The 288358-nt window shown below is 36.8% G+C and overlaps 3 long non-coding RNA genes across 10 annotated transcripts, besides 1 other annotated feature; 2 read left to right on the top strand and 1 right to left on the bottom strand.

Annotated features, from left to right (window-relative positions):
* Nucleotides 80741-80910: an enhancer, noted in NCBI's record as "experimental_108038 CRE fragment used in MPRA reporter constructs". NCBI's record gives its function as "activates a minimal promoter by MPRAs in K562 erythroleukemia cells, with activity observed for both the introgressed and non-introgressed 9:32031664 variant alleles {active_cell/tissue: K562}" and the evidence as "EXISTENCE:reporter gene assay evidence [ECO:0000049][PMID:34662402]".
* LOC124902137 (uncharacterized) lies at nucleotides 126513-263830 on the bottom strand. Its single transcript, XR_007061444.1, has 2 exons — nucleotides 263584-263830; nucleotides 126513-139476 (listed from the first exon to the last, which is right to left on the bottom strand). It is a non-coding gene; the product is annotated as an uncharacterized LOC124902137 (long non-coding RNA).
* On the top strand, nucleotides 194153-230441 carry LOC105376011 (uncharacterized). 8 transcript variants are annotated; one of them, XR_001746643.1, is made up of 9 exons: nucleotides 194153-194364; nucleotides 195493-195737; nucleotides 197158-197235; nucleotides 198756-198814; nucleotides 200337-200480; nucleotides 202481-202753; nucleotides 203372-203541; nucleotides 206370-206519; nucleotides 209235-212111. It is a non-coding gene; the product is annotated as an uncharacterized LOC105376011 (long non-coding RNA). The 8 variants fall into 8 exon arrangements; XR_929543.3 differs by lacking the exon at nucleotides 194153-194364 and adding an exon at nucleotides 229975-230441 and having other exon boundaries at nucleotides 194557-195737; nucleotides 209235-209462; XR_929542.2 differs by lacking the exon at nucleotides 194153-194364 and having other exon boundaries at nucleotides 194557-195737.
* On the top strand, nucleotides 263230-278224 carry LOC105376013 (uncharacterized). Its single transcript, XR_929549.2, has 3 exons — nucleotides 263230-263398; nucleotides 274494-274598; nucleotides 275848-278224. It is a non-coding gene; the product is annotated as an uncharacterized LOC105376013 (long non-coding RNA).
* The last annotated feature ends 10134 nt before the right edge of the window (nucleotides 278225-288358 follow it).

The following is a 288358-nucleotide window of genomic DNA, read 5'->3' as shown; positions in this document are numbered from 1 at the left end:
AAGGGGTTGCCAAGGCCATGTTTCTTCTGAAGGCTCTGGGGGAAGATCTGCTTTTATCTTTCCAGCTTCTGGTGGCTGTTGTGTTTCTTGATTTCTTGACTTCTGAAAGCATCACACCAATCTCCACCTTCATAGTCACGTTGTCTCCTTCTCTTCTCTGTGTCTAATCTCCTTCTTCCTTATTCTTTTTTTTTTCTGAGACAGTCTCGCTCTGTCGCCCAGGCTGGAGTGCCTTATTCTTATAAGGATTACTGTAGCTGAATTTAGGACCAGATAATCCAGGATGACGTCGTCATCTGAAGATCCTTAGTGTAATTATATCTTTTGGGGCATAAAGGGAGTGAGAGAAAGAGAGTGAGACACGGCATTCTTATCACAAGACAAGCAGTGGGGTAGAGTATTTCATCAGGCTTCAGTATGGTCAGAAAACAATCTCACCTGAGACTAATCACTTTTGGTTCTAATATTCTGCTTATTTACAACTGTCTGATTTGGGTTCCCAGACAGTTCAGTGGCAGGAAAGGAGAGTTCTGGATGACAGACAGTAGCTTTAGTTTCTGAAAATGGATATATCATTCTACTGAGTGATAAAATTGTATCTTTGGGTGATTTAGGTGAAAGTTGACTTGTTACTGAGTTTCTAATCCTTTTAGATGTGTAAGAAAATGCATGTTGTACATTTGGGACACTAAGGACTCATCATATTTGGTTACTTACGATGTTCCTAGACACCTACTCCAGGATAATATTTATGTTTGTGGTAAATTTATGACAATTCTACTGCCTTCTGGTATTCACACTTTTTGTAATATAACTCTGTAGCTCCTCACATCAAGAAGTAGAGTATATTTTCTCATTCTTGGATCTGTACTTGTCTTGTGACTTATCTTGGGTAACAGAATGTGGTTGAAGTGACAGTAAGCCAGTTCCTTTTATGTTTCCATTCTTGATCTTGGAACCCAGACACTACCGTAAGTCCAGAATTTTCTTCTAGAAAGATGAGCATCATAAGGAGCAGTGCTGTCTTCCCAGGCAAGCCTTTCCTAGACTGACTTTGCTACAGCCAGTCTTCCAGCTGACCACGGATGCATGTATGAGCTGGGTCCCTGCAGGAGTGCCCAGCGGACCCATAGAGATATGACAGCATGAGAAATTATAATGGTTGTTGTTTTAAGCCTCCAAATTTTAGCAATTATAAATGTTTCATAAACATTCACGTGCAGGTTTTTGTGCAGGCATGTTTTCAACTCCTTTTGGTAAATACCAAGAAGTGCAATTGCCGAATCATATAGTAAGAACATATTTAATTTTGCAAGAAATCACCAAACTGTTTGCCACAATGGCTGTACCATTTTGTATTCCCACCAGCAATGAATGAGACTTTCTGTTGCTCCACATCCTTGCCAGCATTTGGTGTTGTCTGTGTTTTGGATGTTGGCCATTCTAATAGGTGTGTAGTAGGGTCTTATTGTTGTTTTAATTTCCCTGAAGACATACAGTGTGGAACATTCTTATCTTCTTATTTGCCATTTGTATATTTTTTTTGGTGACATGTCTATTAAAGTTTTTGGCCCATTTTTAAATTGGGTTGTTTGTGTTTTTATTATTAATTTTTAAGAGTTCTTTGTATATTTTAGATAACAGTCATTTTTCTGATGTGTCTTTTGTAAATATTTCTCCCAGTCTACTGCTTGTCATCTCATTCTCTTGATGAACACTTACCCTGGGGATGCAAGTTTAAGAATGCTATCAATTAAAGATATAAAATATTAATGGTACAGCATATTCTTTTCCTTTGCTAAACATATTTTAATAAGAGTATAATATCCAATTGGAGTACATATTGATAGAACTATATATGAGAGTAGTTTTTACAAAGATAAAATTGTCTTGTATAAAAACTCCCCTCTGGGACTAATATTCTCGACCACTGTTGGGTGTAAAATTCTCAAAATATCAAGCTGTGTTTTGGAAAGTCTTGCAGTAGCAAAAGCACATCATTGCAACTGATGCCCCCTTTGAGAGAAGTTCAGTATATCCTTTTAAATTCAGGGGTTCTCACATAGTAGATTGCAATCTATTTAACTACTGAATTTTATTTTTAGATTCGTAAGTGCCTTTCTGTAGCTATACCTCATGTTCATCTCTACATCTTAGGCTGGATCCCCAGGTCTGGGAGGCAGGGCCATAATATCATGTAGTGCCCTTTCCCAATTCACTGTACATGTGCTCAGTAACTCTGCTTTCTCTCACTGCTTAAATCCCACACAGTCAGAAAAATGAAAAGTTGTTTCTTCCCAGCACAGCAAAAGCCCATTCATCTTTAAAGGCCTATCACTAATGTTATCTCCTTCCAAGATTTTCTAAGAGCCCTTCCTAACCTCACAAGTCATGCTCATCTCTTCCCAGTGCTTGCATTGGAATGGATCCTCCATTTTCCTGGTTCCATATTGCAGATTTTCAGTTTCTCTATTTTAGCATCTGACTCAACCTACTCTACACTCTGCGTCTGTGTGAAGGAAGTTGCATTTTGAAGGGAGGACAGAGTGGCTGTTATTTTAAAAAATGCTGTGGCCCTTGGACAGAGCAAAAAAAGGCAGAGTTATCTCAGAGCTGTCACTTCCCTCAGATGTCCAGTCCTCAGCTTTGTAGGTGCAAGAGATCCATGATGTCAGAATCCCATGAGGGCTTGTTTCTGATAGGTGGCTTTGCAGTAACCCGACTGTCATAAAGAGCACTGTGTTAATTCATTATTTCTCAATGAAAACTGAGAAAGTCATCTAGAAAACAGAAAGTCATCTAGATCACAATGTTCTGAGCAATCTTAAGGGCACACTCCTCCCTGAATTAAAGTTCCAAAGACAGTGAGACTACCATCAGCTAAATATTGGCAATGAGTTGAAAACCTTGGTAACAAGTGACACCAGTTGATGATAAATGAATGACCCTTCCTCCACTCTGGGACTGCATCTGACTCAGGGCCACATTCTTTCACTTGTTGGGAGTAGTTTCTTTTCTCTAGGGCAGAACTAGGGAGGGGATATTACTAAATTCTACCTCAGTTGATCTTATTTTCTCATGGCTCCATACTAAATGAGTGCTTTCTGTTAATTTCTTTATTCTTTAGATAGTTTTTCTTTTGCTAAGTGATAGGGTTAGGCTTTGTGTCGTCATTCAAATCTCATCTTGAATTGTAATCCCCAGGTGTTTAGGGAGAGACCTGGTAGGAAGTGACTGGATTATGGGGGCAGTTTCCCCCATGCTGTTCTCGTGATAGTGAGTGAATTCTCATGAGATCTGATTGTTTTATAAATGGTAGTTTTTCTTGTGCTGACACATGCTGTCTTGCCTGCTGCCATGTAAGACGTGCCTGCTTCACCTGCTGCCATGTTTGTAAGTTTCCTGAGGCCTTCCCAGGCATATGGAACTGTGAGTCAAAACTTTTTCCTTTATACATTGCCCAGTCTTGGGTATTTCTTTATAGCAGTGTGAAAATGGACTGTTACACTAAGTTAATTTAAAAACATTATATAAAACTACAGGAAGAAGAGGAAAAATGGATTTTAAGTGTTCCTTTGTTAATTCTGAGAGTATCTCACCCTAAACCCTTTGCAAAAATTACACACATAGATTTTCCACTAATTGCATTACAAATTCCATAGGAAAGAATGCATTTTAAGCATCATCTTTGCATTGCCACATACATTTAGCAAAATGACTTACATACGGTAGGAACTCAAAATTTAATTTAAGAAGTTTTTTTTTGACTTATCTCTGAGCGAAAATAATGGATTGCTAAATGAAAACCAAACAAATTAGGAGTCATCATATCCAGAATTCTGTCATTTCCAAAAATATAATCATTGTATGTCTGCTTTTGGTTATTGTCTATTTGGGTAGCTATTTTGCAAAATTAAATGAAAAATATAGGTATAATTGTGTACTCTTGGTTTTGCTTTTTTCCATTCAATTATGTCAAAATGTTTTTAAACTGAGATAAATTTGTATAATTATAATTGTAATGGTTGTATAATATTCCATGGGGTGGAAATGCCATAATTTACATAACTATTCTTACATTATTAGACATTAAAATTGTTTCCAGCTTTCATTAATATAAAGAACACTGCAATGGATATCTTAATATTCAAAGAGTTTTATTTTTAGGTTATTACTTTGGGATATATATGCAAAAGTAAATTTGTGTGCAATCGAACTATGAAAGATTTAGGAAAGTAGTTGAAAATGACTTGAGAACTGGTTTCTCACAGTGAGAAGTTGTATGTGTAGGCCCTGGCAGACCTACTGCAGGAAGAAATAGAAGCTGGAAGCAGACAGACTGCTGACGGGATCCTCCCTTAGCTTAGCAGCATGGTATAAAATGCAGTGAGGTCTGTGACCTAGCTGGTTCTTGGCTCTATGAAGATGATATATGACCACCAAACTTCAGTCTTGCTTGTGTGAAAAACTCTAAAGACAAGAAATCTGCATACACTCACTCACTTGTATCATCAACTGATAATCTTTGCACCATTGTTTGCTGGTTTGAAAATGAATCAAGGAGAATACGTTTTGAATGAGGCCAAGACATTTTTTTTTTCCACCAGTCACGGATGTGGAGCAGGGTGTGTATCAGGCCCAGCTCAGGGTGCCGTTATGTGACAATGTGAGGATTGTGACAGCATTTGGAGAGGGTCCTAGTGATATCTGTATGCTATATTCAACCACAACTACCATTCCTACAAGGTCCCTGAGTGGAAGAGAGAGATGTACAAAGATGCAAAGAAAGGCAACACATTACTAGGGAGTTGGCTCTAAACCCCATCACAGTGCTGGTAATCCAGGCTGAGGTTTCCCTGACCCAAACTTCAAAAGAAATCTTGGAGCTACTGTTCCAGTCTGAGCAGACTTGAAGGCCTATTTGTTACTGTTTAAGCTGGATGTGATTAAAAAATAAATTAAGGTGTGCCAGGGCATCTGGCATTTTTCTCTATTACCTCTCTCCCTTTGAAAAATAAAACACTAACCGTACTAATCTTCAGAGTTACACAGCATCTCTCTCTATCTACATATATAGATATCTATATCTATCTACATATATAGATATCTATATCTATCTACATATATAGATATCTATATCTATCTACATATATAGATATCTATATCTATATCTGTATCTATATCTATATATCTCCATGGGTGTGGTATATTTCTGCAAAGTAACTTCAGCAAATAAATCTGCCTATGTGGAAAATGGTTGTGTATATATATATATATATATATATAGAGAGAGAGAGAGAGAGAGAGAGATCCGTATCTATATAGCGACATATATATAATGAATTATAATGAACTCACTGTCTTAATATCAACCCCTTTACTTAATAACTTGTAGACCTTTTTCTTTTTCAATTCTAATCTATGAGGTTGTACATTATCCTTCCAAGGGTTTCAAAATATTCTATTGAGAACCATGCTGATATATTTCTTTTGATTTATTTTGTTTCCCTAGAGTAATTCCTCAGAAAATGTTCTCAAAGAGTGAAGCGAATACTATATTTCATGAATTCTGATGTGTCTGAATGCCTTTCTTTTGCCACGTACATGGATAAAATTTGTCTGGGTATAAGCCCATGGCCACAATCCGTTTTTATCCAGAACTATGTAACATTGCTTTATTATTTTCTAGCATTAATCTTGCAGATGAGAAATGTGAAGACAGATTAATTCTCTTTCATTTGAAGACAACCTATTTCATTTTTCTTTATGGAAGCTTATGGGATTTCTTCTGTCATTGCAATTCAGAATTTTCCCTAGGATATGTCTAAATATGTACCTTCTATCAATATTTATGTTCTGCATTCAGAGGGGCCCTTTCTTCCTAAAGAGCCAAGCTCAGACATATTTCCTTTAATTATTTTATTTATTATTGTCTCTACTTCACATAGTTTGCCTTCTCATTCTGGAGATACTTTTAGGAGCATGGGCAGCATGGTCAGGGCTCTTGCTCTGGTGTTATGAAAGTCATTTCTATGTTCTGTTATTGGTCGTTCTAACCTCAGATGCGTCCTAGCCTCTGTGTTCCAGAGCTTCCAATCCCACAGAGAGGTAAAAAGAACCTTAAAAATGTCATTATGTCAAGTAGCAATAACTTTTTCGAAGAATTTTTAACGTACTATTTTATTTGATTAAATATGAGCTAAAAACAGTGATTAAATGTAACTGATAACTTCTTTCCCTTTTTGTATAATCAGGTGATTATTATTTCAATCAGTAATACCTAGGTTGTTCAGCTTCATGAACCATCTCCATGGGTGTGGCATATTTCTGCAAAGTAACTTCAGCAAATAAATCTGCCTATTTGGAAAATGGTTGTATTTCTAACACCGTCTAGTGATCAGATCACGCTGATTTTCTACATTAATATAATAATTTATATGTATGTCTATTTCAGAGAAGTCAGGATTATATCTTCTTAGATAAGTATCTCCCTTGGAGACTTTTTTGCTTTTGCTATTAGAAAAGAACACATTTATACATAGTCTGCATGGTAGTACCATTCAGGTCTTTTCCATGTACCTTAGATCAGTAATTCTCAACACTGTTCATTAGACTGTCCGGAGCACTTTTAAAAGTACCATTGCTCATGCCACGTCCCAGAACAATTCAGCTTGTGAATCTGGGGCCTGGGCTTCAGTACGTTTCAAAAGTTCCTCAGATTATTTTATTATGTATCTGAGTTTAGAACTACTGTCTTGGTAAAACAGGAAGAGGAATGATTCTACATTTGTGTGTCTGACTATCATTTGTTCTTGTGCATGGAACTGTTATGGTGGCTGTATATTGCAGAAAGGACATGAGGATAACATCAGCAGTGCTCTGTGCTATAGATCAAGCCAGTTTCAAAGGTTTGCAGCAGCCATGTAGAGCTATGCAGTGCAATGTAAAGCCATGCAGATACATGCAGAGCAATGGCCATGCACAGTTGTCAGACTGTGGCACATTGGAATTCAAAGATTATGTTTAGTATTTATTCACATATAAAAATATTTTATTCTAGGAAACAAATATGAAACACAATTTGAACTGTTACTTCCAAAAAATCATTGTAAGTATAAACTCTAAAATCTCATATCATAGTTTACTCATGCAAAGAATTTCTGCACTTAAAAAATTGCAAGTCTAAGTTGCTATGAGGACAGTATATAATATAGTTTTCTTTGAAAATATCTCACATTATAAAACTTCATAAAGTCACTGATATGACAGTGACTGATTTTATATTATAAACATTTCTAAAGAAATATGTTCAGATGATCCTTCATGTTGATAAGGCAATATATTTTGTCAGTTCTCCAAATAAGATCACATTTCAAATATTTATTACATGGTATAATACGAAATAGAAGCAACATATATATAATTCTCCTCTACTCCTTCCTCTCTCCCACTTTCTTTCCTCTTCCTTGTCTTCCCATAGAAGTAAAGGAGAAAATACTAAGTTGAAATCTGCAGACTTGATGTCTCAAGTATCACATTGTTGTCTTAGTAGTTAAAAGTTTCAAAGAACTGAAATATTTAGTTATTCTGGGGTGTCTAGGAATATATCTTATCAATGGGCATATATGTACACCTGGCTTGGAGTTGTTCATGCTGCTCATAGCATTACTGCTACTACTGTAACAGCTTCCACTCCTCCTCCTTCACTATTATTATCATCACTACTGGTAATAATAATAATAATGGAAATAGTAAAAATGTATGTTGTGCTTACTATTTGCAAGTCATTATTCCAAGCAGTTCACTCTCTTAATCACAGGAACAACCCTGTGTAGATGGGAACTATTCTTATCCTCATTTTACATACAAGGAAACAGACATAGAGAGGTTAATGACTTTGAAAATGTTGAGTGCAGGAGTTAGGATTCAAAACTGTGCTTTTCACTACTATATGCTACAATTAATTTATAATTAAGTCCATAACTATACTTAGAAATGTAAAATGAGATTTAAAGATCTTAGAAAACAGAGTGGAAAAATGTGCTCAGGACAAGGAACTTCAACCAAAATAAACGAAAGAACGAGTGCCCTGAGTTGTATTGGTTTAAATTTTCAGATTGCAGCTGAATTTAATATTAGAACCTAGGTAGCAGGATAATGAAACACTGCTTTTTTTTTCTAGTTTTTCTGTATAAAAAATGAGGCTGTTATGAATTGTCTTATGTTTTCTGCTGTTCCTCTGAAGTAATTTCTAGGGGTGCAACTGATGGGTAATAGCATAAGTACATTTTGAGCTTTGCAAGATATCACCTGGCTTGTGCATGTGTCTTTATAGCAGCATGATTTATAATCCTTTGGGAATATACCCAGTAATGGGATGGCTGGGTCAAATGGTATTTATAGTTCTAGATCCATGAGGAATCACCACACTGTCTTCCACAATGGTTGAACTAGTTTACATTCCCACCAACAGTGTAAAAGTGTTCCTATTTTTCCACATCCTCTCCAGCACCTGTTGTTTCCTGACTTTTTAATGATCGCCATTCTAACTGGTGTGAGACGGTACCTCATTGTGGCTTTGATTTGCATTTCTCTGATGACCAGTGATGATGAGCATTTTTTTAATGTGTCTGTTGGCTGCATAAATGTCTTCTTTTGAGAAGTGTCTGTTCATATCCTTTGTCCACTTTTTGATGGGGTTGTTTGTTTTTTTCTTGTAAATATGTTTGAGTTCTTTGTAGATTCTGGATATTAGCCCTTTGTGAGATGAGTAGATTGCAAAAATTTTCTCCCATTCTGTAGGTTGCCTGTTCACTCTGATGGTAGTTTCTTTTGCTGTGCAGAGGCTCTTTAGTTTAATTAGATCCCATTTGTCTATTTTGGCTTTTGCTGCCACTGCTTTTTGTGTTTTAGACATGAAGTCCTTGCCCGTGCCTATGTCCTGAATGGTATTGCCTAGGTTTTTTTCTAGGGTTTTTATTGTTTTAGGTTTAACATTTAAGTCTTTAATCCATCTTGAATTAATTTTTGTATATGGTGTAAGGAAGGGATCCAGTTTCAGCTTTCTACATATGGCTAGCCAGTTTTCCCAGCACCATTTATTAAATAGGGAATCCTTTCCCCGTTGCTTGTTTTTGTCAGGTTTGTCAAAGATCAGATGGTTGTAGAGGTGTGGTGTTATTTCTGAGGGCTCTGTTCTGTTCCAGTGGTCTATATTTCTGTTTTGGGACCAGTACCGTGTTGTTTTGGTTACTGTAGCCTTGTAGTATAGTTTAAAGTCAGGTAGCATGATGTCTCCAGCTTTGTTCTTCTGGCTTAGGATTGTCTTGGCAATGCGGGCTCTTTTTTGGTTCCATATGAACTTTAAAGTGTTTTTTTCCAATTCTGTGAAGAAAGTCATTGGTAGCTTGATGGGGATGGCATTAAATCTATAAATTACCTTGGGCAGTATGGCCATTTTCACGATACTGATTCTTCCTATCCATGAGCATGGAATGTTCTTCCATTTGTTTGTGTCCTCTTTTATTTTGTTGAGCAGTGTTTTGTAGCTCTCCTTAAAGAGGTCCTTCACATCCCTTATAAGTTGAATAAAATATAAGTATTTTATTCTCTTTGAAGCAATCGTGAATGGGAGTTCACTCATGATTTGGCTCTCTGTCTGTTATTGGTGTATAGGAATACTTGTGAGTTTTACATTGATTTTGTATCCTGAGACTTTGCTGAAGTTGCTCATCAGCTTAAGGAGATATTGGGCTGACACGATGGGGTTTTCTAAATATACAATCATGTCATCTGCAAACAAGGAAAATTTGACTTCCTCTTTTCCTAATTGAATACCCTTTATTTCCTTCTCCTGCCTGATTGCGCTGGCCAGAACTTCCAGCACTATGTTGAATAGGAGTGGTGAGAGAGGGCATCCCTGTCTTGTGCCAGTTTTTAAAGGGAATGCTTCCAGTTTTTGCCCATTCAGTATCATAGTGTCTGTGGGTTTGTCATAAATAGCTCTTATTATTTTGAGATGCATCCCATCAACACCTAGTTTATTGAGAGTTTTTAGCATGAAGGGCTGTTGAATTTTGTTGAAGGCCTTTTCTGCATCTATTGAGATAATCACGTGGTTTTTGTCTTTGGTTCTGTTTATATGATAGATTATGTTGATTGATTTGTGTATGTTGAACCAGCCTTGCATCCCAGGGATGAAGCCAACTTGATTGTGATGGATAAGCTTTTTGATATAGTGCTGGATTCGGTTTGCCAGTATTTTATCAAGGATTTTTGCATCAATGTTCATCAGGGATATTGGTCTAAAATTCTCTTTTTTTGTTGTGTCTCTGCCAGGCTTTGGTATCAGGATGATGCTGGCCTCATAAAATGAGTTAGGGAGGACTCCCTCTTTTTCTTTTGATTGGAATAGTTTCAGAAGGAATGGTAGCAGCTCGTCTTTGTACCTCTGGTAGAATTCGGCTGTGAATCCATCTGGTCCTGGACTTTTTTTGGTTGGTGGGCTATTAATTATTGCCTCAATTTCAGAGCCTGTTATTGGTCTATTCAGGGATTCAACTTCTTCCTGGTTTAGTCTTGGGAGGGTGTATGTGTCAAGGAATTTATCCATTTCTTCTAGATTTTCTGGTTTATTTGTGTAGAGGTGTTTATAGTATTCTCTGATGGTAGTTTGTACTTCTGTGGGATTGGTGGTGATCTCCCCTTTATCACTTTTTATTGCATCTATTTGATTCTTCTCTCTTTGCTTCTTTATTAGTCTTGCTAGTGGTCTATCGATTTTGTTGATCTTTTCAGAAAACCAGCTACTGGATTCATTGATTTTTTTTGAAAGGTTTTTTGTGTCTATCTCCTTCAGTTTTGCTCTGATCTTAATTATTTCTTGCCTTCTGCTAGCTTTTGAATGTGTTTGCTCTTGCATCTCTAGTTCTTTGAATTGTGATGTTAGGGTGTCAATTTTAGATCTTTCCTGCTTTCTCTTGTGGGCATTTAGTGCTATAAATTTCCCTCTACACACTGCTTTAAATGTGTCCCAGAGATTCTGGTATGTTGTATCTTTGTTCTCATTGGTTTTAAAGAACATCTTTATTTCTGCCTTCATTTTGTTATGTACCCAGTAGTCATTCAGGAGCAGGTTGTTCAGTTTCCAGGTAGTTGAGTGGTTTTGAGTGAGTTTCTTAATCCTGAGTTCTAATTTGATTGCACTGTGGTCTGAGAGACAGTTTGTTATAATTTCTGTTCTTTTACATTTGCTGAGGAGTGCTTTACTTCCAACTGTGTGGTCAATTTTGGAATAAGTGTGATGTGCTGAGAAGAATGTATATTCTGTTGATTTGGGGTGGAGAGTTCTGTAGATATCTATTAGGTCCGCTTGGTGCAGAGCTGAATTCAATTCCTGGATATCCTTGTTAACTTTCTGTCTCGTTGATCTGTCTAATGTTGACAGTGGGGTGTTAAAGTCTCCCATTATTATTGTGTGGGAGTCTAAGTCTCTTTGTAGGTCTCTAAGGACTTGTTTTATGAATCTGGGTGCTCCTGTATTGGGTGCATATATATTTAGGATAGTTAGCTCTTCTTGTTGAAATGATCCCTTTACCATCATGTAATGGCCTTCTTTGTCTCTTTTGATCTTTCTTGGTTTAAAGTCTGTTTTATCAGAGACTAGGATTGCAACCCCTGCTTTTTTTTGTTTTCCATTTGCTTGGCAGATCTTCCTCCATCCCTTTATTTTGAGCCTATGTGTGTCTCTGCATGTGAGGTGGGTCTCCTGAATACAGCACAGTGACGGGTCTTGGCTCTTTATCGAATTTGCCAGTCTGTGTCTTTTAATTGGAGCATTTAGCCCATTTACATTTAAGGTTAATATTGTTATGTGTGAGTTTGATCCTGTCATTATGATGTTAGCTCGTTATTTTGCCCAGTAGTTGATGCAGTTTCTTCATAGCATTGACAGTCTTTACAATTTGGCATGTTTTTGCAGTGGCTGGTACCAGTTGTTCCTTTCCATGTTTATTGCTTCCTTCAGGAGCTCTTGTAAGGCAGGCATGGTGGTGACAAAATCTCTCAGCATTTACTTGTCTGTAAAGGATATTAGTTCTCCTTCACTTATGATGCTTCGTTTGGCTGGATATGAAATTCTGGTTTAAAAATTCTTTTCTTTAAGAATGTTGAATATTGGCCCCCACTCTCTTCTGGCTTGTAGAGTTTCTGCCAAGAGATCCGCTGTTAGTCTGATGGGCTTCCCTTTTTGGGTAACCCGACCTTTCTCTCTGGCTGCCCTTAATATTTTTTCCTTCATTTCAACTTTGGTGAATCTGACAATTATGTGTCTTGGAGTTGCTCTTCTCAAGGAGTATCTTTGTGGTGTTCTCTGTATTTCCTGAATTTGAATGTTGGCCTGCCTCGCTAGGTTGGGGAATTTCTCCTGGATAATATCCTGCAGAGTGTTTTCCAACTTGGTTCCATTCTCCCTGTTACTTTCAGGTACACCAGTCAGACATAGAGTTGGTCATTTCACATAGTCCCATATTTCTTGGAGGCTTTGTTCATTTCTTCTTACTCTTTTTTCTCTAAACTTCTCTTCTCACTTCATTTCATTCATTTGATTTTCGATCACTGATACCCTCTCTTCCACTTGATCGAATTGGCTACTGAAGCTTGTGCATGCATCACATAGTTCTCGTACCATGGTTTTCAGCTCCATCAGGTCAGTTAAGGTCTTCTCTATGCTGTTTATTCTAGTTAGCCATTGCACTAATCTTTTTTCAAGGTTTTTATCTTCTTTGCAATGGGTTTGAACATCCTCCTTTAGCTAGGAGAAGTCTGTTATTACTGATCATCTGTCAACTTCTGTCAACTCATCAAAGTCATTCTCTGTCCAGCTATGTTCTGTTTCTGGTGAGGAGCTGCATTCCTTTGGAAGAGAAGAGGCCCTCTGATTTTTAGAATTTTCAGCTTTTCTGCTCTGGTTTCTCTCCATGTTTGTGGTTTTATCTACCTTTGGTCTTTGATGATGGTGACGTACAGATGGGGTTTTGGTGTGGATGTCCTTTCTGCAGGTCTGTTGGAGTTTGATGGAGGTCCACTCCAGGTCCTGTTTGCCTGGGTATCACCAGTGGAGGCTGCAGAACAGCAAATATTGCAGAATGGCAAATGTTGCTGCCTGATCCTTCCTCTGGAAGCTTTGTCTCAGAGGGTCACCCGGTTGTATGAGGTGTCAGTCAGCCCCTACTCGGAGGTGTCTCCTAGTTAGGCTACTCAGGGGTCAGGGACCCACTTGAGGAGGCAGTCTATCCATTCTCAGATCTCCAACTCCATGCTGGGAGAAGCACTACTCTCTTCAAAGCTGTCAGACAGGGATATTTAAGTCTGCAGAAGTTTCTGTTGCCTTTTGTTCAGCTATGCCCTACCCCCAGAGGTGGAGTCTACAGAGGCAGGCAGACCTCATTGAGCTGCGGTGGGCTCCACGAAGTTTGAGCTTCCCAGGCACTTTGTTTACTTACTCAAGCCTCAGCAATTGCGGAAGCCCCTCCCCCAGCCTTGCTGCCACCTTGTAGTTTGATCTCAGACTGCTGTGCTTGCAGTGAGTGTGGCTCTGTGGGCATGGGACCCTCTGAGCCAGGCACGGTATATAATCTCCTGGTGTGCCGTTTGCTAAGACTGTTGGAAAAATGCTGTATTAGGGTGGGAGTGTCCCAATTTTCCAGGTACTGTCTGTCGTGGATTCCCTTGGCTAGGAAAGGGAATTCCCCGACTCCTTGCGCTTCCTGGGTGAGGCAATGCCCCACCCTGCTTCGACTCACACTCTGTGGGCTGCACCCACTGTCTAACAAGCCCCAGTGAGATGAACCTGATACCTCAGTTGGAAATGCAGAAATCACCCATGTTTTATGTCACTCACACTGGGAGCTGTAGACTGAAGCTGTTCCTTTTTGGCCATCTTGGAACCCCCTCCTCTTTGTTTGTTATTAAATAGAGACAGGGTCTTGCTGTGTTTCCCAGGCCGCTCTCAAACTCCTGGGCTCAAGTGACCCTCCTGCAATGGCCTCCCAAAGTGCTGGGATTACAGGCATGAGCCGCCGTACCCAGGCAAGATATTTTTCATGCAATCAAGCTTCTCTATGTACTCTAGTCTGTTTTAGGTCAACCTAATTTATTGCATGAGTTTGCTATTTTTGATTCTTGAACAAAGGCTACATTCTATTTTATTTGCTGAATTTTAAAATATGGTTTTGTATATTTTGGATCCTTAAATTTAGGGTCTTTAAGCCTAAAAGTGGGTTTTCATATATTTGGGAGTCTTAAAACTTGAAGCAGAAATGGCTAGAGGAGACAAAGGGACTTGCTTTATAAGTTATATTGTTGTTACTCTAGTTCTATTCCTAATGGTGGCTGCTCAAAATATTTTCCTTGCCAGAACTACTAGTGGTGTCAACACTTGAAAAAAAATCCTTCAAAAATGTTTTGGTATAATGCCCTCAATACTCTTAAACAAAAAGATGTCTCTGGGAAGAATACTATGGATCTTTTCAGTGCATGGAATGAGAACACCTCTTGGGATAATTGATGCCTGGCATAACTTCGATTATTAAACAAAAGGTCCTTTCTTCTACCAAATGTGACCCATTTCCACTCACCTTTGCTTCAGCAACTAAGAATATACAAATTACCTCCAGGAATAAAAATGTATTTAGGACTGTAATAGTTAGGGTCCTCCAGAAAAACACAACCAAGAGAGCCAACACATACACACACACACACACACACACTCTCTCTCTCTCTCTCTCTCTGTCTCTCTCTTTCTCTCTATCTCTATCTCTTTCAAGATATTTATTATAAGGAATTGATTCACGTGATTTTGGAAATTGAAAATTCCCAGGATGTGTAGTCAGCAAGCTGGAGACCCAGGAGAGGCAATGATGTAGTTCCAGTCCAAGTCCTAAAGCTTGAGAATCAGGAAAGCCAATGGTGCAGTTCCAGTCCAAAAGCTGGCAGGCTTGAGGCCCAAGAAGAGCCAATGCTTCAGTTTTAGTTTGAAGGCAGGAAAAAAGCTCAACAGGTGGGCAGGAGGAATTTCATCTTACTTGTGGTAGGTCAGCCTTTTTTGTTATTTTCAAGCCTTCAACTAACTGATTGACCCTCAACTAATTAGCCTTCACATTAGTGACAGCAATCTGCTTGACTCAGCTCTATTGATTGAAATGTTAATCTCATCCAAAAACACAGTCATGGACACACACAGAGTAATCTTTTACCAAATATCTGGGCACCACATTGCCCAGTCAAGTTGACACATAAAATTAACCATCTCAAGGACTATATCATTTCCTCATTTTGCACCTGCTACAAGAAGGTTACATAAAATTTTATGAAGTATTAACATTCTTAGTTTATTTTGGTATTTCAAAGTATCAACCCCAAGGAATGTTAAAAGTGAAAGAATATTTATAAGATATTTCAAAATCATTAAGTTGGTTTGCTGGAAGGAGTTGCTACATCTAAAGCCATTATCTGTCCCTAAATTCTTGGATATTTTGAAGTAAAAGGAAATATAAACTGCAGCACAGCAGATCAGCTGGAAGAAATAGGACTGTCAAACACTTCACAAATATATGTTTGGGAACCAGAAGTACCAAAGAAGGAATGAGAAAACAATCACGTTTCTGCTAGAGAAGTTGACATTTTGAAATCTATATTTCTCCTCAGAGAAGTCCACATGACATCTGTAATGGAAATTGTTCTGAGTGAGGGAGTGAACGAGAGGGGAGAAGAAATAAATTATTAAAAACTTTGTCATACTCAATCCCAAGTGAGTGATGCTCAGAGAGATCCAGCTTATATTCATGACTAGAGAATAGACACTTAAAAAATCTATTACATTTTACATGTTGGTATAATGAATTGTGTATATGTTTTCCCCAAGGAAATTTAATTTAAATACCTTAAATTACAAATTTTCAAAGAATGGTAAATATCAGAATGGTAAAATTTACCTAAGATATCAGTCTAATTAAAAAGAAAAGCCAGACCCCAATTCATTTAAATTCATTTATTTATTCAGTAATATTTATTTCCTACATGAATAGCATTATTTCATGTATCTAAAACATGTCTGTCAGAATAAGGACAGAGAGGGAGAAAGAGAAAGTGTAAGCATGTAGAAGTGATGTGTATAAGCATATGAAAATATAAATTATTTGCACCAAATTTTATAATGGCTGTTTTGCTGAGAAACATTAGAGGATCAGAGAGGTCATTTCACTCCTTAATACTATGTGGAGAAAATGGCAGAATCAAGAAGTTTATAGTGATAAATGCTTACATTAAGAGAAAAGAAAGATCTCAAATAAACAGCCTAACTTCACAGTCCAATAAACTAGAAAAATAAGAAGAAACTAAGCCCAAAGTCAGAAGAAGAAATAAAATAATGAAGATTAGACAAAAATTAGAATTAGAAACACAGACAAAAAAAGAAAAGATCAATGAAATTGGGCTTTTTTTTTTTTTTGACACAGACCGTTGCAACAGAATAGAGAAAACAGAAATAAATTCATGTATTTATAGCCAACTGATTTTCAACAAATGCACCAAGAACATACAATTGGGGAAAGGACAGTCTCTTCAATAAAAGGGGCTGGAAAAACTAGATATCTATATGTAGAAGAATAAAACTGGGCCCCTATCTCTCACCATATACAAAAACCAATTCAAAATGGATTAAAAACAAACATGTAAGACCCAAAACTATGAAACTACTAGAAGAAAATATAGGAGAAATTCTTCAGGACATTGGACTGGGGAAAGATTTTATTAATAAGACCTCAAAAGCACCAGTAACAAAAATGAAAGTAGATAAATGGGATTATATCAAGCTACAAAGCTGGTGGACAGCAAAGGAAGCAATCAAGAGAGTAAAGAGAAAACCTACAGAATGGGAGAAAATTTTGCAAACTATTCATTTGACAAGTGAGTAATATCCAGAATATAGAAGGAACTCAAACAACTCAACAGCAAAAAATCAAATAATCTGATTTTAAAATGTACAAATGATTGGAATAAACATTTCTGGAAAAAAGACATACAAATGACCGACAAGTATATGAAAATGTTCAGTATCACTAATCATCAGGGAGATGAAAATCAGAACCACAATGAGATGGCATCTTACCCCAGTTAAAATGGGTATTATGAAAAAGGACAAAAATGACAAATGCTGGCATGGGTGCAGAGGAGAGGAAACTCTTATACATTGTTGGTGGGAATGTAAGTTAGCACAGCCATTATGGAAAAAATTATGGAGGCTCCTCAAAAAGTAAAAATAGAACTGCCATATGATCTAGTAATCCCACTCTATTTATATATCCAAGGAAAAAGAAATCAGTATGTTGAAGACATATCTACACTTTTAAGTTTATTGCAGTATTATTCACAAAAATCATTTATTGCAGCACTGCTCACAATAATCAAGGTGGATACATAAAGAAAATGTAGTGTGTACATACACAAGTGGAGAAAATGGCAAAATTAACAAGTTTATAGTGATAAATGCTATGTGGAGAAAATGGCAGAGAGAATACTATTCAGCCATAAAAAAAGAAGGAAATCCTGACGTTTGCAACAATATAGATGAACCTGGAGAATATTGTGCTAAGTGAAATAAGCCAGACGCAGACAGACAAATACTGTATGGTCTCACTTACATGTGAAATCTAAAAACTTGAACTCATAGAAACAGAGCATAGAGAGGTGATTTCCAGAATTTGGGGGCAGGGGAAATGGGGGAGATGTGGGTCAAAGGGTACAAATTTTTGGTTGTAAGATGAATAAGTTTAGCATGGTGTCCATGGTTAATAATACTATATTGTTACTTGAAATTTGATACAAATCAGATTTTAAGTGACCTCACCATCCCCACACCCACCCCCCAACTACCACACACAGGTAACTATGGATGACGTTGAATGTATTAATTAATTTGATTGTGTTATAATCATTACACAATGTATATGTATATCAAATCATCATGGTGGACACTTGGAAAATACGCAATTTTTAAATTTGAAAATTACGCCTCATTAAAGCTGGAAAATACATTAGAAAATAGCTAAAAATAATACATGGTGTGTGTGTATTATTATTTACTATGTCTGTTACTGTGCTAGGTACTAGGAGAATCAATGGTGAATAAAGGAGCCACATTTTCTGGCATTATGGAATGAGATGGTAACTAATTACATTAGACTGTGAGGTGATTTTACTGCATACTGTGATCCTAATTGAATGCTATTCGTCTTTTGCTTTGTCTATAATAGGACTATTAAAAACATTTAGATTTACTTGAAACTATTTGGACATAAACATGTAGAAAACCAGCATTAATGAGAAATATCTAGTTTCTAAGAAATATTTTAGGAATAATTTTTCAATATGATTCATGATATAGTAAATACTCATCTACATTAGTGATACCCATTTATCTTTTGTCTGATGCATTTTGAATAAAATAGAACATTTCCAAACACTCTTATTGGCACATTTCCAGCTGATTTTAAGTTGTTTAATTCATTCCACTTAATCACTAATTCATCCATTCATTCAGGACAAATTGATTAATTAGTACATGTAAGGTTCCTTAATAGGAACTGCACTAAAGAGAAATAAAAAAAAGAATGAGACATAAACTCAGTTTTATGAACCTTATTGACAAGTCATGTAGTGATAATGAGACATCTATTCAAGATATAATCATGATAAAAAAATGCCATAAAAGAATAATTGGTAAAATTCTATTTTACCTAAAAAACTATTTCTGTTCATTCCACTATAGTGATGGGGGTATTTGACATAACCCCTTTACATTAATTAATATTTTGGCAAATGGATTTGGAGTGGGGGGGGACAGCCCACCAGGTAGAGAGAACAATGAAAACCAAATAAAGGATAATCTGGAATGTGGTATTCAGTTTTGTAAATAAGACTGGTAAGACTGAGGACAGATATGAAGGCCTTCAAAAATATCTCAAGATATATTGTGTGTTTATTTTCAGTATGCAATCAGTAACTGTTAAAGACTTTTGAACAGAAGCACCTTTAGCCTGAATGACTGAAGATACACTGCTCCCGTTACCTAGAATTGGGGATACAAGACATGTACACATTTGAAAAATTGTACACATGTTAAGGAATCCATTCTGAAGAGGCTTTCCTGGGGTGTTTTATCCAGGCAAATGTATATGCAAGACCAGAATTCATTAGAGAAGCATGAGCTATGGTGGTAGGTATTAGCGTTCCTGCCATGGATGTTACTGCTCAAAGTATGGAACTGGATGTGATTTAGGAAGAACAGCTTGAGTTTATGTAGAGAAGATGAAAGTATTTAGGTAATTACTCGGAAGCAGGAGGGAGACAAAATAACAATCTAAAATTAGAGGACAGGAGAAAGGGCCGGGTGTGGTGGCTCACACCTGTAATCTCAGCACTTTGGGAGGCTGAGGTGGGTGGATCACCTGAGGTCAGGAGTTCGAGACCAGCCTGACCAACATGGCTAAAACCCATCTGTACTAAAAATACAAAAAACAAAACAAAACAAAATTAGCTGGGCGTGGTGGAGTGTGCCTGTAGTCCCAGCTACTTGGGAGGCTGAGGCAGGAGAATAGCTTGAATCTGGGAGGGGGAGGTTGCAATGAGCTGAGATCGCGTCACTGCACTCCAGCCTGAGCAACAAGGGTGAAACTCTGTCTCAAAAAGAAAAAAAAAAAAAAAAAAAAAAAAAGGAAGACAGGAGGAAGAAGACAAACCCAAGGAAGCAAGTCTTTGCAGTGTTAAAAATAGAAACAGAAAAGTAGAGAAGTATTCCATAGAAGTTAAGAAAGAAAAAGATTGACAGAAAAAGAGGTAATGCTATCAAATGCATCAAAGAGATCAAAGTGAAGAAGCACCAAGGAAATATTGATATACGAACCTGTAGAGGGTGAGAATTTTTATACATGATACATATAATTCCCTGTCCTTTCACTGTTAGTTACATGCAAACTCTTAAGTTACATATATCAAAATATGTTACTCAAAGTGTACAATCCACACTTCATTCAGAAATGAAAGTGGCCATTTGGGTGGAGGATGTGATATTTATATACCTCTGCTCTTGGGTAATATTGTGACCCTACACCTCATTTCTAGGTCTATACTTTGTGGAGTTGAAGGAAGTACTAGGAATAAGTCCTCTGTGCCTTGGCAAGAAAAGAGAAACAGATGGTGTTTTCGTGTGTCTCATACAAGAGTGTGAGTGTGAGATTGGGTAGTATGTTTCATTGGTCTGGGCATAGTCTTCTCTTTCTAATGTTTTCTATGAGTTCCTTTTAAAGCTAAGAAATATCATATTTGCAAAAGAAATATAGTGAGCAGATCTGGGATACCATTGAAATACTCTTCCTTTTAACAAAAGTCTACTCTTTTAGGACAGTTTTTAAAATAATTTTCATTTTACCATAAATAATAGCACAAAATTAACAAAATAGGAAAGGAAAGAATAGGGATCAGACACATTTAGCAATGAACAAAGTTGATCAAATCATATATAACATTAGAAAGAAATTTGATAGACCTTGACCTAAAATTTTAAGTAGCATGAATTTCTTTTTAAATCTTTCCAGTTCTTATATTCTTTTTGATCAATAGCTTCAGTGATTTTCCTTCTGTTAGCCTCTGATATTTCAGAAGTGGAATTCTCATCTGCTGAGTTTTCTAAACTAGAGACTGAAGGTAAAGGGGCTGTATTTTGTCTTGCATGACCTTCCTAAGTACCACCTGGTTAATTTGGATTTGCTTTGTTTGACAAAAACAAGAATCTCTCTCAAAAAACAATGGTATTAAAAATGTAGGAAATTATTTTTCTGTAAGAATGATCTAGAAGTAGGAGGTCCAGATCAGGTTGTGCAAAATCCACAGAATCAGAAAACAAGAATCTTCCGATTTTATTCCTCCACTCATATAGCTTCAATTCTCAAGGTCACATAATCCTCTATGGCTGCTCAAATGCCACTATATCAGTATTCCCAGCAGCAAGAAAGAGGAAGATGGAAGAAGTGGGACTTCCCTCCCTTTTAAGGAGACCTCTGGAAATTATTCACAACACTTAAATTTCCTTGGCCAGAACTTGGGCATATGGCCAAACATGGTTGCAAAAAAGCTTGAAAAATGTAGTCTTTTAGGTGGGTGTCAATCTCTCCTTCGATGACAGGCAGAATAATCATGTTACTTTTCTATGCAAAATCTTTTCATAAACCTCCCATTAATGGATAATTAATTAATAATTCCTTGGTTTGGTGTTTGACTATAATACAATCCAGACAAACTTTTACAAATTTATTTTGCATTGCGTGTGTGCGTGTGCGTGCGTGCACGCACACACATACAAATATTTGTCATACTAAACTCAAAAATGCTTTGTGAACACACTCTTGCTTTATGTTTTCTATTGCTTTCTTTATAGTTTTTCTCACCTATAGATTCCTCTCTCCACTACTGCTTATTGAAATCAAAGATATGTGTCTCATCCCATGTATTGACCTACATATTCCCTGAAACACCTAATTTCTGCATGAGGTACAAAAAATGAACTGTAAAATTTAATTGAAATTACATTTACACAGAAGTTTTTGCCTGTTTCTTAAATTATATGGAAAAGAGCAAAATCACATGTAGAAATTTTTTTGGAATTAAGATTGTGGCATGTTTGAAGTATGGATTGTGGACACAAAGCAGAAGACCAAGGATGTCCTGATTGAAGTGGTTAAGTGCTGCAGTGGAAGTCAATGTCCTTATCCTCCTCAGGGAGAAGAGAGGAGTCCATTTGTGTGTGGAACCCAAAATTTCAGGAAAGGTATTCAAGCATGTTTGTAGGGATATCTAACCTGCGTCTCACTAGTTCATCTAGAAAGAGATTCTCTCCCAGCCAACATGATGACAGCATGAGCTGTCATCTCCTGTGATAATACCTTCTTCTGGAATACCACCTAAAGGAACTGCATGAGCCTGTTTTACAGGTAATTATTTTTTAATAAATAGAAGGCGTACACTCTAAAACAACAGTGAAAGATTTAGTAAATACATAAGCGAGTAACATAGTTGTTTATTATCATTATCAAGTATGTACTGTACATAATTGAATGTGCTATAATTTTATACAACTGGCAGTGCAGATTTGTTTACATCAGCATTCACCACAAACACATAAGTAATGCATTGCTCCATGACCTTAGGACAGCTACGATATCAATAGGTGGTAGGGATTTTTCCATTCCATTATAATCTTTTGGATCCTCCATCATATGTGCATCCATTGTTGACCAAAATGTCCTTATGTGGTACATGAGTGTGTTTAAATATTGGATGCCATAGATTAAAAATTAAAGTAAAAATCTTGCAAAATCACCGGGTCAAGGTAAGTCCAGAGAGACAGGTTCCAAGAGAAATGACAAGGTAGAAGTTCTTTTGTGGATTTAGGTACTATTTGACCTGCAGTCTTTGTGATCATACTCCCTGTCTTAGGCACCCTTATTTATAGGGCAACATTGTAGAAGAGAAATCCTTTTCTGTATGGGCAGGAAATTCTTTCAAAAGAAAAGGGAGTTACTGAGGTCCGTGTACTCAGTTTACTCTTTCCTTACTTACCAGTCGGGGTGGGGAAAGTAAAGAGACACTGAGAGCCCAGGGATATTACTACCATTCTGCTTCCTTGACATGGAAGGTAATAGAGAGAAGCTCATCCATTCCAACATGCCCCAGGTTTTTTTCTCTTAACCTATTAGACTTAAATCACCAAACTACGGTCAAGCAGAGAGTGGTCCGTCCCCGCCTCCCTCTCAGCCCCATAACTGTCCTATTTCTAACTTTGTGAAGGTCACTCCCTCAAAACCAACCACTGCCCACTTGTATCATTTCTCTTGGGAGCACTGTTGGGTATTATATGCTTTGTCCCCAGACCTCTATGCAGTGGTTCGGAAGAATACATTATTAAATCATCTCCATAATTTAAAAGCTGACATTTTATACCCTGTTCTATATTTTATCCAAAGTGTGTGCAGCCATATTGTCCAATGCTAATCATGTAAGAGATGCTGCATTGAGAATGAGTGCTGTAATGAAACACATAAATACCTCCCATCAACAAAATGACAGTCAGAGTCATACCAAATTTGTCCTCTGCATTTATTAAGTTCCCTAGGAGAAATTGAAGTTCAAAATTAGAATCCCCTTACACTAAAGGCCAAAGGTGATAATTCCAAAGGTATCAAATCTGAAATAAAACTGTCCTGTCCACAAAAATGAAAGCCCCAAATTCAAAATTCTTAGATCAGATTAAAATACAAAGTCATTCTCTCTGGTCTGTTATTCTGTTCATTCTTATTCAGAGGTTCTTAATACCTGGGTAAACTCTGGATTCCTCCCACAGCTACAGCCTGGAATATAACTCATTGGAATGAACATTGTTTGAGGGCCTCAGAAACTGCATTAATACAATGGATTCAAGGTTAGTCCTGCTAGAATATATTTTGTGGCCTTGGATGAAGTTGATGACTGTTGCTCTGACAAGCCTGATCAATAACAGTTAAAGTTAGAACCTCATTAGTGCCTTGTAGAGTAGTTTGGGGTCAGCCCTCTGGCTTTTCAAAGAAAATATTGTCCCATCTCTGAGATACAGCAGACCTGACTCAACTTTTCCTGTGGCTGCATCTCTCCATAAGGCTCACTCTGTACATCATTCCCATTTCTGCTCAGAGGTCACCTCCTCCGAGAGGGCTTTCGGGACCCTCATTTCAAATCACCCTTAACCGCATCTCTATCTTTTCATCACATATTACTGTCTAATGTTATATGTACATCTGATTTATCATACTTGCTATTAGAACATAAATGAAGGGTAAGGTCACTGTTGTCTTATCCTTGGCTGCATCCCAAGTGATGTGATGAGAGCAGCTCCTTGGACATAAGAGCCATCCTATCAGAGTCTGTGGAATGAGTTATTGGAATAAAAATCAAAACTCTCCTGTTAGATACTCATATACACCAACATCTTATCTCCATTCCTAAGGCAAAACTTCCTTTAATTCTGTTTAATTTTTTCTGTTTATTATCTTTATTTCTTAATATATCAACTTAGGATATTATTTTTGACAACCTGCTACAAATAATGAGGCTTTTTAGCTCAGTTTAGTTATCCTCCTGACTATTGTTAGCATTATTAGTTTGAAGGCCACAAATTATGTACTAAAAATTATTTTCTTCATCATAGCAGATGTTAAGAAATGATTCACTCAATACCCATTTTCTTTTTTTTTCTTTTTTTAAAGAAATGGCATACAAATTTATTAATGTGCACGGGGGAGAATCACAGAGTAATTATCCAAAAATCCCAATGGAGCCTAGATACCTATATAGCCTTTGTTCAGAGTGGAAGGGGTAGATGGGGAATATAGTCAACACTATTTTTTAAATTTAAATTTTTATTGGGGTACATGTGCAGGATGTGCAGGTTTGTTACATAGGTAAATGTGTGCCATGGAGGTTTGCTGCACCTATCAACCCCTCACCGAGGTATGAAGCCCAGCATGCATTAGCTATTTTTCCTAATGCTCTCCCTTCCCCCACCCCACCCACTGACAGGATCCAGTGTGTGTTGTTCCCCTCTGTGTGTCCATATGTTCTCATTGTTTAGCTCTCACTTATAAGTATTTGGTTTTCTGTTCCTGCGTTAGTTTGCTAAGGATAATGGCTTCCAGCTCCATCTATGTCCCTGCAAAGGACATAATCTTGTTCCTTTTTATGGCTGCATAGTATTTCATGGTGTATATGTACCACATTTTCTTTATTCATTCAAATTGATGGGCATTTGGGTTGATTCCATGTCTTTGCTATTGTGAATAGTGCTGCAATCACATAGGGTGCATGTGTCTTTGTAATTGATTTATATTCCTTTGGGTATATATCCAGTAATGGAATTGCTGGGTCAAATGGTATTTCTGGTTCTAGATCTTTGAGGAATCACCACACCATCTTCCACAATGGTTGAACTAATTTATATTCCCACTAACAGTGTAAAAGCTGTTCCTATTTGGCTGTGCCCCTTCCTGCTGCTTAAATTCCCATAAAGCTGGGAGTGGCAGCAGCCATTCTGTGGCCCTGGAGGAGAAGAAAGAAAGACTTCAGATCTTCATTAAATTACTGACAAGGTGTACCAGTCCAGGACTGAGACAGGCACATCCACGTGTATTCTCATTATTCTTAATCCTTGTTTTCCTGTTACTTGTAGTTGAACACATTACTAACTGATGTACTATTTAGTCAGTTTTGGACATAACTCTTGGCTTCCTATTATGCAAAATGAGGAAATAAGTTTCCCTGTATTTCTTTCCAGTTCTCTCTTCTGCCAATTTCTCTCAGCTATATCATTATTTTGCTATCAGAGTTTATAACTCTTACATGGTGTTCTATTATGGTAATCAGTTCTCCCAGGATTTGCCTTCAGAGTTCATCTAAAATTTGATAAATAATGAACATCAATATAATTATGTAAATATCAGTCACAATTAGAACCTCGTATTGTTATTGGATTCAGAGAAAAAAAATGTATCTCATAAAACCTGTGCAGCTCAAAGGAGAATCTTTTTTTTTTTTTATATTCTTTTTTTTTCTTTTTTTTTTTTATTATACTTTAAGTTTTAGGGTACATGTGCACATTGTGCAGGTTAGTTACCTATGTATACATGTGCCATGCTGGTGCGCTGCACCCACTAACTCGTCATCTAGCATTAGGTATATCTCCCAATGCTATCCCTCCTACCACCCCACCACAGTCCCGAGAGTGTGATATTCCCGCAAAGGAGAATCTTAAACTGCAGTAAAATGTAGTCTTGCAGTTGGTTTGCTGCATACATTAACCATGGCTTTCCTTTATTATTTTTTCTGAAGTTTTTGTCTTTATTTTTATTATTATAAAAATGCATTCTTCATCAAATCGCCAATTTTTAACTCAGTTTCTTAATCAACCTCCCCTTTGGATGTAAGTATTCAAGATTATTTTCAAATTTGCCTGTAGAGTTACACAAGTTCATTCTCTCAAGACCAGCCAATCACATTGCATTTTCTTCACCATCCATTCTACCACTAGAGATTTTTAAAATCTTTACCTACTTGATACATGTAAAAATATTAATTTAGTCACCAAATAGTCTAAACTGTTTAAAAAATTTTAAAATTTCTTTCTTTCAATTACAAGTTTGTGGCCTTTGTGCATTTTTCAATTAAGATAGCTACCTTTCTCTGCTATTTTTATAATTCTTTTACGTTGATTTTGGTATGCAAACTTTGTCATCTTATTACAAATATTTTCTCAATTTGCTCTTTGCCTTCTATTTTTATAGTAGACTTGTTTGATTGCATTGTAGTCTTTGTTTTTGATTTAATTCAAAAGTTTTAAGATAGAAGTTTATCAAATTAACAAATCTTTCCTTTATGATCCCTGTCTTGATGTCATTCTAGCTGAACTTGAAAATTAACTTTAAGTGATTTATTTCACAAATAGGCATTCACTGTGCTCCAGTTACTGTTAAGCAACATTTTAGATACAGAAAACAATGATTTATAAAACCATGTATTCATTCCTCATGACGTATAAAACAGTGTGTTCATTCCTCTAATGAAGCATATCTTCAAAATTAAGATTTTTTAACTTGTAATTCAAAGATCTCAAGTTAGTTTATGAACACCTATCTTTCAAGGTAATATTAGCAGGCTCTTGAGTTTAGGTTTGTGATGATTTTACAGATGGAAGCATAGCTCTCTCCTATGCCAATTTCTGGCAGCTCTCTTGATCCACAGTTATGGGAATTAAGTAGTCATACAAACACTTTCTTTGGACAGTTAGGGATTAACATTTTAAAAGAGTCTATACAATGTGTCAATTAAAATAAGTAAATAAAAATGTAAGAAATTTAAAATATAATGGTTGTATTTTCATTTCCCTTCTTTCCTATTAAGAAAATGCTCAGAACCTGCCCCTGCCTCCCCCCTCCCACTACCCAACACACAGATACACACACATTCTTGTAATCTTACCTGACTGCTTTGTTTCATCTTCCCTAAAATTAAATAATTGACACAGTTATTAATTTTCCAAATTATGGTGTTCATATTTGGTATTTTTTGCTTTGTTTTAAGAAGTTAAATTGTAATAAAGCAGAATAATTGGGCTGGGTGTGTGGTGGCTCATACCTGTAATCCCAGAGCTTTGGGAGGCCAAGGCAGGCAGATCCCTTAGTTTAAGACCAGCCTGGGCAAAATGGTGAAATCCTGTCTCTACTAAAAAATACAAAAGTTAGCCGGGCATTGGGAGTGTGCACCTGTAGTCCCAGCTACTCAGGAGGCTTAGGTGGAAAAACCACCTTAGCTTGGGGAGGTTGAGCCTGCAGTGAGCCATGATTGCACCACCACACCCAGCCTAGGCAGCAGAGTGAGACCCTGTCTCAAAAGAAAAAAAATGTCTTATGTCTTAATTAAAAAAAATAGATATATCTGATAGTTTTTGTTTGCTTATGTGTTTTCATTTGAGATTCTAAGTCTTTAGAAATATCAGAAAATACACCCTGATAGTTAACATTTATGTGAATGTTTCCAAAATGCAATTGCAGGCACTTTAACTCAGAGAAGAACAAATGGGCTTCTGTCCTGTGGTCTCCACAACGTGCTTCGTGAGTTAATTTTCTTAATATATTGCCTTTACAATACAGATAATAGTAATAACTATATTATGAAAGTTTTGTGAACCCCAAGTATGAAAAGACATAAAGTATTTAAGACAAAGCCTTGAAAATATGCAACAGCATAAATATTCACATTTATTATTATAAATTATTATTTTTAATAACTGTATAGTTGCAGGTCTTATTATAGTAATTTCCATTTCAATACAATTTGATTAAGTCCAAATTCTTTATAAACATAATGTTCAGGATGTATGTATCACATACATATATGATTTTACTAATTTAAAAAGCAAATGTTTTTTGAACGGAAAATGGAGAAAGCATCAATCTGAAAATGCATCAAATAGGTTTTCTTCTTCTATACATATTTTATTAAAACTGGCCATTCCTCTGGGTATTATTGCAAACTCAGAATAATGTAACATTCCCACCACTGTGAAGACATTATCATTTCTTTACCCTATAATGTATACAACAGTATGGTGACTCTGAACAGTTAGTAATAAATTCTCCTTTTAGTATTTTGTGCAGACCTAAATACAGTATAAGTACTTTGCTTCTTGCAAATATTTTTGATTAGTAATTTTAGCAAAGACAAAGATACTGAGCCACTGTATAGAATAATTATCTTAATTCTCTTACTTATATGTTCACAGATTACTTACTGGTTTCCTTGGTTGCTAATCTTTTATTGTGTTTCTCCTTGTGAAAGAAAGGTATGTTCAAATGAGAAACTTCAGTGAAACTGGCACTAATATGGCAAAAACAAAGTCTGTGATGGTAGCCAGTATCATGTGAGAAGAGATTCCAGACAAAACTGAATGAATTTAAAAAACATAACACTTGCTAACTTTTTTATTGCTTTAAATTTACAATCTGCCTTTTCTTCAAAGTATTGAGATATTGAGTATTGAGATGATAAAAATGAATAAAATTCATATTAAATTAATAATTCCCTCTATGAGATATTTACTATTAAAAATAAATGTTTGGAATCTAGATAACTTAGTTGACTAAGAAATATCTTTATATTGAGAAATGAGATGAGTGTGTGAAAACCTGACTTGGAATTCAACAATGCCAGATGTTATCCAACCTCTGCACAGGAATGGTATTCTGGACCTTTCTGTGAATGGGAAAAAAACGTTTTTTTCAGCTGGGAGCTTGGGATGCTTAAGAATTTTGATGATTACTCTATTGATACCAAATCATAACTAATTGAAGAGATAATTTTTTGCTCTAGAAATTTTAAAGCTAATTCTTTTGTCAGGTAGATTTCTCCAAGAATTGTGGCAGTTGGAAGGAAAGGATATAGAAATACATGAAGAGCAAATTCTTGTTTCATCTGTAAGTTTAGCAGAAATAGAAAAGACCAAGAAGCAAGCAAGCATGCAAACAAACAAACAAAAGCCAGTATGTTGTGTTAGTTTAGGTGAAAGCATTCTGGTTTTTGCACAACATACAAATTCAAAACTAAGTGTTGTACAACAACGACTATTTTATTATGTTCACAGTTGCTGTGAATCAGATCAGGAATTTGGACATGGTACACTGGGGATGGCTTATTTCTGCTCTATGATGCATAGGATCTCGAAGGCTTGGGGGCTGGAGTCATCTGAAGACTCACTCATGTGTCTGGTTCTTGATTTGGGATGACTGGAAGATTGGACCTGAGAGTCTACATATGACCTCTCTGTGTGTCTTCATTTCCTCATAAGATGGCCACTCTAGGTAGTCACACTATATGCATGGTAACCCAGAGCTCCAAGTATGAGTATTCCAGGGAACAAGGTAGAAGTTGCATCACATCATATGACACGATCTTGGAAGCCACACAGTCTCTTCCTCTGTGCTCCATAGATTGAAGCAGTCACAAGCCTTCCCAGATTCAAGTGGAGGGGGCATAGATAGCACTTTTTAATGGAAAGACTGGCAAGCTTACGTAGAAGAGCATGTGGAATGGGAGATATTTAGGGGGGCATCTTAAATATACCTTTGTGCTTTAGAATATCTTTATGTTTTCAAAGTTACTGAATTGTGTTCTTGACTATGTAACATATTAAAATAAAGATTTTAAGCACATTCAGCTTAAAGAAGAGAACAGTAAAATAAGTAACAATAAATATTTTTTCAAATAGAAAGAGATTCTACTGAAGGTAACAGCTTCTCCACTAAGAAACATAAAAAGAAGTGAAGTTAAATTTTGTATGAGTGAAATTGTTCTGATCCTAAGAGCTATTGAACTTTGACATAAGGCTGAAGGAGTTTGCAGAATCAAATTAGCATAGCCTGAAGTACTGCTCTCTCCCCACTCTGTAATTGATTTACAAGGGAAGAGCAGACAAAGTCATCTGCCTTATGCGGCATTGCTCACACTCATGTTACTAAACAATAAGAAAAGGGGTCATTTCACTCTTATGCCTTCAAAGGAGAACACATTTTTCTGTGCTTTTTCTAGATTAATAGATACTTAATTTTTAAAAACTTTTAACTTTTCTGCAAAGGTTAGTCATCATATGATAAGAAAAACCAAACAGACTGCTGCCTCTCCAGGGCGTCTATTTCACTTAGCTTTGCAAGGTGGGGAAATTAGTAGCATGAAAAAAATAAACATGCAAAACTGCCTGCAATTTTCATATAAATAGACCTTAGTTTAGGGTGACAAAGTCAATTGCTTTCCAAGTTAAAGTTCTGATGACTTCTGGGAATGAAGAGACCAGACTTTTTCTGGGAGCTGTGTTGGGGAAGGATGGGTAATAGCAATAGGACTACATAGGTATCAATGGGACCACTAGTGGGGCATACTAAGCTGCCCTGCACTTACTTTTTAGGGGCAGATGCAAAACTTAGGAAAACCAAAGCTTTCTTACAGCAACTATCCTGGGTTTTTCCTCCTGTAACAGACAATCATACCAACCAGGATCTGGGACTGCTACAGAAACAAAAACCTTGTGGGAACTCCACTTTACTTTATGATTGAATGAGATACCTGCCTACCCGTGAGCTTCAAGACGGAAAGGGAGAGGATGCGGGCTTGTGCTTTATAGGCCAGTTTTCATATTCTTGAAAATCATGTGGAAACTCTGAAGCAATTATTCTTGCTATCTCTTTTGTCAGTAGAGTTGACCATAGATCCACTGAAATTAGTTTATGAAGATATCTGAGAAAAAACAGTTGGATGGAGTAGGATATAGATGTTTGGGTGTTAGACTTATGCTGTATTCACATCTACTATTTACCAGCTGTACAGAGCTGAACAATGTACTGTAAGGAAGAGAAATTATCTATGATACTTGCTAAAGATGGCAAGGCAGGTGTTATTAAAGGACTAAATCATTAGGTATAGGGACCATCCCAACAACGTCTTGCAGTAGGGCAGAGAGATTGGACCCAACTCTAACTCCAAAAAAGACAAGTGAGAATTTATAATCAAGGAGCAGGGAGGTGGTCAGTGGATGGAAAATCACTAAGAGGTAACATGAAGGATAAGAGGTTTATGGCTAAATTGACTTGATAGGATTATGCTTGTGTGGTCAGATATCGAGGGAAGGAGATTTTAATAAACCCACTTAGCAGGATTCCTGCTCAAACTGGATTCATGAGGACAGAGAGGAAAGCCCAAGGCTGAGCCTGGTGAAGCCTAGTCAGAGGATCCTGACTAAAATTTTGGTCAAATCAGATAGTCTTTGTCAACACTTAACTTTCCTGACCCTCAGTTTCCTCTTCTTTAAAACCACAGAGTAATATGGATTAAAACAAAGAGGAGGAAAAGTGCTTGGCCCAAATAATAGAAACTTAATGGTACATGTTATATGCTTTACTACTTTACATGCAAAATGCTTTTATATTGGTTTTTGGAAAAAGTCACAGAGTTGGATAATATTATGGATATAGAAATAAAAGTTAACTTTAATAGTTAAAGCCATTCTAAGCCAAATTCCTTGATGTCTCAAAAGAAAAAGTTAATTGTTCTGAATTCTAGCAACTGTTTATTTTTATTTCTTGAATTTCCATTCATTCTCATGGCTTTGATATAATTAATCCATACATAATTTTATTACAATTATTTTACAAGTACAAATTAATAACAGAAAGGACTCATTACACTTTTGCACATTATTTTTACAATGTCCTTATTGTATAAATACTTTTGCTCTCTGTGAAAAGCAAAACACTATTTAAAAACCTTCTTATATAATTATTTGTTTTGGAGGAAGAATGAATATTAAACGTCCTATTTTTCTAAGATGTCAATTAAATGAGAATTTTGTCTCTTATTATCAAGTATTTAGCGTCCCAGAAACAAATGGAAAGAATAGACTATAATATTCTGGGATATTAAAAAAATCTCTTTAGCAAAGTCATGTGTATTGTTAATTTCTCTTTGACAAATATAGACCATGATTTAAATTTTTATTGTTCTTTCTGAAATTGTTCTATTCTTAGTACTTTCATAAAGATTAAAACTCTTTCTCTATCCATGCACTCAAGAGACATTTTTTAAAAATTTAATTGAAACTCTTAAAGCGGAAAATTCCATGAAGTATTTTTAAACTTACCTAATAAGTTTATCAATATAGAGTCTAATTTCCTCATTTAGATTTAAAGAAATTGAAAATCTGAGTAAGAGTATATTTCAATAGACAAGTAGAGGTTTTTGTATAGTGAGAAAATATTTTGTGCAAATTCAGATTTTAAATGTTTAATGCTTTTAGGTTTCATTTGCCTCATAATAAGAATATATTTCAAAGCTTTAAATGTGCTGGTATTTAATTTAGTGTTTTGTTTTTGACTTTGTAAATAAATTTATTTCAGTCTAGATGCTGTGGAGAGTTCATGCTTTGATATACCTCCTTTAGTATAAATATATAACAATAATGAATAAAATATAAAAAGAGAAAACAAACAGAAGGTAGGTATAAATAGACACAAAAGCAAAAGCAAGTCATCCTGGTATAAACTATCCAAAGCACATCCATTTGAAATGTCAAATACTGTAGACTAAGAGAAGTTTCCCAACTTTCAGGTAGGAAAAAATAGGCTGCACACAGAGAAGTACAAATTGGAATACCTTTGTTTTTCCCTATAGCAACACTGGAAGTTATCTAGACAATGACTTCAACATTCTGAAAGAAATTTATCTCTTAACTACAATTATATACCCAAACAAAATGTCAATAGTGTTAGTAGGAAAATAAAGACATGAAGCTCCTAGAAGACATAATCCACCAAACAAGGGAGTACACCAAGAAAGAGGAATAAATGTGACTTAGGAAACAGCATCTGAAACACAGAAGACAGAGAATCCACAGGATGATTGTGAAGACAGGTTACAGCATGTAAGCTGTGTACTAGGAAAACAGAGTAAAAAATTCAAATGAGTTCAAACCAGAAAACTCTGGAATGGACTCAGAATAATGAAACTAATCGAATATTTAATATATTTCAATGTCAGGAGAGAAAAATAGATCAACTGAGAAAGACATATTGAAAAAAGGGGTCCCTTCCTCTGTGCTAAAGAAAAGTAGCCATAGTTACCTGATGTGAAAAGCATGTGCCAGTCATAAGCATATGAATGCTCAAAACTTATGAGACAAAAATTGTAGCTATTGGGGAGGTTGAGAAGGAGAAGGGTACTAGTTTTCTACTGCTTATAACAAAGTACCACAAATTTGGCAGCTTAAGATAACACCACTTATTATCTCACAGTTTTCGTTGGGTAGGAGTCCAAGCTCAGCTTATCAAGAACCTTTGGTTAGATTCTCACAAAGCTTCATTTAAGGTGTTGGCTGGGCTGCCTGGTCATCTGAGGAAAGACCCACTTCCAAATTCCCTCAGGTTGTTGGAAGAGTTCATTTCCTTGTGGCTGTAGAATTCACGGTGGCTTGTTTCTTCAAGGTCATTAGGAAAGAATCTTTGACCTCAGGGAGTGCCCCATTCCCTCTTGTAAACAATTTCACATGATAAATCAAGCCTACCCAAGATATTCTCCCCAAATTCATTTTTTTGGGCCTTAGTCACCTTTGCAAAAATCTTTCACCTTTGTCATAATCTATGGGCTAGAAGAAAGCCACAAGTGTTCTTCTTCCACTTGGGGTGAGATTATGTAATAGTGTAACTCATAGGGGGTTGCTTTAGGGTGTTAGTCCATTTTCACACTGTTGATAAAGACATAACTGAGACTGTGCAATTTACAAAAGAAAGAGGTTTATTGGACTTAAAGTTCCACATGGCTGGGGAGGCCTCACAATCGTGGCAGAAGGTGAAAGTCACATCTCACATGGCGGTGGCAAGAGAGAGAATGAGAGCCAAGCAAAACAGGTTTCCCCTTATGAAACCATTAGATCTCGTGAGACTTATTCACTACTACAAGAACAGTGTGGGAAAGAGCCACCACCATAATTCAATCACCCACTACTGGGTTCCCCTCATGACACATGGGAATTGTGGGAGTTACAATTCAAGATGAGATTTGGGTGGAGACACAGCGAAACCATATCAGAGTGTGTCTTCCACAAAAGACTATGTGCATGTGTGTCACGAAGGCAGAAAGAGGAAGGAAAGCTAAATTTTCACTCTCTGTAATGATAAGTCAATATTGATAATGCTTAACACTGAAAAAATAAGTAGCAATATGAGCATTTTATTGAGCGGTGTGGAGGCAAATACTAAAATTATCTGCTAGGAGAGGGAAATGTGGTTTTCTCTGAAAAGAAAGACATGGGAGAGCAATGATGGCAACTGTTACTTTCCTAGGAAACTGCATTACTATTTAACGGTCTTAAATTAGATAATGGCATAAATTTTTTCTTTTTTTTTTTTCTTTTTTTTTTTTTTTTTGAGACAGGTTCTCATTCTGTCACCCAGGCTGGAGTGCAGTGGCACAATCACAGCTCACCACAGCCTCGACCTCCTGGGTTCAAGAATCCCCTTGCCTCAGCCTCCTGAGTAGCTGGGACTACAGGCATGTATCACCATGCCCAGCTAATTTTTGTATTTTTTTTTTTGTAGAGATTGGGGTCTCACTATGTTGTTCAGGCTAGAAATTTGATAAAAATAAAAATGTTAGAGGAATAGAGTGAGACTTTTCCATAATTCAAGAAAGACCGACGTTCTTGGGGAAGATATCCTTCAAGTTACAGGCAGGAAAAATAAAAATAAATGTAATAAGATGGATATCATTGGAGCTGCAGAATATCTGTACAAGTACAGAGGCTTCTTATATGAATTAAAATATATGTTTCAAAAAATGCTTGGCACATAAAAGTAGACAATAATATCAAGGATAAGAAAAAAGAAAACCTTAAAGTTATTACACATGAAAATCAGATCATCTACCAAAAATGACAATTAGATTTAGAACAGACCTCTCAATAAAATAAATGTCAAAAGAAAATGGAGAGGCATATTAAACATGTCTAAAAACTGTTAACCTGTCCTTCTATACTCCCATAAACTGGAATTCAAGAATTAGGTTAAAATAGGAACATTTCTAGACATGTGACGATTAACAGTGTACCACTCAAATATTTTTCACTAGCAGAAATATTAAACACAGAGAAAGTGTGGAACATAAAAACAGCTGTGAACATGAAAATTAAATTTTTAAATATCAATTAATTATATTATCAATTACAATTTCCAGTGTAGAAGAGAGCCCCAAGATTAATAATGATCAAGATTTATAAAACCATGAAATATCATTTCAAACCTGTTGGTTAGGAGTAAGTAGAAAAAATAGAAAGAAAACCAAATCTGACAGTAATGACTGTTGATGAGCTTGTTGAAAAATAGGAATGCTCATTCAATGCTGAGGTGGATGAAGATATGTTGTTTCTACCATGTTGCAAAGCAATTTGTCATTAATTAATAAAGTTGAAAATATGAATACACTCCCACTAACTAGTATAACACTAAAGAAAATTTGATTTTATATTCAGAGTCTTGTACAAAAATGTTAATTGCAATATTGTTTACAATAGTGCAAAACTGGAAGCAACCTCCATATCACACAGCATTAAGTTTTGAAGGTTAATGCAATAAAATATTATACAGTACTGGAAATGAATAAATGTTGGCTATAAATGACACTAGGAAAATCACAGACATAATTTTGAATATAAAATGTGGCTGCAAAATTGTACTTAAAATAATATACCTTTAGGTAAGGTGTAAAAACATATAAAATAATATTTCACAGTATCTATGGAAATTGCATTTGTAGTAAATATATAAAAGATGCATGAGAATATGAATATCAAAATCAAATGAATGGTAATTTCTAAAGAATGAGACAAATGGAATTGGTGAGACAAATGAAATTGGTTAGACATGGTTTCAACTTAACCTATGTAAAATAAAATTAGGACTTACTCAAAGTGAGCTAAGGCTGAGATAACCAATAATTTTAAAAAAACTAATTTCAATGAAAAGATACACAGAAAATAAAAGGCTCCTTTAAAAGATAACCAATATTTAGAACTTAGCTTCATTATAACAATCAAGGTGATTTAAAATTTTAAAAAATGCTGGTATCATCCCTCATGAGGATAGTTTTAGTCCAACCTGTCTTCTTTCTTGTAGAACCTCACAACAATGTTTATACTTAACATTGCTTTTTTTCCTCAGGTACTGAACTTTGTGGACTGTATTAATTTGTTCTCAGGCTGCTATAAGGATACACCCAACACTGGGTAATTTATAAAGAAAAGAGGTTTAATTGACTTATGGAGTTCTGCATGGTTGGCAAGCCCTCAGGAAACTTAGAATCATGGTGGAAGTGGAAGCAAAAATATCCTTCTTCACATGATGACCAGAAGGAGAAGAATGTGCAAAAGCGGGGAAAGCCCCTTATAAAACCATCAGCTCTCATGAGAACTCACTCATGATCATGAGAACAGCATGAGGGAACTGCCTCCATGATCTAATCACCTCCCGTGAGGTCCCTCCCCCAACATCTGGGGATTACAATTTGGATTACAATTCAAGATGAGATTTCAGTGGAGACACAGAGCCAGACCATATCATGGATATATCAATTAATTGGATGGAAATTCTTTTATATAAATTGATAAGGCTTAGCTGTGTCCCCACCCAAATCTCATCTTGAATTCCCACATGTTGTGGGAGGGACCTGGTGGGAAGTAATTGAATCATGGGGGCAAGTCTTTCCCATGCTGTTCTCATGATAGTGAATAAATCTTATGAAACCTGATGGTTTTTTTTTGTTTTGTTTTGTTTTGTTTTTTTGAGATGGAGTCTCGCTCTGTCACCAGGCTGGAGTGCAGTAGTGTGATCTCGGCTTACTGCAACCTCCACCTCCCAGGTTAAAGCAATCCTCCTGTCTCAGCCTCCTGAGTAGCTGGGACTACAGGAGTGTGGCACCACACCCAACTAATTTTTGTATTTTTAGGACAGACAGAGTTTCACCATGTTGGCCAGGATGGTCTCGATCTCTTGACCTTGTGATCCACCTGTCTCGGACTCCCAAAGTGCTGGGATTACAAGCATGAACCACCATGCCTGGCTGAGATCTGATGGTTTTAAAAAAAGGAATTCCCCTGCACAAGCTCTCTCTCTTTTCCTGCTGCCATCCATGTAAGATGTGACTTGCTCCTCCTTGCCTTCTGCCATGATTGTGAGGCTTCCCCAGCCATGTGGAACTGTAAGTACAGTTAAACCTCTTTCTTTTGTAAATTGCCCAGTCTCGAGTATGTCTTTATCAGCAGTGTGAAAACGGACTAATAACATAAATGCTTTATAAAATAAGTTGGCAAGGCCTCCTTCTCTTCCATTGCTAGAATATGAAACACTTGTGAGATTATTTGAACAAGGGGGGAAAAAAAACTGTCAAGATGTGGCAAGGGGAAGATTGGTTCAAATGTGAGGGCAAATCCCAGAATGCTCCAAATGTGCAAATGGCAGAAGAAACTTGGCACAGGTGCCACAGGGAATTGGCTGGTGTACTACAGTGGGAACATCCAGGTGGGTCAAAATCTCTTCCAACCCTTTCCACTTGGGTCAAGTGGCAATAAGCTGAGATGTCTGCCATTACGCATGGGTGCTGAGTGTGAGGCTTGAGTAGGAAAAAGAATGCAGAGACTTGGGCGACTGGTGTGATATCAGGAAGAACGGGGAGCACCAGCGCCAGAAGACCACATAGTGGCACATGCTGGTGGGCTTCACATTATTATGAGACTCAGTTAACTCAAGAATAGAAGTCACCTCAGCAACTAGCCAAGTTCAAAACCAGGAAACCACAACACTAAATCGCTTTCTCTGAGATTTGACTACATAGATATGTAGTGCTCAACTCTTACTCTGAAATGAAAACATATTCCAATATAGGAACTTTTTGGAAGCTGCAACTGATAGCTCAAGGTCCTTCCAGAGAGAAATTCTATTTGTTGTAGGTCTACTTTACTAATCCTTAGTGAAGCTTGGTGTTGGGTAAGACTTCAGACTCAAGGGAGTGTTCCTTCACCATTCAAGTATTTGAATTGATTGAGCAAGAACTATGTGTCAGATCCATTGAAACCTGATGGCAGCTCTCATTTGTTAGATGGGGAAACTGAGGTACACAACTAAAAAGTGGAGGTAGAAATAGGGTACAAAACAGGCATTCTCAGCCTGGAGCTGCTAAGTTTAAACACTTAAAAGATGGCTCAAGGATCAACAGAAATTAGTAGCTGAAAACAAAGAAAGTAGGAAGGTCCTTTTAAGTTACGTAGATTTTCTCTGCTGAAAATTAGTGAGGTGAAGTAAGCAGGGAACTTAGGCAGGGTTTTAACAATTAAACAGCCACCCCAGGAAATGGGAAAGACAAGGGGCAGTAAAGCTGGATTTAGTACCAATGAACATTTGGACTCTAAATAGAATTTATTCAGTGTTATTATCCTGACCAGATTAAAGTTAATCCATTCTGAATTTATTTTGGCTAAGAAAACTTTGATGCTTTGATCACCAAAACAAATATTTTTATGCATGTATTTCAGAGTAAGATTGTGATTTAGTCAGTTTTCATGAGGATACATTTTTATATTCTGTAATATATTCTTGCGTGTGTGTGCTTGTGTGTGTGTGTGTGTGTGTGAATTTGAAATGGTTGACAAGTTCTTTAGTTTCAGAATTTCTCAAGTAATTGGTGTATATATCCAAATAGGTCATTTGACCTTAACTAATGCCTGAGTATTTTCCTGTTATCACATACCAGATTCGTTTAGTGTTTTATATCTGGAATATTTCCTTTAAGCAGTTCAGAAATGTTTGAGATGTTTTCTATTTCTCTGCTTTCAGGATTTAAGGAGTTATACTTAGAGATCAAAGACGTGGATTACACTGATAAGTAGGTGGAGAGGCGATAGTAAATCAATAATTAAGATGGGTTTATTGGAAACAAGTATACAAACCTCATTACTTCTAGGAAACTGTGTTTGATTACTTGATAAAGGAATACTATATTATTTGCCTTTTTCATTTCTTAAATGAAGTCTCATTTAAATGACAATGTTTGCTGTAGTAATTAGCAAATATATTTAAAACATGAATTTACTTTCAACACACAATTTGAGCACATTTTATTTATAATTGTAATTATGTTTTCAAACTGAGGAACATTTTCAAAATGAAATGCTATATGCTGAAATATTTCACTCTTCTACCCTGATATTATTTGAGGACATCTAATCTAATCTCTCTTTACATTTTAAAATAGTTTTGTACAGATGGGGAATGCAAAGCAGAGGATTTTTACTTAAGCCTAAATACCATGCTTAGGTGATCATCACTCTTACTTGCATTTCTAAATTGAAATTACTTGAGTTTATTTGAGCAACATTTATAAAACAGCATCTGAAGATAAACAAATGCCATGATCATCTTCCCAAAGAGGAGGCAAATTGGCTTGCAAAAGAGAGACAGAACAACATGCCAGGCACTGTAACTTGTTTTTGATTTTGCTGCTGATAGAGTGTAAGTCCCCAGAGCATAGGATAATGTTTGAAGTGATGGAACATATTTTCCCACTAATTCCGTATATCACTACCCACATCAGATACACTCTCCAGCAGTTTACTATTAGTCTATTAGTTGTACACATGGAATTTAAATAGCTAAGGGCCAATCTCCTTCCAGAGGACATTGCAAATCTCACGACTACTAATTGAAATTATATGGTGAGGGCCAGCTTTCCTTCTCCTGCTACTTTGTGCTTAAGTATCTGATTATTATCCATCAATAAGCTGCAGTGTTACATATGCTGCCTTACCTAGCAATCACAAAGAGCAAGATTGAGGCAAGGATGCACCGGTTGTTTGTTTCAGTGCATGTTGAAAATGGAGCAACTTGCAGCATTCATACAATATCAAGTATTTTAACATAGGAAAATACTGAGGAAAGAGGATAGATCTTATCCTTTTATGGTGCTGTTCATTCACTAAACAAGTATTTATGGGGTCTACCTTGTGCTAGCACTAATCTAGGCACTGGGGAAGAAACAGGGAAGCAAAGAGAAAGACAATCCTCATCCTCATGGAGCGTATGCTAAACAAAATATCAAATAAAACATATGTTTAAGTTATACAACATAAAATATAAATAAAATGGAAGGAAGAACTAGAACAGAATGTAGAATTTTTCTCTGGAGAAAAAGGAGTTAGGGCGTGATGTGAAGGCAGGTGTTCCATTAGGATGGATGGGAAAGGCCTCGCGGAGAGCGTGACATGTGAGTGAAGCCTCAAGCCAGTTGCAGGGACTCAGGGGGAGCAGATTGCAAGCAGAAGGAAGGAAAACAATAAAGGTCCCAAAGCAGGAGTCTGGCTGGTGGAACTCAAGGAAAGTGCATAGTAAGAGGGGAGAGTAATAGAAGATGGGGCCAGGAGAGTGGCAGAAGCATGGATGCGGGGCCTTGTAGGCCACTTTAAGGACTTAGACTGTTCTGTGACAGAGAAAGAAAATCATTGGAAGCTTTTAGGCAGCTACCTGACACAGTCTGTCTTACGTTTTAACAAAATGACTCTGACTGTGTGGTAAAAATAGATTTTAACAAAAGAGCAAGGCAGGAGCAAGGGAGGACAGCAGAGGAGGTCACTTGCTCTCCCTCTTCTTCCTGCTCTGCGCCTCAGAAGGCCAACCTGTATGATATATATTAACTACTAATTGGCTTCTTTAAACTCCAGCTTGCAGTTGTGTTCAACTAATGAGAGGCACTCACAAGGGAGATTGGGAGGAGAGTGAAATTTATGTCCTTATTACCTTTTCCCTCTGTCCCTCCAGGTTCCTGAGGATTGTGTGTCCATCAGCTAGCACCACAGTCCCTTCCAGCAGCCGTCTCATGACTCTTTGAGTCCAAAACGCAACGTCTCTTTGAAAGTGCCAGCACTGGGGACCACACAATCCCTTATTGATTTTCTAATATATGCTTACAACATTGTAAATGGTCTCTTTATTAAATCCTTCTTAATTAGTCATATTTGCCATCTATTTCCTGCCTGGAATTACCTCATGCATCAGATAGAAGACTATGCAGTATTCTAGGAAAGATAATGGTGACTTGTTTCAGGGGGATAGCAGTGGAATTGGTGAGAAATGATTGAATTATTGACCTGTTTTGAAGTCAGAACCTACTGTATTTATTAATGAATGAAATGTGAAATGATATTTAAAAACATCTAAGTGATGCCTACATTTTTGACCTGAGAAACCTGAATGATGGAGTTTCCTTTTGGATACAGTCTTTTGAAATTCGGAGAAACTGAGCTAGAGATATAAAATTGGAAGTTATCTGTAGTGATGGTATTTAAGTCTTGATATGGAATATGATCGCTAAGTGATTGAGTGTAGATAGAAAAGAGAAAAGAAGAGATACAAAGACTGACCCCTAGAGTAGCTGAATATTCAGAGATTAAGTGAATGAAGAGAAACCTGCAAAAGAGAATGAGAAGAAATTACCCAAGAGGTAAAAGGAATTCCAGAAAATTGTGATCTTCTGGAAACTAAGTTAAGGAACTATAGGGTGAGAATAAATAGACTGCTCTTTAAGGTTTTGAGAAATTAATGCTTTCAGTGTAGATTATTAAAATTTAGAAAAAATATATGTATATACACAAATATTTTTATGTGAATTAAAAACCCTAAAAAGGTATATTAAAATGACATTCCTCAAATGATAATGGCTTTATAATTACATGTATTTCAGCTGTCCTCAGTCACCTGAAACTCAACTGTGACCATCTCAGAAGACAATTTACAATTAAGAATTGGACACACTTGCACCTTCACAGCTTAATATCCTGTATATTGTCTATCTACACTGTATACTCCCACAGAATTCAAGTGTCAGGAAAGAAAGTTAAAACTTATTTACCCAAAGAAGTACAAGTTTCCACATCAGAGAAAAAAATAACTGAAGGAAACCAACTTAGTGATTCTAAGATGGGATTGTTCCCTTGACCCCCTTCATGGGTGGGAACTGGAATGTCTCCTTTCACTCAGCCCGCAGCTGACCACTCCTTGCGAAAGGGAGCGTGTGAGCAAGCAAGTGTGGGAACCAGAGGGAATGAACACTGGAAGTGGCCAGTTGCTCCTGTCTGGTGGGAGCAGGCTCTGTGCGGGCCCCACAGCAGCGTCCAAGCCCCTGCCCTCTGGGCACTGGCATTCTTGTCCTGTGTCCAGGAAGAATCAGTTCATACAAATTGAAGGGTAGTGTATGTGAAGGATTTTATTGGGTGATGGCTCTCAGTGGGATGGGGGCACCTCCTGCTTAAAACCCAAAAGTCAGAAGGATTGTGAGGCCTCACTTTCGTGGTCTGTATTAGTAATGAAAATCAAGATTAAGTGAGCTTTTGCCTTTATGCTCCACGGGAGGTTTCTGAACTCCCTGAGCTCACCTTAGGAGACCTGTGTTACCAGAGGTGGAAAGGGGATGGTGCGGGAAGAACGTGGTCTTTCCCTGAAGCTGCACTGTCTGAAGTTAGCCACGTTTACCCATAGTCTTTGACTTTAGTTGCTGCTTCTCTGCTTGCCACTCAGCTGCTTGTATCCCCAACGCTCAGCAACTTGTATCCCTGACCGCTTGCATCAGCTGCTTGTGTGGCTCTGCTAGCTGAGGTCTTTTTATGGGCACAGGATAGGGGTGCGGCAGGCCAAAAAGGTGACATTTGGGCAGAAAAACAAGGCCAGCTGTTTTCACTTAGAGCCACGGTTCTGGGCTTAAGGGTAGGGTTTAGCCAGGAGCCCAGCCATTCTGTATCAATTCCTCAGAAAAAATTCATAAATATAATGATTTAAAGGAGGGGTGGTGAGGGGCACTACCTATCAGTCCATCCCAAACAATTAAAAAAAAAGAGAAACAAAAAAAGTCACCTGTAGGGGGAGCCCAAATGGATTTCAGCAACATAGTTCTAGTAATTGCAATTAATTTAGAGAAGACTTTCAGGTAAAGATAGCAACTGTAGATTATTTTTCACGGCCTTAAAGTTCTTACCTCTCCATGTCATTAAAAGTATTTTAAAATAACTAGTAATTAATTTACGTAAGTAAAAATTTTCAATAACTTATTTTCTTGAGTTTTAATTGACAAGTTTTTCAGCTCAGTGGAAATATCACTTTTTCTGAAGATATTGTTACACAAACACTTGTGTGTGCTACATTTCTGTAATTAAATTATTTTGCAAAATGAGCTATTGCTGTGTAAATGATTAACTTCAAAACCAAATTCAGTGTTACATTAGTGAAGTGTCTTCCTATGGGACTTGAATTAGAAAGCTAACAGGGATGATGCAATTTATAGAATAAAATTTCTATTTTCTATATGCTAGTTTTAATTATCTGCACACAAGGGCCAAGGTGACTAATAAAAAAATTGATATTTAAAAATTGATTCATGGCCGGGCATGGTGACTCACTCCTGTAATCCCAACACTTAGGGAGGCGGAAGCGGGAGGATTGCTTGAGTCCAAGGGTTTGAGACCAGCTTGGGCAACATGGTGAAACCCCGTCTTTAGTGAAAATACAAAAATTAGCTGGGTGGGGTGGTGCATGCCTATAATCCTAGATACTTGGGCTGCTGAGACTGGTGGATGGCTTGAACCTGGGAGGTGGAGGTTGCAGTGAGCTGAGATTTTGCAACTGCACTCCAGCGTAGGTGATAGAGTGAGACTCTGTCTCAAAGAAAAAAACACTGATAAGGGGAAGTTTGCCTTTAAGATGATAAACAGATTTAAATATTAAAACTCTGATTAAAGATTTCAGGCTTAGTGGAATTGCATATTATCCTGTAGATTTTTTGTGTAGTAAATAAGAAGTTTCTGTTCAGTGGAAAAGATAACCTCAAAGATAAGACACCGGCCAGTTTGGTTTATAATCTAGCAAACTGACTCTACTATTATTTTATTAAATTTACAATGAAGTCTTAATATCTCAAAATGTACTTTGAACCACGCTTAATATTTTGCTGTTTTCCTCATTAATTAGTGAGTTAAATTCTATAAATGTGTGTATGTTAAATTTACATGACAGTCATGGTTTTACATTTTTGAAAATTATATATATATATATTTTAGATGGAATCTGGCTCTATTGCCCAGGATGGAGTACACTGGCGCAATCTTGGCTCACTGGAACCTCTGCCTCCTGGGTTCAAGTGATTCTCCTCCTTCTGTTCCCAGAGTAGCTGGGATTACAGCCATGTGACACCATGCCCAGCTAATTTTTGTACTTTTAGTAGAGACGGGGTTTCACCATGTTGGCCAGGCTGGTCTCAAACTCCTGACCTCAGGTGATCCACCCACCTTGGCATCCCAAAGTGCTAGAATTATAGGCATGAGCCACCACGCCCAGCCTGAAAATTATATTTTAGTAGCAGTAAACAATAAAACTAGTAAGTGATGAAATGATGGAATCAGAATATCATTCTGCTTCACAACTCCTAATGAATTAAAGGATATAGGCAATAATCATCAATTGCTGCTATACCACCTACGAAGAGTTTTGCCAAAAATATTGAACCTGGAATCTGTAGACATGGGTCAATAAATAAACTAGGTTTCAGGACAATTTGAAGCATAACACTGCTACTATTAATAAAAAAGATAGTCTTTCAAAATTTCACCCTCTCTCTGTCCTTTGCTGTTCAAGCTGGCAATTTCTGCAGGCTAACATTCTCCAGAGCCTTGTAGGTATCTTAGGTTTTGGGATTTACTTCAATAGTCCAGATCTCCTCCTCCCTGATCTTTCCTGGATAATCCCATCTCTATTCCTGATGTCTGCTTAGATGGTTGAGTGGATTTATGAATCCCATGCTTAATCTTCTCAAAGAGACTTGAGTGTGACTGAATACTTTGACATAGTGATTTCTCTGAAGTATTAGCGAAAGGATTTTCAGTAACACACTCACTTTTTTCTCTAAAGCATGTTTTTCAGAGAGTGAATCTCTTAATTTTAGCATCTTTTGAAATATGATTAGACAAAGAATTTCCTAAAATGTCAAGTCCTGGTTCTTTTTTGTTTAACAGTTCTTCCTCAATTATCTCTTTCCTCTCACATTTTAAGATGAACAGAAAGAAACCTATTCACACCTTCAACACTTTGCTTGGAAATCTGTTGAACTAAATATCCAAGTTTGTTACTCACAATTTCTGCTTTCTACCTAACTGCAGGACACAATTCTACTAAGCCACTATGTGAAAAGGATTTCCTCATCCAGACATTTAAAGAGAGCCTGCAGATTAATGAAATAACAAAAGAAAAAAATACGGAGGGAAGCACAATTAAACCGACAGCCAACCTCCCCCAACCCCCAACATGTTTAACTGTCTACAAAAATTCAGGAATACATTGTGTTCTATCTATAGAAAACAAAGAAAACGTAATAAAGAGAATGATGAAAGAGCTGAGGATTTCCGATCTAGGTGCTCATTTCCTCTGAGTCCTCACCCGCAGTTCCTTCAGTGTCTGCATTTCCACCAGCAGTCTGCTGACAGTTTAGTATTCTCTGAAGTGATATGTCTCTTTACCAACCATGTTCCTCACTTCCTTGTGAATCCTTAATAGCAGAGTGATTATCATCCATAATTCTCGTAGGGTCTGTTAAGGCACTCCAGGCCTTTTCTCTCATGCTCTTCAAAATTCTTCCAGTCTCTGGCCACTACCCAATTATAAAGCCATGTTCACATTTTTACGTGTTTGTTACAGTAGCATCCCACTATTAGTACCAAAATTTGTACTAATTTTCTTTTGATGTTGTATCAAATTACCACACACTTCATGATTTAAAATAGTGTGGATGTATTGTCTTACAATTTTGTATGTTAGAAACCCAACACAGGTCTCTCAGTAGGGTAAAATCAAGATGTCAGCAAGGCTGTGCTTCTTTCTGGAGGCTTTAGGGAAGAATTCATTCCCTTGGCTTTTCCATTTTATATAAACTGCCCACATTCCTCGGCTCATGGGCCCAGTGGGAAATGCTGGGAAGAGTCCTTCTCATGCTGTCGTTCCCTGTTTTTCTCTTCCAAGTTTCTCTTTTTTACTTTTAAGGACTCTTGTAATTACAACAGGTCCACTGGAATACTCCAGGATAATCTCATTGTTTTAATGTTAGCTGATTAGCTAGCTAACATTAAATGAAGGAAGATTCTCTCCATGAGGAAGACATGAGGAGGCTATAGGAAACAGTGGATCGGCCTTTGTTTACTGGTGAGAAGCAGCCCCAGGATAATAGCTATGAGCCATGAGAGGTAGCCTCAGTATAATAGCTGTGCACCAGATGTAGGAGCCAGGCTGAAGCTGAGGATGGAAGGCTCTAGGAGAGAGGTCTCCTGACTGCAGAGGAGATGAGCTGAGAGATTTGAATTCTTGATAATGTGATAAAGGAATGAAAGCAAAGAAGTAAAGGAGACAGAAAATCCAAGAAAGACAAAAAATTTGTATACTAAAGTTGTCCAAAAAGAAAAAAAAGGCTGAAATGAATACAAACAGAAAGAATGATGAAAAGCTGGAAGACATCAGAGGTATGGTGAAAATATATGTGATTCTTCTTCCCCAAACAATGACTACCTCCAAAATAGCAATAAAATGTAATCAGAAATAGTGTATGGGGTGTAGGGGTCAATAGGAAATGTGCAAGAAAAGCTAGATATGAATATGAAGGGAACTGAAAACACAGAATGATTCAAAGAAGGGAATCTTAACCTGAGAAAGATTGAATACTAATAATTTAACTACTTTTTATGTTAATATATTTAAGTAACGGTATAGTTGAAAAAAGTTGGGAAGTGAATGACAAATGGAGAAGAGATGTGCAGTTATAATGTAATTATCGTATGATCAAATGAAACTATATACACTATAATGAAGAAAATAATGTATTTGCTGATAATACAAGTAAGGAAAATTGATCCTTCTCTTTCATCTTTATCATTTTCCTCATTTATCTCTAAGTTCAAATGTCATACAATAATATGGAAGGCTTAATTATGAAAAGGAACCATTTTTTCCATGCCCCTGCCACCCTTCTCTACTCAATTCTACATTCAGAAGCAATGATTTTTACATTTTGCTAGTTTTAGTTTTTAAGATAGTCTTCCTCCTGTTGTGATCAAATAATGAATCAAGAGTTTTATTTCTTTGTTTTATTTTGTTTGCTTTAAAGTGGATACAACTATAAATGAAGGTTCAGTTATATTGTTTGAAGTTGTAGTTCAGTGAAGAAATAAAAAATAATTATTAATTATACTAGGAAGAAATACATGAAGTGAGGGATTATATAAATCAGGTAAATTCTCACATAAATCATAGCTAGAAAATGGAGAATATATAAATACAATATATGCAGAAAGAGTTGCAAATACACCATATTTCACAACATGAAGAAAGCCATCTTGAAAACTGAACGTAGCCAAGCTGAAAAGTTATTTCCACTGCTACGCAGAAGTTTTTTGGTTTAATTAGGTTTCATTCATTTATTTTTGTTTTTGTTGCATTTGCTTTTGGGGTCTTAATAATAAATTCTTTGCCTAGGCCAATGTCCAGAATTTTTCCTAGGTTTTCTTCTAGAATTTTTATGGTTTCAGGTCTTAGATTTAAATCTTTAATTTTTATATATGGTGAGAGATAGGGATCCAGTTTCTACATGTGGCTATCCACTTTCCCCAGTTAATGTTTTTGTGTGTTTTGTCAAAGTTCAGTTGGTTATAAGTGTTTGGCTTTATTTCTGGGTTCTCTGTTCTGTTCCCTTGGTCTATGTGCCTACTTTTATACCAGTACCATGCTGTTTTGGTAACTATAGTCTTGTAGTAGAATTTGAATGTAATTCTGGAGTAATGTGATGCCTCCAGATTTTTTCTTTTTGCTTAGGATTGCTTTGGCTACTCAGGCTCTTTTTTGGTTCCATATGAATTTTAATATATTTTTTTAATTCTGTGAAAAATGACATTGGCATTTTGATAGGAATTGCATTGAATCTGTAGATTGCTTTGGGGGTATGGTGATTTTCATGATATTGATTTTTCCAATTCATGAGCATGAGATGTATTTCCATTTGTTTGTGTCATCTATGATTTCTTTTAGCGGTGTTTTGCAGTTCTCCTGGTAGAGATATTTTCCTTCCTTGGCTAAGTATATTCCTAGGTGTTTTATGTTATTTTTTGCAGCTATTGTAAAATAATTTAATTCTTGATTTGATTCTCAGCTTGATCATTGTTGATGGACAGCATTGCTACTGATTTGTGTAGATTTTATAATGAGATTTTACTGAATTCATTTATCAAATCTAGGAGTCTCTTGGAGGAGTCTTAGGGTTTTCTAGGTATGAGATCATATCATTGGCAAACAATGGTAGTTGACTGCCTCTTTTCCAGTTTGGATGCCCTTTATTTCTTTCTCTTGCCTGATTGCTCTGGCTAGGATTTCCAGTACTATGTTGAGTATAAGTGGTGGAGGTGGGCATCCTTGTCTTATTCTGGTTCTTACGGGTAATGTTTTCAACTTGTCTGCATTCAGTGTGATGTTGGCTGTGGGTTTGTCATATATGGCTGTTATTATTTTGAGGTAAGTTCCTTCTATGCCTAGTTTGTTGAGGATTTTTTATCATAAAGGATGTTGACTTTTGTCAAATGCTTTTTCTGCATCTATTGAGATAATCATTTTATTTTTGTTTTTAATGCTGTTTATAGGATGAATCACATTTATTAACTTGCATGTGTTGATCCATCCTTGCATCCCTGGGATAAAACCCACTTAATCATGGTAAATTTTTTGATATGCTGTTAGATTCATTTTGCTAGTATTTTGTTGAAGATTTTTGCATTTATGTTTATCAGGTATATTGGTGTGCAGTTTTTTTTTTTTAATGTTATGTTCTTTCCTTGTATCAGGGTGATACTGGCTTTGCAGAATGGGTTTGGGTAGGGAGTTCCCACCTTCTCAGTGTTTTGGAATAGTTTCAGTAGGATTGGTACCAATTCTCTGAGTGTATAGTAGAATTTGGCTGTGAATGTGTCTGGTCTTGTGCTTTGTTTTTTTGTTGGCAGATTTTAAAATTATCACTGATTCAGTCTCACTACTTGTTATTGGTCAGTTCAGGATTTCTATTTCTTTTTTTTGTGAGAAGTTTCTATTTCTTTTTGATTTAAGCTAGGGGGGCGTTCTATGTTTTCAGGAATGTATCCATTTCCTCTAGATTTTCTAGTTTGCCTGCACAGAGGTGTTTATAGTAATCTCCGATGATCTTTTGTGTTTCTGTAGTGTCAGTTATAATGTCTTCATGTTTGTTTTTATTGAGCTTATTTGAATCTTCTGTCATTTCTTGATTAATCTAGCTAGTGGTCTATGAACTTTGTTTATCTTTTCAAAAAACCAACTTTTAGTTTCATTTATCTTTTGTGCTCTATAGTTTTTGGTTTTAATTTCATTTACTTCTGCTCTAATCTTTGTTACTTCTTTTCTTCTGCTAGCTTTGGGTCATCAGAGTAAACAGGCATCCCACAGAATGGGAAAAAGTATTTGCTAACTATGTATCTGACAAAAGACTAATGTCTGGATTCTACAAGGCACTCAAACAAATAAGCAAGAATAAAGACCAAATAATCCAGCTGGGCGAGGTGGCTCATGCCTGTAATCCCAGCACTTTGGAAGGCCAAGGTGGGTGGATCATTTGAGGTCAGGAGTTCAAGACCAGCCTGACCAACATTGTGAAACCCTGTCTTTACTAAAAATACAAAAATTAGCCAGGTGTAGTGGCACATACCTGTAATCTCAGTTACTTTGAGGCTAAGGTGGGAGAATCCCTTGAACTCGGGTGGTGAAGGTTGCAGTGAGCTGAGATCGTGCCATTGCACTTCAGCCTGGGTGACAGAGCGAGTCTTCATCAAAAAACAAACAAACAAGACACCAAATAATCCCATTAAAAAGTTGGCACAAATGACATGAATAGACATTTCTCAAAAGAAGATATACGAATGGCCAAAAAACACATGAAAAGATGCTCAACATCACTAATCATTAGAGAAATGCAAATTAAAACCCCAAGATACCACCTTACCCCACAGCCTGAATGGCCATTATTAAAAAATCAAAAAACAATAGCTGATGGTATGGATGTGGTGAAAAGGGAGTGCTTATACATTACTGGTGGGAATGTAAAGTAGTACAACCTCTATGGGAAATAGTATGGAGATTTCTCAAAGAACTATAAGTAGATCTACCATTTGTTCCAGAAATCTCACTACTGGATATCTACCCAAAGGAAAAGAAGTCATTATATTGAAAAGATACCTGCAAGCGTATGTTTATTACAGCACAAATCACAATGGCAAAGATATGAAGTCAATCTAAGTGCCCATTAATTGATGACTGGATAAAGAAAATGTGGTATGTATATAGGTGTAGATATATACCGTGCAATACTATTTAGCTATAAAAATGAAATTACATCTTTGCAGCAACTTGAATGGAACTAGAGGCCATTATCCTAAGTGAAGTAACTCAGGAATGGAAAGCCATATACTACATGTTCTCACTTATAAGTGGGAGCTAAGCTATGGGCGCACAAAGGCATACAGAATAGTATAATGGACATTGGAGACTCAGAGTGGCAAGAGAAGTATGAAAATCTACCTATTGGGTACAATGTACACGACTTGGGTGACAGGTACATGAAAATCCCAGACTTCACCACTCTACAATTCATTCATGTAACCAAAAACCACTTGTACCTACAAAGCTATTGAAATAAAAAAAAATATAAAAGTCATTGCCTCTGTTAATGTAGAATTAGGAGTGGAGAACGATGAGTGAGGGGATGGGAGTAATGGTTAATTTTCATTATGAAGACTTTATATCAGTATGTGACTTTTGTACTTAGGGATAAATTGACAAAAGAATGATAAAGCTGAAAGAGAAGGATCGATCTTCCTCACTTGTATTACCAGTCAAAATACGGATACTTGTATATTGTGGTGCCTATAGCTTTAAAGCCTCTGGAATAAGAACGAAAGGATAAACTTAATTAGTAGACTAAAAGTGCTCTTCAACACTTAGGTTTATAGGCTAAAAATAAGCTTATATATAAGTGCTTTCATGTTGCCTATAAAATGACTACTCTAGTGACTGAAATGTATCTTTGTAATTAAAACCTCCATGTGAGCAACATTTGAACCCCAAGATAAATGGATTAGCGAAGGAAACATAGGGCAGCATAATTATGGTGACCTTATTTGAGTAGTGAACATGGCCAAGATTGGGTGCAGAATTTGCAAGAGTAGACCTACAGGAACTGTCAAAATACAACCCATTAGCTGTGCATAATTAGATCAACAGCTTGAAATTTCCAAAGACTTTGTTTAAATTTCATGTGTGAAGACTGTGTGATGTAAGCGTAGAGTCGATATTTAAATTCATAAACTTAAATCCAAGTAACCAAAACCACTTGTACTCCCAAAGCTATTGAAATAAAAAAAAAGGCCGGGCGCGGTGGCTCACGCCTGTAATCCCAGCACTTTGGGAGGCCGAGACGGGCGGATCACGAGGTCAGGAGATCGAGACCATCCTGGCTAACACGGTGAAACCCCGTCTCTACTAAAAATACAAAAATTAGCCGGGCATGGTGGCGCGCGCCTGTAGTCCCAGCTACACGGGAGGCTGAGGCAGGAGAATGGCGTGAACCCGGGAGGCGGAGCTTGCAGTGAGTCGAGATCGCGCCACTGCACCACAGCCTGGGCGACAGAGCGAAACTCCGTCTCAAAAAAAAAAATAAATAAAAAAACAGTCATTGCCCCTGCTACCTAGAATTAGGAGTGCAGAAGGATGAGGAAGGGGACGGGAATAATGGTTAATTTTCATTATGAAGCCTTTACATGCCCATTGATGGCAACGCAAACACAATAGTAAATGGGTTGGGAGAAATGGGGAAAATTGTAAATGGAACACCCTCATAATAAGAGAACTGAAGAGCTTCCAAACCTTTTCTAATTTTTGAGATTTTCAGGGACTACCTGCATTTACCAGCCAGAACAGAGAATAGAAGGTAGAAAACTATGAACCACTGCTGTTTATATTTTAAAAGGGTTATATTTGGGAGTTACACACTGGTAACTAAACATTAAAATCATCCCAAGTTTCATTTATCACAAATTCACATTATGATTTTGTGTGGTTTTGCTTTGGAAGTAAGATGGTGATATCTCAAAAAGTGCTTCAGTTTTGAAGAAAAATAATATTTTTCACCCTTTTCTGTTCATTTTTGCTCTGGAATATATTCTGGGTGTTACTCTGGGTCTAAAGATGAGCTTGATAAGAAGCCGTATTTGTCCTAGAGTGGATTGTATCATCGTAACTCTGAATTTGGCTTAGGGACTTTAGTTCAAATTGCTAGGAAAGTGAATTGGCTACATTACATTCAGATTCATTGAGTGTATAATTTCTACCAACTGACTGAGAGTGCAGTCAAGAGACTCGTGTAATTATGACCTGCTTTTAAACAATTATTTAGCATGGAATAAGGGGATATGAAATTTTTTTATTACTATACATTTACAAGGTAAGACTCATTTGAAACAGAAGATTAAATGCAGACAAAGCAAACTGTTGTTAAGGGAATGCATATATATATCATCTAGAATAAAGGAGGGCATTATGTAATTAGGAATCATTGTCAAAAAATCAAGTATGGTAGATTATAAAACTTGTTAAAAAGGAAACATTATTAAAGGATAAGGGAAAAAGTTATAATGATGAAATAACAACTGAAATTCTAGAAGACAATGGGATAGCATGTGTGGGAGAAATAATAAGAAAAGATAATTTAAAAATTAGGTTAAAAGAAACTTAAAACTATTTGGTTGACTATGATAGGGTTAGAGAACATTTCTAAACATGTGAGAGGATAGAAATATTCATTAAATTAAATTTGTATATTTATTTCATCAAAACATCTAACTCTATGGTTTACTTTATAAACTATGAGGAAGACACAGATATTCAAAATATTTCCAATATAATTTGAAAATGAGTTGATTCATGTCATCCATATCTCAGAAATACAGCTTCTTTCCTAATTCTACTATTACTTCATATATTGATCTATAAAAGTTGAAACATATTTACCTGTGATTTTCTTTTCTGTATTATCATAATCGATACTGCAAAATTAGTTTTTCAGCTACATCTGAAATGTGGCCATTTTATCAAAGTACACGGTACACCATGGAAAGTGGCTGTCATGGTATCAGAGCACAGTTTCATGTGCAATGCTTCTTTCTGAGCTAATTTTTTAATAGATTTTTTTTTCTGCAGTTAAAACAGGGAATGTGAAATTTTCAAACGTGAAGAATTACAATTTTTGAAATGTGGTTTTCTCTTACCATCAGTGTGTATTGCCAGGCATTGGATATAATTAGATTAGACAATTCACTTTGTAAATGTAATTCTCTCTGTGAGAAAACTTCCAAGACTTTCTTTTTCTACTTTTACATAGAAAAATGGAAACATATATAAAGCAAACAAAATAGTGTACCCACCACCCAGCTTTATCAATTATCTAGTGATTTTGTTATTCTTGTTTTGTCTATATCCCCATTTCCACCATGTTATTTTTTAATAGTTTTTAAAATAAAATTTCACTGAAATGTACAAATGTAACCCATACCCTATCAAGATATAGAGTATGCACATCATCCTAGACAGTCCCCTTATGTCCCTTCCCAGTCAATCTCCATTCCCTGCAAATGAAGTAACCACTTATTTTTTCCACCTACAATTAATTTTGCCTGTTCTAGAACTTCAGTTAAATGTAATTATGCAGTATGCACTACTTGCACTGGCTTATTTCACTCAGTGTAATGCCTCTGAGATTCAACCTCATTGTTCTGTGTATCATATTTTCCCCTTTTCAATGGTAAGTATACTCTACAGTAGGGATAGACCACGACTGTGTTTGTTTATTCCCTCTTGTCCTGATAATGGTTATTTCCAGTTTGGGGTATTATGAATAAATTTAATAAACATTCATGTATAACTCTTTTTGTGGACATACGTTTTCACTTATATGTCTAGAAATGGAATGGATGAGTTCATAGGTAAGAATATGTTCAATGTGATAAGAACTTTTCATACTTTTCTCCAAAGAGATTGTACCATGTTATATTTTCACCAGAAATGTATGAGTGTTCTTCTGGCTACATATTAGTATCCTTGCTAATATTTGGTACTGTTAGTATATTACATTTTAGTCATTCTAGTGTATGTGTAGTGGCATCTCATTATGGTTTTAATTTGCATTTCCCTCAAGACTAGTGTTATTAGGCACTTTGTTACTAATTGTTTATTCAGATAGCGTCATATATAAAGTTCCTGTTTAGCATTTTGCCCATTTAAAAAATGGGAATATTGGTATTATTTATTTGGAGGAGTTATTTACACCTTCAAGGAAGAAGTATTTTTCCCAGATTTATGTTTCCCAAACATTTTCTCCCAATCTGTGTCTTATTTTTCATTTATAAACAGTGTCTTTTAATGAACAGAAACTTTAAATTTGTATAAAAGTAGCTATCTTTTTAACTTACTTTATATTTTTTGCTTTCTTTCTCCTCAGAAATCATAGGATGTAATGATATTTTCCTGTGAAGTATTCTAAAGGCTTTATAGTTTAAGCTCATGTGTTCAGGTTTATGATCCATCTTAAAATAATTTTTATGTATGGTATGAGGCTCAGGTAAAATTTTATGTTTTTCCACATGGATATTCAGTTGCTCTCCACCATTTATGTAAAGACTTTCCTTTCCCCATTCAATTGCTTTGGTGCCTTTTGTTGAAAAGCAATTTTTCATATATCTTTGTGCCTATTTTTGTACTCTCCATCATGCTCCATTAATCTATTTGTCTATGGTTATGCCAATACAACATTATATTGATTACTGTAATTTTATCATAAATCTTAAAGTTCTGTAACATAAGTCTTCCAAATTTGATTCTCATTTTCAATGTTGTAGAAATGGCTAAGCATAGTTTCACATACAGCTGATTTCCTTCTGGTATTTATATTGTATATCTGTTTTTGAAAAAATGTAAATTAACTACTCACTTTGGAAAATTTGAATCATACAGATGAATAAATGGAAGGAGATTGTAAAAATTATTCCTAAACCACGGTTAGTTTGGACATATCTAGGGCATGTGCAAATATTATAAATAAAGGTAAGTCTATACCTAGAGTTGGCTAGTGAATAATACTGTCAGTTGCTCTGATATTTTAAATGCAGGGTTTTAATTCAACATTGGATATATACACATTTTTGCTCATGCAGAGATGCAATCAACAGCGTGTAACATTGCTTTGCTATTCAAAAAAAGCTTTGATGTCAAACTGGGTTAAAAATGTGTCCACTTTGTGAGTTAGAACAGAGGAAAACATTCATGGGATTTATAATTCCACTAATGTTATAACTGCCCTAGTTTAAATTCTTACATTCTACTTGATTGAAAAAATCAGAATCCATTGACATTTACATGTAATTGTTAAATATTTGTAAAATAAATATTGCCTCTGTGCATGAAAGTTTGGAGAAAGATGGGGGAAATACACTTTAAGTTGTTAGCATGAAGAGGTGGTGGCCTGCATGGCAGAGAGGGAGCAATCATAGAATGTGGAAAAACATTGCTCTATCTAAGACGTTTATATTTTTAGGTTTCAGGCAAGTCGAGAGTCAGCTGCAGTCTCCCCCTTCTCCACCTGGCACTTGCCTATTTTGAGCTGTCATTATCCTCCTCATCTCCCCCTTCTGTTTAGCACACTGACCCCTCTAAATGTCAGCTGGGAATAATGGGCTGCTCTAGTGCCAGCAAGCTTTTCATTGTCCAAAGCCTTGGGATCTGCCTTTTGCTCCTAATTTCTATGTCTTTGAGTTTTTAAGTTTCAGGGCAATTATTCCCAATTCCCTGTTAGCAGTTGTTTTCTTCCCAAGGGCTAGACTGTGAATTCATAGTACGTTCAATTTTCAGCAAAGATTTTTTTATTTTCACTTCTCTTTGGATTTTTTTGCTCATTACTGTAGAAAATTGGAGTTTGAGTATGTTAAAACATGGATTCAAACCATCAGTGCCAAATCAATAATCCATATTTTATATTGTATAAGGAAGAATTTTTACATAGAATTAAAGAAATAATCGTGATGATTTCCGAACTGTTATGTGTGTTCATACTTGGATCAGAGAGAATTTATTGTACTTTAAAACTTTCTTTCTTGTAGTTGAGCCCACTCATCTTTAATGGAAGCACTAATGTTTAAAAGAATCACACTGTTGAATATAAGTTTTTGATTTAATATCCTAATAAAACTTGCTATATAGAAAAAAAATCATTATGCCCTCCATAATGCCTGCCAGAAATTAAGTAGCAGACAATTAGCTGGAATCCTCGAAATCTTCAGAATTCATTGCAGCTAGGAATTAAAATTCCATCTTTTAATTTCTCTTCTATGTAGAAACCAAGTCAAATTCTAAGAAATATTATTCATTTGCTCCTGAGCCAAAGAAACAATTTGAGCTCAACAATTTGAGCTCATCACTGGCCTTTAGGAAAACTGTCACATCGTTTATAATAAGTATAAATGATAAAGTTAAGCTGACTTATTTCTTTAGGAAAATTCACTTTGCTACTTAAACGTATACAGATTTGTTTGCTTGATTTCTGTAGTGATTATTGGCAGTCCAGATGATTTGGTATTTAATTTAAAACTGCCTTATATTTTACTTTAGCTTTAGGTGTATCCAGGTAGGGTAATGGGATTGCTATCTCCCCAGCAAAGTACCTGGTCAATCCACACCCTGTGCCTTATACATTGCTTAGCCTAATGTGGGCATGTAATGGATGTTCAAGGTATATTTCCTACCATAATGAATGAGGAAAATGAAATTATGGAATTTCCTGGATATCATTTCAGAGTTATTTGAATTTCCGGGCATGAGCCATAGAAAATACGTTTTGAGAGGACACATTGTAAAAAGCAGAATTTTAGGACATCTCTTCTTGTAGTGCTATGTAGGAGAAGAGAGAGAGGGTAGAATGTGAAAGTAACAACACCAGTTTGGAGGCCACTGCATAGACATGATTACTTTCACGGGATCTATGTACCAGTCTAATCAAAATTCTCATTGCTTCTCTCATTCTATTGCTCTGTACCTTTTCTCTGTATCTTCACTGTCCTGTTCTGGTGACCTCTCTCCTCTAGGCTTTAGAGCCTTCTAAAGCATGAATGAATGTGATGCCCTGAAATTGATTTTGAAATTCTGTTATTTGCTTTATGAATCCGGGTGCTCCTGTATTGGGTGCATATATATTTAGGATAGTTAGCTCTTCTTGTTGAATTGATCCCTTTAACATTATGTAATGGCCTTCTTTGTCTCTTTTGATCTTTGTTGGTTTAAACTCTGTTTTATCAGAGACTAGGATTGCAACCCCTGCCTTTTTTTGTTTTCCATTTGCTTGGTAGATCTTCCTCCATCCCTTTATTTTAAGCCTATGTGTGTCTCTGCACATGAGATGGGTTTCCTGAATACAGCACACTGATGGGTCTTGAATCTTTATCCAATTTGCCAGTCTGTGTCTTTTAATTGCAGCATTTAGCCCATTTACATTAAGGTTAATATTGTTATGTGTGAATTTGATCCTGTCATTATGACGTTAGCTGGTTATTTTGCTCCTTAGTTGATGCAGTTTCTTCCCAGCCTCGATGGTCTTTACAATTTGGCATGTTTTTGCAGTGGCTGGTACCAGTTGTTCCTTTCCATGTTTAGTGCTTCCTTCAGGAGCTCTTTTAGGGCAGGACCGGTGGTGACAAAATCTCTCAGCATTTGCTTGTCTGTAAAGGATTTTATGTCTCCTTCACTTATGAAGCTTAGTTTGGCTGGATATGAAATTATGGGTTGAAAATTCTTTTCTCTAAGAATGTTGAATATTGGCCCCTACTCTCTTCTGGCTTATAGAGTTTCTGCCGAGAGATCCGCTGTTAGTCTGATGGGCTTCCCTTTTTGGGTAATCCGACCTTTCTCTCTGGCTGCCCTTAACATTTTTTCCTTCATTTCAACTTTGGTGAATCTGACAATTATGTGTCTTGGAGTTGCTCTTCTCGAGGAGTATCTTTGTGGTGTTCTCTGTATTTCCTGAATTTGAATGTTGGCCTGCCTTGCTAGGTTGGCGAAGTTCTCCTGGATAATATCCTGCAGAGTGTTTTCCAGCTTGGTTCCATTCTCCTCATCACTTTCAGGTACACCAATCAGATGTAGATTTGGTCTTTTCACATAGTCCCATATTTCTTGGAGGCTTTGTTCATTTCTTTTTATTCTTTTTTTCTCTAAACTTCTCTTCTTGCTTCATTTCATTCATTTGATCTTCCATCACTGATACCCTTTCTTCCAGTTGATCGAATCGGTTACTGAGGCTTGTGCATTCGTCACGTAGTTCTCGTGCCGTGGTTTTCAGCTCCATCAGGTCCTTTAAGGACTTCTCAGGATTGGTTATCCTAGTTAGCCATTTGTCTAATTTTTTTTCAAGGTTTTTAACTTCTTTGCCATGGGTTCGAACTTCCTCCTTTAGCTCGGAGTAGTTTGATCATCTGAAGCCTTCTTCTCTCAACTCGTCAAAGTCATTCTCTGTCCAGCTTTGTTCCATTGCTGGTGAGCACCAAGATTCATAAAGCAAGTCCTTAGAGACCTACAAAGAGACTTAGACTCCCACACAATAATAATGGGAGACTTTAACACCCCACTATCAACATTAGAGAGATCAACGGGACAGCAAGTTAAAAGGATATCCAGGAATTGAACTCAGCTCTGCACCAAGCGGACCTAATAGACATCTACAGAACTCTCCACCCCAAATCAACAGAATATACATTCTTTTCAGCACCACACCACACCTGTTCCAAAACTGACCACATAGTTGGAAGTAAAGCGCTCCTCAGCAAATGTAAAAGAACAGAAATTATAACAAACTGTCTCTCAGACCACAGTGCAATCAAACTAGAACTCAGGATTAAGAAGCTCACTCAAAACCACTCAACCACATGGAAACTGAGCAACCTGTTCCTGAATGACTACTGAGTACATAACGAAATGAAGGCAGAAATAAAGATGTTCTTTGAAACCAACGAGAACAAAGACACAACATACCAGAATCTCTGGGACACATTCAAAGCAGCGTGTAGAGGGAAATTTATAGCACTAAATGTCCACAAGAGAAAGCAGGAAAGATCTAAAATTGACACCCTAACATTACAATACAAAGAACTAGAGAAGCAACAGCAAACACATTCAAAAGCTAGAAGGCAAGAAATAACTAAGATCAAAGCAGAATTGAAGGAAATATAGACACAAAACCCTTCAAAAAATCAATGAATCCAGGAGCTGTTTTTTTGAAAAGATCAACAAAATTGATAGACCGCTAGCAAGACTAATACAGAAGAAAAGAGAGAAGAATCAAATAGATGCAATAAAAAGTGATAAAGGGGATATCACCACCGATCCCACAGAAATACAAACTACCATCAGAGAATACTATAAACACCTCTACACAAATAAACTAGAAAATCTAAAAGAAATGGATAAATTCCTCAACACATACACCCTCCCAAGACTAAACCAGGAAGAAGTTGAATCTCTGAAGAGACCAATAACAGGCTCTGAAATTGAGGCAATAATTAATAGCTTACCAAACAAAAAAAGTCCAGGACCAGATGGATTCACAGCTGAATTCTACCAGAGGTACAAGGAGGAGCTGGTACCATTCCTTCTGAAATTATTCCAATCAATAGAAAAAGAGGGAATCCTCCCTAACTCATTTTATGAGGCCAGCATCATCCTGATACCAAAGCCTGGCAGAGACACAACAAAAAAAGAGAATTTTAGACCAATATCCCTGATGAACATTGATGCAAAAATCCTCAATAAAATACTGGCAAACCGAATCCAGCACCACATCAAAAAGATTATCCACCATGATCAAGTGGGCTTCATCCCTGGGATGCAAGGCTGGTTCAAGACACGCAAATCAATAAACGTAATCCAGCATATAAACAGAACCAATGGCAAAAACCACATGATTATCTCAATAGATGCAGAAAAGGCCTTTGACAAAATTTAACAACCTTCATGCTAAAAACTCTCAATAAATTAGGTATTGATGGGACATATCTCAAAATAATAAGAGCTATCTATGACAAGCCCACAGCCAATACCATACTGAATGGGCAAAAACTGGAAGCATTCCCTTTGTAAACCGGCACAAGACAGGGATGTCCTCTCTCACCACTCCTATTCAACATAGTGTTGGAAGTTTTGCCAGGGCAATCAGACAGGAGAAGAAAATAAAGCGTATTCAATAAGGAAAATAATAAGTCAAATTGTCCCTGTTTGCATATGACATGATTGTATATATAGAAAACCCCATTGTCTCAGCCCAAAATCTCCTTAAGCTGATAGGCAACTTCAGCAAAGTCTCAGGATACAAAATCAATGTGCAAAAATCACAAGCATTCTTATACACCAATAACAGACAGAGAGCCAAATCATGAGTGAATTCACATTCACAATTGCTTCAAAGAGAATAAAATACCTAGGAATCCAACTTACAAGGGATGTGAAGGACTTCTTCAAGGAGTACTACAAACCACTGCTCAATGAAATAAAAGAGGATACAAACAAATGGGAGAACATTCCATGCTCATGGGTAGGAAGAATCAATATTGTGAAAATGGCCATACTGCCCAAGGTAATTTATAGATTCAATGCCATCCCCATCAAGCTACCAATGACTTTCTTCACAGAATTGGAAAAACTACTTTAAAGTTCATATGGAACCAAAAAAGAGCCTGCATTGCCATGTCAGTCCTAAGCCAAAAGAACAAAGCTGGAGGCATCACACTACCTGACTTCAAACTATACTACAAGGCTACAGTAACCAAAACAGCATGGTACTGGTACCAAAACAGAGATATAGACCAATGGAACAGAACAGAGCCCTCAGAAATGATGCCACATGTCTACAACTATCTGATCTTTGACAAACCTGACGAAAACAAGAAATGGGGAAAGGATTCCCTATTTAATAAATGGTGCTGGGAAAACTGGCTAGCCATATGTAGAAGGCTGAAACTGGATCCCTTCCTTACACCTTATATGAAAATGAATTCAAGATGGATTAAAGACTTAAATGATAGACCTAAAACCATAAAAACCCTAGAAGATAAACTAGGCAATACTATTCGGGACATTGGCATGGGCAAGGACTTCATGTCTAAAACACCAAAAGCAATGGCAACAAAAGACAAAATTGACAAATGGGATCTAATTAAACTAAAGAGCTTCTGTACAGCAAAAGAAACTACCATCAGAGTGAACAGGCAACCTACAGAATGGTACAGAATGGGAGAAAATTTTTGTAATCTACTCATCTGACAAAGGGCTAATATCCAGAATCTACAATGAACTCCAAGAAATTTACAAGAAAAAAACGAACAACTCCATCAAAAAGTGGGTGAAGGATATGAACAGACACTTCTCAAAAGAAGATATTTATGCAGCCAAAAGACACATGAAAAAATGCTCATCATCACTGGCCATCAGATAAATGCAAATCAAAACTACAATGAGATACCATCTCACACCAGTTAGAATGGTGATCATGAAAAGGTCAGGAAACAACATATGCTGGAGAGGATGTGGAGAAATAGGAACACTTTTACACTGTTGTGGGACTGTATACTAGCTCAGCCATTGTGGAAGTCAGTGTGGCGATTCCTCAGGGATCTAGAACTAGAAATACGATTTGACCCAGCCATCCCATTACTGGGTATATACCCAAAGGATTATAAATCATGCTGCTATAAAGACACATGCACATGTATGTTTATTGCAGCATTATTCACAATAGCAAAGACTTGGAACCAACCCAAATGTCCAACAATGATAGACTGGATTAAGAAAATGTGGCACATATACACCATGGAATACTATGCAGCCATAAAAAATGATGAGTTCATGTCCTTTGTAGGGACATGGATGAAGCTGGAAACCATCATTCTCAGCGAACTATCACAAGGACAAAAAACCAAACACCGCATGTTCTCACTCATAGGTGGGAATTGAATCATGAGAACACATGGACACGGGAAGGGGAACATCACACTCTGGGGCTTGTTGCGGGGTGGGGGGAGGGGGGAGGGATAGCATTAGGAGATATACCTAACGCTAAATGACGAGTTAATGGGTGCAGCACACCAACATGGCACATGTATACGTATATAACAAACCTTCACGTGGTGCACATGTACCCTAAAACTTAAAGTGTAATAATAAAAAAAGAAATTCTGTTATTAAGAAGGAGATGACTGGGATTATCAAGGAAATCCATTCAATTTGTGGATGAGTTCTGAAAAAAATTCTAGAGATTTAGCCAAGGAGCATGTAGGGCATACTGTTTCTGTATAGTGTCTGCCCAGCCCTTCTACTGGTCTGCAGTATCTCCATGTCAGAGTTTTTCACAGGGGACTGAGGAGCCCAGCAAGCCACATAAGGAAAGTGTAGCAGGGAGGAGAGGAGAACAACTTTTTTATTTGCTGTTGGGCTTCAAGTAAAATAAGGACAGAGATACGGTCCACAGATTAACATCAAAGATCTTACTAATGGTCTTGAACAGAGCAGTTTTGGGGAACTATGAGATATTAGACTGGTTGAGGAATGCTTAAGAGAGTGTAGAAGAAGAGGAATTGGAGCAAGCAAATGCATACTCCTCTTTTGAGAACTGTGATAATCCGAAGCAGAGAACAGTTCCCCAAAATGTCATTCTAAACTGGAAAATAGCACAGCTGAGAGAAAACCTAAATCACTTTTTAGTCTTACATTTTGCATAACAAAGAGCTGAAACAACCATAAGAAAGATACAAAAAAATAGAAGCAATATAGGTAAGTATTAAGATGCTATGCTTGGCCAGGCATGGTGGCTTACTCCTGTAATCCCAGCACTTTAGGAGGCTGAAGGAAGCAGTTCACTTTAGGTCAGGAGTTCGAGGCTAGCCTGGTCAACATGGTGAAATCTGTCTCTACTAAAAATACACACACACAAAAGTAAGCCGGGCATGGTGGTGGGTGACTGTAATCCAAGCTACTGAGGATGGAGAATCGCTTGAACCTGGGAGGCGGAGATTGCAGCAAGCCAAGTTAGCACCACTGCACTCCAGCCTGGGCAACAGAGCGAGACTCTTAAAAAAAAAAAAAAAAAAAAAAGACGCTATGATGCTATGCTCTTAGTACCTTTACTATTTTCACACTAATTTATACCCATATATTTAAGGAGAACAGCTTCAATGGAGAGCTTGTATAAGATAGGATCTTTGAGTTAGGTAGATATTGTAGTTGGATCATTCAGAAAAACAGTAGAACTTTTGACTTGAAATTTAAATAAACTAAACTGACTGGATTTTCTAGGTAATACAATGTTTTCCTCCATTGTTGTATACAGTGTACCTGCTTATATCTGGAGTGTCATGAAAATAATGCCAGGCATTATTTTTATTTTTATTACTTTGCAAGTGAAATAAAACTGGCTCTAATGAGAATAGTAGAATAAGCATGTTTTATTGAATTATGATTTTAATTATGTATTCCATTATTATAAAACATGATCCAATGTTGCATTATTTTAGCCACTCAATGGTAAATGGAAAAGCAATTCATAATTAAATTAATGAAACCTAGCACCAAGGTGACTTTTCAGTAATTCCTTTTACAGCTGAACTGCAAGATAGATATAAAACGCTGTAAGATCTTTGACATATGTTATGGATTTAAACAAATTAAATGGAATTAATGTAATACACCTGCAGTTGAAAGGGTGTGGAGATAAGGAGTATTGTTACTTGTGACCTTCTTAATTAGGAAGTGAAATAGGCTATTAACAAAGCATACACTGTCTTCATTATTTTGCTTAGGACAGAGACTAGAACTAGAGGAAAGGCTTCAGTGAAAGGCTCTATTAAAATCTGTCATGGCTTACTCCTGGCCTGTTATTTAATCCAAAGTGTACACAGAAAGGGGAATGTCTATATTTTGCTGTTAGCATAAGTCTTTAAAGACATTTCTGACACCAATATCTTTTTTTATTTAAAAAATTTTATAGATTTAGGGGGTACAAGTGCAGTTTTGTCACAAGGATATATTGCCTAGTGTTGAAATCTGGGCTTTTAGTGTAACCATCAACCGAATAGTGTATATTATACACAGTAGTTAATTTCTTATCCCTCAACCCTCTTCCAACCCACCCACATTTTAGAGTCTCCAATGTCTATTATTCTACTTGGCATTGACACCAACATCTTATCTGTGATAGTTCATTAAGAGCTCATTAAATTTTAACAAAGGTGGTAATTGTTGCTAATGACTTACTTTTCTTTCTGTCTATACCTCTATACCTAGTTGTTTACTTACATGTATGTGAGTGGATATGCCATCCATTGATACCAATACTAAATATTTTTCCTAAGTGTAAAAATACCTTAGATAATAGAATACAAATATATTTATCAAATAATTCTTTTTTGTTTAGAACCAAATTTACATTATTGTGATTTTCACTTGGTAAATGCACCAGTTAAGGTTTTTTAAACATTAAGGTAAAGAAATGCTGATTTAATTTTCCCTCATGTTGAAAATGTCTTCACTGAGGACATGGTAAAAATGTCGAAGACTGTAACACTGGGTGTTTAGCTTGTCTATTTGAAAAATAAAATCAGTTCTGATTTTATTGAGTTGGGGAAAGATTCAGAGAAAAATTTTTTGCATCTACTATTTTGCATTCTTTCCCAAGTATTTTTAGCTTGTGGTAGAGATTAAGAAGGGTCTCTTGAAAAAATGACCCTCGTGACTCTTAATCCTGGCTGCAGATTCAAATCACCTGGGAAACTACAAAAAATAGTGACAGCTTCAAGGCTTTGGGACTTCCTGTGCCCTCTATCTGTCATGCTCTTCCCCGAGTTAATTACATGGATAACTGGCCCATCATCTCCTTCTAGTCTTTCCCCAAAAGTCATTTGTTTTTGAACACTCTCAAAGCTCCTCCATTTCTCCTAGTGTACTCCCCTTCATTATCTTTCTGTGAAGGGATCCTTGTGTATTTTGTTTGTTGCTTTTCCCACATGTAGAACAGTGCCTGAAACATAGTAAGCCCTCATCGATGTTTACTAAATAAATGATGCAGAATAAGTGGGGAGTTATTGTGAGTATAACAGTATCTAAATAAAGTACACAGCTTCATGGAATCACCTAGAGTCCTTGCTGAAAATACAGATTTTCTTCAATCTTCTTTCAATGATGAAATAGAAGGTTAGTTTCCTTAAAGTATGGCTTAACATTGTCATTTTAATTAGTTTTTCATTATTACAAGTTGAACATATCCTTAGCCATGAATATTTCTAACTTTTAGTTCTTTTTTTTTTCAGCTACTTTGCAATTAATCTGTTGGAGTTTTAGCTGTATTTTTATCAATTTGCATAAGCATTTTCTATATTAGGGCAATGAATTTTTAACCCTACAAGTATTTTCTCACCTTCTTTGTCTTCTTGAGGTGTTTTTGCTATATTTAACATTTTAATATTCAGAATAACTCTTTTATATTATTTCTTCAACTGTGCTTGAATTTAGAAATTACTCCCCTTTAAATACAGTCTTCAACAATTTTTGTGGTTTATTTTTCCACAAATTACTATTTAACAAATGATTTTTTCTTGCTATAGAGGTAAGAATTTTTCTTCTATAGAGCTGAACAGTTCTAGTACTTATTGAATAATACTATTTTCTAAATGTTTGGCATGGTTTTTCATTTCCATTCTAAATAAGATTAATAGTAGTTGATTATAGAGAAATAAGATAGAAATATGAATAGATTCTGGTATAGCAGATTGGAGTTCTTTTATTCTGCTCTGTTGATCTGTTGCCTTGTTCTTATTTCCAGGACTAAACTATTATAATTATGGTTTTATAGTATATTCATTACCTGACAGAGAAAGTCAACATCTTTTATTTAAAAAAATTCTACCTAGTCTAAAATGTTTATTTTTACTGAAATATTTCTAAATAATTGTTAACTCAAAATATTTGCTTGAAAATTTACTATTCTTTAAATTTTTAAATTATTTTTAGGTAAATTGCCATCTTTACAACATTTAATATTCTCATCCATAAAGAGGGTCTATCTTTTCCATGAATGTATATCTAATTTATACTTCAGAGTACACTCTTTAGTTTTTTTCATCTTAAGACCTGCAGCTTTAACAAAATTGTTATACACACACACAAATACATTTGATGTGAACTCTGAAAGAATCACAATATATTACCCTACTTTATATTTTTTAAAAAGTCCTTCAAGCTTCTTATCACTGTCCTTACTATTGACTGGAATTTTATTTTTCATTTTTTTTAAATTCCCCTGATGCCGACATTCAAAATGGTTAGAAGGAGCTTATTATATCCTAATATAACTCAGCTATGTCATGTCAAAAGTGACAAATAGATATCATTCTTGAATCAATGAAGGATAATCACGGTTCCTTTACTATGATACAGAAGTCGTAGAAAGTGATTTGTCCACCATTATAATTCAAATATAGTAAGATTTATGGCACAGATTCTCAATACAATATAAAATCTGATAATAAGTCATTTAATGTTCTGCTTCACTTACCAAGAAAATTACTAGCTATTTCCCCTGATCTCACCAAGTTAGATATTGCATTTTACAATTTGCATTGCATTTTATTATAGAAACATAAAATCATTTAAGAATATTTATAATAATGAGATAACCACAGTATAAAAACAGAAAGGGTTCAAGTTTTATGTACACAGTGTAATTAAAGATTATGAAAAAGAAAATATTGAGACTATGTGTCATAATCATATATTGTAATAACAAACATAATCTTTGATGAAAATAATTTGTTATCATGAACTAAGATCTAAAGTAGTTTTTGTTTAATAATATGCTTTATTTGGTAAAACTTTGGCTAAAAAGAACATTATTATGGGCTACATACATATAATTTTATGATAGAGACATTGTGTTTTCTCTCAGAAACTGTAATATACTTTTATATTCTCGAATCCACTTTATAAATAATGTTTTACTCAACTTTGTCTATGTTTTAAAATGTATTTTATGAAAAATTTCAAGCATATATAAGTACACTAAATGTTTTTGAAATTTTATGAGCAGAAAGTCATAAGAAAGGATTCTCCTGTGTGAGAAGTCAGATTGTAGTTGAGGAGAGATATTAGCCATCATCAGAACAATGTGGTTACAATTTGAAATTACAGTAACTACAAAGGCCCATGCATAAACATCTTGTTTGGGGAACCTCATACATCAATTTTATACCAAAGGCACTGCCTATTTTTAGTTTCAAGGAATTTCAGCATGGTCAAATGTTAGATGGGTAACTTTTCTTTGACAATCATGAATTCAGATATTAGAGATGAGAAATATGTTCTACACTGGGTAAGTAAAAATGTTTTACTTTAGTAATGATAACTGTAATGCTATAATTTTAACCATAGAAAGGGCGAAACCATCTACCAGCACCTACTACTCTAGGTGGAATCCTTGGACAATTAACACACCTATTTTGACTTATAGGTTGTAGAGTAAATGTATTAATGGTATAGTAGTATTGCTTGAACCCAAAATAGTGATTGTTTGCCGTCAGAAATATTTTAAAAGTTCCAGTACATTTATATAGCCATTTCCCCTAAAAAGTTGAAATCACATAGCATAGTTTAATCATTCATTATCAGAAATTTTTGGTAAAGTCAGAAATTAACTGGACCCTAAACACATTTATAACTCTCCAAAATTAACAGCAAGGTCTTGAGAAAACACTTATGTTCAGAAATCTTGCCTCTGCTCTAGAAAATGCCTAAATTCATGGGTAAGAAGTGGTAGTAGTGTTGGAGTTAATTAGCCAGGTGGTATTCTGAAAATAGAGATTCCAAAATGCTTAATACCCCACTAGTCTTCTAGGTAAACTATGTCTTCAGGTGCTCCTGAGTTTCATACAATAAATTCTGTCCCTTGAAGGTTAAATAAGACAAATATAAATTTCTCTCACAATCCCTCACTCTCCCTGTTCTTTGCTGGTTTTAGGCTTTACCTGGCTGAAGACTGTCCGTAGTGTTTTCTAGAGTTCTAAGTGTACACTTGGATAGAATTGAAAGTGACTGCAGAGTGTGCAGACTTCTAGAACTTTCCTTTAGAGAAGTGATCAGGAGTTGGTTCTTTACTGAGACTGTGATTCTAACAATTCTGGTACGCAGGGTCTGGGGTTCCTTCTAATTTAATGCCAAGATAAGGATGTTTCAGGCTGATGATATCTGATAGGGGGTTGTCCATCACTCAAAGTCCCTAAAGTTTCCTTGCATAGGTTGTGAAAATACAAAACAAAAAATGTCCCTGTAGCAGTTCAGCAATCTTACTGTGTTAATCCCTGCTGTGGGAAACAGTCATAGCAAAAGGAATATACATAAATCAATACATCAATAAATAACACCTCCTTTTGTGTTTACTCCTTCGCCAGACCTTATTGGCACTTACATAATCAAACCATTGTCCTGTGCACCCTGGGAAAGCTGATTGCTAACACTTGCTTTCAAACATCAAGGAGCTATAGTTTCATGAAGAGAGAGGGAGCGAGAGAGAGTTGGGTAAATAAAAATGTTTTACTTAAGTAATGATAACTGAATTACAGTTATCGTTACTAAAGAAGAGTCGGGTAAATATAAATCTGAATGTAATAAATCTTATAACTTATCTAGAGGCAGCATAACATTTGCAGACAAAAGGATTAATTCCAGCTTGGAAAATCATGGAAAGCACCTGAAAGGTAATTTTGAGTTGAGCCTTGAGAAATGATTGGTGAAGGGATATAAAGCTGAAGGAAAAAATCATGAGCACAAGCATGGAGGTGTGGATGCTCGTGGAATGGTTAGGGTATGGTAAGTTATCTGATAACACAGAAAGGAACAAATATGTAGTAGATGTTGAAATTGGAAAAAAAAAAAAGAAAAAACGAATGGAACTTGAGTGTGGTGAGTTCTACATACCATGATGAGGATTTGAGACTTTTCTTTAGGCCATAAAAGGCTATCAAAATGTTTGAAGAGAGTAGTACACATTGTGATTTGTCTAATGAGAAAGATTGTCTTAAATATCAATATAACAGAGGTTGAGAGACTATGAGAGCTCATCAGGATCATGTAGTGTAAATAAGAGAAGCTGAAAATAAAAGTGAAAATAAATAAGCAACTTCTTCCTCTAAGATATGAGAAATTGAGAAGAGGCTCAGTCTAGACAGGGACAAAGGTGGGAGTAGTATAAAGGACTCAGTTTGGGTTCCTCCAACTTCTTAATGAAGTAGCCAGCAAGGAAATTGGTTAAGTTTGAAGGTTTCCAGGAGTGGTTTGGGAAAAAAACAGCAACGACAAAAAAAGAATCAAAACATGATTTGGTTTAGACTGTGCTTAAATACAATATTATTTCAAATCCACGTAATAATGAGTCAAATGATCTCCTGAAATTCAGAATAGGAGGTGGGTGGGAAGAGTCAAGGGGACCCTGTAGGTCCCCTAGGGTGCTGAATCACGCAGGACATTGAGAGGGAGTGTCCCCACAGAAAACATGAAACATAAGCCATATATTTCAGGAATTAGTTTTTTGAGGAAGAAATTCTGTTTGTCTCTGGGGATAACAGCAGAAACTTACTCAATGGTGAATAACATCAGGAAGACATCTGCTTTGGAGCAGCTGTGGCCTTGTTATCTCTGATCTTTCATTCTGCCTGGTGTGTCTCCTCCCTGTGCTTTTCCTTTCTGGGTCTTCCCCCGTCATCTTGGGCTACCTAGTTCACAGTGTTCTATCTTTTAATTATGTTTAAATTGAGAGACAGACAAGATATAGATAAAATGAGTGACTACTTAGTGATAGAAGAGACTCACATTCAGACCTATATTATGGTCTTATGATGAGGAGCAGCAGCTGGAGGATGGGGGAGAATGGAACAGAGAGAAGTTGCCTTAGAACGATGTGTTTGTCCTTGTTCATATGAGAGGGAACTAACATGTAATATGCACCTACTGAGACTGGTCAGTGTGTTTATCATCTCTTTTCATTCTAAGAACAACTTCACAAGGCAGGTATAAATATTCCCATGTTACAAACACTGAAAATAGAAATTCAAAATGCCAGAATGCTTGCCTGAGCTCATCCAATTGGTTAGTAGCAATACTCAAGCTTGAACAAAGTCCAGTTGATTCAAAAGACTATGTTCTTTTCATTATACCATATGTATACCCATGTGAAATGCAAATGTATTTTTAAAAATCTGTCATTCAAACTAACCCTAAACTTTGGAGCATTTGTCAGTAAAACAATGTATTTCTATGCTCTGGTATATGTCATTGTTTTTTAGTGGCCTATTACTATAAAACTTTGAAAGTACTTTCAAGAAGATAGAAAAATGATGATTATTATTATTGCCAAATCTTATGGAATGGGAGTTCACTAAAATTCTATTGTAATTCTATTAACCCTGTCTTCTCCGTGGAAAAAATCAATAAAATGATGCTCAAATTGACACATAAGCTGCACAGTACCACATCAAATCAAGTGATTTTCAAAACTTGTGCTAACAAAATCTGTTAACCTGCTGAATACATGGGTAAAAGACTTCTTTTCCCTCTGAAGAGGCAATGTTGTCAACCTCTTGAAGAAACTTGACAAACTATCAAGCTATACTGCCTATTTGATTTTCCATAAAAATTCCCTTTGTAGCCTCTGGTATAGTGAATCACCCTCCTTAATTCCCAATAAAACATTCAAGGCAGAAATCATACTCAAATTTAATCATGGTAACATAGTGCCATTTCTATATAGGTTTGTGATATGATTGGTATATAAGAACTGATTAGCCGTCAGTGGTTTGGTCCAGTAATCCCTCCAAATGCCTTCCTCGTACTTAATATATTCATGGTGAGAAAGATATGCTTCAAAATAAAATGTGCGACTTTCTAGCTGAAAACACCACCTGTCGAGAAATGCTTAGGAATTTCAACAGGTAAGAAAAAAATACACTCTCCATTGAAGGTGCTGTGTACCCTTGGCAATATTGATATTCCAGGAAGGATGAAGATGTGCCTGAAGCAAAGAAGCTGAATTCATAGAGGGCAACACCCATCAATCTCAAGTAGTGAGAAATAAATATTATGTGATAAAAAGATTAACCTTATGATCTTTAGCCTCCTGGTAGATGAGGCTGTGTATGACTGACTCATGAATGTTGCAGAGAGCATGTGTGTGAAATCACTCAGCACAAGCCTCCAGGTCTGATTTCAAACTATTCTTTCTTTGCTTTCTATCTTCTTCCAAAATAGCATACTTTTTAGCCAAAGGGTATGATATTAGAATACCGTGATTCTTGGCTTTTCAGTGATTTATAGTATCCTCTAGGTTTATAGTTCATTTATTCATTCATTTAGTGATCTCCTTTTAGGTTCTAGGAGCTAGGGCAGGCACTGTGCATGTGGAGATTAATAAAACAATTTCTCTGCTTTTAAAGACCTCCCGATCTAGATAGACAGAGAAACAGACCAATTGAAGGAGGGTTTTAATGTAAGAAGCATGAAAGAAGTAATGAGAGAGTTTCAGGAGATCATTTGACTCATTATTACGTTGATTTGAAATAATACTGTACTTAAAAAAAAACAAAAACGAGTGGAACTTTTATGTGGTGAGTTCTACATATCATGATGAGGATTTGAGACTTTTCTTTAGGCCATAAAAGGCTATCAAAATGTTTTAAAAGAGTAGTGACACATTGTGATTTGCCTAATGAGAAAGATTGTCTTAAATATTAATATAACAGAGGCTGAGAGACTATGAGAGCTCATCAGGATCACGCAGTGTAAATAAGAAAGGCTGAGAATCAAAGTGAAAATAAATAAGCAACTTCTTCCTCTAAGATATGAGAAATTGTTGTTTTTCCCAACATGTGTCCATGTGTTCTCATTGTTCAGCTCCCACTTATAAGTGAGAACATGTGGTATTTGGTTTTCTGTTCCTGTGTTAGTTGACTGAGGATAACGGCTTCCAACTCCATCCATGTCCCTGAAAAGGACATAATCTCATTCCTTTTTATGGCTGCATAGTATTCCACGGTGTATATGTACCAAATTTTCTTTATCCATTCTATCATTGATGGGCATTTGGGTTGATTCCATGTCTTCACTATTGTGAATAGTGCTGCAGTGAACATACACATGCATGTATCTTTATAATAGGATGATTTATATTACTTTGCGTATATACCTAGTAATGGGATTGCTGGGTCAAATGGTGTTTCTGTCTCTAGGTCTTTGAGGAATTGCCACACTGTCTTCCACAATGGTTGAACTAATTTACACTCCCACTAACAGTGTAAAAGTGTTCCTTTTTGTCCTCAACCTCTTCAGCATCTGTTGTTTCTGGGCTTTTTAAAAATAATTACCATTCTGACTGGTGTGAGATGGTATCTCCTTGTGGTTTTGATTTGCTTTTCTCTAATGATTAGTGATGCTGACTTTTCATAGGTTTTTTGGCCACACGAATGTCTTCTTTTGAGAAGTTTTTGTTTGTTTTTTTCTTAGTAGTTTTTGACAAACTCTGTCTTCTAATTAGAGTCTTTACTTCATTAATATATAATGTAATTAATATTTTGGTGGACTGTATTACCAAACATTAAGTCAGGATCTTTTTTTTAAGGCAGGGTTTCACTATGTTGCCCAGGCTAGATTTGAATTCCTGGCCTCAAGTACTCTTCCCACCTACACATGTTATAAATCTCAGAAGGCAATGTTTTTTTTTAAGAGCAGTTTTAGGTTCACAGTAATGTTGAAAAAGGTATAATTTTATTTTAAAATCTTAAACAATGTAGAAAGAAATTAAGACAAACAAAAGTAAACAAAAGTTAGTCATTCACATTTATTCTGATATTTACCATTTTTATTAGTCTTTATTTTTTATTTTTTTGAGACAGAGTCTCACTCTATTGCCCAGGCTGGAATGAGTGCAGTGGTGCGATCTTGGCTCCCTGTGACCTCTGCCTCTCAGGTTCAAATGATTCTCCTGCCTCAGCCTCCCATATAGCTGGAATTACAGGCGTGCACCATCATGGCCAGCAAATTTTTGTATTTTTGGTAGTGACAGGGTTTCACCATGTTGGCCAGGCTGGTCTGGAACTCCTGACCTCGTGATCCTCCCACCTTGGCCTCCAAAAGTGCTGAGATTACAGGCGTGAGCCAATGTGTCCAGCCCTTATTAGTCTTTATTCTTTTCAGAGGATTCAAATTTGCATCTGGTATTATTTCTCTTCCTCCTAAAGAATTTCATTTACTATTTCTTTTAATATAGGTTTGCAGGCAATGAATTCTTTTAGTTTTTTGTGTCTGAAAAAGTATATTTTGCCTTCATTCTTGAATTATACTTTTGTTGGATATATAATATGAGTTGACCAATATTTTTTTCCTTTGGCACTTTAAAGATGTAACTTCACTCTTTTTTTATCCTCTCCTTATAGTTTCTGTTAAGAATCAGCCATCAATTGTATTGCTGCTCCCTTGTATAAAAAGCGTTGTTTTTTAAAACCTTCTTTCAAGATTTGTTCTTCATCATTGGCTTTAAACAGTCTGACTGTGATAGGCCTTTAGTCTGCTTCTGTATTTATTATTTTTTTAAATTTTACTTTAGGTTCTGAGATACAAGTGCAGAATGTGTAGGTTTGTTACATAGGTATATATGTGCCATGGTGGTTTGTTGGACCTGTCAACCCGTCATCTAGGTTTTAAGCCCCACATACATTTGCTATTTGTCTTAATGCTCTCCCTCCCCTTGCCCCCTACCTGCTAACTGGCCCTGTTGTGTGTTGTTCCCCTTACTGTGTCCATGTGTTCTCATTGTTCAACTCCTACTTATGAGTGAGAACATGCAGTGTTCGGTATTCTGTTCCTGTGTTAGTTTGCTGAGGATGATGGCTTCCAGCTTCATCCTCTCCACCCCAAATCAACAGAATATACATTCTTCTCAGTGCCACATGGCACTTATTCAAAAATCAACCACATAATTGGAAGTAAAACACTCCTCAGCAAATGCAAAAGAAGGGAAATCATAACAAACAGTCTCTCAGACCACAGTACAATCAAATTAGAACTCAGGATTAAGAAACTCACTCAAAACCACACGACTACATGGAAACTGAACAACCTGCTCCTGAATGACTCTTGAGTAAATAGTGAAATTAAAGCAGAAATCAAGAAGTTATTTGAAACAAATGAGAAAAAAGAGACAGCGTACCAGAATCTCTGGGACACAGCTAAAGCAGTGTTAAGAGGGAAATTTACAGCACTAAATGCCCATATCAGAAAGCTAGAAAGATCTCAAACTGATACCTTAACATCACAATTAAAAGAGCTAGAGAAGCAAGAGCAAACAAATCCAAAAGCGAGCAGAAGACAAAAGATAACTAAGATCAGAGCAGAACTGAAGGAGATAGAGACACAAAAAAACCCTTCAAAAAATCAATGAATCTAGGAGCTGGCTTTTTGAAAAAATTAACAAAATAGACTACCAGCTAGACTAATGAAGAAAAGAGAGAAGAATCAAATAGACAACATAAAATGATAAAGGGGATATCACCACTGACCACACAGAAATACAAACTACAGCCTGCTTCTGTTTTTTTTTTTTTTTTTTTTTTGAGATGGAGTCTCGCTCTGTCGCCCAGGCTGTAGTGCAGTGCACGATCTCGGCTCACTGCAAGCTCCGCCTCCTGGGTGAACACCATTCTCCTGCCTCAGCCTCCCAAGTAGCTGGGACTACAGGTGACCACCACCACGCCCGGCTAAGGTTTTGTATTTTTAGTAGAGACGGGGTTTCACCATGTTAGCCAGGATGGTCTCCATCTCCTTACCTCGTGATCTGCCTGCCTCAGCCTCCCAAAGTGCTGGAATTAGAGGTGTGAGCCACTGCGCCCGGCCTGTCTCTTTTTAACTGTTCTATTTGGTGTTGATTTAGTGTTTATTTAAATACCAAATCATTTTTAAACACGAAATCAAATTTAAACATTTCTGATTTTTATGAAATTTGGAGATTTAAGCCGTTGTTTCTTTTCTTTCCTTTCTTTTGTTTTCAGAGATGGGGTCTTGCTCTGTCACTCAGGCTGGAGTGCAGTGGCATGATCACAACTCACTGCAGCAGTCTTGACTTCCCAGGCACAAGTGATCCTCTCACCTCAGCCACTAGAGTAGCTGGGACTACAGGCATGTGCCACCATGCCCAGCTGATTTTTGTATTTTTTGTTGAAAGGGGGTCTCACCATGTTGCTCAGGCTGGTCTTGAACTCCTGGGGTCATGGGATTCAACCACCTCAGCCTCCAAAGTGTTGGGATTACAAACGTGAGCCACTGCACCCAGCCCATTATTTCTTTAAATACTATTCCTGTCTCATTCTGTGTCTCCTCTCCTTCTAGTATGCCAATTACCTGTACATTTAAAATTTAATGTTTTATCTAATGAGTCACGGTGGCTCTGTTAATTTTTTTCAATCTTTTTGTTCTATATTGTTCACCTGAGATAATTTCTACTGATATATTCTCATGTTCATTTGCTCTTAATTCTGACATGTCCATTTGGCTAAGTCTTATAGTAAATTTTTATTTCAGAAATTACATATTTCAGTTCTTGATTTTCCATTTAGTTCTTTTTTTTCTCTGTGTCACTTTTTCTACTGAGACTTCCCATTTCTCTGTTGAGCTTTTTAATGCATTCAAACATGTTTTGTTTTGCTACACTGGGATTAGCAACAAAAGACACTTTAAAATCTTTATTAGTTAGTTCCAAAACCTGGTTCAACCTTAGATTTGATTTCCTTTTCTCTAGGATGTATTCAATTTTCTTGATTTTTTTGTGTATCAGGTAAATTTGTATTTTATGTTGGATATTAAGGCTGCTAAGTTGAAAATATTTTGGTTTTTAAATTTTTATCCAATGAGCATTTTCATAACAGGTATTTTTCTTGGCTGGGCTTGAACTGCAAACTCTTTTTCTTGTGTGACAGCTGTAGTCTCTTTGCTTTTAGTCTATTCTATGCATGCATGTTTTAGGGTTCTCTCATTGATATGGGTAGAGAAAGTTAACGGAGCCCTTCTCTGGTTCTTTCCCTCCTGGGATTCCCTCATTCTCTTCAGTATTTGCGCCCTCTTCACTTCTCTATTATAATAAGTCTCCAGACCAGAGAAGCAAACCTTTTTCTCTTTGAACACAAGTGTTGAGTTGCCTACCTTTTCTTCTTAGGCAAGTATGCTCTCTCTACCAAAGTGTGCCTGCTTCTCTATTCATACTCTGGCAGCTTCATGGTAGCAGCTCTCATCTCATTTCAGTTTTTGTCTTTGGCTGAGCTGCCTTGAGTTGGTCCCATGCATGGGTGGAGATCAACCAGCAATGTGGATAGAGGGCTTTTGTGGAAACAATTGTCTGGCTCTATCTCTTCTAGGATTCCCCCTTTATAGTTTCCTATTCACTTTTCTGATTCTCAGCACCAGAAAGATTGTATGCTCTGCACTACATTTTTTGGGGGAATTGCCCTTAGTCCCAGGCCCAAAGCCAAAGAGATGAGAATTTCCTTCTACAGCTTTCAGTTTCCTTTCCTCCAAGTGAGCATGAGCTCTAACTGGAATCTGCTGTTTCCTCCCCAGTACTTTAAGGTATTTGCTTTTGTATTATGTTCAGGTTTCATAGTTGTTGTTGTTTTTAATAGGGAGGGAGGTCATTTGGTGGAATGTTAGTCTGTTATACTAAGAAGCAGAAACTCAAAAACTCACATGGTGTTAGCAAAGAGCAGATAAACTTTTAGTTGGTTTTATTGGTGTTTTAAAATTCTCTGCAGGAAAACTCCGCATTGTTTGCATGCATGCTAGACTGCTTCAAACACCATCTCCCAACCCCCAGCACGCCACAAAAACAGAATTAATATTTTCACCTAGTTTAGAATAAAACATAATGATGTAAAAAGTGTAAACACACTTTTTGAAATGAAATCCACCCAATTTCAAGAAAATATGAGCTACTTAATTGCAACTTGATGTAATTTAATTTGAATAAGAGTTTCTAAAATACTAGTTTATCATTATATACAACAATATGTTTGTGATTTTTTTTTAGGTGGTAATAATGATTAGAACTGTTTCATTCATGCCCCATTTGACCCTGCTTACTTTAAAGGTATATATATATCAACCTGGACTTATTGGCACACTCTTTGCAATGTAGCAAACTGCTTCAAAAAGGAAGTCTGCCTCTGTGCATTGGTTTCTAACACTCATTAGTGATAAGTTGATCTCTTAACCATTTAAATTATGCTTTCTAATTTCCTTTGTGAGATAAAGTATCATGAGTTGACCTGTGCTTTTAAAACTTTGATTGGTGCTATCTTTATTTTGGTGGTGATATTTATAGGCATAGTTCATAAACATAAGGAACTATTTCAAATGTTCCAAAATGTCATAAACAGACAATCACTCTTGCTGGCCTTCATGGAGCTCACACTCATTGCACCATGCCCTCAGAGGAACCACAGACAAGTACTGATGGGGAAGCAGTCCTGCCACCTACGCTTTCTGTGATAAGGAAGAAAGTGGAGACTCGGATTGGAGCGGGAGAAAGGCAAACAGTGATCAGCAATTTGCCTGAGGGATAGAAATCATGAAGTGAGTATTTTTGCTCCTGGTTTGGCACTCTGTGGGAATGAAAGGAACCTAGAGAATAAAGAGGAGAGGGAGCTGGAAACTGGGATAATGTTTCACCAAATCTCTCCTTTCAATCTTATTTTCAGTAGTCTCCTGATTTTTTTCCCACGCAATTAGTCCACATTTTTGTTGTGTCCTCCAAGGTATTGCTGGAATTTGGTCCTTGTATTGGCTAAAACCCTTTATCAAGTACTACAGCCACTGACATTATGGAGGGACTCCAAAGACAGAATTTGGAGAATTGGAATGTTTCTTTCTTCACCTGTATTCTCTTCTTGTCCTACAAAGCATCATCTGAATGCCTGCAATGACTTTACACAATTTGATGAAGTTTTAGCATTGTCTGTGCTTCTATGTGGAGGACATGATTAAATGGTGCTTTTCTTGTAAAAAAAAAAAAAAAGGCAGGGGGGAACATCGTTTTCCATTATTAATGATGTTTCTCTATACACAGCACACTTCTATAATTTTATATTTACCCATATGACTGAAAAGCTATTTTTTCTATTAGCCTCTTTTAATTTTCCAAATTTCTACTCAATTAAATAGTGCTTAGAGCAGTGCTTTTGTGGTTCCCCAGAGTGCTTTATTTCAATGAGTTTCATTAAGTGTTTCCAATCTTTTAAGCAAAATTAATATTATCACACTTTACTGTTAAAAGGAGATTTGCCACAAAGCATTTATCTGTCAGAGGGTAAATCTGATTTTAAGCAACTATTCTTTATTTTATTTTCCTATTAAATTTCAGGAATAATGAACCCAGTATGAATTTTATATCATTTCCAAACAAAGCAAGGAAAGGACTTATTACATGAATAGACTATAAGTAACAATAAGCAACTCTGTAATAATTACAAAAAGTAAAAGCTGCTCATTAGACATGGTGCTAAACTGAAATAAAATGTAAGAATGATTTAATAAGGAAAGACTTTTCAAAAGAAAAAATCCATATTCATGACAGAATTTGAAATACAGTTCTTAAAAACAAACTGATTAAAAATTAGATGAGAAAAAGTCTCATAAGTTAATGAAAAAAAATTTGGAAAACAAAGATATTCCTAACATATTAAATGAAAAAAGAATTTGTAATTTACACATAGGAGATTATGGGAGCCAAGGTTTTATGATCTGAAAAGATCAGTGGTGTCACTGGTCTGGTCAGAGGTAGGTAAAACTATAACATACACAGCAATAGTTCGTTAGGATCTGTGTCCCCACCAAATATCATATCGAATTGTAATCCCCAGTGCTGGAGGAGGGACCTGGTGGAAGGTGACTGGATCATGGAGGCAGTTTCTCTGGAATGGTTTATCACCATCCCCTTAGTACTGTCCTCACAATAGTGAGTGAGTTCTCTTGAGATCTGCTCCTTTAAAAGTGTGTGGCACCTTCCCCCTCTCTCTCGCTTGCTCCTACTCTGGCCATGTCATGTGTGTGCTCCCCCTTCATCTTCCATCATGATTTTAAGTTTCCTGAGGCTTCCCCAGAAGCCGAGCAGATGCCAGCATCATGTGTCCTGTACAGCCTGTGAAATCGTGAGCCAATTAAACCTCTTTTGTTTATACCCAGTCTTAGGTATTTCTTTATAGCAATTTGCGAATGGACTAATACACTCACTGTTAGTTCTTGCAGGACCACAGTATGTATTGTGCCTGGTAGAAATAAGTCCTCAAAAACAAAACCAAAAACAAATTTGGACAGCAGATATTTAAAAGTGAAGTAAAAATGTTCATCTCCTATCTCTTCCTAATTTTTAGATGAATGCCTCCATCCTAAGTAAGACCATAATACATGATACTGGCCAACTAAATTACCTTTTTGAACCTCAGTTTTAACGTCTCTGACATGGACAATTGTCTGCCTCATAAAGGTAATGAGGGAGATTGTTAGATAATATTTGTGGAAGTGCTCAGATTTGGAGATCAATAAATGTTAGTTGTTTGCAATTTTCTTTCTTGTTAAATCTGGTATTCTATCTACATTTAGGGAACAAGCGAGTCAATACAGATTTACAAATATCATAAACTACACATATTTAACTTCCTAATTTTTATCCTATATTTAATCTTATCTTGCAATAGATTTGTCTTGTAGTCACCTCCATTGAAATCCAGGCTTTAATTTCTCTAAATTGTAATACGAGGCCAGATGTGGTAGCTCACATCTGTAGTGCTAACACTTTGGGAAGCCGAGATGGGTGGATTGTTTGAGCTCAGGAGTTCAAGGCCAGCTTGGGAAACACAGCGAAACCCTATCACTAGAAAACAAAAACAAAAACAGAAATTAGCTAGACATGGCGGCATGTGCCTGTAGTCTCAGGTACTTGGGAGATTAAAGTGGGAAGACTGCTTGAGCCCAGGAGGTTGAGGCTGCAGTGAGCTGTGATCATGTCACTGCACTCCAGCCTGTGCAACAGAGTGAAATCCCATCTTAAAAAAAAAAAAAAAAAATTGTAATAAGAAATTCATGTAGAATCCCTGTTCATTCTGCTTACTTCTGACTCACAATAACATTTATACCATTTTTAACTCCTTACAATGACTATGAAAATATGACAGAAAGTGATTTGGTGAAATCAAAGGAGAAATGACCCCTTTTCTCTCCTACTGCTCTTCATGACCCCAAATACATGACCAGTACTTAGAAAAAAGTCCTCCACATCTCTTGCCCATTTCTAGGATAAAATTTGATTGTGTCAGATATAAAAGAAGTATCAGAGAGTCAGTAAATAATAGGACCAAAGTGATATGAATCAATAAACAAATCAAATCTGATTTGGCAAAAGAGTAAGTTAAACATAATGCTTTAAATTTTGCTTGACACATCAGAATATCTTCTTTTGCATTAGAAAAATCTTTCTTGATGTCTTGGAAAAAAGATTATGGATAATCTTCTTTTGATTGCCCTTGTGTACAAATAGGAATTCTCTTGACAGTTTTATCGTATGTTGTTTAATCATTCGAAGTAAACAAAATCAACTTTTCCTGTGTTTTAATATTTTGTCAATACATGCTTGCTTATTATTTTATCACAAAAGACATTTGAACTAAATTTCAAGCATAGTAATAGCTAGGTTGTATAAAACAATATAATAGATATGTCTTAATGGATTACAGTCTACTTTAATTTTTACAAAAGTAGACGTAAATGTTGGACCCATTTAAGTAAATTCCAAACAGCAGCAAGTTTTCATATTTTAGCTTGCTGTTAATATTTTGCTTCAAACTTCATTCCATTTCAGGAAGGAAAACATGTCACAGCATATAGCACAATTTGAATAATAACCTCAGCTACTGGTTGGTAGTGATAATTCCTGGGAGCACAGGGGACTGTTCATATATTCTGTGTACCTGAGTATCAAGGGCTACCACTGATGGCTGTGTAGGCCTGGTAATAAATGACAAAAGGTGAGTGTTATAAATACATTTGTAAAGATAAGAAACAGCAACACATATGCAATAATGTTGACTCTTTTGGGAGAAACTTTATTTTAGGTTACTCAAAAACTTCCAAATACCTTTAATAAATTAGAATTTTAGAACTTATGGGGATACTTGAAATTATTTCATACCAATTCCTCATTTTACAGAGCACAAACATAGATATTGGACAATCTTTTAAAGTACTTATTTTTGTCTTGTTTGGTCTGAGAGACTGAGATGTTTAGGAGTTCAAAAAGTATTGTCTCCAACAATTTCTCCTTGTTTCTTTTAGTTTCGCTTTTCATATTCGAATGCATTCTGTACACACTCCCTCCCCCACACATAGATGAATTCAACATCTAGAGTTGCAAGAGGGGTATATCATCATTAAAATATTTAACCATAATTAATAAAATGCACTTTGATTCCATGGATACATTCTTCTATGGATCCTCACTTGCAATTAATTTTGTCAGTGTGATGGTTAATGCTGAGTATCAACTTGACTGGATTGAAGGATACAAAGTACTGATCCTGGGTGTGTCTGTGAGGGCATTGCCAAAGGAGATTAACATTTGAGTCAGGGGGTTGGGAAATGCAGACCCACCCTTAATCTGGGTGGGCACAATCTAATCAGCTGCCAGCACAGCTAGAATATAAGCAGGCAAAAAAATGTGAAAAGAGAGACAGGCCTAGCTTCTCAGCCTACATCTTTCTCCCATGTTGGATGCTTCTTGCCCTCTAACATTGGACTCCAGGTTCTTCAGTTTCGGAACTCAGACTGGCTCTCCTTGCTCCTCAGCCTGCAGACAGGCTATTGTGGGACTGTGTGATCATGTGAGTTAAAACTTAATAAACTCCCCTTTATATATATATATGTCTGTTTCATTAGTTCTGTCCCTCTAGAGAACCCTGAGTAATACAGTCCCCCTTTTCCATGTTTCTTTTTTTGCCTGCTGGGTTTTTGCTTACTAATTTTTCCTTGTTACTTTGTTTTATGTGTATACTATAAAAAGGGGAAAAGGTTGTAATTAAAAAACATCTGAAAATATTTTCCTTTGGTTAGCTAATTTTATGTGGCTTTAAAAAATACACTAAATTGTTGTTTCCTTTGATTGGTCTCTTTTTATAAAATTATGATTTCTTTGTCTCTAGAATGTTTCCAGTTTTGAGGATACATATTTGTGTTCAAATCTACTAGTGGTTACTTTTATGTTTTTCAAAATATTACTTTTGTAAGAAGCATAGGCATAACAACCATTAGTTGTCAGATTGAATTTCAGGGCATGTGAAATTTGGAAACTGAGGAAAATGGGTTTGGTATAATAGTGGTATTTTGACAGTAAAAATTGATCTGCTATCTCTGGTAACAGCACACAGAATGTACTTCTAATTTCAATCATTCACTCACTAAATTCATGATTTTCCTACAACTGCACACTAGTACTTAGACTGTCATTTACTTAACATTTTTGTTAAATCAACTTATTTTTTAAATACAAATATTTAGTTTATAGCATTGCCTTAAGCAATAATATCTATGAAATTGTGGGATTGTAATGACAGGTTCATTATTTAAAAATATGTTAAAGTAAATCCATTGCAATTAAAATGAAATATTGTTCACACGAGTATCCTACAAAATAATCTTATATGCCACATGCAGTGGAATACTGATCTAGCTGACATTTCCCTTATTATCAAAGCATAAAGAGGGAAGGGCATGGGTGCAAAGAAAATGCAACAGACGAATAAAAGAAATGAGGATAAAAAGACAGAAAGGATAGGAAAGGCAATGAAAAGTTAAGTATGAAACACAGCAGGTGAAGAAATGAATGGTTGTGGGTATATAGTATTTCTTACAATATTTTTCTTCTCAGTAGTGAATACCTATTATTTTTACTGTCCATTATTCATTCAGCCTTTATTAGGCAATAACAAGATTTTCTCTAAAAACCATGTGGCTCCGTGGTTGAATAATATTTATTCATTTCAGAAATTTTCATTTTTATTAGCATGTAGATTGGTTAACTGCTAGGGAGAAAAATTGGGCATTCACAAACAAAATTATAAATGTGAATCAGTTTTGACTCAATAACTGTTTTTTTTGGAATGTATCAACATTGAAGTAACACAAGTGTCCTCATCAGGCATGGTTGTTGTTGTTGGTTTTTTTTTTTTTTTTTTCCAACTGACTTTCCTGGACTAATTCTATCAAGTCTGTATACTTCGTAATAAGTGACCTCTGAATTTCCTACTCAGTTTTTATTGGTCAGCTAATGATTGGACAAAAGTTTGTCCAGTTTGTCAATTTGTTTGCAATCTGGTGGTAGATATGGGTGGATTAAAATGTAATAAAAATTAGATATGAGCATATTTACTTAAAATAAAAAAATCACAATAAATTTCCAGTTTTTAAAAGTTGACAAATTCCTCAACATCACGATACCTCAAAATTAAATACTTCTATAATTAACAGGTTACACCAGAACTATAATGCCTTTTATCTTCTCTGTATTTTTGACTCCATACTCTTTGATCACCTCTTCTTAGGACAGTGATTTTGTAATATAACTTTCTTTAGTGAGACTAGAAAAATAATTTTGTCGTTCCTCCATTGTGGTTGATGTCTATTTGTTTGCAAAATTGATAGTTTGGTTAAGTAAAACAGGTGGCTGCATACAAACGGTAATATAGTCTCTCAGTATCTGTGAGGGATTGGTTCCAGGACGTCCCACAGATACCAAAATCTGAAGATGCTCAAGTCCTTCATATAAAATGATGTATATTTGCTTATAAGCCATGCATATCCTCCCATGTACTGTAAGTCAGCTCTAGATTACTTATAATACCTAATGCAACGTAAACCCTATGTAAAATAGCTGTTATACTAGATTGTTTAGGGAATAATGACAATAAACAACTGTACATGTTCTGTACAAATGCAATTTTTTGAATATTTATGATCCATAGTTGGTTGAATCCATGGATGCAGAATTCACAAATATGGGAAGCCAACTGTATTTGTCATTTGGAGAAATCCTGCAAGCTTGTGTCCTATAAACATACAAATTCTGATAACTTATATTTGATGTGGTTTTTATAATAAAATAATAACTATACAGTGGGTTTAAAATAATACATGCTATGTTATTGAGCATATTCCTGAAAAAGAAAGAACTTCTGTTTTAACCAGGTGTTGCTGAACACCAAATCTTCACCTTAACTTTTATACAAACTGGCTTCTGGCTCCATGTATTTCAAACATTGCTTCTCTTCTACCACATGTGCATTTCTAGATGTCATAGGGCATGTTTATACCACAATATAATCTCTAGTCCTGCACCTTCATGTAATATTTCTGGGTGAGTCCACACAGTAGGGCATAGGAGTATTCCTAGAAGTTGTTCCTATGTGGGATGGATAGTAGCAACTAACTAGCAGTAACTAACAGTCATGGAAATGACTGCAGCCCACATGAACATGGTCTACTAATAAAAATGAAATACATTGCCAACTTAACTCAATTCTCAGAAATGCTTATAGCTATTGAAAAGTAGATAATATGATGAAAGTATATTACAAATAGACATTAGATTTAACTGATTGTGGTTTAGATCACTTACCTTTGCCAATTTTACCAAATCATATGTGAACAGATTACTAGGGTACCCTCCACCCACTCCCCAGAGCAAGTTGTAGAGGCTCATGCACTAGAGACTCCTAGGCATTTAGCTTCCTTGGCCTCACTCAAAAGCCACCTATGGATAAAGTCATACAGTCATAAATTAACTGTTTTTATAGTTAGAGGATTAAAGGTTGACTATAGGAGCACAATATCTATCATTATTCTAATGGGTCTTCTCTCTAAAACAATAAGTAGAAGCATTCCTGATATTCTTAGACCACATATTCTTTTTCTTTACAGGCAGCCTTGACAAAGCAGCCTACAATTCACACCTTCCATTTTTCACCAAACCAACAAGTCCTGGAATCTGACTGCTGTCTAAATTGTAGTACAAAATCAGCCTTCTAAAATGACTGTGCAATGGCAAAGTGTAATCACCTCTCTGAATTCTCATGTTATTACCTTATATCATAATATATTCCACAGTTAGCTATCTTAAAAAAAACAAAAACTATCCTCTCTTGGTTCCCGTAATAATGTATTCTTCCTGCTCTCTAGCTATTTACTATTAGCCTCTTCACTTCTCTTTTTCCTCTGCTCATTCTTTGAGTGATTGTCTTTCATATAATGATCAACATGCATTGAGAACTGACTGCCACTTGTAAATCACTCTTATACTGAGTGCATTAGACATATTAAACCTCAGTCCTTACAATATACTTGCAAGGTGTGTATTATGTCCATTTTATCTGTGATAAAACTGTGCCATTGAGAGAAAAAAAGTAACTTGCCCAAGATCATGCAACTAGTAAGTGTTGATGCTTAATAGTTCTTTGATAAAATTATACTTCTCTCATCTTTAGTGATCCAGTTAAGTATTTTACATCATTCTGAGTCTATTTTGATTATCCTTTTTTTCAGATAAAATAATATATTGTTTAGGCATTTTCAAATTTATCTTCATTGACTTATATGCTATTTATTTATAATGTGTACATCATCTTTCATTTTTATTCCTAATATTTTACTTTGTTTGATCTGTTCATTGGCTTTAACCTTGCTGAAATTTTATGTAATTTGTAGGTTATTTTAGAAATAGGCCTTAAAATTAATTTTAAATACTAATGTTAAAATGGCTTCTATTTCACTAATTTTTATATTTACCTTTTTAAAATTCTTTCTTTGGCCTTTAGTTTGTTAATCTTCTATCTTCTCAAGTGGAATCTTTAGTTCTTTCATTTTTATTTCCTCTCTCTTTAATAATAAAGCATGCAATGCTATGAATATTCCTCTTAGTATAATTTTAGTCACATTCCATAAATTTCAATATATAATAATGGGTTAATTTCTAATTAGTTTGTAACTGATAGTTTGATATTCTCTTTATATAAATAATTACTTAGGATGGTGTATTGCTTTTTGATTTCTATTTTTGGAATTTTCAATTAGTTTCATTTTATGTGTTTATCCTTTATTAAATTCTAGCACTTTGCATTGTAGCAGAGGATATTGCTATTACATTATTTATTTTAAATATTTATTATATACTAAGTTTCAAAAAAACTCAACAAATCTTTGATAAATATTAATGGATGTTGAAAAAAAGTCTTCTCAATTGTTACTAATCTTATTGACAGTCTCCCAAAAGATAAAGAAAGTGAGAATCCTCCCCAAATCATTCTATGAAGCCAGTATCACCGTAATACCAAAACCAGGAAAGGATAAAACAAAAAAAGAAAACTACAGACCAATATCCCTGATGAACATAGATGCAAAAATCCTCAAAAAATACTGGCTAACTGAATCCAGCAGCATATCAAAAAGATAATCCACTATGATCAAGTGGGTTTCATACCAGGAATGCAGGGACTGTTTAACATCTGCAAGTTAAAAAATATTATAAACCACATAAACAGAATTAAAAACAAAAATCACATGATTTTCTCAATATATACAGAAAAATTACTTGACAAAATCTAGCATCCCTTTATGATTAAAACCCTCAGCAAAATCGGTATAGAAGGGACATACCTTAAGATAATAAAAGGCATTTGTGACTAACCCATAGCCAACATTATATTGAATGGGAAAAAGTTGAAAGCATTCCCCCTGAGAAATGGAATGAAGACAAGGGTGCCCACTCTCACCACTTCTATTCAGCATGGTATTGGAAGTCCTAACCAGAGCAATTGGACAAGAGAAAGAAATAAAGGGCATCCAGATCAGTAAAGAGGAAGTCAAACTGTCACTGTTTACTGATGACATGATAATATACCTAGAAAATCCTAAAGACTCATCCAAAAAGCTCCTAGAACTGGTAAGTGAATTCGGCAAAGTTTCAGGATACAATTCTAGCACAATGTACAAAAATGTACACAAATTAGTAGCCCTGCTATACACCACCAGTGACCAAGCTGAGAATCAAATCAAGAACTCAACCCCTTTTACAATGCTGCAAATAAATAAAATACTTAGTAATATACTGAACCAAGGAGGTGAATGACCTCTGTAAGGAAAACTACAAAACACTACTGAAAGAAATTATAGGTGACCCAAACAAATGGAAACACATCCCATGCTCATGGATGGGTAGAATCAATATTGTGAAAATGCCCATACTGCCAAAAGCAATCTGCAAATTCAGTGCAATTCCTATCAAAATACCACCATCAGTCTTCACAGAATTAGAAAAAACAATCCTAAAATTCATATGGAACCAAAACAAATAGTCCACATAGCCAAAGCAAGTCTAAGCAAAAGGAACGAATCTGGAGGCATTACATCACCTGACTTCAAACTATTCTATAAGCCCATAGTAACCAAAACAACATAGTACTGGTATAGAAATAGGCATAGACCAATGAAACAGCATAGAGAACCCAGAAATAAAGCTAAATAGTTACAGCCAACTGATCTTCAATAAGGCAAACAAAAACATAAAATGAGGAAAGGACACCCTATTCAACAAAGGGTGCTGGGATAATTGGGAAGCCACATGTAGGAGAATGAAACTTGATCCTCATCTCTCACCTTATATAAAAATCAACTCAAGATAGACCAAATCTAAGACCTGAAACCATAACAATTCTGGAAGACAACACTGGAAAAACCCTCCTAGACACTGGCTTAGACAAAGATGACTTCATTACCAAGAACCCAAAAGCAGACACAACAAAACCAAAGATAAATAGATAGGACTTAATTACACTAAAAAGCTTCTGCACAGCAAAAGAAATAATCAGTAGAGTAAACAGACAACCTACAGAGTGGGAAAAAATCTTCGCAATCTATACATCCAATAAAGAATTAATATCCAGAATCTACAAGGAACTCAAACAAATCAGCAAGAAAAAACAAACAATTCCATCAAAAAGTGGGCTAGAATAGACAATTCTCAAAAGAAGATATACAAACGGCCAACAAACATATGAAAAAATGCTCAACATCACTAATTATCAGGGAAATGCAAATCAACACCACAATGTGATACCACCTTACTCCTGCAAGAATGGCCATAATCAAAAATGAAAAAAAAATGTTGGTGTAGATGTGGTGAAAAGGGAATGCTTTTACACCATTGGTGGGAATCTAAACTAGTACAACCACTGTGGAAAACAGTGTGGGGATTCCTTAAAGAATTAAAGTATGTCTACCATTTGATCCAGCAATCCCACTACTGGGTATCTACCCAGAGGAAAAGAAGTCATACAAAAAAGATACTTGCACACCCTTATTTATAGCAACACAATTCACAATTGCAAAAATATGGAACCAGCCCAAATGCCTATCAATCAACGAGTGGATAAAGAAAATGTGGCATATATATACCATGGAATACTACTTAGACATAAAAAGGAACAAAATAATGGCATTCACAGCAACCTGGATGGAATTGGAAACCATTATTCCATGTGAAGTAACTCAGGAATGGAAAACCAAACATTGGATGTTGTTACTCATAAGTCAGAGCTAAGCTATGAGGAGGCAAAGGCATATGGGCCGGGCGTGGTGGCTGTCTCCTGTAATCCTAGCATTTTGGGAGGCCAAGGTGGGTGGATCATGAGGTCAGGAGTTTGAGACCAGCCTGGGCAACATAGTGAAACCCCATCTTTACTAAAAATACAAAAAAAAAAAAATTAGGGCGTGCTGGCAGGCTCCTGTAATTCCAGCTACTTGGGGGGCTGAGGCAGGAGAATCACTTGAACCCAAGAGGCAGAGGTTGCAGGGACCCGAGATCATGCCACTGCACTCCAGCCTGGGCAACAGAGTGAGACTCTGTCTAAACAAACAAACAAACAAACAAACAAACAAACAAAAGATACAATGGACTTAAAGGACTTGGGGTAAAGGATGGGAGGTGGGTGAGGGATAAAATACTACACATTGGGTACAGTGTACACTGCTCTGGTTATGGGTGCGCCAAAATCTCAGAAATCACTACTAAAGTACTTATTCATGTGACCAAACACCACCTGTTCCACAAACACCTATTGAAATTCAAAAAAAAAGTTAAAAAATAATTAAGTAATAAAGTGAAAAAAAAAGTATTCTCCACAGGGTAAAATATCTTGATATTTTTCGAGAAAAGTATGTCAAAATATTTCAGAGTATGTGTTACTTTTTAATCATTCTGAGTATTATTTTAAATAATCTCTATCTCTATCTATGTCCTGTATGAATTGGTATATTTGTAAAATGTGCATAATAACAGTACCTCCTATAGGCTTATTTCTAGTATTAAATGAGTTAACTTATGAAAAGCTCTTAAAACAATACTTGTATATAGACAGTGCATTAGCAGCAGTATAAACATTTATAAATACAGCACATGGAGAATCAGTATAGCATGGTATAAGCTTTAGATTCATATTGCCTGTTTCAACTCAGGTTTTCTGGGAACTGGACTCAGAGAGAGATTTTTAATAGAGGAAGCTTATTGGAATGAGGTCTCTGGATTAATACCCCTGGATGTGAGGGAAGCCAAATTGGGCAAAGGGAGAGTTTGTACTGTCAGGTAATCAAACCAAAGGCCTCAGCCCACTCCTGCAGGTATCTGTAGAGCTAAGATGGTTCCCAAATTGTCTCAGATTGAGGCAATTGGGTGAGGTCCTTACAGCACTGTGAAATTCATCAAAATTTATTGAAATCACTCATCTTAGGATGGCCTCACTCCTATTTTCATTGTTCTAGATTTTTATATTAAAAAATTTATATTTAAAAATTGTATTTATCATTATTTTAGCGGTGACTAAGAAGTCAGCAGAAATACAATGTTTTAAAAATGGGAAGTCTAGCATTTTTTATCAAACATTTATTTTAGTGTTTTTCATTGAGATGCTATTTCACCATCATCTTTAATATTAATAGTGTTAAGTAATTTAAATCATGTCGTGTGTGTGTATTCTGTAATCTTTATAGTGTGAGTTATCAGTTTCAGACAAATTTAGGTTAACATATGCTACTATGAAACTGGAGTCCTCTAATTCTCTTTTGATTTTTATGAGTTTGATTTACATACCAGAAGCTATCATATTATTTTTTCCTCCCTGTTTCTTGTTGGCTAAATCTGATATTCTTTGCTCCATTGTTTTTCTCCTACTGGTTTGGAAGTTAAATCTGTTTTGGAAGTCATATCTACTTTTCTATTGTGTATTCTTGTTAAACCACCATAGCCAAGTTCATGTTTTTAAGTTTTATTAGTCTGTAGAAGTAATTGAGTGTATGTATTCCCGCAATAAAAAGGAAGTCTTAGAACTGATTTTTTTAATAATTCTGATACATTTCTGATTTAAAAAGATGCATCAATTTCTGTGGTTGACAGAATACCTCCTTACCTTCTTCCATCCCCTAATGTTCATATCATAATCCATGGAGCCCATGAATGTTATCTTACATGGAAAAAGGGACTTTGCAGATGTGATTAAATTAAGAGTGTTGAGATGGGGAAGTTACATTGGGTGGGCTTGATAATGGAAGGATAAAAAGCAAGAAACAGTATACTATTTTTCTATGGCTGGCATAAGATATAACCACACATTTAGTAGCTAAATGCAACCCAAGTTTATTGCCTTACAGTTCTCGAGGTCAGAAGCTGAAATGGCTTTTACAGGGCTAAACTCAAGGTGCTAGCAGAGCTGCATTTCTTCTGGAGGCTTTAGAGGAGAAAGTGCTTCCTTGCTTTTTGCATGTTCCTTCTGGTGGCTCTAGGGGATAATTTTTTTCTTACCTTTTCCAGGTTCTAGATACTACCTTCATTCCTCTACATGGCTCTTCTTCCATCTTCAAAGTGTCACTCCAACTTCTACTTCCATCTTCACATCAAATTCTCCGACTCTGACCCTCCTGCTCTCCTTTTATAAGGATCTTTGCAACTCCATTGGGCCCACTGGATCATCCAGGTTAATTTCTCCATCTCGGGATCATTAACTTAATGACATCTGCAAAACCACCTTTACTATGTAAGTTAATATAGTCACAGATTTGGGGCTGTCCAAACGTGGACATCTTTGGAGGGTCATTATTCTACCTACCACACATAGATTCTCCCTTAGAGCTTCTGGAAGAAATGCTATCTTTGATTGTGGCCCTGTAAGACTGAATTTAAGATTTCTGAACTTCAAAAATGTACAATAATAATTTTGTGTTGTCTCAAGCCACTACGTTTGTGTTGATATGTCACAAAAGCAACGGGAAACTAACATACCTTCCTTCTCCTGTATAAATCGCCTTCTGAACACTACAGTGCATTCAGTGCATTAAAAGCCAATCAGTCATTTTGGTTGGAAGTCAACACTTTTAATCAGTTTTGTCCTAAAGTTGATTTGAACATGTGTCAGTTTAATTACCCTCTAGAATATGCAATTCATATAAATGTCATATCTATTAATATCTAAAGAAAAATCCATCTAGCAATGTTAATTATGTGAAAGGATATTTTTTCATATTTGAATCATGTTCCGCCAACTGCATTATCTTATTTGTGTGATTAATTAAAGATAAGGAGGTGTCCTTTATTATACTAATAAAAATATAAGATACCTAGTATTTTACTGTATATAACATAAAATATAAGCAATAAGATAAATACTGCTGCTAAATATATGTTGTAACTTTAAAAATCTGGTGTATTTTTCTATTTGTAGAATAAGAGCATGTTAATTTTCATGCTGGACAAAAATAATTTGATTTGCAATCAAGGCTGATGAGTTTTCACAACTGCCTTTGAAATAAAATATAGAGTATATTACAAAAATATATGTATATATGTATATGTATGTATATAGTCACGCATCACTTAATGATAGGTATACGTTCTCAGAATCATGTCTTTAGGCTATTTCGTCATTGTGTGAACATTATAGAGTGTAGTTCCACAAACCTAGATGGTATAGCCCACTACGTACCTAGGCTATCTGGTAGGGCTTATTGCTGCTAGGCTACAAACCTGTACTGTTACTGTACTGAATACTGTAGGAAATTGTAATATAATGGTAAGCATTTGTGTATCTAAACACAGAAAAGTGATAAAGTGATTTAAAGTTGCATTTCCTGATGTAACTATAAACAATATCCACATTGCTTTTTCTGGCTGGGCATGGTGGCTCATACCTGTAATCCCAGCACTTTGGAAGAATACAGTAAAAATATGGTATAAAAGATAAAAAATAGTACATCTGCATAGGGCATTTAGCATGAATGGAGTTTGCAAGATTGGAAGTTGCTCTGGGTGAATCAGTGAGTGAGTGGTGAGTGAATCTGAAGGCCTAGGGCATTACTATACACTACTATTGACTTTATAAACACTGGACACTTAGGGTGCATTAATTTCTAACATTAATTTTCTTTCTTTAATAATAAATTAACCTTAGCTTACTGTAACTCTTTTTACTTTGTGAACTTTAAAAATTTTAAACTCTTTGACTCTCGTAATAACATCTAGCTTAAAACAGAAACATGTTGCACAGCTGGACAAGATATTCTTTCTTTATATTCTTATTATATAAATTTTTTCTATTTTTGAAATTTAAAATTATTTTTCTTTTTTTTTTTTGAGACAGGGTCTCACTCTGTCACCCAGGCTGGAGTGCAGTGGTGTGATCTTGGCTCAATGCAACCTCTACCTCTCTGGCTCAAGCCGTCCTCTTACTTCAGCCTCCTGAGTAGCTGGGACCACAGGCATGCACCACCACACCCAGTTAATTTTTGTATCTTTCTTGGTGGAGATAGGGTTTTGCCATGTTGCCCGGGTTGGTCTCCAACTCCTGGGCTCAAGCAACCCACCCATCTCAGCCTCCCACAGTGCTGGAATTGCAGGCGTGAACCACCATACCCAGCCTAAATTCTTTTTTTCACTTTTAAACATTTCTGTTAAAAACCAAGACACAAACACACACATTAGCCTAGGCCTACACAGGCTCAGGGTCATCAATATCATTGTCTTCCACCTCCACATCTTATCCCACTGGAAAGACTTCAAGGGCAATAACACACACATGGAGTTTCCATTTCCTATAACAATGCCCTCTTCTAGAATACCTAATGAAGACCAGCCTGAGGCTGTTTTAGTTACATTTTTCTTTTTTATAAATAGAAGTACACTCTAATATAATGATAAGAATTATAGTAAATACATGAACCAGTAACATAGTCATTTATTATCACTATTAAGTATTTATATGATATATAATTGTATGATCTATTTTTATATTACTGGAAGTGTATATGTTTGATTACATCAGCATCTCTACAAACATGTAGGTGATGCACTGTGCTACATGTGGGTACTGCATTATGCTATGATGTCGTGAAGTTACTAGATGATAGGGATTTTCCAGCCACATTATAATCTTATGGGACCGCTATTTTATATGTGGTCTGTTGTTGACTGAAACATTTTTATGAAGTGCATGACCATGTGTATATGTATATGTGCATTGTACACACACACACACACACACACACATTGCAGGTCCATATGTTTACCATGTCAGTTGATAATGGATGACAAGCATTAGTGCAATTTTACGTAAGACTGTTTTTCATTGTATTATAAATATTTATCTTGCTTTTAATGCTGAAAACTAAGTTCATCTGTTGGTGTTCCTTTTTAAGGTATTAGATAAATTTTGGAAATATTGAGGCATTTCCAAAGAGCAATAGACTATATCATGTAGTTCAGGAAATTGAAGATAAGATCACTAGAGAAGCTTATGCGATCTGATAACATGGCTAATATGAAAGAATACAAATTTCTATGTTTCTAAGTTTTCTAAGTATAATAATTACAATTATTATACAATTTTAGTAATATTAATTAATATCATCAATTGGATCTTAAGTGCCTTTTAGTACAGGAAGATTATTTTAATTCTCATTGTAGAATGATTCATACTTTCATTAATGATTCTGTTCTGCTCGGAGAATTAGAGAATAAAAGAATAAAATGTATATATAGGATACAGCATCTAGAATGCATTAGCTTAAAATATTCATCACCATGCAACGATATTGTTATCCCTGTGTTATTATTATTCCTTGTTATAGAGCTTTTCCAGATCTTAAAGTTCCAGATCTTGTAGTATTCTAAATTTTAAAATTCTAAAAATATTTAAATTTGAAAATATTGGCTTTTATAGGGAAATGTGTTGCTTAGGAGATAGCATGTGAACAGTTTTATTTAACAACTGGAGGAAAATGTGAAAAATGTACTTTGCTGAAAGGCAACCCTTGTTTTGATTCATTAGAACTTTAGTAGTCATGTATGATTATTGTAATAATGATAACAAACATATAAAGCCAGGGCTCCTGGAGAGGTGAAACTCCAGGGGAAAAAAATCCTATAATGAGAATCATACAAATCAACTTGCAGCTTTGTTTCTGGAGAAAGTAGAAAGACACTCCCGATTCTTCATAATGACAGGTCAGCTGTCACATGAGCGGGAACAAAATGTACGCAATTATGATGGTTCAAATAAACTCTGAAGAAGAAAGCCTGAAAAGGTAGTTTAAATTTAAAGCCAACTGGTAGTTCCAGAAGGCATCTCATAAAAACAGATGCATGTTTTCTCTGTAGGAATTCTTAAATGTAGGCTTCAAAAAATTTCCAAAGTTATGTCTTCCAGAGGAAAACGAGTTCACAATCAAACATCTCAAAATAAATAAGAAAATAATTCACCATGACTAAGAATCATTAGAAAAAATAAATATTTACCCACAGAGACTAAGTCGTAAGATCTGTACACCAATAACATTCAAGCTGAGAGCCAAATCAAGAATGCAATCTCATTCACAATAGCCACACACAAAAAATAAATACTTAGGAATCCAACCAAGGACGTGAAAGTTCTTTACAAAGAGAACTACACAACATTGCTGAAAGAAACCATGGATCACATGAACAAATGGAAAAACATTTGGAAAAACAATAGTCATAAAAAAATCAAATTACGAAACATACAAACAAAGAGGTGAAAGAGCTCTACAAAGGGGACAAGACACTACTGAAACAAATGGAGAAACATTCCACACTCATGGATTGGAAGAATCAATATTGCTAAAATAGCCATGCTGCCCAAAGCCATTGACAAACTCAGTGCTATTCCTATGAAACTGATGGCAGTTGTGGGCCATCTGGAGCAGCTACTGCCACCATGCTGGGCTGCACACTTCATGGAGCCAGCTGGAGCTGGGAGGAGGCAGGAGCCCCGCCCTCCCAGGTGCAGCTGCAGCCACCTAAACCATGGCTGCAGATGTGGGCCTCCCACTCCACAGAGCAGGCATGCAAACCCAGGCATCCCTGCACTCTCAGGGGCCTGGGAAGTGCCCCCCCATTGCTTTCTCAGAGCTACGCACTCTGCTAGCAGCTGAACACTAGTTGGGACACCTTGGCTGTGGAAAGGAGCTGCCCCTTGTGGGCTTCCTCTGAGCTGTTCTATCGCTCAATAAAGCTCCTCTTCGTCTTGCTCACCTTCTGCTTGTCTGCATACCTCATTCTTCCCAGGCACAGGATAATAACTCAAGACTTGCCAAATGAGGCTAAAAGAGCTGTAACACAAACAGGGCTGAGATATGCCCCTTGCTTGCCATGTTGGGGGTGAGGAGAAGGAAAGAAGAGAGCTAAAGCCCTTAAGTGACTCTAGACCTGGGAGCTCCCTGAGCCAGGGCTGTGACTCCCTCTTTGAGTTCCTGGAGTCTCCAAGCTTCTAGATGCCACCATGTTCCCTGGTGTCAGCCATGGAAGGTGCTTGCAGTGTGCTTGGTCCAGCCACATCCTCACAAAGTGCCAGCACCTGTGCTAGCACCTGGAGCTTCCTACCCTGCTGCAGCAGCTGGCATGACTGACTGTTTGCAGCGGCTGGACCCCATGCTCACCCACACACCCTTGACATTCCGCGCCTTACTCACCCTTGGCAGGCATAGTACTCAGGCCGGTAGTGGCAGCTGAGCACAGTCTGCCAGGCTGAGTGAGTGAAACGAGCCCAGAGGGCCCAAACAGAACTCAAGCAAAGGTACCACCAGCCACAGATGTTTCTGGCCAGAAAAATGACACCCCAACGATCCCATAACAAAACAACCTATACCATTTTTCATAGAACTTGTAAAAACTATGCTAAAATTCATGTGGAACCAAAAAAGAGCCCAAATAGCCAGAGCAATCATAGGCAAAAAGAACAAAGTTGGAGCATCACATTACTGAATTTCAAACAATACTATAAGGCCACAGTAGCCAACACAGTATGGTCCTGGTAGAAAAACAGACACACAGACCAATGCAACTGAATAGAGAACCCAGAAATAAAGCTGCATACCTACAACCATCTGATCTTTTACAAAGTTGACAAGACTAAGCAATGGGGAAGGACTCCTTAGTCAATAAATGATGCTAGGTAGCTAGCTAGTCATATGCAGAAGAATGAAACTGGACCCCTACCTTTCACCATATACAAAGATTAACTCAATATGAATTAAAGATTTAAGTATAAGATTTCAATCCATAAAAAAATTCTCGAAGAAAACCTAGGAAATACCATTCTGGACATTGGCCTTGGGAAATAATTTATGACTAAGTTCTCAAAATTGCAACAAAAACAAAAATTGACAAGTGGGACCCAATTAAACTAAAGAGGTTCTGCACAGCAAAATAAACTATCAATAGAGTAAGCAGACAAACTACAGAACACGAGAAAATATTTGCAAACTCTGCATCTGACAAAAGTCTAATATCCAGAATCTATAAGAAACTTAAACAACTGAACAAGCAAAAATAATAATAATAATAATAATAATAATAATAATAATAATAACCACATTGAAAAATGGGCAAAAACCATGAACAGACACTTCTCAAAAGAAGACATAAAAGTGGCCAACAAACATATGAAAAAATGATCATCATTATTAGTCATCGGAGAAATGCAAATCAAAATGACAGTGAGATACCATCTTCCACCAGTCAGGATGGCTATTATTAAAAGGTCAAAAAACAACAAACGCTAGTGAGGCTGCTGAGAGAAAGGAACACTTATACACCATTGGTGGGAATGTGAATTAGTCCAGCCACTGTGGAAAGCAGTTTGTAGGTTTCTCAAACAACTTAAAATAGAACTACTATTTGACTCAGCAGTGCTATTACTGGGTATATATAAAAAAAATAAAATGGCCGGGTGCGGTGGCTCACGCCTGTAATCCCAGCACTTTGGGAGGCCGAGGTTGGCAGATCACGAGGTCAGGAGATCGAGACCATCCTGGCTAACATGGTGAAACCTCGTCTCTACTAAAAATACAAAAAATTAACCAGGCATGGTGGCGGGTGCCTGTAGTCCCAGCTACTCGGGAGGCTGAGGCAGGAGAATGGCGTGAACCTGGGAGGCGGAGCTTGCAGTGAGCCGAGATCGTGGCACTGCACTCCAGCCTGGGCAACAGAGCCAGACTCCGTCTCCCAAAGAAAAAAAAAAAAAATGAGACACATGCTCTCATATGTTAATCACAATACTATTCACAATAGCAAAAACATGGAATCATCCTAGGTGCCTTTCAATAGTGAATTGGATAAAGAAAATGTGGTGCATACATACCACGGAATATGGCTATAAAAAAGAATGACATCATGCCCTTTGCAGCAACAAGAATGCAGATGGAGGCCACTATCTAAGTGAATTAACACAGGAACAGAAAAGCAAATACTGTGTGTTCTCATTTATAAGTGGGAGCTAAACAGTGGGTACTCATAGACATAAAGATAGCAACAATAGACACTGGGGGCTAAAGGAGGAGGAAAGGAGAAGGAGAAAGCTTGGAAAAGTAGCTACTGAATATTACGCTCAGTATCTGGGTGACTAGGATCAATCACACCCCCAACCTCCGCGTCAAGCAATATACCCATGTAACAAACCTGCACATGCACCCCCTGAATCTAAAATAAAATTTGAAATTATAAAAAAATGAGAAAAAAAGTGAAAGCTAAGAATCAGAGTAGACAAAGTGGAAGAGAAATTAGTGAACTAAAAGTTAAATGTGAAAAAGTGTACTCAGGGTATAGTACAAAGAAATGTAGAGAAAAATCATTATTAATATTGAAATAATGAAAACTTTCTCTTAAAAATGGAAAATATTCAAGGGTGCCTACTAATAACGCTTGTCATGATTGAACTGGAGGTCCAGTTTACCAGACTTGTGAGGCCAAGGAAAGAAGGAATAAATAATTGAACAAACAAATACATTAGATATTTAAAAATTAGGAGAGAGGTTTAAAATTGTCATTATGTGTATAGAAAATTCAAAGTAATATTAGATACATTATTTGATTTGATAAGAGACAAAGTAACTAAATACCAAGTACACAAAATCAATTTGTATTTCTATATACCAGCAACAAATGAATACATGGGAAAAAGCCAATTGAACAGAGAAATGATGAAAGAGATTTACAAAATCCAATTAGATAATAAATATATCAAAAAGTTGTCAACCTCAGTTGCAATTGAAAAAATGCAAGTCAAAATTAATAAGAAAGCATTATACCCACCAAATTAACAAAATTTAAAAGTTTGACAACATGATATTTGGGTGAGAATGTGAAACTATTTGGAAAAAAAAACAATCAGGCATTATCTTATCTAGCAAAGTTAAAAATACAGTACTCATTTTCTCCTACCTACCTCACAAATATGTAGGAAATAGTTGAATAATTTTTTTAAAAACTATATCAAACCATAGAAATAAAATTAATTAAAAAATGAAAAGTAAAAGGCCAAAAATGAAACATCAATGGCTGAGAAACATATAAACAAATGCCCAACCTCATAAGTAATTAAATAAAGGTAAATTAAGATAGCATTTTCACTTTTAAAATTAGTAAAGACTACAAAGAAAAATACCAATTTTTACATGGTTGTTATAAAATAAATGTTGCCACACACTGCATATAAAACTGTTAATGGATACAACTTTCCAGAGTGTTATTTGGCAGTTATTATGAAAGTGTCTCATCTTTTGAATGAGTAATTTAACCTTTTAACTTAGAAAATAATAACAGACAAGCACAAAGATTGACAAGCAAGAATGATCACTCAAGTGAAATTTTCAACAGCAAAATAAATGTAAAACTTTCAAAGCTACTATAAAAGAAGGACATTTGCTAAGTTATGGCATATCCACACTGTGAACTATGCTTTACAATTCAATGTTGTGGAGGAATCCTCTCATGATTGTGACATGACACAAACTGCTTAGAGAAAAAATGCTGGTATAGAACGATGCCCACACTGTTTAAATATTACACATATGCATAAAATGGGTAAGATGTTTAGAACATTTATTGCTGTGTGTGAGATATCAGGCAATTAGGTAATTTATACTGGTAGTCCCAACTTATGATGCTTTTACTTAGACTTTTTCAACTTCATGATGGTGCAAAAGTGACAAGAATTCAGCAAAAACTATGCTTCAAATTTTGAATTTTTTTAATTATAAAATGTTTTACAAAACAAGCTCTGTGTTAGATGATTTTGCCCATCTGTTGGCTAATGTGAGTATTCTGAGCGTGTTTCAGACAGACAAGAATAAGTTATGATGTTTGGTAGGTTAGGTGTATTAAATACATTTATGACCTACTGGTATTTTCAACTTACAATGAGTTTATCAGGACATAAACCCATCATAAGTCAAAGAGCATCTGTGTTCTTTTTTATTTTCCAGATTTTCTATAATGTAACATTGATTTTATTCACATGAAAAAATTATTTAAAATATATCAGGAAATTGATCGTACATATTGTCACCACCATGGCATTTCTAATATAATACTTATGTTCTTTTTTCTTTCATAACAAACAATTTTGGCTAGGTGTGGTGGCTCATGCCCATAATCGAAGCATTTCGGGAGCCAAGGTGGGAGGATCACTTGAAACTAGGAGTTCAAGACCAGTCTGGGCAACATAGTGGGACCCTGTCTCTACAAAAAATAAAAAACTTAGCCAGGCATGGTGGTGCCCACCTGTAGTCTTAGCTACCAAGGAGACTGAGGTGAGAGGATTGCTTGAGCCTGGGAGTTCGAGGCTGCAGTGAGCTGTGATTGTGCCACTGTGCACTAGCCTGTGCAACAGAGTGGGACCCTGTCTCAAAAAATAAAAATAAATTTTAAAAAATAAACAAAAATTTTATTTTTATTGTTTCTCAAGTAGATAGATGTGTAGCCCACAGATTTTTTTTACAAAAATATTTAACTGACAAAGATTGTATATATTCAAGGTATACAACATGATTTGATACACATACACACTGTGTAATGATTACCACAGTCAAATGAAGTAACACATTCACCACTACCCATGCTGTACACTAGATCTCCAGAACTTCTTCATCTTCTATCTGGATGTTTGTACCCTTTGACCTTCATTTTCCTGTTTTCCTCACAACCCGGACACTGTTACTGCTGTTCTACTCTCAGCTTCTAAAACAGCTCCTGTCTGCAGCTGGTCATCCCGACATCTGCTGCTCTCAGCAGAGGTGAAGCCCTGGTGTGGGTAACTCCTCTCCACAGCTGGTTGAGCCAATGCTGGCTCAGCACTGCTGAACCCAGGGCTTTTATGGGCCTGACAGGGGAGGAAGTGCATGCTGATTGGTCCATAGGTGGCCATGGGCAGGCCCAGAAAAGGCACAACAAATTCCCACCCCAGTCTGTGGGACTGGCAGCCAGCTGGCCCTCCCTGGTCTGAAGGTGGGCCTTACCAGGGACCTGCCCCCTTCTGCCCAGGAACCTGTAGGAGCCTACCTCCTGATGCTGTTTATGGTTTCCAGGCTGTAGGTGACAAGGGGTGCCTGAAGGCTGGCGTGGAGCTTCCCTCAGCTACCCATTGCCCTCCTTCCTTTGCTCGTAGGCACCCAAAGTCTGGAGGAGGCTGAGAGACAGGGGGCTGGTGTGTCAGCACTGCCCTGAGGATGTGCACAACTGGCCAGGCTGTGACAGCACCTGGGCTCCACCTGACTTTGCTCTGATACCAGAGCGGGTGCCAGTAACAGGGAGAAGCCAGGCAGAGGGAGCAGGCACTTCTGAGCCTGTGAAGGCAGGGAGCAGCTTCTTGGGCCCCCAAGAGTGCAGGGATGCCTGGGTCTCCAGCTGCGGTTTGGGTGGCTGCAGCCGTGTGGGGGTGCAGGGCTCCTTCCTGCTCTATGGAGTGGGAGGCCTGGGTCTGCAGCAGCGACTTGGGAGGCTGCAGCTGTGCCCAGGAGGGCGGGGCTTCTGCCTGCTCTCGGCACTCCCAAGAGAACAGGGAGGCCCAGGTCCACTGTGGTAACTTGGGTGGCTGCAGCTGAGACAGGTGGGGTGGGGCTCCTGCTGCCCTGTGCAGTGAGAGGTCCGGGTTTGCAGCCACGACTTGGGCAGCTGCTGTTGCACCTGGGGAGCTCTTGCCCCACCAGCTTGGAAGGGATGGGGCTCCCGCTTGTCCCTGGCTCCTCCCAGCTCTGTGGAGTGTGCAGCCCAGGTGGCATCTCCCTGCTTCCACCAGCATGATGGCAGTGACGGCTCCAAATGGGCCGTGCTGCCATCAACAATACAAAGATAGTGATATCAAGTACCATAAGCAGATTAGAATCTCATTTTTAAACCATTGTTTATATGTTGGTAGAAAAAAAGTCAAGCATAATTACCAAACACACTAAATGTTTTTTTTTTTTCCAAACAGCAATCATTTCTTTGTGTCATTTTTAATGGTCATTTGTAAAGTGTATTCTTCCTCTAATATTTGTCATTTACATTAGCAATTGTGTTCTTCTTGGCAGTTTCTAACAATCAATGCTTCCCAGCTCCAGCACTATTTATCTTCTTGTTTTAACTCTGATGCAAATCAGTTCATGAGCTAGAGAAAAAACTAAAAAACTGTCATACAGGCTTTTTGGAACATGAAACCCTGAAGTTACTGATGCTAAAATTCACTCTTAAGCTCATACTTTTAATTTCTTAATATGTAATACATGGCAATACTCTTATTAGACAAAATTGTTTAATTTCTCTTAGTTCTTAGCAAACAAAAGTTTGATAGTTGAGCTATGATAGTCCTCAGATATTTGTTAGTTTACCTTTTTGTTCTCATTTTTAGTTTTTGGTGTTTATTTTTATTTTTATCACAGCAAAATAAACATATAATAAAAATATTTTAAAGGGTTATAGTAAAAATAAATAGAATGATCCTACACATAGATCTTCTCCAATTCTAATCTCTTTTGAATTATCTTTTAATGGGCTCAGTTATTAATTTTAGTTGTCTCCTTTTATTAAATAATGTAATATTACTATTTATTGATTTATTATTTTTTAATATAGTCTATTAAATTCTTGTTATAAAAAATGAGGATTTAGCTTAACATACTCATTCTATAATTTATTTTCTCCCTCATTTTCCCGTTTTTTTCTCCAAAGAGGTATAAACATTTCTTTATTTGAAACATATGGCAAAGAGAAAATATCTAGATATTTGAACATAATGTTAGTCCAAACATTGAAAATGCGCAATAGCTATAAACAAATTAAGGAAAGCTATCATAAAATAACAGCTTAGATACGTTTTAAGGAGCATTTATAGTAAATCTGGGAATGGGGAGGGGAAGCCCACAGAGATAGAATTCATGTAGCCCTAAGTACAAATATTGCTGAAATTTTTGTGGACTGAGGCTCAGAAATTTAAGTACAGAACCAAACATCCCCATTCTGTGCCTTCCTACACATCTGCCCTTTTCAGAATCTCCCAAGGAAAAAGGAGGACTGCGGCTGAGATGAAAATACCCACAAACACCAGAGCTGACTGGCTTGCTTGCATTTATTTTCTTTTGGAAGCTAGAGTGCACCATTTCCACCCAGGGTCTGCCTGACCTGAGCCGCTGACCAGGGACATGTGGTGTGCAAGGACCATCCCATCCTGCAGCCCTGGTCACTCTAGGAAAATCTCCATGTGATGCCTGGCATCAGAGTAAACTGGGGTCTCAAAAGATGAATTAGGACAAGCATGGAAAGCATAGCGTGCCAAGGAATCCATGTAAGGAGGCCATGCTGGAGCTGGTGAGATTTCTCCTGGCCTCCTTTCTGAAGGACTTTGTCTTCCCTCTCAGTTTGAGTCAGTGGTGGTCCGGCTGCTGATGCCAGTTCCCACTCACAGGGCTTGAGTGGATGCCCTGGGCTTTACCTCAGAGGCCACCCAAGGCAGTGCCTGCCCCTTCTCTGAGTCTTTTCCCAACACCTGGGCTCCCAAAAGTTTGTTCTGCCCTAGTTCCTGCCCCTCAAACCCTGTCAAAAAACACCAAGTGAAAAACCCTTCAAAAAATCGAAGAATCCAGGAGCTGCTTTTTTTTTTTTTGAAAAACTCAATAAGATAGATAGACTGCTAGTGAGACTACTAAAGAAGAAAAGAGAGAAGATTCAAATAAACACCCTCAGAAATAGGGGGATACGACCACTGACCCCACAGAAATACAAACTATTATCAGAGAATACTATAAACAGCTCTCTGCAAATAAATTGGAAAATCTAGAAGAAATGGATAAATTCCTGGACACATACACCCTCCCAAGACTGAACCAGGAAGAAGTTGAATCCCTGATTAGACCAATAACAAGTTCTGAAATTGAAGCCGTAATAAATAGCCTACCAGCTAAAAAAGCCCAGGTTCATATGGATTCACAGCCGAATTCTACCAGAGGTGCAAAGAGTAGCTGGTATCATTAATTCTGAAACTATTCCAAACAGCTGAAGAGGAGGGACACTTTCCTAAATCATTTTGTGAGGCCAGCATCATCCTAATACCAAAGCCTGGCAGATATATGACAAAAAAAGGAAACTTCAGGCCAATAGCCCTGATGAACTTTGATGTGAATATCCTCAAAAAAAAAATACTGGCAAACTGAATCCAGCAGCACATCGAAAAGCTTATCCACCACGATCAAGTCGGCTTCATCCTTGGGATGGAAGGCTAGTTCAACATATACAAATCAATAAATGTAATTCATCACATAAACAGAACTAAAGACAAAAACAACATGGTTATTTCAATAGATGAAGAAAAGGCCTTCAATAAAATTCAACATCCTTTCATGTTAAAAACTCTCAATAAACTAGATATTGAAGAACATACCTCAATAAGAGCCATTTATAACAAACCCACAGCCAATATCATACTGAATGGGCAAGAACTGGAAGCATTCCCCTTGAAAACTGGCACAAGACAAAGACACCCTCTCTCTCATCACTCTTATTCAACATAGTGTTGGAAGTTCTGGCCAGGGCAATCAGGAAAGAAAAAGAAATAGAGGGCATTTAAATGGGAAGAGAGGAAGTCAAATTGTCTTTGTTTGCAGATGACATGATCCTATGTCTAGAAAACCCCACTGACTCAACCCAAAAGCTTCTGAAGCTGATAAGCCACTTAAGCAAAGCCAACCCCCCCCAAAAAAAAGATATGCAGAAATCACAAACATTCCTATACACCAACAACAGACAAGCAGAGAGCCAAATCATGAATGAACTCCCATTCAAAAATGCCACAAAGAGAATAAAATACCTAGGAATGCAGGTAATAAGGGAAGTGAAGAACCTCTTCAAGAGAACTACAAACCACCACTGAAGGAAATCAGAGAGGACACAACCAAATGGAAAAACATTCCATTCTTATGGATAGGAAGAATCAGTATCATAAAAATGGTCACACTCCCCATAGCTGTTTATAGATTCAATGCTATTCTCATTAAACTACCATTGACATTCTTCACAGAATTAGAAAAAAAAAACTATTCTAAAATTCATATGGAACAAAAAATAGCTCACATAGCCAAGACAATCCTAAGCTAAAAGAACAAAGCTGAAGGCATCACACTATCTGACTTCAAACTATACTACAAGGCTACAATAACCAAAACACCATGGTACTGGTACGAAAAACAGGCACATAGACAAATGGAAAAGAATAGAGAACACAGAAATTAAACTGCACATGTATAATCATCTGATTTCAACAAACCTGACAAAAACAAGCAATGAGGAAAGGATTCACTGTTTAATAAATGGTGCTGGGAAAATTCACACAAGAACAGAAAACCAAACACCACATGTTCTCACTCAAGTGGGAGTTGAACAATGAGAACACATGGACACAGGGAGGGGAACATCACACACAGGGGCCTGTTGGGGGATAGGGGGGTAGGGGAGGGATAGCATTAGGAGAAATACCTAATGTAGGTGATGGATTACTGGGTGCACCAAACCACCATGGCACGTGTATACCTATGTAACAAACCTGCACGTTCTGTACATGTATTCCAGAACTTAAAGTATAATAAAAAAGGGAAGGCATAAAAATATCTGAAAAAATAGATGAATAAATAAATAAATAAGTGGTGCTGGGAGAACTGGCTAGCAATATGCAGAAAACTGAAACTGGATCCCTTCCTTACACCTTTTACAAAAATTAACTGAAGATGGATTAAAGACTTAAATGTAAAACCCAAAACTATAAAAACCGTAGTTTTTATAGTTTTGCCTCTCCCTTTTCCTTTACCATTCCCCACTCTAAAACATTCCTTCTCTTTTCAAGCCTCAGCCAAAACACCTCTGGAAAAGTTTAGTCTCTTTACACAAACACCCCACCTCCTAACCAATTACCTCCTAACGAATTGTTTCTTTCCTCACATGAGGAGATGAATGATATTTCCAGGCAGGGCCTTGGGTCCTAGCTCCTCCCCTATATCTGAAACAACTTCAGAAAAATATGTGCTGTATGTAAGATAAACAAATGAATACTTTCTTAAATATATAACAAGTTCCTACAAGTAAAGTGTTTCCTGACCATCCTATTTAAAGTAGGCTGTTATCATATCAACTTATTCATCTACCATAGAGGTTATCATTGACAAAGTCTGTTTACATATTTGATTATTTGTTATTTTTTGCTCTAATGTAGACTCCATGAGGATGGAGACATTTATTTCCAGTGGCTAGAACCTATTAGGGTAAAGAAAATAAATAAGTAATTTATTTTTAAAAATCCAAACTTCAAAGAGCATATTCAAATTATTCAAAGGCAGTATATATTTGAACATTGAATATATTTGAATATATATGAATTCTTGAATATTTTAATATACTTTTTAACCTTTCTAAAATGGAAATATTTTTAAAAGATAGCTTCCTGTATTAAAAATTGGTAAAGAAATAATGGCATTCCAGAGAAGTAATTATTGTGGCAGCAAATATTAGTAAAATCTTTAGGCATTCAAAAGCTTTAACATTTTTTTTCATAATATTTGACCTAAGGTTTAATCTCTGGGAATTTCCTGGGGTAATACTCATGGGTGATTACGGTGGTTTAATTTAATTAGTACTCATTGCAGAACTGCTCAGAATGAAAAGAAAAACCCCACTCAACAAAAAGGGAATAATTAAATAAATGATAGTACATTTGTTCAATGAAATTCTAGGCAACTGTCACAAAAATCCAGTAGCAGGTATTTAATGATCAAAAACAATTTCATAATATATGTGTACAACTAGGTTTTATGCCAGTCCTTCACCCTTTTCTTATTTTTACATTAAAAACAGGCATAAATAGACAAGAAGACACACACACACACACACACACACACTCAAAGTGTGTCTGTATAAATACTGGGGAATAAGCACAAAACCTTGAAGCCAGAGTTTAGTAATTGCCAGTAATTTTTGTTACTTTTTAAATGTAATCTCAAAATTTTAGAATGAGCACATATGCTTTTTGTAAGAAACATTGCTAAAAGAATAACAATGTTCTAAAAACAAAATTATATTACACTGGCCCTGAAAATGTCAAGTTAGTTTTTCTGGAATCACGCATTAAGTCTGTTTGATGAACTCAATCGTATTTGGCATACGAGTACTTTTCCTGGACTCTGGCTCAGCTTCCGTGTTTGTGTTACTTGTAACAGACAGGCTTATCTCTTCTGGACTTTGACATTATTTTTGCTATTGTTTTCTGCTTGACATGATGCTACTAATCTCTTCTGGGACTGCTTCTGAAACCAAAAGCTGAGAAAAGAGACCAGGCTGCTGATTCCTTCATGCTCCCCTTGGTTTCATCTTGTTGGTAAGGTACAGTGTAAAGGGCTTTGGTTTGTAACAGCATTATTTTGCAGCTCTTAGATTGCTTTGGACAAAACCCTAAACCAAACACAGGCATATGGAGAAGTTTATAGGAATAACACTGGGCCGTCTCACTAGGCCAAAGCGGTTGTTGTGGATTGAAATCTGGGAAGAGCAGACGCAAAAATGCCCCAGATGCAGACCAAAGTATTCAGATGTGACCAGGATTCACCCTCCAACTCTTATCCTGAGTTTCTTTTAACTGTAGCTTCATCTCTTTCCTAGTACAACAGTTTTGTCCCTTTTTATCCTTAGTTTGGATTAGGTTTCTGTCATTGTCACCCAAGGGCTCTTGCTAATGCTCAATATTTATAAGGTTTCATAGTCATTTGAAAAGAACTGATTTACTCTGATAGTGTCATTTATAATGCATCTATTAACCACATGTATAATTATAGTTTTCAAAGTCCTTAATACTTATTTAGTGCTTATATACTCACTTGTTATATACTGAGAAATATAAATTCCCAAACCACTAATCTTTTATCAGTATTTACTTTTATGAGTATCTCAGTATTATATTTTAATGTTTCCCTTTGTGCTGTATTAACATCTATAATATTTATACGTACACTAGGTATGCCTGGTGTAACAGACACTATCTTGTGTATTCTATGAAAAAAATCATAGTTTTAAAAAATAACGCTATACTTTCTATAATTATGTATTTATTTTGTCAATTCAATTAAAAATTTATTTTACTTAGATGAAACACTAGACAAGCCCAAGGATCAAATGTTTTTAAAAAGCAACATGTAGCTTTACATGAAACATGTAGTTTTACCTTTCCACGTCATGGAAAGGTACAAGTGAATTCTGTTAACTCTGTCCCTTTGGTTTCTCAATGGAAATTAAAAAAGTAAACATACTGTAAATTTTTCTTGTTTGAATATATATAAAAGGCATATTTGTATCAAATGAGGTCAGTAGTATGTGTTTAGTTAGAAAGAACTTCATGTTCTTTGCAGGACACACAGGATATATCCTGCTTTCTTATTCTCTGCTTTCCAACACATTAATCCTCACATGTTAATTATTCAAATTCTGCAGTGATATTTAATTAGTCTATGACATTCCACTGTGAGTGAATCCAGTACCACATAGAAGTTTAGGGCCCTAGCTCTAAAGGCAGATAGACTGTGTTCAAATTTTAGCTTGTCTACATTTTTGCGGTAAAGTTTCCTCGGTGAATTACCTAACTGGTGTGCACTTCATTTACCTCATGTGTTCATTAGTGATAACTACAGTAGCTCCTCATATTAATTTTATAAAGATTCAGTGGGTTAATCACATAAAATCTTAGTCTTGTCCGTAGTATGTGATTAAGTAATATTACCTGCTACTTTTACTTCCCCAAATTATTGTTTTCAATACTCTCAGTGCATATTCATTATGGTAGAGCTTCACCCTTGTATCACAGTTTCTTACAAATTGCTCTGAACTCCTATATTTTGTTAACATTTCTTCTATGGTGTCTCACAGTTCTCACATACAAGTTGACAATTTATACTTGTTAAAACTTTTGTTTGTATCCTCTTTTATTTCATTGAGCAGTGGTTTGTAGTTCTCCTTGAAGAGGTCCTTCACGTCCCTTGTAAGTTGGATTCCTAGGTATTTTATTTTCTTTGAAGCAATTGTGAATGGGAGTTCACTCATGATTTGGCTCTCTGTTTGTTATTGGTGTATAAGAATGCTTGTGATTTTTGTACATTGATTTTGTATCCTGAGACTTTGCTGAAGTTGCTGTATGTTTATTGCGGCACTATTCACAATAGCAAAGACTTGGAACCAACCCAAATGTCCAACAATGATAGACTGGATTAAGAAAATGTGGCACATATACACCATGGAATACTATGAAGCCATAAAAAATGCTGAGTTCATGTCCTTTGTAGGGACATGGATGAAACTGGAAATCATCATTCTCAGTAAACTATCGCAAGAACAAAAAACCAAACACCATATATTCTCACTCATAGGTGGGAATTGAACAATGAGCACACATAGACACAGGAAGGGGAACATCACATTCTGGGGACTGTTGTGGGGTGGGGGGAGGGGGGAGGGATAGCTTTAGGAGATATACCTAATGCTAAATGACGAGTTAATGGGTGCAGCACACCAGCATGGCACATGTATACATATGTAACTAACCTGTACATTGTGCACATGTACCCTAAAACTTAAAGTCTAATAATTAAAAAAAACTTTTAAGATATGATTATGTACACACTTCAAAATTTATGAAACACAACCTCTCTCCCTAGAGTCAACATGTATACATTAACAGGAATAATATAAAATTAGTAGATGCTAGTGATGTTGCTGGCTTGAGTGATTGTGTGAAAACTATTCCTAGTTGCATCTTGGGGAAACATACCAAAGTGTTTTATGTTTTGAGATTATGAATGGTAACTTTTATCTGAAAACGTAAAAGAGCCCTCTTTCCCATGTTTCAATTTTTCATGTAATTCTACTTCACTGGTGTTAATATGCTCTCCCTTGCTTCCTTTTTTCTTTGCATTCAAGTTACACATCATTGCCCTACTTATTGTGTGTGTATATGTGTGTCTTACAATTTTTTTATTGTGGTAAAACGCACATGATGTAAAATTTACCATCTTACCCTTTTTGAAGTGGCTAAATTCAGTGATATTAAATACATTCATATTGTTGTGCAACCGTCACTATCTTCCATCTCCAGAACTCTTTCCATCTTGCAAAATTGAAACTCTATGCCCATTAAACAATAACTGCCTAGTCCTCTCTCCTCCCAGCTCCTGGCAACCACTATTTTACTTTCTGTCTCTATGATTTTGACTGTTCTAAGTACCTCATATAAGTGAAAACATATAGTATTGATCTTTTTGTGATCAGGGTTTTATGATTGGTTTATTTCATTGTTTGTGATTGGTTTAATTTCCTCAAAGTTTATCCGTGTTGTAGCAAATGTCAGAATTTCCATCCTCCTTCAGGCTAAATAATATTCCATTTTATGTGTGTACTAGATTTTACTTATCCATTTATTTGTTGATGGACAATTGGGTTGCTTCCATGCTTTAGCTATTGGAGATAATGCTGCTCATGAACGGCTGTAACAAATTGCCCTGTTTTTCTTTAAATCTCTATAAATTATTCTATTTGAATCGAGTGTTTCAGCTTTGTCCTTAACTTCTGTTGAGCTAGCCAAAAATCTTTTGTAGTTTTCTGTCAGTTGAACCTTTCTAATTTTCTATTCTAAAACTCCAACCCCTCTTCCACTTGTCTCCTCTCAGAGAAGACCTCATCTCTATTATCCAAATATAACGAAATAATAAGTTTCCTCACATTCTTGTACCAAAGCTACAAAATAACTGCCTCCATAGTAATTTTTCCTACTTCCTTGCTGCTGCAGTGGAGGAAGTGCCTCTCCTCCCATTTAACCTTATTCACTTTAACTCCATCTTGGACTCTTATAAGTCATCCCACACATTAAATTAACTATAAAGTCCTCTGGGTTCTACTTTCCAGTTCTGTCAAATCCTTTTTATTGTCACAGCCATATTTGTTCTGGCTAGCATCATATTACAGCAGATGTGTAGTCACCTGTCTGTTCTGTCATTCTACTCTTGCTCCCTCCGAAGGCTCACACTGCAGCCAGGGTGATTTTTTGATCAATACGATCTGATAGTATCACTCTTGCTTAATGTCTGTCATTAGCTCCCTGCTGCCCTCAAAATAAAGTCTAAACAACTTAGAATATCTTACAAATTTTGTTTTTGCTTACCTTTTCATTTTTTCTCTTGACAACCTTTCCATTGTATCCATCCTCCAAGTTAATGATTGAATGGCTGAAAATTATTTATCCAGGCACCAAAATACTCAAAGTTACATAAGAGGTGAGTGAATGGATGGAAGGATAGAAATTATGGCAGTAAGGTTTGTGGAATTTTGTTCATGCACACATAGTTTATAAAATGATTTAACTGCAAAGATGGTCTTATTTATGTTTTATAATTAAGTCATGAATTAACTCAAAAAGATCAGCTAAGTCAGAGAAAAAAATATACTTCCAGCAACATGTTAAAATGCATTTGCCAGCCCCATTTGGTAAGCCAAATGTCATCAACTTCAGGATTTTCACTAATAAGCCGTATTTTGAAATGACGCATTTCACAAATACTTTTGAAGTTATTTGCAAATATTTCATAAATAGCTTTCCTTTATCCCGTTAGCTGGTTAAATGGGCAAGGACTTCATGTCTAAAACACCAAAAGCAATAGCAACAAAAGCCAAAATTGACAAATTGGATCTAATTAAACTAAAGAGCTTCTGCATGGCAAAAGAAACTACCGTCAGAGTGAACAGGCAACCTACAAAATGGGAGAAAATTTTCACAACCTACTCATCTGACAAAGGGCTAATATCCAGAATCTACAAAGAACTCAAACAAATTTATAAGAAAAAAACAAACAACCCCATCAACAAGTGGGCAAAGCATATGAACAGACACTTCTCAAAAGAAGACATTTATGCAGCCAAAAAACACATGAAAAAATGCTCACCATCACTGGCCATCAGAGAAACGCAAATCAAAACCACAATGAGATACCATCTCACACCAGTTAGAATGGCGATCATTAAAAAGTCAGGAAACAACAAACAGGTGCTGGAGAGGATGTGGAGAAATAGGAACACTTTTACACTGTTGGTGGGACTGTAAACAAGTTCAACCATTGTGGAAGTCAGTGTGGCGATTCCTCAGGGATCTAGAACTAGAAATACCATTTGACCCAGCCATCCCATTACTGGGTATATACCCAAAGGATTATAAATCACGCTGCTATAAAGACACATGCACAGGTATGTTTACTGCAACACTATTCACAATAGCAAAGACTTGGAACCAACCCAAATGTCCATCAATGATAGACTGGATTAAGAAAATGTGGCACATATACACCATGGAATACTATGAAGCCATAAAAAAGGATGAGTTCATGTCCTTTGTAGGGACATGGATGAAACTGGAAACCATTCTCAGCAAACTATCGCAAGGACAAAAAACCAAACACGGCATGTTCTCATTCATAGGTGGGAATTGAACAATGAGAACACATGGACACAGGAAGGGAAACATCACACTCCGGGGACTGTTGTGGGGTGGCGGGAGGGGGGAGGGATAGCATTAGGAGATATACCTAATGCTAAATGACGAGTTAATGGGTGCAGCACACCAACATGGCACATGTATACATATGTAACAAACCTGCACGTCGTGTGCATGTACCCTAAAACTTAAAGTATAATAATAATAAAAATAAAAATTTAAAAAAAGCCATAAACAACTGCTTTGTATTTGTCACAATTAATACATCTTGAAAGTAGGTGTGTATCTCATTTCCAATGCTGTTTACATAGATCTCTGAATCAGACATGCTTTCAATGAAATACCACTTATTTTTCTGTCTGTGAAGAAATTTTCATCTGAGGAGGTGTTACTGTGTCAAAAGGGCATTTTTATCCAGAAAGTTTGTAATATTATACTGATAAAAACTTACCTCTTTTTAAAAAATTTGTATTATACTTTAAGTTCCAGGGTACATGTATACAACGTGCAGGTTTGTTGCATAGGTATACATGTGCCATGTTGGTTTGCTGCACCCATCAACTCAACTCGTCATTTACATTAGGTATTTCTCCTAATGCTATCCCTCCCCCAGCACCCCACTCCCCGACAGACCCTGGTGTGTGATGCTCCCCACCCTGTGTCCAAGCATTCTCATTGTTCAATTCCCAACTATGAGTGAGAACATGCGGTGTTTGGTTTTCTGTTCCTGTGTTAGATTGCTGAGAATGATGGTTTTCAGCTTCTTCCATGTCCCTGCAAAGGGCATGAACTCATCCTTTTTTATGGCTGCATAGTATTCCATGGTGTATATATGCCACATTTTCTTTATCCAGTCTATTATTGATGGACATTTCGGTTGGTTCCAAGTCTTTGCTATTGTGAATAGTGCCGCAATAAACATACATGTACATGTGTCTTTATAGTAGCATATTTGTCACATTCTGTTCTCAGATGTTGATTCTTTGGGCATACATTCTTATAGTTCCACACCGGAAATTTATTAAGTGAAAATCTTGAAAGACATTAAACCTCATAATCCTCTCATTTTAATTCATCAATGTCATGATAAAATTGTGTTATTTTGGCCCAAAACCCCTGAAAAAAAGGTCAAGACAATGTATTCATCATAGGCTGTTTGTAAGCATAATAATTATTGTTATAAAAATAATTCCTAAGGAACAGATGATACAAATTAAAACCCGAAGTAGCTATATGAGGTAGTAACAGATTATACTGAAAACTCCATATTCTCCTAAGAATACTTTCATAGGGGCATGGGTCATTGCAACATGCAGAAACCATCTTTAAAAGTAAGTAGATGATTCATAAAAGTTTTGTTATCTAGGCATTTCAGCGTACATCTCTTTCCAGTCTCAAAGAAAATCTTTGATAACTTGTACAGGGAGATTAAATTGAAATGTACTCCTTGGACACCTGGGCTTTGCAGGTATCTCTGCCCTGGCTGGTTACCAAAGGTGATTTCACACCATAACATACCAAGGCAATTTGTGTGTGTGCACGAATGTGTGTGTGTGTGTGTGTGAGAGAGAGAGAGAGAGAAAGAGAAAGTGGAAGATACAGAGGGAAAGAACGGGAGAGAGAGAGAATGCACATGAATGAGTGACTGGAACGCTGAAGAGGCAGCTCCATAGAACTGTAATTTGATTGACAATAGACAAAGTTAAAAAGTATAAAGTTTCTGGGTTGGGCGTGGTGGCTCACCCCTGCAATCCCAGCACTTTGGGAGGCTGAGGCGGGTGGTCAGGAGTTCAAGACCAGCCTGGCCAAGATGGTGACACCTTGTCTCTACTAAAAATACAAAAAAAATTAGCCAGGCCTAGTGGCAGGCACCTGTAATTCCAGCTACTCGGGAGGCTGAGGCATAGAATTGCTTGACCCCTGGAGGTGGAGGTTGCTGTGAGCCTAGATCGTGCCAGTGCACCACAGCCTGGATGACAGAGCCAGACTACATCTCAAAAAAAAAAAAAAAGTGTAAAGTTTCTATGAAAGCATAGGATATGGAAACTGGCAGAGCAAGTTCTATAAAGAATATGACACAATGAATTATTCTTCTAGGATTCTATATTTCTAGAGTTTTTCTCCAGCCCCATTGCAGCTGCTGCTCCATGACTTACACAGAATGAGGACTCCACCAGGTACAAGAGGCTTGCTTTTGCCCTTCTGAGGCAATTACTGGTATTCATCCTTCACCATTATAGAGATAATGAAAGGGTGCTTATCTGTGCACTGGGTGCATCTAGCTACTGCCAAACAGCCTGTAATGTTCCTGAATGCTCCCATGAATGTGAGTGAAGCAAAGATTGATTTCCCAGTCAGAGCTTTACTTAGCTGCCTCACACTTCAGGTTGCTAGGGTCTAGTTTCATATTTACCTTGTCTTTTCAGCCTCTGGACCACCATGTTAGTTATGCAGAGTTTTTCATTAAAAAAATTGTTCAAATCATAGGACATTGCAGTGTTACAATGTATAAAAAACAAATTAAAAAATTAGCTGAGTGTGGTGGTGGGCGCCTGTAATCCCAGCTACTCGGGAGGCTGAGGCAGGAGAATCACTTGAACTCGGGAGCCGGAGGTTGCAGTGAGCAGAGATCGCGCCACTGCACTCCAGCCTGGGCGACAGAGCGAGACTCTCTCAACAAACAAACAAACAAAAAACGAAAAACAAAACTTGCTCTTTTTTCTCACTTACTTGTCTTTGTTTCAGGTTTAGACCTTCACAGGAGCGTCCTCCATGATGCTTTCTGCATTCTGACTTGTCTGTTTCTTCTCCCATATTCTCTCCATTCATTTCCTCTTCAAGTCTCAGTCTGGAGATCCCAAACTGCAGTTTCCCAAAGGATAAGGCATTGGTCCCTTAGGTTTCATTTTCCTTATTGCATATTTAAGCCCAGCTCAGGTTGGAGTCAGATGCATGTAACTGTTTTCTTTGCCTCCTCACTTGCAGGTTTAAGAGATTGGGTAAATAAATAATTGAGGAAGAGGCTTCAAGCTGCAATCAGTTTCCCACCAGGAGGCACTGTGGTCTGGTCTCTTTATTTATTAAGTCCCTTTCAAGGGAAAATACCTTGCAAATATGCTTCTGTTTTTTTTCAGGAGATAATTCCATACCAAAAAAAAATATGATTATAATACTTATTATTGCTATTATTAAAAATGGTAATTGTTTATCAAAATTAGCCAACCCCACTCCCTATCGTATGAAAAGCTTTTTTTTTTTTTTTTTTGCTTTCTTTTCTTTGTTTGCTTTTTGCTTTTTCTTCTGTCTCACATGTGGTTGGCCGCATTTCCCAGGAATCACACTATTGCACTAGCCCAGCGATATGGTTTGGCTATGTCCTCACCCACATCTCATCTTGAATTGTAACTTCCATAATTCCCACATGTTATGAGAGGGACCCAGTGGGAGAAAACTGAATCACGGGAGCGGTTTACCCCATATTCTCATGGTAGTGAATAAATCTCTTGAGATCTGATTTTTTTTAAACTTTTTTTATCTTCAGATTCCATCATTTATCAGCTCTGTGGCCTTGGGAAAGTTTCTGTAAACTTTTTTTTTTATACTTTAGGTTCTAGGGTACATGTGCACAATGTGCAGATTTGATAAATAGGTATACATGTGTCATGTTGGTTTGTTGCACCCATCAACTCCTCATTTACATTAGGTATTTCTCCTAATGCTATCCCTGTCCCAGGCCCCCACTCCCCGACAGGTCCCGGTGTGTGATGTTCCCTGCCCTATGTCCAAGTGTTCTCATTGTTCAATTCCCACCTATGAGTGAGAACATGCGGTGTTCGGTTTTCTGTCCTTTTGAGAGTTTGCTGAGAATGATGGTTTCCAGCTTCATCCATGTCCCTGAAAAGGACATGAACTCATCCTTTTTTATGGCTGCATAGTATTCCATGGTGTATATGTGCCACATTTTCTTTATCCAGTCTATCATTGATGGGCATATGGGTTGGTTCCAAGTCTTTGCTATTGTGAATAGTGCCGCAATAAACATACAAGTGCATGTGTCTTTATAGTAGCATGATTTATAATCCTTTGGGTATATACCCAGTAATGGGATGGCTGGGTCAAATGGTATTTCTAGTTCTAGATCCTTGAGGAATTGCCACACTGTCTTCCACAAGAGTTGCACTAATACACACTCCCAACAGTGTAAAAGTGTTCCTATTTCTCCGCATCCTCTCCAGCATCTGTTGTTTCCTGACTTTTTAATGATCGCCATTCTAACTGGCATGAGATGGTATCTCATTGTGGTTTTGATTTGCATTTCTCTGAAAAGCAGTGATGATGAGCATTTTTTCATGTGTCTGTTGGCTGCATAAATGTCTTCTTTTGAGGTGTGTTCATATGCTTTGCCCACATTTTGATGGGGTTGTTTTTTTCTTGTAAATTTCTTTGAGTTCTTTGTAGATTCTGGATATTAGCACTTTGTCAGAGGGATACATTGCAAAAATTTTCTCTCATTCTGTAGGTTGCCTGTTCACTCTGATGGTAGTTTCGTTTGCCATGCAGAAGCTCTTTAGTTTAATTAGATCCCATTTGTCAATTTTGGCTTTTGTTGCCATTGCTTTTGGTGTTTTACTCATGAAGCCCTTGCCCATGCCTATGTCCCAAATGGTATTGCCTAGGTTTTCTTCTAGAGTTTTTATGGTTTTAAGTCTAACATTTAAGTATTAAACCCATCTTGAATTAATTTCTGTATGAGGTATAAGGAAGGGATCCAGTTTCAGCTTTCTACATATGGCTAGCCAGTTTTTCCCAGCACCATTTATTAAATAGGGAATCCTTTCCCCATTTCTTGTTTTTGTCAGGTTTGTCGAAGATCAGATGGTTGTAGATGTGTGGTGCTATTTCTGAGGACTCTGTTTTGTTCTGAGGACTCTCTGTTTTGGTACCAGTACCATGCTGTTTTAGTTGCTGTAGCATTGTAGTATAGTTTGAAGTCAGGTAGCGTGATGCCTCCAGCTTTGTTCTTTTGGCTTAGGATTGTCTTGGCAATGTGTGCTCTTTTTTGGTTCCATATGAACTTTAAAGTAGTTTTTTCCAATTCTGTGAAGAAAGTCATTGGTAGCTTGATGGGGATGGCATTGAATCCATAAATTACCTTGGGCAGTATGGCCATTTTCACAATATTGATTCTTTCTATCCGTGAGCATGGAATGTTCTTCCATTTGTTTGTGTCCTCTTTTATTTCAATGAGAAGTGGTTTGTAGTTCTCCTTGAAGAGGTCCTTCACATCCCTTGTAAGTTGGATTCCTAGGTATTTTATTCTCCTTGTAGCAATTGTGAATGGGAGTTCACTCATGATTTGGCTCTCTGTTTGTATGTTATTGGTGTATAGGAATGCTTGTGATTTTTGCACATTGTGAATTTTGCACATTGTGATTTTGCACTCAGGATGGTTGCATCCTGAGACTTTGCTGAAGTTGCTTATCAGCTTAAGGAGATTTGGGGCCGAGATGATGGGGTTTTCTAAATATACAACCATGTCATCTCTGCAAACAGGGACAATTTGACTTCCTCTTTTCCTAAGTGAATACCCTTTATTTCTTTCTCTTGCCTGATTGCCCTGGTCACAACTTCCGACACTATGTTGAATAGGATTGGTGAGAGAGGGCATCCTTGTATTGTGCCAGTTTTCAAAGGGAATGTTTACAGTTTTTGTCCATTCAGTATGATATTGGCTGTCAGTTTGTCCTAAATAGCTCTTATTATTTTGAGATACGTTCCATCAATACCTAGTTTATTCAGAGTTTTTAACATGAAGGCCTGTTGAATTTTGTTGAAGGCCTTTTCTGCATCTATTGAGATAATCATGTCGTTTTTGTTGTTGGTTCTATTTATGTGATGGATTCTGTTTATTGATTTGCATATGTTAAACCAGCCTTGCATCCCAGGGATGAAGCTGACTTGATCATAGTGGATAAGCTTTCTGATGTGCTGCTGGATTTGGTTTGCCAGTATTTTATTGAGGATTTTTGCATGGATGTTCATCAGGGATATTGGTCTAAAATTATCTTTTTTTGTTGTATATCTGCCAGGCTTGGTATCAGGATGATGCTGGCCTCATAAAATGAGTTAAGGAGGACTCCCTCTTTATTGACTGAAATAGTTTCAGAAGGAATGGTACCAGCTCCTCTTTGTACCTTTGGTAGACTTCGGCTGTGAATCCGTCTGGTCCTGGACTTTTTTGGTTGGTAAGGTATTAATTATTGCCTAAATTTCAGAGCCTGTTATTGGTCTATTCAGAGATTCAACTTCTTCCTGCTTTAGTCTTGGGAGGGTGTGTCCTAGCACCATTTATTAAATAGGAAATCCTTTCCCCATTGCTTATTTTTGTCAGGTTTGTCAAACATCAGATGGTACTAGATGTGTGGTGTTATTTCTAAGGCCTCTGTTCTGTTCCATTGGTTTATATGTCCAGGAATTTATCCATTTCTTATAGATTTTCTAGTTTATTTGCATAGAGGTGTTTATAGTATTCTCTCATGGTAGTTTGTATTTCTGTGGGATCGGTGGTGATCCTCTTTTCATTTTTTATAGCGTCTATTTGATCCTTCTCTCTTTTCTTCTTTATTAGTCTTGCTAGCAGTCTATCAATTCTGTTGATCTTTTCAAAAAACCAGCTCCTGGATTCATTGATTTTTTGAAGGGTTTTTTGTGTCTGTCTCCTTCAGTTCTGCTCTGATCTTAGTTGTTTCTTGCCTTCTGCTAGCTTTTGAATGTGTTTGCTCTTGCTTCTCTAGTTGTTTTAATTGGGATGTTAGGGTGTTGATTTTAGATCTTTCTTGCTTTCTCTTGTGAGCATTTAGTGCTATAAATTTCCTCTACATACTGCTTTAAATGTGTCCCAGAGATTCTTGTACATTGTGTCTTTGTTCTCATTGGTTTCAAAGAACAGCTTTATGTCTGCCTTCATTTCGTTATGTACCCCGTAGTCATTCTGGAGCAGGTTGTTCAGTTTCCATGTAGTTGAGTGGTTTTGAGTGAGTTTCTTAATCCTGAGTTCTAATTTGATTGCACTGTGGTCGGAGAGACAGTTTGTTATAATTTCTGTTCTTTTACATTGTTGAGGAGTGCTTTACTTCCAATTATGTGGTCAATTTTAGAATAAGTGCAATGTGATGCTGAGAAGAATGTATATTCTGCTGATTTGGGGTGGAGAGTTCTGTAGATGTCTATTAGGTCTGCTTGGTGCAGAGCTGAGTTCAATTCCTGGATATCCTTGTTAACTTTCTGTCTCATTGATCTGTCTAATATTGACAGTGGGGTGTTAAAGTCTCCCATTATTATTGTGTGGGAGTCTAAGTGTCTTTGTAGGTCTCCAAGGACTTGATTTATGAACCTAGGTGCTCTTGTATTGGGTGCATATATATTTAGGATAGTTAGCTCTTCTTGTTGAATTGATCCCTTTACCATCATGTAATGGCCTTGTCTCTTTGATCTTTGTTGGTTTAAAGTCTGTCTTATCAGAGACTAGGATTGCAACCCCTGCTTTTTTTTGCTTTCCATTTTCTTGGTAGATCTTCCTCCATCCCTTTATTTCAGCCTATGTGTGTCTCTGCATGTGAGATGGGTCTCCTCAATACAATACACTGATGGGTCTTGACTCTTTATCCAAGTTGCCAGTCTGTGTCTTTTAATTGGGGCATTTAGCCCATTTACATTTAAGGTTAATATGGTTATGTGTGAATTTGATCTTGTCATTACAATGTTTGCTGGTTATTTTGTCCATTAATTGATGCAGTTTCTTCACAGCATCAGTGGTCTTTACAATTTGGCATGTTTTTGCAGTGGCTGGTACTGGTTGTTTCTTTCCATGTTTAGTGTTTCCGTCAGGAGCTCTTGTAAGGCAGGTATGGTGGTGACAAAATCTCTCAGCATTTGCTTCTCTGTAAAGGATTTTATTTCTCCTTCACTTATGAAGCTTAGTTTGGCTGGATATGAAATTCTGGGTTGAAAATTCTTTTCTTTAACAATGTTGAATATTGGCCCCCACTCTCTTCTGGCTTGTAGGGTTTCTGCTGAAAGATCTGCTGTTAGTCTGGTGGGCTTCCCTTTGTGGGTAATCCGACCTTTCTCTCTGGCTGTGCTTAATATTTTTTCCTTCATTTCAACCTTGGTGAATCTGACAATTATGTGTCTTGCAGTTGCTCTTCTTGAGGAGTATCTTTGTGGTGTTCTCTGTATTTCCTGAATTTGAATGTTGGTCTGCCTTGCTAGGTTGGAGAAGTTCTCCTGGATAATATCCTGAAGAGTGTTTTCCAACTTAGTTCCATTCTCCCTGTCACTTTCAGGTACACCAATCAAACATAGATTTGGTCTTTTCACATAGTCCCATATTTCTTGGAGGCTTTGTTCATTTCTTTTTACTCTTTTTTCTCTAAACTTGGGTTCTTGCTTTATTTCATTAATTTGATCTTCAATCACTGATACCCTTTCTTCCACTTGATTGAATTGGCTATTGAAACTTTGCATGCATCACGAAGTTCTCTTGCCATGGTTTTAGCTCCATCAGGTCATTTAAGGTCTTCTTTACCCTGTTTATTCTATTTAGCCCTTCGTCTAACCTTTTTTTCAAGGTTTTTAGCTTCCTTGTGATGGGTTAGAAGATATTCCTTTAGCTTGGAAAAGTATGTTATTACCGACCTTCTGAAACCTCCTTCTGTCAACTTGTCAAAGTCATTCTCCATCCATCTTTTTTCTGTTGCTGGCGAGGAGCTGCGATACTGTGGTGTAGAAGAGGTGCTCTGGTTTTTAGAATTTTCAGCTTTTCTGCTCTGGTTTCTTCCCATTTTTGTGGTTTTATCTACCTTTCATCTTTGATGTTGGTGACCTACAGATGGGATTTTGGTGTAGATGTCCTTTTTGTTGATGTTGATGTTTTTCCTTTCTGTTGGTTTGTTTTCCTCCTAAGAGTCAGGTCCCTCAGCTGCAGGTCTGTTGGAGTTCGCTGGAGGTCCACTCAAGACCCTGTTTGCCTGGGTATCACCAGTGGAGGCTGCAGAACAGCAAATATTGCAGAAGAGCAAATATCGTTGCCTGATCCTTCCTCTAGAAGCTTCATCATAGAGGCGCACCCGCCTTTATGAGGTGTCTGTCGGCCTCTACTGGCAGGTGTCTCCCAGTTAGGCTACACAGGGGTCAGGGACCCACTTGAGGAGGCAGTCTGTCTGTTCTCAGAGCTCAAATGTCAGGCTGGGAGCACCACTGCTCTCTTCAGAGCTGTCAGACAGGGACACTTAAGTCTGCAGAAGTTGTCTGCTGCCTTTTGTTCAGCTATACCCTGCTCACAGAGGTGGAGTCTGTAGTGTCAGTAAGGCTTGCTAAGCTGCAGTGGGCTCCACCCAGTTCGAGCTTCCTGGCCACTTTGTTTACCTACTCAAGCCTCAGCAATGGCAGATGCCCCTCCCTTAGCCAGGTTGTTGCCTCGTAGTTCGATCTCAAACTGCTGTGCTAGCAGTGAACAAGTCACCGTGGGTGTGGGACCAGCCGAGCCAGGCACGGGAGAGAATCTCCTTGTCTGTTAGTTGCTAAGACCTTGCGAAAAACGCAGTATTTGGGTGGAAGTGTCTCGTTTTTCCAGGTGCAGTCTGCCATGGCTTCCCTTGACTAGGAAAGAGAAATCGCCTGACCCCTTGTGCTTCCCGGGTGAGGTGATGCCCCGGCCTGCTTTGGCTTGCCCTTCATGGGCTGCACCCACTGTCCAACCAGTCCCATTGAAATGAACCTGGTACTTCAGTTGGAAATGCAGAAATCACCCATCTTCTGCGTTGATCACGCTGGGAGCTGCAGACTGGAGCTGTTCCTATTCGGCCATCTTGCTATGTAAACTCAAGATCTGATGATTTTATAAGGGGAAACCCCTTTCACTTGGCTCTCATTCTCTCTTGCCTGCCACCATGTAAGATGTGACATTCACCATCCCCCATGATGTGATGGGGGACTTTTGCCTCCCCAACCACATGGAGCTGAGTCCATTAAACCTCCTTCTCTTTATAAATTACTCAGTCTCAGGTATGTTTATTTCAGTAGTACAAAAACGGACTAACAGAAAAAATTGGTACCAGTAGGGTGGGACACTGCTGTAAAGATACCTGAAAATGTGGAAGCAGCTTTGGAACTGAGTAACAAGGAGATGTTGGAAGAGTTTGGAGGGCTCTGAAGAAGACAGGAAAATGTGGGAAAGTTTGGAACTGCATAGAGACTTGTTGAATGGCTTTGACCAAAATGCTAATAATGATATGGACAATGAAATCCAGGCTGAGGTGGTCTCAGATGGAGATGAGGGACTTGTTGGGAACTATAGTAAAGGTGACTCTTGTTATGTTTCAGAGATGAGACTACTGACATTTTGCCCCTGCCCTAGATATTTGTGGAACCCTGAACTTGAGAGAGATGATTTAGGGTATCTGGTGGAAGAAATTTCTAAGCAGCAAAGCATTCAAGAAGTGACTTGGGTGCTGTTAAAAGCATTCCGTTTTAAAAGGGAAACGGAGCAAAAAAGTCAGAAAATTTGCACCTGATGATGTGACAGAAAAGAAAAACCCATTTTCTGAGGAAAAATTCAAGACAGCTACATATATTTGTATAAGTAACTACGAGCCAAATGTTAATCACCAAGACAATGGGGGAAATGTCTCCAGAGCATGTGAAAGACCTTTGTGACAGCCCCTCCCATCACAGGTCCAGAAGACTGGCAGGAAAAAATGGTTTTGTGGGCTGGGCCCAGGGCCTTCCTGCTGTGTGCATCATAGTGACTTGGTGCCCTGTGTCCCAGCTGCTCTAACCATGGCTAAATGGAGCCAAGGTACAGCTCTGGTCATGCTTCAGAGTGTGCAAGCCCCAAGTCTTGGCAGCTTCCATGTGGTTTTGAGCCTGTGGGTGCACAGTAGTCAAGAATTAAGGTTTGGGAACCTCTGCCTGGATTTCAGAGGATGTATGGAAATGCCTGGATGTCCAGGCAGAAGTTTGCTGCAGGGGCTGAGCCCTCATTGAGAACCTGTGCTAGGGCAGTGCAGAAGGGAAATGTGGGGTCAGAGCCCCAACACAGAGTCTCTACTGGGGTACTGCCTAGTGGAGCTGTGAGAAGACAGCCACTGTCCTCCAGAATGGTAGATCCACTGACAGCTTGCACCATGCACCTGGAAAAGCCGCAGACACTCAACGCCAGCCCATGAAAGCAGCCAGGAGGGAGGCTGTACCTGCAAAGCCACAGGGGTGGAGCTGCCCAAGACCATGGGAACCCACCTCTTGCATCAGCATGGCCTGCATGTGAGACATGGAGTCAAAGGAGATCATTTCGAGACTTTAAGATTTGACTTACCCACTGGATTTTGGATTTGCATGGGGTCTTTAGCTCTTTTGTTTTGGCCAGTTTTTCCCATTTGGAGTGGGGGTATTTATCTAATGCCTGGATCCTTATTGTATCTAGGTAGTAACAAACTTGCTTTTGATTTTACAGGCTTATAGGCAGAAGGGACTTGCCTTGTCTCATATGACACTTTGGACTGTGGACTTTTGAGTTAACCCTGAAATGAGTTAAGACTTTAGGGGACTGTTGGGAAGGCATGGTTGGTTTTTATATGTGAGGACATGAGATTTTGGAGGGGCCAGGGGCAGAATGATATGGTTTGGCTGTGTGCCCACCCAAATCTCATCTTGAATTGTAGCTCCCATAATTCCCATGTGTTGTGGGAGGAACTCTGTGGGTGGTAATTGAATCATGCGGATGATTTCCTCCATACTGTTCTCATGGTAGTGAATAAGTCTCACAAGAGCTCATGGTTTTATAGGGGGTTTCCCCTTTTGCTTGGCTCTCATTTTATCTTGCCTGCTGTCATGTAAGATGTGCGTTTTGACTTCCACCATGATGGTGAGCATCCCCAGCTACATGGAACTGTGAGTCCATTAAACCTTTCTCTTTATGAATTACCCAGTCTTGGGTATGTCTTTATCAGCAGCATTAAAACGGACTAATACACCCAGATATGCTAGCACCAGTGAAATCATTTGATTTTCTGTCACTTTTTCTTTGAAGGAAAATTGGGAGTCACAGAATTTGCCAGTTTATCAGAAATAAGGATAATGGACATTTCATGCACCTCAATAAATAAAGGATAAGGAAAAAGATCTCCATCCCATTTGCCCGATTTTTATCTCTTCTCTTGGATTGTAGAATTTATTGATTCCATTAAAATATATTTCGTACCTGCTGTATACCAGGCTTATGGCCAGATATTGAGAAAGACTTAAAATAAATAATTACATTAAAAATTAAGGTAGGCATACAGATATTCAGAAGTTTATGACCCAGTTGTAGAGTATACTTAAAAACATAAACATGGTTCTTTCTGGGATGGTGGCTTAGTTAAGAGTATTTCCTTCTCCTATGTCTTATTAAAATAATTATAACATCATCGTTTAGAAAGCACATGTATAATTCTTTCTAAAAGAACCAATTAGCAAACAGAAAAGTAATCTGGAGCAAAATTAAAAATATTCGCAATATAAAAAAAGAGCAAAGCAGTTAAAAACAAAAGAAAATATAACCCTTGAAGCATCTCTCAATTAAAAAACAATAATTTTTAGAAAACGGTGACCAAGACAACCTTGAACTTCCCTTCAGCTTGACTGAACATTAGACAGGCTTCTTTATGAAGCTAGGTTCCTGGCCTCCCTTTTCTTGGAGTATTTTATTTAGAAAACTTGTAAATTCTTTCTTTGCTCTTTGACATGTAAATCATTCAAAAAGCCTCTTGCCACTTTTGTGACCTAGTACTATCTTTCTCAAAGCCCTTGGTGAATATCTCAAAGACCTCTAAAATTTAATCATCAAGAAAGGTAATTCCCCTATGTCCCAGTCTTTGTGAGAAGGTAGGAGCCTAAATTCAGTGGATTTCTTGCTCCAATTTGCAAAATTACCTCCAGTTATGAAGATATGAGAAAGTTTACTTTTCCTTTGAATAAGGCCAATTAGCAAACACAGATGGCCTACAATTTCCCTGATCCTAGCTCTTTAAAATAGCCTTGAATTAAGTCTTCCTTCCCTATTTAATATTGGCTAGTGTAATTTTTGTTCCAACAACATGTATTATCTATATTTTGTGATACTAAATAATATCTAAGCTATATCAAATAAGAAAAAACTGGCATTAAGAAAAGAACAAAAGAAAAATTTTAAAAAAGAAAAGCACATAATGGACCAAGTAAGATCATGTTGGAAAGTAAAGATAATCACATTTCAGTGCATCTTTGGGTAATGGAATGTGGGGAGCAGCTACAGTATGGATTTTTAGCAAAAATGCCCTTTTAATTCTAATAAATATTTTCTTTTGAAAAACATCCTATTTACTCTGGTAACTTCAGGGAGTCCTGAACAACTGGGGAGATTTCCACTAATATACCAAAATTTAACATGTAGGAAAAGGAACTCTGATCTACCACCCCAACCCCAAACATAAAAAACACATACAACAAAAACAATAATAAAAAGAGAACAGGAGGTGAAATAAAACATAATTGAAGATAAGAAATTATAGAACAGTTGAATTAATAAACATGTTTTAATACTTTTAATCAATGTAAATAATACAAAATCATTAAATATATAAAAGGAAAAGCACAAACATAAAATTAAAAATAATAAACATAATAATATATAGAAAGTCAACCAAAATATCAGTATGTCTCTCTCAATTTCAAACATAGTTTTATAAACTAAAAAGTCTTAATAAAACAATATAAAGCATCAATATTGACTGAAGAAGTAGACAATCTCAGTAGATTAATCATTTAGTAGAAAAATGAAAATATTCTATAAAATCTGTTCCCTCTGCCTTCAAAATACCTAAAATGGGCAGATTTAGTGGTGCTTTCTTTTAAACATTGGCAAAACCAAATCATACCCTTGTTCTACAAGCTTTTCCAGAAAACATGACTTTGAGAATTCAGTAAGAGTTCAACATATGAAAATGTGACAAATAAAGTAAAAATCCTCAATAGATTGAATAAGAAATTTTGTAATATTATCTTAACAAATATTCATTGAATCATTGCATTGAATAAAAAGCTTCTCTAAACAGAGAAAAGAATATGAAAAACTGTAATACACACTCTAGCCTCTTAGACTTGGAGAAGAAGACATGTAAACATAAAATAATAATATTATAATTCAAAATAATAAATGATTAAGTGCCAGTATGATTTATATAAAACATACATGTAATAGGAGCTCAGAAACAGAGATGATTATACATGAAAAGGTGATTTGGGCTGCATCATTTGACACTTCTCCATAAGAGTCAAAACATTCATATTGCTTACCCTAATAATCCACTGGTGGGAAAAGGTGTTGCACTTTATGCCTACAAAGCATTGCTGTACATGCATACAGGAAGCCTTGTAGCATAATATAAACAATGCAAAAATAGAGCAGAATATTTTAAGAGCATGCGTCACTGACCCAGACAATATTGAAAATTAAGCAATAAGTGTGTCTTTGCTAATTCCAGCCCTGTTACCTGCTACTTTCTCAATACTGGTGTTTAGTGTCCAAGAAAATCCTCTCAGATATCCAATTCTCCATTGGTTGTTTACATGTTAGTCTATATTTAGTCACTATGCAAATATTCCCTGAGGTTTAGTTTTGCTTATGAAATAAGATATTTTGTCTTTTATTAAAGCAGCATTAACATCAGAAATTAGGTAGCAGATACGTTTTGGGGAATATTTAGAGGAGGTAAAAGAATAGACATTTCTCTCCTTATACACATGATAAATGGCCTCTTCCTCTCCTGCCTGGGAAAGAAAACACAGGGCTTAGTAGTCACAGTTTAGACTCTTAGGCCAGATGGCCTAGGTTCAAATTCTAACTCCACCATTAATTAGCTGCATGACCTTGGATATTCTTAACATCTTAATATCTGAGTTCCCTCATCTGAAAAATGTGGCAAATAATAGTATTGGCAATATAGTTTACATCTCAGTCCTGTGAAGGTTCAATGAAGTAAAATGCCTAGAACTGTTCTTGGCAGAAACTAATCCCTTACAAAGAAGTAATAGTAATCCCAGTGATATCACTAGTAATGCTAGTTCACACATATTGTTCACACATGCAGCGTGATTAACAGTAGTAATCCCCCACCCCCAATACACTCTTCAAAACATTCATTGACATCCTACATGTGGTTCTAATATGATGTGATCAAATTTTAATGTGGGCTTTAGTGCTTTCTTGCTGCCCACACAATAGCATTCTAATTGCTCTACCATAATTGTTGCTCTTAAAATGCTCTTTGAGAAGCATGTTGACATGCCTCCATAGTTACCTGAGCATTTAATTAATACACACTGATGGGGTGGTTCTATCCTGAGTAACAGCTTCACTGCATCACGTGTTGCCAGGAAACACCAAGATAACCTCATCCTGTCTCACTAGATGAGCAGCCCTGGGTGCTGGAGAAGCACTATTCTTTTACAGAACTATGTTTCTTCACATGCTGTGATCTGGCCTCAGAATAAAAAGCTCTCAAGCCTGCCTCTTCTAATTTGATGTTACCACATGGTAGAGAAGATGGATCACAAAGGCAGCATAAAATGTTTGAATTGAGGGCAGCCAGCTGTTTACTGCTACTTATCAGCTTCCGGAAAAGAGACTATGGAGCTGCCCTCTCTTTTTCCTCACATACATAAAACTTGATGAGATATTAACATTTAAATTACAGCACTCTTTATTTTTATTCTGTTCTAGAAGCTCTGAAATGCATTTGACTGTTTCAAACCGCCTTCTGGGGAAGCTTAATAATACCTCCAGCATTCTTTTTGTGGTCTTTATTAACCTGGGTACCTGCTGTCACTCCCCAAGTCCACAGAAGAGAATTTGATGATTGCTGAAGCCCTAGGCTCTTGTTTGCCTAAATATCCCTAACATGTCTAATCTTCCAGGTACTTCAGTCTGACAACTTGGACCAAATGAAAGGTAAAATATTAGCTGCCCTCCTCTTATGAATTCCATGGACACTTAGGCCCTCACCTAAGCCTCTTGTTTTCTTCCTGTTGATGAGTCTGGAACGTGAGCACGAGATGCACTTTTAATTAGCAAGAGGATGAAGCTACCCTGTCACTGGGCCTGTTAACAGTGATCGGAGAATACTGTTTTCTACCAAGAAAACCCTCCTACTCATGCACGCCACCATTATGCCCGCCTTCTGCCCTGCAGGTTGCCCTGTCCTCTCTAGCTCTTCTCTTAAAATCCAGATCAAATTTTGCCTCTTTTCTGCAGCTTTTTCTAACACTTCTTTACCTCTACTCTACCTTCTGAATTCTCAAAGAATGAATTACTCCCTTTTTTCTTCTCAAAGAATTATATGTATAACTAACAGATTTATTAGCTTGGATCTATTTCTGCCTTATCTTTTAGTCTGTGAAGACATATGTACAGTTGTCCCTCAGTATCCACAAAATATTCATTCCAGGACACCCTGTGGATACCAAAATTTGCAGATGCCGAAGTGCCTTCTACAAAATGGCATAGTATTTGCATATAACCTATGAACAACTTCCTGTATACTTTAAATCATATCTAGATTACTTATCATAGCTAATTATTGTAAATGCTATGTAAATGGCTGTTATACTATATTCTTTTATTAGTGTTATTTTTTATTCTTTTTAAAAATATTTTTGACTCATGCTTGGTCAAATCTGCAAATGTGGAATCTACAGATGTGGAGGCAGAATTAAAGTGAACTAAACTAATAAAGTGAAATGAAAATTAAAGTGAACTAAAATAAATGGAGTTTTAAAATACTGAAAATGTCCTTCTAGTTTTCACCACCTGAGAAAAAAGCTCACCTGAATAAATCACCAAAGCACTATTTAGTTACATTACAATAATAACAGTGTTTGACCAAGATTCAAGTCTGCTGTAGGTATGGAGTAAGTGCTTCTTAAGTAATTACTTTATCCTTAAAACCACTGTGATAGTTTCAAATGATCCTTCACAGGCAAAATTAGAGGGCATCAGCAAAGTGGTTGACTAGAAGCTTCTAGTACCTTTTCCTCCCACAAAAAAAACAAAATAACAAATAAAAACTTACATTTTGATCAACATAACTAAAGGAGAGCTCCAAAGAACAGCAAAAAGTAGCAAAAATCTACTGGAGCCTAGCCCCAGGCTGGCCACATAGGAAAGGGAAGAAAACACTTTGTCTCTGCCACCCCACCTGCCCAGCTGGGATCAGCTTGGAAGCAGGAGGGATTCTTTCCTACATAAAAAGGTAAGCAAGAGAATCCCAACAGCTCCCATCACCACTGTGAACACCTTTAGTTTTTGCTAGCAAATATTCCCGCAGTCCTCACAGGCTCTAAGCCCAGCTAAGGAAGCTCCCCAGAATCCACACATTGAGATACCCCAGAGAAGAAGCCAATGTACTGCTCTGTCCCTCCAAGGCCTCTGCCACTACTGTGATGTGCCGTCTTGGAACTAGAACATCCTGCTTCAGGAGTAGCCATTGCCCATGTCCATCCCTGAGGCTTTGCTGCCATTGTGACATGCCCACTCTGTAGCTTGCCATCCCCTAGCAGAGCCATTGCTATTTCCTGCCCCACTAGGGCCAAGCTATAACAGAGCTGCTCCATCCCCCCCATTCTAGTTGCTGATGTAGCCCTCTCCTTAGAGATGAGCTGAAGTTGTGTCCTGCCCCTAGGATCCTCAGGCCACCCGTACACCAGAGTAGTTGTGCACCTCATACTACAGTCAAGACAGTGCCCTCCTTCTTGGGGTTCCCAGGCTTCCAGCATACCAGAGTAGTAAAACCTCTTCTCCCAGCACCATGGATGAGGCAGCATCTTGTCCTCTGGCGGCTTCAAGCCCCTGGCACACTAGAGTAGCTGTACCCCTTAGTGCCACAGCTGATGAGGTGTACCATATTCCAAGGGTCTGGAGGATATGCTGACCCATGTAGCCACACTCTGCGGGGCTGATCAGACATAGTGCCTTGCATCCCAGGGAATCAGAGTCTTGGTTGTGCTGTGCCACCAGATCCTCCAGGCTGAATAGCCACAGTATCCTGCTTATTTACAATTGGGCTAGCCCCTTGCAGTCTGAGCTGCTGAGATGCCTTACTTCCGTGGAGAAGGTAGTTATTGGTGTGCTGCTTCCCTCCCACCAGGGATCAAGCCACAGTAGTGCCTTGACATTCCTGGGTCCTTGCTGCTACTGCACCTGGCCTCATAGACCCTGGGCCACTGCCATATCCTACCACCCCAAGATCCATAGTTACCATTGTGCAATATGTCATCACCTGGAGCACTGGCTGCTATGCCCTGGTTTGGGTTCTAAATAGCAGCTGAGAACCTCCTCCTCAAAGCCTGAGCATCCAGAACATCATACCTTGTTCCTCAGAGCTGGGTCAAGGCTTTGCCCTGCCTTCCAGGGTCAGAACCACACCTACATCTTAGACCCCTGGGGTCTAACTGCTTGGGTTTGCTCAGTGCAATAGACCACAGCTTAGTGGGAGAATTACATCCATTTCTGTCTTGGAAAGTGAACCTGTACCTTAAGTCCTAGGTGCTACAATAGTTTCACAAGACCCTGAGCCCAGGAACCCAACTCTATAGCTGCTCAGAGCACCTATGACCTGAATCCTTTTGCCAATGCAGCTGTTTGTGGGTTGTGTCAGACATGACAACAAGAAAAATTCCCTCAGTTAAGATACTTTGCTATAGGGAAGGCAAGAACAGGAGGATCCCTAAATCCCTTGCTTTGATAACCTACACAGCCAATACCACTGCCACAAATTCCTGCAGCCTAGACAACTGAGACACTCATAATTCATTGACATTGATTATAACTGAAGAAGCTACATTGAGACTATACCATTGTGCCCACACAGAACCAGAGCCACTGTACCCTGACCAATTGGCACCTTCAGGCCCACAGGCCCATCTGCAGGTGGAAGTCTTCCTCTATGAAAGCCACTTTATAAAATTTGGAAGAAGTGCCAACACTGTGAGATACCCATGCAAAACACAAAAAACATGAAAAAGTAAGGAAACATGACATCATTGAAGGTACACGATAGCTCTTCAGTAACTGACCACAAAGAAATGGAAATTTATAAATTGCCCTCCCACCCCAACAATTTAATGTAATTCTTAAGGGAATTCAGTGAGATACAAGAAAATACAGACAGATAATTTGATGAAACCAGGAAAATAATTTGCTATCTGAATGAGTTATTCAATGAAGAGATAGAAACCATAAAAGAGAACCAAACAGAAATCTTGGAGATGAAGAATTCAATCAATGAAATGAAAAATATCGTAGAGAGCTTTGACAGCAGACTACATCAGACTAGATCATAGAAATAATCTGTGAACTCAAAGATAGGTCTTTTGACATGACTCAACAAGAAAAAAGATGAAAAAGAGTGAAGATGGCTTATGAGAAGTGTGGGCGGCTTTAAGATAACATTTTCATTATTAAAATTTAACAAGAAGAAAAGACAGAGGAAGGAACAAAAAGCTTATTTAATAAAATAATTGCTGTAAACTTCCTAAGTTTTTGGAGAGATATGGACATCCAGATCCATTAATCTCAAAGGTTCCCCAAAAGATATGACTCATAGAGGTACTCTCCAAAGAACATTATAATTAAACTTGAAAAGCCAAAGACAAAGAGATAACTTTAAAAGCAGCAAGTCACATATGAAGGAATCCACATTAGACTGTCAGCAGATTGCTCAGTAGAAACCTTGCAGGCTAGAAGAGAATAAGATGATATGTTCAAAGTGCCAAACAAACAAACAAAAAAACCCGTCAGTCAAGAATACTATATCAGCAAAGTTTTCCGTCTAAAATGGATAATAAAGTCTTCCCCAGACAAACAAAAGCTAAAGGAATTTAATGCCAATAGACCTGCCCTACAAGAAATACTTAAGGGAGTTATTCAGGTAGAAATGAAAGGATGGTAATTACTCTCATGAACACATATGAAAGTGTAAAACTCACTAGCAGAGTTAAATCCATAGTCAAATCCAGAGTACTCCAATACTATAATGGTTGTGTATAAATCATACGTATCTCTAGCATGAAGGTTGAAAGTTAAAATGGTCATACATAATTAAAGCTACAATAAGTTGTGAAGGAATGCACAATGTAAAATAATGTAAATTGTGACGTCAAAAACATAAATTGTGAAGGAAGTGTAAAATGTTTACAGTTTTGCATATAATAGAGGTTAATAATCAACTTAAAATTGTTGATTGTAACTATAGGATGTTTTATATAAGTCTTATGGCAACCACAAAACAAAAAACTACAGCCAATATACAAACGATAAAAAGAAAGGAATCAAAACTTGGCACTACAGAAAATTTTCAAATCACAAAGGTAGACAAAAGAGGAAGAAAGAAATAAAGGAGATACAAAATAACTAGAAAAGAAATAATAAAATGGCAGTAGTAAGTCCTTACCTATCAATAATAAACTTGAATGTAATTAGATTAAATTATCCAATCAAGATAGTGGCTGAATGCATAAAGAAAAAGATTCAATCATATTCTGCCTACAAGAGACTCACTTAAGCTTTTAGGACACAACTAGGCTGAAAGTGAAGGTTGTAGAAAGATGAAAATGGTAATCAAAAGAAACCATGAAAATGGTAATCAAAAGAGAGTGGGATGATTATACAGATGATCCTTGACTTACAATGGGGTTACATTTCAATAAACTTATTTTAAGTTGAAAATGTCATAAGTCAAAAATGCATTTTGTACACATATCCTACAGAACATCATAGTTTAGCCTAGCCACATCTTAAATGTGCTCAGAACACTTACATAAACCTAGACACGGATAAGCATTTTGTAGACATGATGGGATGTGAAAACACAAAGCACAATGCCAAAAATACTAACCTGGTAACACAGTATATTGTAGAGTATCAGTGTACTGCTACTCATGATTATGTGCCTGACTGGGGGCTGAAGTTCATTGCCAGTGCCCAGAATTGCCAGAGAATATCATGCACCATATTGGTATCCCATAACATCATGCTATATACCTTAAATAAACACAATAAAAAAGTAATAACAGCTATTATTTATTGATTATTACTTGTGCTAGGCACAAGTAGGGTGCTTGTCGCCATCCTATGTAAATTAAGTATTATTTGCCTATTGTAAAATGGGGAAAGTAAGTCTCAGGAAAGTTAAATAACATACATGAAATTATGAGGTTGATAAATTGTATTAATTAAGGTTTTCCAGAGAAATGAAACCAATAGGATACATTTATATGTCTATATCCATCTCTATATTGAGAGAAATAATGAGACAGAGACACACTCAGATTGCTTTAAGAAATTGGCTTCTGTGATTATGGGGGCTGGCAAGTCTAAAATCCATAGGCAGATTGACAGCCTGGAAATTTAGTAAAGAGTTGATGTTGAGGCCTTGAGTCTAATTCTTCAGGGTTGTAGGCTGGAAACTCAGGCAAAGTTTCTATGTTCAATCTTGAGGAGATTTTTTTTTTTTCTGGGAAATTTCAGTCTTTGCTTTTAAGGCCTTCAACTGATTGGATAGGATCCATCCACATTATAAAGAGTAATCTGCTTTACTCCAGGTCTACTGACTTAAATGCAAATCACATCTAAAAATATTTTCCCCAGCAACATCTAGACTAGTGTTTGACTAAACAACAGGGTATCCTAGCCCAGCAAAATTGACTCATAAATTTAATGATCACGCAATTGGTAATTCTAAATCCAGTCAGAAGTCTACATTCTGTGTCCACAGTGTCATGTCTAGATGTTGGTCCAGTCTCCCATGGACTGTGCCTTGTTATTTGTTTTCTCTTTGCTAAGCCACATCCCCTGAGGGCTCTGTTTATGCTCATTGCAAAATCTTTGACTTTTTAACTTACTGGGCATATTGTCTTCCTACTTTTGTTCTCTTCTGTTATTTTATTTACTTGACTCTGACATGTCTCATTCCCAATGCATTGGCCAGTCATCTTCAAATCCACACTGTAGGTCACAGAGAAAAGCAGTAGATAACAGAATATAAGTGGAGAGCTCAGAGATCTAAGAACTAAAATGTAAGCTGGAGTAAAATTCACTTGTGTTACTTTCAGTAGTGTTGTGTTTATGTTCCCAAGGAGAATGCTGTTAAGATGAAGATGCTGATCATGTTACTTAGTATTACAGAGGTAAGCTATTTTGTGGCAGTGAATAAGCCTTAAGTGCTTTTGGAATGTGCAGAACAGATGTCAAAAAATCAAGTGAGGTCATAATTGAAAGTCCCTCAAAAATTGTAAAAATGATTTAAAAATGTTGGTTATTTCAACACCTAATATGGCTCTTCATTGAATTTTTCTCCTTTCTTCTACTAGATGGGAACATTATCTATCCCCATCTACAAAGGAGTTATTTTGAGGAAGGAACTCTTTCTTACTTGTTTAGTGTAATGACTAAAAGCTCAGATTTTGAGGGCCTGAACTTGAAACCCAATTTGGTCTTTGGGCAAAGCAGGCATCCTCTCTTTGCCTAGGTCTCTTTGTTCTTATTTTTTAAATGGACATAAAATAATAAGTGCCTGGCATGCTTTAGTACTACTATTATTATAGTTATCCCATTCACTAGGACTTGCTCTGTTAATATTAACATCTTAGTCCACATTTTAGATTGATCCTATTAACATGGTTTAAACTGCTTTGATCTTTATAACAAAGCATCCACAGTAACAAAGACCCTATCAAAATCAACCTTTGGGAGCATGAAAACCTGAGAAATGTGAGCCTTTAAAGGCTACTTAGAGACTGGAAACCAAAGTAATTAATTCTTAAAATTATTGAGAAAGAGTAAGAAAATATAGACTCAATAGTGCAGGAATGGTTCTTTCCAATATTGCCTAATGATAGAGCAAACCTATCTGAGTTCTCTGGCTTCTCTCTGCATTTAAGATAATGGGTTTTGAAATTCAAATGCAAATGTAACAGCTAAATCTGCTCAGGTAAAGTACTTTTTGATACATTGCTGGATGTATTATCCTTCAGGCTAATAAATAATTAGCACTATTTTTATAATATTTTTGAAGTGGTGATTTGTACATTTTTATTAAGAGAAATAATTCACATACCATAAAATTCACCCATTTACAGTGTGCAATTAAATGGATTTTAGTATTTTTAACAGACTCATGTAACTATCACCCCTAATTTCATCACCCCAAAAAGAAACTCCATACCTATTAGCAGTCATTCTCCATTCTCCTCCATTGCACCCCAATCCTATGCAATCACTAACCTAATTTCTGTCTCTAAGGATTTGTCTATTCTAGTAGACATTTTATATAAATGAAATCATACAATATAGGGTCTTTTTGACTGAATTATTTATCTTAATATATATTGTTTTCAAGGTTAATCCATGTTGTGCTTCATTCTTTGTTATAAATGAATAACAATCTACTATATGGATATAACACCTTTTGTTTGTTCCTCAGACGGAAATTAGAGTTGTTTCTACTGTTTGGCTATTATAAACAACGCTGCTATGGTAATTTGTGTACAATTTTTTGTGTGTGTGCGTGGATATGTTTTAATTTCTCCTGGATACCTACGAGTAGAATTTATATGCATTTTAAACCTGTGTTAAGATAATTATTGAATTATTTTTGTAAATGAGTAAACACAAAGAGATTTCTGCTGCATGGAAAATTACAGCAGAAAGAGAAATGTCTTACATTTACATAAGTTACAAGATGTTTTCAAATAGTTACGTCAAATATTCTCGGAAATTGCTCTGAATGAGGAAGCAAAGGTCCACTTTTTCCCATCTCACAGATAAGAAAATGGACCACTCTGAGAAACCTGGCTTAAATCTTGCATCAGGCAAATGAGAGAGGAAAGGAGAAAAACCCTTATTTCCACATTCTTTCCAAAATTACCTGGTTCTTTAGTAGGGGATTATTATGTTTTTATACCTATAGAAATTTTAAAAAGTTAGTAATAAAGATATCTTTATAAAATCTGGCTAGTTATGTAGCAAATTCATTTTTCTTTTTTTATGGATAAATGAAGAAATTAAGATACTTTATTTAATCTATAGGTCTGTTATTCCTTTACTTTCACTATGATATGTATATGTGTGTATATATATGTATATCTATGTCTGTATATATGTACACATACCCATTGGAAAAAATATATGTGTATATTCCTACATATCTGGTCCTTTGACCTTTCCCTTTTTTCCTAATCTTTCTATACAGTGATACTTGGACTGCTAAGTAATTTTGAATAAAATTACAAAATAGAATGCCATTGTATCACTTTCAGGTTTTCCACCTCAATTGGGCTCTCAGAATGATTCAGCAAATAGTTTTTTCTGTTTTTGGTTGATCTCTACTTTGAGGATATTGTGAGTTATCAGAAGCAATGGGCACATCACATGTGATATCTCCATCTGGATATCAAACCTTTTAGTGCAAGTGGTGCTTCATGTGCCTTTCCCCTCTAATGTCTACTAGAGTGACTTGCACATTGAAGGTACCCAGTAGATATTTGCTGATTAAGATTATTATGTCTCACTAATATCCAGCTCATGATTTAAAGTAACTATGACCAAACTCTTAGGAAGCAGACCTTTGTTTACACTTTTTCAGGCAATAATATAACATAGACAATATTTGATTATATGTGTCAGGAAGTTGATAGAATCACCAAAATATTTGTATATTTTACTGTTATACAAACCTTGATCATGGCTGAACATTTTATAGCAATTAATTTTGATACTAACCAGTAAAAAGAATCTTACTACCTTAATTTTCAAATTTGGAGGAGTTAGCTACATTCACACCTAAACTATCACTGGATCTGATCCTGGTGTTTTCCCCAATGAAGTCCAAAAGGATCTGATGGTTCATGGCCCAATTTAGTTTACACTTTTATTATTGGTTTTTATTAGTGGGTACTAGGTAAACAAATAAGTACCTAACTTTGACCTTTAATTTTACTTTGATAATGGTGAACATGTGCTTTTTAAAATTTTTTTGAGACAGGGTCTCACTCACATCACTCAGGCTGCAGTGCAGTGGTGTGATCATGGCTCACTGCAGCCTCGACCTCTCAGGCTCAAGCGATCCTCCCACCTCAGTCTCCCCAGTAGCTGTGACTATAGGTGCATACCACCATGCTCAGCTAATTTTCAAAATTTTTTTATAGAGATGGGATTTCACCATGCTGCCCAAGCTAGTTTCAAATTCTTGAGCTAAAGCAATTCTGTCCACCTTGGCCTTCCAAAGTGCTGGGATTACAGGCATGAGCCCAACATATAAGTTTTTGAAAATGTGTCCAATACAAGATAAATGTGCTAAGAGCTAAAAGTGAGAAGGGCAGGTGTAATCATTGCTCTGGCTTTTCTCTCTCTTCAGAGTTAGAGTCATTCATACCCTTTATATTTGTTCTGGAAAATTAGTTAAATATAAGATGAGACAAATGTGAGAATGGGTAGAAAGAAAGGAGGAAACAAGTCTGACCTACTGTTTTATTTCACACTACCTTGTTTTACTCACGGCCAAACATGTTATCCTTAAGATAGTGACTAAATCTTAACTAAATTATAACAGATACATTTCAATCACCAGTCCCAATCCACCTATATGCAGCTTTAGTTATTCATTTATATATATCTTTAAGGGATTAATTTTACATGTCAAGTTCTATTGTACGCAGAAGCAATAATGTTGAGGGCCCCTCTAGGATGGCTTCAACAGAAATAATAAATATATACGGAGTAATAAACATGTTGCTCTTGAACCAGACACATATTTTGATGAGTTACAATTAGCAATTATCTTGGCAAGTGTCATTTACAGACAGAATTTTTACAGTAGAATGTATTCTGTTGAAAACACAAGCTTTCTTCAAAGTCACTCAGTATAGCTATCATGTGCAACTGATAATGAGTAAGTTAACTGGTCCATTGTTAGCTTTCTAATAAGCCTTTAGATTTAAAAACCCATAAATACAAGGTACTGATTCCACAGTCCTACAAATAAAAATAAAGCCATTTTCTTATGACATCACATAATTAAATGGTTGGATATTGTAATTCCCAGGCATCTTCATGTTCTATGGCAGTAAGAACTGGAAAATTCAAAGCAACCATGCATCCATTGTAACAAACAGAAAAACAAAAGAGACGCATTTTAATAATGATATATCAAAATGAATTATCATTTTTATAGTGAGAAATAGCCAATAATGTATGACTGTATTACAAGAGTATTTTAACAGTAGTCAGCTTAATTCACTGCATGGAAGACATAAGCAGTTTCACTTTCCTACTACTTACTTAAAATTATTATTTGCCTGGAAAGCACTGATTTACTATCACCAACTTACTTGTATTTCAAAGGTCCCCAACTCGGCAAGCTTGTGGCCTTATCTTGACAGCCCTGCTATGTTCATATGTTCTTTTAGTTGACACAAAAGAGTTCAACCTGAAAGCATACAACCAGAGTTTATTCCTCACAAAATCAGATTTCTGCTAGTGCAGCACTGCACATTTCATCAGCTATTTGGAGTAGCATGGTCTTTGGGGTATCTTCTCCTACATGCTGGCAGGAAAAGAATCTTGAGACATAGCTCAGTGCTGCTGACATGTCACACTGTTTATGTGACCAGGGAAGCTTCTGTTTCTGATAGAGGTAACAGGGGTTTGCTAGTCAATAATTGGATAAGAATATAGAGGCTTCTTTGCACAGAGGAAAGAAACTAACATGTTTCTACCTGTTGCCTGTGCCTCATTAGCTCTGTACATGCAAAAGGAGCATCAATTCATTAGCTCAGCTGGGTTGAAATTTCTGATGATGACTAGGCATAAACAAGTAAGAAAATAAAAGGAAACAGGATATCCAAGGGCATGGGATGGGAGGAGAAGGAAGCCCATGTTTTCCAAAAGGGAAGAAAGAAAGGTGGTATGCTTGATGGTATTTTCAAGACCAGCTGACCTTGGCATTTGTTCTGCTTGGCTGCCATAACAAAATACCATAGATTGGTGGCCTCAACAATATATATTTACTTCTCAAAGTTCTGGGGCTGGAAGTCCAAGATCAAGGTTCCAGCAGCTTCAGTTCCTGGTGAGGGTTCTCCTCCTGGCTTGCAGAAGCCACTCTTGCTATATCTTCATATGATCTTTCCTCAGCATGTGATCTCTTAAAAGGAGATTTCTTTTCCTTCTTCTTCTAATAAAGCCACTAATTTTATCATGAGAGCTTCACCCCGCATGACCTAATCTAACCCAAATTTTCTCTCAAAGGTCCTATCTTCAAATATCATCATACCAGAAATTAGAGCTTTAACATATGCAATATGGAGAGGACATGATTCAGTTCATAACAGCATTTAAGGCCTGAAGTCTTTTCTTGGTGAAGTGATTATGTAGGGTGCTGGATGCAGAAAGGAGATTCAGGATCAGAGCTGGGCATGGAGGAGGGTCAGGGCTGCCTGTTATCTACAGAGCCTGGAGCCAAGAGAGATGCAAAAGGCAACTAGGGACCAAGGGCAAAATCAAGAGCCAACCCCCAAATCCAAAGAAAGAATACTCCAAAGGGGTTAGTCTCAGAAGAAGGAAAATTGAAGTCACCAAAGCTGAGCAAGTAGGTGTAGAAGAGATGTTTAAGAGGCAGAGCCTCATAGGAGTTCCTGAAGAGCTGCAGTATGACTCCATGTGTGCCTCTGGCAGTAGTGGGAGGGAGAGGTTAAGAAGAACAAAGAACACATAAATATATAAAGAGAAAATTGATTAGTGGCTTCCAAAGAGATCCTGGCTTCTGTAAAGACCTTAGAGAGTTCAATCATTTGCATGTGCATAAAATATCTAGGAAGACACCTAGAAATTAGGAAGATTGGTTGTCTCTGAAGAGGGGGAGTAAGTGACAGTGGCTTTGGGCTGGAGGGGGAGGGAGACTTTTCACTGTGCTCTCTTTTGTATTTTTTAAAATTCTGAGCTACTGGACTATAACAAAGGAAAAAGTAGTATCACTTAAAATTATATGTTATTACTACTACTATTATTATTATTATTATTTGAGCCCAGGCTGGAGTGCGGTGGAATGATCTTGGCTCGCTGTAACCTCCGCCTCCCAAGTTCAAGTGATTCTCCCACCTGAGCCTCTCTAGTAGCTGGAACTACAGGCATGCACCACCACACCCAGCTAATTTTTTATATTTTTAGTAGAGACTGGGTTTCACCATATTGGCCAGGCTGGTCTCGAACACCTGACCTCAAGTGATCTGCCTGCCTTAGCCTCCCAAAGTGCTGGGATTATAGCCACTGTGCCTGGCCATCACTTAAAAACTTTAGGAGATATACCTAATGCTAAATGACGAGTTAATGGGTGCAGCACACCAGCATGGCACATGTATACACATGTAACTAACCTGCACATTGTGCACATGTACCCTAAAACTTAAAGTATAATAATAATAAAATAAAAAAATTTTTAAAAGGAAATAAATAAAGTAAAATTTAAAACTCAAAAAGAACTAGAGAGAGAGAGAGTGAGAGAGCACATTAAGAAGTAAGAAATGTAAAATTTTCTTCATGAGTGCTTCTAAGGCTAGCAACTATGGGCCCACTCTGCTATTTTCATCATGGAACTCCTGCTACTGAATTAGGAAAGGAAGTTGTAAAATTATATCAATGTCCCTGTTCCACTTTAAGTAAAAGCATCTTTATTTTTACCATGACCATGCCTCAAAAATTGGGCTCATATTCATATGAGAATTTTATATAAACAGCCTTCTTGTCAACTGAGTAGAATACTTGTTACTCACAATAAATCACTACCATTATTATCATAAAATACCTCTAATTTCTAACTGACACATCTTTACTAAATCCTTAAGCCACACCAAATTCTGAAAGCCACTATGTACATGGCCTAACCCAGACAGCACATAACACAGGTACACACGACATAATATTAGGATAATAACCAGTATAAGCCAAAGAGTGAACATATACTAAGTAGATAAGTTAAGTAGAGAAGATTCATAAATGGCAAATACTGAAGGCATCATAAAAATTCACCTCTCATCAGTTACTAGGAAAAGGTTCCTTGGGGAAGATAACTCGCTGTTGAGCAATTACAGAGAAGAGAGGAAATGCCAGGCATGTAACAGCTGAGAAGAACATTCAGAGATGAGTGAGAGAATTGGGTAAAGGCAGACTAAATAAATGTTCCAGGGAAAATGAATGTCCAGAGGCTGAAGAGTAGGAAGACAGTCAGCCTCACAGAGACTTGGGAGAAGAGGCTGGAGGATGGGCAGGACATAATAGCACATCATGTTCAAAATGCTAAACTGTACAGTTCCCATGGCAAATGGCAAGACCAAAAAACACATTGGCAGCAGCCTGAGAATGGATGAGGAGCCAGGGGAAGACAGTGCTTCAATTGAAAAAAAGGGGTTAGTAGTGCCAACGCTGCACAGGATGCAAGAAAAATAAGGACCTAGAAGAAGTCCTTTTTTATTTAGCTACAACATGATGATTGGAGACCTGAAGAGCAGAGTCAGGACAGGGTGTGGCAGAAGCAGTCTTCTGCGATTTTCAAGATGAATGTGGGTTGCAGATGTGGGGATACTGAGTGCAGACAAATCTTGGAAGCAAGACTGGAAAAGAAATGAGGAATAAAAATGGCTGAAAAAGTCAGAGAATAATTTGTTTTATTATTCAATAATAAATAATTTGTATTATTTATTTCAGATAATAATACATTCAAATAATAATAATCATAATTTCAGTATCTTCCACAGAAAAGGGAGAGAAGGCTAAGTTTTAGCTCCTTCTGTGGCCCCTACCTCAGGAGTAATGCCTTAAGTCAGGAGGTGGTTTTATATTTATGCATGTGTAGCATCTCTAGTAGCATAGCAGCGACACTGGGGAGCTCTGCAGAGGGATTAGCAGGTGGCAGAGGGTTAGGAATGGCCTCCAAGGCACCAGCAGGGGCAGCTGAGTGCGAGACCCAGGCAGGTGCTGAAGGACATTTCTATCTAATGCCTCATAGCAGTGGTGTTTAGAATCAACCATGCAGAGCCTGTGTTTCTTATCTATAAAATGATGGCAATAATACCAATTTTTTCACAGGTTTTTTCAATGAAGATTAAATGACATAGTGATTGCAATATGCTTAGCACAGTGTGTGGAAAATTGCTAGCTTTAGACAAGAGTCTTGACTCTTTCCATCCTCAACACCTTGGACCAAGCAAGTGTACGATCACCATGATGCAAAGTGTTCAGCATTTGCACAAAGTCTAGTGTGGTTCCATAGGTAAATGCACTAAGGTGATTATGACAGTTATTTGACCTAAGGACTATGAGTGACAGTGAATGTAAATTCCAATGCTGTCAGTGTGAATCAATACATATCAGGAGCAATGATCCATTTACTTCTGGGTAATGAGAGAAAGTTATGATGTTGTGAATATATTATGGCTTCTTGGATTTTTTATTGCTTTTCCCATGCACTAATACAATAACAAGAAGCATGAATCATTTGCTTCTAGACTGCAAGAAGCTGCAAACTAGGTGTTGATTATTTTGTGTCAGAAAATCATTTCTGAAAGAAAAACAACCAGGATGGGACTATGGGATTTACTGACAAGTGCTTTATATTTGCTGCTATTCATATTAGGTGATTTGTCTCTGGAATCATTGGGTTCCTGTTTGGGAATAACACTTGTTATATTAGAAAGGCAGTGTGCAAAGTTAGTCAAATGTGAGCACTGAAAACAAATTTTACAAAGAATTGTGCATTATTTCAACCAACATTTTCTTGTGCCTACTATGTACCAAACTTTGTACTAGGTTTTGGAGTACAACATTCATATCACACATTCCCTGTGAAGATATTTATGTTACCGTGGCAGACAAAGCAATAAGGTAAATAGTAAATTTAATGACAGATGACAGTTTGGATATTAGGAGAGCTCAGAGGAGTGAATCTTTACATAGTCTTGAAGAGTCATGGTGTATGGTATCCCTTGCATTTTTTTCAGTTTTATTAAGATACAATTGACAACTAAAATTATATATATTTACAGTGTACAAGGTGGTATTTTTTGTTTGTTTTTAAAGTTTTTCAAAAAACTTTTATTTTAGGTTTGGGGGTACATGTGAAGGTATGTTACACAGGTAAACACGTGTCATGGGTTTTTTTGTACATATTATTTCTTCACCCAGGTATTAAGCCCGGTGCCCAATAAACGTCTTTTCTGCTCCTCTCCCTCCTCCCGCCCTACCACCTCAAGTAGACCCTAGTGTCTGTTGTTTCTTTCTTTGTGTTCATAAGTTCTTATCATTTAGCTCCAATTTATAGGTGAGAACATATGGTATTTGGTTTTCTGTTCCGGCATTAGTTTGCTAAGAATGATACATTCTAGCTCCATCTGTGTTCCGGCAAAAGATATGATCTTATTCTTTTTATGGCTGCATAGTATTTCGTGGTGTATATGTACCACATTTTCTTCATCCAGTCAGTCATCGATGGGCATTTAGGTAGATTCCATGTTTTTGCTATTGTAAATAGTGCTGCAATGAACATTGGCATGCAGGCCTTTATGGTAGAATGATTTATATTCCTCTGGGTATATACCCAGTAATGGGATTGCTAGGTCGAATGGTAGTGCTTTCCACAATGGTTGAACTAACTTACACTTCCATCAACAGTGTATAAGTGTTCCTTTTGCTCCACCACTCCACCAGCATCTGTTGTTTTTGGACTTTCTAGTAATAGCCATTCAGACTGGCATAAGATGGTATCTCACTGGCTTTTTGATTTGGATTTTTCTAATGGCCAGTGATATTGAGCTTATTATATGCTTGCTGGCCACATGTATGTCTTCTTTTGAGAAGTGGCTGTTCATGTTCTTTGCCCACTTTCTAATGGGGTTGTTTTTCTCTTGTGAATTTAAGTTCCTTATAGATGCTGGATATTAGACCTATGTCAGATGGGTAGTTTGCAAATATTTTCTCCCATTCTGTAGACTGTCTGTTTACTTTGTTGATAGTGTCTTTTGCTGTGCAGAAACTCTTAAGTTTAATTAGATCCCACTTGTTAATTTTTGCTTTTGTTGCAATTGCTTTTTGCATCTTTGTCATGAAATCTTTGCCTGTTCCTATGTCCAGGATAATGTTGCCCAGGTTGTCTTTCAGGGTTTTTATAGTTTTGGGTTTTACACTTAAGTCTTTAATCCATGTTGAGTTGATTTTTGTATACGGTGTAAGGAAGGGGTCCAGCTTCAATCTTCTGTGTATGGCTAGCCAGTTCTCCCAGCACCATTCATTAAACAGAGAGTCTGTTCTCATTGCTTGTATTGTTGTCAGCTTTGTTGAAGATCAGATACTTGTAGATGTGCAGCCTTATTCCTGGGCTCTCCATTCTGTTTCATTGGTCTATGTGCCTGTTTATATACTAGCACCATGCTGTGTTGGTTACTGTAGCCTTGTAGTAAAGCTGTAAGTCAGGTAACATGATGCCTTCAGCTTTGTTCTTTTTGCTTAGGATTGCCTTGGCTATTCAGGCTCTTTTTTGGCTCCATACAAATTTTAAAATATTTTTTGATAGTTCTGTGAAAAATGTCCTTGGTAGTTTGATAGGCATCACATTGAATCTGTAAATTGCTTTGGACAGTATAGCTATTTTAATGATATTATTTCTTCCTATCCATGACTATGGGATGTTTTTCCATTTGTTTGTGTCTTCTCTGATTTCTTTAAGTAATGTTTTGTAGTTATCATTGTAAAGATCTTTCACCTCCCTGGTTAGCTGTATTCCTAGGTATGGCTGTTATTGGTGTATATAAATGCTAGTGATTTTTGTATGTTGATTTTGTATCCTCAACTTTGCTGAAGTTTGCTGAAGTTGTTTATCAGCTGGAGGAGCTTTGGGGCTAAGACAATGGGTTTTTCTAGATGTAGAATCATGTTATCTGCAAATAGAGATAGTTTTACTTCCTCTCTTCCTAAATGGATGCCCTTTATTTCTTTTTCTTACCTGATTGCTCTGGCTAGGACTTCCAATACTATGTTGAATAGAAGTGGTGAGAGAGCATCCTTGTCTGTGCCAGTGTTTATTCTTTCTTTCTTTCTTTCTTTTTATAATTAAAGTAGCTTTCTTTTATTTTTCTATTCAACTTTTCTCTTAAGTTCAGGGGTACATGTGTAGGATGTGCAGGTTTGTTACAATGGTAAGTGTGTGCCATGGTGGTTTCCTGCACAGATCATCCCATCACCTACATATTAAGCCTAGCCAGCATTCATTAGCTATTCTTCCTGATGCTCTCCCTTCTCCCACTGCCCCCCAACTGACAGGCCCCATTGTGTGTTGTTCCTCCTCACATGTCCATGTGTTCTCATCATTCAGCTCCCATTTATAAGTGAGGACACATGGTGTTTGGTTTTCTGTTTCTGCATTACTTTGCTGAGCATAATGGCTTCCAACTCCATTCACGTACCTGCAAAATACATTATCTCATTCATTTTTATGGCAGCATAGTATTCCATGGTATATCTTTACCACGTTTTCTTTATCCATTCTGTTATTGATGGACATTTAGGCTAATTCTATGTCTTTGCTATTGTGAGTAGTGCAGCAATGATCATATGTGTGCATGTGTCTTTATAACAGGATGATTTATTTTTCTTTGGGTTATAGCCAGCAATGGTATTGCTTTGTGAAATGGTATTTCTGCCTCTAGGTCTTTGAGGAATTGCCACACCATCTTCCACAATGTTCGAACTAATTTATGATTCCACCAAAAGTGTACAGGTGTTCCTTTTTCTCTGCAACCTCACCAGGATATGCTGTGTTTTGACTTTTTAATAAAAAATCATTCTGGCTGGCATGAGATGGTATCTCATTGTGGTTTTGATTTGCAGTTCTTGAATCATCAGGGATATTGAGCTTTTTTTCATGTTTGCTGGCCACACGTATGTCTTCTTTTGAGAAGTGTTCGTTCATGTCCTTTGCCCACTTTTTAATAGGGCTGTTTGTTTTTTTCTTGTAAATATATTTAAGTTCCTTGTAGACTCTGGATATTAGATCTTTGTCAGATGGAGAGGTTGAAAAAACTTTATTCCACTTCGTAGGTTATCTCTTTTGCTCTGATGATAGCTTCTTTTGCTGTGTAGAAGCACTTTAGTTTAATTAGATCACATTTGTCAAGTTTTGTTATAGCTGCAATTGCTTTTGGCATTTTCATCATAAAACCTTTGCCTGTGCCTATGTCCTGAATGGTATTGCCTAGATATTCCTCTAGCATTTTTATAGTTTTGGGTTTTACATTTAAGTCTTTAATCCATCTTGGGGTAACTTTTGTATGTAGTATAAGGAATGAGTCCAGTTTCAATTTTCTGCATATGGCTAGCCAGCACTCTCAGCACCATTTATTAAATAGGGAGGTCCTTTTCCCATTGCTTGTTTTGTCAAGTTTGACAAAGATCAGATGGTTGTAGGTGTGTGGTCTTATTTCTGAGTTCTCTGTTATGTTCTATTGGCATATGTGTCAGTTTTTGTACCAGCACCATGCTGTTTTGGTTACTGTAGCCTTGTAGTATAGTTTGAAGTTGGGTAGCGTGAAGCCTCCAGCTTTGTTCTTTTTGCTTAGGATTGTCTTGGCTATTCAGGCTTTTTGGCTCCATAAGAAATTTTAAATACCTTTTGTAATTTTGTAAAGAATGCCAATGGTAATTTAATGAGAATAGCATTGAAATCATAAAATACTTTGGGCAGTATGGCCATTTTCAACAATATTGATTCTTCTTATCCATGAGAATGGAAGTTTCTTCATTTGTTTGTGTCCTCTCTGATTTGTTTGAGCAGTCACTGTAGTTCTCCTTGAAGAAGTCCTTCACTTCCCTTGTTAGCTGTATTCCTAGGTATTTTATGCTTTTTGTGGCAATTGTGAATGGGAGATCATTTATGATTGGGCTCTCAGCTTGCCTGTTGTTGCTGTATAGGAATGCTAGTAATTTTTGCACATTGATTTTGTATCCTGACACTTTGCTGAAGTTACTTACCAGCTTAATAAGCTTTTGGGCTGAGACAACAGGGTTTTCTAGATATAGAATCAAAGATAGTTTGACTTCCTCTCTTCCTGTTTGAATACACTTTATTTCCTTCTCTTGCCTGATTGCTGTGTCCAGAACTTCCAACACTATGTTAAATAGGAGTGGTGAGAGAGGGCATCCTTGTCTTAGACTGATTTTCAAGGGGAATGCTTGCAGCTTTTGACCATTCAATATGATATAGGCTTTGGGTTTGTAATATATGATGCTTATTATTTTGAGTTATGTTCTTTCAATACCTAGTTATTGAGAGTTTTTAACATGAAGGGATATTGGATTTTATTGAGGGCCTCTTCTGAGTCTACTGAGATAATCAAGTGGTTATGTATTTAGTACTGTTTATGTGATGAATTACATTTATTGATTTGCATATGTCGAACCAAACTTGCATCCCAGGGTTGAAGCTAATTTGATTGTGGTGGATAAGATTTTTGATGTGCTGATGGGTTTGGTTTGCCAGTATTTTACTGAGGATTTTTGCACTGATATTCATCAATGATACTGGCCTGAAGTTTTCTTGTTTTGTTGTGTCTCTGCTAGGTTTTGGTATCAAAATGATGATGGCCTCATAGAATGAGTTAGGGAGGAGTCTCTCTTTTTCTATTGTTTAGAATAGTTTCAGAAGAAATGGTATGAGCTCCTCTTTGTACCTCTGATAGAATTCGGCTGTGAATCCATCTGGTCCTGGGCTTTTTTTGGTTGGTAGGCTATTAATTACTGCTTCAATTTCAGAACTCGTTATTGGTCTATTCAGGGATTCAACTTCTTTCTTGTTTAGTCTTGGGTGGGTTTATGTGTCCAGGAATCTATCAATTTCTTCTAGGTTTTCTAGTTTGTGTGTGTAGAGGTGTTTGTAATAGTTTTTAATGGTTGTTTTTATTTCTGTGGGTTCAGTAGTTACAGTCCCTTTGTCATTTCTAATTGTGTTTATTTGAATCATCTCTCTTTTCCTCTTTATTAGTCTAGCTAGTGGCCTGTGCATTTTATTAATTTTTTCAAAATACAAACTCCTGGATTTGTTGATTATTTGCATGGTTTTTTGAGTCTTAATTTTCTTCAGTTAAGCTCTGATTATTGTTATTTCTCATCTTCTACTAGCTTTGGAGTTAATTTGTTCTTGCTTCTCTAATTCTTTCAGTTGTGAAGTTGGGTTGCTAATTTGAGATCTCTCTAACTTTTCTTATGTGGGCATTTAGTGCTATAAATTTCCTGCTTAACATTTCCTTAGCTGTGTCCCAGGGTTTCTGGTGTGTTTTATCTTTGTTCTTACTATTTTCAAAGAACTTCTTGATTTCTGCCTTAATTTCATTATTTACCTAAAAGTCATTCAGGAACATACTGTTTAATTTCCATGTAATTCCATGGTTTTGAGCTGTTTTCATTGTCTTGAATTCTGTTTTTATTGCACTGTGGTCCTAAGGTGTATTTGGTATGATTTTCATTCTTTCACATTTGTGGAGGATTGTTTTATGTCCAATGATATGGTCAACTTTAGAATGAATACATGACATGCAGTGAAAAGAAGAATGTATATTCTTTTGTTTTTGGGTAAAGAGTTTTGTAAAGGTCTCTCAGATCCATTTGGCTCAATGTTGAGTTTAGGTCCTGAATACCTTTGTTAATTTTCTGCCTTGATGGTGTGTCTGATATTCTCAGTGGAGTGTTGAAGTCCCCCACTATTTTTGTGTGGTAGTCTACGACTCTTTGTAGGTCTCTAAGAACTTGATTTCTAAATTTAGGTTCTCCTATACTGGGTGCGTATATATTTAGGATAGTTAGGTCTTCTTGTTGAATTGAATGCTTTACTATTATTTAACGCCCTTCTTTTTCTTTTTTGATCTTCGTTCATTTAAAACCTGTTTTGTCTAAAATTAGGATTGCAACCCCTACTTTTTTCTGTTTTCTATTTGCTTGATAGATTTTTCTCCATCCTTTTATTTTGAGCCTATGAGTGTCATTATGTGTGAGATGAGTCTCTTGAAGACAGCATACCATTGAGTCTTGCTTTTTTATCCAGCTTGCCACTCTGTCTTTTAAGTGAGGCATTTATCTTGTTTACATTAATGGTTTTATTGATATGGGTGGATTTGATCTTGTCATTGTGCTGTTAGCTGGCTATTCTGTTGGTTTGTGTAGTTGCTTTACCATGACACTAGTCTGCACATTTAAGTGTGTTTTTGTGTTAGCTGTTTCCAATCTTTCCTTTTTTTATTTAGTGCTCTTTTCAAGATCTCCTGTAAGGCAGGTCTAGTGATAATGAATTTCCTCAACATTTGCTTATATAAAAAGATTCTATTTCTCCGTCACTTAGGAAGTTTAGTTTGCCTGGATATGAAATTCTTAGTTGAAGATTTCTTTCTTTAAGAATGTTGAATATAGGCCTCAAATTTCTTCTGGCTTGTAAGATTTCAGCTGAGAAGTGCTCTATTAGCCTAATGAGTTTTCATTTGTAGGTGACCTGAGCTTTCTATCTAGCTGCCTTTAACATTCTTTCCTTCACCTTGACCTTGGAAAACTTGACAATTATGTGACTTGAGGATGATCTTCTTGTGGAGAATCTTGCAGGAATTCTCTGTACTTCCTGAATTTGACTGTTGGCCTCTCTAGCAAGGTTGGGGAAGTTTTCATGGGAGATATCCTGAAATATGTTTTCCAAGTTGTTTACTTTCTCCCTCCCCCTTTCAGGGATGCCAATGATGTATAGATTTGGCCTCTTTACATAATCCCATACTTTTCAGAGATTTTGTTCATTCCTTTTTATTCTTTTTATTTTCATTTTGTCTGACCATCTTATTTCAGAGGGCCAGTCTTCAAGTTCTGAGATTCTTTCCTCAGCTTGGTTTATTTTGCTGTTATTTAATAATACTTGTGATTGCATTGTGAAATTCCTGTATTTTGTTATTCAGCTCTGTCAGACCCACTAGGTTCTTTTTTATATTGGTTATTTTATCCCTCAGCTCCTGTATCACTTTATTGTTATTCTTATTTTCCTTGGATTGGGTATTGCCATCCTCCTAAATCTCAATGATCTTTGTTCCTATCCATATTCTGAATTCTATTTCTGTCATTCCAGCCAGTTCAGCCTTATTAAGAACTCTTGTTGGAGAACTGGTGTGGTCATTTGGAGGACATATAATACTCTGGCCATTTGAGTTGCCAGATTTCTTGCACTGTTTTTTTCTAATTTCTGAGTATGGGTGTTTCTTTAACTGCAGTATAGATTGAGTATAGTCAATAGACTTCTTTTCTGGATGTTTTCACTGGGCTGAGTCTTTTTCGCAGGGTCTTTATTTGATGCTGCCTTCTTGTCTCTGGTTTCAGAAGGGGGTATGTTAGTGAGGCATTTTTGGTGTTGAAGCTTTGGGGTGTGATCCAGCAGGTGGCAAGCTTATTGGTCAGTATGTAGACTCTTGCTCGGTGTGTGGCTCCCCTATATTTCCTCACAGTTGCAGCTATGTTCCCTCCTTGTGCTCTGAAAGTGTGGGCTCCTCTCCCCCATGAGTGCTGGTTGTAGACTGTGACGTGGCACTCCTAGGCTGCTCCCAGCAACTCTGGGGTGATTTTAGTCTTTATGTTTGTTCCCCAACTTGAAGGCAGCAGAGGAAAAGAACTCAGTAGTGGCTGTTTTTGAGGGTCATTTGCTTATCTTCTGGAGGCTTCACCCCAGAGAGATGCAGGTCAGTCAGCAATCACTCAGTGTAATCAGCCCACAATGGAGGGTTTGTGCTGTGGGCCTAAGCCAGGGGTTCCCTTTCTTGTGACAAGCAGTTTTAGGGGGGATGTGGGAGGGATGTTGGAGGTATGGATAAGGCACTTAGTGTCTTTGCTCTTTCATTAGTCCGAGGGTGGCAAAGGCAGTTCCACTGCAGAGGCAGTGGCAAAGAGGCTTTCAGTTGACCTGGAGGCTCTGTCCAGGGAGTTGCCAAGTTGCTACTGGTGCAATAGCTCTGATGTTGTGTGGCTGGAGGCCCAGGTCTGAAGGACCTGCCTGCGAGGAGATATGGGCATTGGCACCCATGTAGCAGTCTGGATTCTTTTCCACAGGGCTGCTGTGGTATGCTTGGGGCCCATGCCAGTTCCTACTCACCTTGGATTTTCCAGTACATGTAGGTATCACCAGTGAAGGCTATGAAACAGCAAAAATAGCAGCCTGTCCCTCCCTCTGGTAGGCCTGTTCTAGAGAGGCATGAGCCTGTTGCTGACCCAAAGACACCTGTAGGAGACATCAGTTGGGAGGTTCCCACCCAGTAAGGCAGAATGGGATTGGGGCCCCACTTAAAAAAGCACTCTGGCCACATTTTGGTAGAGTGACTGTGCTGTGCTGGGGATCCATTTCAGCCCCCAGTCACCTCAGACACTCTGAAGCCCAAAGGCTGGAATGGCGAAATCACCCAAACAGCAAAGATGGCGGCTCACCCCTCCCTCTGGGATCTCCATCCCAGGGAGGTTATAATTCTCTGTTGGCCAGAAAACACTGACAGTGGTGGCTGAGGGCCCTGGATGGGAGCTCCCACCCAGTGAGGAGGGGTGGAATCAGAAACCCACTTAAAGGAGCAGTCTGGCCACGTTTTGGTAGGGCAGCTGTGCTGTGATGGGAGATCCCTTCCATCCCTGGTTAGCTCAGACTCTCCAAAGTCTGAAGGCTAGATTGGCTAAGTTGGCCCAATAGCAAAGATGATAGTCCACCCCTCCCTCTGAGGGTGCTGTCCCAGGGAGAATCCAAATCTGTTGGCTGGAGAACATGAGAGGTGGGTAGCTACAGTACCTGGTTGAGATGTCCTTCTCAGTAAGGAGGAGGAATGGGATTTGGCACCCAATTAAAGCAGTAGTCTGGCCACGTTTTGGTGCAGCAGCTGTTTTATGCTGAAGAATCCCTTCCACCCCTGGTCAGCTCAGACTCTCAAAGACTAAAGGCTGGAATGGCTGAGGTGCCCAAAGAGCAAACATGTTGGCCTGTCCCTCCCATAGGGAGCTCCGTCTTAGGGAGGTGCAATGCTGCTACTGGTGGCTGGCTGGAATTCCAAGCTAGTGGGTCTTATCTTGTGAGGTGCTGCAGAAGTGGGGCCTGCAGGCTGGAAAGCCTGAGTATCTAAGGCTCCAGGGTCTCCACGCATTCCTGAGCAGCTGATCTGCTGAGACTTCACACAGCTCTGTCTGTCAGACTGAAGGCCCTGGTAAAGCAGGTTCACAAGGAGATCTCCTAACCTCAGGATTGCAAAGATCTGTGGGAGAAGCACGGTTTCCTGGGGTTGCACATTCACTCACCACTTCCCTGGGTAGGGGATGTTCCCCTGGCTCTCTGTTGTTACCGGGTGGGCTGTTGTTCTGTCTTGATCTTCTTCATTCTCTGTAGGTCAAGTTGTTTCCTTGATTAGTCTCAATGACAGTACCTGGATGTTTCAGTTGAATATGCTGTATTTACTCTCCCCTTTTGTTCCTGTGAGCCACACAGACTAGCTGCTTCTAGTTGGCCATCTTGGCCACAAGAAGCCAAATGTGATGTTTTGATATGTGTATACATTATGAAATGATTAAATCACATCAAGCATTATATTCATCACTTCACATACTTAACTTTTTGTGGTGAAAATATTTAAGATGTGCTGTCTTAGCAATTTTCAACTACACAATGTTATTATTAATTATAGCCATCATGCTGTACAACAGATATCTAGAACTTATTCATCGTAAGCAAAAATTTATACTCTCTAACCAATATCTCCCCATTCTCACTTCCCCATTGCCCAGCCCCTGGCAACCATATTCTGAACTCTGCTTCTATGACATTGACTTTTTTAGATTCCACCTGTAAGTGCAATCATGCAGTATTTGTTTTTCTGTGCCTGGTATTTTTCACTTAACATTAATATCCTCCAGGTTTATCTGTATTGACAGAATTTTCTTCTTTTGAAAGGCTGAATATATATATATATATATATATATAAAATCACATTTCTTTACCCATTAATTCATTGATGGGCACTTACGTTAATTCCATATCTTGGTTATTGTGAATACTGCTGCAACGAACATGGGAGTGAAGCTATCTCTTTAAGATCCTAAATTTATTTACTTTGGATATATGTTCAGAAGTGGGACTGTTGGATCATACAGTAATTCTATTTAAAAATTTTTAAGAAACCTCCCTACTGTTTCCCATGTCTGTACTAATTTACATTTCCAACCACGGTAGACAAGGGTTTCTTTTTCTCTACATTTTTGCTCAAATTTATCACTTATCTTGTTGATCATAGCCATTTTAGCAGGTGTTAAGATGATGTCTCATTATAATTTTGTTTGGTTTTTTAAAACAATCAACATTTCTTCCATCGACAACCTTCTTTATTTATGGAGCTTTCAATTTCTGCACTATATATTCTACACTGTCTTCTATTCCCTTTAGAACTTCTTTTTAACATTTCTTGCTGGAGTAGGCTACTGGTATTTAACTTACTCAGCTATGTTTCTCTGAAAAATCTTTTGTTTTTTCACTTTAAAAAGATTATTTTATTGGGTTTAAAATTCTTGGTTGGTGTTACTTTTCTACAACATTTTGGAAATTTTATATTATTCTTGTCTCAGTTACACGGTTTCTGGTGAGAAGTATACTGTAATTAAGTTATTGTTCCTCCTTGGGTAATGAAGTGTGTGTATTTGTGTGTGTGTGTGTGTGTGTGTGTGTGTGAGTGCTTATGTATATGTGTATACAACTCTGGCCTCTTAACATTTTGTCTCTAGTTTTCTTCAGTTTGGTAATGATTTTTCTAGGGTTTTGTTTGTTCTCATTTGTTTTGGCATTTAATCATGTTTGTTATTCTTTGAGTTTACTATATTTGTGGTTTGGTGTCTGTCATTAATTTTGAAAAGTTCTTAGCCATTATTTATATATTTCTCCTAATTCTGTTCTCTCTTTTCTCCTTATGGGATGCCAATTATAAGTATGTTGTACCTTTTAATTTTTTTCTTTATATGTTGAATGTTCTCTCTTTTTGATTTTCATTATTTTCTCTCTCTCTCTCTCTTATTTATTTATTTGCCCATTTTCATTAGGGAAGTTTCTATTGCATTGTCCTCTAGCTCACTGATTATTTTTCTTGGCCATGCCCAGTGTAATGCAATGAGTTCATCAAAAGCATTCTCCACTTTGGTTACATGTTTTTTATATCTGGCATTTCCTTTTGATTCTTTCAAGAGTTTAATCTTTGGTCTTATACTATCCATCTGTTTCATTGTGATTTTAATTTATTTCTCTAATGATTAGTGATGTTGGGCCTTTTTCCATGAATGTATTGGGCATGTGGTATGTCTTTCTTTTTTTATAATTTTTCCCCTTTCTAAATGGTGTATATTTAAGGTGTACCACATGATGTTTTGATACACTTATAAACAGTGAAATGGTTACTGCAACCAAGCAAATGAACATATTCATTATGTCACATAGGTCTTTTTTGCGGTTAAGAGCATGTAAAATCTACTCTCATAGCAAATGTAGAGTACACAATATTATTAACTATTGTCCTCCTCATGCTATACATTAGATCTCTACATATTCATTTGACATAACTGCAACTTTTTACTCTTCAACCTATATTTCCTTATTTCCCCTACTGTCTCCATATCTGATAACCACCTTTCTACTCTGTTTCTATGTATTTAAGGTTTTTTTAGATTCTACATATAAGTGAGATCATGCTGTCTTTTTCTTTCAGTGCCCGGCTTATTTCACTTAGCATAACTCACCCCAGGTTCATTCATGTGTTCACAAAACACAGAATATCCTTCTTTTTAAAGGCTGGCTAATATTTCATTGTTCATATACACCATAATTTTCTTAAGCCTTTTATCTATCCATGCAAACTTAGGTTGTTTCCATGTCTTGGCTATTGTGAATAATGCTGTGATGACCAAGAGAGTGCAAATATCTCCAAAAGGTGCTGATTTCATTTCCTTTGTGTATATATTTAGAAAAGGGATTGCTGAGTCCTATGATAGTTCTGTTTCACTTTTTCTGAAGAACTTCTTTAGTGTTCTCCATAATGGCTGTGCCAATTTACATTACTACCAATAGAGTATAAGGACTCTTTTTTCCACATCCTTGCCAATATTTGTTATCATGTCTTCTTGATAATAGTCATTCTAAAAGGTGTGAGGTGATACCTCATTGTAGTTATAATTTGCATTACCCTAATAATTAGTGATGTTGAGTACATTTTCATAGGCCTGTTGACCATTTTTAATGTCTTCTTTGGAAAACTGTCTATTCTAGTCATTTGCCCATTTTAAAATCAGGTTATTATTACTATTTTCTATCAAGTCATGTGAATTACTTACATATTTTTGAGTATTAGTCCCTTTTCAGATATATAGTTTGAAAATATTCTATTAGTTCATAGGTTGCCTTTGCATTTTGTTGATTGTTTCCTATATGGAAGCTTTTTAGTTTGATATAGTTTACTTTTGCTTTTGTTGTCTAAGCATTTGGTGTGATATCCAAAAATATTACTGCCTAGGCCAAAGTCAAGAGCTTTTTCCAATGTCCTTTAGAAATGTTAGTTTCAGATCTTATTTATAAGTCTTCAATTTATTTTAAGTTGATTTTTGTGTATAAGATAAACATATAGTTTCATTCTTTTTCATGTATATATTTAGTTGTCCTAACACCATTTATTGAAGAGACTAATCTAATTTCAATTTTGTATTCCTGGCATCCCTGTTAAAAATTAGTTGACCATATATGCTTGGGTTTACTTTGGGGCTCTCAAATCCGTTCCATTAGTCTATGTGTCTGTTTTTATGCCAGTACCATACTCTTTGAATACTATAGCTTTGTAGTATAATTTGAAATTAAGGAATGTAATGCTTCCAACCTTTTTTTCCTTAACATTTATTTGGCTCTTGTGCAGTATTTTGTGATTCTGTATACATTTTGTGGAGTATTTTGTGGTTCCATATAAATGTTAGAATTTTTTTTCATTTCTGTGGAAAATATTATTGGAATGATGATGAAGTATGCTTTGCATATGTAGATTGTTTTGAGTAGTATGGGCATTTTTACAATATTAATTATTCCAAATCTATTATCATGAAATATCTTTTCATTTATTTATATCATGTTCAATTTTTTGATTCATGTTTTATAGTTTTCAGTGTACAGGTCTTTCATTTCCTTATTTAGATTCATTTCAAAATTTTTTATTCTTTTTGATGCTATTGTAACTGAGACTTTAAAAACTTTCATTTTGAGGTAAGTCATTATTGGAGTAAAAAATGCAACTGAGTTTTTTAATGTTAATTTTGTATCTTGTAACTTTATTGAATTCATTTTGTAGGTCTAACAGTTTTTTGGTGGTATCTTTAAGGTTTTCTACATATAAGCTCATGTCATCTACAAATAAAGATATTTATTTCTTCTTTTCAGATTTGGATACTCTTATTTTCTTTTCTTGTCTGATTGTTCTTACTAGTACTTTCAGTGCATGTTGAATAGAAATGGCAATAGAAGGCATTCTTACCTTGTATTGGATCTTAAAAAAAAGCTTTAATGTTGTCTCCACTGATTATTATGTCAGCTTTGGATTTTTTATAAATGGCTGTGATAATTTGAGAAAAAATTTCTTCTATATCTAAATTTTTGAGAGTTTATATCAAGAAAGGGTGTTGAACTTTTTGATATGTATTTTCTTGATGTATTGAGATGATCATGTGGCTTTTTGTTCTGTTGCTGTGGTGTATTACATTGATTGATTTGCATATGTGAAGCCAAACTTCCATCCCAGGGATAAATCCTACTTGATCATAATGTATCATTTTTTGAAATGTTGTTGAATAATGGTTTGCTACTATTTTGTTGAGGATTTTTGCATTAATGTTCATGAGAAACATTTCATTAGAAATATTAATGTTTGTTAGAAATATTTGAATCTTTGCTCCTTTTTCAGTCTAGCTAAAGGTTTGTCAATTTTATCTTTTCAAGATCCAAGTTAGTTTTGTAATCTTTTCTAGTCTCTATTTATTTATGCTCTAATCTTTATTTCCTTCATTCTATGAAATTTAGGCTTAGTTGTTCCTCTTTTCCTGATTCTATCAGGTTTAATGCTAAGTTGTTGTGTTTTTTGAGACCTTTCTTCTTTTTTATGTAAGCATTTATTACAGATATCCCTCTTAGAACTGCTTTTGCATAATCCCATAGGTTTTGGTACATTGTATTTTCACTTTCATTTGTCTAAAAATATTTTTAAATGTCTTCTTTGATTTATTCTTTGACCCACTTGTTGTTAAAGAGTATATTGTTTAACTTCCATATATTTATGTATTTTCTGAAATTCCTTCTATTATTGATTTTTACTTTTATACCATTATAGTCAGAAAAGATACTTGATAGTATTTTAATCTTTTAAAATTTGTTAAGGCTTGTTTTATGGTCTAACCTATAATCTATTCTGGAGAATGTTCCATGTTTTCTTGAAAAGAAATGTGTTATATGCTGCAGTTAGATGGAATGTTCTGTATGTGAAATAAGTCTCTTGTAGGTAACAGACAGTTGGGTCTTTTTTAAAAAAAGTCCATTCAGCCACTTTATGTTTTTTGATAGAGGTTAGTCTATTTACATTTAAAGTAATTATTAACAGGTAGGGATTTACTATTGCCATTTTAAAAATTGTTTTCTGGGGCCGGGAGTGGTGGCTCACGCCTGCAATCCCAGCACTTTGGGAGGCCGAGGCAGGTGGATCATGAGGTCAGGAGATTGAGACCATCCAGGCTAACATGGTGAAACCCTGTCTCTGATAAAATACAAAAAATTAGCCAGGCATGGTGGCGGGTGCCTGTAGTCCCAGCTACTCTGGAGGCTGAGGCAGGAGAATGGCATGAACCTGGTAGGCAGAGCTTGCAGTGGGCCGAGATCACGCCACTGCACCCCAGCCTGGGCGACAGAGTGAGACTCCGTCTCAAAAAAAAAAAAGAAAATTGTTTTCTGTGTGTACTGTAGATCCTTTGTTTTTTTTTTTTATTTCTTGCTCATTTTCATTGTAAAATAACGTGTATTATTTTGGAGTGGTATGCTTTGATTATTTTCTCTTGTTCACTGTGTGTCTGCTATATGCTTTTGCTTTGTGGTTATAATTAAGCTGACATAAAACCTCCTATAGTTATACCAGACTATTTTAAGCTGATAGCAACTTAACTTCAATTGTGTACATAAAATCTAGTTTTACTTTCCCAAGTGTTTTATGTTTTAGATGTCATACTGTACATCTTTGTATAAAAATTAACAAGTTATTATAGCTGAGGTTTTTGTAATAATACTTCTGTCTTTTAACCTTCATATTAGTTATACATAATTTACATACCATTATTAAAATATTAAAAATATTAAAGTATTCTAGACCAGGTGCGGTGGCTCATGCCTGTAATCCCAGCACTTTGGGAGGCCAAGGCAGGTGGATCACCTGAGGTCAGGAGTTTGAGACCAGCCTGACCAACAAGGAAAAACCCCGATTCTACTAAAAATACAAAATTTGCTGGGTGTGGTGGTGCATACCTGTAATCCCAGCCCCTCGAGAGGCTGAGGCAGGAGATTCGCTTGAACCCAGGAGGTGGAGGTTGTGGCAAGCCAAGATCGTGCCATTGTACTCTAGCCTGGGCAACAAGAGCAAGACTTTGTCAAAAAAAAAAAAAAATGAAGTATTCTGAATTTGACTTTGTACTTACTTTTACCAAGGAGTTTTCTACATTTATGTTTTTATGATAATAATTAGCAACCTTTCATTTATGATTGAAGAACTCCCTTTAGCACTTCTTGTAAGGCAGGTCTAGTGATAATCAACTATCTCAGCTATTTTTTGTAAATCTGGAAAATACTTCCTTTTTCCCTCATATGAGAAGGACAGCTTTGCCAGGTAAAGTATTCTTGAGTGGCAGTTTTTGCTTTCAACAGTTTGAATGTATTATCTCACTCTACCCTGGTCTGCGAATTTTCTGCTGAGAAATTCACTAATTGCCTTACTCAAGTTTCTGTGTATATCATGTGCTTATTTTTTCTTGCTGCTTACAGAATTCTTTATCACTGATTTTTAAAAAAATTTCAACTTTTACTTAAGTTACAGGGGATACAGGTTAGTTACATGGGGATAATGAATGATGCTGAGGTTTGGGGTGTGAATCTTTTCACCCAGGTAGTGAGCATAGTACCTTCATAGGTAGTTTTTTAAGCCCCCTTTTTAACCTACATCCCCAGTAGCCTACAGTGTCTATTGATCCCATATTTATGTACATGTGTGCTCAATGTTTAGCTCTCACTTATAAGTGAGAACATGTGGTGTTTGGTTTTCTGTTCTTACATTAATTTGCTTAGAATTATGGCCTCCTGCTGCATTTATGCTGCTGTAAAGGATTTTTTTGTTTTTGTTTTATGGCTCTGTAGTATGCCATGTTATATATGTGCCACATTGTCTTTATCCAATCTATCACTGATGGGCATCTAGGTTGATTCCAGGTCTTTGCTATTGTGAATAATGCAGCAATAAATTTATGAGTGCATATATCCTTTTGGTAGAATGATTTATTTTACTTAGGACATATACCCATTAATGGGATGGCTGGGTTGAATGATAGCTCTGTTTTAAGTACTTTGAGAAATCTCAAGGCTGTTTTCTACAGTGGCTGGACTAATTTACATTCTCACCAACAGTGTATAAGCATTCCCTTTTTTTCAGCAGTTTCACCAACATCTGTTGTTTTCTGACTTTTGAATAGCCATTCTGACTGGCGTGAGATGGTATCTCATTGTGGGTTTGATTTGCATTTTTCTAATGATTAGTGATACTGAACATTTTTTATAGGTTTGTTAACCACTCATATGTCTTCTTTTGAGAAGTGTCTGTTCATGTCCTTTGCTCATTTATAATGAGATTACTTGCTCTTTGCTTTTTGACTTAAGTTCTGCATAGATTCTTGATATCAGGCCTTTGTCAGATGGACAGTTTGTGAATATTTTCTCTCATTCTGTAGGTTGTCCATTTACTCTGTTGACAGTTTTCTTTTCTTTTCTTTTTTCTTTTTCTTTGCATTTTGCCCCTGCCCTGGGGATCTGTGGAACTTTGAACTTGGGAGAGATAATTTAGGGCATTTGGTGGAATTTCTTAGCAGCATGTTCAAGATGTAGCCTGGTTGCTTCCAACCACCTATGCTCATATGCATGAGCAAATAAATGGCCTGAAACTGGAACTTATATTTAAAAGGGAAGCAAAACATAAAAGTTTGGAAAATTTGCAGCTTGGCCATGTGGTAGAAAAGAAAAAACCCATTTTCAGAGGAGGAATTCAAGCAGGCTGCAGAAATTTGCATAACTAAAAGCAAGCCAAATGCTGATAACCAAAACAATGGGGAAAAGGCCTCCAAGGCATTTCAGAGACCTTTGTGGCAGCCCCTCCCATCACAGGCCTGGAGGTCTGGAAGGGAAGAATGGTTTCATGGGCTAGCCCAGGACCCTGCCACTCTGAACAGCCTTGGGACACTGGTCCCTGCATCCAAGCTGCTTCAGCTCCAGCCGTGGCCCAAAGGGACCCAGGTATAGCTCAGGCTGCTGCTTCAGAGGGTGCAAGTTATAAGCCTTGGCAGCTTCCACATGGTGCTAAGTCTGCAGGTGTTGAGAGTGCAAGAGCTGAGGCTTGAAAGTCTCTGCCTAAATTTCAGAAGACGTATGGAAAAGCCTGGATGACCAGGCAGAAGCCTGCTACAGGAGTGGAGCCCTCATAGAGAACATCTACTAGGGTACTGAAGATGGGTAATGTGGGACTGCAGCCCCAATACAGAGTCCTCACTGGGGCATTGCCTAGTGGAACTGTTAGAAGAGGGCCACCGTCCTCCAGACCTTTGAATGGTAGAGCCACTGACAATTTGCACCAACACCACAAGACACAAGCACTCTCAACACCAGCTCATGACAGCAGCCACAGTCGGAGAGCTGCTCAAAACCTGGGAACCCACTTCTTGCACCAGTATGCTCTGGATGTGAGACAGAGAGTCAAAGGAGATTATTTTGGAGCTTTAACATTTAATGACTGCCCTGCTGTGTTTTGGACTTGCATGGGGACTGTAGTCCCTTTCTTACAGCTGATTTCTCCCTTTTGGAATGGTAGTATTTATCCAATGCCTATACTCCCATTGTATTGTGGAAGTAACTAACTTGTTTTTTATTTTATAAGCTCATAGGCAGAAGGAACTAGTCTTGTCTCAGAAGAGACTGTGGACCTTGGACTTTTGAGTTAATGCTAGAATGAGTTAACACTTTGGGGGATGATAGGGAAGTCATGATTGTATGTGGAAATGGAAGAAAGACAGGAGATTTTGGAGGGGCCAGGGGCAGAATGATATGGTTACGATCTGTGTCCACACCCACATCTCATGGTTAGTTGTAATACCAGTGTTAGAGGCAGGGCCTGATGGAAGGTTACTGGATCACAAAAGTGAATCCTTCATGAATGGTTTAGCACTATTCCTTTAGTACTGTTCTTTTGATAGAGTGCTCAGGAGATTTGATTGTTTAAAAGTGTGTAGCACTTCTCCCCTCTCTCTCTCTTTATCCTGCTCTGGCCATGCATGTAAGACTTGCCTGCTTCTCCTTTGCTTTCCACCATGATTCAGAGTTTCCTGAGACTTCCCCAGAAACACATGCCAGCATCATGCTTCCTGTACAGCCTACTGAACTGTGAGCCAATTAAACTTCTTTTCTTTATAAATTACCCAGTCTCAGGCATTTCTTTATAGCAGTGCAAGAAGGGATCAATACAGTCCCACTTGTCAATTTTTGTTTTTATTGAAATTGCTTTTGGAGACTTGGCCAAAAATTCTCTGCCAAGGCTGATGTTGAGAGTATTTCTGAGGCTGTGTTCTTGAATTTTTATAATTTGAGATCCTACATTTAAATCTTTAATTTTTATTTTTTTCATTTTTTTGAGATGGAGTCTCCCTTTGATGCCCAGGATGGAGTGGAGTGGCGCAATCCTGGCTCACAGCAACTTCCGTCTCCTGGGTTCAAGCAATTCTCCTGCCTCAGCCTCCTGTGTAGCTGGGATTACAGGCTTGGACTACCATGCCCAGCTAATTTTTGTATTTTTAGTAGAAATGGGGTTTTGCCATGTTGGCCAGGCTGGTCTTGAACTCCTGACCTCAGGCAATCTGCCCACTGTGGCCTCCCAAAGTGCTGAGATTACAGGTGTGAGACACCATGCTCAGCCTCTCTTTAATTTTGAGTTAATGTTTTATATGATGAAAGGCAGGGGTCCAGCTTCAGTCTTTCCTATATGGCTATCTGGTTACCCAGCCCCATTTATTGAATAGGGAGTCCTTTCCCCATTGCTTGTTTTTGTTGGTCTTGTCAAAGATCAGACGGTTGTAGGTTTGTGGCTTTATTTCTGAGTGTCTTTGATTTTTGACAGGTCAATCATACTATGTTTTGGTGAGGTCTTCTTTAGGGTGAATGAATTGAAGACTTTTGAGCTTTATATACCTGGATGTTTACATTGTTCCCTAGATTTGGGAAGTTTTCAGCCTCTATATTTTAAATAAGCTTTCTGTCATTTTGTTTCTCTTCTCCTTGTAGAAATTCTGTAATACAAATTTAATTCTTTTGATGGTGCCCATAGATTAAACAGGCTTTCTTCATTCTTTTTTCTGAAAAGAAAAATAATTATAAATCATCCTCTGACTGGGTTTATTTATTTTTTATTCTTCTTGTTCTATCTATCTCTCTCTATCTCTGGGTTTATTTATGTTTTATTCTTCTTGTTCTAGTCTGCTGTTGAAGTTCCCTATTAGATTTAATTCAGTCATTGTGTTCTTTGGCTTCAAAATTATGTCAAATTTACAAGCAAAAAACAAACAACCCCATCAAAAAGTGGGCGAAGGATATGAACAGACACTTCTCAAAAGAAGATATTTATGCAGCAAACAGACACATGAAAAAATGCTCATCATCACTGGCCATCAGAGAAATGCAAATCAAAACCACAATGAGATACCATCTCACACCAGTTAGAATGGTGAAAAAGTCAGGAAAAAGATGCTGGAGAGGATGTGGAGAAATAGGAACACTTCTACACTGTTGGTGGGAATGTAAACTAGTTCAACCATTGTGGAAGACAGTGTGGTGATTCCTCAGGGATTTAGAACTAGAAATACCATTTGACCCAGCCATCCCATTACTGGGTATATACCCAAAGGATTATAAATCATGCTGCTATAAAGACACATGCACACGTATGTTTATTGCAGCACTATTCACAACAGCAAAGACTTGGAACCAACCCAAATGTCCAACAATGATAGACTGGATTAAGAAAATGTGGCACATATACACCATGGAATACTATGCAGCCATAAAAAATGATGAGTTCATGTCCTTTGTAGGGACATGGATGAAGCTGAAAACCAACATTCTCAGCGAACTATCGCAAGCACAGAAAACCAAACACTGCATGTTCTCACTCATAGGTGGAAACTGAACAATGAGAACACTTGGGACACAGGAAGGGGAACATCACACACCGGGGCCTGTCATGGGGTGGGGGGAGATGGGGGAGGGATAGCGTTAGGAGATATACCTAATGTAAATGACGAGTTAATGGGTGTGCAGCACACCAACATGGCACATGTACACATATGTAACAAACCTGCACGTTGTGCACAAGTACCCTAGAACTTAAAGTATAATTAAAAAGAAAAAAGAAAACAAGCTGTAATGGCCTCAGACGGGGATAAGTGAGGAGAAATTGTGAAATGTGGAAAAGAAGTAACTTATATATAAGTATTTATAACAATTATAGTACGTAACCTGGGCTCATATTTCCTCCATTCATAGTACATATAGGCATTGTGAGAATGAAGCAAAAATATCCTAAGGTTCTTCAACTTTCCTAAGATTCTTAAGCAACAAAGGAAGGATAGGAGAAAAAAAATACATAGAAGTAGCATATTAAAATCACTGCAATATCTGTGAGGAGAATAGGCATAAAAGACAGGAATAAAAGGGACAAAATCAGTCCAGGCAAAAATGAAGAGGGTTGAGCTAGGTAAGTGATGATAGGTCTGGGGAATAAGGAGTGGGTTTGTGAGATTTTAGGGGTGAACTTGGTGGGTCTTGGTGACTGACTAGATTTGTAGAGTAATAAAATGACTTCCAGATTCATAACTTATTGACAAACTAAATAATGTTTGCAATAAAAGAGTTAGGAATTTCAGGAGAAGAAGCAGGATTTGGATAGAAATGTTTCATTTAGGATTTGTTGCATGTAAAGGTGTTTGTGGGGTACTGATGTGGAGATGCCCAGAAGACCAACTGCATATATAGGTCTATAGATAGGAGATAACTGTGGCTGGAGACAAAGATTTTGAAGTGATCAACATGGAAAACATAGTTGAATTATGAGAGTGATGAGGTTGGTCAAAGGCTCATAGAGCAGGAGGAGCAGCTGGACAATGGAAGTCAAAGGATTATACTGGAATCAAAACCAGGATCTCAAAATCCTAACCTAGTGTTTTCCCCAACAAACCATGCTTTTATTTGCTGGGATAAGTATCACTTTATCCTAGCATATTTCTAGTTTTTCCGATTTGTATATTTCTTTAGCACGTATTTATTAACCCATTAATTGACCACATATTTACTTAGCATTTAGTTTTAAGCAGACACTGTGTTTGGCATTGGAGATGTAAAAGTCAACAAAACAGACGGTATTCATCTATTCAGGTATGGAGCTCATAATTTAGTGGAGATAAATTAAATAAATAACCACACATATAAACACAAATTTTGATAAGCACATAGAAGAAATTATAATATATACTGAGAGATATTGCAAGAGGAAGACCTAATATTGGAAGATTTGGGAACATGATATTTAACCTAAGACCTGAAAGTTGAATGAGATTAATGAGGTTAAAAGAGATTTCAGAAGCATACCAGGCAGAAGGAAGCACTCCCAATGTAAAGGCCTCAGATATGAAAGGACAAATGTGTCCAAACAATAAAAGACTCTTTGGGGCATGGTAAGTGAAGGAAGGAGTAGCATGATTTGTGTGGCTAGAGAATTAATAAGGCCCCAGTCATTTAAAAAACTAAATTATTAGAAACCAAATTAATATTCAAGTATGAGATCTTGGCTCTGTTAGTATCAGATTTAAATATCACAAAAGTTCACATTTGACTAACTGGAATAAGTAAAGATTTTGCACAGGTAGGAGACACACAAAGGCAGTGTTGACTTTACATGATAGTGTGGGACCATCAAAATGAAAACTAAAATCCTACAAAAAACTAAACTAAAACACAAAAACTAAAACCTTACAAAATAATCTTAATAATTTATGGGGAAAATTACAATTGCTTTGTGACCTTTACAATTTGTTTCAAAACCATAAAATCTTACATGCTGTCAGTTATAAATGTTTAGGAAATAAAAACATAGTAAAACTAATATTTATTTAGTACATTACAATTTAGAACACTAGGGATATTTTGAATTAAAGTGTTTTATTTCTTTGTAAACAGCTTAAATGTAACTTGTATTGTACTTGCCTGTTTTTTTGCTCACCATATAAATTATGATATGGAACATGCAATTTTTAAAAGCTTGGTGAATTGTCATACCCCTTATTTTCCTTTTTTTCTGTTTGTTTACATCTCCACAGGTATGGTGCTGTTTTTAAATGTTTTTAACAGCTTTGTTGAGGTATAATTTGTATACAAAGAATTGCACATATTTAATTTGTACAACTTGATGAATTTGGATGTGTGCAAACACCCATGCTACCATCTCCATAATCAAAGTAATAGACATATTCAACACCTCCTGAAGTGTCATTTTTTTGTGGTAAGAACACTTAACATGAAATTTACCTTCTTAAATTTTAAAGTTCACAATAGCATGCTGTTAACAATAAGCACTATAATGTACAGAAGATCTCTAGAACGTATTCATCTAGCATAACTGAAACTTTATACACATTGAACAATAGCTCCCCACTTTCCACACCTCCCAGCCTCTGGTAACCACTATTGTATTCTGCACTTTTATGTTTTTGACTATTTTAGATATCTAATATAAGTGGAATCATGCAGTACTTGTCCTTGTGTGACCAGCTTATTTCACTTAGCATAATGTCCTCCAGATTCATTTTCCAAAGAAGACATACAAATGGCCACTGGGGATGTGAAAAGATGCTCAACACAATTTGTTATTAGGGAAGTGCTAATGAAAACTACAATGAGATATCACCTCATATCTGTTAGGATAGCTATTATTTAAAAAAGATAAGTAGTTGTCTTAGTCCATTTGTGTTGCTATAAAGAAATATCAGAGAGTGGGTAATTTATTTTAAAAAAGGTTGATTTGGTCATAATTCTGCAGGCTGTACAAGAAGCATGGCATCAACATCTGCTTCTGGTGAGGGTCTCAGGAAGTTTCCGCTCATAGCAGAAAGTGGTGGTGGTGTTTAGGGAGCAGACTTCACATGACAAGAGAGGAGGAAAGAGAGAGAAAAGGAAGTCTTTTTAGTTCTCACAGGAACTAATCAAGTGAGAACTCATTCATTACCAAGCCATTGGTATGGCACCAATGAATGATATTAAGACATTCATGAGGGATTCATGCCCATAATCCAAACATTAGGGATCAAATTTCAATATAAGATTTGGAGGAGACAAATATCCAAACTGTATCACAAGTTGGGAAAGATGTGAAGAAATGAGAACCCTGTATACTGTTGGTGGGAATGTAAAATGATGCACCAAATGTGGAAAACAGTATGGAGACCAAGGTCAGCTATTTCTTCTATAACTCACATTTATATTCACTTCCAATTTCATTTCCAGCATTGTCACTTTTTTACTCATTGGTGTACTTTTATCTTTGTTTCACAGTTTCTTCTTTCAGTTATCCATTTTCTTTTTGGTAAAATTTTACATGGGTTTATCACTGGGAGACAAGGAGGCAACTACAAACTTTCCTGTCTGTGAATGAATTGCATAACACATGAGGAGTGACTAACCACTGACAGACTTTGAAAGAAGTGACATACTTGGTCACTGATCATCATACACATCTGTTACTTATGTAGTGATTTGTAGATTGGATATCTAGCAGCAAAATTTATATTATTACTCATAATTAATATGCCATAATGACTGATATTTGATCTGTGCTGTTGAGAGACTGGGGTTATTCAACTAAATCATGAAGACTGAAAGCTATGCATAGCACACCATGTGAGGGATGCTTGTATGGGGCTTAATCAAATTCATATTTTAAAAAATAAACTCTTACCTATATAGAAAAGTGATGAGGGAAATGTCACATATAGGAAGGAAGAGTTGTCAAACAGTAGAGGTACCTCACATGCCTAAATGGCAGAACAATGCTTTTTACTTGATTTAATTTTTTTCCTGAATTTTTTATGTAGTTCAGATATTACCAGCCAGGCTTTTAACTAAAACATGGCAGCATGAAATAATGGAATCTAGAAAAGTCACAAATATAGAAATAAAACCTTCATTTTAAGCATTTTTCTCTTCTTCATGGATGTTTATAAGAAAACAGTAGAAGTAGGGTTCGAAAGTGAAAAGTGTTCAATCTTGCATACACTTGTGATATTTGTACCTATGGCTCTATTGAAGTTGAATTCAAAAGTGAGTCAAAACTAGGCAGAACTGTAATCTATTTCCCTCTCAGCTGAACTTCTGACAGATCTAAGAGATTCAACCCTCTGCAGAACATGGGAAAATCTGGATAGGGCAGAACCCACTTGAAAGTAGAAATAGAGTCAGTCTAATTTGGGAAACAAAACAAAACTTAACAGAAAGAAGGTTTAACATCAGTCTTTACTGCTATTTTTGCAAAATCCAGCATACATTAAATATGAGACATGGCAGAAGAAAAAAGACATGAAATATAGTAAAGAGAAATAGTAAATACAAGGAGAAACACAGAAGACCTAACCATTGAAATTTGCAGGCAAGTGTTTTAAATGACTATTATAAATATAATAAAGATTTTTTTATATTTTAAATATAAGTCGAATCAATGAACTCAGAAATTTCTGTAAAGAAAGTGGACACTCTAGGCCAGACATGGTGGCTCATGCCTGTAATCCCAGAACTTTGGAAGGCTGAAGTGGGTACATCACCTGAGGTAGGGAGTTCAAGACCAGCGTGACCAACATGGTGAAACCCCATCTCTACTAATAATTCAAAAATTAGCCAGGCATGGCAGTGCACGCCTGTAATCCCAGCTACTCAGGAGGCTGAGGCAGAGCATCACTTGAATCTGGGAGGCAGAGGTCGCAGTAAGCTGAGATCATGCCATTGCATTCCAGCCTGAGCAACAAGAGCAAACTCCATCTAAAAAAAATAAATAAATAAAAAATAAATAACACTCCAACAAAACAACCAGATTGAAAGTCTGTAATGAAAATGTAATATGAGAAACAAAATGTTTCATATTGAGCCTAATGGCTGGTTGGTCATAGTAGAAAACATTCAAAAATTCATGAGATCGAATACAGGACAACAGAAATTATCCAAACTGAAGTACATAAAGAAAAAAATCAGAAAGAAAAAGAAAGAAAGATAAAAGATAAACAGAGCATCACTGACCCATGCGGCAATATGAAATGTGGTAACACATGTAGTTAGGGTCCCAGAGGAGAAGAGACCAAGAATGAAACTGAAAAAACTAATAATGGCAGAAAATTCTCAGCTTTTATGGAAAACACCAAGGCAGTTACCCAACAAGCTAAGCTAATCCCAGCAATTTAAAAACAATTTTATAGAAGAAGAAACAAACAAAAAACTCAAAACCCAACCCAAGTGTATTAGTCCATTTTCACACTGCCAATAAAGACATACCTGAGACTGGGCAATTTACAAAAGAATGAGGTTTAATGGACTTACAGTTCCACATGGCTGGGGAGGCTTCACAGTCATGATGGAAAGCAAGGAGGAGTGATTCACAGCTTACATGGATGGCAGCAGGCAAAGAGAGAGAGCTTGTGTGGGGAAATTCCCATTTCTTAAACCATCAGATCTTGTGAGACTTATTCACTATCATGAGAACAGCATGGAAAAGACGTGCTCCCATGATTCAGTTACCTCCCACCAGGTCCTTCTCACAACATGTGGGAATTCAAGATTAGATTTGGGTGGAGATACAGCCAAACCATATCATTCTGCCCCTGGCCACTCCCAAATCTCATGTCCTCACATTTCAAAACCAATCATGCCTTCTCAACAGTCCACCAAAGTCTTAACTTATTTCAGCATTAACTCAAAAGTTCACAGCCCAAAGTCTCACCCAAGACAAGGTAAGTCCCTTCTGCCTATGAGCCTATAATATCAAAAGCAAGTTAGTTACTTCCTAGATATAATAGGTGTACAGGTATTGGGTAAATACACCCATTCGAAATAGGAAAAATTGGCCAAAATGAAGGGGCTATAGGCCCCATGTAAGTCCAAAATCCAGCGGGGCAGTCAAATCTTAAAGCTCCAAAATGATCTCCTTGACTCCATTTCTCACATCCAGGTCATGCTGATGCCAGAGGTGGGTTCCCATGGTCTTGGGCAGCTCCACCCCTGTGGCTTTGCTGGGTAAAGCCTCCCTCCCAACTGCTTTCACAGGCTGGGGTTGAGTGTCTGCAGCTTTTCCAGGTGCATGGTGGAAGCTGTCAGTGGATCTACCATTCTAGGGTCTGGAAGATGGTGGCCCTCTTCTCACAGCTCCACTAGGCAGTGCCCCAGCAGGGACTCTGTGTCGGGGCTCCAACCCCACATTTCCCTTCTGCACTGCCCTAGCAGAGGTTCTCCATGAGGGCCTCGTCCCTGCAGCAAACTTCTGCCTGGGCATCCAGGCATTTCCATACATCCTCTGAAATGTAGGCAGAGGTTCCCAAACCTCAATTCTTGACTTCTATGCACTGCAGTCTCAATACCATGTGGAAGCTGCTGAGGCTTGGGGCTTCCACTCTCTGAAGCAATAGCCTGAGCTGTACCTTGGACCCTTTTAGTCACAACTAGAGCAGCTGGGATGCAGAGCACCAAGTCCCTGGACTGTACACAGCAGAGGGACCCTGGGCCTGGCCCATGAAGCCATATTTTCCTCCTAAGCCTCTGGGCCTCTGATGACAGAGTCTGCTGCAAAGGTCTCTGACATGTCCTGGAGACATTTTCCCTATTGTCTTGGTGATTAACATTGAGCTCCTCATTACTTATGCAAATTTCTGCAATTGACTTGAATTTCTCCTCAGAAAATGGGTTTTTCTTTTCTATTGCATTGTCAGGCTGCAAATTTTCCAAACTTTAATGCTCTGTTTCCCTTTTAAAACTGAATGCCTTTAACAGCACCCAATCACCTCTTGAATGCTTTGCTGCTTAGAAAATTCTAAGGATACCCTAAACAATCTCTCTATAGTTGGAAGTTCCACGCATCTCTAGGGCAGGGTGCAAAATGCTGACAGTCTCTTTGCTAAAACATAACCAGTCACCTTTGCTCCAGTTCCCAACAAGTTTTTCATCTCCATCTGAGACCACCTCAGCCTGGATTTCATTGTCCATACCATTATCAGCACTTTGGTCAAAGCCATTCAACTAGTTTCTAGGGAGTTACAAACTTTCCCACATTTTTCTGTCTCCTTCTGAGCCCTCTAAACTGTTCCAACCTCTGCCTGTTACCCAGTTCCGAAGTCACTTCCATATTTTCAGGTATCATTTCAGAGTGCCCAACTCTACTGGTACTAATTTACTGTATTAGACCATTTTCATGCTGCCAATAAGACATACCTGACACTGGGTGATTTACAAAAGAAAGATGTTTAATTGACTCACAGTTCCACATGGCTGGGGAGGCCTCATAATCATAGCGGAAAGTAAGGAGGAGCAAGTCACGTCTCACATGGGTGGCAGCAGGCAATGATAGAGAGCTTGGGCAGGGAAACTCTCATCTTTTAAACAGATTTCATGAGTCTTATTCACTATCACAAGAACAGCATGGGAAAGGCCTGCCCACATGATTCAATTACCTCCCATCAGGTCCCTCCCACAACACATGAGAATTCAAATGAGATGTGGGTTGGGACACAGCCAAGTCATATCACCAAGAAACATCATAATCAATCTGGTGAGAATCAAATATAAAGATAACATCATAAGAATAGCCAGAGAGAAAAGACATACTAAATGTGATAAGAAGATATTTGACAATGATAAGAAGATATCTGACAGTTCATGAAAAACAACAGAAGCCAGAAGACAATAGAATTCCGTCTTTTAAGTATCTTCAAAGTGCTTAAAGAAACAGTCAACCTAGAATACATACCCAACAAAAATAACCTTAGTTAAGTGAAATAGAGATCCTTATAGATAAACAAATGCTGAGAAAATTTGTCAGCAGACGTACACTATAGAAAGTCGTTAAAGAAGTTCTTCAGGCTAAATGAATATGATGCCAGATAGAAATCAGGACCTATATACAAAACCCCAACAAACAAACAAACAAACAAACAAACAGAAAACAACAGTGTCAGAAGTAGTAAATATGTGGGTAAAAATAAAAGATGACTTTTTCATAATTTCTTCAAAGGACAATTGACTGCTAAAAGCAAAAAAAAAATGACATTGTATTATGGAACTTATAATGTAAGTATAAGTAAAATACAGCAATAATGTATACAGGAAAAGAGGAATGAATAAAATTAAACCATTGCAATTTTCTTAGATAAAAAGTGGTGTCACCTTATTTCAAAATAGATTTTTGATACATCAAGGATGCATATTGTAACTTAAAAAGAAAAATTCTCATGGTGTAGTTTACATTTCAGGAAAGCTCCAAGACCTTTCATTGGGTTCACTAGGTGGAAATTGTTTGCCAGTTTTACAAAAACTGACATTAAGATTTAAAGTGCCTTAGCATGAATCAAGATAGTGGCAACAAAACGTATTGGTAGTCTTTGTAATTATCATCGCCCTGCACCTGCAGTAATAATAATAATAATGCCAGTTTCACATCAGAATGTCTTTGAAGAAGTGGTAAAAATCATTGCTCTTATTCAAATGTGACCCTTAAGTATGCATTTTTTAATATCTCTATTATAAAATAAGATGTATAAATTGCTTGTACTGCATACAAATATATAATAGTGGCCTCAAGGAAAAGCTTTTGTATGTTTGTCTGAGTTGTAGGTTAACCTATGTACTTTTTCCACAGAATGCCATTTAAATTGAGAGATGAACTATGCTTATTCAGACTTTGTTATTTGGTTGACATTTTCTCAAAAGTTAACAAAGTAAACAAACTTAAGAAAATAATTCACAGTATTTGTTGTCAATAATTATATTTAAGCTGTCAAGCAAAAATTAGAATTGTGAAAAACTTGTATGTATGACCAAAAGCTTGACAGCCTCCGATATTAAAATGTTTCCCAATAAGATAGGTGATGATATTAATAAATGTGAGTTTTTGATGTCATGTAAGAAAAGGAATTGTCATTTGGAAGATTTACATAACTCACTGACTCACTGAAGGGATTTTTTTTTCAAATGACCAATGTATGTTGTTACAAAATCATGCATGAGTAAAGGATCCTTTAAAAATGCAGATAGGCCAAGGATTTTAATATAACAGAAAAAAAAATTCATTGATATAGTTTCAGGTTCCACACTGCAAATAAATTTTAAGTAATTAATACTTGTGAAGTTTTGTGTAGTATTAAAGAATATTATGTAAAATTGTCTGAAAAGGTTAGAAAATATTCCTCTTTTTCTAACTACATGTATGTTTGAAACTGGATTTCTTTTCATCTACTTTACCCAAAACCAATATACCACAACAGATTTAATGCAGAGGCATATATGGCAATTCAGCTGTCTTCTATCAAGTCAGATATTAAAGAGGTGTGCAAGAAAATGTAAAATAATATCATTTTTGGCTGAAATTCTTTGCTTTAGAAAATACATTTTAAGATCAAGCCAAGATGGCCAAATAGGAACAGCTCCGGTCTACAGCTCCCAGCATGAGCCACACAGAAGACGTGTGATTTCTGCATTTCCATCTGAGGTACCGGGTTCATCTCACTAGGGAGTGCCAGACAGTGGGCGCAGGACAGTGGGTGCAGTGCACCGTGCGCGAGCCGAAGCAGGGCGAGGCATTGCCTCACTTGGGAAGCACAAGGGGTCAGGGAGTTCCCTTTCGTACTCAAAGAAAGGGGTGACAGACGCCACCTGAAAAATTGGGTCACTCCCACCCTAATACTGTGCTTTTCCGAGGGGCTTAAAAAACGGCGCACCAGGAGATTATATCCTGCACCTGGCTCAGAGGGTCCTACGCCCACGGAGCCTCGCTGATTGCTAGCGCAGCAGTCTGAGATCAAACTGCAAGGCTCAAGGCGGCAGCGAGGCTGGGGGAGGGGCGCCCGCCATTGCCCAGGCTTGCTTAGGTAAACAAAGCAGCCGGAAAGCTCCAACTGGGTGGAGTCCACCACAGCTCAAGGAGGCCTGCCTGCCTCTGTAGGCTCCACCTCTGGGGGCAGGGCACAGACAAACAAAAAGACAGCAGTAACCTCTGCAGACTTAAATCTCCCTGTCTGACAGCCTTGAAGAGAGCAGTGGTTCTCCCAGCACGCAGTTGGAGATCTGAGAACAGGCAGACTGCCTCCTCAAGTGGGTCCCTGACCCCTGACCCCCCAGCAGCCTAACTGGGAGGCACCCCCCAGTAGCGGCAGACTGAGACTTCACACGGCCGGGTACTCCTCTGAGACAAAACTTCCAGAGGAACGATCACACAGCAGCATTCGTGGTTCACGAAACTCCGCTCTTCTGCAGCCACCACTGCTGTTACCCAGGCAAACAGCGTCTGGAGTGGACCTCCAGCAAACTCCAAAAGACCTGCAGCTGAGGGTCCTGTCTGTCAGAAGGAAAACTAACAAACAGAAAGGACATCCACACCAAAAACCCATCTGTACATCACCATCATCAAAGACCAAAAGTACATAAAACCACAAAGATGGGGAAAAAACAGAGCAGAAAAACTGGAAACTCTAAAAAGCAGAGCGCCTCTCCTCCTCCAAAGGAACGCAGTTCCTCACCAACAATGGAACAAAGCTGGATGGAGAATGACTTTGACGAGTTGAGAGAAGAAGCCTTCAGACAATCAAACTACTCCGAGCTACAGAAGGAAATTCAAACCAAAGGCAAAGAAGTTCAAAAGTTTCAAAAAAATTTACACGAATGTATAACTAGAATAACCAATACAGAGAAGTGCTTAAAGGAGCTGATGGAGCTGAAAGCCAAGGCTCGAGAACTAAGTGAAGAATGCAGAAGCCTCAGGAGCCGATGCCATCAACTGGAAGAAAGGGTATCAGTGATGGAAGATGAAATGAATGAAATGAAGCATGAAGGGAAGCTTAGAGAAAAAAGAATAAAAAGAAATGAACAAAGCCTCCAAGAAATATGGGACTATGTGAAAAGACTAAATCTACATCTGATTGGTGTACCTGAAAGTGACGGAGAGAATGGAACCAAGTTGGAAAACACTCTGAGGATATTATCCAGGGGAACTTCCCCAATCTAGCAAGGCAGGCCAACATTCAGATTCAGGAAATACAGAGAACGCCACAAAGATACTCGTCGAGAAGAGCAACTCCAAGACACATAATTGTCAGATTCACCAAAGATGAAATGAAGGAAAAAATGTTAAGGGCAGCCAGAGAGAAAGGTTGGGTTACCCACAAAGGGAAGCCCATCAGACTAACAGCGGATCTATTGGCAGAAACTCTACAAGCCAGAAGAGAGTGGGGGCCAATATTCAACATTCTTAAAGAAAAGAATTTTCAGCCCAGAATTTCATATCCAGCCAAACTAAGCTTCATAAGTGAAGGAGAAATAAAATCCTTTACAGACAAGCAAATGCTGAGAGATTTTGTCACCACCAGGCATGCCCTAAAAGAGCTCCTGCAGGAAGCACTAAACAGGGAAAGGAACAACCGGTACCAGCCACTGCAAAATCATGCCAAACTGTAAAGACCATCGAGGCTAGGAAGAAACTGCATCAAATAACGAGCAAAATAACCAGCTAACATCATAAAGACAAGATCAAATTCCCACATAACAATATTAACTTTAAATGTTAATGGACTAAATGCTCCAATTAAAAGACACAGACTGGCAAATTGGATCAAGAGTCAAGACCCATCAGTGTGCTGTATTCAAGAAACCCATCTCACGTGCAGAGACACACATAGGCTCAAAATAAAAGGATGGAGGAAGATCTACCAAGCAAATGGAAAACAAAAAAAGGCAGGGGTTGCAATCCTAGTCTCTGATAAAACAGAGTTTAAACCAACAAAGATCAAAAGAGACGAAGAAGGCCATTACATAATGGTAAAGGGATCAATTCATCAAGAAGAGCTAACTATCCTAAATATATATGCACCCAATACAGGAGCACCCAGATTCATAAAGCAAGTCCTGAGTGACCTACAAAGAGACTTAGACTCCCACACATTAATAATGGGAGACTTTAACACCCCACTCTCAGCATTAGACAGATCAACGAGACAGAAAGTTAACAAGGATACCCAAGAATTGAACTCAGCTCTGCACGAAGCGGACCTAATAGACATCTACAGAACTCTCCACCCCAAATCAACAGAATATACATTTTTTTCAGCACCACACCACACCTATTCCAAAATTGACCACATAGTTGGAAGTAAAGCTCTCCTCAGCAAATGTAAAAGAACAGAAATTATAACAAACTATCTCTCAGGCCACAGTGCAATCAAACTAGAACTCAGGATTAAGAAATTCACTCAGAACTGCTCAACTACATGGAAACTGAACAACCTGCTCCTGAATGACTACTGGGTACATAACGAAATGAAGGCAGAAATAAAGATGTTCTTTGAAACCAACAAGAACAAAGACACAACATACCAGAATCTCTGGGACACATTCAAAACAGTGTGTAGAGGGAAATTTATAGCACTAAATGCCCACAAGAGAAAGCAGGAAAGATCCAAAATTGACACCCTAACATCACAATTAAAAGAACTAGAAAAGCAAAAGCAAACACATTCAAAAGCTAGCAGAAGGCAAGAAATAACTAAAATCAGAGCAGAACTGAAGGAAATAGAGACATAAAAAACCCTTCAAAAAATTAATGAATCCAGAAGCTGCTTTTTTGAAAGGATCAACAAAATTGATAGACTGCTAGCAAGACTAATAAAGAAGAAAAGAGAGAAGAATCAAATAGATGCAACAAAAAATGATAAAGGGGATATCACCACCGATCCCACAGAAATACAAACGACCATCAGAGAATACTACAAACACCTCTACGCAAATAAACTAGGAAATCTAGAAGAAATAGATAAATTCCTCGACACATACACCCTCCCAAGACTAAACCAGGAAGAAGTTGAATCTCTGAATACACCAATAACAGGATCTGAAATTGTGGCAATAATCAACAGCTTACCAACCAAAAACAGTCCAGGACCAGATGGATTCACAGCCAAATTCTACCAGAGGTACAAGGAGGAACTGGTACCATTCCTTCTGAAACTATTCCAATCAATAGAAAAAGAGGGAATCCTCCCTAACTCATTTTATGAGGCCAGCATCATCCTGATACCAAAGCCGGGCAGAGACACAACCAAAAAAGAGAATTTTAGACCAATATCCTTGATGAACATTGATGCAAAAATCCTCAATAAAATACTGGCAAACCGAATCCAGCAGCACATCAAAAAGCTTATCCACCATGATCAAGTGGGCTTCATCCCTGGGATGCAAGGCTGGTTCACTATATGCAAATCAATAAATGTAATCCAGCATATAAACAGAACCAAAGACAAAAACCACATGATTATCTCAATAGATGCAGAAAAGGCCTTTGACAAAATTCAACAGCCCTTCATGCTAAAAACTTTCAATAAATTAGGTATTGATGGGATGTATCTCAAAATAATAAGAGCTCTCTATGACAAACCCACAGCCAATATCATACTGAATGGGCAAAAACTGGAAGCATTCCCTTTGAAAACTGGCACAAGACAGGGATGCCCTCTCTCACCACTCCTATTCAACATAGTGTTGGAAGTTCTGGCCAGGGCAATCAGGCAGGAGAAGGAAATAAAGGGTATTCAATTAGGAAAAGAGGAAATCAAATTGTCCCTGTTTGCAGATGACATGATTGTATATCTAGAAAACCCCATTGTCTCAGCCCAAAATCTCTTTAAGCTGATAAGCAACTTCAGCAAAGTCTCAGGATACAAAATCAATGTAGAAAAATTACAAGCATTCTTATACACCAATAACAGGCAAACAGAGACTCAAATCATGAGTGATCTCCCATTCACAATTGCTTCAAAGAGAATAAAATACCTAGGAATCCAACTTACAAGGGACGTGAAGGACCTCTTCAAGGAGAACTACAAACCACTGCTCAATGAAATTAAAGAGGATACAAACAAATGGAAGAACATTCCATGCTCATGGGTAGGAAGAATCAATATCTTGAAAATGGCCATACTGCCCAAGGTAATTTATGGATTCAATGCCATCCCCATCAAGCTACCAATGACTTTCTTCACAGAATTGGAAACAACTACTTTAAACTTCATACGGAACCAAAAAAGAGCCCGCATTGCCAAGTCAATCCTAAGCCAAAAGAACAAAGCTGGAGGCATCACGCTACCTGACTTCAAAGTATACTACAAGGCTACAGTAACCAAAACAGCATGGTACTGGTACCAAAACAGAAATATAGATCAATGGAACAGAACAGAGCCCTCAGAAATAACGCCACATATCTACAACTATCTGATCTTTGACAAACCTGAGAATGGGGAAAGGATTCCCTGTTTAATAAAGCAATGGGGAAAGGATTCCCTATTTAATAAATGGTGCTGGGAAAACTGGCTCGCCATATGTAGAAAGCTGAAACTGGATCCCTTCCTTACACCTTATACAAAAATTCATTCAAGATGGATTAAAGACTGAAATGTTAGACCTAAAACCATAAAAACCCTACAAGAAAACCTAGGCATTACCATTCAGGACATAGGCATGGGCAAGGACTTCATGTCTAAAACACCAAAAGCAATGGTAATAAAAGCCAAAATTGACAAATGGGATCTAATAAAACTAAAGAGCTTCTGCACAGCAAAAGAAACTACCATCAGAGTGAACAGGCAACCTACAAAATGGGAGACAATTTTCACAACCTACTCATCTGACAAAGGGCTAATATCCAGAATCTACAATGAACTCAAACAAATTTACAAGAAAAATACAAACAACCCCATCAACAAGTGGGCGAAGGAGATGAACAGACACTTCTCAAAAGAAGACATTTATGCAGCCAAAAGACACATGAAAAAATGCTCATCATCACTGGCCATCAGAGAAATGCAAATCAAAACCACAATGAGATACTATCTCACACCAGTTAGAATGGTGATCATTAAAAGGTCAGGAAACAACAGGTGCTGGAGAGGATGTGGAGAAATAGGAACACTTTTACACTGTTGTGGGACTGTATACTAGTTCAGCCATTGTGGAAGTCAGTGTGGCGATTCCTCAGGGATCTAGAACTAGAAATACCATTTGACCCAGCCATCCCATTACTGGGTATATACCCAAAGGACTATAAATCATGCTGCTATAAAGACACACGCACATGTATATTTATTGCAGCACTATTCACAATAGCAAAGACTTGGAACCAACCCAAATGTCCATCAATGATAGACTGGATTAAGAAAATGTGGTGTGCCATATACACCATGGAATACTATGCAGCCATAAAAAATGATGAGTTCATGTTCTTTGTAGGGACATGGATGAAATTGGAAATCATCATTCTCAGTAAACTATCGCAAGGACAAAAAACCAAACACTGCATGCTCTCACTCATAGGTGGGAATTGAATCATGAGAACACATGGACACAGGAAGGGGAACATCACACTCTGGAGACTGTTATGGGGTGTGGGGAGGGATAGCATTAGGAGATATACCTAATGCTAAATGATGAGTTAATGGGTGCAGCACACCAGCATGGCACTTGTATACATATGTAACTAACCTGCACATTGTGCACATGTACCCTAAAACTTAAAGAATAATAATAATAAATTTAAAAAAAAGAAAGAGTTTACAAAAAAAAAAAGAAAATACATTTTAATACAAATCATTATGTTAGCATGGAATGGGTCTGTTTTTCAAATAAAATAGTAAATATTATCCAAAAATTGCTTTAATTTCCAATACAGATAACACTACTAGATACTGCCTAAACATGAACAAATGTTTTTCGGGGTCCTCAATAATTTTTAAGAGTCTAAAGATTGTTGAGAAGAACAACAAAAACTTAAAAATCACTGTGCCAGAACAGCTACATCTTGAAATTCTATATTTGATTCAAATTTCACTTCTGATATAAATGTGTTTCTATTGTTCCCCAGTTTCCTGAGTCAAAGCAAGTATTTCTCTACTTTTAAGTAGCACTTTAGAGTTACTTTAACTAATTTATTAATTTATTTGAGACAGAGTCTCACTCTGTCACCTGGGCTGGAGTGCAGTGGCACTATCACGGCTCACTGCAGCCTCACCCTCCTAGGCTCAAGCGATCCTCCCACCTCAGTGTTCCAAGTAGCGAGGACTACAGGTGCGTGTCACACATGCTTGGCTAATTTTTGTATTTTTGGTAGAGATGGAGTTTTACCACGTTGCCCAGGCTGGTCTCAAATTCCTGGGCTCAAGCGATCCTCCTGCCTTGGCCTCCCACAGTGCTGGGATTACAGGTGTGAACCACTGTGCCTTGCCTAGAGTAACTTCAGGAAGTACTCCCATACCATTTTATTCGTACAATATTACTTACTACAATTTATTATGGCTTCTAATGCCCATCGATTACATTTCCTATTAGAATGTAAACTTCATAAGGGCAAATCTATGTCTAATTTCCTTTTGCATTCCCCCATGTGTCTACCACAGTTTTAGCACTAAATAAATACTAGCCAGCCCAATGAACACATGAAAATAGACACATGAAAATATGCATTGGCAGGACCACTAATATTAGGTATTCAGTCATTCATCTTCCCTATATTTCATCACCACATGCTGATTCAGGATGGAATGCACATCACACTGGTTCTTCTGTCACATTTCTCTTCTTAAAAATAAGAAATTCTGAATTGTACTAATACCAGATTCATTTCTCAAATTAATCAGAAGAAAAAGCACAAGTGCCTGGGTCTCTGGGAAGCCAGCCAATATCTAAGGAATCTATAATTTCTATAAAAATTATATATATATAAGAAGATATATATATATGAAGATATATACATGAAGATACATATATATGAAGATATATTTTCTATCTTCATATATGAGAGAGGTATGAAGACAGAAAAGAGGAAAAGGAAATCTTGACTACTTGCAATCACATATAATATTTTATCTTCTATATGCATATTCTTAATGAGAACTTAAGTTCCTGTTAACTACAGGTCATTAAGGACCCCTTCCTGGGGGGTTATGGACATACGTAAATGAAAAATTAAGGGCATCAATAAATACTGAGAGACAGTTCAAAGGTGTTGACGTGTCATCTTACAAAAGAAATTAAATTTATCCCCTTCTTTATTTAATGAATATGTTGAAATTCTTTGTTTTTATGACCCGAATCTAGTTTTTAGATGGAAAACAAACAAACAAAATCAAACTCCTAGTGAGAGAAAGTTCATTTGAGAATTCTGAGTTTATTAAGTTTGTGTTTTCCCTAAGAGTTCTAATTAATTTCTTCAATCATATACCAGCAACTGAGTATCTGAGTATATCTTAGGATTACAGTGACTAGTAAAAGGTAGTCCATCACTATAGGGAATTGTTTCTTGGACTCCAGCTCTTTGATGGATTTTTTTCAATTGGATAAGGCTTGGGGAGGGATAACATTAGGAGAAATACCCTAATGTAGATGATGGGTTGATGGGGGCAGCAAACCACCGTGGCATGTGTATACCTATGTAACAAACCTGCACGTTCTGCACATGTATCCTAGAACTTAAAGTACAATAATAAAAAAAAGAACTTCAAAAAAAAGTTATTTTCTTGACATAAATCCCATATGCTAATATCTGGCTTATGTGTTTGCTGCAGTGTTATATTATAGAGGAAGGACAGGTAGAGCCTACAATACTTGCAATGTTAAGAAAAACAAACAAGCAGACCCTGTTGCAGAAAGAAGGAGAAAGTTACATAATGCCTAGATGTTAATGGCCTGAGGAAAGAAATGGAGGTTAAAAGGAAGTTCATGGCATTCTCAGGGCTGACATTTACAGGGCATGAGGGAAATGGAAGCACATGAAACTGGAAAATCAAACTGGATGTCCTTTCGTTTCTGTCTGCTTTGTTTTCAATACTGTAGTATTTGAGACATGTGAAAAGATTGTAAAGAAGAAAATATGTCCAAATCTCTCTTTTAAAAAGTGAATATTCTCAAGTATAAGGATGGTATTAATTAAGAGAGACAAGTATTTTTGTACATAACTGCTTCAGACCACCCAAAAGTAAGCCTCTGACATGCAGAATGTAAAACTGATTCATCATTAATTCATTTAACACATAGTTGTTCACAAATAGTTTGACACTTTTATTCCTCTGAAGTTGGATTTTACAACATATTGTCAATAGGTCTTTGTGCCCCCAGAGAGAAAAGACACACACTTCTTCCCTGAAATACCTCTTCACATCAAAATGGTGCTTATGGAACTGCGAAGACCTAAGTGTAGATTCTAACAGTTGAATAGTTCTTAGAGATTATTTGTTAAAGCACCATCTACCTCAAATAAAGAAAAAAACAAATGTTAAACTATAAGGAAAAGTAAAGTATTGACACCAGAAATGCTCCTGGGTAAAGCAGCTGGTCACGATTTCCTGTGGTCAGAGGTGGTTATTGAATTGAAAACTTCCATTTGTGTTTTCTCTATTTTTCTCCACCCAGCAGCCAGTGTGACCTTTTAGGCCAGTGAATTTGACCATGTTATTCTCCTCTTTAAAAACATTGATCCTTTTCTGTACCTCTGAAGATAAATACAAAATGTTAACATGGCTTGCATACTTTCCTTGATCCAAACTGCCCGTGGTGCAAATTCTATTTCTCATCTCATTCCTTGGCCTTTGAAAAAATGTCCTCAAAACTGCCTCAAAGCCATGAAGCACACAATCCTTTTCTCTTTTAGAAGTCTCCTCTTGATCTTCTACATCTGGAATAATTCCCATTTGCTCTTCAAGTCTCAGCTTAAATGCAATTTCCTGAGAGAAAGATTCCCTGACTCCTAATCTAAATTAGGTCATCCAAGTTAGTCTGTTTCATAATACCCTTACATATTCTTTTATATTATTTATCAAATTCTGTCATTATATATTTAGTCATGCATTTAAATGTGTTTCTCCACTGTAATGAATGCTGCTTGAAGAAAATGAACATGTCTACTTGATTCCCCATGTAGAGAGAGGAGCATGCAGCTCAATGACTGACACATAGCAAGTCCTCAACATGTCCTTGTTAATTGAATAAGACTAATTAATAGACTTCCAGATGATCACAGTGCACATTAGTAGTGTTTAACTTATTTTTCTAATGAAGATCCATAAATAAGATAAGAATTGGCAAATTTTAAAGAAAGAAAACTTTCCAAATTTCAGTAGATACTATATTTTCAGCAGATACTGCTACCAGGAATATGGACCAAAGGGATGAATTGAAAATTTTTTCATGTTCATTTTCCTGGACTTCTCTGAACCCTAGACAAAAACAGAAAAAGTCTTTGCCTGAAGCACTATTTTTGTCATTTATCACCTGAAAATCTAGGTAGCCACCAGCTACTCTGAACCACTTATTTTTTTGTATCCAGAAGATTAATGTCCCCCCAGGCACAAACAGGTTATTTCTTTTCAAATCCTTGCAGAAGCCAAATTTCCAATACCCTAACATGGCTGGGGGTAGAGATTACTGACCAGTGACCAATTTTACCATGGGTCCAAGGACTGCATTATGGAGAAGAATGAAGTCAGGAAGAGCTGCGTGGACACATTGTGGGGTGCAGTCCTCTATAGACAACCCTGTACAGGAGGAATTGTTTTTCTTAAAGACAATTACTAATTCTGGTTTTCTAATTCAACTTCTGGTCAGCTTCTCTGCACTGTGTTGTCTGTCTTCAGGAAGCCCTAAATAAGTTCTCCTCTAAATAAGTTCTTTAATTTTGCCCCCTTGTCTTGATTTGGACTTTCATGTTGAATCATTTATTTTCCCATGCCCTTTCTAATTAATTTGCCAGGCTAAATTAGTGCCAAATAAATAATGAGCTCCCAAATTAGCTGACACCATAATGGAAAAGAGATTTAATTAATTTGCTATCAGGGGTCTCTACAGACAATTGTATGTTTATAGCATAAAATGATGGTATTTATTAATGTGGAAAGTTTTATTATTTTAACAGGTTGTTTTAATAACCAGACTTTAATATGGAAGTGTCCTCATTTTCATCTATGTAAACAGTGGGACTCAGGTCAGGCAAAGACCACATTGATATTCAGTAAATTTAATTTCCTATGAAGTTCTTTGATTTCACTTTAATTAGCATTAAAATAGTTGGTAACTTTCTCAACTATAATGTTTAAGTATTCAGATAATCTTTATAATTTTAACCCACATCTTAGAGGCATAAACCTATACCAAAATCTCTATTATCTGCCTTTCACTGGATCACCATTTGTTCTTATAGAAGAAATTCTATAACTGACTTCAGTATATGTTCTACACCAATCTTTTCTACTATTTCCCTAAGTGGATCCTTAATATGCTACCCCTTTCTATATAATCCTGGCTAGTAGAGACTGTACAATAACCAGGAAGTGCTACTTGTCAAACATATGACTAGAAAAATAATATACACCAAAAACTCTGATTTCCTTTTACATAAAATGTAGATATTGTAGGTATAATTAACTACCCTATTAAGTCCACTGGATTGTCTAGAAAATTAAGTAGATTATGGTTATGTAAACCACGAGGTTCCATAGAAAAAATTGAAAACCCATTTTTTTGAGTATTCTATATAGTAAAGACCCTATGCTAGTATCATTTATATCTTTGTTAAGTCTTAAAAATAATCATATGTTAAGTATCCGTATAAGTAGTAAAATATTTGTAAAGTACTTGCAATAAAGTATATAAAGTATAAATATCTGTATCAGTAGTAATAAGAATAAGTCATGAAAGATATTGAGTCATCTTTCTTATATTCAATTAACATATCCATCCCACCTTCTAAATCTCAGACAGGTTCCTCACTGGGCTAACTCTGACCAAACCATGCACTGAGAGGCTCCGAAAATGCAGTTCTCAGGGTTACTAAGTTGACACAGCACAATCCACCACAGCTAATCCAAAGGGTGAACAGAATGAAGTCTATGAAATAATGGAGGGATGGAGGAATGCATGCATCTTAAGACCAATGATTCAAATGGGTAACTGAGGAGGAAGGGGGAATAGAATTTGTTCAGTTTTTTAAGTGTGTGCAATAGAAATAGGTGGGCTATACGCAGCGCAGTATGTCATCACTTAACATTGTTGATAGGTTCTTGGAAACTAACTTTAAGCAAAACTACATAGAAGCAGACCAAATTTACCATAGGCTAATTGATATAAACAAAGGTTAAGTTCCTACAGCATATTTCTGGTCATGAAAGCATCATCAAACTTCTAAGTAAAGACCAAAACACTTCTTTTTTTATTTCCACTTTAAATTAGCACCATTTAATTTTTTTAAAACAATTATTTCTTATGAATACATCATAATTATACATATTTATGGGGGTCATGTGATATTTTGATGCAAGCATACAATGCGTAATGATCAAATCACTTTAATATTAAATGTTGATATAAACATGAGTGATGTATACATTTAAGAAATATTGATACAAATAAGTAAGATAATTATTTACCCAATTATTTCAGTTCAGGGAAGTGTCCAGAGTCTATGCCTGCAGCTCAGGTACAAGGCAGGAACAAACCCTGTACAGGATACCATTCCATTGCAGGGCACGCTTACTCACATATCCATACTCACTCATATGAGGACAACTTAGACACGATGATTAACCCCACATGCACATCTTTGGGATGTGGAAAAACCTTGAATCTTGAGTACCCAGAGAAAACCCAGGCAGACATGAGGTGAATGTGCAAACTCCACACAGACTGTGGCCCAAGCAGAAAACTGATTTTCTTCATCAACATTATAACAAAACAATGTTGAAAGAAACAATGTTATTCAAAGATGTGCTGTATTTCAAATCAAGCTTCTGAAAATATAGGTACTTTGTGTAATAAAGAGAGCAGGGTGAACGCAGGTAAATAATGTGAATAATTAAAAGTCATGCTCTACCATGTGATGGAAAGTGTCTAGTATAATTGTTAAGTTGATGGTTCAATATATTTATGAGCAATCTATGATTTTCTATTTGTACTGAAGAAAAAATGTTATGATTGAAGTTAAGAGTGTGACAATCTGTGTAAATTTTATTTGGAATATCTCTGTAAATGAAGCAGTGATAAGCAGGTAAACCGGGATGGAAAATTTATAGCAGAACATTCTCATGATTGAGAGAGGAAAGATAGATTTTCGTGGGTTACTAAAATGGGAGGATTACTTAATGTTCTAAAGCTGAAATTTAACAAATAATTAATATGCATTTAGTCAGGAAAATCTTTGTGCCTCTGGGTAGATAAACTCCACAAGAAAATTCTTAAAGGAAAAGATTAGCTGCTGACTCAAAAAATATGCCTAATATTACCTACAGCTTATTCTTAAGGATCTCTTCTCTCTCTCTCTTTCTCCCTATCTTGATAGATAGATAGATGATAGATAGATAGATAGATAGATAGATAGATAGATAAATGGATTCCATCACATAATATCCTGTATATATGTATATAAAAATCTCTTATTGATTTAATCCTTACTTAAAACTGTTGTGGTAAGTATTATTCTCATTTTAGAAATGAGTAAACTAGATTCAGAGAGATTAAAGAACAGGAAAGACTTCATTCAGCTAATAAGTTGCAGAGCTGAGATTCAAACACCAGTTTCATGCTTCCATTTTCCCTCTGCTACAAGCCACTACTTAAGCCTGGCTTATGAGACTACGTGCCTGCTTGCTGACATGTCTCATCATCAGTCTCGTTTTAACATTTGTGCATCTTAGGGCACATACACAGATTCTCTTCTCACCCCTGCCTCTGTCTTGCACCCTGAGGAATCTTACACATAACTGGGTAGACACTGCAGTCCACAAAGACATACTCCATCCAACCTCTCCCCAGTGCCCCCTGGCCTCCCTCTTGCCTAGAGATACACACACCAACATCACAGTCTACCTTAAAACACAGGTAAACACAGACTCTGGAGGTGGGCTTGGGATAGTCTGGGTGGGAATTTTAGGTTCCTAGGTATCCAAAGTCTGATCTAGAAGAGGACCTGGGATTTGGACTCTGTATGGACCATGTCCACTTGGTCTTGTGGGTTCCTCATTCCATGAAGAGTGGGCACAGCCAGAGAAGGCTCAGGGAGGGGCAGAGTCCCTGGAGAGGAACAGCTGCCATACTTGTGCAATAATTGATAATTACCTACTCACATCAATGTCCTCTTGGTTCACATGGAAGGCGGTAGTTGACGGACTTTTTGACCCTCTCTCTAACCCTTCCCCTACTTTGGGTCAACACATGGCAAGCTACATTTGAGGTAAAGAGAGAGAGAGAGAGAGAGCAGTTAAAAAAAAAAAGTGTCAGTTCAACCCGCGAAATTTACTCTAAAATTTTTGAAGAATTCTGAGCTGTGTTTGCTACATGGCAGATCTAAAAATGCCCCCAGCAGATACTTAGAAATGAGCCAAGGAAAAAGAACAAAGCCCATTCCATTGTAAGCCAGCCTGCCAACATACTCCCTGGAATCAGCCAATAATTCATGCAGAGTGATGCTACTTAGCAAATTGTTCCATGTCCTTCCTCTTACATCCATCTTGAGAAATATCTCAGGCTCCAATCAGTGTCAAAAATCGAAGAATTAAGAATTAAGACTCCAAGACCTCACTGCCTGAAAACACATCATCTCATGCCTTTTACCAATGTTACTTACAAAATATGTTTTTTTTTCTTTAAAGGGACATAAATTGGATGAAGGGAAAAACTTAAATGGCTTCCTGATATCTTTTGTGCTGAAAACATACATAACGTAGGCTCTGCCAGGAAGAACATATAGAGAACAGAGGTTTCTATAGTCAGTCTTCATTGGCAGTCTGAACTGGTTCTGAGTAAAAAATTCATAATGCGGAAAATAGGTCTGAAACTCATCACTAGTTTTGAGAAATTACCATATTTACCTAAGGTGATATTGGCTAAAACTTCAGAATAAATTTTATCTAATGCAATCACTTTGCTTTTAGGAACATAATATAGGTATCAAAGCTAAAGACTGAAGAGAAACTAAAGTCTGTAGCTGGAAAAAAATTGTCATAGGTCATTATAGTAATCATTGTTTTAATAAATGCACCTATTGAAGTTTAAGGGAAGACCGATGTTTAAATTGCCATGAACAGTTGGTGAAAATATTGATGTAAGATCCCTTCCTCTTTTTCCTAATAACAGTGAAAAATTAAATCAATTTTTATGAGCAAGGAGTCACTAAGGACTGTAATGAAAAGAGAATGAAACAATTTAAACAAATACACATTTAGGGCTCAAAACATAACTTAAAGCAAAGACCCTCCTTGACGAATTTACCTAATAATCCAATGTAGGCATTAACCATTAACTGCCATTGGTGTTTAGCTATTGCACAAGATTAAAACGTTTATAGAAATATTCTATATTGATGGTTTCACAGATCATCAAAGTCATCTACGGCAGTGATTCTCAAGCTTTCGTGTGCATTCAAATCACCAGGCAATCTTGTTAAAATGAAGATGCTGACTCAGTAGGTCTGGGTGTGGGGCCTGGGATTCTGCATTTTTAAGACACTCCCACGTGATATTCACACTGCTTGTTTATGCATCATACTTTGGGTAGCAAAAACCTAGAGACCTAAGTAGGTTTTCACAGATTCTGAAACCCCACTCCTAGAGATTCAAACTTAGTGCAAAAGAACTTGAAAATTTTTTCATTTTATAGATGAGGAAACTGAAGTTCAAAGAGGTATAGTGACATCATGGTCAGTCGTCAAGTCAATAGTAGACCAAAAGCCTCCTAATTCCAGTGCAAGGCTGTTTTATCTACACAGCAATGCCTCCCATATCATGAGAACCTTCTGTGTTTTACAGTCAGGATGTTCCACCTGTGCAGTTACACAGGGCTTCATGCTAAGAAGGACCTCATGCTTAGGGTCTAATGCTCTGTGGTTGCCGTCTTGAAATTTATAATAATTTCATCTTTGAATCTGTGTTTTGTAATTAAAGTCCAATGGGACAATGAAACATGTGCAAAAGGCAGGGCTTGGAGTGTCAGCTCACACATGTTCTTTCCATGTGTGATTATCGGCCACCTGCCACCCATCCCTGGTGCCCCAGGGTCTACTCGTCCTCCCTTTTTTATTTCTGTCCCAGATTGTTGCCAGCCTCCATCAGTAGCTGTTCCAGGTCACATTAGTGAGAAGAGGCTCACATTCCGCCAATAGCCTTCACCCACTGTGGAGGTCTGGGTATGGATGTGGGGAAGGTTAGGGATGAGAATATCCCACAGTGGCCCAGGTTAGGGCACAATGGCAGCGTCCAATACCATGGTATGAGTGTTAGGTGGCTTGTCAGGGGCCTCTCAACTCCCCTAATGCAAGTACCAACATGTATCTCTGGAGGATTAAATCCCATGGACAGTGAGCTGGTAAGGAGTTGTAATTCCCCCTGCTTGTCTGCAGCCTTGAATTATGACTTTGCATTGGCTCTTTTTATGGTGAATTTAATCCTCTAATAAGACTGTAACCAGAGGATGTACTGGAAATATCTTCAAGGATCTGATTTTAGTCAGCTTTTATGGACTACACTCCAGATAGTTACCAGATTATTGATTTAAACTGTAGAAGCCTTTATAATTACTACTGTAAACAGTCTTTCCATGGTGATGTAGCTGTTGGTTTACATTCTGATTTCGTGCTTGTTTGAGATATAGCACAGAGCGAGCCAACTGGGCATATCGTATGGTTGGTTTCATAAAACTATGCTTCCTATTGGGAATATTTTGTTAGAGTGCTGTCCTGTGACAGAAATTGCAGCCTCTCCTCTCCTAGAGAAGAATGAGGTGTACTTTAGGGAACCCATGAGATGCCATGACAAATTTCTTCCATCCTTTGCTTTCTTTTGTGTGCCCCCAAATCTATCACATGGGCAAGGTTACAGAGGGATAGCCACTGATAGAGATATCCCCTCTACTCCATCTTCCAGGTCAAAAGGTGCTGAAAGAGGCAATCCTAACTACACTTATGTGTTTATCTTTAGTGACAGCATGCAGTGTTCCTTGCCATTAGGCCTCACCAAAAGTAGAACACCAGAGACAGCTTTGTAACCTGAGAAATGGCCAGAAGGATCACAAGGGTCTGAGCACCTAGCTGTTTAACAGGCTATATCCTCAGAAGCTAGGTCAGAATTTTTTTTCCCAGCAAAATCATATATGATGTCCATGTTTCTGCTTCAAGAGAAATTTATTTTCAATTAATTTCTGCATGCAACCAGGCAATGTACAATCATCTCTGCACACATAGAGAAGCAGAATGAAGAAAGTAGAAAACAGAGGCGCTACAGCTAGCCAGAGTCCAAATGAAACAGGTAACAATGAAGAATTATTGGAGTAAATACTAATTAGAAAGTGGCATTTACAGCACCTACTTGGTGGTGAGGAGATAGTCCTTAGAGATAGTATCTGTAAGATCTCGGCAGGCACAGTGGTTCAGGCCTGTACTTTGGGAATCTGAAGCTGGAGGATCACTTGAGACCAGGAGTTTGAGACCAGCCTATCCAACATGGTGAAACCCCGTCTCTACCAAAGATACAAAAATTAGCCAGGGATGGGTGGCACACGCCAGTATTCCCAACTACTCAGGTGGCTGAGGCATGAGAATCTCTTAAACCCGGGAGGTGGAGGCTGCAGTGAGGTGTGATGACACTACTGTACTCCAGCCTGGATGACAGAGTGAGACTGTCTCAAAAAAGAAAGAAAGAAAGAAAAAAGAAAAGAAATATTATCAATTAATTACAGATTGTCAAGACTGAAAAATTTTTAAATATCATAAGGAGCATGGTTCCCAACCTTTTGGGCACAAGGGACCAGGGATTGGGAGTGGGATGGGATGGTTTTGGTATGATTCAAGCACATAACATTAATTGTGTACTTTATTTCTATTATTATTATATTGTAACATATAATAAAATAATGATACAACTCACAATAATGTAGATTCAGTGGGAGCCCTGAGTTTGTTTTCTTGCAACTAGACAGTCCCATCTGGGGATGATGGGAGACAGGCATTAGGTTCTCATAAGGAGTGTACAACCTAGATCCCTTGCATGCACAGCTCACAATAGGGTTCCTGATCCTATGAGAATCTAATGCTGCTCCTGATCTGACAGGAGGCGGAACTCAGGCGGTACTGCTCACTCACCTGCCTGCCACTGCTCACCTCACCTCCTGCTGTGCAGCCCACTTCCTAACAGGCCATGGACCAGTACTGGTTCATGGTCCAGGGGTTGGGGACTTTTTTTTGTTTGTTTTGAGACAGGGTCTCACTCTGTCACCCAGACTGGAGTGCAGTGGCACGATCTCGGCTCACTGAAACCTCCACCTCCCGGGTTCAAGCAATTCTTGTGCCTCAGCCTCCCAAGTAGCTGGGATTACAGGTTGTGCACCACCATGCCTGGCTAACTTTTTAGTACAGACAGGATTTTACCATGTTGCTCAGGCTGGTCTCAAACTCCTGGCCTCAAGTGATCTGCTGGCCTCAGCCTCCTAAAGTGCTGGGATTACAGGTGTGAGCCACACCACCCCACTGGGGACCTATTGTTATAAGGGACCTGACACAAAATTGACCTTCTGGCACAGACTGGTGTGCAGCAGTAACAATGAGGGGCCCCAGAGAGGATCAGCAGAATTAAGGAAACACAAGCAGAGAATTCAGGTCAAAGCTGAAGACCAGCATTCTCAAAGCGACACCTAACTCCAACTCCTCACTGCCAACTTAAAGACAAATAATTTATGTTTCATGTGAGAATTAATATGTCTTTTGCAAGTTGTTTTTAATTATGCTTATTAAGTACATCATAATTATGTGGTGATTCACATTCTCCATAAAGTGTGATATCCTAAAAATTCTTCCATGGAATTTTGTCAAAGAAAAATGAATTCGAAGGATCACACTTAACTATGTGGGCAAAAATTTTTGGCCAGAGAAGTAAGCAGATTCCTCATGAAATGTTGCCTGTACCAGACTTATTTCTGTAAGATTGTGTTAAGCATGGCACAGTGTCACCCAACTATTAGGCCCTTTTCATTTATTTACTGAATTGCCCACAGGGCCACAGTGTTGGTCTGAGATAATAATTACAGAATTGAATGATAGGAAATTCCACCTCTAAATCAGTTGGTCTCTGAAGGCCCAACAGAAATGGGTAAAGCAATTGCTAAAAATAGCTAGTGGGAAAAAAGGACAGTCCATGATATTCTCCCACCTCTTTCCTCAAAATAAACAAACAACAACAACAAAACTATGAATAATTGAATTTCAGTGATTTTTCACATCACACTTCAAAGCTCAAAGAGAAAGAAGTTTAATCTACGTAAAAGTACCAATTTCAGAATTTTAGTGAGAAAATAAAATCTTTAACAGAGATGAGAAAAAGGCACATTTGTGGTCTCTTATTCCTGCTATGTAAAACTTCGTAGTAAACCAAAACTACTAAGGAAAGAATGCAATGAAATTCTGGAATGTACCTTTGACTAGCTCCAAATTTGTTAAATATAATTTTGTAGCTTACCACATTTGTGGTAAAAATGATCTATATTGTGTTTAAATAACTCTCTTAGAGAACGAACCATTTTACTTAGAGTTTTTATTGGGAATGCCTGCTAAATTTTATAAAATGATATTCAGCCATGTATAGATACAATTATAAATTATAAGATTTTTGTTAATATATTTACTTGATTCATATTATGATAATGAAGAAACTTACATAAGCCCTACATATTTTTATTTTGGATTATTACTAGGTTCACTTTCTAATATTTTATTAGGCAATTTTGTGTCTTTCTTTAAAAGTAGCTATGTTTTACTTTTTTATTGGTTGGTTTACAAGGTTCTGGCATCAGAATTATGCTGGCTTCATGAATAAAGTAAGGATCTTTTAGTCTCTCTGGCCAGGAATAATTTAAATATTGTGAAATTATCTGTTCTGTATTATCTGTTTTGTGAGCTTATTCAGTATTAGTGCTTTTTAAAGGGTAGATCTAAAAAATCTCATATCTCATAATTTTTGACATATCTATTAATATTTTTTCCATTTCTTCGTAGGTCAATTTTACTAAATTTTCCTACATTTTCAAATTTGTTTTCATAATATTGCATGCGATGTTTCTTATTATTAACTATTTTTTACATCGATAGTTTTGTTTCTTTTCTCAATCCTAATCTTGTTTTTTATCTCTCTTCTTTTTTTTTTTTTTTTTTGAGATGGAGTCTCAGTCTTGCTCTGTTGCCAGGCTGGAGTGCAGTGGTGCGATCTCGGCTCACTGTAACCTCCATCTCCCGGGTTCAAGCAATTCTCCTGCCTTAGCCTCCCGAGTAGCTGAGACTACAGGCATGTGCCACCACGCCTGGCTAATTTTTGTATATTTAGTAGAGACAGGGTTTCACCATGTTGGCCAGGATGGTCTCCATCTCTTGACATCGTGATCTGCCCACCTCGGGCTCCCAAAGTGACCTCTCTTCTTAATCAGTCTCAAGGTAACTTTTCTGTTTTACTGGTCTTTTCAGACTTTCATAGTTTGTTATTTCTACTATGTTGTTTTCCTTTCCATTTACTTCATGTTTACCATAATCTATTCTTTCTTCTAGGTTTCTTTTGGTTTATTTTATTGTTCTTTTTATTAACTTCTTAAAATAAGGTATGCATTTCTCTATATTTTTGTCTTTATTCTTTAGTATTTAAAGCTACACATTTCCTTTTAGTGTAGCTTATATATATATAGTTATATATATATAGTAATTTTTATATATAGTTATATATATAGTATTTTATATATATAGTTATATATATAGTATTTTAAATATATAGTTATATATATATAGTATTTTATATATATATAGTGACTGCCTCTAATCTATAAATATTGAAGGATGTTAATCTTTTTGGTCACATATTTATATTGTTGCTTTTTTTATTTGATATTAGAGTATATGATCTATGTAATCTCTACTTTTTAAATGTACAGCTTTCAAGCAAATGTATGATTTTTTCATAAATGGACATAAGATTGATTATATATATATGTACGTGTGTGTGCAGAGATTATATATATACATACATGCATATATTCGTGTATACATTTGCATATTATAATTTATCTACTGTTATTCACTTTCTCACCTTCCTTGCCTGATTTTGACCTTTAATCTTGAAATAATTTTATTAACTATATACTATAGTTTGCTTTTTCTCACCTCTCCTTACATTTTCAATATAATTTCTTTCCAAATATTTAGGATGTATATTGTGTTATAATTGCTATATCAACATGAATTGTGCCTATTATGATTGTAAAAGTCCCTCTTTACACTGCTTTTTACTTTTGAGCTTATATCTAAGATTTTCTGATGAAATATTGACATTTTTGCCTTTCTTAATTTTGCATTTGCCTGGTATCTCTTGGCTTTTCCCTTTATTTTCAACCGTTCTTTATCACTTGGTCTGAAGCAAGTTTCTTGTAACAGCACATTGCTCGATTTTGTTTTTTTAACCTAATTTGACAGCTTTTGTCTTTTTATAGAATATTCAGTAAGAGGATTCAGTTTTCAGAATGAACTAGAGCACAGAAGGGGGACTGCCTCTGCATATTTAAGTAGATTGTATTCCAAAGATATGAACATTGTTGAGGCAGGAGAACTAACTAGCTTCTTACATAGAAAGGTGTTTCTATAGGGAATGCTCCACAGAATTCCAATTAATTGTTTCACAGATTAAGAGAGTCACCAGGGTTCCCTTGTAACATTTCTCATCAAAGAGTGTTCTATAGGGAAGAGATAAAACCTAAACAGTCCCGGAAGCTGAGACAAGAAACTGAAAAAAAAAGGAAAGTGAGCAACAAGATAATGTAAGTCACAACTGAGCCAATTAAGGAGCAGGAGATGCAGCAGCATGTCCCAAACAAAACTGATTGGAGGTCAAGTGTGGACAACCAGAGCAAGTTCTTGCACAGCTAATGTATCCCCAGGTGTGAACTGAGTAACATGAAGAAAGGCATCCTCCTGCCACCTCCTGGTGAGTTAACAAGGCAGGAACACTGCAGGCTGCAAAAATAACAGGCAATGCCAAAGGCAGAGATGGATCCAGTTTTGTAGGGACTGAAGCTTAAGCTGTTATTGGGGGCGGGTTGCAGGGGTAGGGGGCTTCTTTAAGAATAAGAATACAAAATTAGGTACAAACTTGAATATTTACTGAGATAGGGAAAGCAATCACAACAAATGACGGGGTCCTTGGAGATTCAGATCTTTCCCTTCAGATCTCTTTGGACATGATTACATGGAAATGTTTCCTGATTATAGCCAAGTGTTCCTTCTCCATATAGAACACCTGACAACTCCCACCTCTGTCAGGGGTCTTTTAGGTGAGAAGCCACTTAAGTTTTTAAGACCAATTAGCCTCTAGGTAAATCTGCCTTTGGTCCAAATGTTGGCTTCTACGGGAATAAGGGTAAGAGACCCATCTGCTCAGTATAGAATAAAGCAGGCAGCCAGACCGGGAATATAGAAAGCAATCCTAAAAAAAAAAAAAAAGAGGGGGGGTGTTGCCAAAAGGATGTGGTAGAAAATCAGTTAACTCAGATTTACCCATCAAAAATGTCAGGTGATTTGAGGACTCTGGTGTCAATGCATAATTTCTGAATCTTTAGTTGGTTATGGCATACCTTATTGATCATTAGAGAAACAGTGAAACAAGCATTAACTCCTGAGAAAAATACACCGAAGAAGGAGATTTTAGGACCTGTGAAAGTTGGACTTTTGGCAGCATAACTTGCTTTCCCAAAAAAGATGGGGCTAGAGTCTATAAAGAGAGAGGAACTAAATTAAAGCTTGGCCAATGTGGTGAACTTATACTAGAGCATTCCTAAGCTCACTCAGTCAAATCTTTTTACCTTGTCATTAACTAAATATAAATCAATTATGAAAGTTCTGAAGGAGCTAGAGTGCAGTTCAAAGATTGCTGAACCCATATGAATGAACTAGTCACATTCTTTTTTTTTTTTTGAGATGGAGTTTCACTCTTGTTGCCCAGGCTGGAGTGCAATGGTGTGATCTTGGCTCACTGCAACCTCCGCCTCCCGGGTTCAAGCGATTCTCCTCTCTCAGCCTCCCGAGTCACTGGGATTACAGGCGCCTGCCACCATGCCCAGCTAATTTTGTATTTTTAGTAGAGACGGGGTTTCACCATGTTGGTCAGGCTGGTCTCGAACTCCTGACCTCAGGTGATCCACCCACCTCGGCCTCCCAAAGTGCTGGGTTTACAGGCACGAGCCACTGTGCCCGGCCTACTAGTCACATTCTTATGCAGTCACTGAGGCTAGTATAAAGAGCATGATCCATTTGGCGAATCAGATCAAGTTCTCTAAAGTCCAGTGTCACAGCACAAGATAATGTGAAGTCATTTAAAGGAAGTTATTAATTGAAATTCTTTGTTGCAGAATCAGTAGAAAAAGACAAAAGCTTTTGATGGGATTATGCTGGAGTCCATGTCATGGAACCAAACTGGAAATTTTCTGGTGAGGCATCTTCCCGAATCTTTAGGCTTTGCCAGGCTTTGCTTCTAAAAGACTACTACCCACCAATCCCTTCCCCAGGTAGCTGGAAAATTAGAGACCTTCACTTGCAGTGTGGCCTGGATTAGCTGGGGAATTGGGTGAGCCTGAGTCAGGTAATGTACTAGGAGTCAAACCTCATTTAAGGTAGTGGTAGAAATAATGTCAGCTAAGGCTGGGCGCGGTGCCTCACACCTATTATCCCAGCAGTTTGGGAGGCCAAGGCGGGCGGATTGTTCGAGACCAGCCTGGCTAACATGATGAAACCTCATCTCTATTAAAAATACAAAAAAATTAGCTGGACATGGTGGTGGGCACCTGTAATCCCAGCTACTGGGGAGGCCAAGGCAGGGGGAATCGCTTGAAGCTGGGAGGCGGAGGTTGCAAAGAAAGAAAAAGAAATAATATCAGCTGAATTAGCAAAACTCAGAGTTAGGCTCACTGACCTAAGAACAAATCATGTGTATCTGCCATGAGTCTCTTACGTGTATTCACAGTGTTTTCTATGCATTCTCAGTCTTTGTAAATACAGGCTCTTCTTCCATTCCTGATTTACAGCTGATTCTCTGCTAGGGACTCAAACTTTACTTGACAACCCATTGAACATGCCAAAACCCTCGTTCTAGAGAATGGGCCCAATGTGTCTCAGTTTTATTTGTCTCCTGCCCCATACTAATGGACTTTATTTCCTAAAGAGACTCCTAGATCTATAACTTCTTGAAAGAAGAGTTTCTGAATTTTGCAAATGTCTGTTAACCCCTGTTATTGTGCCAGCTATATTCCTTCCCATTGGCAGCATCAAATAAATTTTTTTTTTATAACTGAGGTTACATGGTTACTTGTACAGAACCCTGGACTCTGAACAGGTTACTTATACAGAACCTTGGACTCTGAAGTCTGAGAAGTATAAATCATTCAATTTTTGTGTGTAGATTTTTGAGGAGATAAATCATTAAATCAGTTTTTGTGCCAGTTGATATTTGTTATAAACTTTCCTGTGTGAGAATCGAACATTAACAAAATTTGCCTTTGGTGTAACATTTACCTGGGGAGGAATATTTTTTAAACGTTAAGGAGAAACTCCGTCTTAAAATATTATTCACTATATACATTTTATTGAAAAAAGCATCTGCTATTAAGATATAGTTATGGCATGTTTAATTGGCGAATTTCTGTAATTTTTATGTTTTATTTATGTGGCCTAGCTACCAGATCATGGTTATAGAGAATATTTGGGGTATAGATTAGTCACTACATTTGTGAAGGTTTAGGAAGTATTTACTGAAATGAAAGACATAACCCTAGATGTTTTAAATGAATATTAAGAGCTCAATCTAAATATAGGAAAGTTGAACATTTGTCAAAAAGATTAATGGTGGAGCATAAAACCGTACTCAACTCTAACTGTAATTGTCAGGCAAACTGTAAATTCTATTGTTAATTGTGTAATAAATATAATTTATTGAATGTTTACTATGTTTCAGGCATGATTTTAGGCGTTTTGCATGAACTCTAATTCATTGAAATGTAACAACCTTATAAGGTAGGGACTATTATTACATCTTCCAATTATAATGTTTTAAAATAAAAAAATTGATAAGTATATTACAAAGCCTATTTAGTTTTAATTATATATTGAATCACAATGGGAAACTACTGTTTAAGGTTGTGCCTTTCAATATTATTTAAGATAGAAATAAAATTATAACTGATTATTTTTTATAGTCATTGCTATGAAATCCCATCAAGCCTCTTATAGAATTGACATACAGAATTTGATGTATTTCTCTGTGGTTATTTTTGTTGTAATCACCATAAACTATGAAATTAGAAAGGCCTGGGCACGTCCAAAATAAAATAAATCGACAATTTTTAAAAGTTTGACATGTCTTAAATTGTGTCATTTTGCTTGGAAATTTATTTTAACAATATTAAGGAACGTCTGGAATAGAATGTGCATAGAAAAGTGTTGATCAAAATTCATAAATGCTCAGGCACCACTGATGTCAAACACATAGCACTGTTTTAAAATAACAAGGTGAGTACAAAGTCTAATACTCCTTTATGCCCAATGGATACACAAGAAAGAAAAAAACATCTCCAAGCCAAACTTGAATACCAGTATTCACAAATTCAAAGACCACTATATCTAAGCTCTGATTGTAAAAACATTTTTAAAGAACATTTTCTCCTCCACTAATTATGTCAATTGCTTCCCTAGCAATTTACATTCATGAATCTTGGTTTCCAAGGCATTTTATAATGACATCATAAATGAATGAACAGAGGCTTTTCAGCCTTCCCTTTATGTGAAAATGGTTAAGGGCACCTTTTAAGTGTTCCCATTGTTCTATCACTGTGTACTTCCTCTGAGAATAATTGCATTACTTTGCCTACTGCAGGATATCCTTGAAAATAAAAACCAAGGTTTTATCTCAGTGGTAAATGTTCTGAAAACCTGAGACAATCATTGCTGTACTTGCTAATTCCCTTGCTGAAGCCCATGACCTTCACTGTCATCAATCTGGGAGAACAGCTTTCAAACAGTACCATTTTGGTGACTGAAAGTAAAATGTTTCTTCAAACCACCACAAGTCACATAACAACTCTATTTACATGTTAACAGAATAGCAGAACAGTTAACCAGAAGTTGCCATTAAGGTCTCTCAGACTGTTTGCATTACTTGAGGTGGTATATGTTTCCTAAAATAGCTAAATGCATTAATAATGCCCTATTTCAGTCTCACCTAATCCACGTATATATTATGACTATTGGAGTGTTACATATCAGTTCCTCTCCCTTTTTATTCCGTTCTTGCCTGGTCGAGATTCTCTCAGGGCCAGGTCATTCTTCTTATGGAATAAGGTAGAAGATATTGGATGTAATATAAATTACCCCTCTTAGACTATAAATTACTTGGGCTGGGCCCCTGCCAAGGTTCTTATTCAAATAAAGTCCAGTGGGTCAGGTTGAGTACTGACGTATCCTTCAAACAAAAAGGATATGCAAATTTCAGCAATCTTCTCTGTAGACATAATTTATTTCTTTTTATCAATTACAACAGGTCCCTGCAGGACCATGTCACCCAAAATAATGCATCAGATATAAGGACTTGTCTTTTACTCATTTACTTCTTGGACCTACTTAGAAAACTGTGGCAGCACTGTTTTGTTATTATTGTCTTAAGTGCATGATCCAACTTGGAAAGGTAAATTTTAACACTAAGGATCAAGGCATTTTTTGGCTTTAATCAGCTCTTAGTGATCTCTAATTTATTTAAGTAAAACAATACATTAAACTTCTATTTTAAAAATTAAAAATCTTGTTTCTCACCTCTTTCTCCTAGGAATACACTAAATGCTATTACAGGAATGACAATAAAGTTTTAAGTTCACATCTTAGTCTTTTTTCTGTTGCTATAACAGAATATCACAGACAGGATAATTTATGAGGAAAAGAAATGTATTTCTTATAGTTCTGGATGCTGGGTAGTCCAATGGTTCTGGATGCTGGGTAGTCTGGATGCTGGGTCCACATCTGGTGAGGACCTCTTGCTGGTGGAACACTGCAGAGACCCCATGTGACACAGGGCATCACATGGTGAGGGGACTCCCAAGACATGGCAAAACTGGCCTTTTATAACAGTCTCACTCTTGTGATAATTAACCCATTCCCCCTTAGTAACCCATTAATTCATTAATCCATTCATTTGTGAATGGATTTATCTGTTCATGAGGGCTCTGCCTTCCAAAGGTCCCACCTCTCAGCACTGCTGCAATGGGGATCAAGTTTTCAGCACATGAACTTTTGGGGGACATGTTCAAACCATAGAAATCCATATAGACAAATATAGAAAATAAGATTGCAGCATAAAAACTTTTATTTGGGAGAAGTGGGTACATGGGGAGATATAACTGACTTATCAAGGTAAAGAGAGCCCAACCTGAAGTGCCTCCTGACAAGAGTACTATTGACAAGCGGGCAAATTCATTGATGGATATTGTGCCTAGGACTTGGAGACACAAGGTACTCAAGTTGGCAATAATTAAACAGAAGAATTGCTAGAAAACAATATATAAAGCAGACAGAGTCCCTGAACTCTCTCTTACTTTAAAAGGCCAAGTTGTTAACTCTTCTTTATCCATGTCCCACTCCTGGGCAGGGGATCAAATGTTTACTCTCTGGAGAAACTGACCTAAAGAAAGTCTGGACAAACAACATTAAAAAAAGGCAGGAATAAAGGCCAGTGTCTGAAAACAGAGGGGATATTTGCATGGGAGAATTCCAGCGGACTGTGACAGTCTAGGATGTCTTCACACTGAATGCTGGTGTGTTGAGAGTCACTCTCCCACCCAGCTCCCAGAAGATCAGCATATTTTACCACCACTCCACTTCCACGCTTGAAAAGAAGAATGAAAGATTTAAAATATTTTCACATATTTATATTTTGGAGTTCCCCCAATGAACTGTCAACTCATTTTCTAATTACCCTATAATGAAATTTTGTCCACTAACACAAAATTCCTAGTTAGTAAATTTTAGTAAATAAGAAGTAGAAAATCAAGAAACCAGAAATCTGAGGAAAGCTGTCCAAAAAAAGAGTCAAAGCAAATAGAACAAGGGATATCATATTTGAAAATCTCAAACTATAACCTTCTAATTGAAATCATTAGCGAGACAAAGCTAAATCACATACATAAAGGGAAAATGAATGCTATGACAAATAAATAATCAGAAAAGAGTAAAGAATTTTGAAAATGGAAATATAAAGGCCAAACTAATTTAAAAAAATAAATAGTAGAGTTTTGGGTTTAAATAAGGTTGAATAAGCACGTTATCCCTCCTCTCCCAAGAAATACAAATAGAAGCCTAGATCGAATGCAGTAGATAGCAATCTGAGGACTCTCAACAGTAAATTGTAGCAGGTAGATTGGGTAAGAAAATTAGAATTGAAAATACTAAAAACTCAAGTGGTACATTTTCTGTTTTCATTTTGTTTTGTTTTGTTTTGTTTTATTCTATATAATACAGTCTCAAGTGCAGTCAAATCCTAAAACTATATACTAAGCATGGACAGAAATACCTCCAAAAGAATATCTGTCTCTCTCTTTTTATTTTTTTCACCAGAGAAGCAGGAATGGGAACCTTTATGGGACAGAGACAGTATCCTCAGGTTTTTGTTTCATTTTATTTTTCTGTTCTACCCAGGTTCCAGGTGTGTCTTAGTTTTGAAGCTTCACAGCAGCTGAGTAGTAGTGTGTGGTGAGCATAACAAATACCTAAAACTTTCAGGAAGGTGAATCCTTCTCTCTGACCGTGGGAACTATGGTCTGAAGATGAATGCCAATCGCAAGATAATTCAAATATTGAAATTATGAAACAATGACTTCCAAATCAGCTATGATAATGTGATCTACAAGCTAAGGTCTAATATCCTCAAAACAAATGGAAAGACAGAACATCTTAGCAGGGAAATAAAAGGTATAAATGAAAATAATGGAAATTTAGAACTTCAAAACACAATATCCAAAATCTGAATTATACTTGATTGCCACAGTTTGTCACAGTTACTATGGGACTGAATGAAGGGGGACGAACGCAGAAATGAAAACTTAAAACAAAAGTAACTATTTTAAAGAAAAGGGCCAGGGGAAGAAGAGGGCTCCCTGTTTCTAGTGAGCAAAGGCAGAAGTCCTGAGCTTCTGCAGCCCTTCATATTTATTGGGTAGAAAGAGCAGGGAGGAAGAGGTAACAATTGGTCAGCTGCTTAATTGATCACAGGTTCACCTTATTGCTAACAGGCTTCAGATGTGCCTAATCACAAGAAACACTGCGCTTGGGGCGTGACTGCCCTCAGCATTTCTTCTGGGCAGCAGACGCAGTTTGTCAATTTGCCAACATCCTGCTTTTATGAGAACAGTTTGCTGTTTACTCATATAGCCTCCAGTGGTATACTGAGTTGATCACGACTCTCATTCTCTCAGCCTGCAACATCTCTCCCTTTTTGTTTTTGCATTAATTAAATAAGATCTGTCCCTATGTCATGGGGGTTGATGTCAGTGTGATTCTGGTTGGTTCTTGTTCCGTCTTTGCATTCAGATTCAACTGGCTCATGGTTTGTACCGGGGGAACCAAGCCCATGGTTGGGATCCAGGGGTCCCTCCAGTCTCCTGTTCCATGGTCGCACACACCTTGAGGGCACCCACACGGTTTGATCGTCTCCTTATATTGCTGCTGGCAGACTCGTGACGGGGTTTCTCATTCATCTGGTAAGTTTCAGTTTCTCTGCTCCAGCAGACCTTCCTCATTCAAGTCCCAAAAGACCCTATCTGTCCCTGTCTGTCCCTGCAAGTTTCTGCTAGTCTCTACTAGTCTCTGTTAGTCTCTGCTAGTCTCTATCTATCCCTATAGTCCCTGTTTGGGTTCCACTTGCCGCAGTTTGCCACGGTTACTACGGGACTGACTGAAGGGAGACGAAAGCAGAAATGAAAACTTAAAACAAAAGTAACTATTTTAAAGGAAGGGGCCAGGGGAAGCAGAAGAGGGCTCCCTGCTTCTAGTGAGCAAAGGCAGCAGTCCTGAGCTTCTACAGCTCTTTGTATTTATTGGGTAGAAAGAGCAGGGAGGAGGAGGTAATGATTGGCCAGCTGCTTAACTGATCACAGGTTCACATTATTGCTAATAGGCTTCAGATGTGCCTAACCACAAGAAACACTGTGCTTGGGGTGTGACTGCCCTCAGCATTCCTTCTGGGCATCAGAAGCAGTTTGTCAGTTTGCCAACATCCTGCTTTTATGAGAACAGTTTGCTGTTTACTCATATAGCCTCCAGTGGTATACTGAGTTGATCACGACTCTCTCTCTCAGCCTGCAATGATCACGACTCTCTCTCTCTCAGCCTACAACACCTGATGGACTCAATAGCAGAATGAGAGTGAGATGACTGAAAGAGGAATCAGTGAACTTGAACCTAGATCAACAGAAACTATCCAATTTGAATAAGAGACAAAAGCATTGAAAAAAATGAACAACAGCTCTCCCTAGGGTATTGTGGTAAAATGCCAAAAGGTCTAATCTTTATGTCATCAGAGTCCCAGAAGAACATAAGAAAGGAAGGGTAATTTGGAAAAAAAATTATATATATGTTATAAATATATAAATATATATAAATATATATAAATACACACACACACACACACACATATGAGTAAGCAGATTGAATCAGTAATAAAAATTTGCCTATCAAGGAAAAGCTCAGGGCTGGATGGACTCACAAGTGAATTCTACCAAACATTTAAAGAAGAGTAGATACCAATTCTTCTCAAACTCTTCCAAAAAGTTAAATAGGGAATATTTTCATACATATTTTATGAGGCCAGTATTACCCCAATACCAAAACCAGATCAGGACACTATAAGGAAAAACAAACAAACAAACTATAGGCCAATATTCCTGATGAACATTGATGCCCAATCCTCAGAAAAATACTAGCAAACCAAACTTAGCAACATATTTAAAGAATCATTCGCCATAATCAAGTGGGATTGATCCCTGGGATGCAAGGGTGCTTTAACACACATAAATCAATAAATGTGATACATCACATTAACAGAATATAAGACAAAACCATATTATCTCAATAAACACAAAAAAAGCATTTGACAAAACTCAATATCCTTTCATGATAGACACTCTCTGATTAGGTATAAAAGGAATATACCTTAGCACAATAAAGGCCCTATATGGCAAACCCACAGCTAGCATCATACTTAATGATGAATAGTTGAAAGCTATTTTTCTAAGTCCAGGAAAAGACATCTTAATAGGAAAGGAAGAAATGAAATTGTTTTGTTAATGACATGATTTTATATATAGAAAACCCTAAAACAAGCTTGTCCAACCTGTTGCCCGCAGGCTGCATGAGGCCCAGGATGGCTTTGAATGTGGCATAACACAAATTGGTAAACTTTCTTAAAACATTATGAGATATTTTTGGCAATTTTTGTTTTTTAGCTCGTCAAATATCACTATAATTCATAACTGGGGACTTTTTTTTCTCAATTCTAGCCCATAATGGATACCAAGATATGAGGCATAAAGTTCTCTAACAATTCATATTCAACTTATTCATAGTACTTTGGTTTGCAAGACAAACGTGAAACTTGAGCCAACTTGGAGTGCCATTGGCTGAACAGTAATTGGTCTCAAGTCAAGAGTTGAAAGTTTAGCCAATTACTTCAAGTTAAGGTTGATTAAGTTTCCTGCCAATCATGTAATAATTCTGGGACTGCTATCATGATTCTAGATACTGAGTAAATAGACTAATCTGTTTAAACCTTTTTCAACTATTAAGTTTGGGCAAGATGGGTATACACTTACATACATAGGTTTATGTGTGTTCAGTAAGTGAATATGCAGAGAAATAAAATTTCATTCAAGAGAAACACTCATTTTTATGTTACCAATGTAGGAGGTGGCATAATATTTTTTAAGTATTTATAGTGGAATGGATATGCCTTGAAAACTGCCTCTGCCACCTTACCAACTGTGATATTTTACATAACTATTTAATTTCTCAAACTTCTGTTTTCTAATTTGTAAAATTTTAAGGGGTTATTTTGAAGAGGAATAGCATAAACAAGGAAGGCACATGTGATGCATGCCTTGACATTTTTCTTTCAGGTTCTTCCATGTAGTAGGAAAGAGTATTAGTCTGTTTGCATTGCTATAAACGAATACCTGAGGCACAGTAATTTATAAAGAGGTTTGGCCAGGCTTAGTGGGTCACACTCATAATCTCAGCACTTCAGGAGGTCTTGGTGGGAGGATCGCTTGGGGACAGAAGTTAAAGAATAGACTGGGTTAGTAGACACTCTTTCTACAAAAAAAGAAAAAAAATTATCTGGATGTGGAGGGTCGCTCCTGTAGTCCCATCCACTCAACAGGCTGAAGTGGGAGAATGACTTGAGCCTGGGTGGTTGAGGCTGCAGTGAGCTGTGATGACACTGCTGTACTCCAGCCTGGGTCTTTATCTCAAAAACAACAATGACAAACAAACAACAACAACAAAGACATTTATTTGGTTCACAAATCTCCAGGGTGTACAAGAAGCATGGTGCCAGCATCTGCTCAGCTTCTGATGAGGGCTCTGGGAAGCTTTTACTCATGGAGGAAGGCAAGGGGAACCAGCATGTCACATGATGAGAAAGGAAGCATGAGAGAGAGGTGCCAGACTCTTCAACAACCAGGTATCATGTGAACCAACAGAGTGGGAACTCACTCATTACCAGGAGGAGGGCACCAAGCCATTCATGAGCGATCTTCCCTGCTGACCCAAACACCATCCCACCAGACCCCACCTCCAACATTTAGGAACATATCCCAACATGAGATTTGGAGGGGACAAACAGCCAAACTGTATCAGAAAGTTGGCTGTCAGTGGTTCTGACCTCACTAAATTAGGACTCTTTGATCAGAGGAGGATAAGGGGTTTTTTATTCTCTTTCTTGACCTCTCATACTTACTGAGAACATTCTAATTTTTTTGATCTCCTTAATTATGTGTGGAAGAGTAAGGTCCAGAGCCCAAGATTTGATCTCTAATTCTACTCAGTGTTCTCTCTGACACTTAAATCGATACTTTAACTAGTTTTATTTATTTATTTAGAGACAGAGTCTTGCACTGTTGCCCTGGCTGGAGTGCAGTGGTGCAATCTCGGCTCACTGCAACCTCTGCCTCCCAGGTTCAAGTGATTCTCCTGCTTCAGCCTCCCAAGTAGCTGGGATTACAGGCGTCCACCACCACACCCAGCTAATTTTTTTCTATTTTTTAGTAGAGACAAATTTCACTATGTTGGTCAAGCTGGTCTCAAACTCCTGACCTCGTGATCCGCCCACCTTGGCCTCCCAAAGTTCTAGGATTACAGGTGTGAGCCACTGTGCCTGGCCACTTTAACTAGTTTTAAAACAATTGTTACTTTAGCACAAATTCTACCTATCATAGAAATAAGGATGCAGTTTATAGGGAGTGTCTACGTTATTTTTCCTCCTTGTTTTCATGGTATTTCATGTTTTCCTTGCTCAGACCAGACTCATGCAATCGTTAGCTCTCAACTCATAAGTGAACACCTGTTACTGGATTTAATTAAAGTGACTATACACAGCTGTTTTATGTATTTTTCAGAATTTCTGATGTCACTCTGTGGGTGTTCCTTATTGATTTAGCTGATCCATCAGTTGGCTTTGAGGCCTGGACTTTTAAGATGCCAGTTCTGGATTTCCCAGATCTTTCATGGACTGTGTAGATAGTGAATATTTTCATGAATAATATTAAGATGTAGTATGTACATAAAAATTAGCACAGAACAAGCTCAGCTTCTTCGGAAATAGCACGATAAACTAACAACATTTATTGAGGGTCTGGTAGACAGAGTTCTAAAATGTTCCTATAAGGTTTCCCAACTTAATACCCGGTACTGTGAAAATGACGAGAAATATCTTTATCCACTCGTTGACTGACGGGCATTTGGGCTGGTTTCATAGTTTTCCGACTGTGAATTGTGCTGCTATAAACATGCATGTAGAAGTATTTTTTTCGTATAATGGCTTCTTTTCCTCTGGGTAGATACCCAATAGTGGGGTTGCTGGATCAATGGTAGTTCTACTTTTACTTCTTTAAGGAATCTCTTCACACTGTTTTTCATAGTGGTTGTACTAGTTTACATTCCCACCAGCAGTGTAGAAGTGTTGCCTGTTCACCACATCCATGCCAACATCTATTATTTTTTGATATTTTGATTAGAGACATTCTTGCAGTAGTAAGGTGGCTTTGATTTGCATTTTCCCGATTATTAGTGATGCTGAGCATTTTTTCATATTTTTGTTGGTCATTTGTATATCTTCTTTTGAGAACCGTCTATTCATGTCCTCAGCCCACTTTTTGATGGGATTGTTTGTCATTTTTTTCTTGCTAATTTGTTTGAGTTTCTTCTAGATTTTGGATATTAGTCCTTTGTCAGATGTATAGCTTGTGAAAATTTTCTCCCACTCTGTAGGTTGCCTGTTTACTCTGCTGACTGTTCCTTTTGTTGTGCAGAAGCTCTTTAGTCTAATTAAGTCCCACTTATTTATCTTTGTTTTTGTTGCATTTGCTTTTGGGTTCTTGGTCATAAAGTCTTTGCCTAAGCCAATGTCTAGAAGGGCTTTTCTGATGTTATCTTCTAGAATTTTTATAATTTCAGGTCTTAGATTTAAGTCCTTGATCTATCTTAAGTTGATATTTGTGTAAGGTGAGAGATGAGGATCCAGTTTAATTCTCCCACAGTGGCTTGCCAATTATCCCCAAAATTGTCATGTGTATATATATATGACAAAATACTAGTCAGTCATAAAAAGGAATGAGTTAGTAACACTCACAGCCACCTGGATGAAATTGAGCACTATGATTCTAAGTCAAGTAACTTAGGAATGGAAAACCAAACATTGTGTGTTCTCACTCATAAGTGGGAGCATAGCTATGAGGATGCAAAGGTATAAGAATGATACAATGGACTTTGGGGTCTCAGCAGAAAGGGTGAGAGGGGGGTGATGGACAAAATACTACAAATTGGGTTCAGTGTATACTGCTCAGGTGATGGGTGCACTAAAATCTCACAAATCACCATAAAAGAACTTACTCATGTAACCAAATACCTGTTCCCTGAAAACCTATGGAAATAAAAAATAAAATAAAATAAAATAAAATAAAATTAATAAAAGCAAGCATTGTGCCAAAAAAGGGAATATGATGAGAAATCACAAGTGTTATTATGCTACCTTTCATGGCGAAAGGGATTTGGCAAATATATTAACGTTACAAATCAGTTTACTTTGAGTTAATTAAAAAGGAGATTATCAGGGCGAGCTTAATCTAATTACATAAGCCATTTAATACCATAATATATATCTTTTTCTCTCTGGTGGAAGAAGAGAAAGTCAGAGAGAATCAAAGCATGTGAAGAGAGACCTCACGCAAGGAGGTCTAGGAGCCTAGAGTGATCTTCAGCCAACAGTCAAAAAGATAACTGGGACAACCACAAGGAACTGACTTCTATAAGAGAAATGAGCCTGGAAAAGGACTCCAAGCTTCAGATGAAAATGTAGTTGGCTGACACTTTGATTTTAGTCTTGTGAAACCCTAAGCAGAGAATCCAAGTAAGTCCCCCTGAACTTCTCACCTAAAGAACAATGAGTTAATAAATAAGGGGTATGATAAGTCATGAAATATGTGGTAATTTATTACAAAACAATATATAATGATACAGATACCTATCTGGTAGCCAGATATTATCCTAAGTATTTTCCACAAGACATTTAATTTGATTTAATTAACACGCAACTCCATAAGAGACAGATCCTTTTAACTATTTTGCAGGTGGTAAACTGAGGCTCAAGTAATTTATGTGATTTGTCTAAGGTCCCATAGGCTATAAGTGTCAGAGCCCAGATTGAGAAGTGTTTGGCTGTTCATGCAAGTGCAAGCAGCTTTCATTAAACTATTCGCAGAAGTCTGTCAGAATAGCTAGCAAGGATACCAACTATCTAGGGAAAGTCACACCAAAGGAGTGACCCAAAGAAACACATTTTAACCTGAACTGCCTGGTAATACACTGAAGGCAAATCAGCCCCAAAGACTAAAATTGTTAATTTTCTGTGATTCCTCGCTGTTTTATTTAATATAATATGACCTTAACCTAGTCTTGATATTTGATTTCTGAACAATGAGTCAAGAGAGTTGCCTTCTCTATGTAGTAGTACTTTACTGTTGTCAAAGACTTGTCCTTTGGTGCTTCATATTTTGCTTTACCTACATGGAACATTGCTAATTTAGGTGATAGCCTAACTATTTATAGTTAAATACACCCACCAAGTTCCCTTTACCCTTCAAATTAACTAAAAAGAAACAACTTCCTACTTCTTACACCACATAAAATTCATATTTTGCTTTAAATGTAATTTTTCAGCAAAGAGCCTAGTGGAGTTCACTTAAAACTAACCAAATCAGCTGTTAAAATTGTCCATTTGATCACATGGGTTATAGGCATAGTTATTTGACTGAGTTATGACAATGCTCAGAAACAGAAAAGACAGTCAAAGGTTATCATGTAAGTTCAATAAAAATTCAACAGTTGTTTTTAAAGATTTTCATATGATAATATTGTTTCACTTTCTATTACCCATATTTGATTTCATTTACAAATAAAATACTACCCACTCTATGAATCATGCTTTTATCTCAAATATATCTAGAGTGAATCTCTATGATTTTTAGAATACAGAAATATACATTTTAAAAAGATTTTAACATTTATTGTAAATAATTTAAGACAACTTTTAGATATATCACGTGAGTGTTTAACTCAATTTTCATGACCCAGCTGGCCCAAATTAGTCTTTTTTATAAATTGTTTTTTGAGTTGAAATTATTCTTTCACACCTAAAGAACTCTATCTGATGCTCTAGAGAGAAATATTCAATTGAACTTCACAATGTAGAACATTTCCTGCATTCTCCATTGTAGACTGTGATGAATAAATCAATATGTGCTTACTAAAAACAAATGATACAATTTAAGGAAATATATTATTTTGAGTCCTGATTCAAAGAAAATAACCAAATATTTAAAATTTATTTAAAATTTGTACTGTTTATTTATATAATTATAACATCTTCAAAATCAATAATGATTTTCTTCATTTAGTATTTAAACATAACTATTTTCTCATAGTACTAGAGTCGCCATAAGCATCACTCTATGGCTATATAATTTCTGACATGTGCTTTTATTGGAATTCATTAATAATTTCATTATTTTTAGGTATTTAGATCATGGCCCACTTTCCCCTACAACCACGATACCTGTTTAAATTGACAAATCATAGTTGTATGGATTTACGGGGCAAAATGTGATGTTTTGATATACGTATATGATACAGTTTGATTAAATCAAGCTGCTTTAACATATCCATCATCCTGCTTACCTATCATTTTTAATAATGAGATATTTGAAATGTATTCTCTTAGTTATTTTCAAATACATAATACATTATTATTGACTGTAGTCATCCTGGTGTGCAATGAATCTCAAGATGAATATTTCCATGAACATTAAAAAAAATTCTTCCATTTTGAAATGTCACTTTTCATTAATTGTGACTCTGATACTTCTCCGCTTGACATCTCCACTTATGCAATAAAAAAATTCATTGTACACTTTATCTTCTAGGGACTTGACACGTGCAAGCCCTTCACTTTCATTTTTTTCTAAGCCAGCTTTCTCCATCCCCTCATATCAATGCCTCAGCATCCAGTGATTAAATCCCAGCATTTCTATCACAGTTTATCTCCATCACAATATTTCCTGTTTTGCAGTATAACTGGTGATTAACTTTAATTACAATCATGACTACTCTATAGCAGAGGCCAAAATGATGATTACACATCATGTTTCATAATATTTTTCAGTTAGATGAAGCTTCAGTGCAGCTACCCTGCTAAAATAACTAATTTGCATATCATTATATAGAGTTCAAATGAACTTATTTTATCCACTCCCACCCATTAGTCATCTTATTGCAGTTTAGAAAATATATTGACTCTGGACCATGAGTCTGTAGGTGAAGGTAACAGTTATAATGATGAAAAAAAATTTTCTCAGGTCATTCTGTATTTTTCCTGATTTAATTGATTATATCACTCATAGGCCATCAAGGCACCACTAGAAACTTTTCTATTAAACATAGTACTGGAAGTTCCAGCCAGGGCAATCAGTCAAGAGAAAGAAATAAAGGGTATTCAAATAGGAAGAGAGGAAGTCAAATTGTCTCTGTTTGCAGATGACGTGATTGTATATTTAGAAAACCCCATCGTCTCAGTCCAATATCTCCTTAAGCTGATAAGCAACTTCAGAAAAGTCTCAGGATACAAAATCAATGTGCAAAAATCACAAGCATTCCTATACACCAATAACAGACAAACAGAGAGCCAAATCATGAGTGAACTCCCAATCACAATTGCTACTAAGAGAATGAAATACCTAGGAATACAACTTACGAGGGATGTGAAGGACCTCTTCAAGGAGAACTACAAATCACTGCTCAAGGAAATAAGAGAGGACACAAACAAATGGAAAAACATTCCATGCTCATGTACAGGAAGAATCAATATCGTGAAAATGGCCATACTGCCCAAAGTAATTTATAGATTCAATGCCATCCCCATCAAGCTACCACTGACTTTCTTCACAGAATTGGAAAAAACTACTTTAAACTTCATATGGAACCAAAAAAGAGCCTGCATAACCAAGACAATCCTGGGCAAGAAGAACAAAGCTGGAGGCATTATGCTACCTGACTTCAAATCAAACTATGCAAGTCTACAGTAACCAAAACAGCATGGTACTGGTACCAAAACAGATATATAGACCAATGGAACAGAACAGAAACCTCAGAAATCACACCCACATCTACAACCATCTGATCTTTGACAAACCTGACACAAACAAGCAATGGGGAAAAGATTCTCTATTTAATAAGCATTGTTGGGAAAACTGGCTAGCCATATGCAGAAAACTGAAACTGGACCCCGTCCTTACACCTTATACAAAAATCAACTCAAGGTGGATCAAAGACTTAAATGTAAGACCTAGGACCATAAAAATCCTAGAAAAAAACTTGGGCAATACCATTCAGGACACAGGCATGGGCAAAGACTTCATGTCTAAAACACCAAAAGCAATGACAACAAAAGCCAAAATTGACAAATGGGATCTAATTAAACCAAAAAGCTTCTGCACAGCAAAAGAAATTATCATCAGAGTGAACAGGCAACCTACAGAATGGGAGAAAATTTTTGCAATATATTCATTTGACAAAGGGCTAATATCCAGAATCCACATAGAACTTAAACAAATTTATAAGAAAAAACCAAACAACCCCATCAAAAAGTGGGCAAAGGATATGAACAGACACTTCTCAAAAGAAGACATTTATGCAGCCAACAGACATATGAAAAAATGCTCATCATCACTGGTCATTAGAGAAATGCAAATCAAAACCACAATGAGATACCATCTCATGCCAGTTAGAATGATGATCATTCAAAAGTCAGGAAACAACAGATGCTGGAGAGGATGTGGAGAAATAGGAATGCTTTTACACGGTTGGTGAGAGTGTAAATTAGTTTAACCATTGTGGAAGACAGTGTGATGATTCCTCAAGGATCCAGAACTAGAAATACCATTTGACCCAGCAGTCCCATTACTGGCTATATACCCAAAGGATTATAAATCATTCTACTATAAAGACACATACACACATATGTTTATTGCAGCACTACTCACAATAGCAAAGACTTGGAACCAATCCAAATGTCCATCAATAATAGACTGGATAAAGAAAATGTAGCACATATACACCATGGAATACTATGCAGCCATAAAAAAGGATGACTTTATGTCCTTTGCAGGGACACGGATGAAGCTGGAAACCATCATTCTCAGCAAACTATCACAAGAACAGAAAACCAAACACCACATGTTCTCACTCATAAGCGGGAGTTGAACAATGAGAACACATGGACATGGGGCGGGGGAACATCACACATGGTGGCCTGTCAGGAGGTGGGGAGGTAGGAGAGCGATAGCATTAGGAGAAATACCTAATGTAGGTGACGGGTTGATGGGTGCAGCAAACCACCATGGCATGTGTATACCTATGTAACAAACCTGCACATTCTGCACATGTACCCCAGAACTTAAAGTAAAATTTAAAAAAGATTTAAGTGAACCCAGTAATAACTATTATAATTTATTGAATATGTGCTATTAGTGTAGTACTATGCTGAGTTTAACATATGATCCTATTGAACTTTTACAAAAAGACTCTGAACTGAGTCTTAGAAAAGTTGGGCAACTGACTGAGGTCATTTTGTTGGCCAGTAGCAGAGCCGAGATCTAACCTCAGGTTTATATTACCTCCTGAGCCAAGGCTCTAAACCTGCGGTTTCATATAGAAATATCTTTGAGGGATGCTTCACAGAGATGGCTGTATCTTCCTATACACAGTATATGAAGGTCATACCATTGTGTATTTACTCACTCACTCACTAACTCACCTTACAAACTATTTAAGGAGGGCTCACCATTTCACAAGCACTAAGTATCATTTGTAACTTCATTCAATGTTGAAGTTCCTGCTTTACTGTTGCATAAGGAGGCAATTCAAATGACTTGAAAAGGGTTTGAACATTTTCTCTTTGGGACATGAGAGAAGTCTTTTGTACAGAGGCTTCAAAATTTAAGGTTCTTTTCCTGGGGAAGGAGCATAACAGATATGAGAGTTTACTGTAAGACTTACTGAGTCTGGAATACTCTGAAGCTTGAGCCCTATCAGAGAAAGTTCTACTCACAGAAGGCTGGAGATTTCCAAGAAAACAAAACAAAACAATGTGTAAACATGAAGATGGAAGTTTTGTGGCTGTGATGTGATTACTCACAAAAGTGTGGGTGCAGCAGCCTAAGGCGTTGCAGAAGTTGGGGATATTCACTCTCCTCTCAGGTCCCATGCTATCTGCACTGGGGAATCATGGAGGGTGATAAATGTGGTAAGAGAGAAGTTGAAACAAAGAGCTAAAACCAGACGACTTGGCCAGATGCCCACTCCAGATCTCTAATTGTGTCTTTAACAGGAAAAATAAAATTGTATATTTACTATATCATAAATCTGAAGAAGAAATGTTTATAAATTCTGCCCCCAACCTCTTTTTTCCCGTTAGAAAGATTCAGTGTTTCCGAGTATGTAGCGTATTGATCAAGGTTTTAGCCATATGGTTTCCCAAGAACTCTAAGGAAATACACCTGTAAAGGTAAAAGAAAGTAGTAACATTAGAGAAAATAATACAGAGGGAGAAATTACATGTGTGTTTTAGCATCTCATAACCCCATTAAATACTTCATTGATTTAGATTGTCCATCCCTATAAACTCTTAAACGAAAACTTATCAAACATATTCAGATATTTGTAACTTTTCAAAATCTCAATACTAATATTGTTTGTCCACCTTTTACAAAATAACTTCATTTATATTAAAGAGATTTTATATGTTTACTGTGAAAAAATTAAGGTCAAGGACAGATTTATAAAAGATAAGGAAGAGACTTCTCTACATTCTAGCCAACAATTCGCCATTTTGGATAATAAATCCAAAAAGCAACACAGTTGTTTTCTAGTTTATGGGTGATAATTAAATTTATCTCACCTGCTAGTGAAGCTTCACTCTTTTCAATTATTTATAGTCCTTTTGCATTTCATATATGCAAACTGTCAGTTTTATTGATCAAGATGATTGTGTGGATTTTTTTACCCTTTGACTTGATAGATTTCCTCATTTTGAACCATCTTTCTATACCCATTGACTATTTATGTCATGTATATTGTGCTAGGTGCTAAAGATTCAATGGTGCATATTCATTCTATCAGTAAATCTTAGTTCTTGGAACAAAATCTATCCCAAATCAGACCACGTCTCACCATCTCCACTACTAAAAGCATAGTGTAAAGCACCATCATCTGTTGCTTAAGCTACTGCAGTAGTCTCCCAACCAGTCTCCCTCCTTCACTCTTGTTTATTTGGTGATGGACCAACCATCAGAATGGGTAATAATAAAATTACATTTCCCAAAGGAAATGATCCCAATCTTTATCCCATTCCTATTTTACTCATACGAAAATTTACTCATCTCTAAAAGCCTTGCCTTCCCAGAAAAATAGAGAGAAGGTAGAGGTATAAATAAGAGATTCCACCATACCTTTTATCTAGGGTAGTGTATCTACCCTGGAGATTTACACAAAATGGGCAAGTCCGGTGCCTTTTCCCTGAGAAATTCTGTTCTAAGTTGAAGGACTATGGTTGACTCACATAGGAAAGTGCTGTCCAATTTTCTCAGTAAAACCTTCTGCTACTTTAGGTTACATAGGAACACATGTTTAATAATGATAATGATAATAATTTACAAGGAGACCTTAGCCTCTCATAGATACCACGGAATTACAAATGTTCTCATTGATGATAAATAGCACTAATTAAGATGCTTTTCTCTCTTAACATAAAATATAATGATTTATATCCCAATAAAGCAAGAATACTCAATTCCCTGGGATACTTGCATGAGATTTCTGAAATCTTTAATGCCTTTCCCTCTTGTTCTATTCACCTCAGAATTGTTTTTGTTTTCATTTTACTTATAGAGGTTTCTACTCAAGTTAGTTTTCATCTCAATGAACCTACTTCATTTTTTTTCAGACTTGCCAAGCTGCTACTGTTAGGTTTGCTCATATGAATCCTATGGAGTCAGAATGACTGCTGTGTTAAAAATGATTGCATTCAAACATATCCATGGTGCAAAAGTTCTCATATATATATATAGAAGGTAGGCTGTTATATACCATTAAGGTGACTAGAGCAGCCTTCTTACCTTTCTGTTATGTTACCTTCCTGAATATAGGTGAATAGAGTAAGTACAGAATACTACACTCATGCTTGCTTCTGCAGATGTTTCCTTTCTGCATATGCTCAGCTTTAGATGTCACATTACTTACACTCAGATATCTTAAATAGCAAATAACTTTCTTTCAGTGTCAGCAAAAATTTTTAATAGTCTTCTTAACTACAGAATTCAAAAAGTATCACCTTCCAGGAATTTAAGTTCAAATAAAGTAAAATTACTAGTCTTGTGTTTAAAATAAAATGAAAAGTCTCTTAGCTTTTTGAGTATAGTTCATTGAGACAGCATCCTTTCACTGGATGTTGTGGAATTCATACTTGCTAAAAATGTAGTTGCTCCCAGGGTTTGTTGCAAATATTTAGACAGTTTGCCTGCACTTATTAGCATGTACCCCTGATGAAAAGGGGAAGGCTAGGCTTGAAAAGACAGGGTTAAACCGAGTTGAATCAAAATGACATTGTAAGAAGCATCACATTTTGCTCTTTAGCATGAGGAAAAATTCATAAGTTGAGTGCCTATGCAGTTAAATAAATCTAAACTAATTGTAATCACCATACTATACTCATATTACCACTGAAGACGTCAAGTTTAGTTTCACAAATTTAGAGTGCTGGGATCCTTTCAGAGAAGCCCACAAACCAACAGTGCTTATTTGACAGTAAGTCATTAGAGGTCTACTGGTCATTTAAAAGTAGAGGTATTTTTCATTTGCATAGCTGTCTGGGTATGCTGCTCCAGTAATATACCGCCTGGGTGATTGCATTTGCAAATGTGTTAGAATATTCAGTTAACGTATGCCATCCTAAACATGGATGGGAGAAAAAGCCCAGGCTGTTTTTAAACCTAATAGATTTTGAAAACCTGGAATATAATTTGAAGCTGAAGCCTCCAGGGATGTGAGTTCTGCAATAGCCCGTTGCAAACAGTTTTTTCTTGCAGAACTACTCCATAAGAATAGCTGCAGTGCAAATATTGGCCTGTCAGAAAGTCAAAAACTGTGTCAAGAAGTGATTTCAAGGAAGTAGAATATGAGTTTAGTGTGAGGCTTAGAATCAGACAGACCTGATTTCTGATCTGGGATCCACTGTTTATTAGCCAGGCACATTTTTTAACCTTGCTGAGTCTCAGTGTTCTTATATGTAAAATGGGAAGATAGTGCCAGTTTCCTAAGGTTGTTTTAAAGATTAAATAAGATAATATGAACACAGCATGCTGTGCTCAACAAATGTTCCGGCTGCAACTGATTGTTGTTGCGATTGAAGCTACCTGGGTTTCCTTAAAGGCTATACATCTATAAATCATCTTCTGAGGTCTCAGAGAGGAACTTTTCTCTGCAATGGAAAAGTGTTGCCTGCATAATTATCTCTGTGGCAGAGCTCCTCCTACCAAGAGGAAGCAAGGAAGCACTGTTCCCCGGGATCAGGGTCATACTCAAGGCCATATGTTTGAACCTGAGCTCCCACTTTTCCTCTCCACAAGTGCTAGTACACGTTCCTGCTCTGCTGCAGGAACTTCCAGAGATAAGATGGTCCACTCCGTAGCAGAGAAGATTCCATGCCAAGTTGGCTGATCTCTGGAGGATAATGCTTGTATGTTACTCACACGGCCACCTTCCCAAAATGAAGCCTGTTTCAAGACAGCTGGGTTGGGTGGGCTCTCTTTTTCCTCTCTATTTCTGATACTCCTGCCTCTTCTCAGATTTAGTGCTAAGCCAGTCTACAAGACAGTATTTTCTGATACCAAGTAAAATTTTAGTTCAGGGACTCTGTTGTCCTTACCTGCTGCTTAGCATTGGTTAGCATCACACTGTCCTGCCTCAATACATTCTTCCTAACTTTAATCTTAGTGTCTCAGTTTCTTCCCTTCCAGGAGGACCCTGGGCTCCAAATGCAAATTGGTATACCCTCTGTCCAGAACTGTGCACATCAAGATAGAAAAGCTGTTTTACAAAGACATAGAAAATGGGCTCCAAGTTGACATTCTGAATCAACCTCTATTATATGTTGAAACCTCTAGCATAATTTTCATGTTCTAATTCATCAGTCATCCTTCTACATTATTTCACCTAATTGCCAAATAAGCATTATGTGTGGGAAATATTATCATCTCTATTTCATATGTAAGGAAGTTGAACCATAGTTCAGTTACATGCCTAAGGTCATCTAACTAATAATTGAGAGAGCTAGGAGCTAAGCTCAGTTATTATAAATCCAGCAATTATTCTTCAGAAACACAGAAACCTATTTTTTCTTTGGTCATTTTAAAGTAGTAGTCTATACATAAGAAATACACTTGCCTATTTTTTATTAGATCATTTTAAGATAACTTTTTAAAAGCAGACTGCATTGCTGAAACAGCTATGTATCAACATTAATTGAATATAAAATAAAGTGATTTGAATAGATTGAGTATCCCTAATCGGAAAATCCAAAATCTGAAATGCTTAAATGAGCATTTTCTTTGAGCATCATATCAGAAGGTTTCAGAGTTTTGAACATTTTCAATTTTGGATTTTCAGATTAGGGCTGCTGAATATAATGCAGATATCCCTAAATCTGAAAAAAAAAAAAATCCAAAGTTCAAAACACTTCTAGTGCCAAAAATTTCAAATAAGGGATACTCAACCAGTATTACTACAGACAAATTTGAAGAAATAATATCACAATACTTATTCCCATCAAGCACTACTTAATGTAAGCCTAATGTTCTTTCTTCTGCTTAAGAATTACTTGCTCCAAACTTCTGGTGCTTCTTATGCCAGAGTCCGGGACTCACTCTGCTTGGATATCAAGCAGTCTTCTAAATGCTTCCCCTGGCCTCAATGTTCTCCATCTGCCATAAGCTTGCAAATGACAGACTTATGGGTTTAGAGCTAATAAGAAAAAAATGTCATTTTTAGCTTTCCTGTTTTGCTGATCAATACAACATACTAGAAAGAATATAAATTTGCAGCCTGACAGATATGGGTTCATAATTTACTCTTCACAAACTCTGACACATTACTTAAATTCTTTGAGTCTAGTTTTCTCATTTGTAAAAATGATTAAGGTAAGTCACTCAACTGAAAACTTACTGTTCTAGAAATGAAACACTTGCCTGTTTGACTCCAAGGCCAGTGCTCAGTCCACCAGACCATGCTGCCGCTGGGGATTTCTCTCTGGCTCTTGTGTTCTAATTTTCAAAAATAAAGTTATGAGGTGGCAATTAAAAGTCCGCCACAGCCTTTGTCCTGGGAATCATGGCCCTTTAAATGTCTCAGATCAAGAATTCTACTTCTTGATTTGGAGTATGAAATATTGAATATGCATGTTTTCTTTGTGAAAGGAGTCACATATATCCTCAGAATTTCAAAGGAATCCTTGCCAAAAAATATTAAGAATAATTTCCTTGTAATCTAAAATATTTCCTGACTTTCAATAGTGAATAACGTATGCCTGACAGGGGAAGCTCCTTGTAGTTCTTGGTTTTGGTGCTAGTATCCCATGACCCTGATATCCTGATAACCTGCTGTAAATCAACACACATTTACAGTCTGGAGACTGTCCCAAAACACTCATCCCAACACTCCTGACCAGTCGATATTATACCAGCAATATCCCTTTTCAAGGTTCCACACATATGAATGAACAATTCAAGGATTTGTAAATAATAGAGAGAAAAGATGTGTGGTATAAAGGGAAAGCTATTCAAAACCTAGTGCAACTTAATAAAGACATTGATAAAGTAGAAAAAACCCTCCCATGCTTCATTTTTGGATGCAGAGTCATTGCTTTAAAAGAACAAGGTAGGCCAGGCATGGTGGCTCATGCCTGTAATCCCAGCACTTTGGGAGGCTGAGGCAGGCAGATCACCTGAGGTCAGGAGTTCAAGACCAGCCTGGCCAACATGGTAGAACCCCATCTCTACTAAAAATACAAAAATTAGCCTGGTGTGGTGGCGGGCACCTGTAATCCAAGCTACTCAGGAGGATGAGACAGGAGAATCGCTTAAACCCAGCAGGCGGTTGCAGTGAGCTGAGATCAGGCCACTGCACTCCAGCCTGGGCGACGCAGTGAGACTCCGCTTAAAAAAAAAAAAAAAAAAGAGCAAGGTAGACAACAGGGCAGATTAGGGAGATGGAAATGGTGATCCTGCAGATTGCTGAAGGGAGGTACCATTGGCTATGTTCCTGCCCTTTCTAGAGCTGGGAATATTTATATCTACTTTAATGTCCAGAGATGTCTGAGAACAACTGCTTATCTCAGGACCTAACAATAATGTGTAGCTGCAAGTTATTTGTTTTCATGAATATCTTTAGTTTTGGTGTAGGGAGCAGTTTACACCTGTTACAGGGTATAGGGACATGTCTATTGACTGGCAACATCATGGAATTTCTGGAACAAATAAGAGAACAGTCTGTATTGGGAGAATGAGAAGTAAGCTATTTACAATAAAAATATATTGTAAACAGGGCAAGCACATTTCTTGGTACTTAAAGAACTGGGTAGTACATGCTTTTTCATTATGAATATAATAAAAGCTGCCCATCCCTGTTTACATTTATAGAGTTTTACTTTCTTCATAGCCTAACATAAATTTGCTCAAGCTATATAAAGAAAAATAAAGTAAAATATTCCTTTACTTGCACTAAAAAAGGGAACTAATGTTTAATGAGTGCCTATAACATGACGCACACTAGGAGGAAAAGACACAAAAATTCTTGAATCAGTCCTGTTGTTCTATGATGTTCAGAGTGGAAGTAACAAAAGAGGCTTAGAGAATTATGTGAGGTTCTCCTGTGACACACAGCCTTGTAAGTGGCAGAGCCAAGAGTCAAACCCAGCTCCCCTGACTCCCTGTCCAGTGAACCATCCATTACTTGACACTTGATAAAGAAGAATTCCAAGAGGAAGAAGATGTTACCTGTGGAATTGAATACAGGAATTCATGCTAGGCTAAGAAATGATCAGCACTTTAACGTGGAGCAAGTTTTACATAAAGCCCCTGCTTGAGTGTACCAAACTGAGTTTTAAAGGCATTCCTATTTTGATAGTGTACCCAACTGGAAAGTTCTTAAAGTGACACACTTTTCCACTGTAGGGTTAGCTAACATTATAAACAATAACTAATGAATACTTTATGAGCACAGTAACTAATTCAACATGACTATAGCAATAGGTTATTATGCTTTGTTATTACTCATTCATTCAACACCTCCTTATTGATAGATTTCTGTATCTAGATGCTGGGGAAACCATAGTGGCAAAAACAGACTTAGTAAAATCTATATCATTTAATGGATATGTGCATAATCATCTGAAATTTTTAAATTTTCTGATAGTTTAAATTATTTTTGAAGAGTTCAGTTCTCACTTCATATAGGCAGAGAAAGTAGCAGGGTGATGCTGTAGTACATCCCTCCCAATTTGAGCTCAAAAGACCAGAATAAATTTAAGACAGGGATATCTCCATCTATTCACTCTTTGGCATTATAGCTCATAGCGTTAATCAGGAATATGGGGATGAGGACATAGTAGAATCCAAACCAACAGTTCAAGTAAACAGAATGAGGGGATCCTGGACTTCCACTGTGTAATGCCCCATAGAAAAAGAACAATAAGTTAATACTTAATTGAATCAATGTTAATTGAAAAACCATAAGGGGAAGAGACTGTGACTTTTCCTTCACCAGTAACACTACTACTAAAACCCACTAGAAAAGTTGGATAGAGAATATTACAATCTGCATGTTTGAAAGTGCTTAAAGCATGTGTTAAGTTAAACTTGATATTCACCTACGTTTTTCCCTTTATAATATATGCCAATTTATAAGTGGTAATCTAGATACTAAGACACTGAGCAGTAACTGTTGGCAATCTCACAGAGCAGAGAAAGCAAAAATTGGAGTTTTGGGAAGGTCAACTAGAAGAAACCATAGAAAACAGTACAGGCTTTCAGCTGAGGCAAACAAAGGGGAATCCACAGGAATGTAGATAAACTAGAAATAGACTAGCACCCATCAAGAATGAAACCAAGCTTTAAATCAGCTCAATCCCAGACCGGATTAAGATTACCTGCCACTAGCTAACTGCCTGATAGAAACAAAACACAACTTCTCAAGCAAAGATGATCTCACCCAGAGCTTAAATTATCGCTGTAATTTTCTGAAATTTATAGTGCTCAGCATTTACGGGAAAATTACCCGGCATGCCAGGAGAAAAGAACAATTGGCAAAAAACCAAGAGAAAATAGAAACATATCCACAGAAGACTTTGATTGATTTTAAAATAACCATTATTAGCATGTCTAAGAAATTATATGACATAGTTTAGTATTTCATCAGATACCTGAATCACATAAAAAAAGAATTTAATGGAAGTTCCAGAAGAGAAAAAAATAATAAAAATTTAAGAGCTTCGGTTGGGTTCCAAGATGGCCAAATAGGAACAGCTCCAGTCTATAGCTCCCAGTGTGAGCGACAAGGACGACGGGTGATTTCCGCATTTCCAACTGAGGTACCAGGTTCATCTCACTGGGGCTTGTCAGACAGTGGGTGCAGTGCACCGAGCTTGAGCCAAAGCAGGGCGAGGCATCACCTAACCCGGTAAGTGCAAGGGGTCAGGGAATTCCCTTTCCTAGCCAAGCAAAGTGGTGACAGACGGCACCTGGAAAATCGGGTCACTCCCACCCTAATACGGCACTTTTCCAATGGTCTTAGCAAACGGCACATCAGGAGATTATATCCCACACCTGGCTCAGAGGGTCCCATGCCCACAGAGCCTCGCTCATTGCTAGCACAGCAGTTTGAGATCCAACTGCAAGGCGGCAGCAAGGCTGGGGGAGGGGCACCCACCATTGCAGAGGCTTGAGTAGGTAAACAAAGCAGCCAAGAAGATCGAACTGGGTGGAGTCCACCGCAGCTCAAGGAGGCCTGCCTGCCTCTGTAGACTCCGCCTCTAGGGGCAGGGCATAGCCGAACAAAAGGCAGCAGAAACCTCTGCAGACTTAAATGTCCCTGTCTGACAGCTTTGAAGAGACTAGTGGTTCTCCCAGCACAGAGTTTGAGATCTGAGAACAGACAGACTGCCTCCGCAAGTGGGTCCCTGATCCCCGAGTAGCCTAACTGGGAGGCACCCCCAAGTAGGGGCAGACTGACAGTTCATATGGCCAGGTACCCCTCTGAGACGAAACTTCCAGAGGAACGATCAGACAGTAACATTTGCGGTTCAGCAATATTCGCTGTTCTGCAGCCTCCGCTGCTGAGGCAGACAGGGTCTGGAGTGGACCTCCAGCAAACTCCAAGCGACCTACAGCTGAGGGTCCTGACTGTTAGAAGGAAACAACAAACAGAAAGCACATCCACACCAAAACCCCATCTGTACATCACCATCATCAAAGACCAAAGGTAGATAAAACCACACAGATGGGGAAAAAACAGAGCAGAAAAACTGAAAATTCTACAAATCAGAGTGCTTCTCCTCCTCCAAAGGAACGCAGCTCCTCACCAGCAATGGAACAAAGCTGGACGGAGAATTACTTTGACCAGTTGAGAGAAGAAGGCTTCAGATGATCAAACTTCTCTGAGCTAAAGGAGGAAGTTCGAACCCATGGCAAAGAAGTTAAAAACCTTGAAAAAAGATTAGACAAATGGCTAACTAGAATAACCAATGTAGAGAAGGCCTTAAATGAACTGATGGAGCTGGAAACCATGGCACGAGAACTAGGTGATGAATGCATAAACTTCAGTAGCCAATTTGATCAGCTGGAAGAAAGGGTATCAGTGATGGAAGATCAAATGAATGAAATGAAGCGAGAAGAGAAGTTTAGAGAAAAAAGAATAAAAAGAAACGAACAAAGCCTGCAAGAAATATGGGACTATGTGAAAAGACTAAATCTATGTCTGATTGGTGTACCTGAAAGTGGCAGGGAGAATGGAACCAAGTTGGAAAACACTCTGCAGGATATTATCCAGGGAAACTTCCCCAACCTAGCAAGGCAGGCCAACATTCAAATTCAGGAAATACAGAGAATGCCACAAAGATACTCCTCGAGAAGAGCGACTCCAAGACACATAATTGTCAGATTCACCAAAGTTGAAATGAAGGAAAAAATGTAAGGGCAGCCAGAGAGAAAGGTTGGGTTACCCACAAAGGGAAGCCCATCAGACTAACAGCTGATCTCTCAGCAGAAACACTACAAGCCAGAAGAGAGTGGGGGCCAATATTCAACATTCTTAAAGAAAAGACTTTTCAACCCAGAATTTCATATCCAGCCAAACTAAGCTTCATAAGTGAAGGAGAAATAAAATCCTTTACAGACAAACAAATGCTGAGAGATTTTGTCACCACCAGGCCTGCCCTAAAAGAGCTCCTGAAGGAAGCACTAAACGTGGAAAGGAACAACCGGTACCAGCCACTGCAAAATCATGCCAAATTGCAAAGACCATTGATGCTAGGAAGAAACTGCATCAACTAACGAGTAAAATAACCAGCTAACATCATAATGACAGGATCAAATTCACACATAACAATATTAACCTTAAAAGTAAATGCCTAAATGCCCCAATTAAAAGACAAAGACTGGCAAATTGGATAAAGAGGCAAGACCCATCAGTGTGCTGTATTCAGGAAACCCATCTCATATGCAGAGACACACATAGGCTCAAAATAAAGGAATGGAGGACGATCTACCAAGCAAATGGAAAACAAAAAAAGGCAGGGATTGCAATCCTAGTCTCTGATAAAACAGACTTTAAAACAACAAAGATCAAAAGAGACAAAGAAGGCCATTACATAATGGTAAAGGGATCAATACAACAAGAAGAGCTAACTATCCTAAATATATATGCACCCAATACAGGAGCACCCAGATTCATAAAGCAAGTCCTTAGAGACCTACAAAGAGACTTAGACTCCCACATAATAATAATGGGAGACTTTAACACCCCACTGTCAACATTAGACAGATGAACGAGACAAAAAGTTAACAAGGATATCCAGGAATTGAACTCAGCTCTGCACCAAGCAGACCTAATAGACATCTACAGAACTCTCCACTCCAAATGAACAGAATATACATTCTTCTCAGCACCACATCACACTTATTCCAAAATTGACCACATAGGTGGAAGTAAAGCACTCCTCAGCAAATGTAAAAGAACAGAAATTATAACAAACTGTCTCTCAGACCACAGTGCAATCAAACTAGAACTCAGGATTAAGAAATTCACTCAAAACCGCTCGGCTACATGGAAACTGAACAACCTGCTCCTGAATGACTACTGGGTACATAACAAAATGAAGGCAGAAATAAAGATGTTCTTTGAAACCAACAGGAACAAAGACACAACATACCAGAATCTCTAGGACACATTTAAAGCAGTGTGTAGAGGGAAATTTATAGCACTAAATGCCCACAAGAGAAAGCAGGAAAGATCTAAAATTAACACCCTAACATCACCATTAAAGGAACTAGAGAAGCAAGAGCAAACACATTCAAAAGCTAGCAGAAGGCAAGAAATAACTAAGATCAGGGCAGAATTGAAGGAGATAGAGACACAAAAAACCCTTCAAAAAAATCAATGAATCCAGGAGCTGGTTTTTTGAAAAGATCAACAAAATTGATAGACTGCTAGCAAGACTCATAAAGAAGAAAAGAGAGAAGAATCAAATAGACGCAATAAAAAATGATAAAGGGGAGATCACCACTGATCCCACAGAAATACAAACTACCATCACAGAATACTATAAGCACCTCTATGCAAATAAACTAGAAAATTTAGAAGAAATGGATAAATTCCTCGACAGATACACCCTCCCAAGACTAAACCAGGAAGAAGTTGAATCTCTGAATAGACCAATAACAGGCTCTGAAATTCAGGCAATAACTAATAGCCTACCAACCAAAAAAAGTTCAGGACCAGATGGATTCACAGCCAAATTCTACTAGAGGTAAAGGAGGAGCTGGTACCATTTTTTTTGAAACTATTCCAAATAATAGGAAAAGACAGACTCCTCCTTACCTCATTTTGTGAGGCCAGCATCATCCTGATATCAAAACCTGGCAAAGACACGACAAAAAAAGAGAATTTCAGGCCAATATCCCTGATGAACATCGATGCAAAAATCCTCAGTAAAATACTGGCAAACCGAATCCAGCAGCACCTGAAAAAGCTTATCCACCATGATCAAGTGGGCTTCATTTCTGGGATGCAAGGCTGGTTCAACATACGCAAATCAATAAACGTAATCCAGCATATAAACAGAACCAATGACGAAAACCGCATGATTATCTCAATAGATGCAGAAAAGGCCTTTGACAAAATTCAACAACCTTCATGCTAAAAACACTCAATAAATTAGGTATTAATGGGACGTATCTCAAAATAATAAGAGCTATCTATGACATACCCACAGCCAATATCATACTGAATGGGCAAAAACTGGAAGCATTCCCTTTGAAAACTGGCACAAGACAGGAATGCCCTCTCCCACCACTCCTATTCAACATAGTGTTGGAAGTTCTGGCCAGGGCAATCAGGCAAGAGAAAGAAATAAAGGGTATTCAGTTAGGAAAAGACGAAGTCAAATTGTCCCTGTTTGCACATGACATGATTGTATATCTAGAAAACCCCATTGTCTCAGCCCAAAATCTCCTTAAGCTGATAAGCAAATTCAGCAAAGTCTCAGGATACAAAATCAATGTGCAAAAATCACAAGCATTCTTACACACCAAGAACAGACAAACAGAGAGCCAAATCATGACTGAACTCCCATTCACACCTGCTTCAAAGAGAATAAAATACCTAGGAATCCAATTTATAAGGGATGTGAAGGATCTCTTCAAGGAGAACTACAAACCACTGCTCAATGAAATAAAAGAGGATACAAACAAGTGGAAGAACACTCCATGCTCATGGATAGGAAGAATCAATATCATGAAAATGGCCATACTGCCCAAGGTAATTTATAGATTCAATGCCATCCCCATCAAGCTACAAATGACTTTCTTCACAGAACTGGAAAAAACTACTTTAAAGTTCATATGGAACCAAAAAAGAGCCTGCATTGCCACGTCAATCCTAAGCCAAAAGAACAAAGCTGGGGGCATCACGCTACCTGACTTCAAACTATACTACAAGGCTACAGTAACCAAAACAGCATGGTACTGGTACTGAAACAGAGATACAGAACAATGGAACAGAACAGAGCCCTCAGAAATAATACCACACATCTACAACTATCCGATCTTTGACAAACCTGAGAAAAACAAGAAATGGGGAAAGGATTCCCTATTTAACAAATGGTGCTGGGGAAACTGGCTAGCCATATGTAGAGAGCTGAAACTGGATCCCTTCCTAACACCTTATACAAAAATTAATTCAAGATGGATTAAAGACTTAAATGTTAGACCTAAAACCATAAAAACCCTAGAAGAAAATCTAGGCAATACCATTCAGGACATAGGCATGGGCAAGGACTTCATGCCTAAAACACCAAAAGCAATGGCAACAAAAGCCAAAATTGACAAATGGGATCTAATTAAACTAAAGAGCTTCTGCACAGCAAAAGAAACTACCATCAGAGTGAACAGGCCACCTACAGAAGGGGAGAAAATATTCACAACCTACTCATCTGACAAAGAGCTAATATCCAGAATCTACAAAGAACTCAAACCAATTTACAAGAAAAAAACAACCCCATCAACAAGTGGGCAAAGGATATGAACAGACACTTCTCACAAGAAGACATTTATGCAGCCAAAAGACACATGAAAAAATGCTCATCATCACTGGCCATCAGAGAAATGCAAATCGAAACCACAATGAGATACCATCTCACACCAGTTAGAATGGTGGTCATTAAAAAGTCAGGAAATAACAGGTGCTGGAGAGGATGTGGAGAAATAGGAACAGTTTTACACTCTTGGTGGGACTTTAAACTAGTTCAACCATTGTGGAAGTCAGTGTGGCGATTCCTCAGGGGTCTAGAACTAGAAATACCATTTGACCCAGCCATCCCATACTGGATATATACCCAAAGGATTATAAATCATGCTGCTATAAAGACACATGCACACATATGTTTATTGTGGCACTATTCACAATAGCAAAGACTTGGAACGAACCCAAATGTCCAACAACGATAGACTGGATTAAGAAAACGTGGCACATATACACCATGGAATACTATGCAGCCATAAAATAGGATGAGTTCATGTCGTTTATAGGGATATGGATGAAGCTGGAAACCATCATTCGCAGCAAACTGTCACAAGGACACAAAACCAAACACCGCATGTTCTCACTCATAGGTGGGAATTAAACAATGAGAACACTTGGACACAGGAAGGCGAACATCACACACTGGGGCCTGTTGTGGGGTGGGGGGAGTGGGGAGGGATAGCATTAGGAGATATACCTAATGTAAATGACAAGTTAATGGGTGCAGCACACCAACATGGCACATGTATACATATGTAACAAACCTGCGCGTTGTGCACATGTACCCTAGAACTTAAAGTATAATAAACATATATATAAGGAAAAAAAAATTTAGGAGCTTCATACATTTTCTCTTGTGATGGAATGGCCCAAGACTCCTAAGAATATGTTCTTTATTATGTCCAACATTTGCATATGAAGGGATAATTACTACAAAGAATCTCAGAACCCTGTGGTAAGACCTTGCAAGGCCTGTTTGTCACATCCTAAAACAGCCTTACTCCACTCAACTTGACTACCTTTGACTCATCAGATCTGAAACTGTGAAACTGCTTTTGATGTCACAAATCTGAATTACATGATATATTCTCTATGCACTATAAACTTCTCTATGTTCTCTTACACTAACACACAGAACACTGTGTTCTCTAACACTTCTATGCTATGCTGTCATCGCACTATAAACTTTTCCTACATTTACAAAATATTTACTTATGTTAAAAATGTAAAGAAAAACTTTTACAAGATTGTATATATTCAAGTTGTACAATGTAGTGATGTTATATACATATAAATTGTTAAATGATTACCACAATCAAATTAATTAAGATATCCATCACTACCTATGTTGAGCCTTAGACAGCAGGAACTTTTAAATAGTATAACTGAATAAGCTTTCCCTACCTTACCATTTATCACATAGAACTTTAATTAATTAGTTATTTATCTTTATTTCCTACTAGACTCTGTTCCGTGACAGCAGACAACCGTCATGCTGAAGCTTTTCTGTTTAACACCTACCAAAATACCTGTTGTAAATTTGCCCCTGGGTTCAAATAAAGCATTCTGCCTCCAGCCTGATACTTCATAATTTGACCATGGGCTCCATTTTATTACAAAAGAGTACATATCCATGTCTAAGAGAAATTCTGAAAGGAGGCTTCCACTGTTCATAAGGCACTACTTTATTAAATATAAGGATGACAGATGATTTTGGTACATTTATTTTCTATGAAAGCATGTTGGATAATGACACAGATTTAAGTAGAATAAATTAAGCAAACACATATTAACATTTTTCATTTTTCAGAGTGAGGTCTAAGGACCAAGGTGATTCATGAGTCAAATGAGGTACTGGAACACTTTTACTGAAAAGTTCTTTGATTGTTCCGAAGCATCTGTATTTGTTCTCTCAGGGTTAGGAAATGTCACTTGAAGAAAATGCAGGTAATAATCACATCAGGGTAAATAGAGTATCCATTACCTCAAGCATTTATCATTTATTTGTGTTACAAACATTCCAAATATACTATTTTAGTTATTTAAAAATGATGGATACCCCATTTACCTTGATGTGTTATTACACATTGTATGCCTGCTTTAAAAATCTCATTTATCCTATGTATACACCTACTATGTACCCATAAAAATTAAAAATTAAAGAAAAGAAAATGCACGTAGGCATCTGAAGTTCAGCCTAGCGAAAAGGAAATAGAGCCAGGAGGAAGGGGGAGCTTAGCTTCAAGCTGTTCCCTTAGCTGAAACTGGACTAGGGGAAACGAGGTGGGAAAACTTCCTCTTGGCTACAGCTTTATCATATTCAGAGGAGAAAGCATAAAAAACAAGTTCTTTCATTGTCCCCCTACACACACCCCGCTTCCTATAGGGTGCTTAATCCATCGTATGGCTACTTTGTGCTATAGTGGGAAACTCTCACACATAAGCTTCAAGAAAATCCTGGCAGCATTTAGGAGGAGAGTGAGCGTGACCGAAGAGAATCCATCTACATAGTTTTCCCATGAATGCAAGGCCTACCTAGAGTTTTTGTGCAAGAATGAGTGGAAGGAATGTATAGCATGGAGTTTATTGTCTCTCAAAAATTACTATAATGAAAAAGGGGAAAGCTTCAGTGTGCATATATGTTCTTCTGGAAAGGTTTTACAACAAGCCAACCAACCACCCAGCAAACCTAAACAAAACTAAAAAATCTAGAATAAATAGATCCTGTTCTGTGCAATCAATAAAACTGTAAAACTAAATATAATATTAACTCTAATAAAAAAGATTGAAAAAGAATTCATACCAATGACAATAAAATAAAAAGGAAGATGACTGTAGTTAAGGAAGGTGAACTAATTATAACTTAAAAATAGAATTTTAAATAACACACACATGAATAAAGAAAAACCTATACCAAGTAAAATTACAGAAATGATGTGGAATATAAATTTGAGAGAGGTAAAAATAATATGAGAAGAGATTATATATATATACGGCAAACGGCATCAATGTATATATACAACATTAGGAGTCATGAAGAAGAGATAGCAAAAGGAAAACAAGAAAATGATCTAAGATGTATTGGAAGAAAGATTTTCTGATGTGAAGATAAATTTGCAAAGTTAAAATGGCTTGCAGTAGTCCCAGAAAAATTAAATAAGCAGGGCTCATACAAATATATATGTTAAATAATAATTATTATAATTAATCTAATCAATTATATGATAATTATAGCCAATAATTGTTAATTATAAAATGTTATTATTGATTACATGTTACTTATATAATTATGATAATTTATTATTAGTAATTAATAATTATTATTATTTTATTTAAAAAACCCAACTTATAAGCATTGAAGAGCACTGAGCCCCGTGGTCCCTCCCTCTATACCACAAAAAACAGTTTTATTAAAAGAAGAAATACTAGATCATCCTCAGTCAATTTACATCATTAAAAATAAGGAAATACCTAATGTAAATGATGAGTTGATGGGTGCAGCAAACCAACATGGCACATGTATACCTATGTAACAAATCTGCACTTTGTATACATGTACCCTAGAACTTAAAGTATAATTTAAAAAAAAAGGAAGGAGTAAAAAAATGTATCTATAGGGTTTTGAGAATAAAAAAGGTCTGTGGCTAGAAAGTGCTTTACCCAGTCAAATTGTCATTTATATATGAAAACAACAGCAATATAATGTTAAATACACAATTCTATGCTTCATATACAAATTACTAAACGTTGCATCTCAGGCAATGGGATGATGATTTAAAATAAGTTCTCAAGAATGGGAAAAGTTATCAATAAAAAAGAGTATCAGTGACTAGTACTTAAGTGAAAAATGTAATCTAAATTTAAATATAATTACAACTAAAAATCCAAATGCCGTAAGTCCTGAAAAAGAGTACACTAACATAATAACAAACATTAAAAACAAAAACAAATGAAAAATCTGAGACTGTATATCTCTCAACAAAACAACAGTTGAGAGAATAAAGATGTGAAGAAGTAACTTTGTTAATTCAGTTGATGCAGGTCAGAATAAATGCACTAATTTTTTTTTTGGTTAGTAATTTGAAAATATAATTCCAATGTTGAAAATGATAATATAACGGTACTAGCTACTATTATTACTTATTTTAATTTAATAATATGTGTAATAATTTCTTCATTTGTTATTAGGACATTAATTTTTTTTTTTTTTTTTTTTTGAGACGGAGTCTCGCTGTGTCACCCAGGCTGGAGTGCAGTGGCACAATCTCGGTTCACTGCAAGCTCTGCCTCCCAGGTTCACGCCATTCTCCTGCCTCAGCCTCCCGAGTAGCTGGGACTACAGGCACCCGCAACCACGCCTGGCTAATTTTTTTGTACTTTTAGTAGAGACGGGGTTTCACCGTGTTAGCCAGGATGGTCTTGATCTCCTGACCTCATGATCCGCCTGCCTCGGCCTCCCAAAGTGCTGGGATTACAGGCGTAAGTCATTGTGCCCGGCCTAGTACATTAATATTCTTTATTAATACAACATGATAAAATGTATACAACTTTAAAAATTGGCTCAGAAAGATAAAAAGGAAAATTATCTCCATGATACTTTGGACACATGATATAAATGGGGCTATGAAGAGAAAACTATATGAAATTTACTGACAGACTTTTAAAATGTGACATTATACTTGTATTCACATAAAAAGTCTTTAACCTCAAAATTTTAATTCCCAGTAAAGTTATCAATTTCAATCTTGATCAAAGTCTCTATGGATTGCTTTAATTATATGCTCAACAGTGAAGCAATCAGGTCAGTACAAAAAAAAATGTGCTGGGAATTTATGGTAGTGTTGCTTATTGTAGTGAAAAATTAGAAAGAGCCTAAAATTCATTATTAAAGAATTAACTAAGCAAAGTATGACATAGATCTATATTACAATGCAGTCATTATAAAGAAAGATGAAGATCTATGTTTCTTGAAATGGAAAGACTCACAAAACATGTTATTTATTAGAAAATATTGAAAAATGACATATATGATCTTATTTATGTAAACAACACAGGTCATTTATATATGAAAACAACAACAATACTATGTTAAATACACAATTCTATGCTCCATATAGAAATTACTAAACCTTGCATCTCAGGCAATGGAATGATGATTTAAAATAAGTTCTCAAGAATGGGAAAAGTTATCGATAAAAAAGTATCAGTGACTAGTATTTAAGTGCAAAATGTAATCTAAATTTAAATTTAAATTTACCTATGTGTTACACAAGTAAATGTGTATAAAACATATTTGTAAAATATTTCTAGGCTGCACATGGTGGATCATGCCCATAATTCCAGCACTTTGGGAGGACAAGGCAGGAGGATCAGTTGGGGCCAGGAGCTCCTTAAGGTCAGCAACAGCCTGGGCAACATATTAAGACCCCATCTCTACAAAAAATAAAAAATAAAATTTTTAAGTTAAAATTTAAAAAAATTTAGTGGAAATTTCTAGGTATAGAGAATTCAGGGAATTTCTTTTGTGCTATTTAGCTTTCTGTATTGTTTAACTTTCTAAAAACATGTAATTTAAAAAATAAAAATATTAACATATAAATATTACTGAAAAGCACACAAAACAAGAAGCATAATGGCAGGCTAGCCTGTATGAGGGACAAAGAGTTGGTATTCTGTAATAAGGATTTTTACAAAGCATTTAGGAAAAGACAAATATTTTAATTAAAAAGTGCAACAAAAAACTGGAAATCACAACAAGAAAAATACAAATAATGTTTAATAGCAAGACCTAAATAAGTAAATAAATGAATAAAAAAATGGCATATCTTGTTGGCAATATATTTTGCACCAAATAGGCACTCAATATATATTTTAAGTCAAAATTGCAGAAACAAATTATCCACTGAAAATAGATTTTTTTAAATGAAAATTAGAGCAGGAAATAAAGTTTTATCTTTTTAATATGTAAGGACACACAAAAACGTTTACATGTTAATATTCAATGCTAGCAGAGGTGAGAAAAATTGATATTCTTATACTCTGCTGCTCTGAATATAAACTACTAAAAATACTTAGAGATAAATTTGCTTGTATTTATGAAAATCTCATACTATTCTAAGGATCATTAATTTCATTTATTTTGTAAAGATGTGTGTGAAAGCACGTTTAGTGATAATTCAGAGTAGACTAAAACTAAAGACAAAAACCACATGATTATCTCAATAGATGCAGAAAAGGCCTTTGATAAAGTTGAACATCCCTTCACATTAAAAACTCTCAATAAACTAGGTATTGAATGAAATATCTCAAAATAATAAGAGCCATATGTGACAAACCAACAGCCAATATCATATTGAATGGGAAAAAGCTGGAAGCATTCCCCTTGAAAACCAGTACAAGACAAGGATACCCTTCTCACCATTCCCATTCAACATAGTATTGGAAGTTCTGGCCAGGGCAATTGGCCAAGAATAAAGGTATTCAAATAGGAAGAGAAGAAGTCAAACTATCTTTTTTTGCAGATGACATGATTCTATATTTAGAAAACCCCATCATCTCAGCCCAAAAGTTTCTTAAGCTGATAAGCAACTTCAGCAAACTCTCAGGATACAAAATCACGTGCAAAAATTACTAGCATTCCTATACACCAACAACAGGCAAGCCAAAAGCCAAATCATGAATGAACTCCCACTCATAATTGCCACAGAAAGAATAAATTACCTAGGAATACAGCTAACAAGGGAAGTGAAGGACCTCTTTAACGAGAACTACAACCACTGCTCAAACAAATCAGCCATGACAGAAAAATGAAGAAACATTCCATGCTCATGGATAGGAAGAATCAATATTGTTGAAAATGGACATACTACCCAAAGTAATTTATATATTCAATGTTATTCCCATTAAACTACCATTGACATTCTTCACAGAATTAGAAAAAAATATTTTAAAATTCATATGGAACCAAAAAAGAGCACAAATATCCAAGACAATCCTAAGCAAAAAGAACACAGCTGGAGGCATCATGCTATACTACAGGGCTACAGTAACCAAAACAGCATGGTACCGGTACAAGAACAGACACATACAGACCAATGGTGCAAAACAGAGAACCCAGAAATAACACCACACACCTATGACCATTGGATCTTTGACAAACCTGACCAAAAAACGCAATGGGGAAACGATTCCCTATTTAATAAATGGTGCTGAAAACGGGCTAGCCATATGCAGAAAATTAAAACTGGACCCCATTCTTACACCATATACAAAAATCAACACAAGATGGATTAAAGACTTAAATATAAAACCAAAAACTATAAAACTCTAGAAGAAAATCTAGGCAATAGCATTCAGGACACAGGCATGGGCAAAGATTTCATGATGAAGATGACAAAAGCAATTCCAACAAAAGCAAAAATTGACAAATGGGTTCTAATTAAACTAAAGAGCTTTCTGCACAGCAAAAGAAAGTATCATCGGCATGAACAGACAACCTAAAGAATGGGAGAAAATTTTTGCAATCTATCCATATGACAAAAGTCTAATATCCAGCATCTACAAGGAACTTAAACAAATCTACAAGAAAAAAACAAACAACCCCATTAAAAAATGGGCAAACGACATAAAGAGACACTTCTCAAAAGAAGACAAACATGGGGCCAACAAACATATGAAAAAAAACTTATCATTAGATAAATGCAAATCAAAACCACAATGAGATACCATCTCATACCAGTCAGAATGGAGTAAAAACTTAACAGACACTGACGAGGTTGTGGAGAAAAAGGAACGCTTTTACCCTGTCAGTAAATTAGTTCACCATTGTAGAAGACAGGGTGGCAATTACTCAAAGACCTAGAAGCAAAAATATCATTTGACCCAGCAATCCCATTACTAGGCATATACCCAAAGGAATATAAATTATTCTATCATAAAGATACATGCATGTGTGTATGTTCATTGCAGCATTATTCACAATAGCAACGACACAGAATCAACTAAATGCCCATCAATGATAGACTGGATAAAGAAAATGTAGTACATATTACACCATGGATTACTATGCAGCCATAAAAAGGAAAAAGATCACGGGGTGGAACAACACACACTGGGGCCTGTCAAAGGGTGAGCAGGGGAAGAGGGAGAGCATCAGGAAGAATAGCTAATGGATGCTGGGCTTGACACCTAGGTGATGGAATGATCTGTGTCACAAACTACCATGGCACATGTTTACCTATGTAACAAACCTGCACATCCTGCACATATACCCTTGAACTTAAAATTAAAAAACAAATAAATAAGCAAACAAAAATGGAAACTTGGAAAAGAAAAAATTCCTAAAGAGAGCTATGGTTCATAAATGAAACAAACTATGTGTGGTCTGACATGAAGTAGTTAACAGAATATATCAGAGTTTTCTGGAAAAACAATAGCATACATATACCAGTGAAGAAATTGCAGGTGGAAGAGGGGGTCTACTGAGAAAGAAAATCATTTATAATTTGTAATTTTTATTTAATTTATAATGTATTATGTAATTTTTATTTAATTTATGATGTATTAAATATAATAATTATGTCCTTATGTATTTTTAAAAAAATCTTTTGTCACTAATAGAAATTTCAGATCAATCTTTCCCTATTATTATTTCTAAATTTAGATTTATATATGAAAATTTAAACTTATTTCTTAAATGACTGTAAGTTGCACAAGGCAAAGGCTTTATCTACACTGACAATTATTGCATCTCCACTTCTGAAAACTATGCCTACCACACTGTCATTGCTTGATAGATATTTTTTGAATTAGTTAATTTAAAAAATTCAGGAAGTTTTAGCTTGGTGTTTAGACATTAGTGATACAATCTGCTTTTTAGGAGACAATCGACCAAGTATTACTAATGAAAATAAAATAAACTCATGGCAATTAAGAATGACACAATTAAAGTTATAAATGACTACCCCAACTTCTTAATATATCTCTCAATTTTTAGAAGACTTAATCTTTGAGGACCAAATAATTCCGTTTTTAAAAATAAAGTACGAGGTTCCAAAAAAGTACAGAAATAACATAAATGCCAATAGATTATTGAAATAAACTCGTGTAGCTAGAGTTTTAGAGGGATATTTAAAGATATGAAAAAATTTTTACAAAGTAAATATTAAATAAAAAATCAAAATAAGAACAACATAATCTTAATTATGTTTTATTTGCATACATTTTATGCATTCGCAAAATACTAGAAGGGTAACATAAATACCTTCATGTTATCTGCGTTTATATCTGGATCATGGAGTTACTATCATGTGCACACTCAAGGTTCTTTGTGCTTTTCAAGTTTTCATAAGAAATATACTTTGGTAATAAAAAGTGATACCTCTATAAATGTTATAAATGTATAATAAAGCTGAGAATGGCAAGGTAGGAAGAATTTCAATGCACATTTGTTTTTATTCTCTTAAGATTGCCTGGGGCTCTGCTAGGATGTAGATGCATTTTGTTTTATGCCTAAGTGGTAATGGATTTACATACAAAATGATTCTTCAAATGACTATAAAGGTCATCATTCCCAACTGCCACAAGATAAGGAAGGCTTTGGAATAGTGATATTTGGCATTATTGAGCCCTAATTATGGACCAGGCAACATCCTAAGAACTTTATATGAATTAGCTCATTTCTTCCACACAGTAGATCCAAGAGGTAGATACTATTATCATCCCCATTTTTCAGATGAAGAAATATGGGTTTAAATAAATCAAGTACATTGTTTACGTTCAGTAGCTAGTAAACAGAAGAGGTTGAATTTAGATTCAAGTAACCCAATGCTCCCATGAGGAATGCTTATGAAAATCCTTTTGCCTTTTGAAATTTAATAAAGTAAATTCACTTCCTTTACTTTTTAAAATTTGAAGCTAACCATGCAGCATGTCTACAGAGAGCTGATAGGGAAGCCATGTTGTCTCTGGAGGCTGCAGGAGAGAATAATCTAAACTGACGTGCTGCCTCAAATCGCTCTGACTTGGAATTTGTTAAGGGAGATTCTTAAGCCAATTTGCTCAGCGACTATGCGTAAGAGACAATGTCCCGTCAAAGTGGCGTCAAATCATGCCAGGCCTCTCAATGGCTCATTCCAAGAGACACCTGTCAAAAGAATGGACTGGCAATCTGGTGTTCTCACAACCACATGAGGAAGAAAAACGTTCATCTGTTAAACACAGTTCTATATTTTTATATAAACAGTTTAATGGTGATGAATAATTTTACCCTCTAATTCAGGAAAAGGGCTGGGTATAAGAACTTCAATCCTGTGTACATTTCCTATAAAAGAATGCTTTCTGGGGGGAAATATCTTCCTCGATATTTTAAATATAAATGTAAGTTTCTCAACTCAAGTATATATAACCATTTTGTTTGTTCTTTCTGATTGTTTCAGTTAGCCCAATAGCAATTGTTAAGTCAATGTTAGAGCACATTAACTTAATGTTGAAGGTTAGAACATTGAAGCTATATAGTTATTTTTCTTTCTTTTTTGAAATTAATGTGCCTAGGTCAATTAAAATCCCAGGAAGCCTCAAAAGAGGAAGAAACAGGTTCTAAACTATGTATTAGCTGAAAAACAAACAAACAAAAGCAGTCACTATTTTCTTCCAAATTAATTCCGTAGCATTTACAGAGAATTTATTGAGTGTTAGGTGCTGGGGATACAAAGATTAATAAACCAGGGACCTTGGCAGTCAGAACTGAGTCCAGGTAAAAACACAAAAATGTGAATGAATAATTAAACACACCATGCAGACTCAAACCTTGCTTAGAATGAAGAGGATTATAAACATGCACACACACAGGGAGAAGAAATTTATAAAAGCCCTATGGTCAATGTGATATGAAAGAAGAAAGGCAGGTTCACCTAACCATTTTGGGAACATAAGGAAGGTTTCCAAAAGGGGGCAAAGTTTCATCTAACCTGTGGCAATTAGATGAAAAGAGAAAGAAGAAGAAAAAGGAAGAAAAGGAAGGGGAGGAGGAATTAAAAGAGGAAAGGAAGGAAGGGGAGGAAGAGGAAGGTGAAAAGGAGGAAAAGGCACAAAGCATGAAATTAAATTGCTTACATTTCCACAAATACGGCTTGCTATGTGGTTTGGTAAGGGAATGTAAAAATTGAATATCTGTTTTATTTAACATCTAATTAGTTTTCCGTGTGTCTACACCATTCTCTTTTTGGTTCTTTTAATTCCCATGACTGAGTTTTAAGCACGATTACACCTGCTTATAGCAAATCAGATCTCTGGATGTGGGGCCAGAGAACCAGTACTTTTACAAATCTCTGCAGGACATGCTCCTGGGTGGAGAACTCCTGGCCTAGACTAACTGAGGCAAGCAGAAGCAGCTGTGATCATACCATGAGACCATCCAATACTACATTTTTACAAAAAAAAAAATGTTTAACATGAGATCTTTCTACTTAACACATCTTTAAATGCATAATACAGTATTGTTAACCATAGGAACAAGCTTGTAAACCAGATTTTTAGAACTTATTCATCTTATTCATTGAGGTGGTAAACCAGATCTCTAGAACTTCAATTTATTCATCATAACTGAAAGTTGATGTTCATCCAGTGCTACTTGATAAAGACGTGACTAAGAGAATAAGAGAACTTAGCTCTAATGCATCTGCTGACAATAAACATGACCTTTCTGAAATCGAAAAATTGAAAAAATGAAATTTGGGGTTTTATTTGTGATGGTGTTGCCAGTGATTTCCTTGTGGGAACTGACCAGAACCCTGTAATAATGTCAGTAGGATTTCATCTCTTGCTTTATTAGCAGGGCTTGATTTGGCATTTTATAAAATTGCCATTTGAGGGCAAGATAAGGGCAGCATCTATGGAATATCACATGGTCGTATGTCCTCCCTTAGATAAAGGTGGAAAGGCAGCAGGAAATATCAGACCTCAGGGTCCACTACCACCCAGGTTCAGCTCTGTGGGAGAATCTGTGAGAGGGGTGTCCATTGGAAGTGTGTATCTGGTCTCCTTTACTGGCCCTTGTACAGGACACTTACTTCCTTTTCAGGAACACTTTCCTGCCAATGTTACCATGTATGTTCTTGAGGATTAGGCACTGACAGTGCATGGAAAAATGAGTTAACAAAGGCTCAAGGAAGACCTAAGAGATGTTATTAGAAAAAGGATAAATACTGATTTTCTAGGTCTCCAGTTATTTCATTTTAACCATATTACTATAGATATGTCACTTCTCTTATTCATACACTGTAATAAAGCAAGTCAACAATCACCAAAAACTTTTTGTTGAAACTTTTGTTGAAATATTCTTCTCTAAAATCCCCAAATTTCCAAAGGATATTAAGAGATCAATTGATAAATGATCTTGAAGTTAAAAGCCAAAGATCAATGCTCCCCATATGCCATGGACTTTGAAGATTTCTTGCTAGCTAGCTTCTAGATGGGGCCAGATGGAAGAAACAGACCTCTGGTTAATTCTTACAATTCCCTCCTGGAGAAGGGGCTATAGTAATACAAGAAGTAAGCAGAGGAGATCCTGGCAAATGCCACACACCACCTTAATTTGCAAAGATAGAGCATGTGGTGGTCTCCCCACGAAAGCCCTTTATCTGCGAGGAATCAATAGTGCCAGGAATTAGTTGTACCAAAACCAATAGCACCATGAAAATCGGACAGAGGCAGGAGGTAGCATGATGCATTCTGAGGACTGAAGGACAGCATATGGTTTTTCTGCAGAGCACTTAAGCTTTTGCATTCAAATCCTTTAGAAAGATATATATATATCTTTTGAACCCAGAACTCTGTTTCTGCATATTTATCCGGAGAAATGGTTCTGGGTATTCAGAAAGATTTAACTACCTTTCACTGTTATTTATAGTAGCTTAGAATTATAAACAACTAATATAACCATAATAAAGCATTTTTAAAATGTCACAACTATAAATGAATATTAGTCTCTCCTTAAATATTATGTTTGAAAGCAGTAGTTAATGGCATTGAAAAACAGTCCCAATAAATTGCCCTTGACTGAAATAGCATGTCTTATTAAAACATCACTTTTGTAAAATAATATAAAGTGCACGTACACTCTATTTCTGAAAATCCCTAATTCAAATGCATGTTTTGACCAAATTTCTGACAAAATCAGGTGTGTCTTATAACGTATGTCGAAAGATTTTTGGCAGCCACCAAGCAAGGGAGTGAGTTGAGACACGGTTGTGATTACCTGCCCATGTGAGAACATCCTAGTACATAAGGGGAGCTTGTTGACCAATTAGCAGGTCCGTTATGATCACTGGTACCATCTCGTGTATTTAATATTTAAATGTGCATTTTTAATATTGCCAAACTATCTTCCAAAAGATTATGCTGGAATAAAACATTGACATTAAAAGTTATTTTATACTGCAAACCCTGTCACACACAGAGTGATACAATTAAAGACAGTAGAAATTATTATGTCAAACAGGATCCTGGAATTTTCATAGATGTCACTCCAGTGCCAAATATCATCTGTCAAAATCTTCTATCAGGCTTCCAGGGAAAGATTTTTAATGTTCTGCATTGGTATGCAATTACAAAAAAAAACAAAACAAAAATGTCCCAGGCCTTCAATAAATTTTAAAAGGAACTTGAAATTCCAGCTTATTTAGGTTTTCCTTGAACTTGCACCACTGAGCATAAAGGGCCCCAAAGGGCCAAACTCCTGATGAGGAAATAGGAAAAGCAGCAATCCTCTCTGATGCTGATATTGCTGTCTGTGGCCAAAGTGATTCACAAAAATTTAGTCTCTAAGTATAAAGAGGCTTTGATTCAAACTTTGTGATAAGAAAGAAGAAAATGTTGAGCATGCTTAGAACAGGCTTCAAGATGACTGACTAGAGGAATCTGATACTGATCTCCTTTCCAAAGAAAAACCAAAATAGTGAGTAGATAATCATACTTCAAATAATCTAAGAGAAAACACTGCAATTTCACAGAGCAGTGACAAGAAAACACCTACGGCAAGGAAGGAGAAGGAAGTGAGGCACCTTGTTCAGCCAGGATTGGCTGGGAGGCTGGAGAGGTTCCCCAATGTGAAGGAGTAAGTGAGAGATCCCAAGTAGTCTACAATTTCACTGTAGACCCCTACAATCCTAGCCCCAAGAAAGCCCCTGGGCCCTCCCAGGTCCTGAGACTAACATAGAGCAGTACCTGGAGACCATGCAACAGCACTGCTCCAGAGAGGGAACTTACACTGGGTCCCACACACTCTCTGAGTTCTAAGTAGCTATAGCAAGGTGCCATATTGAGACCTCAGCCCACACCAGATTGCATCCTGCCTGGAGGGTCCAATAATCCCTGCATCTCCACATCCCTGGACCTCTACTGACATTCTCACTCAAGACACTGCTGTGGCTGGCTGCTGCCATAAAAACCAAAGCACAAGCTATTGACAATGGCCTTGCTGCTCCCCAGCAGCAAAACCAGCGCACATTTTTACATGCCCCAAGGACAAACTCTCCTACCTACAGATGCTGCCACTGCAGGCTGCTGCAGCTAAGGCCAAAACAAGAGCAAAGAGTGCATGCTTCTCAGCCAACTCCTGCCATTGAAAGCAATCCCACCCTCACCAGTAGCAGAATGCAGTGCAGTTGCCACTGCCACTACTCAAGCATTCTGCTGGGGTCCTGGAGATTACACCGCCACTGCCTACCATGGCCAGGACATGCATGCAATGCTGGGGGGCCTGAAGACAGGTCTACCTGGCCCAGATCCACCTACCTACAGCCCAAGCATGCCATCCAGAGACCTGGGGAATGCCCAGCTCAGTCCACCACTGTTGGACTGAAGCACTCCTCCTGGGGACGTGAAGTTCGGCTCATCCAATCTGCTGCTACTGGTACAGCTGATACCACCCACATGGGCCACCCGTGAGCCTGGGGACTGGCTTTCCCAGCCTGTCACAGCCACTGTAAACACCAGAATGAACTACTCAGAAGCCAGAGGGTTGCTCTCCCACTGCGCTGCCATTGTCCATTCCACATCCACTGCTCATCGGTCCAAGAACATGCCCACCTGCCTGGACCATCACTGTCACTACCAATGCCTGAATGAGCTGCCTGGAGGCCCAAGAACTAGCCCGACTGGACCCTCTAACACTAGTGCCCGTGTATGTTACTTTAGGGCCAAAACATTGGCATAATTGACCCACTACTGCCACCAGTGGGCATGAGTACAGGCCCATCTGGTGCCCTGTCTCCAGCAAAATTTCACAGCCTCCACTAACCACAGCACCCTAACAAACATCACTGATGCTGCTTACAGTCAAATAAATGATATGGAGGCTGCATTTCCGGACATACTCAGAATCAAGTGCCTTACTTAACCAACACTGTATCTTCAGAAAAACATCATCCCCTACAAAGGCAAACACAAAAAATTAGAAAAGATATACCACATGTGCAGATATCAACATAAGGACATAAGAAACATGAAAAAGAAAGAAATATGACAACTTCAAAGCAACACAATAATTCTCCAGAAACAGATTCCAAAGAAAAATAAATTTTATAATTCCAGGAAAAGGATTCAAGATAATGACACTAAAGATGCTCAGTGAGATATAAGATAATACAAAAAATATATATAAAAACAATTCAGGATGTGAATAAAAAATTAAGCAAAGTTAGATATCATAAAAAAGAACCAAACAAAAATTGTGGAACTTGAGAATTTTAAAATAAAATACAAAGTACATTGAAAAGCTTCAACAATAGACTAGATCAAGCAGAAGAAAAAATTTCAAAACTTGAAGACAGATCTTTTGAAATAACACCTCCAGACAAACATAAAAATCAAAGAATAAGAAACAATGAACAAAGCCTATGTGACATATGGGACTGAAAATGTGACCTGATATAAAAATTTTAGGTGTCCCAGAAGGTGAAGAGAATGTGAAAGGGATAGAAAATTCAAAAATCTCTTCACAGCACATTATAGTCAAACTGTCAGAAGTCAAAGGCAAAGAGAATTCTAAGAATAGCAAGAGAAAAGCATCTAGTCACCTATAAGGGAACACCCATCAGACTAATGGTGGATTTCTCAACAGAAATCTTTCAGGCCAGGAGAGAATGGGATGTATATCGATATATATCTAAATATATCTCTATATATATATCTCTATATAGTGCTAAAATAAAAATTAAAAAAATACTGTCAATCAAGGTACTATACACAGCAAAGCTATCCTTCATAAATGAAGGAGAAATAAAGTCTTTACCAGACAAGAAAAATCTGATTGAATTCAAAACCACTAAAAGGGCCTTACAAAAAATGCTTAAGGGAGTCCACACCTGGAAGTGAAAAGACAATATCTGCCATTATGAAAATACATGAAAGTTAAAACCCACTAGTAAAGAAAACACACAAAGAAGGAAGAGAAAGAATTCAAATGTTACAGAAAACTACCAAACCACAATGATAAACAATAAGAGAGAAAGAAACAAAGGATATACTAAACAACCATAAATCAATTAATAAAATGACAAGAATAAGCCCACACATATTAGTAATAACCTTCAAATGTAAGCAGATTAAACTTTCCTCTTAAAAGATATGGAATGGTTGAATGGATAAAAAATGACCCAACTATATGCTTGCTATAAGAAACTCATCTCACCTATAAAGATGCACATAGACTAAATGTAAAGGGATAGAAAAAGATCCATGCAAATAGAAACCAAATGTGAGCAAGAGCAGCTATGCTTATATCAGATGAAACAGAATTTATGTCAAAAGCTGTAAAAAAGAGAAAAAGATCATTTTATTACGATAAAAAGATTAATTCAGCAAGAGGATATAATGATTATAAACATATGCCCCCAGATATACGAAGCATATTAATTATTAGGTCTAAAATAAAAGACTCCAATACAATAATAGTTGGAGACTTCAACATCTCACTCTCAGCATTAGATAGATCATCTAGACAGAAAATTAACAAAGAAACATTGGATTTAAACTACACATTAGACCAAATAAACCTAATAGACATGTACAGAATATTTTATCCAACAGCTACAGGACACAAATTCTTCTTAACAGCACAGAGAATATTCTCACAGAGAATTAGTATAACAGATAAGTCTCAAAAAAATTTTAAAAATCTCAATAATATCAAGTATTTTCTCAGACCACAATAGAATAAAACAAGAATTCATTGACAAGAGGAACTTGGAAAATTGTACAAATACATGGAAATTAAGCAACATGCTTCTAAATGACCACTTGGTGAAGGAAGAAATTAAAGAGGAAATAAAAAATTTTCTTGAAAAAAATAAAAATAAAAACACAACATACCAAAACCTACGGGATACAGCAAAAGTACCGTAATAAGTGCCTACCTTAAAAAGGTAGACACATTTAAAATAATCTAATGATGCACTTGAAAGAAGTACAAAACAAGAGCAATCCAAAGCCAAAATTAGTAGACAGTAAGCAATAATAAAATCAGAGCAGTACTAAAGAAAATGGAGAATAAAGCATAGAAAGGACAATGAAATGAGGGTTGTTTTTTTGAAAAGATAAAATTGATAAACTGCTAGATAGATTAACCAAGAAAAAAAGAGAGAAGACTCAAATGAATAAAATTAGAAATGAAAAAGGAAATATTACAGTTGATACAACAGAAAGACAAAAGATCATTAGAGACTATGATGAACAACTATACACTAACAAACTGAAAAACCTAGAAGGAATGGAATTTTCCTGGACACATACAACCTACCAAGATTGAATCAGAAAGAACTAGAAAACCTGAACAGACCAATAATGAGTAATGAGATTGAATCAGAAAATAAAAATCTTTCAACAAAGAAAACTCCAGGACCAGATGGCATCATTGTCAAATTCTACAAAATATTCAGAGAAAACTAACACTGGTTCTCCTCAAACTACTCCAAAAAATGAAGAGGAGGAAATTTTCTCTAAGACATTCTATGAAGCCAGCATTACCCTGATACCAACACCAGACAAGGACACAATAAAAAAAGAAAATCATAATTCAAGATGGATTAAAGACTTAACTGTTAGACCTAAAACCATAAAAACCCTAGAAGAAAATCTAGGCAATACCATTCAGGACATAGGCATGGGCAAGGACTTCATGTCTAAAACACCAAAAGCAATGGCAACAAAAGCCAAAATTGACAAATGGGATCTAATTAAACTAAAGAGCTTCTGCACAGAAAAAGAAACTATCATCAGAGTGAACAGGCAACCTACAGAATGGGAGAAAATTTTTGCAATCTACTCATCTGACAAAGAGCTAATATCCAGAATCTACAAAGAACTCAAACAAATTTACAAGAAAAAAAACAAACAACCCCATCAACAAGTAGGCAAAGGATATGAACAGACACTTCTCAAAAGAAGACATTTATGCAGCCAAAAGACACATGAAAAAATGCTCATCATCACTGGTCATCAGAGAAATGCAAATCAAAACCACAATGAGATACCATCTCACACCAGTTAGAATGGCAATCATTAAAAAGTCAGGAAACAACAGGTGCTGGAGAGGATGTGGAGAAATAGGAACACTTTTACACTGTTAGTGGGAATGTAAACTAGTTCAACCATTGTGGAAGTCAGTGTGGCGATTCCTCAGGGATCTAGAACTAGAAATACCATTTGACCCAGCCATCCCATACTGGGTATATACCCAAAGGATTATAAATCAGGCTGCTATAAAGACATATGCACATGTATGTTTATTGCAGCACTATTCACAATAGCAAAGACTTGGAACGAACCCAAATGTCCAACACTGATAGACTGGATTAAGAAAATGTGGCACATATACCCATGGAATCCTATGCAGCCATAAAAAATGATGAGTTCATGTCCTTTGTAGGGACATGGATGAAGCTGGAAACCATCATTCTCAGCAAATTATCGCAAGGACAAAAAAACAAAACACCCCATGTTCTCACTCATAGGTGGGAACTGAACAATGAGAACACTTAGACACAGGAAGGGGAACATCACACACCAGGGACTGTTGCGGGGTGGTGGGAGGGGGGAGGGATAGCATTAGGAGATATATCTAATGTAAATGATGAGTTAATGGGTGCAGCACACCAACATGGCGCATGTATACATGTGTAACAAACCTGCACGTTGTGCACATGTACCCTAAAATTTAAAGTACAATTTAAAAAAAAAAAGAAAATCATAAGCCAATATCCCTGATAAACATAAAAACAAAAACTCTCAACAAAATACTAGCAAACTGAATCAGACAGCATATCATAAAGATAATACACAATGATCAACTGGGACTTAACCCAGTGATGCAAAGATGGTTTAACATATGCAAATCAATAAATATAATATCTAACATTAACAGAATGAAGGACAAAAATCTATGATAATCTCAATAGATACAGAAAAAGCAATTAATAAAATTCAATATCCCTTTATGATAAAAATTCTCAAAAAACTAGGCATGGAAGGAACACACCTCAACATAATAAAGGGCATATACAATAAACCCCCAGCTAAACTTCCACTGGATTGGGAAAAGCTGAAAACTTTCTCTTTAAGTACTGGCTAAAGACAAGGATGCCCACTTTCACCAATCCTATTCAACACAGTACTGGAAGTTCTAGCCAGAGAAATCAAGCAGGAGAAAAAAAAAGACATTCAAATTGGCAAAGAGAAAGTTAAATGTTCCTTTTTGCAGATGACATGATCTTATATCTAGAAAAACCTAAAAACTCCAAAAAACTCTTCGATCTGATAAATCAACTCGGCAAAGTTGCAGGATACAAAATCAACATGCAAAAATCAGTAATATTTCTATACCCTAGTAATGAACTAGCAGAGAAAGAAGGAATCCCATGTACAATAGCTACAAAAAAATTTGAACTATCTAGGAATAAATTTCACCAAAGAGATTAGAAAACTCTACAAAGAAAACTACAAAACACTGATGAAAGAAACTGAGAAGGCCACAAACAATTGGAAAGACATCTCATGCTCACGGATTGAAAGAATTAATATAGTTAAAATGACAACAATGTCCAAAGCAGTCTACATATTTAATGCAATCTCTATCAAAATACAAATGTCATTTTTCACAGAAATAAAATTCTAAAATTTATATGAAACCAAAAATTAGCCTGAATAGTCAAAGCAATGCTGAGTAAAAGGAACAAAACTGGAGCCATCACATTACCTTACTTCAAAATTTATTACAAGGTCATAATAATGAAATAGCATGGTATTGGTATAAAAACAGCAACACAGATTCAATGAAACAGAATATACAACCCAGAAATAAATCTGCATACTTCCAGCCAACTGAATTTAAATAAAGGCACCAAGAACATACAGTGGGGAAAGAACAACCTCTTCAATAAGTGGTGTTGGGAAAATCAGATATCCATATGCAGAGGAACAAAACTGTACCCATCTCTCACTATATACAAAAATCAACTCAAGATAAATTAAAGACTTAAATATAAGGCCTGATGCTATAAAACCGCTAGATCAGTACATTGGTCCAGGCAAATATTTAATGGTTAAGACCTCAAAAACACAGGCAACAAAAACAGAATAGACAAATAGGACCATATTACACTAAAAAGCTTCTGCACAGTCAAGGAAACAATAGACAGAGTGAAGACACAATCTGTTGAATGGGAGAAAATATTTGCAAACCATTCATTTGACAAGGGACTAATATTTAGTATATACAAGGAACTCAAACAACTGAACAATAAAAAACCAATAATCCCATTAAAAGTGGATAAAGGACATGAATAGACATTTGTCAAGAGAAGACATACACACAGTCAAAAGGTATATAAAAATGCTCAACATTACTAATCATCAGGGAAATGAAAATCAAAACAACAAGATAGCTTACCCCTGTGTAAATGGCTATTACTAAAAAGACAAAAAAAATAACAAATGCTAGTCAGAATGCAGAGAGTAGTGAACACAAATACAGTAGTGTTGGGAATGCAAATTAAAAAGCTACTGTGATAAACAGTATGGAGATTTCTGAAAAAAAAAATAACAAAAATAGAGCTACCATATGATCCAGCAATCTCACTGCTACTGGGTATTTACCCCCAAAAAGTAATCAACATATCAAAGGAATTCCTGCTGCCCCATGTTTATTGCTACACTGTTCACAATGGCCAAGATAATGGAATCAATCTAGGAGTCCATGAAGAGATTGATGGATAAAGAAAATGTATATAAACACAATGGAATACTATTCAGATATAAAAATGAATGAAATTCTGTCATTCATAACATCATGGATGGAACTAGAGGACATTATTGTTAAGTAAAGTAGACCAGGAACAGAAAGCTAAACACATATTCTCACTCATATGTAGAAACTTAATAAGCTGATCTCATAGAAGTGAAAAGTAGAATAGAAGATACTAAAGGTTGGGAAGGAAGGTGAAAGGGTAAAATACATAGGGATTTGTTAAAGGACACAAAACGACAGCTAAATAGGAGGAATAAGTTATAGTGTTCTATATCACTGTAGGTTGAATATAGTTAACAATAATATAAGGTTTACTATAGCTAGAAGGAAGATACTGAATGTTCTCAACACAAAGAAATAAATGTTTCTCAACACAAAGAAATAAATGATGTGCTAATTACCCTAATCTGATTACTGCACATTGTATGTACTGAAACATTATGTACCCCATGAATATGTACTATTATTATTTGTCAATTAACATAAATTTCAAAAAATATCACAAAAACTAATGATTCTTTATCACAGTAAATTAAACCAATAAAACTGAAGAAGAATCAACATTTTACAATATTCAACTTTACTATTCAGGAACATGGTATGTTTTCCTACAGTTTAAGTAACAGACATAAAAGATGGCTTGAATAATTAATTTTCTTTACCTGGATTATCCACATTTCTTCTTAGCATTATTTATATGTCTTATAATTTTTACAGTTTTTATAAATGAAATTTTGGTCATATATTACAAACTTTATTCTAAGACATAGAAAAGTTATTGATTCCTACATATATTTTATAGATTTCATTCAGAGTCCATTTTGTATTAAGTATACTTGGTTTTTGTCTCAAGTTCTTGGATATATAATCATGATAGTTGCTGAGTGATGAAATTGTATAATTTGTCCAGTATTTGTGATTTATTACTTAATCCACTATTAGCTAATGTTTCTCTTGTTTTCCTATTTGACTTGGTGATATTGCAAATTATTTTCATAAATTTCCTAACTTTAAAACATCCTCTCATCACTAAGATAAGCTCTACTTGATTATAGTAGTTTGGTCTTTTAATATGCTGTTATACTCTATTTTCTGGTAGTTCATTTACATACTTTGCTTCTAAATTCTTAAATGATTTTTGTCTTTTTTTTACTTGCACTGATTGTCATATTTTGACTTCAAGGTTTTTCTAACTTCAGAAAATAAATTGAATACTCTTTCATCTTTTCTTGTGCTCCAAAGAAAATTACACAGAATTAAAATTGCCTGTTTTTTGAAAATATGAAATACATTGTTTTTAAAACTATAAAGGATCTTTGGTGCCAATTTATTGAAATAACTATTTTATACTGATTTTAAGATATATGGACATGTAGGAGATGGGGTATACGGCTGTATATAAATTCAAGAAGGAAATTTGGTTTATTGTAATATTAAAAATTATTAATTTTGGGTGAAGCCATTTGGGTGGTTTTTTAATTGTTCTTTTTAATTTCTCTATGCTATTCTTTATAAATTACCTATAATTAACATATTATACCTATAGCAAAATGCTAAACATATTAATGAAGGATATAAATTCCCACATTACATAATTCAGAAGTGCTGTAAGTGCCTTCAAAATATCAGTTTGCACCAGTTCTCAATTTCATGTAATATTTAAATATATTTATCTAAAATCAGGGGACTAAATTTATTCTGCAGAACTCGGCACACAGAGTTTCTTTACACAGAGTCGATAACCGAGAAAAACTTCCCTAAAAGCATCATTACATAAAAATAATTCATTCCAAACATGATGAATATTGTTATAGTGCCAATATTAGAATAGCCTTACAAAATTCCATCTGTTTCTTATATAGATCATGAGTCTGAGAAACATAGACTTGCAATACATGAAGATAGAAATTGATGGATCTTTTTAATGGAGAATCTTTAAAGCATAAGATTCAATAGAAAGCATTTTTTTCGTAAAATAATTCCTCAGAAAAGAGGAAGACATCTTAGATGCATGTTCTTAATCTATTTCATTTTACAAATTGTTTTAAAGATGAATTGCAATCCTAATCAAAATCCAAATTCATATGAAGATGTAAAAGGTTAAAAAAGCCTAGTCGAAGTGTGAGAGCTTTTCCTACAATTTTCAAGATTTATTATAAAGTTCCAGTAATTAAGACAGTGCAGAGCTAGACACAACAGAATAAAGGGACTATAAACAGATCCATGATTACATGCATACTCATTATATACAAAGGTATTTCAATAAGTGATACTGGGACAATAAGACCTCTATACAGAGAAAACGACATTAGACATCATACAATACACAAAAACCAATGAATACATGTAGACCTAAATGGAAAAGGCAAACTACAAGGCTTTTAGAAGATAATATAGAATATCCTTAACTAGGAGACAAAAAGCTATCATAGACAAGACCAAAATGTCTGTATATTAAGGAAAATGATAAATCCAACTATACTAAATTACAGAAGATACCACAAAGAGATATAAGCCAAAGAATGAGAAAGAATACTTATAATATATATGATTACTAGAAAACTTGTGTAAAGAACATTTGCAAATCAATATTTTTAAAAAGCACAATAGAAATGTGCACAAAATTTTATTTTTCGCTTTAAAAAAAATTTTTTTTGGCTAGATGGAATAATTCTTTTCTTTATTTTCTTCCCAACTTTTATGTTCGGTTCAGGAGTACATGTGCAGGTTTGTTTTATAGGTAAATTGCATGTCACAGGGGTTTGGTGTACAGGTTATTTCATCACTCAGATAATAAGCATAGTACCCGATAGTTTTTAAAATCCTCACCCTCCTCCCACCTTCCATCTTCAGGTAGGACCCAGTGTCTATTGTCCCCTTTTTCGCATCCATGTGTACTCATGTTTAGCTACCACTTATAAGGGAGAACGTGTGGTTATTTGGTTTTCTGTTCCTGTATGAATTTGCTTAGGACAATGGACTCCAGCTACAACCATTTTGCTGCAAAGGATATAATTTTGTTCTTTTTATGGCTGCATAGTATTCCATAAAGTATATGTACTACATTTTCTTTATCTGGTCCACCATTGATGGGCATCTAGGTTGATTCCCTGTCTTTGCTATTGTGAATAGTGCTGCAATAAACATATGCCTGCACGTGTCTTTATGGTAGAATGATTTATATTCTGTGGGATATATACCCACTAATGGGACTGCTGGGTCAGATGGTCGCTCTGTTTTAAGTTCTTTGAGAAATCTCCAAACTGCTTTTTACAATCTCCCACCAACAGTGTATAAGCGTTTCCTTTTCTGTGCAACCTTGCCAGTGTCTGTTACTTTTAAATTTTTAATAATTGTTATTCTTACTGGTATAAGATGGTATCTCCTTGTGGTTTTGATTTGCATGTTTCTAATGATTAGTGATGTTGAACATTTTTTCATATGCTTGTTGGCCATGTGTGTGTGTCTTCTTTTAGGAGGTGTCTGTTTATGTCCTTTGACCTTTTTAAAATAGGGTTGTTTTTCGCCTGTTAATTTGTTTGAGTTCCTTATAGATTCTGGACATTAGACTTTTGTCAAATGCATATTTTGTGAATATTTTCTCCCATTCTGTAGGTTGTTGGTTAACTCTTTGGATAGTTTCTTTTGGTCTGCAGAAGCTCTTTAGTTAAATTAGGTCTCACTTGTCAATTTTTGTTTTTGTTACAATTGCATTTAGAATCTTCATAATAAAATATTTGCAAGAGCCTATGCCCAGAATGGTATTTATTAGGTTTTCTTCTAGAGGCTTTATAGTTTTCTATTTTAAATTTCAATCTGTAGTCTATCTTGAGTTGACTTTTGTCTATAATGAAAGGAAGGGGTCCAGTTTCAATCTTCTGCATATGGCTAGCCAGTTATCCCAGCACCATTTATTGAATAAGGAGTTCTTTCCCCATTGCTTTTTGGTGACTTCATCGAAGCTCAGATGTTTTTAGGTGTGTGGCTTTACTTATGGGGTCTCTATTTTGTTGCATTGATCTGTGTGTCTGTTTTTGTACCAGTACCATGCTGTTTTGGTTTCCGTAGCCTTGTAGTATAAAATCAGGTAATGTGAGGCCTTCATTCTTTTTCTTAAGATTGCTTTGGATTTGGATTTTCAGGGTCTTTTTTGGTTCCATATAAATTTTGGAATTTTTTTCTAGTTCTGTAAAAAATGTCATTGGTAGTTTTATAGGAATAGCATTGAGTCTGAAATAGGTCTGAGTAGTATGGCCATTTTAACAGTATTGATTCTTCCTATCCATGAGCATGGAATATTTTTTCATTTGTTTGTGTTATCTCTGACTTATTTCAGCAGTGCTTTGTAATTCTCATTTTAGATATCTTTCACCTCCCTGGTTAGCTGTATTCCTAAGCATTCTATATTTTGTGGCTATTGCGATGTGATATGCATTCTTGATTTGGCATTTAGATTGGACATTGTTGGTAGATAGAAATGCTACTGATTTTGGTACATGGATTTTGTATCCTGAAACTTTGTTGAAGTTGTTTATCAGATCTAGAAGCTTTTGGACAGAGACTATGGGGTTTTCTAGGTATAATAAAATCATATCATCTGTGAAGAGATGTAGTGAAGGGATATAGTTTGATGTTCTCTGTTATTTGGATGCCTTTTATTCCTTTCTCTTAACTTGATTGCTCTGGCTAGGACTTTTAGTACTGTGTTGAATAGGAGTGATAAGAGTGAGCATCCTTGTCTTGTTCTGGTTCTCAAGGGTAATGTTTACAGCTTTTTCTCATTCAGTATTATGTTGCCTGTGGGTTTGTCACAGATGGCTCTTATTATATTGAGGTATGTTCCTTCAGTGCCTAGTTTGTTGAGGGTTTAAAACATAAAGGGCTATTGAATATTATTGAAAGTCTTCTGCATCTGTTGAGATGATCATGTAGTTTTTGTTTTTAGCTTTGTTTATGTGAGGAATCACATTTATTGATTTGCCTATGTTGAAGCAACCTTGCATCTCAGGGATAAAGGCTACTTGATCATGGTGGATTAGCTTTTTGATGTACTGCTGGATTTGGTTTGCTATGATTTTGTTGAAGATTTTTGTGACTATGTTCATCAGGTACGTTGGTCTAAAATATTCCTTTCTTGTGTCTCTGTCAGGTTTTGGTATCAGAATGATGCTGGCCCCATATAATGAGTTAGGGAAGCGTCCCTCCTACTCAATTTTTTGGAATAGTTTCAGTAGGATTGGTACCAGCTCTTCTTTATATGTTTGGTAGGATTCAGCTTTCAGCTGTGAATTTGTCTGGTACAGGACTTTTTCTGGTTGGTAGGCTTTTTGTTACTGCTTCGATTTCGGAACTTGTTGTTGGTCTATTCTTGGTTTCAATTTCTTCCTTGTTCAATCTTGGGACATTGTATGTTTCCAGGAATTTGTTCATTTCTTCTAGCTTTTCTAATTTGTTTGCACGTAGGTGTTTATACTAGTCTTTGAGGGTTTTCTTTAATATATTTATGTGGCATTGATAATAATGTCCCCTTTATCATTTCTGATTGTTTATTTGGATCTTCTCTTTTTTTTTTCTTTTTTAGTCCAGCTAGCAGTCTATCAATTTTATTTTTTCTTTATTCATTCAAAGAACTGACTTTTGGTTTTTTATTCTATTTATTATTTATTTATTCTTTTATTTATTTTTATTTTATTTATTCTTTCAAAGAACTTTTAGTTTCATCCACCTTTTGTATGCCTTTTTGCATCTCAATTTCATTCACATCAGCTATAATTTTGGTTATGTATTGTTTTCTACTAGTTTTGAGGCTGGTTTGCTCTTGTTTTTCTCCTTCCTCTAGGTGTGATGCTAGGTCTTTCTAACTTTTCCATGTTGGCGTTTAGCAAAACTATACTCTAACATTGCTTTAGCTGTGTCTCAGAGCTTCTGGTATTCTGTATCTTTGTTGTCATTAGTTTCAAATAATTTCTTGGTATCTGCCTTAATTTTATTGTTTACCCAAAAGCAATTCAGAAGCAGGTTATTTAATTTCCATGTAATCATATGGCTTTGAGAGAGCTTCTTAGAACTGATTTCTATTTTTATTGCATTGTGGTTTGACATTAGAATTGATTTCTATTTTTATTTCACTGTGGTCTGACAGTGTGGTTGGTGTGACTTCGGTTTTTTTGAGTTTGTTGATAACTGTTTTACGGCCAATCGTGGGTTCAATTTCAGGTATGTCCTATGTGTAGATGAGAGGAATGTATATTCTGTTGGAGGTGGAGTGTTCTGTAGATGACTGTTAGGTCCATTTGGTCAAGTGTTAAGTTCAGGTATTAAACATCTTTGAGAGTTTTCTGCCTCAATGATCTGTCTGACACTGTCAGTGGGGTGTTGACATCTCCTACTATTATTGTGTGGTTATGTGCATCTCTTTGTAGGTCTCCAAGAACTCATTTTATAAATCTGGCTCCTCTAGTGTTGGGTGTACATATATTTAAGATAGTTAAAATCTTGTTGTTGAATTGAACTATTTATCATTATACAATGCCCTTCTTCGTCCTTTTTTTTATTGTTGTTGGTTTAAGGTTTGTTTTGTTTAAAATTAGAATAGCAACCCGCTGCTCTTTGTGTTTTCTGTTTGTTTGAACCAATGGGTGTCCTTGCATATGAGATGGGTGTTCTATAAACAGCATATAGTTGGGTCTTGCTTCTTTATCAAACTTGCCATTCTACGCCTTTTCTGTGGGGATATGTAGCTCATTTATGCTCAAGGTTAATACTGATACGTGCAGATTTGATCCTGTCATTATTTTGTTAGCTGGTTGCTATGAAGACTTGATTGGGTAGTTGCTTTGTAGTGCCAGTTATCTATGTAGTAAGTGTGTTTTTATGGTGGCTTGTAATGGTCTTTTGTTTCCATGTTTGGCACTCCCATAAGGGCCTCTGGTAAGGCAGTCTGATGGTAATGAATTCCCTCAGCATTCACTTGCCTGAAAGGGTTTTATTTCTCCTTCACTTATGAAGCTTACTTTGACTGGATATAAAATTTTTGGTTGGAATTTCTCTTCTTTAAGAATGCTGAATATAGGCCCCCAATCTCTTCTGGCTTGTAGGGTTTCTGCTGAAATGTCTCCTATTAGCCTGATGGGTTCCCTTTGTAGGTGACCTGCCCCTTCTCTTTAACTGCCTTTAATATTTTTTCTTACTTACTGACCTCAGAGAATCTGATGACTACATGTTTTGGGGATGGTCATCTTGTATAGTATCTCATGGCTGTTCTCAGCATTTCCTGAATTTGAATGTTATCCTCTCTATTGAGGTTGTGGAAAGACTCATGAACAATATTCTCAAATATGTTTTGCACATTGGCAGCTCTCTCCCCCTCTCTTTCAGGGACACCAATGAGTCATAGGTTTGTCTCTATATAATCCAATATTTCTTTGAGGTTTTGTTCATTCTTTTTAATTCCTTATTGTTTATTTTTATCAGACTAAATTGATTTGTAAAATTGGTCTTCGAGATATGAGGTTCTTTCCTCAACTTGGTCTACTCTGCTGTTAATACTTCCAATTGTATTATGAAGTTCTTGTAGTGAGTTTTTCAGCTCTATCAGATCAGTGTGGTTCTTTTTCAAAATGGCTATTTAATCTTTCAGCTCTTGTATCACTATATTGGATTCCTTAGATTCCTTGGATTGGGTTTCAACTTTCTCCTGAATCTCAATGATCTTTGTTCCTATCCAGATTTTGAATTCTATGCCTGTCATTTGACCATTTCCACCTGGATAAGAACCATTGCGGGGGAACTAGTGTGGATGTCTGGATGTAAGAAGACACTACGGCTTTTTAAGTTCCCTGAGTTCTTGAGCTGTTTCTCTTTCATCTGAGTGGCTGATGGTCATTTGGTCTTTGAAACTGCTTTTCTTTGGATTTTTTTTGCTTTTATATTATTTAATTACCTTGAGGGTTTGACTGTGATATAAGGTAGGCTGAGTTCACTAGCTTTGTTTCTGGAAAATTTCAGGGGGCTAAGGCTTTGCTTGGCACTCATGAGCTGTGGATTCTAACCCTGGGGGCTGGTACCAGGCCTATGGGTTTGTTCCCTAGCCCCTGAAGGTTAAGCACCTGCTGAACTGGAGGGGCTGAGGTATTCCTGGTCCACTGGCAACAACACTTCAATGGGGAGTGCAAGCTAATGTGCTTCACTGGGGGAGTGGCAGAGGGTCTGAGCTCATATGCACATGCCAGCAGTGGCAGTGGCATGGCAGGGTGCACATGTGTCAGTGGGCATGTGGTTCCAAAGGGAGACGGGGTGGCAGTGCAGTGGAGTACACGTGCGTCAATGGAGGTGGTGGGCTGTGCTTGTGTGCTGGTGGTGGAGGGGTAGTGTGTTCTACTTGCACACATGACAGCAATGCAGTGCACAAGGGCTGCAGATGAGTGCATGACAACAAAATGGTGGGGGGAGGCTACAGGTGGGTGGTTGTGCATTGGCAGGGTCCTTTGTGATGGAGTTCTCTGATGGTCATGTGCAGTCTGCCAGTGAAGTAGCCTTGGTGTTGGCTGCTAGGAAGCAACTTGTTAGGCACCTGAGGCTACAAGTGGGTGTGGCCAGGCAGGGACCCCATGAGAGCCTGGAAAACAGAAGGGAGTTCAGATCAGACTGGCTTCATCTCACAGGCAAGACAGCCCAACTCTGTCCAGGTCCAACAATCAACAAAGGCCAAAACCACCTAGAAGAGTGTGGCGAGCCTTTAGGGATGGCTGTCCCAGTTCATACTCCACTGCAGCCATTCCCATGCCATACCCTGTGGGCTTTACACAGGCTAAAGTCCTGTCCCTGCCACCTCTCCAAACTGCTTTCCCTTTCAGCTTGTGTCTGTAGGGGCTGTGAGGTCTCCTGCACTAGGATTCTGGAGATCTTTGGCAGTATAATATAGTATGCTCACTCCTTACTCATTTAACTCACCTCTTCCCCAGGAACCACTGGGGTCCAGGAATGAGTCCTGGTACACAGTAGCCCTGTGCAGGTTTCCCAGCCGCCTTACTCTTCAGCCTAGGATCTATATCCTCCCTCTGTTTGTTCTCAATGCTTTCCTTCTGAAGATATGCCTGGAGTGTTCCAGTTTTTTTGATGGTCTAGTATCTCATTGGGAGAGCCATCTTGGCTCCTTCCTGGGCCAAATAATTGAATGGGGATTTAACAAAAGAGGAAATCCAAATGATTAATAAACGTAGGTAAAAATACTGAACCCCAATAGTAAGTCAAATTTAAAATCACAACCACCATATTGCCAAACAATAAAAAATGTCTGTCAATACTAGTTGTTGATGAATTTGTAGAGCAACAGAAATTTCCATACCCTACTACATAATAGGCAAATTGGAATACAACTTTGGAAAGCAATATAACATTCTCTAGTAAGTTTAATGACAGGCATATCTCATAACTTATCAATTTCAGATCTGAGAGTATACCCTGAAGAAATATATGCCCATATGCCAGGAAACATGTACAAAGATGTTCATAACAACATTATTTCAAATAGATTAAAAACAGAAAAAAAAGTTAAAAAAATACACAATAAACTGGATGGCTTACTTTTAGACTTTCCATACAATGTCCTTTATACAATGGAGTAATTGACAAAAGTGAATGTGCTAGGGCCGCATGTAATAACAACAATGCAAATAAATTTTACAAACAAAATGTGGAATAAGAGAATTCAGTCAGAATACATACATTTATATAAAGTTTAAAAAGATGAAAAACTAAGCTATATCATTTGATGATGCTCCTATAAGTTAAAACCATAAACAAATAGAAGAAAGTTACTTTCAAAAGTTACCATACTGGTTATGGCCTTGGGAGAGTGAAAAGACCATGAGGGGAAGACACACCTGGAGAGCATCAGGAGTGCAGAAAACATTCCATCTTGTGACTTGCCTAATGGTTACAGAGGCACTCACTTAATATTTATCATTTAGGATACATGTACTCTTCTGAATGTGTGTATATATCATTAAAAAATTGAAATATTTACATTGTTTATTAATTCCTGGAACAGTTTAAATCCCATGGGAAGTAACCATTCCCTGAAGATATGACAAATCCATTCATGCAAGTCTCTGAACTTAGACGTTCTTATAAAAGTAATTATTTGATAATGTCTTTTTAAATTTTACTTTCTCATTAATTCATCTGCTCAGGTGTATATTTCTGAAATGATTATTTGCATTTTCCAAGAAAGTCACCCTTTGGGAAGATTTTCTCCATTATATTACCATAAAGTTGTCCAATAAAATCATATATTTTAGGTTATATATGTGTGTATGTGATTGCTGTCTTTTTGCCATTCCTCAATATTATGACTTATATGTCTAGTTATATATCTAACATTCTGTTTGTGGGAATTTCCAGCTTTTGCTACCATGAGTATTGCTGTGAACAATATCGTTGCATGTACATATTCTCACTTAATTGTCTTCATTTCTGTATGCTTTGCCAGATGCTTCATTCACACTATGGTAATGTCTGAGACTGTCCATTTCCTTATATCCAATATTAAATCTTAATATTACCATACATTTTAATTTTGCCAGTTTGATGAATAAAAAACAAATTCTCATTTTATAATTTGCATTCTTCTGATTATCAGCAAGCCTGAACATATTTTTTCATTACTTATTGTCCATTTCCATTATTTACATTTCCACTCACATGAATTTGTTTTCTATTTTCTTTTCCCAATTATACTTCTTGAATTTGCTTCTTTTACAATGAATTTACAGTTGGTGTATAGAACTGTTAACCCTTTGTCTACATACATGTCAAAAAATTTCCCCATTATATCAGCTCCATTTTTCTTAACAATTCTCATGTTCAATGTCTTTTGCCATGGAAGAATATTTATTTTTATACAATATTCCTTTTTTTCATTTAAGACTTTTGGATTTTATTCCCTCCATAAGAAATTTTCACTCACCTTAATGTATGCAAATATTATTTTCTAAATTATATATGTTTTCTATAATTATAGATTATATTCATAATTGTATAAGTAATCATATATAATTGTATATAATTATATAGTGCAAAAAATTATCTGGAATTTAATTCTTTATATGTTGTAAGGGACAGCCTATTCTTTTTAAATCAACAAATATTTTTCTTCATTTGACTTTTCCATGACTGTCTTTGTATACACGTACCCTTTCTTTTGCTGATTGTACTAGATGAGGTATAATGAAGCATTCCAAAGTATGGTGTTTGAAGCTGTTTTGGCCCTGCCTATTGTTAGGTATATGAATGGGAGCAAATAACTATATGAATTTTCTCTTTTCCAATTCATCATCCTTATGTTATCTCCAATAATACTTTGTTCTACTTAAAAATAATTTTAATTGAACATCTAGATAATTTCTTTTTTGCTAATATTAATGTATTTAATGGTGTACTTTTTCATAGATTTTTGCTTTTATTAGAACCACAGATTTTGTTGTGTACTATTACCCTTATCCTAATGCGAAGAATTGCCCTTTTGATTTCTTTTAGAACAAAGAGTTATATAGGATAGTGATTCAAAAAATACAAATGATTGAATATTTTTATATTTCATAAATAAAGTTATTTATTGCATAAACCTCAGTATTTAAAACCTGCTTTGGAGTAATTACTGAGGATTTCTCTCTTCTCTGATACACAATCAATTTTTATAAGTCATCCATGGGCACTAGAAAAGAAGTTGCTTTGCAAATCTTTTTGCAATGTATAATATTTAATGCAGTTTATTCACTAGATTTATATGCGTCATCTATATTATCCCTAGCCATTTTATTATAATTTATCCTTCAAAGTGTTAGAAATGTATATTAAATCTTCTGATTACTACTGTTGAAAATAAATATACGTTGTCTTATTATTTATACTGTTCTTGCCATTATAACCTATAGACACTTTATAGCCAAAAGAACATTTCTTTCTGGTTATGAAAATTCTCTAGGCTAAAGAGAGAGAGCAGAGATGTTTATTTATATTGGAAAAATTGCCAGCATGGGCTAGGGGGGTGAGTTTCAAACTTCCCTATGTCTAAATAGAATAGTCGTAGTTAACATACATAACTTGTAGAATTAAGCGTGATGAGGTTGTGTGTTATACTGGCCAGTTTTCATTTGAAAATTTAAACTAGTTTAAGTAAAACAACAACAACAAAAAACTGATCTAAGGAAATAATCTGTAGAAAAAGATGAGATAGATAACCCTGGTATAAATAGTTCCAGCCTCCAAAAGCTGTCAGCAGTCTGTGCTTCCTCTGTGTTCTCTCAGATGGAATAAGCTCAGGAGTATAGAATCATTGCTTATATATTTTCAAACTCACCCAGAAATGGTGGGTGGGGAAATTCTCCTGCATTCACTTCAATCAGAAAAAATTCAGTGAAGTGTTTTGATTGATTTGTTGGCATTTGAACCCCTCAAAAAAGCAAGGGCGGTAGTCCCATGAATGCTCAGATCTCAGACCTGTGTCTGCCTCTATGGATCAGGAGATGGGGTGCTGTCATTGGCCACACTCATGGGGTTAGAGTGGGAAAGGAGTTGAAGAACAGGGTATGACCCTAGAAGAAGATGTTAAAGTGCTGCAAGGAAGAAAAAAGGTATTGTCTCTCCAAAGCGAAAGGGAAAGGAGAAGAGGCACTAAGAATAGTTTAATTCAGATGTGGGAAGAGGATGTGCAAGGAGAAGAAGCAAACATTTAAAACAGTCTGATGATGGAGAGGCAGACCCACAGAACTGTGGAACTGTGAATGTTAGAAGGACATCATTCTTGAGGCTCATAAGGAAGCAAAATGCCTCACTCTTTCCCTTGAGTTGTCTATTACAAGGTCCTGAATTAGAGTAAAAGTGCCATCTAAACTCTGGGCTTTTTTTTTTTTTTTTTTTTTTTTTTTGAGAAGGAGTCTCACCCTGTCACCAGGCTGAAGTGCAGTAGCATGATCTCGGCTCACTGCAACCTCCGCCTCCCAGGTTCAAGCGATTCTCCTGCCTCAGCCTCCTGAGTAGCTGGGACTACAGGCCCGTGCCACCACGCCTGGCTAATTTTTGTATTTTCAGTAGAGACGGGGTTTCACCATGTTGGCCAGGATGGTCTCGATCTCTTGACTTCGTGATCCACCCGCCTCGGCCTCCCAAAGTGCTGGGATTACAGGCGGAAGCCAGCGCGCCTGGTCACCCTCGGCTTTCAAATACTGTCTCAGACCAAAATATTATAATTTTACTATGTATTACCCCATACTAGGACAACCAAAACTTTGCAGAGAGTACAAACAGTGATAGTTGCGGAGCCTGGCCTAGTAAAATGGCTTCTAAAAGGAAAAAACAAGCTTAACTGCTGACGGGGTAGAGAACAGGGAAAAAAAAAGGTTTAAAAATGCCTAGAGAAGAACTTCTTATTCTTACACAACTGTTTTCTTTACCAGGAGAAAAGCTTAATTACTGTCTGATGGAGTAAAACCCGTTGGCTGGGGAAGGGGAAGTCTCCAGAGATGTGGTGGAAAACGCCAGCCAGCCAGCTGTGTGGGACCCTTGGGCCATAAGTCCCAGCCATGGTAAGGATGGGGGGGTAGAGGGGAGCCGTTGCTCGCAGATCTGACTTGAAAAAGGAAGGAAAAGGCCAGGAAAAGGCTTTGGAGTGACAGGGGGTAGGCGCATGGTTTCCCCCACCCTCAGAAGTCCCAGGATGAAAAGGTTTAGAAACCACAGTGAGAGAGTTTTGAGTCTCCATTTCACTCACCGCTTCTCAAGTCCCCACGTTGCGCGCCAAAATTGTTGCAGGGCTTTTCCTTAGTTCCGTTAAAGACGGGGTTCTTTGTCCCACGGCCACAAAAATTCAGGCTCGCAGACAATTTGAATGATGAGTAAGACCCGGTTTTATTGGGTGGAAAGAAAGAAAAGGGGGAAACAGAGACTCTCACTAAGCCAGAGTCCCTGCTAGGGCACTTTGCCTGGCGGCTTGAATCCCAGGTTCCACACAGGAAGAGGAGGAGCCAGGCTCCTCCCCGCTGCAAAGGGTAGGAGCTTCCCAAGGCTGCCCTCAGTGCACAGGCCGGCTGGAGTTTTTTCGGGCACCCACTCGTACCTGGCTCTCTCATACTCACAAGTTAAATGCCTTATCCATCTTAACTAAACACTTATTATACACTGTGGCTGTAACTTTTGCATTTTGAGGTGTGACAGCAAAACTAGAACATATTTCTTTCTTTTTCACAATTTTATAGAAAGTTCATTCTTACTTTAGATCTTAGAAACCTCAGCAAATGATTTTGTTTTCTTTGCTTACTAAGTGAAGAACTTTCAACCTTTTTACTTAAAGGCAGCCCTTTACAACTTCTCTTTGGCATATCTGAATTGTCATAATCACTACTCTTTTGCTTCAGGGCCATTATTAAGTAAAATAAGAGTTACTTGAAGACAAGCAATGTGATACCATGACCCATGATCTTGTATCCAAGATGGCTACTTAGTGACCAAAGTGCAGGCAGTGTATACAGCATGAATATGCTGAACAGAAGGATGATTCATGTCCTGGGTGGGATGGAGAGGGACAGCATGAGATTTCATTAGGCTACTCAGAATGATCCACAATCTAAAATTGTGAATTGTTTATTTTGGAATTTTCCTTTAATATTTTCAGACCATGGTTGACTACGGGTAACTGAAACCACAAAAAGTAAAACAACAGATAAGCAAGAACTACTGTATTTTACACAGATGGTCCCCAACTTAAGATGGTTTGACTTACAATTTTTTACCTTTACAGTGATGAGAAAGTGATACACATTCAGTAGAAACTGTACTTTGAGGACCAGTACAACCATTTTGTTTTTCACTTTCAGTACATTATTCAATACATTACATAAGATATTTAATACTTAATCATAAAACAGGCTTTGTGTTAGATGATTTTGCTGATGGAAATATTCAAGCACTTTTAACGTAGGCGAGGCTGAGCTTATAATGTTTTGTAGGGCAAGTGTATTAAGTGCATTTTCAACCTAACTGTATATTCAACTTACAATGGAGATATAAACTCATTGTAAGTGGAGGACCATCTGTATACTGTTTCTATATTGCTATTTTGTCATGTAATATCACCTAATAAAAATTTTATACCTAATATTCTTTGAAAAATTAAGTTCTAATTATTACCTGATTCCAACATATGACTATACTAACAGGTAGTTATTTTCTTATACTTGGACATTTATATTATCTTTACTTTTTACCATCATAAATAATGTTGTATAAACATTTAAAATATAAATTTTTGTGGGTACCTCTGAATATCTTTTAAGTATAAAAAATTTAATGTTGGATTACTGGTTCAAAATGATAGAAATTTTTAATGCTGTTTATACATTTCACCAATTTATTTTTCTAGATGGTTTCACCATCTAGATGGTTTTCCATTTCCACAGGAAGCCTTATGCCCAATTTCTGAAAAATGATTTTTAAATTTTTGCCAATTTCATACATGAATACTAATATTTCATGTTAATATTATTTTCTTTAATTTTAAATGTGATTGAATATTTGTTGATTCTTTATCATGATTTCTGATTTTCTATATTTAGCAATGTTTTAACGGTATATTATTTTATTAAAATATATGTAATATATATTTATATATATTTTTTCCTTTTGCTTGATGCCATCTTTTTTACTGTATGCTTTAGAATTCTATCTTGAGTGATTAATCAAATAGTATAATATGTTTTCTTCTAGCTTTTTATGGCTTATGTCCATTTAATTAGTTGATTCATTTACTATATAGTTACATGTATAAGGTAAGATAATAATTTAACTTAATTTTCTTCTGAACATTAAAAAATCTATGCAGTTTTTAATTAGCTTGCAATTTTTTCTTACAGCTGTACTAAAATCTGTTCCATGTGTTTTGTTCTGACAATTGATCTCTCTGAGTTTGCACTGCTATCATACTTTTTATAATGTGTATTTATTTTGATTATTTGAATAGCACTGGCTGTTTTCAAAATATTTACAAAATAAAACACAGTATAAAAAGAGAAAAAACCCATGAATGATTTCATCATCACTGATAACATTTCTGCCTTATTTTGTGCAGTCACAGTTTTGTGCACCAAAACAACACAAGCACTCTAAAGTGATATGGAAGAATTGTTTCTATTTTGCCCTCTGAATGATTGATTTCATTTTTGCCTGATGTACTCTTTTTTGCTTCAAATAAACTCTTTAATTCTGTTATTAAATTTTGAGTTTCCTTGTAATCCAGTTTTATCTCATCTTTTTGCTACTCTTTCATTGAATGCTGTGTTTTCTAACTTCCTAACAAAGGTGTATGAATATGCTTAAAGATTTCCTTTTGTTCTATAGCAAATTCTTTCCCGATGTATTAATATTTGTTTTCTTTAACTCTTTAGAATCATGTACATGTTAACTTTCATTTTTCTTATTTATCTAATTTATTATTTATCAATCAATTTACCTACCTTCTTACATACTCATCCTTGTCCTAGAACATGAAGAGATTCAAACAGACCCAATGCCTACCAATAAATAAGCTGGAACTTTATCTTGAGCAGGTACTCTGTCTTTGCTATGGTATTACAATATTATAATTTTCTTCTCATACCAATAGCTGAAGGGCAAGATAACGAGAACAACTCTCAAGATAATTTACACTTTCTAACAGGAATGCATTTAGCGTAGCATTGATAGATTTTGATTGGAATTTCTTCACCTCCTACAGTCTGTTTCTGTGATACAACAAACGCATTAAATAATTTATAAGAATGATCCCCTCCATGAATTGCTACTAGTGGTTTTTTGAATATGTTTTCCCAAAGTGCTTTATCTGCTGGGACTTTACTTCCCAGAATGTAATATGTTATCCCTCAATTTCCTTCAATTTTTTTTTCTTCCTTGGAAGTTGAACTTTCTAGTTGGATGCATGAAGAAAGACAGCATCAGGGAGGTAGGGAATGGAATCATAATAGAGAGATGTTAGCTTGGTGTTTGGGTTGACACAACCAGAATTATCAAATCAGGAAACAGGGAGTTAGTAAAAGGCCAAGTGTCTTTTCATCTTTTTAATTCTCAGATTGAGAAGCCTTATTATGGTTGTCAACTGAGCTCCAAAGGTTTTGTGGTTAGCAGAAATTTCTCTGGTGTGGCCAGTAGACCAGGTGTATATTTCTGTTGTTAGTATTACTAAGAAATTTCTTCTTTTCAGGGCTCCATTAGAATTTTAGTGACAAATTGGAAGAGGCTGATGCAGGAAGTATGGTCTTAGAAAATTTTAAACCAGAATCCCCCAGAGTATTTATATTTGCCATAAAAGGCTCAAGACCCTAATTCATGGAAATCTGGGGTTTATGTTTCACTATGTACAACATGGGGTTAGAGAGTAGACTCCAGTTACACTACTTCTTAAGATAATTTTTTTTTATTTTTTACTGTGGACTGTCTTCAATTAAGAATCATAGATAATAACAGTATTTATGTTGGCTAATTAATATTAAGCAATTTCTACATTCATTTATACTGCTTAAGATTGTAAAATGCAACATATAATGTGGATAGTATTCTAGTTTTTACGAGGTGTAAAAAATGTAACTATTTTATAAGATAACTTTATTAAAATAATCTTACACTTATAATTCAAAGGCCAATAATGTAAGTAGTAATTTGAAAGATCATTTTCAAAAAATTATTTACTTAAATACATAATTTTATTTCTTAGTAATTGACTGTCAGACAGAAGGGGTGGGGAACAATTAATGCTCTTTCGGAGAGAGGCTCCGACTCTTCTCATTACACTGGAGCAATTTTTCTTCTAAGAAATTCAAATTTTAAAGCATTCACTATATTTTATCCATGAGAATAACCTTCTTTTCTTGAAAGAGATTCTACTTAATTTTGAAGAAAATACAATTATCCTTAAGAAGATACAACTCTAAGATTAGTAAAAGATAGGGTTTTGAAAAAGCATTTTGAAGAATGTTCCTTTGCCCTTTTTTGTGGCATTTTCAGTAAAATCCCTGTCGTTTATAATTAAGGGTTCCTATTCTAATGTTCTATTCCAGTAACATCATAATGAAAAATACTAACTTAGTCTAAGCAAAAATGATGATTAGAAGTGGAAAGATTGGTAGAACCCATCAAGCTCAACTCCCTTATTTCGTCTGAACCCCAGAGTGGTTAAGTGACTTGCTCAAACCTATACAGCTTCTGATTGCCACACTGCAGGCCACAGGCAGCTCACTAGACTTCACAGTCTGCTGAAAATTATATTGTGTCTCTATGATGCAATGAAATGTTGGCTAGCCTATTTACGCTCAATAGAATAGATCGATGAAATTGGTACTTGATGGGATACATCTGCTTCGAGATATACCTATTCAGCCTACTTCAGGTCTGAGTGACTATTCTCCATTATTTAACTTATAATTTCCTTAATGTGTCCCTGCCAAATATCTTTTGTGCTTAATAGGAACAAAATGATTCCACCTACACAACCCCAGGAAAGTCCTGGTAAAAATATATTAAGATAGTACAAGATAATGAAATGATGACAAAGACATGATGAGTAAAACTCATTGAATCTCTGTGTATTTAGGCATATAGATTCTAAACTACCATGCCATTTTAATTACTGCTGTCCTCCTTATTGATTTTGTGACCTTGGGAAGCCACCTAACCACTCTGTCCCTCATTTTTTTCAACATCAATATTAACTTTGCAAAATATTACTGTATATGTCACTGCATCCTAAGTCTTAAAACAGCTTGAACCATCAATATCAAGGGAATTTCTGTTTGACTTAATTCATCTATCCAGAAAAGAATACTAGGAATTCTATGAGGAACCCAATCTATTATGCAAATTATCATGAACGTGAGACCAACTGGCCTTGTAATAGGGAGTAAGTTAAAGGCACATCCTACAAAAGATGCGTAAATCTCAGCAGTGTAGAAAAGAAAATTTTCTAGATATAAGTACAATTGTCTATGCCTAATATAGCAAAAACACTAATTGACCCAGAATCGAACAGAACCCAAAGGAATTGAATATGAAGAATTCCTTCATCTAATTTGATGTAGATGGCCCAGGAAACTAGCAAATGACCTTCTTAGAGGAAGTACAATAGAGTAAGGATAGGTACACAAATCCTGCTTTTCTTGCATCTATAATCTTGTAACAAAGCAAGCTTAAACAGAAGATTTCTCAACTGATTGTGATGACCTCAATAAAGCCACCAATTGAAGAAAACTGTACATCTAAGAGTCCCAAGTTCTTAGCTCATCATGGTGGCTTAGGAGATGAGGCTGCCCTTCAGTACCAGCCTGATGTAAAAATTAGTAAAACAGCTTCCTGCATTGGGCATATTTTATAATAAACTAAAATTGCCAAGAAACAAAGGTAATTTCTCTGATGTTGCTGTTAGCAAAATCAGTTTAAATTTATTTAGGTACTTGATTCTTCAGAATCTATCAAGTAAAAAAAAATAGACATTTTTTGCACGCTGGAATATAGAAGGGTTATGGGATTAATATTAAATATCTGGGACATAACTCAAGTTTCTTATACAAAAAAGTCACAGGGATTAAAAAGTCGAAATACATAAAACAATGGCCACCGCTTGGCCTCCATTCTGATGTCTGCCAGGTAACTGACACAGATGACTGTAAGTCAGTTTGCTAAAAGCTTTAATATTGCTGGCACCGGTACAGTTGAGAAGCAGTAGATGAGATGCAATTTGTCCAAATATAATTTTTTTCTTAATGTTGAGAATTGATCATGTCAGATTCACTCAGCATTTAAAAGTGATATGCTACACGTTCCTAAATCACTGTTAAAAAGATAACTCACGTACCATTCTCAGACTAATTCATAAAGTTTCTGGGTCAGGTGGCAGGTATAATTCTTGTCTCATTTTTCCTTCCTCTTTCATGTGCCTGCTGGAAAATCCCCCATCTATGGCAAATGAAATACCAGAAATACACAGTTGCTGTTCCTTAATGATCTTTTGCTATTTTTAGGCATTGCTTAGTTACTGGTTGTCCTGAAATGTCTCCGCATATTCAGAAAATAATTATCTGAGATTGGTTTTATTTCCATGATTTTATTTCATTCCAGTAATAGAACAAAAATTATGCCATGAAATAGGTTTTCTAGGGGTGCAATTGTGGAGTGAGGGATACATTCCTTTGATATAGGAAAAAGCTTTCACTCGTGAATTCCTAGGATGAGTTTAATGGACTTTTTTCTTGATGAAAAATCTCATATACTTAACTTTGTATTTAGAAATAAGCTGACTTCGTGCCCCTATTTGCTTCCCCCAACCCAAACAAGGTTATTTTTTGTCAGAAATTATATTTGAGGATGAAAACATTTACAAATTGTATTGACTATTCAGGCAGACTGAACTCTTCTTATATAAAAAATGTAAAACTATAGAATGTAAAAATATAAATGTATAATGTAAAATTAATTCCAGTTTTGAATGGTTTCGTGTGTATATATATACTCTCCTCAGGTATTCAAGTTTCATAATATCAGGGGCAATGATTTCTACTTCCTTGACTTCCCCTTCTGTTGCTCATCCATTCAGCTAAGTAGGTATTGCAATAATTAACAGATGGTTTTTGGATCATGTATTAGAAATTCAGAGCTGGATTTTGTAATTCTGTTACTGTGTCCTACCTAAGCATTTTCTGTAATTCTCAGTGCAGAACTGTCTGGTAAAGCTGTTATAGAAAAAAGTGTTACTCATATATATGACCGCTACTTGTTTTGTATATTTCTTCTGAACAAGGTATATAATATTAGTTTATTTATTTAGTATTTAATTAATAATCAGTTCTAATAGTGTGGTTTTTTTCCCTTTTTTAGTGAGTTATCTTGGATTTTCTAGGTAATCATATCAACTGCAAATTAATTTATTATCTCATTTTTCCAGAATGTATGCCTTTTTATTTCTTTTTCTTATTTTTTGTTTAGGCTAGTATGATCAGAAAAAATATTTACTAATGATTTAGTTATGAGTAACTTTATATTTTGGTTTGGTTTTATTTTTTATTTTACTAAATTTAATTAAAATGCTTCAATAATTTCTTCATTAAGCGTGATGATCCAATTCAGAATGGTTACATTTTAACATGTCAAGAAATAACTTTCTTATTTCGATTATACCCAGCATGCGAATTAAATTTTATAAAATTATTTTTACATTGACTTAGATAACATGATTTTCTTTTATGACCTATTTTAAACTAGTCAGTGTTTTTGATCGTGATGTATTTTTTATTAAATATATTTGCTTAGTTTGAGGATGATTTATTTTGAATAGATGAAATCATTTCATCTTCTTTTTTCTTTAGTTTTCCTTGCAGGCTTTAATATGTGTATTAGGAAAGATGTAAGAATAATAGACATGCTGAAATACGTAAGAATGAGGAAAATATTTCTTGTGCTTGCACACATGAAGAAAAATTTTGAACAAGTATTCCATGTTAAAACTCTTTAGATGTTGCTCCATTGTCTTATGATATTTTAGATTTGTTTTTGAGCATGGGAAGAAATTTCTTTCCTAGGTTATATACAACTTTTTCTGAATGAATATTCATAGGATTTTTCTTAATTCATATAATTAAATAATTCTGCCAAAATATATCTAGTTATTCTCTTTTTATTATTTTCTGCAAGTGTTCAGTATGCCTTTTGAATTTAGAATTCAAGTCTTCCCCCGCCAGCACCCGCCACTTGTTCTGCTAATTCTGTCTGCTATTTTTATCTTGGAGTATTTTTATCTTTCATTTTTTCCGACTTCACGTTTAAAAAAATGGAGCCTCCATAAAATAGGGCTTCAATTTCTGGCCTTCAGACCTAATGTGTTAATTTTGGTTATTATTACCTCTTTCTGATCTTTCTTTGCATTCCCAGAATATATGTCATATTGCTGATTTAATTTTCTGCAACGTTGTTTCTGTGGTGAGAATGTCCAGTCACAATGGTGAAAATCTTGGTGAATTGAGAAAGAGTCATTTTTCATATCACTAAAAATACTTTCTGTGAGTAAAATTAATCCACAATGTTGCCTGTTTTGGCAGCATTTACTCCTCAGTCTTTTGACATAACCTTCTTAGAATGCTTTCATCATAATGAACTACATAATTTTTCTTATTTTAATATCTGTTTGTTCATTCCAGTCATCATAGGGGACAGGTTGAGAGTCACAGTCATTTTCTCACAATGTCATCTTTTACATAAGTTAACATATAGTATGTACTTTAATAATAAATGGAAAGCTCAATGAACAATACATTTTTCAGTGGGTTTTATAATTAGAATAAAGATTCAGAGAAGATATTTCTTTTATATTTTTCCAGGACCTCACAAATGCAGGACTTTTTGGTGAAACATGCACATATAAATATTAAATTTTTTTTATGGAAATGAAATTTATAGAACAAACCACTATTTTCATATTTAGAAAAAAAGAGTATGTCTTCTAAGAGTGCAGCAAAACTCTTCTCTTAATTTTTTATTACATTTTAAAATAACATGGGTATCAGCAAAGCAAAAAAATGCTACCTTAATTTCTTATACATTTTTAAAGGAAAAAATAGTAGACTTGAAGTCCATTTTATAATTTTTTCTTTGTATGTTCACTCCAACATCAAGAATGCTATATATATATATATATATATATAATAATGCTATATATATAATCTGTCAATGGACTTTAATTAGCTGTCTGTAAAGAAACAGAAATTCATTAAGTGTGTTCTAGTCTCATGCAGAGTCAATGAAACTAGCTTTCAGGCTACAGTTTTCTCTTACTCCTGTTCATTCTCATTATTCTTCCAAAGAGATTCTTACCCCTTTTCAAAACAGTGTGTTTTACTTCTTAGAAGTGGCTTTCTTTTGAATGCAATTATTATTTAATGTTTAAATATTAATGTGCAAAAGGAGTTAGGCATTATAGTTCTTAAATCTCATAGTAATATTTTAAAAATAGAATTACCTCATGCAGAGGATGCTCAGGGTTCACAGTTGATTTTGAGTACACTACAGTAAATTGCCAGTTATTGTGGGCCCTCTGGTCTCAACACATTTTTTGCTGTAGGATTTGCTGCCATCTGTGGTGAGGTCTGAAAAGTAAGTGAACTACATCAACAGCTGATTTGGCAAGAGTCTGCAAAACATGTATTCTGGCCCCTTTCCACTGCTAAAAGGTGGGACTGGAGCTGAGTAAGAAGCTCTAGGTTTGCCAGACTCAAACTGAAAAAGGCAATTCAACTCTGAGGAAAAGATGCAAGGAACATGTTATTCGAGTGAATTTTCAGGAAAATCTGTGCACTCTAAAGCAAAACTAGATAAAAACTCTTGGCTAAACTAATGATTCATTACAGGGGAAAAAAACTATCAAGAAACCAAATTGAGATAAAAAACCTAAACTTTGGAAATTAAAAAAATGACCCTTTACATAAGAAGTCAGGCAGAAATAGCAAGCTTCTGTGGAATCATGTAATGAGCACACAGCATTCACTTCACATAATTCATGCATTCTACCACTTACTACTTAGCCAGAGTCACACAGAGATTTCTGGCAAACCACATGAGTTCCTTCATACAGCGAACACTCAATGATCCTATTGCACACAAGGATTATTCAACTTGATATTTTACAAAAATCAATTCTCTCCACAATGGAAAAGAAATCATTACAGTAGAGTAGGTAAAATTACTCTGAATGGATAAGCTCCAGAGTGTGATATGGCAATTTTAATTTTTGTAGTGCATTCAGCTTGGTGAAATGAAAAGAGAATTTGCTTATTCTACAAATATTTATAAGTGTCCCCTTCCTCCTCACTCTCTACCATGTGTTTGCTGGACCACTTATTAGAACACCTAGTTTCAAGTCAGAGTTATAATATCTGATGTATGATTTTTACCAGGTTACTCCTCTCCTTCTTATATGTAAAAGAAGGGCATTCAAATTGAGCAGAAGTTAAAAAACAAAATGTCTGGTAGAAATGACCCTGCTCAACTTTTTTCATGTTCATGGGAGAAAATTCTGTTCATATATTACAACATATACTTATCCCAGTTGAGGCATCTTAGAATCTTTCATGCTTGAACAACTGTTACTGATAGTCTGGAGGGTGAAAGCAAGATTGACTTCTTGGCAGGCCTCCATATTAGGTAACAATTTACATCACATCTCAAGACCAGGGAACCAACCAAACAAAAACCAAAGTTTGCACCTCAGCACAAGCCAAATAACCGAGTCATTATGTTTAATTCTAGTCTCAAAATTAGGGAAAGCTCAGATGTTCTCTGAGTTTTTGACTTCTTAAGTTTTGACTTCCTAATGCAAACACCTTCACCCTTGACTTTTATAATGCTGACAATTGATACCATGTCAGGATCTTCTTGGATATGATAATAATGGGAGAACATTGTTCTTTTTCTACCATAAACAAACTAACTGTAAATTTGATAACCTGGTAATTTTGCAGTTTTGTTTTTCCTTTAAACATATGTTCTGTCTTTATTTGATGAACCGATTTTTCAAAAATCTGGCTCCCTTGCAAACATCTTTTTGAGTAAATGACTTTTTCCTGAATGTTTTTCCTCTGCTTCTTCCTTCCCCAGGAGTTAAAATGTGACATGAAATCTCGCTATTATATTTGGACTAGAAGAGCTGCAAAGAGCATTTTCTGTTCAAATCGCCTAGGATTAAGTCTCCTCATGTAGTAGGTAAGTAAATGACCCAGGTTTCCTCCATTAGTTTTCAGTTCATCCATCTTATTGTTAATGGGCACAGGGTCAAGGGTAGACCGAGGTTTATTGTCATAATTTTAATATTTGGGTTTCATAAATTTTACAGCTTCATAGAATCAATACTTACAATAGCCACTTGTTCTTCAAAGTCTGAATACAAGCAGGACAGTCACAGCTGCTGCTGTAGAAACAATATAATCCATATTCAGAATCACTATACTTCATATTCAGAAACAATAGACTCTAATATATTCATACAAACTAAAGAAAATTGTTCATTAATTTGTTTCTTCTTTTTCTTATTTTAAACAAATGACAGGCAAAATTATTTCTTACTATAGAGTGAAACACCACCTCTTCCTCAAGGCTCAAGCTCAAATTACATATTATGTTCAAGAAAGCTTACGTTAATCCCTTAGTCTTTAATTGCACATTCATATGATAAATCTTTTCTATATATAGAGAGCTATTTTCTTGTTCAAATGGGATTAAAACATTTACATTTTTGTTTGCTTTGGATGTACAAAAGCGATGTTGGTCCCTGGAAAAGCAGGGAAACTGATGAGGAGCCCCAAGGCCTGAGTCCTGTTAGAAGTTGAGGGGCAGTTTTATCTTATGATTTTTAGCCTTTTAGAGTCAACGTGAAGAAAAAATACTGGACAAGCCAGTTTCAAACTGGAAAAGAAAAACTCCGTGCCTCAAGGTTTGGAGGTATTTAATTCTTTTACACATCCTAGGGAATAAGAGGAAGTGGGGACACTAAGCAAGAATGGCTGGAATTTAATGGAGTTTCTCACTTTAAAGCTAGAAGATATGCATGAGGGCTGTTCTAGAAGAAAGGAACCAACAGTGATGTGTTGACTGTGCTTTATGTCCTGAATATCTGAGTTGAGAGTGAGAGAGCCTGAACAGAAAGCATTTCTTCCTGGTTGCTACAGAAATAAAATAGTCTGGAGAACATCTGGGCCTCACAATTATTACTCACCATTAAACCTAAGGGAAGAAGACCCATGAACTTCTCCAGTAACAATGTGGAAAATGATTTCTGGTGCGGGTCAAAAAGGGATAGAACATTTGATAAAAACACAAATCTTTACACAAGTCAGATTTAAAATTCAAGTCTTAGGATAAAAGAAAAAGCAATGTCCCATAAAGTCTGGCTGAGGCAATGGAAATACTGGGCACCAACTCCAGTATATGGAAGATTTTTTTTTCTTTTTTCCAGAATCAAAGTCCTGGCTTCCTCCTCAAGGAGCATCTCATAACAAAAGCATCCAGAGTTCGGGCTGCTTTGGAGGAGCTTCACAGGGAATTTAACAGAATGCAGGGTGGAATGAGGTGAGTAAAGCAGAGGTAAGTGAAGCCCAGGGGACTGATGGCCTCAGTGCTGGGGATGTATAGACAGGGTAAGAGCTGAAGGCACCTTACCCCAGTGGTACATATTGGTGAGACTCAGTGTTGCCTATTGCTTTTGTCTATCTTAGTCTCAGAACTGAAGGCTGTAGAAATTAAATCAAATGCATGTTTAATTAATTCTTCAGGGTTTGACACCTACACTCATTTTCCAAAGCCACAGATCAGAAGATTTGTGATGTAAGCTTGTCAACGATGCTTTGGGCTTTTTAAATGTCTGAGTGAGTAAATTCCATTGGTTGGGCATCCAGATGGAAAGCTGCTCAACACCTCCTCCACATTACCAGTGGAGCAGGAGCTAGACACTATGTGGATATAGAGGTTACTTCCGATGCAGGCTGGGAGGTGAGGAGAGGGGTTGACATTGTGCAGGAGTCAGTAACAGAATTTGTAGACTGAGACTGAGATTGTGCCTGGCATACATGAGCTTAATCACATTTTTGAAACAGACAGTGCTTAGATTTGGTCTCTTCTACTTTTGTCTATCAATAAAGCCTTTCTTAAACTGGCCTGTCCTTTATCATCCTTCTACTTCTTCTAATCTAGTGTATCATTTTTGCCACTAACCTAACTAAAAATGAATAAGGTATTAGATAATGGTTTAAGCTGCAACACTTTTCAGAATGTCAGTAAGGCATGCTTGGAGATCTTCCTTCAAAGATTTCTATACTGAAATAAATGAATGTCGAAAGTCAAATGACTGCTAGTAACAATTGGTACATTTGACCAGTGGCCGCTAGGACTTGTGGGAGAGGCTCAGGTGTTATTATTATCTATCCCTGTCAATAAAATCTGTTCCTAATTTCCTTGAGTGACTTTTCATATGAACATATAATCAGGCTATGTGCATGTCCTTTTCATGTTATGCTAATGAAGACTTCTGAAGAAGAAAGTAACCAATAGTGATTTTTTAAGCAGCTTTGCATATGTGATGGGAGAAATATATACACAAAAAATTATTCTGAATGGCTTATACTTAACCTGAAACTCTCTGAAAAAAATTTACAAAAGAAAAATCATCACACAATTGATGAACTCCTTGATGTCATCAGGCTCTCTGATTAGGTGTGAGTATCCATGGGACCCCTGAGTCCCTGATATCTAAAAGATGAAACCAATAGCTCATCTCTCTCAAAGAAGCCAGATTCTTGGGGCTCCTGCCTGGCTATAGGCATGAAGAGGTGGAAGATGCCCAGAGTCACCATGTAGCTATCCACAGTTCACACTGGAAGACTTGAAAGTGAAAGGGAGTGTTATTCATAACTACACTGGGAAAGCAGGATGAAACCAAGACTTTCCCAGATGAACTGAGACATATGATCTCCTTAGCATTGCACTCTGTCCAGCTGGATAGCTTGATTTTTAAATACTGCCTGGACCTCTTGGCATCAGCAAAGAACAGGTTAGATTGCCCCAAAGAGCACTCTGTAGAACATGGCCCATGCTACTACCTACAGTCTGGCAGCATCACTGGCCTCTCTGCTACAATATGTTCTGATCTTACTTGTAATAAAATAGGTCACGAGACTTATTGAGTACATTAAAAAAGAAGAGTTATCTGGGTAGTGAACACACGTGGACCCAGGTCTCGAGTCTTTAGGAATTGATAGGTTTTACCAGAAGTCTTCTGGAGTTCATTTTAGAAAGCAAATCATCATTGATGGCCTGACATCAGCTGCTACCAAGTACCAAGGATAGGAGGTGGGGAACTTGCTTTTGGCAATGATGTATAGCACCTGCCTTAAGTTTGTGGGTGGGCACATGCTGCTTTAACAGCTTGGGCAAGTGCCCCAAGGCTTCCCAGCATGGCCTCTGGAGTCAGAGTGCTTGGGTGTTAATCCCAATTTGCTCACTTAGTATCTGTGTAGGCAAGGCACTTAGCTGCCTCGTTCCTCAGTTGTCACAACTGTGAGATGAAAATAATAACACTAACAACATTTATAGCCTTGTTTAAAATATTAGAAACTTGTAACAGTGACTGGCAATGAATATTAAAGGATCCCATGGTACCTATACCCTCAGTTCATGACAATGAGTAGAGCTGGAACAGCTGAAGCCCATTAAATAGCCCCCATTGCTAAAACATTTGTGTTTTACCATCTCCTGGTGCAATTTATGTTGATCATTTTTCTGTTCCCTTAACAGCAGCTTGGTAAGGCACATATTTCCAGCTGAGAGATCGGATAGAGAACTTTCACTCTTAGAAGACTCATTAGGAGTTTGCTAAAGGCAGGGGTAAGTAAGTCCCTTGCCTTGACTAGGCCAGATTCTTTTGGGATAAGCAATGAGACAGAAATTTTAGTGCATCAAGTCTAGGAGCCATTCAAGGAATTATTCTGTTGCCTTTTATTCTCTATTTGCAATAGCATCACACAACACTCAGGTATCATCACATTTGTTTTAGCTCACTGCATGTGAGGTGAATTCTTCCAAAAGTGCTAGCAGGTTTTCCTTCATTCCCAAAAGGGAAAATGAGTTTGCTCATTTCCTGCTTTTGTGGGTGAAAACCCAGAGACAAAATTGTCTACCACAGGATAATTCTAAGTAAACCGTTTTCTGACTGGTTTTATTATTCCTGAGGAAAGAAACAAGTCGAGATCAATAAGTGGTTCCCTTTTTTGAGGTTGGCATTGGAAAGTAAGCTGGCAGGAGTTTGAACTAAGGGTCTCCAAGGAACTTTGCAAACATATATTCCTTTTGCTACAGCAACAGGAAATTTATCTTTCTGAAAACAGGTATATACAAATCTTGGTGTGTTTTTCTCAAGAAGAAAAGACATTACCATTTATTGCTTTCTTGAAAAAAAGGAAAAGATCCTTAAATATATGGTGATAGTTAAGAGGCATTTCAATGCTATAAAATGGAATTTAACTCAGATTTTAGGGAAACTTTGCCACTGTGGATATGGATAAATGGAGGAAACTTATAGTTTTGTTCCTTTATTTCACTGTAATATTTACATACCAGGGACTAGCAGAGTGGCCCTATTTGATGAGTGTTCACAGTGGAATCCCTTTTAGCTACAATGCTTGCTGCCTTTCCCCAGGGTGCTCTGATCTCAGCAGCATGGTCACAGTAAGATCCAGGTTAACCCAGGGGCTGCCTTGGAGATGTGAAATACTGGGCAGGCTGACTAAGGAAGGTGGCTGTACATATTATCTGGAAAGCCCCTCACTTAACTGCACTGTGTATCAAGACGCCACTTTGGCTGTCTCTGTGTGTCCCCAAAAGGGAAAAGGAGTTTGCTGATCAGCACAGAAAATATCCTGGAGGCTTAGTCTTAGCTTTGTCCTTCACCGTAGTTCTGCCTTGGGTTCCTTTATTTAATTCTCTTGTCTTATATTTTAATGCTCTTGTCCTACCCTTTCTTCCTTGCCCTGTGAGTCATTTTGTTTCCATGATTTTTTTTTTTTTTTTGTATTTTGTGTTAGTCTTTGATTTGGGCTTTTCATTAGCATTTCTGCTCCCTTCTACATTCTCTCTCATATTTCAGAGGCTAGAAGCCTGGAAACTACTTTTCCTATGCTTCCTTGCTTGCAGATTTCTGGTTTATGTAGGAATCAATGAGAGGTTCTCACATGATGTTTAGAAGGTTGGAGAGAAGAAGCAATTATTTCCCCAGCAGTGGTCAGCAGGCACATGGGCTCTAGAAAGCAGCAATCGTGTGGTCTTGACAATAGTTTGGGGATGTCCACACATGATTCAGCAGTGGTGGTTCCCTGCAATTCCTGTGCTTTCAGCTAACTGAAAGCTAGCAGAGGCTGTCCTGACTTTTACTCTTCAACATCCAACAGCTCTTCCAATTGCTTTGTGAGCCTCTGACACTTGGTATTCAAAACTTTTCTGGGTAAAATACTTAGAATGGTTTTAATTTTCCAGACCAAACTCTGATTAACAATGTAGCCAAGTTTTAGATAGTGTATGTCAAGACTAAATAGGAAACACCTTTGGATACTAACTTAAGCAATTTTATCCACACACTATAAAGTATGGTGTTGAGAGACCACTCAATTGCCAGCCTTGGGACCCAAAATTTTACCAGGCAGGAATTCGCAGCCTCTTCTCCTCATGGAGATAAAGGAGAATATTTATTCCAGTTTTCTTAATATCATTGCTCTGAGCAGTATTATTTTCTTCTACTTAACAGAAAGAGAAGCTGAGGGTTCGCAATTCTAAGTAGCAGCAAAGCTGATGAGAAGCAAAAGTATGATTTGAGCCAAATTTTCTGTGCTATTTCTATAACCCCTCTGAATTCTTATCTGTAACAGAACTTTGAGGAATCCCTTAAATATAATTATAATCCTCTATTTCCTTTTGGTATTTTGACGATAGGTATTTATGGTTGTCAGATTTTAAAATCTGCTTTCTAGAAAACTTAATAACTGTGAAAGCAAAACTCTGGAGTGGTAGTGATAGTATTAAAAAGTATCACTTAAAAGCAGTAAAACATGTCAGACACTGTGCTGAGCATTTTAGTTGCTCATTAAATCATTAAAATAATCCAGATAGTCATTCACTTTTACCATCTCTGTTTAAACAAAATAAAAGCTGAGACTCACAGAAGCTAAGTCCAAAGTTATTTAGTTGGTTTATAGTGAAGCCAGGGGGGAAACTCAGCTCTCTCCACCTCCAATGCTTCTGTTGATCCATTTGTTGGGCATTTTCTTTATGTCAGGTAGTGTTTTAGGTGCATAGGGAGGAAAAAGCAAGTATCATACAGAAACTAACATGGAAGAGGAAATGAGGAAGGGTGTGATGGAATCCAATTTGAAAAATTTACAGTGACTAGCAGGTACACACCTTCCATCAGTATGTTGTTATGATTATTAAGGATGAAATAAAACATTTTTAAAATATATGTGTATTAGCTTTTCAAATAGTTACAAATTTGTTAAGATATAGATATTTATTAAGTAGTTGGAAACTAATTATTTAATAAAAAACCGAGAATGTCATGAAAAGAAATACTGAGATACTAAGAATGTTATGAACTGAGAAAGTTTGGGAACCTCTGGACTGTGAGATAGAAGTGCAGTAAATTTCAACTTTAAATTTAATGATGTAATCTTAAAATTTAGTTGATTATTCTAAATTTTAAGGTTTCTTCTTTCCTCAAAGAATATCTCAATCCCCTTAGATGTATGTGCTCTGTGCTTTGATTTAAAAACATTTCTGAAAGCAAAGAGATACAGAGAGACAGGATTTTCTTAATAAAACAATGCCTCTTCCATTTGCTATTACTAATCTTTCACCAGTTTTTCATTATAAAAACCCTTATAAAAATGCTACTTTGCCTCAGAAATTAATTGTGAGAAAAGGAATTGGGTGCTCAGAGTCTAGATTGAAAATGAGCAAAGAATCACTTCTCCAGAGAATGATCTGATCTTTGTCCATCATTTCGTACCATGTCTTAGTGCTTACAGGGATTATGAAAAAAATGCCTATTATGATTAGTAGACAAAATAGAGGCTGTTTGATAAAGTGGTGCTGAACCAAAAAAGTCGATTCCTTCCACATTTACTTATTTATTTGTATAAATGTATGGGGTACAAGTGTAATTTTGTTAAACACATACATTGAATAGTAGTGAAGTCAGGCCTTTTAGGTTACTCATTACCCAAATAATGTACATTGTAACCATTAAGTAATCTCTCATCATCCAACTCCTCCCACCACCTTACCCTTCCAAGTCTCCATTGTCTATCATTCCATACACTACATCTATGTGTACACATTATTTATCTCCCACTTACAGACGAGAACACGTGGTATTTGTCTTTCTGTGTCTCATTTTTTTCACTTAAGAGAATGGCCTCTAGTTCCATTCATGTTGCTGCAAAAGGTATTATTTCATTTTTTTTGTGCTTTAGTATATATATGCCACATTTTCTTTATCCAGTTATGCATTGATGGACACTTCGGTTGGTTTTATCTCTGTGCTATTGTGAATAATGATGTGATAAACATACAGGTACAGGTATCTTTTTGATATAATGACTTATTTTCCCCTGGGTAGATACTCAGCAGTAGGACTGCTGGATTGAGTGGTAGTTCTGTCTTGAGTTCTATGAGAAATCTCCATACTGTTTACCGTAGAGGTTGTACTAATTTATATTCCCACCAACAGTGTATAAGAGTTCCCTTTTCTCCACATCTTTGACAATATCTGTTAAATTTTTTCCTTTTAATAATAGACATTCTGACTTGTGTAAGATGATGTCTCATTGTGGTTTTAATTTGCAGTTCTCTGATGAATAGTGATGTTGAGCATTTTTTCATATTTCTGCTAACCATTTTCATGTCTTCTTTTGAAAAATGTCTATTCATGTTCCTTGCCCACTTTTTAATGGGATTATTTGTCTTTTTTGTTGTTGTTTAGTTCCTTACAAATTTTGGATATTAATTCCCTGTCACATGCATAGTTTGCAAATATTTTCTCCCGTTCTATAGGAGAATTTCTGTTCATTCAGTTTCTGTTCATTCAGTTAATTATTTATTTTACTATGCAGAAAGCTTTTTAGTTAAAACTATCTATATCCTAATCTCAAATATATGTAAGGTAATTTCAGGCTCTATGTGATTTTATAAATCCTTCTTTTCATTCACTATATCACAGTGTTTTAATCACTGCAACTTAACACACATTTTATTATACTATCTAGTAGGGTAAGTTATCTCAATTTTTTTCTTAAAAAATCAGCTATTGTTATATATTCTCACAGATAAATTTTAGAATGATTCTTCTTGAATTTTATTGAATGATAACAGGTGCTACTAAATAGTTCTTTGTTTCTTATTGTACATCTCTTAAAATATTGCACTTATCCTGTGTATTCTAAGTAACGTACTGTAATTTTGTATGTGTCAGTATATTTTCCAAATCCTACCTTTTGTGTCACTTATTTATATAGTTCTAAAATTGGAGAGGTCTATACTCTGAAAAAAAAAGAACAGAGAGGTTAAGTAAACTATAGACACTTCAACATTTATGAAGTATAGAACAAAAAGGTAATGAGAGGCCAGAGTTTGAGCAGTCTAATCTAGAGGTATTTTGGATACATGCTACCTGGCTTCCAGGCCTAACTAAAACCCATGTCATCTGTAGGAACTAGGGCCGTTTTTATATCCACTTGTGTGTAAAAATAGTACTTACTTCCCAGGATTGCTGTGAGAATTAAGTGAGCTAATACATGTAGGCCTTTATTGTAGTACCTGAGACACAGAAAAGCTCATTAAATATAGCTGTTTTCTCAGAGCTGGTGATAAGTCAGTAAAGAGTTTTAGGAGGGAATGCCATTGCTAAAGCCATCTTATAGAAAGCTCACTCTGGCTGCAGTGTGGAGGATGAATTGGGTTTGGGAAATAGACTGGAAATGAAGAGCTCAGTATAATGGCCTGATTGTGTGTATAGAGTGTTGGGGAAATACAATTAAAAACAAAACATTCTTTCCACCCAATATTCCTCCCACCAAGGTAGTAGAGAAAAAACATATTTATTACTGAATAGGCATTAAACCAATGTGATGTCCATCACAGGCAATGTGCTAAAAGATTGCAAAAATAGAAAGGAATCTCTCCCTTTTAAACGACCAAGCAGATACAACTCATTGCATACCTATTTTCAAGATAAACAATAATCCTCAAGTAAGAGGACTGGGCAGCACCTTTTGTCACACATTGTTCATCATAACTTTATCATGGCAATTGGAACAACAATCTATGTTAGTTAATTGGCTTCATCCAGAGGAAAAAAACAAACTTCTCATATCTTTATGACAGGAGGTATTTTTGCAACTTTGAATAAGGTGCCTACTGAAGTTAGACTTCTACCCTCCCACAGAAACTGGGAAATAGGGTTGTTCTCTCTCTCTTGTTGCTGACATTTCAAAGGGATAGCTCCCAGGTATTTCAGAAAGACATTCCTAGGACATAAAACTGACAAAACATCTATCTACTTTTTAAAAGGCTTCTCAGTGGAGATACCACAGCTTGCCTGTAGTTTGTCCTCCCTTCCTTCCACACAGAGATCCTAGGCTTTGACCAAAGGCCCCACATTCATGTGCCATCCATGATTTTAAAAAATTATTTCCCTAAAAATTCATATCCTGTTTGTTTCTATAAGAAACTTGCACAGTATGGTGCTTGGTATTATTATTTTCTGATTGGTAAATTATCTCATGTCTTTCTTAATATTCATTTTGCCTCTCATTGGTCAATTAGTTCTGTGTTTAGGCCCATCGTGATATCATTTTTGCAGAAGTTCCTCAGGGTTTCTGAGCCAGTGAATTCATGTTATAAGTAGTTTCCTGACTGTTTAAACTAATGTACATCTGATATTGTGGTAACTGCTTTTTTTTTTTTTTTTTTAACCATTGTTAATGGTTTCTTTTCAAACCCCTGAATCCTCCCTTGGTCCCAAAGCACTTTGACAAGCACATTAGATGGTTAAGTTAAAGCTTTTTTTTTTTTTTTTCATTTTTTGTGTGTATATAGTAGGTATATACATTTATGGGGTATTTCAGATGTTTTGACATAGGAATGTAATACACAGTAATCACATAATGGAGAATGAGGTATCCATCCCCTAAAGCATTTATCCTTTCTATTACAAACAATCCAATTACCCTCTTTTAGTTAATTTATCATGTACAATTAAGTTACTATTGGCTATATAGTCCCCCTGCTGTGCTATAAAATATTAGGTCTTATTCATTCTTTCTAACTATTGTGTTTTGTACACATTAACCATCCCTGCCTCCCCCACAACCCTCCACTACCCTTCCCACCCTCTGGTAATCATCCCTCTACTCTCTAGCTCCATGAGGTCAATTGTTTTGAATTTTAGATTCCACAGATAAGTGAAAACATGTGATGTTTGTCTTTCTGCACCTGGCTTATTTTACTTGATGTAATGATCTCCATTTCCATCCATGTTGTTGCAAATGACAGGATCTCATTCTTTGTTATGCCTGAATAATACTCCATTGTGTATATGTACCACATTTTCTTTATTCAGTCATCTGTTGATGGACACTTATGTTGCTTCCAATCCTTATCTATGGTGAGCAGTGCTGCAACAAACATGGGAGTGCAGATATCTCTTAGATATACTGATTTTCTTTCTTTGGGGTATAAACACAGCAATGGGGTTGCTGAATCATATGGTAGTTCTATTTTTAGTTTTTTGAGGAACCTGTAAACTGTTCTTCATAGTGGTTGTACTAATTGACATTCCTGCCAACAGTGTACGAGGATTCCCTTTTCTCCACATCCTCACTGGCATTTGTTATTGCCTGTCTTTTTTATATAAGCCATTTTAACTGGGTAAGACAACATCTCATTGTATTTTTGATTTGTATTTCTCTAATGATCAATGATGTTGAACACTTTTTCATATGCCTGTTTGTCATTTGTATGTCTTTTTTTAGAAATATCTATTCAAATCTTTTGCTCATTTTTTGTTCAGATTATTGGATTTTTTTCCTACAGAGTTGTTTGAGCTCTTTATATGTTCTGGTTATTAATCCTTCATCAGATGGGTAGTTTGCAAGTATTTTATCCCATTCTGTGGGTTGTTTCTTCAATTTGTTGCTTGTCTCCTTTGCTATGCAGAGGCTTTTTTTTTTTTTTTTTTTTTTAATGGAAGTCTTGCTCTGTCGTCCAGGCTGGAGTGCAGTGGTGCGATCTTGGCTCACTGCAATATCCGCCTTCCGGGTTCTAAAGATTCTCCTGCCTCAGCCTCCAGAGTAGCTGGGATTACAGATGCCCACCACCATGCTTGGCTACTTTTTGTATTTTTAATAGAGATGGGGTTTCCCCATTTTGGCCAGGCTGGTCTCGAACTCCTGACCTCAGGTAATCTGCCTGTCTTGGCCTCTCAAAGTGCCGGGATTATAGGCCTGAGCCACCGTGCCCAGCCAGAGGCTTTTTTTAAGGAGAGAAATAGAGGCAGCAAGAGACTTCGAAATGTAGTCGTGAGAACAGCATCTGTTCTTACTATAATCACTTATAAATATGACCCATGTATCATTCAGGTATCATTTTAAATATCATTTCTCTAATGAAGGCTTCCATTTATTTACAGACCTGTTTATCCACCTCAATTCCACATACCCACAGTACTTAGCCTCTTGAAAACACCCAAATTTGAACAAGAAATCACAAGTGTAATGACTTCTTCCCCAGGGATTCCAATCCCCCTCAGGCTTAGTAACAAAGATTTTTTTTTTTTTTTTTTGAGACAGAGTTTCACTCTTCTTGCCCAGCCTGGAGTGCAGTGGTGCAATCTCGGCTCACTGCAACCTTTGCCTCCCAGGTTCAAGCAATTCTCCTGTCTCAGCCTCCCGAGTAGCTGAGACTACAGGTGTACACCACTACGTCTGGCTAATTTTTGTATTTTTAGTAGAAATGGGGTTTCACCATGTTGGCCAGAATGGTCTCGATCTCTTGACCTTGTGATCCGCCTACCTCGGCCTCCCAAAGTGCTGGGATTACAGGCGTGAGCCACTGCGCCTGGCCATAACAAAGCTTTCTTATCTCTGTTTCTCCAGCATTTGGCATGCTGCCCAGGGCTTAATAAGCGTGTGTGAGAGTGAGAGGTGGTAAAAGGGATAGAAGAAGGAAGGAAAAGAGAGAAAGTAATAGGAAGAATGAGTCCAAAAGTAATTTGAAAAAGTTGAAAACTGTGTTGACTTCAGTAATTAGAAGAACCCAAGGCTCTGCTCTTGAATATTACTTTTAGAATGATGGCAACAATAGACCTTGAATAACAAAGAAATAGCTCTGATAATGACATCTGTTTGCTTGCCAAGCTCTGTAGATGTGAAATAAGGGGAATAGTACAATCAGCAATTAAGTAGACCCATCAGCCTTTATATAAAACCTATTACTATTCTCTCACAGTAATAAAAAAAAAAGTATAAAAGGAATAGAATGAGTACAAGGGCTAGTTTCAAAGAAACGGCAGACAGAATGGCTCAGGCAAACGAAATCACTCCCAACAGCACTGAAAAGCAACAGTGAAGCACAAGCAACATGGTTCAAAGATTCCAAATTATGTTGTGTCATTCTTTCCCATAATTGTTGTAAACGGATTACAATTAGCCTTGCAGGCCTTTCCTTCTTAGAGTGTAAGCCTTGGGAAATCAGGGAGCTTTCTTTAACCTTGGATGACTTTTACTTCTCTCAGATAAATACCCTCCACAGTCCCTTTCACCAAAGACTGCTTCTGTCAGCAGTGATAATGCCTATTCCCATTTCTCCTATGTGTGAAATGAAGCAATATTTTGGTTTTAAAACTTTGACCATCCACACCTATCACCTCTTAAGTGCAAACCATGATCAGAGAAACACTAGATAGAGAGTGTGACTGGCCTCTTGTGAAATCATTGTTGTCTCTTGGAAAAGCAAATAAGCCTCATGCCTCATGCCAGATTGTCACATGAAGTCACACGCTTATGAGTTGACAGGGTCACTAAATTCACGTTTCACCACTCAGGTCTGAGAGATGAATTGACTATTTTTTTTAACTGAAAAAAAGGTGAATAGTCTTTGTTTGTTAATTCAAGGTGCCATAGCAACTCAGGATGTCCAGAAAATCAAACTAGTTTTTTGTTTGCTTTTTTTTGCTTTGCACAAGCAAGAGCAGTTAGTAAAACAGCTTGGCTATAAATTCTGCAGGTAGAAACAGCAATGAATTAGTAGACTTCTAGAGAATAAGTAATCCAGGAAGATAAATTTATGTGTATTCCATATTGGGAAGAAAATGGAGAACCTTAACCATTGATACAAAGGAGGCTACTGAGCAATTCACTGCCCCCACTAAAGCCAGCCTCCAAGAGATTTAGCAGACTGCAAACCACTTGGGGGAAAGAGCTGAGTCGCATTCATTTTTGTTTCCTCACTGCCCCTCACTGCCATCCCCAGAGTACGTTCTCCTTAAATGGTTACTGGCAGAATTCTTCACTGTCAAGTATTTGGAAGTGCGATTTACAACTCATAACCGTTACTCTTTACCACACACTCACTTACTCTATAGCCTCTTGCTATCCAATTGTGCCCTCAGTGAAACTGCCCTCCAAACTTACAATCTCTTTACAACAAAATGTATGTTATTATTTTACTTCAAAATAAATTTATTTTATTTAATAACTAAATTTAATAGCCTGAACGGAGTCTTCAGCTTATTTGGCCGTCGTGTAGTATTTAACATTTGACCACCATGATTTCTTAAAACTTTCTTTTCCATTGACTTCCCATGCGTCCTGTTATCTGAAGTCCTCTATCAGACCCTCTCCCTAAATCCTTGTCTTTCTCATGTATTC

This window comes from Homo sapiens, chromosome 9, assembly GCF_000001405.40.
Source record: "Homo sapiens chromosome 9, GRCh38.p14 Primary Assembly".
NCBI classification, from domain to species: Eukaryota; Metazoa; Chordata; class Mammalia; order Primates; family Hominidae; genus Homo; species Homo sapiens.
The sequence above is the reverse complement of the archived record's forward strand: the minus strand, read 5'-3'. Positions and strand labels throughout refer to the sequence as shown.